We start from the raw sequence: 288,358 nt of genomic DNA, 5'->3' as shown, positions 1-288,358 counted from the left end.
AGGGAGCTCCGTCCACTTTATACATAGAGAGGGCGCTCCGTCCACTTTATACATGAGAGGGAGCTCCGTCCACTTTATACATAGAGAGGGAGCTCCCTCCACTTTATACATGGAGAGGGATCTCCGTCCACTTGATACACAGAGAGGGAGCTCCATCCAATTTATACATAGAGAGGGAGCTCCATCCGCTTTATACATAGAGAGGGAGCTCCCTCCGCTTTATACATATAGAGGGAGCTCCGTCCACTTGATACATAGAGAGGAAGCTCACTCCACTTTATACATAGAGAGGGAGCTCCCACCACTTCATACATAGAGAGGGAGCTCCATCCCCCTTATACATAGAGAGGGAGTTCCGCCCACTTTATACATAGAGAGGGAGCTCCCTCCACTTTATACATAGAGAGGGAGCTCCGTCCACTTTATACATAGAGAGGGAGCTCCCTCCAATTTATATATAGCGAGGGAGCTCCGTCCACTTTATACATAGAGAGGGAGCTCCGTCCACTTTATACATAGAGAGGGAGCTCCCTTCACTTTATACATAGAGAGGGAGCTCCCTCCTCTTTATACATAGAGAGGGAGCTCCATCCACTTTATACATAGAGAGGGAGCTCTGTCCACTTTATAGATAGAGAGGGAGCTCCGTCCACTTTTTACATAGAGAGGGAGCTCCGTCCTCTTTATACATAGAGAGGGAGCTCTCTCCACTTTATACATAGAGAGGGAGCACCATCCACTTTGTAACTAGAGAGGGAGCTCACTCCACTTTATCCATAGAGAGGGAGCTCGGTCCACTTTTTACATAGAGAGGGAGCTCCCTCCTCTTTATACATAGAGAGGGAGCTCCATCCACTTTATGCATAGAGTGGGACCTCCGTCCACTTTTTACATAGAGAGGGAGCTCCCTCCTCTTTATACATAGAGAGGGAGCTCCCTCCGCTTTATACATATAGAGGGAGCTCCGTCCACTTGATACATAGAGAGGAAGCTCACTCCACTTTATACATAGAGAGGGAGCTCGCTCCACTTTATACATAGAGAGGGAGCTCCCTCCACTTTATACATTGAGAGGGAGCTCCGTCCACTTAATACATAGAGAGGGAGCTCCCTCCACTTTATACATAGAGAGGGAGCTCCCTCCACTTTATACAGAGAGAGGGAGCTCCCTCCACTTTATACATAGCGAGGGAGCTCCGTCCACTTTATACATAGAGAGGGAGCTCCGTCCACTTTATACATAGAGAGGGAGCTCCCTCCACGTTATACATGGAGAGGGATCTCCGTCCACTTGATACACAGAGAGGGAGCTCCATCCACTTTATACATAGAGAGGGAGCTCCATCCACTTTATACATAGAGAGGGAGCTCCCTCCGCTTTATACATATAGAGGGAGCTCCGTCCACTTGATACATAGAGAGGAAGCTCACTCCACTTTATCCATAGAGAGGGAGCTCCATCCACCTTATACATAGAGAGGGAGCTCCGCCCACTTTATACATAGAGAGGGAGCTCCGTCCACTTTATACATAGAGAAGGAGCTCCGTCCACTTTTTCCATAGAGAGGGAGCTCCCTCCAGTTTATACATAGCGAGGGAGCTCCGTCCACTTTATACAGAGAGAGGGAGCTCCGTCCACTTTATACAGAGAGAGGGAGCTCCCTCCACTTTGTACATGGAGAGGGATCTCCGTCCACTTGATACACAGAGAAGGATCTCTATCCACTTTATACATAGAGAGGGAGCTCCATCCACTTTATACAAAGAGGGGGAGCTCCATCCACTTTATACATAGAGAGGGAGCTCCATCCACTTTATACATAGAGAGGGATCTCCGTCCACTTTTTACATGGAGTCGGAGCTCCGTCCTCTTTACACATAGAGAGGGAGCTCCCTCCACTTTATCCATAGCGAGGGAGCTCCGTCCACTTTATACATAGAGAGGGAGCTCACTCCACTTTATACATAGAGAGGGAGCTCCGTCCACTTTTTACATAGAGATGGAGCTCCCTCCTCTTAATACATAGAGAGGGAGCTCCATCCACTTTGTGCGTAGAGAGGGAGCTCCGTCCACTTTTTACATAGAGAGTGAGCTCCCTCCACTTTATACATAGAGAGGATGCTCCCTCCACGTTATACATAGAGTGGAAGCTCCCTCCACTTTATACATAGAGAGAAATCATAGAAAGAGCTGAAGGTTTTCAAACACTGGAACTAAATCCCATTCCCCCTCCTCCCCCCCAGACCCCCGGCTCCACCTTCCACCTTCCACCCGCCTCTGTGATTATTTGACCGGCGCCATCTTTAGTCCTGGCAGCTGCCTGAGCGGGAGCAGACCCTGACGTTTCACTGGAATAGTGAACGTTTGCGCATGTGCCAGTACAGCGCCACCTAGTGTTTGCTATGTCAACAAACGCCGCCAGTGGACAAAGCTGCAAAACGCAGTGAAGGTGAGGTGGTGAGAGGGGCAGTAACTGCAGTGAGTCAGGGACACCAGCAGATGGAGATGGTGAGAGGGGTCTGCAACTGCAATGAGGCAAGGACACCAGCAGATGGAGATGGTGAGAGTGAGACAGTAACTGCAGTGAGGCAGGCATACCAGCAGATGGAGATGTTGAGAGGGGGACAGTAACTGCAGTGAGGCAGGGACAACAGCAGATGGAGATGCTATGAGGGGGACAGTAACTGCAATGAGACCGGGACACCAGCAGATAGAGATGGTGAGAGGGGGACAGTAACTGCAGTGAGGCAGGGACACCAGCAGATCGGGATGGTGAGAGAGGGACAGTATCTGAAGTGAGACAGGGACACCAGCAGATGGAGATGGTGAGGGGGGCCAGTAACTGCAATGAGATAAGGACAACAGCAGATGGAGATGGTGAGAGGGGGACAGTAACTGCAATGAGACAGGGACACCAGCAGATGGAGATGGTGAGGGGGGACAGTAACTGCAATGAGATAAGGACAACAGCAGATGGAGATGGTGAGAGGGGTACAGTAACTGCAAAGAGATAAGGACAACAGCAGATGGAGATGGTGAGGGAGGACAGTAACTGCAATGAAATAAGGACAACAGCAGATGGAGATGGTGAGAGGGGCGCATCAGCTGCACTGAGACTGGGACACCAGCAGATGGAGATGGTGAGGGAGGACAGTAACTGCAATGAGATAAGGACAACAGCAGATGGAGATGGTGAGAGGGGCGCATCAGCTGCACTGAGACAGGGACACCAGCAGATGGAGATGGTGAGAGGGGGCAGTAACTGCAGTGAGACAGGGACACCAGCAGATGGAGATGGTGAGAGGGGGTCAGTAACTGCAATGAGATAAGGACAACAGCAGATGGAGATGGTGAGAGGGGGACAGTAACTGCAGTGAGATAAGGACAACAGCAGATGGAGATGGTGAGAGGGGGCAGTAACTGCAGTGAGACAGGGACAGCAGCAGATGGAGATGGTGAGAGGTGGGACAGTAACTGCAATGAGAGAATGACAACAGCAGATGGAGATGGTGAGAGGGGGGACAGTAACTGCAATGAGATGAGGCCAACAGCAGACGGAGATGGTGAGAGGGGCGCATTGGCTGTACTGAGACAGGGACACCAGCATATGGAGATACTGAGCCATTGCTGATGGGAGGTTCTCTGTCACTGTGAGTTTGAAAGTTTCCACAAGTTTGATTAATTTACTTTATGAAAACTTGAAATGCTGAATAAAATAATTTCAATACAATTTGTGTTAAATGGTTATTTTCCTACTATGTAAACATTTGTAACATTGAAATGGTTCCTGTTTGGTAAATTAATTTGAGTGATTAAAAGTAATGCATAAATAAAGCAGCAGCAGCAAATTGAACTCAGGCAATCATTTGCAAAGAAAATCTCTCTAAATAAGCTGTGTTGAGTTCTTCATCACTAACTTTATGACATATCTATCTCTCTCACACACTTCTCTTTCTATGCTGGTATCTTCTCTACTATAACTCAGAGTAATTGAAGTTTTGATCCAATTGTCTTTTGAAAATGAATATTAATTCTGCTTTCAGAATTCACTGTCAGACAGTGAATTCCAGGCCATAATAACTCCCTGCCTATTTGTTTCACCCCTCTACTAGTGTAAACAGTCTCTCCTCAAGACTCCAAACTGAGGGAAAGATTTTGACTGCAATCAATTTCTCCAGGACAGCTGCTGCAGAGGATCTGGAACCTTCTTAATTTGAACAAGCGATGAACAAAAATCCCTCTGAATCCCCCAGGAACACATCGGACAGAAACAGTCAGGAAGCAAAGGGAAAAAAGTGACACTTTATTGCAGCAGTAAAAACTCTTTGTCAGAATGTGGAGGTCTTTATCGCTGAGCTTTACATAAACTGGAGTTGAAAAGTGGAAGCTCTTTCATACAATTTGTGTTAAATGGCCATTTCCCAGTTTGTAAACCCTTGTAACATTAAAGTGGTAAATGTCAAGAAAGATTTGTTTTCCAATGAGTAAAGGGTAATACATAGATACAGCAGCATTAAATAAAGTACAAAGAATCATTGACAAATATAGCTGTAAATATGGGTCACAACTGTTGTGTGAAATGTCACCAGTTGAAAAAGTTCCTTTGGCTGCATCATTAACTTGGCTGTAGTTTCTGGCTTTGTCACACAGTGGAATTGACAATCCGAATAAAAACTGCCTGTTTATACTGCAGGCAAACAGGCCTCTCCAGCAAAAACTCTTTGCCAGAATTTCAAGGTAACTGCAATGAGACAGGGACACCAGCAGATGGAGATGCTGAGCCATTGCTGATGGGAGATTACGTGTTACTGAGTTTGAAAGTTTCCAAAAGTTTGAGGAGGTTACTTTCTGTAAACTTGAGATGCTGACTGAAATAATTTCAATACAATTTGTGTTAAATGGCTATCTTCCTACTATGTAAACAGTTGTAACATTAAACTGGTTCCTGTTTGGAAACGTATTTTTAGTGATTAAAGATAATTTATAAATAAAACAACAGCATCAAATGAAACTCAAACAATCATTTACAAATAAAAACTCTCTGAATAAGTTGTGTTGAGTTCTTCATCACTAACGTTATGACATCTCTCTCTCTCTCTCACTTCTCTTTCTATGCTGGTATCTTCTGTCGTATAACTCAGAGTAATTGAAGTTTTGATCCGATTGTCTTTTGAAAGTTAATTTTGAATCTGCTTTCAGAAACCTGTCAGTGAATTTCAGACCAGAATAACTCCCTGTATAATTGTTTCTCCCCTCTGCTAGTGTAAACAGTCTCTTCTCACGTCTCCAAACTGAGGGAAAGATTTTGAATACAATTAATTTCTCCAGGACAGCAACCGCAGAGGAGCTGAAACCTCCTGAATGTGGACAAGCAATGAACATTAATCCCTCTGAATCCCCCAGGAGAGCAGAGGAAAGAAACTGTCAGGAAGCAAATGGAAACAAGTGACACTTTATTACAGCAGTAAAAAACTCTTTGTCAGAATGTGGAGGTCGTTCTCGGTGAGCTTTATATGAACTGGAGGTGACAAGTGGAAGATCTTTAATTCAATTTGTGTTAAATGTCCATTTCCCAGCTTTGTAAACCCTTGTAACATTAAACTGGTAAATATTAAGAAGGTATTTTTAATTGATTACAGCCTAATGCATAAATACAGCAGCAGCAAAGAATGTGCAAAGTATGATTGAGAAATAAAACTGTAAATATGGGTGAGAATTGTGTGAAATGTCACCAGTTGTTAAAGTTCTCTTGGCTGCATCATTAACCGGACTCGAGTTTAGTTTGAAACACAGTGGAATTGAAAATCTGAATAAAAAGTGCCTGTTTATACTGCAGTGAAACAGGCCTCTCCAGCAAAAACTGATTGCCAGAATTTCAAGGTAACTGCAGTGAGACATTTTCAGTCATTTTCTGAACTTTTTGTTAACTGGAGGTGAATAGTGGAAGACATTTAATACAATTAGTGTTAAAAGGCCATTATCCAAACCAGCCTCTCCAGGTTTTAAATGACAGCAGTTTTTCTGTTCTGTTAATGAGGTTTCTGGGGGAGGGAGAGAGAGAGACAGACAGACAGGTTTCTGTCTGGAATGGTCCATTTGGGATATGGCTGGAATATCCCTCTCTCCCCCATTCCCTGTTTACACAGAGACTCACCTTGGACTGTCCCATACCTGGGAGGAAGTGTCCAGATGAAGGAAGCTGATAGCTGGTTGAGTGAGCTGTATTTGGGGTGGACTGTCTGTTTTGAGTGACAGGTTCTGGGCTATATTAGGACAACATCAGCCTCCATTCTTTCTTACCATGCGGCTGGTTTGTTCAGGTGAGTTTCTGTATCTCAGTCTCTGTGCCCAGGTGAATTGCAAGCTGATTACAGTGTGTGTGTGTGTGTGAGAGAGAGTCCAGTCTGAATCCCCTGCTCTCTCTGTCCCAGTACTGACACTTGTCTCCAAATCCCACCCCAATCTCCCTCTCCAGGATCTTTTCCCCATGGATGAGCTGATGGAGGCAAGGTGTGAGAGTCCAATGATGGAGCGCAGACCGTGTGGGATGGTGAGTATCACATCTTTATTGTCCCTCTCTGCCTTTCTCTCTCCTTTTGACTCAATCTCTCTCTTTCAATCTCTTTTTCAATCTCTCTGTGACTATTTCTCTCTGTTTCTCTCTCTCTGTTCCTCAATCTCTCTCTCTCTCTTTCTCTGTCTGTGTGTTTCCCTCTCTCTCTCAATCTCTCTGTGTGTTTCACTCTCTCTCTGTGTTTCTCTCTCTGTGTTTCTCTCTCTCTGATCCTCAATCTGTCTCTCTCTCAATCTCTCTCTCTCTCAGTTTCTCTCTCTCTGTGTTTCTCTCTCTCTGGTTCTCTCTCTCCCTCTCTGTTCCTCAATCTCACTCTCTCTCTGTTTCTCTCTCTCTGTGCTTCTCTCTCTCTCTCTCTCAATCTCTCTCTCTCTCAATCTCTCTCTCTCTCTCAGTTTCTCTCTCTGTGTGTTTCTCTCTCTCTGGTTCTCTCTCTCCCTCTCTGTTCCTCAATCTCTCTCTCTCTCTCTGTTTTTCTGTCTGTGTGTTTCTCTCTCTCTCTCAATCTCTCTGTGTGTTTCTCTCTCTCTCTGTGTGTTTCTCTCTCTCTCTCTGTTTCTCTCTCTCTCTGTGTTTCTCTCTCTCTGTTCCTCAATGTCTCTCTCTCTCAATCTCTCTCTCTCTCAGTTTCTCTCTCTGTGTTTCTCTCGCTCTGTGTTTCTCACTCTCTATCTCTCTCTCTCAATCTCTCTCTCTCTCAGTTTCTCTCTCTCGATTCTAGCTCTCTGTTTCTCTCTCTCCGTTTCTCTCTCTCTCTCTCTCCCTTTGTGTTACTCCATCTCTCCCTCTCTCACATTGTGTTTGTCTCTCTCTCTGTTTCTCTCTGAATGATTGTGTGCCTTTCTGCCTCAATGGATTTCTTTGTCCTTCTCTCTCTCAATCTCTCTGTGATTCTCTGTGTGCCTTTCTCACTGGCTTTCTGTCTGTCTCTTTGCTGCCTGCAATTTCTTTGTGTCTCAGTTCTTTCCCTCCACTTTTTCCCCTCTTTTTCTGTGCCTCTTTCGGCCTTTTCTCTATTCCTCTGACTTTCGTTCTACTGTATTTCTGACTTTGTCTTTTGTCTTTTTCTGACTTTGTCTTTTCTCTATTTCTGACTTTGTCTTTTCTCTATTTCTCTGAGTTTGTCTTTTCTCTATTTCTGAGTTTCTGGCTTTTTCTGACTTTGTCTTTTCTGCTTTTGTCTTTTTCTGACTTTGTCGTTTCTGTGTTTCTGACTTTGTCTTTTCTGTGTTTCTGACTTTCTGTCTTTTTCTGACTTTGTCTTTTCTCTATTTCTCTGAGTTTGTCTTTTCTGTGTTTCTGACTTTCAGTCGTTTCTCTATTTCTGAGTTTATGTCTTCTGACTGTCTGTTTCTACCTTTTCTCTCATTCTTTTTATCTTTCTTATTTTCTCTCTCTCTCTTTTCTCTCCTTCTTTCGCTCTTTCTTTCTCTGTCTATCTTTTTGCTCCATCTTTCTCTCTCTTTCTATCTTTGCTCTGTTACTTTTTCTAACACCCCAGCAATCTTGCCCCCCGCAATTTATCCTCCCCCCAATTTTATCCCCCCCCGCAATTATCCCTCCGCAATTATCCCCCCGTAATTATTCCCTGCCCGCAATTTACCCCCCCCGCAATTTACCCCCCCCGCAATTTACCCCCCCCCGCAATTTACCACCCCCCCCCGCAATTTACCCACCCCCGCAATTTCCCCCCTGGCAATTCCCCCCCACGGCAATTCCCCCCCCCCGGCAATTTCCCCCCCCCGCAAATTCCCCCCCCCCCCGCAATTTTATCCCCCTCCCGCAATTATACCCGCCCGCAATTTACCCCCCCCCGCAATTTCCCCCTCCCGCAATTTTATCCCCAGGCAGTTTCACCCCCGCCCTCGCCCGCCTGCAAAATTTCCACCAACCGCAATTTATATCCACGATGTAAATTTTATCCCCTGCAATATTTCCCCCACAGCCCCACCCCGGATAACATTCCCCTTTTGTACAGACCCCCACCCAATCTAAATAATCCTCATCTACAGACCCCTATCTGATATCTCAAGTTAACTGACCCCCATCTAATACCCTCACCATCAACAGACCCAGGAACAGACCCCATCTAATTATCCCCATCCCCCTGTTACAAGACAATCCATCTAGAACCCCCCCCCCAGGACCGAGTCCCATCTAGATACACCCCCAGGACAGAGTCCCATCTAGATAGCCCCCCCAGGAACAGAGTCCCATCTAGATACCCCGCCAGGACCGAGTCCCATCTAGATACCCCCCCAGGAACAGACTCCCATCTAGATAGCCCCCCCAGGACCGAGTCCCATCTAGATGTCCCCCCCAGGAACAGTCTCCCATCTAGATACCTCCCCAGGACCGAGTCCCATCTCGATAACCCCACACAGGAACAGACTCCCATCTAAATATCCCCCCCATGAACAGACTCCCATCTAAATATCCCCCCAGGTACAGACTCCACCCCCCCCCAGTAACAGAACCCCATCTAACGATCCCCTTCCCCCTGTTACAAGACAACCCATCGAGATACCCCCCCAGGACCGAGTCCCATACAGATACACCCCCAGGAGCAGACTTCCATCTAGATACCTCCCCAGGAACAGACTCCCAGCTCGATCGCCGCCCAGGACCGAGTCCCATCTAAATACCCCCCCAGGAACAGACTCCCATCTAAATACCCCGCCAATAACAGACTCCCATCTGGATACCCCCGGGCACAGACTCCCAACTAGCTCGAGGAACAGCATCTCATCTACCGATTAGGCACACTGCAGCCTGCCGGACTGAACATTGAGTTCAATAATTTCAGAGCATGACAGCCCCCCACTTTACTTTCATTTTTAGTCATTTTTAGTTATTTTTTCTTCCTTTCTTTTGCATTCCTTTTTACATTTTTGGCATTTATTTCATTTCATCTTAGTTTGTTCAGTTTGCTTACCCACTGTTTTTTTCAGGTTGTTTTTCTTCAGGTTTGCACTTGCTGATGTTCTATATTCAGTATATTCACACCTAATCTGTACTAATGCTTTGTCTTTCAAAACACCATTAACATATTGTTTGCCTTTGCTCTGTGACCTTTTGGTCAGCTATGTGGCCTGGTCCAATCTGCACCTTCTCCTTTGTTATCTCTTGCCCAACCCCCACCTCACTTGTTTATAATCTGTGACTTTTCTAATATTTGTCAGTTCCGAAGAAGGGTCACTGACCCGAAACGTTAACTCTGCTTCTCTTTCAACAGATGCTGCCAGACCTGCTGAGTGAATCCAGCATTTCTTGTTTTTGTCTCCCAACTAACTACCCCACGGGGACAGACCCCCATCTAATTATACCCTTATAATACCCCTGTTACAAATACATCTCCGGGGACAGACCCCCATTTAAATACATCCCCGGGGACAGACCGCCATCTAAATACATCCCCGGGGACAGACCCCCATCTAAATACATCCCCGGGGACAGACCGCCATCTAAATACATCCCCGGGGACAGACCACCATCTAAATACATCCCCGGGGACAGATCGCCATCTAAGTACATCCCCGGGGACAGACCCCCATCTAATTATATCCTTATAATACCCCTGTTACAAATACCTGACGGGAACAGACCCCCATCTAAATACTAACCCCGGGGACAGACCCCCATTGAAATACCCCCCCGGGGACAGACTCCCATCGAAATACCCCCCGGGGACAGACCCCCATTGAAATAGATTCCCGGGGACAGACCCCCAGCTAAATACACCCCCACCCGGGGACAGACCCCGATCTAAATAGATCCCCGGGGACCACCATCAAAATAAATTCCCGGGGACAGACCGCCATCTAAATAAATCCCCGGGGACAGACCACCATCAAAATAAATTCCCGGGGACAGACACCATCGAAACACATCCCCGGGGACAGAACCCCATCTAAATAAAACCCCGGGGACAGAACACCATCTAATTACATTCCCGGGGACAGACCCCCATCTAAATAAATCCCCGGGGGACAGACCCCCCATCTAAATAAATCCCGGGGGACAGAACAGCATCTAAATACATCCCCGGGGACAGACCCCCATTTAGAAAGCCCACCCGTGGACAGACCCCATTCTAACTACCACGCCCCCAATGACAGAACCCCATCTAATTATACCCTTATAATACCCCTGTTACAAATACCCCCTGGGAACAGAGCCCCATCTAACTACACCACCACCCCCCCCCCCCCGGGGACAGAACCCCTTCTAAATCCCCCCCGGGGACAGACCGCCATCTAAATACATCCCCGGGGACAGACCCCCATCTAATTATACCCTTATAATACCGCTGTTACAAATACCTGACGGGTACAGAACCCCATCTAACTCCACCCCGCCCCGGGACAGAACTCCATCTATCTCACCCCCTCCCCCCCCCAGGGGACAGGACCCCATCTAAATCCCCGGGGACAGACCCCCATCTAAATTCCATCTAAATATGCAGAGACAGAAAGAAGTGGAGGGGCAGAGATACAAAGTAAGATGTGTTCACAGAATAGAGAGGGGTGTCCCGGGACAGGTCGGAGGGAAATGCAGAGATAATCTTGCAGGAAAGGAGGAGCAGAGATGGAAAGATTCAGGGATTTGGAAGTGAGTGAGAGAAGAAATGGAGTGAGAGAGAGAGACATATAAAGATACAGAGAGTTGCAGAAATAGAGTGACAATGGAAACTTGTGAGACTCCGGAGAGAGGCAGAGATGGAAAGAAAAATCAAAATACTGCGGTTGCTGGAAATCTGAAATAAAAACCGTGCTGGAAATACTGAGCATTTCCAGCACTTTGTTTTTCTATCAGCCCCAAAATCACACAGTCTTCTTTTCTGGATCTAGAAATTAATTTGACAATGACAAATATGTTTTTATTATTACTTTCCCTCTCTGGTTAAAGCTCTTGTCGGAGAAATCCACGTCGCCAAAAGATTCTCCCTTTGCATCATCACAGCTGCAGCTTCCGAAAAGATTCTCCTTGGGAATAAGAGAAATAAAGTTGATTCAAACAAAGCAAAGCATTTTTGCACAGAAATAAAACACAGCGAGAGCCCAGGACTCTGTCTCAAACTCACTGACATAAAACAATCTCTCAGTGACTTACAAACACATCTCCCGACACAGAGACAGAGACTGGGAAGTGTAGATGTGTTTAGCCAGTCATTTCCCACTGTCTCTCTCTCCCTCTCTCTCTGTATTTCTCTGTGTCTCTCTACATCTGTTTCTGCCTCATTGTAAAACCACACAAACACTGGTGACCCCCATCCCCTCTCCTGTAGAAGGATAGAGAGAGAAATCCACATTCCCATCCCCGAAAATCTGAATTCAAATGGTCCCCCGGTGTTTCATTTCACTGTCGAATTCAGCCCACAGCCTCAAACACCAGCAATATTCGGGAATGAGAACAAGCCTTTACAAACCTTCACATTTCACACATTTCATTGCTGATTCACAGAAGTATTTGACACTCAATGAATCAATTTTTAAAGTGCTCGTCACTGTTGCAACGTTGGAAATGCTGTCGGCCATTGATGCACAGCAAGATCCCACACGCAGCAGTGTGCTTACAGCCGGCTACCCCTCTCTCCCCCTCTGATTCCCTCACTCTCCTGCATCTCTCTCCCTCCTGTTACTCTCATTCAGAGAGACAGATGGAGAGAGAGAGAGAAATTCACGTCACTGCCCAAAACACCAGCATTGTTTAGGAATTATACCGGCTTCAAGCTCCGGACTTAAATTCCAGGCCTTCAGGAGAGCTTTACACACAATGAATTCACTTCTAAAATGCAGTCACTGTCAAAATGCAGGGAATTCTGCAGGCAAGCTGTGCACAGCAAAATCCCAGCAATGGTGACACTTCAAAATTCAGTTTACCAAGATTTTGAGTGTGGATTTCTCTCTCTCTCTGTCTTTCTCCATCTTTCTCTGCCTTCCCTCCCTCACACACACTCCGCCTGTTTCTCCCTCTCTCTCTGTTTAACCTGCCACCTCCAGCTGTTACTCACTCTCCCTCTTTTTCTCTCCATCTGTTTCTGCCTCAGTGTTGGATGTAGCAATTGATGTAGAGAATGTATGCACAGCAGGATCCCACAATGTGATCATAGCCAGATATCCCATCACAGTCCTCAGAAAATTATAAACTCCATCTTTAAACTCAGAACAAGTCTTTATCCAGCTTCATTTTCAGCTCTTGTAATTATTATAAAATTCTTGTAAAAACACAGAGAAATACACACTCAGACCCTCAGGAAGCTGAATTTTAAACTGTTGTCATGGAGAAAATGCTGCAGGGCACTAGATGCACAGCAAGATCCCACGAGCAGCAATGTGATAATAGCCAGATTTCAGTCCCCAGAAAGAGCGAATCCCTCTTGAAACTGGGAACAAGCTGTTGATTCTGTCTCACCATTTCAAATAACGACAAATCACATTGCTGTGTGTGTGGCATGTTTTTTATTTATTAAAGGTTTAAATCGAGAAGGCAAGTGTGAAACAGAGACAGAGAAGAGAAAGAATGGGGGGAGATAGAGACACAGGGAAAGAATGTGGAGACAGAGAGAAAGCTGACCTCAGAACTACAGTAATATGAATCAAAATGGGCATCGTACATCTTATTTCACTGTCAGCTTCCTAGCATTGCCCAAAACACCAGCAACCCTCACAGACAGGACTGGAAGGAGCAAGTGGCAAATGGGACTCCCTCCTGGGGCTGCTCCTTTAACCCCAGGCTTTCAATCTGTATAAAACACCAGGAGCCCCAATCCAACATGAAATGGTTAACCCAGGGCCCCAGAGAGGAAATTAAACCACAGGCTAATAAACAGACACAACTCACGTGGGCCCTTTGGGTGCAGCCTGTGGACAAGGCCTCAGTCCGTCCCCTCTGGAGGAAGCTCCTGTCCAAGGATTCCTCGTCCCAGACTTTCCCTCTTTTCATCTTCACCGTGCAGTTTTCAGAATGAAGTTTCCTGAAGGCAAGAGGGAAAGAAAGAAAATTGATGAAAAGGCATTGTTAAACAAAATAGCACAGCAACAGCCCAGGAATTGCCCTCAGTTACACCAACACTCTCTCAGCAACACCCAAATACAGCCAAATCACAGTTATAAACCGAAGGATAAAGGGTTTGAGACAGCAACCTCCACCTCTGTGTGTATGTGTGTGTGTGTCTGTCTGTCTCTGTGTCTGTCTCCCTGTCTCTGTATCTCTCTCTGTCCCTATTTCATTTGCCCCCCAATCTCTCTCTCTCATTCTCTGTCCAGATCTGTTTTTGTCCCTCTTTCTCAAATGTAATGTTGACTGAAAATAGCTGTGAAATATTTCTGTCTCACCATTTAAGCCAACAACAAATCACACAGCTGTGTGTGTTTTTAACTATTCAAGGTTTAAATAGAGAGACAGAGGGAAAGAAAGCTGGAGAGAGACAGAGAGAGAAATCGATGCTAAGAACTTCAGTAAAATGAATTGTTTGAATGGGGAACATTTGACACTCAGTGAACTGTTTAAGTGTTTGTCACTATTGCAATGTTGGAAACACTGCATGCCATTTGTGCACAGCAAGATCCCACAATTTCATTTCGCCCTCCAATTCACGGCACTGCCCAAAACACCAGCATTATTGGGGAATTATACCGGGTCCTAATTCCAGGCCTTCAGGAGAGCTTTACACACAATGAATTCACTTCTAAAATGCAGTCACTGTTACAATGCAGGGAATTCTGCAGGCAAGCTGCACACAGCAAGATCCCAGCAATGGTGACACTTCAACATTCAGTCCACCAAGGTTTTGAGTGTGGATTACTCTCTCTCTCTCTCTCTGCGTTTAACCTGCCACCTTCAGCTGTTTCTCACTCTCCCTCTTTTTCTCTCCATCCGTTTCTGCCTCGGTGTTGTAATGTAGGAATTGATGCAGGGAATGTATGCACAGCAGGATCCCACAATGTGATAATAGCCAGTATCCCATCACAGTCCTCAGAAAATGCTAAACTCCATCTTTAAACTGATAACAAGCGTTTATACAGCTTCACATTCAGCTCTTGTAACTGTCGTAAAATTCTTGTTGAAACACAGAGAAATCCACACTCAGACCCTCAGCAAGATGAATTTTAAAGTATCCTCATTGTTGTCATGTAGGAAATGCCGCAGGGCACTAGATGCACAGCAAGATCCCACAAGCAGCAATGTGATATTAGCCACATTTCAGTCCCCAGAAAGGGCGAAACACCCTCTTTAAAATGGGAACAAGTGGCTGATTTTGTCTCACCATTTCAAATAACGACAAATCACATTGCCGTGTGTGGCATATTTTTTTTATTTATTAAAGGTTCAAATGGAGAAGGCAAGTGTGAAACAGAGACAGAGAAGAGAAAGCATGGGGGGTTGGGGAGATAGAGACACAGGGAAAGAATGTGGAGACAGAGAGAAATCTAACCTCATAACTATAGTAAAATGAATTAAAATGGGCACCGTGCATCTTATTTCACTGTCAGCTTGCTAGCATTGCCCAAAACACCAGCAAACCTCACAGACAGGGCTGGATGGTGCAAGTGGCAAATGGGACTCCCTCCTGGGGCTGCTCCTTTAACCCTAGGCTTTCAACCTGTTTAAAACTCCAGGAGCCCCAATCCGACATGAAATGGTTCACCCAGGGCCCCAGAGAGGAAATTAAATCTCGGGCTAATAAACAGACACAACCCACGTGGGCCCTTTGGGTGCTGCCGATGGACAAGGCCTCAGTTACAACAAGCCTTAAGAAACTATCACATTTGTGACTTAATTCCAAGCCTTTGACCCTCAAAGAGTTAATTTTTAAAGTGGTCGTCACTGTTACAATGTTGGAAACGCTGCACGCCATTGGTGCACAGCAAGATCCCACACACAGCCGTCTACCCCTCCTGTCCCCCTCTGATTCCCTCCATGTTTCCCTCACTCTCCTGCGTCTCTCTCCCTCCTGTTACTCTCATTCAGAGAGACAGATGGAGAGAGAGAGAGAGAGCGAGAGAGAGAGTCTTGCGAGGTGGGCCCAAGAAAGGAAATTGAACCTCGGGCTAATAAACAGACACAACTCACGTGGGCCCTTTGGGTGCAGCCTGTGGACAAGGCCTCAGTCCGTCCCCGGCAGGAGGAAGCTCCTGTCCAAGGATTCCTCGTCCCAAACTTTCCCTCTTTTCACCTTCATGGTGCAGTTTTCAGAATGGAAATTCCTCAGGGGAAAGAAGGAGAAAAAAATTGGATTAAAATACAAAGCGAGGACATTTTTAAACAAAATAGCATAGCAAGAGCCCAGGGTTTCCTCTCTCAGTTACACAGACAATCAGCAATATTCAAATACAATCAAATCACAGTTATAAACCAGATTGAGACAGAGAGAGCACACACACAGATACACAGACACACACACTGAATCAGACTGGGGAATGTGTCCACTCTCTCTAGAGAGAGAGTGAAAGGTGGGTTTTGTGATTGGAACTGAGATCTTCAAACCCAGTTTATATCCTGAGTGAGCTGTTTGCAAACTCCACCCCTTGAACCTCTGACATGTTGGGCTGTCTCTCAATCTCCTGCCTCGGGGGCGGGGGAGGGGGCCTGTCCATTGATATGTTAATCCCAGGACAGGACCTTCCTGACTTTCACAGTCCATTGATATGTTAATCCCAGCACAGCAATGCTTTCAGCCATCTCTTAGTTCATTTTAAACCTTTCATTCTTTCCCTGCAGTTTCAAAATATCAAACACTGATCCAACCCTCCCCTCTCAATCCCTCACACTAAACGCACAACAAAGACAGAGGCGCAAGGGAAGAGCCAACTGTGTAACAGCCTCGACAATCAAATTTCTCTGCAGCACCTGTGGAAGAGCATGTCACTCCAGAATTGGCCTTTATCGCCACTCCAGGCGGTGCTCCACACACCGCAGAACACCTCCAGGCACTGACCCATTGTCTCTCGAGATAAGGAGGCCAAAGAAGAAACCCACAATACAGAACTGGGCAGATAATGGGGATTGTTACTGAGGTTGTGTTTGGGGATTTTTACTGACATCAGTGTGGATTTTAAAATGTGTCTCCCCTTCCCTCACATCTAAAGTCTCTCAGTGTTTTTGTGTGTGTTGACAGCTTTTCCAGTGTCCAGTCCCTTTCAACTTTTAATAAAATCTGTGGAACACAAATAAATGTAAAGTTTCTCCTGCAAGCTGTTTTGTCCTCCCTCTTTCACTGTCTTTCTCTGTCACTACCCTATCTCTCTCTCTGTATCTCTCAGGACTGGGCAGACACTGGGGATTGTTACTGAGGTTCTGTTGGTCATTTTTACTGACATCAGTGTGGATTGTAAAATCTGTGTGTGTGTTTGTGTGTCTGTGTATGTGTGTGTGTGTGTGTCTCTGTGTCCCTTTATGTGTGTGTCTGGATGTGTGTGTGTGAGAGAGCGAGAATATCAGGGTCACCTCGCTGCATCTCTATCTCTCCTTCTCTCTCTGTTTCTCCATCTCTCTCACTCTCTCAATCCGCCTCTCTCATAGAAACATAGAAAATAGGAGCAGGAGCAGGCCATTCGGCCCTTTGTGCCTGCTCCGTCATTCAATAAAGATCATGACCGATGGTCTAATTCAGTACCCTGTTCCCACTTTCTCCCCATACCCCTTGATCCCTTTGACATTAAGAAATATATCTCTCTCCTCCATGAATATATTTAATGACTTGGCCTCCACTGCCTTCTGCGGTAGAGAATTCCACAGGTTCACCACCCTCTACCCAATCCATCTTTCCCCCTCTATCTCCGTCTCTACCCTCTATCTCCGTCTCCACCCTCTATCTCCCTCTCCCCCTCTATCTCCCAATCCCCCTCCATCTCCCTCTCCTGCTCTCTCTCCCTCACCCCCTCTATATCCCTCTCACCCTCTATCTCCCTCTCCCCCTCTATCTCACACACCCCCTCTATCTCACACACCCCCTCTATCTCCCTCTCCCACCTCTATCTCCCTCTCCCCTATTCAGCAGGGGAATGGGAACCCAAATTGTAGTGCCAGTGTACAGGATGTTGAGAGTAGTGAGGTCAGGGATATGGTTACAAGGAAGCAAGAGGGCACTGGCAAGCAAGAACCTGGTTTAAAGTGTGTCTATTTCAACGCCAGGAGCATCCGGAATAAGGTGGGTGAGCTTGCAGCATGGGTTGGTACCTGGGATCTCGATGTAGTGGCCATTTCGGAGACATGGGTAGAGCAGGGGCAGGAATGGATGTTGCAGATTCCGGGATTTAGATGTTTCAGTAAGAACAGAGAAGATGGTAAAAGAGGGGGGGGGGTGGCATTGTTAATCAAGGAGAGTATTACAGCGACAGAAAGGACGTTTGAGGACTCGTCTACTGAGGTAGTATGGACTGAGGTTAGAAACAGGAGAGGTGAGGTTACCCTGTTGGGAGTCTTTTATAGACCTCCGAATAGTTCCAGAGATGTAGAGGAAAGGATAGCGAAGATGATTCTCGACAGGGGTGAGAGTAACAGGGTAGTTGTTATGGGGGACTTTAACTTTCCAAATATCGACTGGAAATACTATAGTTCGAGTACTTTAGATGGGTCAGTTTCTGTCCAGTGTGTGCAGGAGGGTTTTCTAACACAGTATGTAGACAGGCCAACCAGGGGCGATGCCACATTGGATTTGGTACTGGGAAATGAACCCGGCCAGGTGTTAGATTTAGATGTAGGTGAGCACTTTGGTGACAGTGATCACAATTCGGTTAGGTTTACCTTAGCGATGGGCAGGGACAGGTATATACCGCAGGGCAAGAATTATAACTGGGGGAAAGGAAATTATGATGCGATTAGGCAAGATTTAGGATGCATAGGATGGGGAAGGAAACTGCAGGGGATGGGAACAATCGAAATGTGGAGCTTATTCAAGGAGCAGCTACTGCGTGTCCTTGATAAGTATGTACCTGTGAGGCAGGGAGGAAGTTGTCGTGCGAGGGAGCCGTGGTTTACTAAAGAAGTTGAAGCGCTTGTCAAGAGGAAGAAGAAGGCTTATGTTAGGATGAGACGTCAAGGCTCAGTTAGGGCGCTTGAGAGCTACAAGCTAGCCAGGAAGGATCTAAAGGGAGAGCTAAGAAGAGCAAGGAGAGGACACGAGAAGTCATTGGTGGATCGGATCAGGGAAAACCCTAAGGCTTTCTATAGGTATATCAGGAATAAAAGAATGACTAGAGTTAGATTAGGGCCAATCAAGGATAGTAGTGGGAAGTTGTGTGTGGAATCAGAGGAGATAGGGGAAGTGTTAAATGAATATTTTGCGTCAGTATTTACAGTAGAGAAAGAAAATGTTGTCGAGGAGAATACTGAGATTCAGGCTACAAGGCTAGATGGGATTGAGGTTCACAAGGAGGAGGTGTTAGCAATTTTGGAAAGTGTGAAAATAGATAAGTCCCCTGGGCCAGATGGGATTTATCCTAGGATTCTCTGGGAAGCTAGGGAGGAGATTGCAGAGCCTTTGTCCTTGATCTTTATGTCGTCATTGTCGACAGGAATAGTGCCGGAAGACTGGAGGATTGCAAATGTTGTCCCCTTGTTCAAGAAGGGGAGTAGAGACAGCCCTGGTAATTATAGACCTGTGAGCCTCACTTCGGTTGTGGGTAAAATGTTGGAAAAGGTTATAAGAGACAGGATTTATAATCATCTTGAAAAGAATAAGTACATTAGAGATAGTCAGCACGGTTTTGTGACGGGTAGGTCGTGCCTCACAAACCTTATTGAGTTTTTCGAGAAGGTGACCAAACAGGTGGATGAGGGTAAAGCAGTGGATGTGGTGTATATGGATTTCAGTAAGGCGTTTGATAAGGTTCCCCACGGTAGGCTATTGCAGAAAATACGGAAGTATGGGGTTGAAGGTGATTTAGAGCTTTGGATCAGAAATTGGATAGCTGAAAGAAGACAGAGGGTGGTGGTTGATGGCAAATGTTCATCCTGGAGTTTAGTTACTAGTGGTGTACCGCAAGGATCTGTTTTGGGGCCATTGCTGTTTGTCATTTTTATAAATGACCTGGAAGAGGGTGTAGAAGGGTGGGTTAGTAAATTTGCAGATGACACTAAGGTCGGTGGAGTTGTGGATAATGCCGAAGGATGTTGTAGGGTACAGAGAGACATAGATAGGCTGCAGAGCTGGGCTGAGAGATGGCAAATGGAGTTTAATGCGGAAAAGTGTGAGGTGATTCACTTTGGAAGGAGTAACAGGAATGCAGAGTACTGGGCTAATGGGAAGATTCTTGTTAGTGTAGATGAGCAGAGAGATCTTGGTGTCCAGGTGCATAAATCCCTGAAGGTTGCTAACCAGATTAATAGGGCTGTCAAGAAGGCATATGGTGTGTTAGCTTTTATTAGTAGGGGGGTCGAGTTTCGGAGCCACGAGGTCATGCTGCAGCTGTACAAGACTCTGGTGAGACCGCACCTGGAGTATTGCGTGCAGTTCTGGTCACCGCATTATAGGAAGGATGTGGAAGCTATGGAAAGGGTGCAGAGGAGATTTACTAGGATGTTGCCTGGTATGGAGGGAAGGTCTTACGAGGAAAGGCTGAGGGACTTGAGGTTGTTTTCGTTGGAGAGAAGGAGGAGGAGAGGTGACTTAATAGAGACATATAAGATAATCAGAGGGTTAGATAGGGTGGATAGTGAGCGTCTTTTTCCTCGGATGGTGATGGCAAACACGAGGGGACATAGCTTCAAGTTGAGGGGTGATAGATATAGGACAGATGTGAGAGGTAGTTTCTTTACTCAGAGAGTAGTAAGGGCGTGGAATGCCCTGCCTGCAGCAGTTGTAGATTCGCCAACATTAAGGGCATTTAAGTGGACATTGGATAGACACATGGATGAAAATGGAATAGTGTAGGTCAGATGGTTTCACAGCTCGGCGCAACATCGAGGGCCGAAGGGCCTGTACTGCGCTGTAATATTCTAATATTCTAATCTCCCTCTCCCCCCTCTATCTCCCTCTCTCCCTCTATCTCCCTCTATCTCCCTCTCCCCCTCTATCTCCCTCTCCCACCTCTATCTCCCTATCCCCCTCTATCTCCCTCTCCCCCTCTATCTCACACACCCCCTCTATCTCACACACCCCCTCTATCTCACACACCCCCTATATCTCCCTCTCCCCCACTATCTCCCTCTCCCCTCTATCTCCCTCTCCCCCTCTGTCTTCCTCCCCCTCTATCTCCCTCTCCCCCTCTATCTCTCTCTCCCCCTCAATCTCACTCTTCCCCTCTATCTCACCCTCCCCCTCTATCTCACTCGTCCCCTCGATCTGTCTCTCCCCCACTATCTCACACACCCCCACTATCTCACACACCCCCTCTATCTCACTCTTCCCCTCTATCTCACTCTTCCCCTCTATCTCACTCGTCCCCCTATCTGTCTCCCCCCACTATCTCACACACCCCCACTATCTCACCCCCCCACTATCTCAGACAGCCCCACAATCTCACACATCCCCTCTATCTCACACCCCCCCACTATCTCCCTCACCCCTCTATCACCCTCACCCCCTCTATCTCCCTCACCCCCTCTATCTCGCTCACCCCCTCTATCTCCCTCACCCCCTCTGTCTCACTCTTCCCCCTCTGTCTCACTCTCCCCCTCTATCTGTCTCTCTCCCTCTATCTGTCTCTCTCCATCTGTATGTCTCTCCCCCTCTATCTCCCACTCCCCCTCCTCCTGACACTCCCTCTCTCTCCTTCTATCTCTGTCTCTGCCACTCTCTCTCTCTCTGTCCCTCCTTCTGTCTTAGTCTATCTGCCCCTATGTCTTTCTCCTTCTATCTCACTCTCTGTCTCTCTCTCTCTGTCTCTCTCTTTATCTCTCTCTCTCTCTGCCCCTCCATCTGCCTTTTCCTCTCTGTCTGTCCCCCTCTCTCCTTCTATCTGTGTGTCTCTCTCTCTCTGTCTCTCCACCTGTCTTTCCCTTTCTGTCTCTCCCTCTCTCTCCTTCCATCTCTGCCTCTCTCTGTCTCTCCATCTGTCTTTCCCTCTCTGTCACTCCCTCTATGTCCTTCTATCTCTCTCTCTCTCTATCACTCCATCTGTCCTTCCCTCCCTGTCACTCCCTCTCTCTCCTTCCAACTCTGTATCTCTCTCTGTCTCTCCACCTGTTTTTTCCCTCTGTCACCCCCTCTCTCCTCCTCTGTCTCTCCCTCTCTCTCCTTCTCTCACACTCTGTCCCTCCATCCGTCTTTCCCTCCATGTCACTCTCTCTCTCTCCCATCTCTGTCTTTCTCTCTGTCCTTCCATCTGTATTTCCCTCCCTATCACTCCCTCTCACTCGTTCCATCTCTGCCTCTCTCCCTGTCCCTCCATCTGTCTTCCCAAACCCCACCCATCACTCCATCTCTCTCATTCTATCTCTGTCACTATCCCTCCAACTGTCCTTCCTTCCTTGTCACGCCATTTCTCTCCCTGTCTCTCTCTCTGTCCCTCCATCTGTTTTTTCCTCCCTGACACTCCCTCTCTCTCCTTCTCTCTCTGTGTCTCTCTCTGTCCCTCTATCTGTCTTTCCCTCTCTGTTGTTCCCTCTCTCTCATTCTATCTATGTCTCTCTCTCTGTTCCACCATTTGTCTTTCCCTCTCTGTCACTCCCACTCTCCTTCTCTCTGTCTCTCCCTCTCCCTCCTTCTCTCTCACTCTCTGTCCCTCCATCTGTCTTTCCCCCCATGTCACTCCCTCTCTCTCCTTCTATCTCTGTCTCTGCCTCTGTCTCTCTCTCTCTGCCCCTCAATCTGTCTTTCCCTCTCTGTCACTCACTCTCTCTCCTTCTATCTCTCTCTCTCTCACTATCCGTCCATCTGTCCTTCTATCTCTGTCCCTCCATCTGTCTGTCCATCTCTGTCTCTACCTCCTTCTATCTCTGTCTTTCTCTCTGTCTCTTCATCTTTCTTTCCCTCCCCATCACTCCCTCTCTCTCCTTCCATCTCTGCCTCTCTCTTTGTCACTCCATCTGTCTTCCCACCCCCACCCCAACACTCCATCTTTCCTCTCGATCTCTCTCTCTATCCCTCCATCTGTCTTTCCCTCCCTGACACTCCCTCTCTCTCCTTCCAACGTGCCACTCTCTCTGTCTTTCCCTCCCTGTCACTCCCTCTCTCTCCTTCCATCTCTGCCTCTCTCTCTTTCTCTGTCTCTCCAACTGCCTTTTCCTCTCTGTCTCTCACAATCTCTCCTTCTCTCTCTGTGTCTCTGCCTCTCACTCTGTCTCTCTCTCTGTCCCTCCATCTGTCTTTCCCTCTCTGTCTCTCCCTCTCTGTCCTTCCATCACTGTCTCTCTCTCTCTGTCTTTCCATCTGTCTTTCCCTCCCTGTCACCCCCTCTCTCTCCTTCCATCTCTGCCCCTCTCACTCTCTCTCTGTCTTTCCAACTGCCTTTCCCTCTCTGTCTCCCCATCTCTCTCCTTCTATCTCTCTCTCTATCCCTCCATCTCTCTTTCCCTCCCAGTCACTCCCTCTCTCTCTTTCAATCTCTGTCTCTCCCGCTCTCTCCTTCTATCATTGTCTCTCTCTCTCTCTTTCCATCTGTCGTTCCCTCCCTGTCACTCCCTCTCTCTCCTTTCATCTCTGCCCCTCTCTCTCTCTGTCTCTCCAACTGCCTTACCCTCTCTGTCTCACCCAATCTCTCCTTCTCTCTCTGTCTCTCCCTCTCGCTCTGTCTCTCTCTCTGTGTCTCCATCAGTCTTTCCCTCCCTGTTTCTCCCTCTATCTCCTTCTCTCTCTCTCTCTGCCTCTCTCTCTGTCTCGCCCTCTGTCTCTCCATCCGTCCTTCCCTCCCTGTCACTCCATCTCTCTGCTTCTCTCTCTGTCTCTCTCTTGGTCTCTCCATCTGTCTTCCCACCCACCCCCATCACTCCATCTCTCTCCTTCTATCTCTGTCTCTCCCTCTCTCTATCCCTCCATCTGTCCTTCCTTCACTGTCACTCCATATCTCTCCTCTCTCTGTCTCTCACTCTGTCCCTCCATCTGTCTTTCCCTCTCTGTCACTCCCTCCCTCTCCATCTATCTCTGTCACTCCCTGTCTTTCTATTTCTATCTCTGTCTCCCTCTCTCTGTCTCTCCATCTGTCCTTCCCTCACTGTCACTCCATCTCTCTCCTCTCTCTGTCTCTCACTCTGCCCCTCCATCTGTCTTTCCCTCTCTGTCACTCCCTCCCTCTCCTTCTATCTCTGTCTCACTCTCTGCTATCACTGACACTAGGAGAGAGACTGAGGGACGGAGGTTTAGATATGAAGGCATAGAGAGGGCTGGAGAGAGGGACAAACTTGGAGAGAGAGAGAGATTGTTGAGTTGGATGAACAGGATAATGTAAGATATATTAACTTGATTTAATCCTTCACTGCTGTGCACACAAACATATTTGAGATAGGTATGGAGAGAAAAAAAACAGCGGGAGAGGGAGGAATGCAGATGAAGTTGGGGCCCAGGCGGACACTTTTGATGATCCAGAAGGAATAGCCTCCATTTTAAATATTCACCCAGCTATTCCACTGTGGGAACCATCACACCCTCATGATATTGTTTGTGGAAATTCCATGCAGGCTTATTGATCAATTTTTAAACCTGTGATTGATAGATTCTTGTTAACCAAAGGTATTAAGAGATAAGGGGCAAAGGTGGGATATATGGTGTTAGTTAGATCACAGATCAGCCCTGATCTCACTGAATGCTGGAACAGGGTCGAGGGGGTAAATTGCCTCCTCATCTTCCTATGTCTGATGTTAAATATCCTTCTTTCACTCTCAGACACCCTGTCTGTCTGTGTCTCCCTCTATTTCTCTCATTCTTTCTCTCTCTCTGTCTGTTTCGGAAAGTGTAGAGTGAGATTCATTCTGTATCCACCCCATGATGTTCCTGTCCTGTGAGTGTTGGATGGGACAGTGTAGAAGGAGCATTACTCTGTATCTAATCCATGCTGTACCTGTCTGGGGAATGTTGATGGGAGAGTGCAAACAGAGAGGTCTGGGACCAGGGTCCTCATGGGGAGGACTTAATGGTGCCTCCTAATTGACCAGTTAGCAATATTGCTGCTCCAGGGATGAAAGGGACAGTGGCTGATTGGAGACGACATTGGCTGAGAGATGGGACAATGGTTGTTTCAGACTGGAGGGAGGTATACAGTGGAGGTTTATATTAGGACCACTGATCTTTTTGATGTATACTAATGACTTGGGCTTGTGTTTACAGGGCATTACTTCAATGTTTGCCAATGTTTGTGACATCTGCAACGTAATAAAAGGGAAGGGCCTAGTAGCAGACATCAGGAGGATAGAGGCAGTCTGGTGAAATGGAACACACAAGAACAAACGAATTAGGAGCAGGAGTGGGCCATTCGGCCCCTCGAGCCTGCTCTGCCATTCAATGGCTGATCTGATTGTGAACTCAACTCCACTTTCCTGTCTGCGTCCCGTAACCCTTGAATCCCTAATTGATCAAAAACCTATCGAACTCAGCCTTGAATATATTCAATGATGCAGCCTCCACTGGTCTCTGGGGAAGGGAATTCCACAGACCGACCCCCCTTTGAGAGAAACACATTTCTCCTCATCTCAGTTTTAAATGGAACGTCCCTAATTTTTAAACTGTGACCCCTAGTTCTCGTCTCCCCAACAAGGGGAACCATCCTCTCAGCATCCACCCTGTCCAGTCCCCTCGGGACCTGAGATGTTTCACTCAGATCACCTCTCATTCTTCTAAACTCCAGTGGGTATAGACCCAACCTGTTCAACATTTCCTCATAAGATAAACCCTTCATCCAAGGAATCAGCCCAGTGAACCTTCTCTGAACTACTTCGAATGCAATTATATAATTTCTTCAGTAAGGGGACCAAAAATGTCTACAATCCTGCAGACGTCGTCTAACGTATGCCCTTTACAGCTGTAACAACACTTCCCTACTTTGATACTCTATTCAACTTGCAATAAACAACAACATTCCATTTGCCTTCCTCATCACTTGCTGTAGCTGCACGGCAACATTTTGTGATCCATGTACCAGGACACCCAGATCCCTCTGTACCGTACAGTTCTGCAGTCTCTCTCCATTTCAATAATATACTGATTTTTATTCTTCCTGCTAAAGTGGACAAGCTAACATTTTCCCACATTGTACTCCATCTGCCAATTTTTTGCTCACTCACGTAACCGATGGAAATCTCTTTGTCCACACTTTATGTCCTCTTGACAGCTTACTATCCAACCTATCATTGGACAGACACAGGGCAGGTTAACTTAAATGCTGAGAAATGTGAAGTGATGCATCTTGGAAGGAAGACTGAGTGATATAAACTAAATGGTACAATGTTAGAATGGGTGACAGGACAGAGAGAGCTGGGATTTCATCAATGTTCCCCGTTCTACCCAAAAGCTCAATTTGGGGCTTGGAATCTGTGAGTTGAATTTAGCTTCATCCTGAAAAGTGTTAGCAAACGTGTTGGGAAATGTGTCAAAAGCTGTTTCCATTCAGACATTCCTGCATTGTGGAAGTGTGAGCTGTCTTTGCAGAGACAGGAAATAGATTTGTTTGAATGGACCTGCAGGTTTTGATTGATGCAATAAGGTAAGAATTTGAATTTTGTCCCTTCCAGATACACAAAATTGAAGATATTTACAGAACACCACATGAAGTAGTTTACCAATGTTTGACAAACTTCAAAGACTTCAAACACATGGTAGAAGAGGAGAAGGGAACAATATACAAAACCTCAGTCAGTCAGGCAACAGCAGTAGGAAAATGAATCTCTTTTTATGGGTTTTAATTTGAAGGCCTGAGCTGTTGATTCAAAAAGTAGGAGTTCAAATCCCAAGCTGGGCTGTTGTGAATTAGAATTTTGTTTTTTCTAAAAATAATCATAAATCTGGAATTAAAAAACCTCTAGGATGGAATGATTCACTCCTGTCCACTAGTGCAAAGCCCGTGTGTGTCTCAGCTTTGCTGCATTTATTAACGATTTAAGATGATATGGTGGAATGCAACATACCCAAGATTACCAATGACACACAAATAGGCAGCATTGTTCGCAATGTAGCTGTAAGCAGAACAATGCCAAGAGATATCTGAAGTGAATGGTTAAAACTGTGGTAGATTGATTTCCATGTCAGTAAAAAAGACGAGAACAGAGTACCTTATAAATGGTGAAAAGATAGAAACACTGGAGGTTCAAAGAGACTTGAGGGGTCCATGTCCATTTGAGTGCAGAGTAGATTTACCAGAATGATAACTGGACTCCAAGGGTTAAATTACAAGGTGATATTACACAAACTGGGAATAATTCCCTGGAATTTAGGAGGATCAAGGTGATTATGATCAAAGTTGTTGAGATATTAAGGGGAACTGATGGGGTAGTTTGCGAGAAACTATTTCGGCAGCTTTGGAATATAGGAACATGAGAAGGCCATTCAGCCCATCGAGCCTGCTCCGCCATTCAAGACGATCATGGTTGATCATCCACTTCAATGTGTTTTTCCCAGACTATCCTCATACCCTTTATGTCATTGGTATTCAGCAATCTGTCAATATCTGCTTTAAACATACTCAATGACTGAGCTTCCACAGTCCTCTGGGATAGAGAATTCCTAAGATTCACAACCCTCTGAGTAATGACATTTCTCCTCATCTCTGTCCCAAGTGGCTTCCGCCTTATTTTGAAATTGTGTCCCCTGGTTCTAGAGTCCTCAACCAGGAGAAACATCTTACCTGGATCTGCCCTGTCTATCTATAACGTTACCCCAGGGTCTCCACACAGCCTGTCTCCCCGTCCCCCGGCTTCTAAAGTCTCTGAGTGTCTCCTGGCACCTTCTATCTCTCTGCTTCTGTCTCTATCCCTCACTATCTCTCTGTTCTCTCTCCATTTCTATCTCTCCCTATATCTCTGTTACTCTACCTCTGTTACTCTCTCTCTGGCTATCACCCTCTCTCACCATGTTGGTTATCATTGGGGGTTGAGTGAAATCACAGACAAAATAAACACTTCACCTGTCTGCCCCGGAATAAATAGCAAAATTTGTGGATATTTTATGTCTGTATTCAGACTGTATAGATAGCAGTGTATATTATATGATGGGATGCTGCAAATCGATTTACACTAGTACTGTCGGAAAAAAAGCTTAAAAAGATTTATTCACAAGTTCAGTCCAACGTAATGACAGATTTGACCCGATAAGGTAATAAATGCCAAAAATCTTGAATTTTTTGCAGTAGGTTAAGTTTTACTCTGTCCGGCTTTCAGAAATTAAACATTACACATGCACTGCAATTTAAAGATTATACATAGGTTAGGTTACATAGAATTTTGGAAGGAGTATCAAGGCGAGGGAATATCCAATGAATGGTAGCACCATAGGAAGTACCGAGCGTCAGAGGGATCTTGGTGTACTTGTCCATAGATCACTGAAGGCTGCAGCGCAGGTATCAAGAACCTGAGACAGTCACAGAACAGCAGTCGGAAAATGAATCTCTTTTTATGGGTTTGAATTTGAAGGCCTGAGCTGATGATTGAAAAGCCGGAGTTCAAATCCCACGCTGGGCTGTTGTGAATTTGAATTTTGTTTTTTCTAAAAATAATCATAAATCTGGAATTAAAAAGCCTCTTGGATGGAATGATTCACTCATTTCTAGGAGAGCAAAGCCTGTGTGTGTCTCAGTTTTTGCTGTATTTATTCACGATTTAAGATGATGTGGAAGAATGCAACATACCCAAGTTTACCAGTGACACAAAAATAGGCAGCATTGTAAGCAGTGCAGCTGGAAGCAGAACAATGCAAAGAGATATCTGAAGTGAATGGTTAAAACGGAGGTAGATAGATTTCCATGTCAGTTAAAAAGACTGGAACAGAGTACTTTATAAATGGTGAAAAGATAGAAACACTGGAGGTCCAAAGAGACTTGAGGGGTCCGTGTCCATTTGAGTGCAGTGTAGATTTACCCGAATGAAATCTGGACTCCAAGGTTTAAATTACAAGGTGATATTGCACAAACTGGGGATTTATTCCCTGGAATTTAGGAGGATCATGGCGATTTGATCAAAGTTGTTGAGATATTAAGGGGTCCTGATGGGGTCGTTTGCGAGAAACTATTTCGGCAGCTTTGGAGTATATGAACAGGAGTAGGCCATTCAGCCCATTGAGCCAGCTCTGCCATTCAAGACGATCATGGCTGATCATCCACTTCAATGTGTTTTTTCCAGACTATCCTCATACCCTTTATGTCATTGCTATTTAGAAATTTGCCTATCTCTGCTTGAAACATACTCAATGACTGAACTTCGACAGTCCTCTGGGATAGAGAATTCCTAAGATTCACAACCCTCTGAGTATTGAAATTTCTCATCATCTCTGTCCGAAGTGGCTTCCGCCTTATTTTGAAATTGTGTCCCCTGGTTCTAGACTCTTCAACCAGGAGAAACATCTTACCTGCATCTACCCTGTCTATCTGTAACATTGCCCCAGGGTCTCCACACAGCCTGTCTCCCCGTCCCCCTGCTTCTAAAGTCTCTCAGGGTCTCCTGGCTCTTTCTATCTCTCTGCTTCTGTCTCTATCCCTCACCAGCTCTTTGTTCTCTCTCCATTTCTATCTCTCCCTATCTCTCTGTTACTCTACCTCTGTTCCTCTCTTTCTGTCTATCATTTTCTTCCACCATATTGGTTATCATTGGGGGTCGAGTTAAATCACAGACAAAATAAACACGTCACCTGTCTGCCCCGGATCAAATTTCAAAATTGTGGCTATTTTATGTCTGTATTCAGACATGATCACAGTGATGTAGACAGCAAAATATATTATATGATGGGATGCTGCAAATCGATTTACACACGTACTGTCGGAAAAACAACTTAAAAAGAATTATTCACCAGTCCAGTCGAACTTCACGACAGATTTGACTCGATAAGGTAATAAATGCCAAAAGCCTGGAGTTTTTTGGAGTACGTTAAGCTTTGCTCTGTCCGGCTTTCAGAAAATAAACATTACACTGCTCTGCAAGATTAAAGATTATACATAGGTTAGGTTACATAGAATTTTGGAAGGACTAACAAGGCTAGGGAATATCCAATGAATGGTAGGACCATAGGAAGTATCGAGCGTCAGAGGGATCTTTTTGTACTTGTCCATAGATCTGCAGACTGAAGGCTGCAGCGCAGGTAGACAAGGTGGTTAGGAAGGTATATAGGATACTTGCCTTTATTAGTTGAGGCATAGAATATAAGAACAGGGAGGTTATGATGGAGCTATATAAAACACTGGTTAGGCCACAGCTGGAGTACTGTGTACAGTTCTGGGCACCACACGATAGGAAGGATGTGATTGCACTGGAGAGGATGCAGAGGAGATTGACCAGGATGTTGCCTGGGCTGGAGCATTTCAGCTATGAAGAGAGACTGAAAAGGCTGGAGTTGTTTTGCTTAGAGCAGAGAAGGCTGAGGGGGGACATGATTGAGGTGTACACAATTATGAGGGGCATTGATAGGTTAGATAGGAAGAAACTTTTTCCCTTAGTGGAGGGGTCAATAACCAGGGGGCATAGATTGAAGGCAAGGGGCAGGAGGTTTAGAGGGGATTTGAGGAAAAGATTTTTCACCCGGAAGGTTATTGGGTGATTTGATGAAGGTTTACAAAATAATAAGGTAAACTGATAGGGTGGACTGAGAGTGAATATTCCCTTTGGCTGCGGAGTCAGGAACTTGGGGCATAGTCTAAAAATATAAACAGTGGCCGCTTTGACTTCATCCCATCATGTCGTATGTACATTCTCACATATAGCAGGGATAGCAGCACATATATAACAGGATAGCAGGTATAACTGTAGTCACAGTACTCAGCTGAAAATTGATCAGTTACATTGTTATTTCAGTCCATATTTACAGTTCACACGGTACCTTACTGTTGTAATCAAGTCATATAGTGTCTATTCATCCCACTGGGGCAAAATGTCATGGCTCAACATTCTCACCATATACTAAAGCATTCCACAATCCAAGACTCACAAATTCAACACAAGTTTCCTATTCTGAGTCTCGCTGATCTGTTCTGTTTCTCTGAGGGATTATTGATGCTTGTCCTCCACATGAGCAGTCGTGCTAATCCCGTGTGCCTGTCCTGCTCCCACACCCGGCATCCGCTTACATTAAGGCAAGTGATACAGGAGCGTCTCAGTGACTGAGGCATTGAGTCTTGAGGCTGAGCCGGGGACAGTGAGTGACCCGGGTTCATCCGACACTCCAGGGACAGTTTAAACGGAGCTTTACTCGGTATCTAATCCGTGCTGTACCTTCTCTGAGAGTGTTTGATGGGGCAGTGCAGACGAGGAGAGTTATTCCTTACTCATTTTAAATATAGAGAAGTGAATATCCAAGAGATTGTTTTAAATGTGATGAGGGTTTCTGCCTCTACCATCCTTTGGAGTCATAGAGACCTACAGCACTTATACAGTCCCTTCGGCCATCCCAGTCTGTGCCGGCCATCAACCCCCATTTTACACTAATCCTTTCAGGCATTGAGTTCCAGACACCCACCAGCCACTGATTGAAGAAACTATTAATGTGTTTCGTTCAGTTAAGTTTGATGTCAATGTTTCCCCAGGATGTTGATGCTGGGTGATTCAGCGATGGGATAATGCTTTAAATGCCAAGGGGAGGTGGTTCGATTCTCTCTTGTTGCAGATGGTCATTGCCTAGCACTTGTGTGACATGAATGTTACTTGCCACCGCTCGCCCCAAGCCTGAATGTTGTCCGGGTCTTGGTGCATGTGGCTATGGATTGCTTCATTATCTGAGGCAAAATACTGTGGATGCTGGAAATCTGGAAAGCATCGAGCTGAATCACTAACTCTGTTTTGCTCTCCGCAGATGCTTCTTGACCTGCTCAGTATTTCCTCCTGGGATCTCAGCTGAAGATGGTTGAGCCTCGGACACTACCCTGAGGAACTCCTGCAGTGATGTCCTGGGACTGAGATAATTGACCTCCAACAACCACAGCCATCTTCCTTTGTGCTCGGTATGAGTCCAACCAGCGGATTCCCACTGACTTCAGTTTTACTCGGACTCCTCGATGTCACACTCGGTCAAACGCTGCCTTGATGTTAAGGTCAGTCTCTCTTCCCAGTTGCAGACAGGAGTGAATCATTCCCTTTGACCCATTGTACACTGAACAAGCTGTGCTTCTTCACAGCCTGATACAGGACTGTACACGGCCGATTAATAAAGCCCATCAAACACTCCCAGAGCTGGTTCAGCACAGCTTAGGAATAGAGTATAGTTCCTTCAACATTCTCTATCTGTCTTCATCTCTCTGTCTCTCCCTCCTGCAATCTCTGACACGGGGAGAGAGAAAGAGGGAGAGAGGGTTAGATATGCAGAAAGAGGGAGTGCTGTGGAGAGGGACAAGGTTGGAGAGAGAGAGATTGCGGGGTCGATTGAAAGGGAGAATGTAAGAGAAATTAATTTGATGTAATCCTTCACTGCTGTGTGCACAAACATTTAAGAGATAGGTATGGATACAGAAACAACGGAAGAGATCTCTGTCTCTCTCTCTGTCCCTCCATCTGACTTTCCCTCTCTACCTCTCCATCTCTCTCCTATCTTTGTCTCTCTCTCTCTGTCCCTCCTTCTGTCTTCCCTCCCTGTCAATCCCTCTCTCTCCTTACATCTCTGCCTCTCTCTCTCTCTCTGTCCCTCCATCCGTCTTTCCCTCCCTGTGAATCCCTCTCTCCCCTTCTATCTCTGCCTCTCTCTCTGTCTCTCTCTCTCGGTATCTCTCTCTGTCCCTCCATCTGTCTTTCCCTGTCTGTTTCTCCCTTTCTCTCCTTCCATCAATGCCTCTCTCTGTCTCTGTCACTCCATCTATCTTTCCCTCTCTGTCTCCCTCTCTCTGTCTTTCCATCTGTCGTTCCCTCTCTGTCTCTCCCTCTCTTTCCTTCTCTCTCTGTCTCTCTCTCTCTGTCTCTCCATCTATCTTCCCCACACCCTGTCACTCCCTCTCTCTCCTTCGATCTCTATCACTGCCTCTCTCACTCTATCCCTCCAACTGTCCTTCCCTCCCTGTCGCTCCATCTCTCTCCTTCTCTCTCTGTCTCTAACTTTGTACCTCCATCTGTCTTTCCCTTCCTGACACTCCATCTCTCTCCTTCTCTCTCTGTCTCTCTCTCTCTATCCCTCCAGCTCTCCTTCCCTCCCTGTCATTCCATCTCTCTCCTTCTCTCTCTGTCTCTCACTTTGTCCCTCCATCTGTCTTTCCCTTCCTGACACTCCCTCTCACAACTTCTATCTCTGTCTCTGCCACTCTCTCTGTCTCTCTCTATTGTCCCTCCATCAGTCTTTCGCTCTATGTCTCTCCGTCTCTCTCCTTCTCACTCTGTCTCTCTCTCTCTCCCTCCATCTGTCTTTCCCTCCCTCTCTCTCCTTCTATCTCTGTCTTTCTCTCTGTCTCTCCATCTGTCTTTCCCTCCCTATCACTCCCTCTCTCTCCTTCCATCTCTGCCTCTCTCTCTCTGTCCCTCCATCTATCTTCGCCCTCCCCCCCGTCACTACATCTCGCTCCTTCTTTCTCTGTCTCTCTCTCTCTCTATCGCTCCATCTGTCCTTCCCTCCCTGTCACTCCATTTCTCTCCCTGTCTCTCTCTCTGTCCCTCCATCTGTCTTTCCCTCTATCTCTCTCCACACTATCCTTCTATCTCTGTCTCTCTCGCTCTCTGTCTTTCCATCTGTCTTTCCCTCCCTGTCAATCCCTCTCTCTCCTTCCATCGCTGCCTCTCTCTCTCTCTGTCTCTCCAACTGACTTTCCCTCTCTGTCTCTCCCACTCTCTCCTTCTCTCTCTGTCTCTGCCTCTCTCTATCCCTCCATCTGTCCTTCCCTCCCTGCCACTCCATCTCTCTCCTTCTCTCTGTTTCTCAGTCTGTCCCTCCATCTTTCTTTCCCTCCCTGACACTCCCACCTGCTCCTTATATCTCTGACTCTGCCACTCTCCCTGCCACTCTTTCTGTCCCTCCATCAGTCTTTCCCTCTCTGTCACTCCCTCTCTCTCCAACTATCTCTGTCTCTGCCACTCTCTCTGTCTCTCTCTCTGTCCCTTCAACTGTCTTTCGCTCTCTGTCACTCCTCCTCTGTCCTTCGATCTCTGTGTCTCTCTCTCTATCCCTCCATCTTTCCTTCCCTCCCTGTCACTCCATCTCTCTCCTTCTATCTCCGTCTCTCACTTTGTCCCTCCATCTGGCTTTCCCTTCCTGACACTCCCTCTCTCTCCTTCTCTCTCTGCCTCTCTCTCTGTCTCTCTCTCTGTCCCACCATCTGTCTTTTACTCTCTGTCACTCCCTCCCTCTCCTTCTATCTCTGTCTCTGCCTCTCTATCTGTCCCTCCATCTGCCTTTCCCTCTCTGTCACTCCCTCACTCTCCTACCTCTGTCTCTCTCTCTTTATCCCTCCATCTGACCTTCCCTCTCTGTAACTCCATCTCTCTCCCTGTCTCTCTCTGTCTGTCTCTCCATCTGTCTTTCCCCCTCTGTCTCTCCACACTCTCCTTCTATCTCTGTCTCTCTCGCTCTATTTCTTTCCATCTGTCATTCCCTTCCTGTCACTCCCTCTCTCTCCTTCCATCGCCGCCTCTCTCACTCTCTGTCTATCCAACTGCCTTTCCTTATCTGTCTCTCCCTCTCTCTCCTTCTCTCTCTGTCTCTGCCTCTCTCTATCCCTCCATCTGTCCTTCCCTCCCTGTCACTCCATCTCTCTCCTTCTCTCTGTCTCTCACTCTGTCCTTCCATCTGTCTTCCCCTCTCTGACACACATTCTCTCTCCTCTCTCTGTCTCTGCCACTCTCTCTGTCTCTCTCTCTGTCCCTCCATCGGTCTTCCCCTCTCTGTCACTCCCTCTCTCCTTCTCTCTGTCTCTCCCTCTCTCTCCTTCTCTCTCTCTCTGTCCCTCCATCTGTCTTCCCTCCCTGTCATTCCAGCTCTCTCCTTCTCTCTCCGTCTCTCACTTTGTCCCTCCATCTGTCTTTCCCTCTCTGTCTCTCCCTCTCACTCCTTCTATCTCTGTCTCTCACTGTGTCCCTCCATCTGTCTTTCCATCTCTGTCTCTCCCTCTCTCTCCTTTATTTCTGTCTGTCCAACTGTCTTTCCCTCTCTGTTTCTCCCTTTCTCTACTTCTCTCTGTCTGTAGTTCTCTCTCTGTCTCTCTCTCTGTCCCTCCATCGGTCTTTCCCTCTCTGTCCCTCCCTCTTTTCTTCTCTCTGTCTCTCCCTCTCTCTCCTTCTCTCTCTCTGTCCCTCCATCTGTCTCCCCCCTTCACTCCCTCTCTCTCTGTATCTCTCTCTGTCCCTCCATCTGTCTTTCCCTCTCTTGCACACCCTCTCTCTCCTTCTATCTCTGTCTCTCACTTTGTCCCTCCATCTGTCTTTCCCTCTTTGTCACCCTCTCTCTCCTTCTCTCTCTCTCTGTCCCTCCATCTGTCTTTCCCTCCCTGTCAATCCCTCTCTCTCCTTACATCTCTGCCTCTCTCTCTCTATCTCTCCATCGGTCTTTCCGTCCCTGACACTCCCTCTCTCTCTTTCTATCTCTGTCTCTGCCACTCTCTCTGTCTCTCTCTCTGTCCCTCCACCTGTCTTTCCCTCTCTGGCTCTCCGTCTCTCTCCTTATATTTCTGTCTCTGCCTCTCTCTCTGTCTCTCTCTCTGTCCCTCCATCTGTCTTTCCTCCCTGTCACACTATCTCTCGCCTTCTCTCTCTGTCTCTCATACTGTCCCTCTATCGGTCTTTCCCTCCCTGTCACTCCCTCTCTCTCCTTCTCTCTCTCTCTGTCACTCCATCTGTCTTTCCCTCCCTGTCACTCGAACTCTCTCATTCTATCTCTGTCTCTCACTCTGTCCCTCCATCTGTCTTTCCCTCTCTGTCTCTCCCTCTCTCTCCTTCTATCTCTGCCTGTCCATCTGTCTTTCGCTCTCTGTCTCTCCCTCTCTCTACTTCTCTCTGTCTCTGCCTCTCTCTCTGTCTCTCTCTCTGTCCCTCCATCGGTCTTTCCCTCTCTGTCACTCCCTCTCCCCTTCTCTCTGTCTCTCCCTCTCTCTCCTTCTCTCTCTCTGTCCCTCCATCTGTCTCCCCCCGTCAATCCCTCTCTCTCTGTCTCTCTCTCTGTCCCTCCATCTGTCTTTCCCTCTCTTGCACTCCCTCTCTCTCCTTCTATCTCTGTCTCTCACATTGTCCCTCCATCTGTCTTTCCCTCTCCGTCACCCTCTATCTCCTTCTCTCTGTCTCTGCCTCTCTCTCTCTGTCCCTCCATCTGTCTTTCCCTCTCTGGCTCTCCGTCTCTCTCCTTCTATCTCTGTCTCTGCCTCTCTCTCTGTCTCTCTGTCTGTCTCTCTCTGTCCCTCCATCTGACTTTCCCTCCCTGTCACTCTATCTCTCTCCTTCTCTCTCTGTCTCTCACTCTGTCCTTCCATCTGTCTTTCCCTCCCTGACACTCCCTCTCTCTCCTTCTCTCTCTCTCTGTCCCGCCATCTGTCTTTCCCTCCCTGACACTCCCGCTCACTCCTTCTCTCTCTGTCTCTCTGGAAACCATCGAGCTGAATCACTACCTCTGTTTCTCTCTCCACAGATGCTGCTTGACCTGCTCAGTATTTCCAGTATTTTCTCCTGGGATCTCAGCTGAAGATGGTTGAGCCTCGGACCCTACCCTGAGGAACTCCTGCAGTGATGTCCTGGGACTGAGATGATTGACCTCCAACAACCACAACCATCTTCCTTTGTGCTCGGTATGACTCCAACCAGTGGATGCCCACTGACGTCAGTTTTACTCGGGCTCCTCGATGTCACACTCGGTCAAACGCTGCCTTGATGTTAAGGTCAGTCTCTCTTCCCAGTTGCAGACAGGAGTGAATCATTGCCTTTGACCCGTTGTACACTGAACAAGCTGTGCTTCTTCACAGCCTGATACAGGACTGTACACAGCCGATTAATGTAGCCCACCAAACACTCCCAGAGCAGGTTCAGCACAGCTTATGAATAGAGTATAGTACAGAGAGAGGCCTGTAGAGAGGGACGAAGTTGGAGAGAGAGAGATTGTTGAGGTGGATGAAAAGGATAATGTAAGATATATTATCAATGACATTGATCACAAGTCGTGGGAGTCAGTTGCCAGCATTCACCAGAGCTGGCGGGCAGCCATAAAGACAGGGCTAAATTGTGGCGAGTCGAAGAGACTTAGTAGTTGGCAGGAAAAAAGACAGAGGCGCAAGGGGAGAGCCAACTGTACAACAGCCCCGACAAACAAATTTCTCTGCAGCACCTGTGGAAGAGCCTGTCACTCCAGAACTGGCCTTTGTAGCCACTCCAGGCGCTGCTTCACAAACCACTGACCACCTCCAGGCGCATATCCATTGTCTCTCGAGATAAGGAGGCCCAAAAAAGATATATTAATTTGATGTAATCTTTCACTGCTGTGTGCACAAACAGAAAGAGATAGATATGGAGAGAAAAATACATCGGCAGAGGGGGAATGTAGATGAAGTTGGGGCCCAGGCAGATACGTTTGATGATCCAGAAGGAACAGCCTCCATTTTAAACATCATGCAAGCTATTTTACTGTGGGAGCCATCACACCCTCATGATATTTGTTGTGCAAATTTCTTGCTGGCATATTGGTTAATTTTTAACGCTGTGATTGATATATTCTTGTTAACCAAAGGTATTAAGAGATAAGGGGCAAAGGCAGCATATATGGTGTAAGTTACATCACAGATCAGCCAAGATCACATTGGATGCCGGAACAGGATTGTGTGGTTGAATTGCGTCCTCCTCTTCCAGTATCCCCTGTGAGGTATCCTTCTTTCTCTTTTAGTCACCCTGTCAGTCCATGTCTCTCTGTTTCTCTTTTTCTGTCCCTCTCTCTGTCTCTATCGAACAGTGTAGAGTGAGATTCACTCAGTATCCACCCCATGATGTTCCTGCCCTGGGAGTGTGTGATGGGACAGTGTAGATGGACATTTACTCTTTGTCAAACCCAACATTGTGCTTGGCTTGGGAATATTTAATGGGACAGTGTAGCTGGAGATTTACTCTGTATCCCTGGAATTTTGAAGGCTCAGGTGTGTTTTTATGATTGTTTTCAAGGTAATAAGGGAAACTGATGGGGTAGACAGAGAGTAACATTTCCCACTGGCTGCACGGAACATGGGGGCATAGTCTAAAAATATAAACCTAGTCTAAAAACCTTTCAGGAGTGAAATGAAGAAACACTTCAACACACCAGGTGTGGTATCAGCTTGGAACTCTCTTCCACAATCAGCAATTGATGCTGAGACACTTGTTAATTTTTAAATCTGAGTTTGATAGATTTTTATGAAACCTCTCTGTCGCTCCCTCTCTCTTCTCCCATCTCTGCCTCTCTCTCTGTCTCTCTATCTGTCTTTCCATCTCTGTCGCTCTCACTCACTTTCTCTCCATCTGTCTCCCCACCCATCACTCCCTTTATCTCCTTCTATCTCTGCCTCTCTCTCTATCCCTCCATCTGTCCATCACTCCCAGTCACTCCATCTCTCTCCATCTCTCTCTGTCTCTCACTCTGCCCGTCCATCTGTTTTCCCTCCCTCTGTCACTCCCTCGCTCTACTTCTATCTCTCGCTCTCTCTGTCGCTCTATCCCTCCATCTATCCTTCCCTCCCTTTCACTACATCTCTCTCCTTCTCTCTTTGTCTCTATCTCCGCCTCTCCATCAGTCTTTCCCTTCCTGTCGCTCCCTCTCTCTCCTTCCATCTCTGTCTCTGCCTCTCTCTCTGTCTCTCTCTCTGTCCCGCCATCTGTCTTTTCCTCCCTGACACTCCCTCTCTCTCCTTCCATCTCTGCCTCTCTCTCTCTATCCCTCCATCTGCCCTTCCCTCCCTGTCTCTCCGTCTCCCTCCTTCTATTTATGTCTCTCCCTCTCTCTCTGTCTCTCTGTCTCTGTCTCTCCATTTGTCATTCCCTCTCTGTCTCTCCCTCTCTCTCCTTCTGTCTCTGTTACTCACTTTCCAAGTCTATCTCTCTACGTTTCTCCCTCTATCTCTGTCTCCCTCTATCTCAATCTCTCCCTCTTGTTCTCAGGATGGGAAGAGTGAGAAAGAGAGGCTGAGAAAAGGTGTTGCAGGCAGTGAGAGGTGAGGAGAAAGAGACAGAGGAACAGTGAGTCTGGCATTGGCAGATGTATCTTTACTTTGTATCTAACCCTGTGCGTACCTGCCCTGTGAGTATTCGATGGGGACAGTCACGGACGGGGGGGACTGTCTAAATATCAAACATTAGTCGAAAGCCCTTTCAAAGAAGAAATTTAGAAACACTTCGACATACAAAGGGTGGTAGAAGTTTGGAACTGTCTTCCAAAAATGACACCTCCCAATCTCTGCAATCTCCTTCAGCTCCACAATCCCCCAATCTCTGCTATCCTCTAATTCTGGCCTCTTGAGGATCCCCACTTTGAATCGACCCATCTTTGGTGGCCGTGCCTTCAAGCGACCAAGATCCGAACTCTGGAATTCCTTACCTAAAGCTCTCCGTCTCACTAACTCTCTTTCCTCTTTGAAGACGCTCTCTCAAACCAACCTCTTTGAACAATTTTTTGTTCGTCTTGTCTAATATCTCCATAAGTGACTCGTTTTCAACTTTTTATTTGCCTTAGTAATTTGTTGGATGTGTGTATTACTGGCTAGACCACCATTTATTGCCCATTCATAATTGCCCTTGAGAAGGTGGTGTTGAGCCTCCTTCTTGAACCGCTGCAGTCCATGTGGGGTAGGTACACCCACCGTGCTGTTAGGAAGCGAGTTCCAGGATTTTGACCCAGTAACAGTGAAGGAATGGCGATATTGTTTCAAGTTCGGATGGTGTGTGTCTTTCGTTATTGTGTGCGGACAGTATTTTCAGTGCGCAGTCCATTTAAATTTTTAATTATTTATTTTTTTCATGTGGTTTGATGTAAAGTTTCTCCGACAATCTGCCTGCCTCCCCGTATCTCCTCACTCTTTCTGCCCATCTCTCCCTCCTTCTCCAAATCCACGGCTTTACTCTGTATCTAAACTCACACTGTACCTGCCGTGGGAGGTCCCATTATGGTGCTTAAGCAATGAGTTATACAGTTCCAGCATAACCTCCCTGCTCTTATATACTTTAACAGCCTTGTTGGGAATGACACTGCAGTTTGAAAATATGAAACACTGATCCAACATTCACCCCTAAAACACTCACATTAACCTCCAAAAACAGGACTGGGCAGATAATGAGGATTGTTAATGATTGTTACAACTTGTCTCATCCTCTCTCTGTCTCTCCCTCTCATGTCTAGTTCTTCCCATCTTTCTCTCTCTCTCTCTCCCTCGTCCTCTCCCTCTTTCTCTGCCTCTTTCCATGACTCTGCCTCTAACACCATCTCTCTCTCTCCTTGGACATAAATGTTTTTATACATTTCTTGATTATTGAACCTGTAAATCTTGCCCTTGCTGGGAACCTCACCGCATTTTAAAATACAATATGGGCGGCACAGTGGCGCAGTGGTTAGCACTGCAGCCTCACAGCTCCAGCGACCTGGGATGAATTATGGGTACTGCCTGTGTGGAGTTTGCAAGTTCTCCCTGTGCCTGCGTGGGTTTCCTCCGGCTGCTCCAGTTTCCTCCCACATGCCAAAGACTTGCAAGTTGTTAGGTAAATTGGCCATTATAAAAAAATTGCCCCTGGTATCGGTAGGTGGTAGGGAAATATAGGGACAGGTGGAGATGTGGTAGGAATATGGAATTAGTGTAGGATTAGTATAAATGGGTGGTTGATTGTCGGCACGGACTCGGTGGGCCGAAGGGCCTGTTTCAGTGCTGTATCTCTGAACTAAACTAAAACACTGTTCAACACTCGCCCCCTAAACTCTCACACTAAACCCCCAATACAGGGCTGTGCAGCTAATGGGTACTGTTGCTGAGGTTCTGTTAAAGTCCCCTCACACACTGTATCCCATTTCCCCTGCTTCTAAAGTTTGTCAGTGTTTAATAATATTTTTTTCAATAATATTAAATGTCACTTCAGTTTGAAAATATCAATCACTGATCCAAAACGTACCCCCAAAACACTCACACAAAACCCCAGATCTTTCCTTTCAAAATTAGTTCTTGCACACAGCCAGTTTTACTTTTAATTCTTTCTTTTTTCAACTTTATTAGATGTAAAGTTTTTCAAATAATCTCGCCCTCCCTCTCTCTCTGTCTGTCTCTCGCTCTGTCTCTGTTTCTCCCTCTGTTTGTCTCCCTCTCTCTCTCTCTGTCCCTTTCTCCCTCTGCATCTGTCTCTCTCCCTCTGTATCTGCGTCACTCACTTTCTCCCTGTCTCTCTCCCTCTGCATCAGCCTGCCTCCCTTTCTGTCTGTCTCACTCTGCATTTGCCTGCCTCCCTTTCTGTCTCGCTCCCTCTTTCTCTGTTTCTCCTTTTTTCTCTATCATGCTTGCTCTGTCTCTCTCCCTCTCCGTCTGTCTCTGTCCCACTCTGTCTGTGTCTCTCTCCGTCTGTGTCTCACTCCCTCCATCTCTCCGTCCCTCTGTACATGGACAGCAATGCTTTGAGCCATTTGTTTGGTTAGTTTTGAATCTTTAACTCTTGCTTTTGTTGGGAATGTCAATGCAGTTTGAAAATATCAAACACGCATCTGACACTCATCCCGAAAATAGTCACATCAAACCCGAAATACCAGACTGGGAAGACAATGGGCATTGTTACTGGGGTTCCGTCAAGGTCTCATTTCGCTATCTCTTCTGTCTCTCACTGTCTTCCACTTTCTCCCTCTTTCTTCATTTCTCCATTTGTTTGTGTTTCCCTCTCTCCTCTTTCCTTCATCGCCCCCAACTTTATATCTCGAGAGGGTGCTCCATCCACTTTATCAATAAAGAGGGAGCTCCTTCAACTGATACAGAGAGAGGGCGCTCCATCCACTTTATGCATAGAGAGGGTGCTCTCTCCACTTTATACAAAGAGAAGGAGCTCCCTGCACTTTATACGTAGAGGCGGAGCTCCCTCTACTTTATACATAGAAAGGGAGTTCCCTCTGTTTTATATAGCTGCTGTGGTGGGATTTGAACCCCTGACCCCAGGCCATCAGGTTGGACCTCTGGATTACGTGACCAGTGATATTATCACGACCCAACTGCCTCCCAAATGGATGCGTACAGTGTATGTCCCGTAATATCTCCCACATTAGCGTCTGGGCAGTAACCCTGAACATGGTCCCGAATCAGAGACTCAAAGTTCACATTTGAACTTGGAAAAAGGCAGGATCAGAGTGAAACGGGATTGCTTTTCTCCCTGGATTCAGTGTCCACTGCAGACAGATCAGTTACATTTCCGAAAGAAATGCCAGGAGTGAACAAGGTCAATGCACTCATATGGAAAATGTAAATGACGCTTTTCATAATTGCCATCAGCCCAGTATGAGTACAGATTTCAGGTTTATTCCCGTGAGAGGTCTTGCTCAGAAAATGTCATTGACATTGAAATGATTGTGTTTCATCCACCACATTATTTACATCAGCGTCAAAGCTGCTGATGTAATGTGTTTGTTCAGGTGAGTGTAACTAATAGCAATGATCAGGGGTTAGTGGAGACTTATCCCCTGTATAAATCAGGACCCATTGGAATGGATCAGCTCAGAGTGCCTGGTGGAACTGTGGATTCCAGGCTAATATAAGTCTCTGCTTCTCACAGAAATGGGATATCCAGTAATGTATCAGATAGAAGACATCTATTATCCTGCACTTGCAGCAATTGGAGTTGCTGGTAAGCAGTATTTCAGCTGTTAATGGTGTAAATCGATGTTAACTGTGCTGTGCTGGGTATTATTTCCCTCTCTGTGTGTTACATAGCCATCTGTTCTTTTCCAGCAATTTACTGATGGAATCTCCTCATTGTCTCCTGTTTCATTCTTGCAGGAACTGCATTATGTCTTTAATGGTATTGTTTTAAGTAACTGTGGCATTATTACTGGATTATTCTGTGTATTGAAGGTATTGGAATGAGATGTTTCAGTCAGGATCAATAATCAGACCATTAGGAGTTTTTAACATTTTCATCATGTGGATCTATCCGGTCCTGGAATAATTTTATGATTGTTTTTGCAGTGATTGATAATGAGACATCTCACAATCTCAGTGTTACAAGGGGACAGAACAATGTCCTCCCTCCACAATAACATGGCTCAGTTTAACTGGGATTTCAATGTATTTATTGATTATCAGTGTTATCAAATATTATTTCACTCTGTGTGTGTCTGACGCTGCTTCAGAAGTCTGGCTACTGAACTGAGTTTGTTGCTGACGCTTTCGCTTCTCCTTCTCTGCTTCACTGTGGACCTTCACTGTCACTGGACGACATTGTAAAATAGAAAGTATTGATGTGATGTTTTACTGCTTTTGCATCTATCATTTGTAATCAAGAGTCTTTCCATTTATCTGTAGATTTTCAGCTGCAGCGCTGATGTTGGTGTTTTATTAATTAAACAATCCCACATTCGAACGGATTCCTTTATAATTCAGGGAGAAGGAATTTCAATGATTGTGAGGTTTGTCTGGAAGCAGCTTTCAATCCTGATCATTCCATGTATTGTAGATGAAGTGGAGTGTAGGTGAACAGGTGGAGACTTGGGTGTTATGTAGATACATTAAATTATTCACAAAGGTTTCACCATTGAACAAACTGACTCTGAGAAGAGAATCATTGAACCTGGGGCTGGTGAACAGAACACAGACGCAGAATGTTAGGAATAAATCATATGTGAAAAGTAGCATTAGCTAACACTTTGCAGGGTGTGAGTACTCCAGAGAGATAGGGAAGGAGAAAAGGAGCAGGGAGAACAAAACAGAGGGAAAGAGATAGGCAGAAGTAAAAAGAAAGAGGAAGAAGCAGCAGTGTAAATAATTCACTATCATAAAGTGCTGGAATGTCCAGAACAATTAGTGAGAGAAACTGTGAGTTGAAGATGTCTGTTGTCAGATTGTGTTCATTTTCCTATTGGACTTGATCCTCTGTGTTTAGTTCTGTCAGGTCCTCATTTTGTTTTGTAGAAAGTTCCTATTCCTTCCTTAGTGACTGAATAAACAGAATGGAATCAGTTCTTCACTGATGGTAATTCATTACTTAAATACTGCACTTTAAATTCTCTGTGACTGCTGAATTCAATAAAGAGCGAGGCTGATATCAGAAATATATTTAAATTTATATTTAATTGCCTGTACAAACTAAATATATTGACTTTATCGTATAAGCAATGAACTGTTCTCCAACACCAATACCCACATGGATTATTGTTTGAATGTATGAATTGAGTTGTATTACTGGAATCTATAGATTAGATTTCCTCTAACACTCTGCTGCAGTCTCTCCCTGTGAATCTCAGCCTCTCCTCTCACTGTATTGAATCCTCAGTCTCCTCATCCATTGCTTCTGTTTATCCACTTTCCCAAACCATCTGCTCCAGTCTCCCCTCCTGCTCCAACATGTACTTTTCCTTCTTCCCTCCCAATCTCACTCACTGCCTCCACCTCCAGCTCCTTGTCCAACCTGATAGGAAAACAGGAACATGGGAGCAAGATGTGGCTATTCAGCCCTTCGAGCCTGCTCCATAATTCTGGATCATGGCTGACACTCAAACTCAGTGCTGCAGTTTTCAGCCTTTTCCTAATTGGTAACATTCCCTGTCAGAGCAACAAACCAGCTACACATCCCGCTCACAACAACCAACAGTCTGGAGCCACATTCCCAATTAACCAATTGGATTCCATTTCTGTAAAACCCCTTCTCATTTCCCCACTGACACTGCATCCTCACTCAGTACTTCCAGTCGATCTGGTGCTGACTTTATTCACTTTCTGTATCAATTTCCCAATTCATTATTCATAACTGTGTTTTCAATCATTTCACTGTGACAAAGCACTGCCCAGGTCAATGAATCAGTTTTCACTGCTCGATGCAACAACAAAGCTGGAAATTTCAGCCCAGATCCTGTCAAACTGCTGCTTTGTCTCCAGGTCTGATCAGTAATTTCTCTGCTTCCTTTTCTCTCTCTCTTCCAGTTAACTTGGTGGCGATTGTGATCCTGTACCGAGGAAAGTGCGGTCTCTCCAAATGTATCACTGTGTACCTGGTGGGAATGGCAGTGTCTGATCTCCTGGTCGTTATCACTAATCCCATATTGAACTGGATTGTTGTAATTTATTTCCCATATTCATTCCTGAACATTACTCCTGTGTGTTCTGTCATTTTCGCTTTGCTTTCTGCATCCACAGCTGTTTCTGTCTGGCTCACAGTCACTTTCACCTTTGATCGATTTGTGGCCATTTGTTGTGAGAAGCTGAAAACAAAATATTGCAGCGAGAAAACGGCGGATGTGGTTGTGGGAACAGCGAGTGTGCTGGGCTGTTTAGAGTCTCTCCCCTGGTACTTTACACTGGAACAAGAATACATTATTGATAATATTCCCATGGGTTGTGTTACTAAACTGAGCTTCTATACTTCCCCCATATGGGGGGCTTTTGAATTGTTTGACCTCATTTTAACCCCTTGTGTCCCGGTCTTTCTGATTTTGCTGCTCAATGTTCTGACTGTCAGACGGATTTTATTCTCCAGTAAAGTCCGCAGGGGATTCCGGCGCCACAGCAATGCAGTGAATCACAAGGATCCAGAGATGGAGAATCGCAGGAAATCAATTATTTTACTCCTCAGTATATCCGGCAGTTTTATTCTGTTCTGGGTGACCCGGGTTGTGTATAACATTTACAGGCGAATTGCAGATATTTACTATTATTCCTCCCTCACTGACCCTCTCTATATCACAAATCACACATCAAAGATGCTGCAGATTCTCAGTTCCTGCACCAACACATGTATTTACATTGTGACCCAGACTAAATTCAGACAGGAGCTGAAGAAGGGGGTGAAATACCCTCTCAATCTCATTGTTAAATTAGTGAAATCATAGAAAGAGCTAAAGGGTTTCAAACACTGGAACTAAATCCCATTCCCCCTCCCCACGACCCCGCTCCACCATCCACACTCCACCCGCCTTTGTGATTATTTGACCGGCGCCATCTTTAGTCCTGGCAGCTGCATGAGCGTGGGCAGACCCTGACGTTCAACTGGAATAGTGTACATTTGCGCATGTTCCAGTACAGCGCCACCTTGTGGGTGCTTCGTCAACAACCGCCGCCAGTGGACAAAGCTGAAAATCGCAGTGATTGTGAGGTGGTGAGTGGGGCAGTAATTGCAGTGAGACAGGGATACCAGCAGATGGAGATGGTGAGAGAGGGGCAGTAACTGCAGTGAGGCAGGGACACCAGCAGATGGAGATGGTGAGAGAGGGGCAGTAACTGCAGTGAGACAGGGACACCAACAGACGGAGATGGTGAGAGCGGGGCTGTCACTGCAATGAGAGAGGGACACCAGGAGATGGAAATGGTGGGAGGGGGACAGTAACTGCAGTGAGGCAGGGACACCAGCAGATGGCGATGGTGAGAGAGGGGCAGTAACTGCAGTGAGACAAGGACACCAGCAGATGGAGATGGTGAGAGGGTCCGTGACTGCAGTGAGAAAGGGACATCAGCAGATGGAGTTGGTGAGAGGGGACAGGAACTGCAGTGAGACAGGGACACCAGCAGATGGAGATGGTGAGAGGGGGACTGTAACTGCAGTGAAAGAGGGACACCAGCAGATGGAAATGCTGAGCCATTGCTGATGGGAGATTCTGTTTTACTGAGAGTTTGAAAGTTTTTACAAGTCTGAGGAATTTGCTTTCTATAAACTTGAGATGCTGAATAAAATAATTTCAATACAGTTTATGTTAAGTGGCTATTTTACTACTATGTAAACACTTGTAACATTAAAATGGTTCCTGTTTGGAAAATTATTTTCAGTGATTAAAGGTAATGTATAAATAAAACAACAGAAGCAAATTAACTCAATCAATGACAAATAAAAACTCTCTCTATAAATTGTTTTGAATTCTTCATTACTAAGGTTATGACATCTCTCTCTCGTTCTCACTTCTCTAGGCTGGTTTCTTCTCTACTATAATTCAGAGTAATTGAAGTTTTGATCCGATTGCCTTTTGAAAGTTAATATTGAATCTGCTTTCAGAAACAGTGAATTCCAGACCAGAACAACTCCCTGCCTATTTGTTTCTCCCGTCTGCTAGTGTAAACAGTCTCTCCTCATATCTGCAAACTGAGGGAAAGGTTTTGAATACAATACAATTAATTTCTTCAGGACAACAGCTGCAGAGGAGCTGGAACTTCCTGAATTTGGACAAAGAATGAACAAAAATCCCTCTGAATCCCCCAGGAGAGCAGAGGAAAGAAACAGTCTGGAACCAAATGGAAATAAGTGACACTTTACTGCAGCAGTAAAAACTCTTTGTCAGAATGTGGAGGTCTTTATTGCTGAACTTTTTATAAACTGGAGATGAAAAGTGGAAGATCTTTCATACCATTTGTGTTAAATGGCCTTTTCCCAGCTTTGTAAACCCTTGTAACATTAAACTGGTGAATGTTAAGAAGGTTTTTTTTTCGATTGATTGCAGGCTAATACATAAATACAGCAGCATCAAATACAGTGCAAAGAATTATTGACAAATATAACTGTAAATATGGGTAAGAATTGTTGTGTGAAATGTCACCAGTTGTTAAAGTTCTCTTCGCTGCATCAGTAACCTGGCTCTAGTTTCAGTCTTTGTCACACAGTGGAATTGAAAAACCAAATAATAACTGCCTGTTTGTACTGCAGTCAAACCGGCCACTCCAGCAAAACTCTATGTCACAATTTCAAGGAAGTTGCAGTGAGTCATTTTCTGAACTTTCTGTTAACTGGAGGTGAATAGTGAAAGACATTTAATACAATCAGTGTTAAATGGCCAGTATCTAGACCAGCCCATCCAGTGTTTAAATTACAGCAACTTTTCTGCTCTGTAAATCAGATTTTTGTGGGAGGAAGCGAGAGAGAGACAGACAGGTTTCTGTCTGGAATGGTCCATTTGGGATATGGTTGGAATATCCCTCTCTCCCCCATTCCCTGTTTACACAGAGACTCACCTTGGACTGTCCCATACCTGAGACGGAGTGTCATAATAGAGGAACCTGAGAGCTGGTTGGGTAAGCTGCATTTTGGGTGGACTGTCTGTTTTGAGTGACAGGTTCTGGGATATATTAGGACAACATCAGCCTCCATTCTTTCTTTCCATGCGGCTGGTTTGTGAAGGTGAGTTTCTGTGTCTCAGTTTCTGTGTCTCTGTGCCCAGGTAAATTGCAAGCTGATTACAGTGTGTGTGAGAGAGAGAGTCCAGTCTGAATCCCCCTGTCTCTGTCCCAGTCCTGACACTTTTCTCCAAATCCCTCCCCAATGCCCCTCTCCAGGATCTTTTCCCCATGGATGAGCTGATGGAGGGAAGGTGTTAGAGTCCCACGATGGAACGCAGACCGTGTGGGATGGTGAGCATCGCATCTTTATTGTCTCTCTCTGTCTATCTCCCTCCTTCTGACTCAGTCTCTTTCACTCACTCTCACTCACTGAATCTCTCTCGCACTGAATCTCTATCTCACTGAATCTGTCTCGCACTCAATCTCTCTCGCACTCAATCTCTCTCGCACTCAATCTCTCTCTCACTGAATCTCTCTCGCACTGAACCTCTCTCTCGCACTCAATCTCTCTCTCACTGAATCTCTCTCGCACTGAATCTCTCTCTCACTGAATCTCTCTCTCACTCAATCTATCTCGCACTCAATCTCTCTTTCACTCAGTCTCTCTCACTGAATCTCTCTCACTGAACCTCTCTCTCACTGAATCTCTCTTTCACTGAATCTGTCTCGCACTGAAACTCTTTCGCACTGAATCTATCTCTCACTCAATCTCTCTCTCACTGAACCTCTCTCTCAATCTCTCTTTCACTCAATCTCTCTCGCACTGAATCTCTCTTTCACTCAATCTCTCTCGCACTGAATCTCTCCCTCACTCAATCTCTCCCTCACTCAATCTCTCTCGCACTGAATCTCTCTCACTCTCTCTATTTCTCAATATCTCTTCCTCACTTTGTGATTCTGTCTGTTTCTCTCTCTCTCTCTGTTCCTCAATCTCTCTCTCTCTGTATTTCTCCCTCTTTGTGTTCCTCCATCTCTCTCTCTCTCACTTTGTGTTTCTCTATCTCTCTGAGTGATTGTGCATCTTTCTGTCTCAATGGCTTTCTCTGTCCTCTCTCTCAATCTCTCTGTGATTCCCTGTGCCTTTCTCACTGGCTTTCAATCTGTCTCTTTGGTGCCTGTAATTTCTTTGTGTCTCTGTTCTTTCGCTCCACTTTTTCCCTGCTCTTTGTCTCTCTATTCCTGTCTTTTCTCTATTTCTGACGTTTTCTGTCTTTTCTCTATTTTTGTCTCTCTTTCTTCACTCTATTTCTCTGACTTTCTCTCTCTTTTCTCTTTCTGTCTCTTTCTATCTTATCTATCTTCTCTCTTTCTATTTCTATCTTCTCTCTTTCTCTTTCTATCTTTTCTCTATTTCTTTTACGCTCCCTTTGCCTCTTTTTCTCTCTCTTTCTTGTCTCTTTCTATCTTTTCTCCCTTTTTCTCTGTAGCTTTCTATCTTTTCTCTCTTTCTTTTTCTCTCTCTTTCTTTGTCTCTTTCTGCCTTCTCTATTTCTCTTTCTGTCATTTCTCTCTCTTTCCAACTTTTTCTGTCTTTTTCTGATCCTATCCCTCCCCCGGTAACATATTCCCTATCGCAATTTGCACGCCCCCGCAATTTATTCCCCGCCCCGCAATTTATCTCCCCCCCCCACAATTTATACCACCCCGGAATTTATACCCACCCCAGGAAATTATTCCCCCCCCCGCTATTTATTCCCCCCCGCAATTTATACCCCCCCCCCCGCAATTTATACACCCCCTCCGCAATTTATCATCAAACCCCGCAATTTATTGCCCCCCCACATTTTATACCCCGGAATTTATCATCCCGCCCCGCAATTTGTCATCCCCCCGCAATTTATCCCCCCTCGTAATTTATACCCCCCCCCCACTGCCCCGCTGCCCGCAATTTTTATCCACCACGCAAATTTTTTCCCCTGCAATATCTCAACCCCCTGGAAAACATCCCCCACTTGTACAGACCCCTGCAATCTAAATAATCGTCGTCTGCAGACCCCTATCTGATATCTCCAGTTAACAGAGCCCCATCTAATTACCCCCTTGCCCCCGTTACAAGACAGCCCTTCGAAATACCCCCCAGGACAGACTGCCATTTGAATACACCCCAGGACAGACTATCATCTAAATACCCCCCTGGGAACAAATTCCCATCTAAATACCCCCCTGGGAACAAATTCCCATCTAAATACCCCCCCAGGACAGACTCCCATCTAAATACACCCCCCCCCCACAACTGACTCCCATCTAAATAACCACGCAGGAACAGACCCCCATCTAAAAACCGTCGGGAACAAACTCCCATCTGAATAACCACGCCAGGAACAAACTCCCATCTAAATAACCCCCGGGAACAAACTCCCATCTGAATAGCCCCCCAGGAACTGATTCCCATCTAAATAACCCCCCCGCCCACAGGGACAGACCCCCATCCAAATACCCCCAGGAACAAACTCCCATCTAAATAACGCCCAGGAACTGCCTCCCATCTAAATAACCCCCCAGGAACAAACTCCCATCTAAATACCCCCCGGGAAGAAGCTCTCTTCTAAATACCCCCGGGAACAAACTTCCATCTAAATAGCCCCCTAGGAACTGATTCCCATCTAAATAACCCCCACCCCACGCAGGAACAGACCCCCATCCAAATTCCCCCAGGAACAAACTTCCATCTATATAACCCCCCAGGAACAAACTTCCATCTAAATACCCCCCGGGGAACAAACGTCCATCTAAATACCCCCCGGGAACAAACTTCCATCTAAATATCCCCCCAGGAAACGACCCCCGTCCAAATACCCCCAGGAACAAACTCCGATCTAAATACTGCCCAGGAACCGGCTCGCATCTAAATAACCCCCCCAGGAACAAACTCCCAACTAAATACACCCCGGCAACATTCTACCATCTAAATACCCCGCAGGCACAAACTCCCATCTAAATACCCCCCAGTAACAAACTCCCATCTAAATAACCCTCCACCCCCCAGGAACAGATCCCCATCTAAATACTCCCCAGGAACAAACATCCATCTAAATACCCCCCCAGGAACTGACTCCCATCTAAATACCCGCCCAGGAACAAACCCCCATCTAAATAGCCCCCTAGGAACTGATTCCCATCTAAATAACCCCCACCCCACGCAGGAACAGACCCCCATCCAAATACCCCCAGGAACAAACTACCATCTATATAACCCCCCAGGAACAAACTTCCATCTAAATACTCCCCGGGGAACAAACGTCCATCTAAATACCCCCCGGGAACAAACTTCCATCTAACTATCCCCCCAGGAAACGACCCCCGTCCAAATACCCCCAGGAACAAACTCCGATCTAAATACTGCCCAGGAACCGGCTCGCATCTAAATAACCCCCCCAGGAACAAACTCCCAACTAAATACACCCCGGCAACATTCTACCATCTAAATACCCCGCAGGCACAAACTCCCATCTAAATACCCCCCAGTAACAAACTCCCATCTAAATACCTCCCAGGAACTGACTAACATCTAAATAAACCCCCATCCCCAGGAACAGATCCCCATCTAAATACTCCCCGGGAACAAACACCCATCTAAATACCCCCCAGGAACTAACTCCCATCTAAATACCCCCCGGCAACAGACTACCATCTAAATACCCCGCAAGAACAAACTCCCATCTAAATAACACCCCCAGGAACAAACTCCCAACTAAATACATCCCGGCAACAGTCTACCATCTAAATACCCCGCAGGCACAAACTCCCATCTAAATACCCCCCAGGAACTGACTCCCATCTAAATAACCCTCCACCCCCCAGGAACAGATCCCCATCTAAATACTCCCCAGGAACAAACATCCATCTAAATACCCCCCCAGGAACTGACTCCCATCTAAATACCCGCCCAGGAACAAACTCCCATCTAAATAGCCCCCGGGAATAAACTCCCATCTAAGTACCCCCCGGGAACAAACTCCCATCTAAATTAACCCCCAGGAACAGACCCCCATCTAAATTGCGCCCAGGAACAAACTCCCATCTCAATACGCCCCTCCCGGAACAGACCCCTATCTAAATATCCCCTGCAGGAACAGACTCCCATATAAATACCCGCCCAGAACAGATCCCCATCTAAGTACCCCACATCTGTGAACAGATCCCCATCTAAGTACCCCCAGAACAGACCCCCATCTAAGTACCCCACATCTGTGAACAGAACCCTATCTAAATACCCCCCGACTACAGACTACCATCTAAATACCCCGCAAGAGCAAACCCCCATTTAAATACTGTTCCAGTAACAAACTCCCATCTAAATACCCGCCAGGAACAGACTCCCATCTAAATAACCTCCCACCTCCCCAGGAACAGATCCCCATCTAAATATCCCCCGGGAACAAACTCCCATCTAAATACCCCCCAGGATCTGACCCCCTTCTAATTACCCCACTTCTGTGAACAGACCCCCATCTAAATACCCCCAGGAACAGAGCCCCATCTAAGTACCCCACCCCCAGGAACAAACCCCTATCTAAATACCCCCGGGAACAAACTCCAATCTCAATTCCCCCCAGGAACTGAGTCCCATTTGAATAACACCCCAGGAACAGACTCCCATCTAAATACCCAACCCCCAGGGCAAATTCCCATCCAGAAAACCCCCGGCAACAGACTACCCTCTAAATACCCTGCAGGAACAAACTCACAACTAAATAGCCCCCAGTAACAAACTCCCATCTAAATACCCCCCAGGAACTGACTCCCATCTAAATAGTACCCCCCCGGAACAGATCCCCATCGAAATACCCCCCCGGGAACAAACTACCATCTAAATACCCCCCAGGAACAAACACCGATCTAAATACCCCCGGGAACAATCTCCAATCTCAATGACCCCCATGGAACAAATTCCCATCTAAATACCCCCAGGAACTGACTCCCATTTAAATACCCCCCCCCCCCCCAGGAACAAACTCCCATCTAAATACACCCGGGAACAAAGTCCCATCATAATACCCCACCAGGAACAAACTCCCATCTCAGTATACCCCCCCCCCCCCCCGGGAACAGACCTCCATCTAAATACCCTCTGCAGGAACAGACTCCCATCTAAATACACCCCCAGGATCAGACCCCCATCTAAATACCCCCAGGAACCGACTCCCATCTAAATAACCCCCTATTAACTGACCCCAATCAAATTCACCCCTCTGCCCTCCACTGTAAACACCCCCCTTCTAAATACCTTCCCTGTCCTGTAAAAGCCCCCACCCCTCTACAAATTCCCACCATGTATCATCTCCTCCGAGAACAGCCCCCTTCCTCCCCCCCACCACCACCCCACTCCCCCACGCCCCGTGTTAATCCCACCTCCATCACTTTCCTGGGTTTGGCTCCATCTCCCGACAATCTTTCATTCACTTTAATTCCTGATATGGATAAGCCACTGGAATTCCATCAACTGGCTCCCAGACCCCCGGCACCTTTAACTCATGTCAAGCCAAACACAGGGCCGGGCATCGAGCAAGGACCTTCAGAGGCTAACTGGCATTCTGAGCCTTTATCGCACAGGAAGATCCCAGCCCCAGACACATCCCTCTCTTCAGAAAGGTGTTTCAGCCAATCTCCCCATCGGCTTCAGGAAATCAAACAGAGGGAGACACACACAAACACACATACACTGACTGGCACAGGGATGGGAGGAGGCCATTCAGCCCTTTGAGCCTGTCCCACCCATGTTAGATCATGGCTGATCTGTCCCTTCCCCCATCGGGCCACAAGGAGACAGACAGAGACAGTCGGGGAGCAGATACAGAGAGTCAAAGAAACACTGGGCTGGACTCGGACTTGGTGCCAATGGTGTAAACCAGGGTGGAGTAGAGGAGGGTGGTTGTGAATCGGCTGTCCGTTCAGCATCTCTCCCCTGTTTTTACCTCAATGGGAGCTAAACTGGGCAGAGATGTCAAGCAGGATCCCACTTCACAATCACCATGTACAACACCAAGGCAGCGAGTTCAAATCCTGCCCCAGACAGAGGGATAGAGACGCAGAAAACAGACCCTGGGATTTGCACAGAACAGAGAGCGAGAAATAAATGGAAAGAGACCTGGAGAATGAGATGCAGGGAGTCCGAAAGCAATAAGAGAAACTGAGAACAGAGGGTCAGATATATTAGATACATTAGGGACATTTAAGCGACTCTTGGATAGGTACATGGATGATAGTAGTATGAAGGGTATGTAGGTAGTTTGATCTTAGAGTAGGTTAAAGTTTCGGCACAACATCGTGGGCCGAAGGGCCTGCACTGTGCTGCACTGTTCTATGTTCTAAATGCAGGGAAGGGCAGAGAGAGAGAGAGAAATGGAGACATACACAGAGAGATGTAGGTATTGAGAAATTTCCCAGACCAAGAGAGAGATGCAGAGACAGAAAGAGGTGGAGGGGCAGAGATGCAAAGTAAGATGCGTTTACAGAATAGAGAGGGGTGTCCCGGGATGGGGGAAATGCAGAGATAATCTTGCAGGAAAGGAGGAGCAGAGATGGATAGATTCAGGGATTTGGATGTGAGTGAGAGAAGAAATGGAGTGAGAGAGAGACAGATAAAGATGCAGAGAGTCGCAGAAAGAGAGTGACAAAGGAAACCTGTGAGACTCCAGAGAGGGGCAGAGATAGAAAGGATGTTGAGAGAGACATAGATAGGGATTTAAAGATGTGAAGAAACAGAGCTGGGAACAAAAAGGAAGGTGCAGGGAGCAACTTGCAGCAAGAGATGTAGAGAGGGAAATCTACGGGATTACATTGACTGATCTGGAGCAGCACGTCCCAAACTATTCTCTTCAGACCGTTCTACAGCCTTTGTGGTAAAAAATCCACAGACCCCCGTAAACACAAAATCAAAACACTGCGGAAGCTGGAAATCTGAAATAAAACCCGTGCTGGAAATACTGTGCATTTAGAGCAGTTTGTTTTTCTATCAGCCCCGAAAACACACTGTCTTCTTTTCTGTTTTTAGAAATGAATTTGACAATGACACATGTATATTTATTATTATTTCCCTCTCTGGTTAAAGCTCTTGTCGGAGAATTCCACGTGGCCAAAAGATTCTCCCTCAGCATCATCACAGCTGCAGCTTTCAAAAAGATTCTCCTTGGGATTAAGAGAAATAAAATTGATTCTGACAAAGCAAAGCATTTTTGAACAGAAATAAAACACAGGAAGCGCCCAGGGATCTATATTTAACTCACGGACATAAAACATTCTCTCAGTGACTCCCCATTTTACAAGCACATCCCCCAATGCAGAGCCAGAGACTGGGAAGTGTGAATGTGTTTACCCTGTCATTTCCTGCTCTCTCTCTTTCTCTCGCTCTTTCTCTCTATTTCTCTGTGTGTCTCTCTGCATCTGTTTCTGCCTCATTGTAAAAACACACAAACACTGGTGACCCCCATCTTCTCTCCTGTCGAAGGATAGAGAGAGAAATCCACATTCCCATCCGTGAAAATCTGAATTCAAATGCCCCCTAGGTGTTTCATTTCACTGTCAAATACAGCCCACAGCCCAACACACCAGCATTACTTAAGAATGAGAACAAGCCTTTAGAAACCTTCACATTTCAGCCATTTCATTGCTGATTCACAGAAGTATTTGTCACTCAATTGACCAATTTTTAAAATTTTCGTCAATGTTACAATGTTCACAATGCTGTAGTCCATTGATGCACAGCAAGATTCCACAAGCGGCAGAGTGATAACAGCGGGCTACCCCACTTCCCGTCTGATTACCTTCATGTTTCCCTCACTCTCCTGCCGCTTTGTCTGTCCTATTGATCTCTTTTGGAGAGAAAGATGGAGGGAGAGAGAGAGAAAGACAGAGATATCCACTCTCAGAATCTCACTCCCAATTGAAATGGCTGCTGCACATTTTAGTTCACCCTCAAATTCACTGCACTGCCCAACACACCAGCATTATCCGGGAATTATGTCGGTTTCAAGCTCAGGATTTTAATTCCAGGCCTTCAGGGGAGCTTCACACACAATTAATTCACCTCGAAAATGTAGTCACTTTTGCAATGCAGGGAATTCTGCAGGCAATCTCTGCACTGCAAGATCTCAGCAATGTTGACACTTCAAAATTCAGTTTACCAAGGCTTTCAGTGTGGATGTCTTTCTCACTCTCTATCTGTATTTCTCCATCTTTCTCTGCCTTCCCTCCCTCACCACATTCTGCCTGTCTCTCTCTCTGTCTTCGTGTGTTTAAACAGTCACCTCCAGCTGTTTCTCACTCTCCCTATTTTTCTCTCCACCTGTTTCTGCCTCCGTGTTGTAATGTAGGAATTGATGCCGGGAATGTATACACAACAGGATCCCACAATGTGATCATAGCCAGATATCCAATTAAAGTCCTCAGAAAATGCCGTTCAGCTCTTGTAACTATTGTAAAATCATGGAAAAACAGAGAAATGCACACTAAGACCCTCGGGAAGCTGAATTTTAAAGTGTCCTCATTGTTGTCATGTAGGAAATGCTGTAGGACACTTGATGCACAGCAAGATCCCACAAGTAGCAATGTGATAATAGCCCCCAGTAACAAACTCCCATCTCTCTCTCTCTCTCTCTGTCCATATAGCTCCGAAATATTTCTGTCTCACCATTTAAAACAACAGCGAATCAAACTGCAGTGTGTGTTTTTAACTATTGAAGGTTTAAATAGAGAGACAGAGGGAAAGAAAGATGGAGAGAGACAGAGAGAGAAATCTAAACTCAGAACATCAGTAAAATGGTTTGAAAGCAATCGGCAGCATTTGAAACTCAATGAATTGATTTTTAAAGTGCTTGTCACTGTTACAATGTTGGGAACACTGCAGGCCATTTGTGCCCAGCAAGATCCCACAAGTAGCAGTGTGATAACAGCCCGCTGGCTCCCTCTCCCCTCTGATTCCCTCCTTGTTTCCCTCACTCTCCTGCCTCCCTCTCCCTCCTGTTACCCTCATACAGAGAGAGAGATAGAGAGAGAGAGAGACAGGGACAGAGAAATCCACTCTCAGAATCTCACTCTCAATTCAAATGGCTGCTGCACATTTCATTTAACCCTCATATTCACGACACTGTCCAAAACACCAGCATTATTCAGGAATTATAACGGCTTCAAGCTCAAGCCATCCCGAGATCTTTACACACAATGAATTCACTTCTAAAATGTAGACACTGTTGCAATGCGGGGAATTCTGCAGACAAGCTGTGCACAGCAGGATCCCATCAGCAGCAATGTGATATTACACAAATAATCTGTTTATTGCTATTAGTTGACAAATCCCAGAGAGAGGAACATTTCTGCAGTGTGAAAATCTCAAACACCCCCTCGCTGTCTTTATATAGGTAAAAAACGGGATGAGGTCTGACAAGCAGAATTTAGGGAGTTAGGAGCCAAGTTAAAAAGTAGGACCTCAGAGGTAGTAAACTCAGGATTGCTACCAGTGTCACATGATAGTCAGAATAGAAATGAAAGAATAGTCAGGATGAATGCGTGCTTGAGAGATGGTGCAGGAGGGAGGGGTTCAGAATTTTGGGACATTGGGACCGGTTCTGTGGGAGGTGGAACTATTACGAATTAGACGGTCTACACCTGGGCCAGACTGGAACCAATGTCCTTGGGGGTGCTTTTGCTAACGCTGTTGGGGAGGGTTTAAACTAATGCGGCAGGGGGATGGGAACCAAATGAGGAGGTCAGTGGACAGTAAGGAGTTAGTAACTAAAGACTGTAAGGAACTAGATAATGAAGTTAGCGTGACTAAGGGAAAGTGTAGGCAGGGAGCAGATGATGAACGCAAAGGGACTGGAGGTCTGAGGTGCATTTGTTTTAATGCAAGAAGTGTAGTAGGGAAGGCAGATGAACTTAGGGCTTGGATTAGTACCTGGGAGTATGATGTTATTGCTATTGCTGAGACTTGGTTGAGGGAAGGGCATGATTGGCAACTAAATATCCCAGGATATCGATGCTTCAGGCGGGATAGAGAGGGAGGTAAAAGGGGTGGAGGAGTTGCATTACTGGTCAAAGAGGATATCACAGTTGTGCTGAAGGAGGGCACTATGGAGGACTCGAACAGTGAGGCAATATGGGCAGAACTCAGAAATAGGAAGGGTGCGGTAACAATGTTGGAGCTGTACTAAAGGCCTCCCAAAAGCGAGAGTGAGATAGAGGTACAAATATGTAAACAGATTATGGAAAGATGTAGGAGCAACAGGGTGGTGGTGAAACGAGATTTTAATTTTCCCAACATTGACTGGGATTCACTTAGTGTTAGAGGTCTAGATGGAGCAGAATTTTTCAGGAGCATCCAGGAGGGTTTTCTAGAGCAGTATGTAAATAGTCCAACTCGGGAAGGGGCCAAACTGGACCTGGTATTGGGGAATGAGCCCGGCCAGGTGGTTGAAGTTTCAGTAGGGGACTACTTTGGGAATAGTGATCACAATTCCGTAAGTTTTAGAATACTCATAGACAAAGATGAGAGTGGTCCTAAAGGAAGAGTGCTAAATTGGGGGAAGGCCAACTATACCAAAATTCGGCAGGAGCTGGGGAATGTAAATTGGGAGCAGCTGTTGGAAGGTAATTCCACATTTGATATGTGGGAGTCTTTTAAAGAGGGGTTGATTAGCGTGCAGGAGAGACATGTTCCTGTGAAAATGAGGGATAGAAATGGCAAGATTAGGGAACTATGGATAACAGGTGAAATTGTGAGACTAGCTAAGATGAAAAAGGAAGCATACATAAGGTCCAGGAGGCTGAAGAAAGACGAAGCTTTGGAAGAATATCGGGAATGGAGGACCAATCTGAAACGAGGAATTAAGAGGGCTGAAAGGGGTCATGAAATATCTTTAGCAAACAGGGTTAAGGAAAATTCCAAAGCATTTTATTCACATATAAGGAGCAAGAGGGTAACTAGAGAAAGGATTGGCCCACTCAAGGACAAAGGAGGAAAGTTATGCGTCGAGTCAGAGAAAATGGGTGAGATTCTGAACGAGTACTTTGCATCGGTATTCACCAAGGAGAGGGACATGACGGATGTTGAGGTTAGGGACAGATGTTTGATTACTCTAGGTCAAGTTGACAAAAGGAGGGAGGAAGTGTTGGGTATTCTAAAAGGCATTAAAGTGGGCAAGTCCCTAGGTCCGGATGGGATCTATCCCAGGTTACTGAGGGAAGCGAGAGAGGAAATAGCTGGGGCCTTAACAGATACCTTTGCAGCATCCTTAAACACGGGTGAGGTCCCGGAGGACTGGAGGATTGCTAATGTTGTCCTCTTGTTTAAGAAGGGTAGCAGGGAGAATCCAGGTAATTATAGACCGGTGAGCCTGACGTCAGAGGTCGGGAAGCTGCTGGAGAAGATACTGAGTGATAGGATCTATTCCCATTTGGAAGAAAATGGGCTTATCAGTGATAGGCAACATGGTTTTGTGCAGGGAAAGTCATGTCTTACCAACTTAATAGAATTCTTTGAGGAAGTGACAAAGTTGATTGATGAGGGAAGGGCTGTAGATGTCATATACATGGACTTCAGTAAGGCGTTTGATAAGGTTCCCCATGGTAGGCTGATGGAGAAAGTGAAGTTGCATGGGGTCCAGGGTGTACTAGCTAGATGGATAAAGAACTGGCTGGGCAACAGGAGACAGAGAGTAGCAGTGGAAGGGAGTTGCTCAAAATGGAGACGTGTGACCAGTGGTGTTCCACAGGGATCCGTGCTGGGACCACTGTAGTTGGTGATATACATAAATGATTTGGAGGAAAGTATGGGTGGTCTGATTAGCAATTTTGCAGACGACACTAAGATTGGTGGAGTAGCAGATAGTGAAGGGGACTGTCAGAGAATACAGCAGAATATATATAGATTGGAGAGTTGGGCAGAGAAATGGCAGATGGGTTTCAATCAGGGCAAACGCGTGGTGATGCATTTTGGAAGATCCAATTCAAGAGTGAACTATACAGTAAATGGAAAAGTCCTGGGGAAAATTGATGTGCAGAGAGATTTGGGTGTTCAGGTCCATTGTTCCCTGAAGGTGGCAACGCAGGTCAATAGAGTGGTCAAGAAGGCATACGGCATGCTTTCCTTCATCGGGAGGTATTGAGTACAAGGGTTGGCAGGTCATGTTACAGTTGTATAGACTTTGGATCGGCCACATTTGGAATACTGCGTGCAGTTCTGGTCGCCACATTACCAAAAGAATGTAGATGCTTTGGAGAGGGTGCAGAGGAGGTTCACCAGGATGTTGCCTGGTATGGAGGGCGCTAGCTATGAAGAGAGGTTGAGTAGATAAGGATTATTTTCATTAGAAAGACGGAGGTTGAGGGGGGACCTGATTGTGGTGTACAAAATCATGAGAGGTATAGACAGGGTGGATAGCAAGAAGCTTTTTCCCAGAGTGGGGGATTCAATTACTAGGTGTCACGTGTTCAAAGTGAGAGGGGAAAAGTTTAGGGGGGATATGCGTGGAAAGTTCTTTACGCAGAGGGTGGTGGGTGCCTGGAATGCGTTGCCAGTGGAGGTGGTAGACGCGGGCACGATGGCGTCCTTTAAGATGTATCCAGACAGATACATGAATGGGCAGGAAGCATAGAGATACAGACCCTTAGAAAATAGGTGACAGGTTTAGATAGAGGATCTGGATCGGCGCAGGCTTGGAGGGCCGAATGGCCTGTTCCTGTGCTGTAATTTTCTTCGTTCTCCTGCTCCACCGCGTCCTCCACCTAACCCGAGAGGGGGAATAATAATGTTGCTGTAAAATTTTGGTACTTTGTGTGTGTGTGAGATTAATTCTGTATCTGTCTTTCTCACTAACTGTGTGTGAGTGTGGGATTCACTTTCTATCTGACAATTCCAGCTGCTGTGTCTGACTGCGGGATTAATTTTGTTTCTATCACTGTCTGGTGCAGTGTGCGTCTGAGAATACCTCTGTGCCTATCACTCTCCCGTAATGTGTGAGTGAGGGATTAATTCTGAATCTGTCACTCTCTGTTCCTGTGTATGACTGTGAGACTAATACTCCATCTGAAAATTCCTGATACTGCGTGTAAGAGAGACGGAAACATTCTCTATCTGTAAGCCTCTGCTGCAGAATGTGACTGTGGAATTCATTCTGCCCTTGTCCATTTCTGGTGCTGTGTGTGTCTGGGATTTATTCTGTCTCCCTTCGCCTCTGATATTGTAAGTTTGGATACAGTATGTAGGGGTGTTTCTTTTTTTTGCTGTTGTTCTTTCTAACAATCTCTGGTATAACGGGTAAGTGACTAGATCCTTCCTGCCTTTGACACCTACAGTCGGTAAGGTTTCATTCGACTTAAACCTATTTTATTGCTGCACTGATGGCGCTCTCTCAACCGATCTCTGACATGTTCACTACTTGTTCGACTGAAATCTTGAAATCACCATGAATTTTGCCCTTGAATTTCCTCTTTGGGGATGAGCAGGGGAGCAATGTTCTTCTTTGACTCGACAATCTAGTTATTTTACTCAAGAGGGACTCGGAAATCCAGCGATGAGTCCAGACTCACATACACAGGGCATTAGTGTAACAGGAGATGGTCATGTAGTCAGGAAGGCGATGACCTGGTGGCAATATCACTAAACTAGTAACAGGCAGAGACCCAGGCCTTGGATCTCGAAATTAAAGTTCGAATCCACAAACAGCATTTCAAGAACATGCAATTAAGAAGCTAGTCTAAAAAAAAACGTGGACTATAATTTTTTAAAAAGACTGGTTTGCTAATGCCGTAAAGGGAAGAAATCTGCTGTCCTTGCCCGATTAGCAGGAAATGCAGACTTAGAGATAGAATTTTTGAAAAATTAATCACTGAACTAGAAATCAAAAAGCAAAAGTGTGGTCTAATTCCTTGGCAACATGGGTACAAATCCCTCCATGTCAGTTGATACTGTTTAATTCAATAAATTAACAAAGAACTGGAATTAAACTCTTGTCTCAGTTAAAGCCTGGCTCTCCGACCTGAAGCCGACGGGACCCGGTGACATGTGTCGGGTTCGGGTCGGGATGGGCCTCTCTTCCCACTCCAGCATTCGGGCTCCGGGCAGGTCGGGCTGGACAGTGCTTCCTCCGGGAAGTAATCTTCAATTCAACATTTAGGTCAAGGTGGGTAACGTGCAGTCCGGCCTCCGCACTCTGCAGTGAGTGAATGAGCGTCTCTAAAACGTCATCGCGCTCATGCTGTCACTTCAATACATCCAAAGGTGATTCTACACTGCAGTACACTATGGATGTAAAACGAATGCTGACTACTGGATAATGTTTAGCAGTGGAAAGTCCTGTAGCCGGAAAGGTTAATCTTCCACTTGGAAACATTTCAATGCTGTTGCTTTCTGCAATAGTAAAAGCTCAAGTGTATTTGTACAATGCAAATCTTGGAAACTTATACTAAAATCTGACAGCAATAAGATGGGAGATTCATCTTTGCAGCAGCACACTGAGAAAGGTTGTACTCGACCCGCAGCAGGGCCAAGTCAGGCCATTCTAACTTCGTTTGTACAGGCGAGGGAAGAAAAACATACCCACTCACAAGAAATCAGAAATTACAGACAAATGCGAAAGTCTCTGTTGCACGGATATTCGACCTTTCCGCACTGTCTCCAGTGAAGGGTATGTTGAGCTACCACAAGAGCTTATCATTGTGAGTGCAACATATGGTCAAGTATCAGCATCAAGTGTGTTACCAAATCCAACTACAGTTTCAAGAAGTTTTCGTGATGTGGTCGAAGAAAAGAGAAAACAACTAATCTCTCAAATTACTGACATACTAAAGGATGTGAATGTGGGAATGACAACTTACATGTGGACGGATGACTACCGTAAAATCCATTTTTTGTTGATAATTTGTCATTAGATCACTGTAGATGTTCAACTTTATGTCAAAGTTTGAACAACAGCAATGTTTCCACTGGAGGACGTCAAAACTGGTAAAAACATCAGGCGTGAGATTTTGAAGCTGCTAGTGAATACTGCTGGATTGAACCCAGCAAATTTAAATAAATTAGTCTCGGTGACAGATCAAGGTGCTAACATAGTGCTTGCTCTTAGACCCATATCAACATTTGGAGTGTCATGACACGTGTATATAACACGATCTTTCAACATTCACTTGATCCAAAGGAATTAGATTCTAAAGCTCCGGATGTTGTAGAAACTATGCATCATGCCAAAGACTTGGTGACATTTGTTAAACAGTCTGGTCTTCCTGCACACTCGACTGAAACTGCAAATCCAATGGGAGAAACGAGGGACAGTGCTGTGATTCTGACACTGAATTCAATTCAGGATATTTATCATGAGCTGCAAACTGGAACAGTGTGGGGAAAACTACAGGCTGGAAAACATCGCCCCCGATGTCTTGCAGTTTTTGGTTCAGTTCCTCCGACCATTTTCTGAAACTCAGAGGGAACTCGAGGGAGACCGGTATCCTACATTAAACCTGGTAATTCCGTGGTTTGAGAAACTTAAACGACTCTCTAAGCCACTTTCTACAGATACTCCAATGAAAGCAGTTGTCAAGAAACTGCAAAGAGAGTGGCGTCTGAAGAAAGTTGAAGAAAATGACGTGCACAAGATAGCGACATTTCTCTGGCCTAAATTTAATCAGCTGAGAATGTCGTCCAGCCATGATTGGGAGGAAAAACAAGAAATGCTGGAAATAATCAGCAGGTCTGGCAGTGGTGAGAGAAGCAAGAGTTAACGTTTCAGGTCAATGACCCTTCATCAGAATTGGCAAAGGTTCGAAATGTAATAGCTTTTAAGCAAATGAAGCTGGGGCGGGGCAAGCGATAACAGAAGACAAGGTGTTGATAGGACATAGTCACAGTGAATAACTGACCAGAAGGTGCACGAACGCTTTGTCTTTCAACACACTGTTAACATGTCGTTTGCCTTTGCTCCATGACCTTCTGGTCAGATATTTTCTGTGACACTGTCCTATAAACCCCTTGCCTTTTGTTCTCTTTTGCCCCATCCCTGCTTTATTAGCTTAAAACGTATTACATTTCTCACCTTTGCCAGTTCTGATGAAGTGTCACTGACCTGAAATGTTAACTCTGCTTCCCTCTCCACAGACCTGCTGAGTATTTCCAGCATTTCTTGTTTTTATTTCATATTTCCAGCATCTGCAATATTTTGCTTTCATGGCAGGCAAAAATGTTTGTTCTTAAGTACGCCGACTTATCAACAACTTTAAGACAGAAGACCCTATGAAGGAAACGAAAGTGGCTGGCAGTGAACCTACAGCTGCCAAAAAATACAGACCAAATTTGTTGAATGGGGGAATGTCCAGGAAGAAGTTGACACAAATGATGAAATGCAGCAATGCACAGCACAAAGGCCTGCTATGCTGGTGATGGAAAACGAGCGTGATCTGTTGGTCTGGAGGAAGGAAAACAGTGTTGCATACCCTAAATTGGCCCAACTAGCTAGAAGTATACTTTGAATTCTGGCGAGCTGGATTAGCAGTGAGAGGAAATTTAGCGTAGCTGGAAGGACAATCGACCAGTGGAGATCTGCCCTTAAACCTTTCCACTGTTGAGACTATTTGTTTTTACATGGCAATTTATAAAACCATTTGTTCTTTTCTTTTTTTGTTGTTGAGACTACTGAATCAAAAGTTCCTCGAACTGCCTATTGGGTGCTTTGTCGGTGCAGGCTATTTGTTTTCTTTTTAATCTAAGGTTTGACGCGATTTGTTTCTGCTTTATCTGGTTATTAGCACCGTGCTGTTTGTGGGAACTTGCTGTGGACAATGGCTGCTGCGTTTCCTACTTTACAGTGACTACAATTCACAAAGACATTCATTGGGTGGAAAGTGGTTTGCAACGTCCTGAGGTTGTGAAAGGTGCTAGAGAGGAGCAAGTCTTTCTTTGCAGAGAGAAAATGGATAATCTTATGAGAAGACTGCTTAAAAATCATGAGGGAGTCAAGATGTTGATTTAAAGTCTCGGAAGAGATAGGCTGATATTTCTGACAGAAAAGAGAAACACTGCATGTGTTTGAAGGTTATCTGCAAAAAACTTAGTTCGGCTCCTGGAGTTGGGATCTTTCATTTTATGTACTAAAGGAGTTGGAAGCAAGATGCTCAATAAATACAAAACTGTATTTGATCACTGTTAGAAAATTTGTTTTGCATTTTAATACTTCAAATCAGGGTTTCTGGGATGTTTCATCACTTCTAAGACTGAACTGTAATGTTACAGAGGAACAAGACAGTCCGGTGTGTAAAAACAATTAATATGCAGCGCTTGCTGATCGTTTACCTGGCAGTGCTACAACAGCTTACAAAGATCTCAAAGGATAGACGGACACTCTGAAAGCTTTGGAGGGTTGAGATTCACCCATGACATCAAATAATCTAGGGTAAGAATATTTGTTTAAAAAGTGATACGAACCTTTATGTAAATTTTCTTTAAATGTGAATGCTGGAGATTGTTCAACATACTTTGTCAACATTAACATATCCTTTTTATTTCCTTTGTAATCTGTTCGAGGTGCTGGGCAACATGTGTGTGCTGATCAACTAGACGTCTTCAATCCAACAGAACAGTAGATCTGCAGTACTGTGGACTAATGATCTGACAGCACCGGGAATCAGCAGTACTGTAGACTAATGATCAGACAGCACCGGGAATCTGCAGTACTGTAGACTAATGATCAGACAGCACCGGGAATCTGCAGTACTGTAGACTAATGATCAGACAGCACCGGGAATCTGCAGTACTGTAGACTAATGATCAGACAGCACCGGGAATCTGCAGTACTGTAGACTAATGATCAGCAGGCACCGGGAATCTGCAGTACTGTACATTTACAATCAAACAGCTCTGGGAAAGCCTGCTATCTGATCTGTGATTTTTCCAATCAATCAATCTTTCATTTCACTGAAATTTACCTTCCAATCCAATCTCTCTGAATTGTATTCACTGAGCTTAGGAATAGCAGTAAGAAAATGATCATTGGCCTCCGTATTGCTCATGTTCAAATCTTCATGGACTTGCACACCCACCGCCTCCACCACACCACCCCCACCCACTCCAAATCTCTGCAGCCCTAAGGCCCTCCGCAAACTGTGTTGACTATAAAAGGGAGGGGGTAAGGAAATCACTCGGTTTCTTCCCCTGATCACTATCCAATGAACTCGGCCACAAGGTGAATGTGTGTGAAAGTTGGGGGCCGGGGTCGGGGGGGGGGTGTCGCTTCGGTTCCTGGTGATGAAATCAGGTTCGGATTCCCCATAACTCCATCTGCAGGAATAGCCTGCTGCCAGAACGGCACAACGTTTTGAACAAGGCAGATCACAATAATCTGTTTGATATTAAGTTCACTACGACGGTGGAGTCGGGTCGGGTTGGATGTGGTCGGTCAGGCCCTCGTCCAGTTTCAATTTTACACCAGAGTAGGCCTTTACTGCCAACATCCTGGCTGTAGTAGTGAAGACATGAACTGCAGAACTAGCAGTGTCCCAAGGCAAGCTCACCCAGTACAACTTCAACATTAGAATTTACCTGACAAGGTGGGCAATGCCCTGAAATGTCCCAGATATTCCTATCCCAAAACAGAAGGACCAATGCAATCCAGCTAGTTATTGCGCCCTCAGTCTACTCTCATTCATCACCAAAGTGATGGAAGATGCAGTCGACACTGCTACCACGCACCACTTAAACAGTAATAACATGCTCACTGATGCTCAGTTTCGGTTCCACCGGAGCCAGTCAGCTCCTGACCTCATTGTGCCCATACTCTGATCTTCCAAATTATCACCATGAAGCAGCAATCTGACAGAAAACAGTGAGCAGAGAGACAGTGTCATAATGTCAGAAAAAATATGGAAATATTCAGCATGTCAGGCATCCTCTGTGGAGTAAGAAACAGAGAGAAAGAGAGCACGGCAGGAGTGGAGCTTTAAAACGCATTCCAAAAGGACAGTCGGAGAACAGAGAGACATAAAGGGAGAGAAAGAGAGAGAGAGAGCATGGCGTGAGTGGAGCTTTCAAAAAACGTGCCAAAAGGACAGTTGGAGACTAGAGATAGAGAGACAGAGAGAAAGCGAGCACGACAGGAGCAAAGCATGGGAAACCGGGAAAAGTTATGTCAGAATGACATCACAGTCGACAGAGAGAGCAGGGAGACTGAAAGTCACCGGGGTGAGGATACAGGTAAGCTTTCAATATATCTGAATCTCAAGCAATCAATTTTAAAATAAGACTTGATCGATTCAGTATTATATCAACAAAAACTAAAGCAGATTTTATATTCGTTATAATACATGTAGATAAGGTGAGTAGGAAGGCATATGGGATACTTGCTTTTATTAGCCGAGGCGTAGAATATAAAAGTAGGGAGGTTATGATGGAGCTGTATAAAATGCTAGTTAGGCCACATCTGGAGTACTGTGTACAGTTCTGGGCACCACTCGATCGGAAGGATGCGATTGCACTGGAGAGGGTGCAGAGGAGATTCACCAGGATGCTGCCTGGGCTGGAGAATTTCAGCTATGAAGAGAGATTGAAAATGCTAGTTTTGTTTTCCCTAGAGCAGAGAAGGCTGACGGGAGATATGATTGAGGAATACAAAATTATGCGGGAAATCGATAGGTTAGATAGGAAGAAACTTTTTTTCCCTTAGTGGAGGGGTAATGACCAGGCGAAATAGATTTAAGGTAAGGGGCAGGAGGTTTAGAGGTGATTTGAGGAAACAAATTTTCACCCAGGGGGTGGTTGGAATCTGGAACGCATTGCCTGAAGAAGTGGTAGAGGCAGGAAACCTCACAGCATTTAAGAAGTATTTAGATGAGCACTTGATATGTCAGAGCATGCAAGGCGATGGGCCGAGTGCTGGACAAGGAATTAGAATAGTTAGGTGCTAGATGGCCGGCACAGAAACGAGGGGCCGAATGGCCTGTTGCTGTGCTGTATAACTCTATGACAGAGTTAGGGAGAGAGACCAGCAGGGAGTGAATATGCTCAAATTTGGACAGTTTAATACATAAGCTGCATTAAGTATTATTTGAGTTTATCAATAGTATAAGGTTTACTTATTGTGGTAAAGTTTATTAGAATTGTCAAGCTTTATTAGCTTTGGCATGGTCTGTTGCCATTAGGAAGGTCGACATATCTGTGTAATCAAGAAAAGTATAACATTAGAACAAGTAAGTAACCGGTGAGTATTTTGAACAAAGGAGTAGCTGGTGAGTATCTTTTTGCGTAGGGTTTATTTTAACTAGTGAACTGTATTGATTTTAGTCGGGTTTATCAGAACTAGTAAGGTTTTATTAATAATTCTGAGGTGTGGTAATATTAGTAAGCGTTCTTTTTTGGCAGTAACAAAGGGTCACCTATTAAATAAAGGAATGACAGGGGTGTTTCAACCTCCAGAATGCACTTCCTGTGCTATGTGGGAGTTCCAAGATACTTCCTGTACCCTTGAGAATCATTTGTGCAGGAAGTGTTGTCAATTGCGGCAGCTTGAGCTCTGGGTTTTGGAACGTGAGCGGCAGCTTCCGACACTGTGGTGCATTCATGAGGATGAGAGATACGTGGATAGATCATTTACAGATGTAGTCACCCCACATCTAAATAGTATACAGGGACAGAGGGAATGGGAGACCACCAGGCAGTCAAAAATAATCAAGCAGGTAGTGCAGGAGACCCTCGAGTGCATCGCAATCTCCAACATGTATCCGGTTCTGAATACTGTGGAAAGTGGTGCTTCACCTGGGGAGTGAAGTCAGAGCCAAGTCTATTGCACCACCGGTGGCTCAGCTGCACAGGGAGGTATAGGGAAGACTGGAAGAGCTATAGTGACAGGTGATTCAATATTCAGGGGAACAGGCAGGCGTTTGTGACCGCAGGTGGTGTGTTGCCTCCCTGGTGCCAGTGTCAAGGATGTCACTGAGTGGCTGCAGAGCATCCTGAAGGGGGAGGGTGGACATCCAGCAGTCATGGTCCACATCGGAACCAACGACATAGGTAGAAAGAGGGATGTGGTGCTGTTGTCAGTATTTAGGGAGCTAGGCAAGAAATTAGCAAGCAGTGCCTCAAAAGCAGTGATCTCTGGATTAATCCCAGTGCCACGCACAAGTGAGTACAGAAATGGAACGATAAGACAGATGAATGGGTGGCTGGAAAGATGGTGCAGGATGGAGGGCTTTAGATTCCTGGGACACTGGGAACGGCTCTGGCGGAGATGGAAACTGTACAAGCTGGACGGTTTGCACCTGAGTAGATCCGCAACTAAGTTCCTTGCTGGACGTTTTGCTAGTGCGATTGGGGACGGTTTAAATTAGTTTGGCAGGGGGATGGAGACCAGAGGGTAGACTCAGTTGGGACAAAATTAGGAATGAAAATGGAAGAAAGAATATTAATGGATGAGTCTGGAAGACAAAGGAAACAAATGTTAGAAAAAAAGTTTGCCAGTCTTCAAGGCTATCCATTTCAATGCAAGGAGTATAGCAAATAAGGCAGATGAGCTGAGGACACAGATAGACACGTGGTAGTATGATATCATAGCAATTACAGGGACATGGCTTAACCAGTCACAAAAATAGCAGCTCAACATTCCTGGTTACAGGGTTTTCAGACGCGATAAGGAGGGGGATAAGAATGGAGGGGGAGTAGCACTTTTGGTCAAGGAAACTATTACAGCTGTGAGGAGGGATGATATGTTGCAAGGTCCATCGAATGAGGCCATATGGATTGAGAGAAGGAACAAAAAAGGAACAATCACACTACTGTGACTGTACTATAGACCTCCAAACAGTCAGTGGAGGATAAAAGAGCAGATATGTTGGCAAGTCTCTGAGAAGTGCAAAAACAATAGGGCAGTAATAGTAGTGCATTTTATTTACCCCATTAATAACTGGGATAGATTTAGTGTGAAAAGAATTGAGGGAGCAGAAGTCTTGATGTGCATTCAGGAGAACATTTTTGCCCAGTCTGTAGCATGTCCAACAAGAGAGGGTAACGTTTTAGACTTAGTTTTAGGAAGTTATGCTGGGCAGATGGAAGGAGTGGCAGTGGGAGAGCATTTTGGAGGTCGTGATCATAATTCAGTCAGTTTTAACCTAATTATGGAAAAGGACAGAAATGGAACAGGAGTTAGAGTTCCCAATTGGGGCAAAGCCAATTTTACTAAACTGAGGAGTGATTTAGTGAAAGCGGACTGGAAACAGCTACTTGAAGGTAAATCGATGTCAGAGCAGTGGAAGGCAATCAAAAGGGAGATTCAGGGGGCTCAGAGTAAAGGTTCCCACGAAGACAAAAGGTGAGACGGACAAATCTAGAGCCCCATGGGTGTCAAGGAGCATACAGGTTAAAATAAGGTAGAAAAGCCAAGCTTAATTCGGACACCGAGAACTCAACACTACAGAAAGTCAAGAGCACTAGAGAAAATGGAGGGGTGAAATAAAAAAGGAAATTAGGAAAGCAAAGAGAGGGCATAAAAGAATATTGGCAAGCAAAATCGAGGTGAACCTAAAGATGTTTCAGCAACACATTAAGAGTAACATGTATCTAAGGAGAGAGTAGGGCCTATAAAAGACCAAAAGGTAACCTATGTGTCGGGCATAATATGTTGTTTTGTTAGCGAATACTCTGCGTCTGTCTTCACAAAAGAGGGGGATGATGCAGATATTGCAGTTAAGTAGGAGGACTGTGAAGTATTGGATATGATAAACATAGGGAGAGAGGAAGTGTTAATGGGACGAGCATCCTTGAAAGTTGATAGTTCACCAGGGCCAGATGAAATGTACCCGAGGCTGTTAAGAGAAGTAAGAGAAGTAGAACAAGAAGGTCTGACCACCATTATCCAGTGTTCACTGGATACATGTGTGGTGCTGGAGGATTCGAGGACTGCTAACATTGTACCTCTGTTTAAAAAGGGAGCGAAGGATAGTCCGAATAACTACAGACCAGTCAGTCTAACCTCAGTTAGAATATATTCTGACACACAGGATAAACTCTCACTTAGAAAGGCAGAGGTTAATCAAGGATAGTTAGCATTGATTCATTAAGGTAAGATCTTGTTTGACCAACTTGATTGAATATTTTGAAGAAAAAACATGAAAGATAGAAGAGTGTACTGCAGTTGATGTGGTCAACAAAGATTTTAGCAAGGCTTTTGTCAAAGTCCTACATGACAGACTAGTGAAAAAAATTAAATCCCATGAGAAAGGGCTAATTAATAACCTTACTGGAAAAGAGCCATTACGAAATCGTGACCGCAATATGATAGAATTTTTAATTTGATAAAAAGATATAGTTCATTCTGAAATTAGGGTTTTAAATTTGAACAAAGGAAACTATGAAGATATGAAGGGCAAGTTGGCTATGGTGGATTGGGAAATTACATTAAACGATTTGACAGTAGCCAGGCAATGTTACTTCATGGTTGACAACAAATGTACATTCCTCGCAAAAAACAAAAAACGAACAGGAAAGGTGTATCAACCGTGGCTAACAAAATAAGTTAAAGTTTTCATTAGGTCAAACTTGAAAGACTTGTACGGTCGCCAGGAAACGTGGCAAGCCCTAGGATTGGGAGCAATTTAGAAACCAACAAAGGAGAACCAATAAACTAATCGGGAAAGGGACAATAAATCTGGAATGCAAGCTAGAGAGAAACTTAATGCCGCTTTATGTATTTGAAAAGGAATAGATTAACAAGGACGGATGTGGGTCCATTGCAAGAATAGATAGGAGAGTTTACATGGAGAATGAGGAAATGGCGGAGAGACTAAACAATTACTTTGTATCTGTCTTCACGGAGGAAGATACAGAAAATCCTCAAGAAATTCTGGGGAACCATGGGACTTGTAAAAATGAGGAACTGAAATAAATTAGCATAAATAAAGAGGTGGTACTTGAAAAATGAACTGTATTGTAAATTAATAAATCCCCTGGACCAGATGAGCGACATCCCAGAGTATTGAAGGAGTAGCTATAAAGATAGTAGATGCATCGATGGTTATCTTTCAAAATTCTATAGATTCTGGAAGGGATCCTGCACACTGCAAATGAGCAAATGTTACCATAATGTTTAAGAAGAGAGCGGGAGAGAAACAGAGAACTACAAACCTGTTAGTTTGATGTCAGTAGTAGTGAAAATGTTAGAATCTATTAAGAAGAATGAGATAACACGATAACATTGGAACAAGTCAAATGATCGGCGGAGTCAACGTGGATTTATGAAACGAAACTCATGTTTGACAAACCTGTTGGAGTTTTTATTTGAGGATGTTACTTGTAGCATAGAGAAAGGAAAACCAGTGGATGTGCTGTATTTGGATTTTAAGACTGCTTTTAATAAGATCCTGCACGGGAGATTGAAAAACTGAATTAGAGCACATGGGATTGGGAGTAACATATTGCTATGGATTGAGAACTGGTTAACAGAAAGAAAGCAGGGAGTAGGATTAAATAAGTCATTGCCAGGATGACAGGCTGTGACTAATAGGGTACCGCAAGGATCAGTGCTTCAGCTACAGCTGTTCACAATCGATATAAATGATTTGGATCTGGGGGCCAAATGGATTATTTACAAATTTGCTGATGACACAAAACTTGGTGGGAAATTAAGTTGTGAGGAGGATGCAAGGAGGCTTTAAGGGGATTTCGACAGGCTTAGTGAATGTACAAGAGCATGACAGATGGAATTTAATGTGAGTAAGTGTGGAGTGAACCTTTCTTCTTTCTTTCTTTCTCGTTCTTTCTTTCTTTGGTCTCTTTGTCTCGAGACACAATGGATAAGCGCCTGGAGGTGGTCAGTGGTTTATGAACCAGCGCCTGGAGTGGCGAGAAAGTCCAATTCCAGAGTGACAGACACTTCCACAGGTGCTGTGGATAACATTGGTTGTCGGGGCTGTTACACATTTGGCTCTCCCCTTGCGTTTCTATCTTTTTTCCTGCCAGCAGATACGTCTCTTCCACTCGCAACACTTTAGCCCCGCCTTTATGGCTGTCTGCCAGCGCTGGCGATCACTGGAAACTGACTCCCACGACTTGTGGTCAATGTCACAGGACTTCAAGTCACGTTCGCAGACATCTTTAAAGCGGAGACATGGAAGGCCAGTGGGTCTGATACCAGTGATGAGCTCACTGTACAATGTGTCCTTGGGGATCCTGCCATCTTCCATGTGGCTCACATGGACAAACTATCTCAAGCGCCGCTTGCTCAGCAGGGTGTATATGCTTGGGATGTTGGTTGCTTCGAGGACTTCTGCATTGGAGATACGGTCCTGACACCTGATTCCAAGGATTCTCCAACGACAGCGAAGATAAATGACCTGGAATGAGGGTGTAAAAGGGTGGGTTAGTAAATTTGCGGATGACACGAAGGTCGGTGGAGTTGTGAATAGTGCCGAAGGATGTTGTAGGTTACAGAGGGACATAGATAGGCAGCAGAGCTGGGCTGAGAGATGGCAAATGGAGTTTAATGCGGAAAAGTGTGAGGTGATTCACTTTGGAAGGAGTAACAGGAATGCACAGTACTGGGCTAATGGGAAGATTCTTGGTAGCGTAGATGAGCATAGAGATCTTGGTGTCCAGGTACATAAATCCCTGAAAGTTGCCACCCAGGTTAATAGGGCTGTTAAGAAGGCATATGGTGTGTTAGCTTTTATTAGTAGGGGGATGGAGTTTCGGAGCCACGAGGTCATGCTGCAACTGTACAAAACTCTGGTGCAGCCTCACCTGGAGTATTGCGTGCAGTTCTGGTCACCGCATTATAGGAAGGATGTGGAAGCTTTGGAAAGGGTGCAGAGGAGATTTACTAGGATGTTGCCTGGTATGGAGGGAAGGTCTTACGAGGAAAGGCTGAGGGACATGAGGTTGTTTTCGCTGGAGAGAAGGAGGAGGCGAGGTGACTTAATAGAGACATATAAGATAATCAGAGGTTTAGATAGGGTGGATAGTGAGAGTCTTTTTCCTCGGATGGTGATGGCAAACACGAGGGGACATAGCTTTAAGTTGAGGTGTGATAGATATCGGACAGATGTCAGAGGTAGTTTCTTTACTCAGAGAGTAGTAGGGGCGTGGAACGCCCTGCCTGCAACAGTAGTAGACTCGCCAACTTTAAGGGCATTTAAGTGGTCATTGGATAGACATATGGATGAAAATGGAATAGTGTAGGTCAGATGGTTTCACAGGTCGGCGCAACATTGAGGGCCGAAGGGCCTGTACTGCGCTGTCATGTTCTAATGTTCTAATGAGACATCGCTCTTGGCTGACATATGTTGTCCAGGCCTGGCTGCCGTAGAGCAAGGTACTGAGGAGACAGGCTTGATGCACTCGGGCATTTGTGTACCGTGTCAGTGCCCCATTTTTCCACACTCTCCTCTCCAGTCTGGACATAGCAGCCGTCGCCTTTCCAATGCACTTGTTGATGTCTGCATCGAGAGTCAGGTTACCGGTGATAGTTGAGCCCAGGTAGGTGAACTCTTGAAGCAGTTCCATAGAGTGATCCACTTTGGTAGAAAAACAGAAAGGCAGAGTATTTCTTAAATGGTGAGAGGTTGTGAAGTGTTGATATCCAAAGGGATCTGGGTGTCCTGGTTCATGAATCACTAAAAGCTAGTATGCAGATGCAGTAAGCATTTATGAAGTCAAATGGTCTGCTGGCCTTCATTGCAATGGCATTTGAATACAGGTTAAAAAGATATGGTGCTGCAATTGTAGAAAGCCTTGGTGAGACTCACCTGTAGTATTCTATACAGTTGTTGTCTCCTCCTGTTCAGATGTGTCTCCTTGCCATAGAGGGAGTGCAATGGAGGTTCAGCAGATTAACCCTGAAATGGCGTACTGCACGTTATACTCCATCTGCCACATTTTTCTCCACTCGCTTAACTTATATATTTCCCTTTGCAGACTATGTTTACCCTCATCACAACTTGCTTTCCTACCAATATTCGCCTCCTCAACAAATTTGGCTACAGGACTGTATGTCACTTCATCCAAGTCATTAATATTGATTGTAAAACTTTGAGGCTCCAGCACTGATCCCTGTTGTACTCCACTAGGTACAGCTTTCCACCCTGAAAATAACTCATTCATCCCGAATCTCTGCTTCCTGTTATTTAGCCATATCTCTTTTCATGCTGATATCTCGACTGTTAGGCTGTTTCCAGTGGCGTTCCACAGGGCTCGCTAACAGATCCACTGCTTTTTGTGCTATATATTTAGAATTTGGGCATAAATGTAGGGGACATGATCTAAAAGATTGCAGGCGATACAAAAACAAATGGTTGTGTGGTTGAGAGAGAGCAGAATAGCTGTAGACTGCAGAAAGATGTTGATGGGCTAGTCAGGTGGGCAGACAAGTGGTAAATGGTATTCAATGCAGAGACGTGTGAGGTGATGAATTTGGGGAGGTCGAGCGAGCCAAAGGAATGCACAATTAATGGGAGAATCCTTCCAGGTGTAGAAGAAGTGAATATTGGAGTGAATATTCATAGATCGATGAAGATAGCAGGACTGGTCGCTAAGTGAATTAAGAAGACATAGGGAATACGTTTCCTTTATTAGCTGAGGTGCAGAATAGGAGAGAGGTTATGCTGTTACTATTTAAGTCATTGGTTGGGCTGAACCGTGAGTTCTTTATGCAGTTCCGGTCTCCACATTACAGAAAGGATTTAATTGCACTAGAGAGGGTACAGAGCACATTTACGAGGATGTTGCCAGGTCTGGAAAATAATTTTGCTGTGAGGAAATATTGGATAGGCTGGGACTGTTGTGCTTGGAACAGAGAAGTCTGAGGTGAGGTTAGATTGAAATGTCGTAGGTTTTGACGGGCCCGGATAGAGTGTACGTGATTGGCCTATTTACCTTCACAGAGAGGTCAGTGACAAGGGGGCATTGATGTAAATTGGAATAAAAACAGGAAATGCTGGAAATACTCAGCAGGTCTGGCAGCATCTGTGGAGAGAGAAGCAGAGTTAACTTTGCATGATGGTGACCCCCTCATCAGAACCTTCATCATTGACATGAAACATGAGACCCATGTTTCAGGGAAGGTTGTAGGGGTGGAGGAGTTTACAGAGATGGGGAGGTTTGTAGGGCTGAGGACGATTCGGAGAGAGGGAGGGTTGTAGAGCCTGGAGTAGGTGCATGTGTTAGGGAAGGTTGTCGGGCCTGGAGGAGATGACAGAGATAGGACATGTTATAGAGACTGGAGGAGGCAGCAGAGATAGGGACGGCTGTCGGGGGTGGAGGTGGTTACAGAGATAGGAAAGTTGTGGTGCTGGAGGAGGTGACAGAGATAGGGAGGGTTGCAGGGTCCGGAGGAGATTACAGAGAAAGGGTGCGTTGCCGGGGCTGGAGGAGGTTAGAGAGATTGGGAGCGTTGTCGGGGCTGAGGAGGTTACAGAGATATGGAGGGTTGTAGGGGATGGAGGTAGTGAGAGAGATAGGGAGGGCTGTAGAGGCGGGAGAAGGTGATAGAGCTGGGGAGGGCTGTTGGGCTGGAAGATGCGACAGAGTTAGGGAGCGTTGCAGGGGCTGAGGAGGGTCCAGAGATACGGAGGATTGCCGAGGCTGGAAAAGGTGACAGAGATAGGGATGGTTGAAGGGGCTGCAGGAGGTTTCAGAGATAGTGAAGATTGTAAGGGTTGGAGGATGTTAGAGAGATCGGGAGGGTTGTAGTGGCTGGAGGAGGTTACAGGGATAGGGAGGGTCGGAGGGGCTGAACTAGGTAATAGAGCTAGGGAATGTTGTGGGGCGGGAAGGGGTTACAGAGATAGGGGGTTTTGGAGGGCCTCGAGGAGGTCACCATGATTGGGAGGGTTGTAGGGGCTGGAGCAGGTGATTTAGCGACAGAAGGTTGTATGGACTGGAGGAGGTTGCACAAGTAGGGAGGGTTGCAGGGGATGAGGAATGTGACAGAGCAAGGGAGGGTTCTAGGGGATGGAGCATGTTGCAAGGATGGTGAGTGTTGTTGGGGTGGAGGAGGTTACAGAGAAAAGGAGGTTGTTAGGGGCTGGAGGAGGCTACAGAGATAGGGAGGGTTGTCGGGCTGGAGGAGATTACAGAGATTAGGAGAGTTCTAGCGGGTGGTGGGGTTTACAGAGATATTGAGGGTTGTTGGGGCAGGAGAAGTTTTGAGAGATAGGAAGGGATGTAGAGGCTGGAGGAGTTCACAGAGATAGGGATGATTTTAGAAGCCGGAGCTTGTTACAGAGTTGGGGATAGTTTTAGAGGTGGTTACTGTGTTCGGGAGGGTTGTAGCTCTGGAGGAGGTTACAGGGATAGGGAGGGTCGGAGGGGCTGAACTAGGCAATAGAGCTAGGGAATGTTGTGGGGCGGGAAGGGGTTACAGAGATAGGGGGTTTTGGAGGGCCTCGAGGAGGTCACCATGATTGGGAGGGTTGTTGGGGCTGGAGCAGGTGATTTAGCGACAGAAGGTTGTAGGGACTGGAGGAGGTTGCAGAAGTAGGGAGGGTTGCAGGGGATGAGGAATGTGACAGAGCAAGGGAGGGTTCTAGGGGATGGAGCATGTTGCAAGGATGGTGAGTGTTGTTGGGGTGGAGGAGGTTACAGAGAAAAGGAGGTTGTTAGGGTCTGGAGGAGGCTACAGAGATAGGGAGGGTTGTCGGGCTGGAGGAGATTACAGAGATTAGGAGGATTCTAGCGGATGGAGGAGTTTACAGAGATATTGAGGGTTGTTGGGGCAGGAGAAGTTTTGAGAGATAGGAAGGGATGTAGAGGCTGGAGGAGTTTACAGAGATATGGATGATTTTAGAAGCCGGAGCTTGTTACAGAGTTGGGGATAGTTTTAGAGGAGGTTACTGTGTTCGGGAGGGTTGTAGCTCTGGAGGAGGTTACAGCAATAGGGAGCGTTGTAGGGGCCGGAGTAGGGGCCAGAGATGGGGAGAGTTGTAGCGGTTGGAGCAGGTTACAGAGATAGGGAGGGATGGAGGAGTTTACAGTGATAGGGAGGGTGATCTGGGCAGTAGGAGGTTACAGAGATAGGGAGGTTTGTCGGGGCTGGAGGAGGTGACATAGCTAGAAAGGGTTGTAGGGGCAGGAGAAGGTTACAGAGCTAGGGAGGGCTGTTTGACTTGAGTTGGTTACAGAGATAAGGGTTGGAGGAAGTTACAGAGATAGGTAGGGTTGCAGTGGCTGGAGGATATGACAGAGCTAGGGAAGGTTGTCGGGGCTGGAATATGTAACAGGGTTAGTTAGGTTTGTTGGGGCTGCGAAGGTTACAGAGTTAGGGAGGGTTGCCAGAGTTTGAGAAGGTGACAGAACTAGGGAAGTCTATAGGGTCTGGAGGAGTTTAGTGAGATAGGAAGTGTTGCAGGGGATGGAGGAGGTTACAGAACTAGGGAAGGCTGTTGGACTGAAGTTGGTTACAGAGAAAGGAAGGGATGTCGGGGCAGGAGAAAGATACAGAGATAGAAAGGGCTGTCGGGGCTGGAAGAGGTAACATAGTTAGGGAGCGTTGCAGGGGCTGAGGAGGTCTCGAGATAGGGATCCTTGTAGGTCCTGCAGCAGGTGACAGAGCCGGGAAGTCTTGTAGGGGCTGGAGGAGGTGACATAGATAGGGAGGGTTGTAATGGCTGAGGAGGTTCCAGATATAGGGATAGTTGTAGGGGCTGGAGGAAGTGACAGTGATTGAGAGAGTTATCGGAGCTGGAGGAGGTGACAGAGATGGGGAGTTTAGGTGCTCACTGGATACAGATGTGATGCTGGAGGATTGGTGAGCAGCTGACATTGTACATCTGTTTAAAAAGGGAGTGAAGGATTGCAGACCAGTCAATATAACCTCAATAGTGGACAAATTATTGAAATATTTTCTGGAAGACAGGATAAACCGTCACTCAGAAAGCCACAAGTAAATGCAGGGTAGTCAGCATGGATTCGTTAAAGGAAGATCTTGATAGATTCTTTTGAAGAAATAACAAGAAAGATAGATGAAGGTAGTGCAGTTGATGTGGTCTACAAGAATTTTAGCAAGGCTTTTGATAAGGTCCCACAGGACAGACTGGTTAAAAAATTAAAATCCCATGGGATCGAGGGAAATGCAGCAATGTGGATACAGAAGTGTCTCAGTGGCAGGACACAAAGGGTAATTGTTGACGGGCGATTTAGCGAATGGAGGGATGTTCCAGTGGCCTTCTGCAGGCCTCAGTACTGAGTCCCCTGCTTTTTGTGGTATATATTAAAGTTTTGGATGGAAATGTAGGGGGCATGATCAAGAAGTTTGCAAACAACACAAAGATTGGCCTTGTAGTAGAGAGCGAGCAGTATAGTTGTCGGCTGCAGGAAGCTATTGATGATCTGGTAAGATGGGCAGAAAAGTGGCAAATGGAGTTCAACTCAGAGAATTGTGAGGTGATGCATTTCGGGAGGTCAAACAAGACATCTGAATGTACAATTAATGGGGAAATACTGAGAAGTACAGAGGGAGTGAGTGACCTTGGAGTGAATGTCCACAGATCCCTGAAGGTAGAAGGACAGGTCGATAAGGTGGTGAAGAAGGCATATGGAATCCTTTACTTTATTAGCCGAGGTATAGAATATAAGAACAGGGAGGTTATGCTGGAACAGTATAATTCATTAGTTAGGTCACAACTTGAGTACTGTGTGCAGTTCTGGTCACGTCACTAAGAAAGGATGTAACTGCACTGGAGAGGGTACAAAGGGAATTTACGAGGATGTTGCCAGGACAGGAAAAATGCAGCTATGAGGAAAGATTGGATAGGCTGGGTTTGTTCTCCTTGGAACAGATCTGATTGAAATGTACAGGATGTTGAGTGGAGGTGAAGGTTCAATTCTCCTCAGCAGAGAGTTCAGTGACTAGGGGGAATAGATGTAAAGTGATTTCCAAAATAATCAGAGGGGAGATGAGGCAAAATGTTTTCACCCAGAGGCTGATGTGGGCCTGGAACTCACTGCCTGAAAAGGTAGTTGAGGCAAAGACCCTCAACTCATTCAAAAGGAGTCTGGATATGCATATCAAGTGCTGTAAGCTGCAGGGTTACGAACCAAATGCTGGAAGGTGGGATTAGAACAGGTGGATCGTTTTTTGGGCTGGCACAGACACATTGGGCCAAGTGGCCTCTTTCTGTGCATTAACCTTTCTCTGATTCTATTTCTATGATTCAACGTTTCAGATCAATTAGCCCAGAACTGACGATCACTGATTAATATTTACCTCTCCAGCCAGAATAATACCTTTGCTACAATAAACGTAGCATCGAATTCCAATGATCAGTTCCAGCTCCTCTCTCTGGTCCAGATAACAGACAGTTCCACAATTCGGGAATGGACAACTCAGAACTTCCCCATTTCCAATGATCAACCCCAGCTTCTCTCTCTCTCTCTTGCCCAGTAACAGGGCAATTCTGCAATGTGGGAATGAACATATATCAAAACTCTATTTAACTATGCAACCTGCTCTCTCTGGCCCAGAAAACACGCAGTTCCAAAAGATAAATGACAAAAGTCTACAGTGTGTATTGTACAATCGGAGATCCTCTCTGTGGCCCAGATAAAAGCCAGAGCTGCAATGTAACAATGTATGGATAACAAAAAAATGAGAGAGAGAGAGAGAAAGACAGATGGGGTGCCAGACCGTATGGACGAAGGAGACAGGTTGCCAGACCACATGAACGAAAGAGGCGAAGTGACAGAGAGTGAGTTAAAGGAAGCAGACAGATTGATGTAGAAATACAGACAGGGAGCGAGAGAAAGGATTGAAGAAAAAGAGAGAGAGTAGAAAAGTACAGAGCACCAAACAGTGAGGGAGAGACGTTGGGGAGACAGTGGGGTGGGGGGGGGGGGGTGAGGGGCGGCGGAGACGAGGAGGAGGAGAGACGGGAAGTGACAGTGAGTCAGACAGAGCACAAAACCAAGAGATAGATAGAGAGAGAGAGGGAACAAAAGAGGGCGAACGAAAGTTGGACAGGTAGAGCATGAAATAAAGAGAAAGAGGCTGACGTGGAATGAGAGAGTAAATCAGACACGGAGAGAGACAGACATAGAACGAGTGAGAGAGAGGGGGAGTGACAATGAAACAGACAGAGCATGGGAGAGAGACAGACAGACACAGAGAGAAAGTCAGACAGATGGATCTGAATTTGTTCAACGTGAGTTTTGAGCTGAGGTTGGAATTGACATGTGTCACTGACTCCCGAACATTTTCCAATCCCTGTGTGGGGCCTGAAAGGGGGATCAGACATTTTCAAACTGCAGTAATGTTCCCGACAAGGGCTTAGAGTTAAATGTTTTACATCAACAAAACAGGTCCCCTGGTCAAACTGGTTCTGTTCTCATTGTGCTGAATTAACATGTCAATGGAAAGGACCCCGAGGAACATATTGAACAACATCACAACGAGTAACATTTTAAAAAATTCTTTCATAGGATGTGGGCGTCGCAGGCCAGGCCAGCATTTATTGCCCATCCCCAATTGCCCTTGAACTGAGTGGCTTGCGAGGCCATTTCGAGGGCATGTAAGAGTTAACCACATTGCTGTGGATCTGGAGTCACACGTCGGCCAGACCAGGAAAGGACAGCAGATTTCCTTCCCTAAAGAACATTAGTGAACCAGATGGGTTTTTACAACAATTAACAATGGTTTCATGGCCATCATTAGACTAGCTTTAAATTAAAACATATTCACTGGTGAAGCAAACTGCTGAGCTGGTTTGTGTCTGGGTGGAAAGGAGTCCCAGTTCAAATCCCAAACCCTCTCCCTTCCTCTCTCTCCAGTGGAAGGGATATTTCTCTCAGTCTGGTGTGTGTTTGTTGTGTGCTCGCATTGTGAGCTCAATCGATATCACTTTTGATCCTTTGCTTTCTAACCAGCATTTGTTTGAATTGGGATGTTACTGAGAGATTGTCAGTGCAACTGAGAGAAAAACAGTTTTGGGATCTTGCTGCACCTATTCCTGAGAATCGTTTGCTTTGATTTATCCAATTTAATTTATTTTACTGCTCTGCTCCTGGGGGCATCTGTTTTACTTTGAAAACTATAATGACAATAAATGAAGAGAGTGAGAGAGTTTTGGGATGAGGAATGTTATTGGACAGGCTTTCCATCCGCCTTGGACAGTGTCTTTCACCCAGAGGCAGGATTCGATGTGTCTTCCTGCATTTGTGTCTGGCTTTTGATCTCTCATTTCAACATGCGCCTGTTGGGTGGTAGTCCTTGTGTTTTAAAATGGATTAAAGTTTTGGTTAATTTAGGCCTAGCCCATCATTACGACATGGACATGTCAATCCTCGATGCAATCGTTTAGGAAGGATAGGCGGAGGGGAAAAGGAGGTGTGATAGTGCTGTTAATGAAGGATGAGACAGTACTTTAGAGAGACAGTATCTTAGATCGATGGAACAAGATGTCGAATCAGTTTGGGTGGAGCTAAGAAACAGGAAGGGGCAACAAACATTGGTGGGAGATGTTTTGTCGACCACCAAACTACAGTGGTAATGTTGAACACGGTAAACATCAGGAAATTCCAGCTGCATGTAACATGGTCAATACAGTAACAATGGGCATCTTCAATTTACAGATAGATTGTCTCATCCTAATTAGCACTAATTCTGTGGAGGATGAATTGCTAGTATGTGTATGAGATGGATGACTGGAGCAGTATGTTGAAGAACCAACTAGGGATCGAGCTATTTCAGATTTAGTATTTTGTAATGAGAAAGGGCTAATTAATAACCTTGCTGTACAGGAGCCATTATGAAATCATGACCACAATATGATCGAATTTTACATTTGAAAAAAATATATAGTTCATTCTTAAACTAGGCTTTTAAATATGAACAAAGGAAACTATGAAGATATGAAGGGCAAGTTGCCTATGGTGTATTGGGAAAATCCATTAAACGATTTGACAGTAGCCAGACAATGGCTAGTAGTTAAAGAAGTTGTTTCACGCTTGACAGCAAATGTACATTCTTCGAAGAAACAAAAACCCAACAGAAAATGTGAATCAATCGTGGCGAACAAAATGAGTTACTTATCATTCGGGGTAGAATCAAATCACAGGCAAAACAAACACTTCACCTGTCTGCCCCAGCAGGAATAGCAAAATGTGTGGATATTTTATGTCTGTATTCAGACAATATAGACAGCAAAGTATATTATATGGTGGGATGCTGCAGGACGGTGGGAAAAGCAACTTAAAAACAATTATTCACAAGTCTAGTCCAACTTAACTACAGTTTAGACCCCGAAAGGTAATAAATTCCAACACTCCTGAGTTTCTTGGAGTACCTTAAGCTTTACTCTGTATGGCTTTCAGAAATTAAATATTACACATGCACTACAAGATTAAAGGTTACACGTCGGTTAGTTTACATAGAATTCCAGTAAATTAGCACTAACATCCCAGTGAATATTCCTGGAAAAATCAATGCTGCAAAGATACCCCACAGACTCTCACCTAGTCTGTGTCTTCAATTTCACCAAGGCCCACGGACCAATGATCAGTCATTCAGGAGGGATCTTCTTCCAATAGCTGGCCCGGCTATCTGGACTGCAGTGACAGATAAAGGAAAGGGACCCCCTTATATCCAGGACTGACCTTCACTCTCCCCTCGTGCACCATGTCACTGGGCTCAGTGTTAGGGTCTTTCCCTGCATGATCAATCCCTGTGTGTGATCAATATCTTTTCCTATACTGCCTGGACCACCCCAAACACACATTGCATTTGCTTCTACATTCCAAACCTCACCCGTACCTGATTTCTTGTCATTAAAAGACTCCATTTTATTCTCCATATCCTGCCTTCTTGTAATTCCAGGCCTTTGGTCATTCACTGTCCATATCTTGTCTTCGGAATGCAGCACATAGGACATTCCAGACCCATTTCTGTTGAGTGTTTACTTGTGCAAGTGAATTGCTCATTTAATATTTTTAACTTACTTAACCCTTGTGTTCCCACAAAGATCAAGCTCGCAAATTCAACAGTGTCCACTATGACTTCATCCCATCGTGTCTTATGCACATTCTCACAGGATAGCAGGTATAACTGACCAGTGGTGTACTGCAGGGATCGGTGCTGGGACCCATGCTGTTTGTAGTGTACATTAATGATTTGATGTGAATATAGGAGGCATGATCATTAATTTTGCAGATGACACGAAAATTGGTGGCATTGTAAATAGTGAGTAGGAAAGCTTTCGATTGCAGGACGATATAGATGGGCTGGTAGGATGGGCGGAGCAGTGGCAAATGGAATTTAATTCTTAGAAGTGTGAGGTGATGCACTTTGGGAGGACTAACAAGGCAAGGGAATATATAATGGATGGTAGGACCATAGGAAGTACAGAGTGTCAGAGGGACCTTGGTGTACTTGTCCATAGATCACTGAAGGCAGCAGCACAGGTAGATAAGGTGGTTAGGAATGCATATGGGATACTTGCCTTTATTAGCCGAGGTATAGATATAAGAGCAGGGAGGTTATGATGGAACTGTATAAAACACTAGCTCGGCCACAGCTGGAGTACGATGTACAGTTCTGGGCGCCACTCTATAGGAAGGATGTGATTGCACTGGAGAGGGTGCAGAGGAGATTCACCAGGATGTTGCACGGGCTGCAGCATTTCAGCTATGAAGAGAGGCTGAATAAGCTGGGGTTGTTTTCCTTGGAGCAGAGAAGGCTGAGGGGGGAAATGATTGAGGTATACAAAATTATGAGGGGAATTGATAAGTGAGACAGCAAGAAACTTTATCCCTTAGCGGAGGGGCCTATCACAAGTGGGCATAGATTTAAGGGTAAGGGGCTGGAGGTTTAGAGGGGATTTGAGGAAAATATTTTTCACCCAGAGGGTGTTTGGAATCTGGAACGCTCTGCCTGAAGAGGTGGTAGAGGCAGGAACCCTCACAACATTTAAGAAGTATTTAGATGAACACTTGAAATGCCGTAGCATACAAGGCTACGGGCCAAGTGCTGGAAAATGGGACTGGAATAGGTAGGTACTTGAGGGTGGGCAAAAACACGATGGGCAGAAGGGCCTGTTTCTGTGCTGTATAACTCTATGACTCTAACTGTCGTCAAAGTATTCAGCTGATAATTGATCAGTTACATTGCTTTTTCAGTCCATATTTACAGTACACACGGTACCTTACTGTTGTACTAAAGTCATATAGTGTCTATTCATCCCACTGGGGCAAAATGTCACTGGCTCCACATTCTCACCAAATACTAAAGCATTCCACAATGCAAGACTCACAAAATCAACACAAGTTTCCTTTTCTGAGTCTCGCTGGTCTGTTCTGATTCTCTGAGGGATTACTGATGCTTATCCTCCACATGAGCAGTCGTCCTAAACCCGTGTGCCTGTCCTGCTCCCAAACCCGGCTTCCACTTACATTAAGGCCAGTGATACAGGAGCGTCTCCGTGACTGAGGCAGGTGAGTCTTGAGGCTGAGCCGGGCACAGTGAGTGACCTGGAGTAATCCGACACTCCAGGGAATGTTTAAACGGAGCTTTACTCTGTATCTAACCCGTGCTGTACCTTCTCTGAGACTGTTCGATGGGGCAGTGCAGACGAGGAGAGTTATTCCTTACCCACTTTAAATATGGAGAAGTTATTCCTTCAAGTTATATCCAAGAGATTGTTTTAAATGTGATGAGGGTTTCTGCCTCTACCATCCTTTCGAGTCACAGAGGCAGAGAGAGATACAGCACTGAAACAGGCCCTTCGGCCCACCCAGTCTGTGCCAGCCATCAACCACCCATTTTAAACTAACCCCTTCAGGCAGTGAGTTCCAGACACCCAACAGCCACTGGGTGAAGAAACTATTGATGTGTTTCGTTCAGTTAAGTTTGATGTCAATGTTTCCCCAGGATGTTGATGCTGGGGGAGTCAGCGATGGGACAATGCTTTGAATGCCAAGGGGAGGTGGTTGGATTCTCTCTTGATGCAGATGGTCATTGTCTGGCACTTGTGTGGCGTGAATGTTAGTTCCCAATGGTCGGCCCAAACCTGAATGTTGTCCGGTTCTTGGTGCATGTGGCTATGGATTGCTTCATTATCTGAGGCAAAATACTGTGGATGCTGGAAATCTGGAAACCCTTGAGCTGAATCATGAACTCTGTTTCTCTCTCCACAGATGCTGCCTGACCTTCTCAATATTTCCAGCATTTCCTGCTGGGATTTCATTATCTGAGGAGGTGCGAATGGAACTGAACACTGTGCAATCATCAGTGAACATCCCTACTTCTGACCTTACGATGGAGGGCAGGTCATTGATGAAGCAGCTGAAGATGGTTGGGCCTGGGACCCTACCCTGATGAACTCCTGCAGTGATGTCCTGGGACTGAGATGATTGACCTCCAACAACCACAACCATCTTCCTTTGTGCTCGGTATGAGTCCAACCAGCGGATTCCCACTGACTTCAGTTTTACTCGGGCTCCTCGATGCCACATTCGGTCAAATGCTGCTTTGATGTTAAGGTCAGTCTCTCTTCCCAGTAGCAGACAGGAGTGAATCATTCCCATGGACCCGTTGTGTACAGAATATGCTCTGCTTCTTCATAGCCTGATACAGGATTGTACTCGGCCGATTAATGCAGCCCATCAAACACACCGAGAGCAGGTTCCGAACAGCACAGGAACAGAGTACAGTTCCTTCAACATTCTCTCTCTGTCTTCCTCTCTCCGTCTCTCCTTCCTGCTAACTCTGACACTAGGAGAGAGACAGAGGGAGAAAGGGTTAGATATGCAGACAGAGAGAGGGCACCAGAGAGGGACAAGGTTGGAGAGAGAGAGATTGATGGGATGGAATGAAAGGGAGAATGTAAGATGCATTAATTTGATATAATCCTTCACTGCTGTGTGCAGAGACTTAAAAGAGATAGATATGGAGAGAGAAACATCAGGAGCGATCCAAAGGGAATTCGCCTCCATTTTTAGCATCCAGCAAGCTATTCCACTGTGGGAGCCATCACACCGTCATGGTATTGGTTGTGGACAACTTGAAATCTATGTCCCCGCTTTTGGACCTCTGAGCTAAGGGAAATAGTTCCTTTCTATCCACTCTATCCTGGCCCCTCATAATATTATGCACCTCAACTCAATCTCCCTTCAGCCTCCTCTTTTCTGAAGAAAACAACCCCAGCCTGTCCAATCATTCCTTTGGATTTCTTTACAATTTTGGAACTCTCTTCTGCAAATAGGAATTCATGCTGGCTTAATTGTTAATTTTTAAATCTGGGATTGATAGATTCTTGTTCGTCAAAGGTTTTGAGAGATAAGGGGCAAAGGTGGTGTTAGTTCGATCACAGATCAGCACTGAACATACTGAATGCTGCAACAGGGTTAAGGGGTTAAATTGACTCCTCCTCTTCCTATGCCCGATGTTAAATATCCTTCTTTCACTCTCAGTCATCCTGTCGGTCTGTGTCTCTCTATTTTTCTCTTTCTGTCTCTCTCTCTCTCTGTTTCGGACAGCGTAGAACGAGATTCATTCTGTATCCACCCCATGATGCTCTTGCCCTGGGAGTCGTCTCTGCTTATGCTGCATTTCACCCGGTCTCAGTTTGTACTGCACAAGACCATTTCTCTGTTTATAATACAATAGGCCCTGTCTTTACTCTGTATCTCACCCCATGCTACTCCTGCCCTGGGAGTGTGTGATGGGACAGTGCAGAGGGAAATTTACTCTGTGTCAAACCCACACTGTGCTGGGCTTGGGAGTGTTTAATGGGACAGTGTTGATGGAGCTTTACTCTGTATCCCTGGAATTTAGAAGGTTAAGGGGGGATTTGATCAAAGTTTTCAGAATAATAAAGGAAACTGATAGGGTGGACAGAGAGTGACTATTCCCACTGGCTACAGAGTCTATAACTTGTGGGCATAGTCTAAAAATCTAAACATAGTTTCAAAACCTTTTAGGAGTGAAGTGAAGAAACATTTGAACACACCAGGTGTGGTATCACTTTGGAACTCTCTTCCACAAACAGCAATTGATTCTGAGACACTTGTTAATTTTTAAATCTGACATTGATAGATTGTTCTTGTTAAAGGTATGAAGAGATATGGGGTAAAGATGGGTATATGGAGTTAGATCACAGATCAGCCATTATCGTTTTGAATGACAGAACAGGGTTGAGGGGCCAAATGGCCTCCTCCTCTTACAATGTCCTCCGACAAATATCCTGCTGTCACTCTCTGTGTCTGGGTCACCCTCTCGGTCTGTGTCGCCCTCTTTGTCTCTCTGTCTCTCTCTCTCCCTCCTCTCTCAGAACATCTGTGGATATCGACAAACAACAGTCAGCCATTTTAGGTTTGTTCACGGTGGCCATTTTATGTTACCACAACAGTGGGACATTTATTTCAGAGACTGATTACTCACTAATGCAGTGTTAGTGCTTTAAACGTGACAGAGACACAGCCATGGAGACACTGAGACATACAGTACCAGACAGGAGTGAATCATTCCCTTGCACCCATTGTGTACTGTATGTGTACAGGCGCTGACACTGTATTAAATTCATTCCCAGGATATGGGCATCACTGACGAGACCAGAATTTATTGCCTAATTTCCCTGAGAAGGTGGCGATGATCTGCTCCCCTCATCGACCCTCCTAGTTATCCCCACAAAAAATACAGTCAAGCTAGTCTTACACGATCTTCACTTAACAAATCCATGCTGACTGAGCTTGATTAATCGGCACCTTTCTAAATGACCATTACTACTGTTTATCAGAATTTATCTCAATCATTTGCCATCCACTGAAGTTAGGCGGAGTGGCTTGTAACTACTCAGTCTATCCCTTTCTCCCTTTTTAATCAATGGTACGACGTTAGCAGTCCTCCAGTACTTTCCTTCTTTCATTCTCACTGGTCTCTCCATCTCTCACACTCCCTCTCTTTGTCTCTCTCTCCTTCCCTCTCTCTCTTTCTCTCTCCCCCCTCTGTTTCTCTCTGTCTCTCACTCTCTCTCCCTATCTGTTTCTCTCTCTCTCCCTCCTCCCTCTCTGTTTCTGTCTCTCCCTCTTTCACTGTCTCTCCCTCTCTCTTTCTTTGCCTTTGTACATTATTCTGTGTCTCGCTCACACCATCTCTCCCTCTCTCTATGTCTCTCCATCTCTCTCTGCCTCTCCATCTCTCTCTCTCTGCCTCTCCATCTCTCTCTGTCTTTGGCTCTTTCTCAGTTTCTCTCTCTCTTTGTCTCTGTCTCTTCCTCTATCTCTGTCTCCCTCCATCTCTGCCTCTCTATGTCTCTGTCTCTCCTCTCTGTCTCTCTCCCCTCTCTCTCTTTTTGCAGTGCCCCACTAGTCAGTGCCTGCCAACCTGAAAATGACCCATTTATCCCTACCCTCTGTTTCCTGTCCATTAACCAGTTCTTAATCCATGCCAGTATATTCCCCCCAATCCCATGTGCTCTAATTTTGATTACAAACCTCTTGAGTGGTACCTTAACAAAAACTTGCTGAAAATCTAAATCTCCCACATCCACCAGTTTCCCTTATCTATTCCGCTAGTTTCATCCTCAAAAAACTCTCTCTCACCCCCTTTCTCTCACTCACTGCTATCTCCACAGGGAGAGTCACATAGTGGCTCTTTGATCATAATATCTGCACTGTGTTTGTCACCGTGTGAGTCTGTTATTTTAGTATCTCCACAGCGAGAGCGACTGAGTGGGTCTGTTATTGTCGAATCGCCACAGGGAGAGTCACTGAGTGGGTCTGTGATTATAGTATCTCCACAGGGAGGGTGACTGAGTGAGTCTGTTATTACAGTATCTCCACAGGGAGAGTCACTGTGTGGGTCTGTTACTACATAATCTCCACAGAGAGAGTCACTGAGTGGATCTAAGATTATAGTATATCCACAGTGAGAGTCACTTTGTTTGTCTGTTATTATAGTATCTCCGCCGGGAGAGTGAATTAGTGGGTCTGTTATAATAGTAGCTCCACATGGAGAGTCACAGAGTGGGTCTGTTGTTCTAGGATCTCCTCAGGGAGATTCACTGAGTGGATGTTATAATAGCAGCTCCACAGGGAGAGTCAGAGAGTGGGTCTGTTGTTATAGTATCTCCACATGGAGAGTCACTGAGTGGGTCTGTTATTATAGGATCTCCTCAGGGAGATTCACTGAGTGGATGTTATAATAGCAGCTCCACAGGGAGAGTCAGAGAGTGGGTCTGTTATTCCGGTATCTCCACAGGGAGAGTCACTGATAGGGTATGTTTTCATAGGATCCCCACTGTGAGGGAGGCTGAGATGATCTTTCATTATATTTTCTTCTTAGGGAGAGCCACTGAGAGGGTCTTTGATCGGAGCATCAACACTGTATTTGTCATTATGTGGGACTGTTATTATAGTATCTCCACAAGGAGAGGCACTGAGTGGGTCTGTTATCATAGTATCTCCACGGGCATCTTTTCGACTATAATTCAGAGTAATTAAAGTTCTGATCCAATTGTTTTTGAAAGTTAATATTGGATCTGCTTTCAGAAACGTCAGACAGTGAATTCCAAACCGTAACAACTCCCTGCCTATTTGTTCCACCTCTCTACCAGGACAGCAGCTGCAGAGGAGCTGGAACCTCCTGAATTCGGACAAGTAATGAACAAAAATCCTGCTGAATCCCCCAGGAGAGCAGAGGATAGAAACAGTCAGGAAGCAAAGGGAAACAAGTGACACTTTATTACAGCAGCAAAACGTCTTTGTTAGAATGTGGAGGTCATTAACACTGAGCTTTATATCAACTGGAGGTGTAAAGTGGACGATCTTCAATACAATTTGTGTTAAATGGCCATTTCCCAGCTTTGTAAACCCTTGTAACATTAAACTGGTAAATGTTAAGAAGGTTTTGTGGATTGATTACAGGCTAATGCATAAATACAGCAGTTTCAAATAAAGGACTCATTGACAAATATAACTGTAAATATGGGTGAGAATTGTGTGAAATGTCACCAGTTGTAAAAGTTCTCTTGTCTACATCATTAACTTGGCTCTAGTTTCAGGTTTTGTCACACAGTGGAATTGACAATCCGAATAAAAACTGCCTGTTTATACTGCAGTCAAACAGGCCTCTCCAGCAAAAACTGTTTGCCAGAATTTTAAGGTAACTGCACTGAGACATTTGCAGTCATTTTCTGATCTTTCTGTAAACGGAAGGTAAATAGTGAAAGACATTTAATACAATTAGTGTTAAATGGTTATTATCCAAACCGGTCCCTCCAGGTTTTAAATTACAGCAGCTTTTCTGTTCTGTTAATGAGGGTTTGGGGGAGGGAGAGAGAGACAGACAGGTTTCTGTCTGGAATGGTCCATTTGGGATATGGCTGGAATATCCCTCTCTCCCCCATTCCCTGTTTACACAGAGACTCACCTTGGACTGTCCCATACCTGGGAGGGAGTGTCCAGATGAAGGAAGCTGAGAGCTGGTTGGATGAGCTGCATTTTGGGTGGACTGTCTGTTTTGAGTGACAGGTTCTGGGATATATTAGAAAAACATCAGCCTCCATTCTTTCTTTCCATGCGGCGGATTTGTGAAGGTGAGTTTCTGTGTCTCAGTCTCTGTGTCTGTGCCCAGGTGAATTGCAATCTGATTACAGTGTGTGTGTGAGACAGAGTCCAGTCTGGACCCCCGCTCTCTCTGTCCCAGTTCGGACGCTTTTCTCCAAATCCCACCCCAATGCCCCTCTCCAGGATCTTTTCCCCATGGATGAATTGATGGAGGGAAGGTGTTAGAGCCCAACGATGGAACGCAGGCAGTGTGGGATGGTGAGTATCACATCTTTATTGTCTCTCTCTGCCTTTCTCCCTCCTTCTGACACAGTCTCTTTCACTCGGTCTCTCTCACTGAATCTCTCTCGCACTCAATCTCTCTCTCACACTCAACCTCTCTCGCTCTCTCTATTTCTCAATCTCTCTCCGTCACTTTGTGTTTCTGTCCCTGTTTCCCTCTCTCTCTGTTCCTCAAACTCTCTCTCTCTCTGTTCCTCTATCTCTCTCTCTCGCTCCCTCACTTTGTGTTTCTCTTTCTCTCTGAGTGATGGTGCGTCTTTCCGTCTCAATGGCTTTCTCTGTCCTCTCTCTCAATCTCTCTCTGATTCTCTGTGCCTTTCTCACTGGCTTTCTGTCTGTCTCTTTGATGCCTGCAATTTCTTTGTTCTTTCCCTCCACCTTTTCTCTCTCTTTCTGTCCTTTTTCAATTTCTGACTTATTCTGTCTTTTCTCCTTTTCTCTTTCTGTCTCTTTCTATCTTTTCTATCTTCTCTCTTTCTTTTACTCTCTCTTTGTCTCTTTTTCTCGCTTTTTTCCCCTGCAATATTTCCCCCCTGGAAAACATCCCCCCATTGTACAGATCCCCCAATCTAAATAATCCTCGTCTGCAGAACCCTATCTGATATCTGAAACAAAAACAAGAAATGCTGGATTCACTCAGCAGGTCTGGCAGCATCTGTGGAAAGAGAAGCAGAGTTAACGTTTCGGGTCAGTGACCCTTCTTCGGAACTCTATCTGATATCTCCTGTTAACTGACCCCATTTAATACATTCATTATCAACAGACCCCCCTCTAATTATCCCCTTCCCTCTGTTACAAGAGAACCCATCAAAATACTCCCCCCACCCAGGAACAGACTCCCATCTAAATACGCCCCCCTCACTGGGAACAGACTCCCATCAAAATACCACCCCCCCCCCCAGGACAGACCCCCATCTAAATAACCCCCGGGAACAAACTCCCATCTAAATAGCCCCCAGCGGAACAAACACCCATCTAAATAACCCCCACAGGAACAAAATCCCATCTTAGTAACCCCCACAGGAACAAATTACCATCGAAATACCCCCAGGAACAAATTCCCATCTAAATACCCCGGGAACAAACTCCCATCTAAATAAGCCACACAGGAACAAATTCCCAACTAAATAATCCCCACAGGAACAAACTCCCATCTAAATAACTCCCAAAGGAACAAACTCCCATCTAACAAACCCCCACAGGAACAAACTCCCATCTAAATAACTCCCACAGGAACAATCTCCCATCTAAATCCCCCACAGAGGAACCAGTTCCCATCTAAATAATCCCCACAGGAACGAACTCACATCTAAATAACTCCCACAGGAACAAACTCCCATCTTAGTAACACCCACAGGAACAAATTCCCATCTAAATAGTCCCCCTGGAACAAATTCCCATCTAAATACCTCCGGGAACTGGCTCCCATCTAAATACAAACACACAACCCCCCTCCCCCCCCCCACCCACAGGAACAAACTCCCATCTAAATAACCCGCACAGGAACAAACTCCCGTCTAAATAAACCAAGGGAGCAAACTCCCATCTAAAAATCCACCACAGGAACAAACTCCCATCTAAATAACCCAGAAAGGAACAATTTCACATCTAAATAACCCACGGGAACAAACTCCCATCCAAACAACCCCCACAGGAACAAAGTCCCATCTAAATAACCCCCACAGGAACAAACTCCCATCTAAATAACCCCCACAGGAACAAAGTCCCATCTAAATAACCCCCACAGGAATAAACACATATCAAAATAAACCCCACAGGAACAAACTCCCATCTAAATAACCACCACAGGAACATACTCCCATCTAAATAACCCCCACAGGATCAAACTCCCATCTAAATAATCCCGGGAATAAACATCCATACAAATAACCCACACAGGAACAAACTCCCATCTAAATACCCCCCACAGGAACAAACTCCCATCGAAATAACACCTACAAGAACAAATTCCCAACTAAATAATCCACGGGAACAAACTCCCATCTGAATAACCCCCACAGGAACAAACTCCCACCAAAATAACCCATTGGAACAAACTACCATCTAAATAACCCCCACAGGAATAAGCTCCCATCTAAATAACACCAACAAGAACAAATTCCCAACGAAATAAACCACGGGAACAAACTCCCACCTAAATACCCCCCACAGGAACAAACTCCCATCTAAATAACACCTACAAGAACAAACTCCCACCTAAATAACCCATGGGAACAAACTACCATCTAAATAACCCCCACAGGAATAAGCTCCCATCCAAATTACCACCACAGGAACAAACTCCCATCTAAATAAATCCCACAGGTACAAACCCCCATTTAAATAACCCCCCAGGAACAAAATCTGTTCTTAGTAACCCCCACGGGAACAAATTCCCACCTAGATAATCTCCCAGGAACAAACTCCCATCTAAATACCCCTGGGAAAAAACTCCCATCTAAATACCCCCGGGAACAAACTCCCATCTAAATAACCCCCACAGGAACAAACTCCCACCTAGATAATCTCCCAGGAACAAACTCCCATCTAAATACCCCTGGGAAAGAACTCCCATCTAAATACCCCCGGGAACAAACTCCCATCTAAATAACCCCCACAGGAACAAACTCCCACCTAAATAACCCCCACAGGAACAAACTCCCATCTAAATAACCCCCACAGGAAGAATATCCCATCTAAATAAACCCCACAGGAACAAACTCCCATCTAAATAATCCACACAGGAACAAACTCCCATCTAAATACCCCCCACAGGAACAAACTCCCATCAAAATAACTCCCACAGGAACAAATTCCCATCTAAATAGCTCCCACAGGAATAAATTCCCATCAAAATAGCTCCCACAGGAACAAATTCCCATCAAAATAACCCCCACAGGAACAAACTCCCATCTAAATAACTCCCACAGGAACAAACTCCCATCTAAATAACCCCCACAGGATCGAACTCCCATCTTAGTAACACCCACAGGAACAAATTCCTATCCAAATAATCCCCCAGGAACAAACTCCCATCTAAATGCCCGCGGGGACAAGCTCCCATCTAAATTCCCCCTAAGGAACTAGCTCCCATCTAAATAACTCCCACAGGAACAACCTCCCATCTAAATACACCCGGGAACAAACTCCCATCTAAATAAGCCCCACAGGAACAAACTCCCAACTAAATAACCCACGGGAACAAACTCCCATCTAAATAACCCCCACGGGAATAAACCCCCATCCAAATAACCCTCAAAGGAACAAACCCCCATCTAAATAACCCCCACAGGAACAAACCCCCATCTAAATAATTCCCCAGGATCAAACTCCCATCTAAATAATCCCGGGAATAAACATCCATACAAATAACCCACACAGGAACAAACTCCCATCTAAATACCCCCCACAGGAACAAACTCCCATCTAAATAACACTTACAAGAACAAATTCCCATCTAAATAAGCCCCACAGGACCAAATTCGTAACAAGATAACTCCCACAGGAACAAACTCCAATCTAAATAACACCCACAGGAACAAAATCCCATCTAAATAATTCTGACAGGAACAAATTCCCATCAAAATAGCTCCCACAGGAACAAATAGCAATCTAAATAACTCCCACAGGAACAAACTCACATCTAAACAACACCCACGGGATCAAACTCCCATCTAAATAACCCCCACAGGAACAAACTCCCATCTAAATAACTCCCACAGGAACAAACTCCCATCGAAATAACCCCCACAGGAACAAACTCCGATCTAAATAACTCCCACAGGAACAAACACCCATCTAAATACGCCCGGGAACAAACTCCGATCCGAATAACACCCACAGGAATAAACTCCCATTTCAATAACCCCCGGGAACAAACTCACATCCAAAAAACCCACGGGAACAACTCCCATCTAAATAACCACCACAGGAAAAAACTCCCATCTAAATAAACCACGGGAACAAACCCCCATCTAAATAACCCCCACGGGAATAAACCCCCATTCAAATAACCCCCACAGGAACAAACTCCCATCTAAAAAACCCCCACAGGAACAAACTCCCATCTAAAAAATCCCCCAGGATCGAACTCCCACCTAAATACCCCCGGGAATAAACTTCCATCTAAATAACCCACGGGAACAAACTCCCATCTAAATAACCCCCACAGGAACAAACTCGCATCCAAATAACAGGCACAGGAACAAATTCCCATCTAACTAATCCCCACTGGAACAAACTCCCATCTAAATAACCCCCACAGGAATAAACTCCCATCTAAATAACACCCACAGGTAAAAATTCCCATCGGAAAAACCCCCACAGGACCAAATACCCATCAAAATAATTCCCACAGGAAAAAACCCCCATCCAAATAACCACCACAGGAACAAACCTCGATCTATATAACCCCAACAGGAACAAAATCCCATCGAAATAGCACCACCCCCCTCCACCCCCATAGGAAAAGACAACCATCGAAATAACCCCCGGGAACCAAATCCCATCTAAATAACCCCCAGAGGAACAAACTCCCATCTAAATAACCCCCACAGGAACACACTCCCATCTAAATAACCCACGGGAACAAACTCCCATCTAAATAACCTCCACAGGAACAAACTCCCATCTAAATAACCCCCACAGGAACAAACTCCCATCTAATAAACTCCCACAGGAACAAACTCCCATCTAAATAACCCCCACAGGAATAAACACCCATCCAAATATCCCCCACAGGAACAAACTCCCATCTAAATAACCCCCACAGGAACAAACGCAAATCCAAATAAACCCCACAGGAACAAACTCCCATCTAAATAACCCCCACTGGAACAAACACCCATCTAAATAACCCGCACAGGAACAACCTCCCATTAAATAATCCACGGGAACAAACTCCCGTCTAAATAACCTCCACAGGAACAAACTCCCATCTAAATAACCCCCACAGGAACAAGTTCCCATCTAAATAATCCCCCAGGAACAACTCCCATCTAAATATCCCCGGGAACAAACTCCCATCTAAATACCCACGGGAACAATCTCCCATCTAAATAATCCCCACAGGAACAAACTCCCATCAAAATAGTACCCACAGGAACAAACTCCAATCTAAATAACTCCCACAGGAACAAACTCCCATCTCAAAAGCCCCCAAGGAACAAATTCCCATCAAAATTGCTCCCACAGGAACAAACTCCAATCTAAATAAGTCGCACAGGAACAAACTCCCATCTAAATAACCGCCACAGGAACAAACTCCCATCTAAATAACCCCCACAGGAATAAACTCCCATCCAAATAACCACCACAGGAACAAACTCCCATCTATATAACCCCACAGGAACAAACTCCCATCTAAATAACAGCCCACAGGAACAAACTACCATCTTAGCACACCCAAAAGAACAAATTGCCATCTAAACTATCCCCAAGGAACAAACTCCCATCCAAATACCCCCAGGAACAAACTCCAATCTAAATACCCCCGGGAACAAACTCCCATCTAAATACCCCCGGGAACAAACTCCCATCTATATAACCCCACAGGAACAAACTCCCATCTAAATAACAGCCCACAGGAACAAACTACCATCTTAGCACACCCAAAAGAACAAATTGCCATCTAAACTATCCCCAAGGAACAAACTCCCATCCAAATACCCCCGGGAACAAACTCCAATCTAAATACCCCCGGGAACAAACTCCCATCTAAATACCCCCGGGAACAAACTCCCATCTAAATAACTCCCACAGGAACAAATTCCCATCAAAATAGCTCCCACAGGAACAAACTCCAATCTAAGTAACTCCCACGGGATCAAACTCCCATCTAAATAACCCCCACAGGAACAATCTCCCATCTAAATAACTCACAGAGGAACAAACTCCCATCTAAATAACCCCCACAGGAACAAACTCCCATCTAAATAACCCCCACAGGAACAAACTCCCATCTAAACAACCCCTACAGGAACAAACGCCCATCTTAGTAACACCCACAGGAACAAATTCCCATCTAAATAATCCCCACAGGAATAAACTCCCATCTAAGTACTCCCGGGTACAAACACCCATCTAATTACCCCCACAGGAACAAACACCCATCTAAATAACCCCTACAGGAACAAACCCCCATCCAAATACCCCCGGGAACAAACTCCCATCCAAATACCCCCGGGAACAAACTCCCATTTAATACCCCCGGGAACAAACTCCCATCTAAATAACCCCCACAGGAACAAATCCCCATCTAAATAACCACCAGAGGAAAAAAACTCCCATCTATATAAACCCCACAGGAACAAACTCCCATCTAAATAACCCCCACAGGAACAAACTCCCATCTTAGTAACACCCAAATGAACAAATTCCCATCTAAATTATCCCCCAGGATCAAACTCCCATCCAAATTCCCCGGGAACAAACTCCCATCTAAATACCCCCGGGAACAAATTCCCATTTAAATACACTCGGGAACAAACTCCCATCTAAATAACACCCACAGGAACAAATTCCCATCAAGATAGCTCCCACAGGAACAATCTCCAATCTAAATAACCCCCACGGGAACAAACTCCCATCTAAATAACTCCCACAGGAACAAACTCCCATCTAAGTAACTCCCACAGGAACAAACTCCCATCTAAATACCCCCCACAGGAACATACTCCCATCTAAACAAACCCTACAGGAACAAAGTCCCATCTTAGTCACCCCCACAGGAACAAATTCCCATCTAAATAATCCCCACAGGAACAAATTCCCATCTAAGTACTCCCGGGGACAAAGGCCATTCTAAATAACCCCCACAGGAACAAACTCCCATCTAAATAACTCCCACAGGAACAAACTCCCAACTAAATAACTCCCACAGGAACAAACTCCCATCTAAATAACCCCCACAGGAACAAACGCCCAACGAAATAGCACCCACCCTCCACTTCCAAAGGAAAAGACTGCGATCCAAATAACCCCCGGGATCCAACTCCCATCTCAATAACCCCCACAGGAACAAACTCCCATCTAAATAACACCCACAGGAACAAACTCCCATCTAAATAACCCACGGCAACAAACTCCCATCTAAATAACCCCCACGGGAACAAACTCACATCTAAATAATCCCCACAGGAACAAACTCCCATCTAAATAACCCTCACAGGAACAAACTCCCATCTAAACAACCCCTACAGGAACAAACTCCCATCTTAGTAACCCCCCACAGGAACAAATTCCCATCTAAATAATCCCCACAGGAACAAACTCCCATCTAAGTACTCCCGGGTACAAACGCCCTTCTAAATACCCCCCACAGGAACAAACTCCCATCTAAATATCTCCCACAGGAACAAATTCCCACGTAAATAACTCCCCCGGGAACAAACTTCCATCTAAATAACCCCTACAGGAACAAACACCCAACCAAATACCCCCGGGAACAAACTGCCATCTAAATACCCCCGGGAACACACACCCATCTAAATACCCCCGGGAACAAACTCCCATCCAAATAACCCCCACAGGAACAAATCCCCATCTAAATAACTCCCACAGGAACAAATTCCCATCAAAATTGCTCCCACAGGAACAAACTCCAATCGAAATAACTCCCACAGGAACAAACTCCCATCTCAATAACCGCCACAGGAACAAACTCCCATCTAAATAACCCCCACAGGAATAAACGCCCATCCAAATAACCAACAGAGGAACAAATTCCCATCAAGATAGCTCCCACAGGAACAAACTCCCATCTAAATAACTCCCACGGGAACAAACTCCCATCTAAATAACTCCCACAGGAACAAACTCCCATCTAAATACCACCCACAGGAACATACTCCCATCCAAATAACCACCAGAGGAACAAACTCCCATCTATATAAACACCACAGGAACAAACTCACATCTAAATAACCCCCCGCAGGAACAAACCCCCATCTTAGTAACACCCAAAGGAACAAACCCCCATCTAAATACCCCCCACAGGAATAAACTCCATTCTAAATAACCCCCACAGGAACAATCTCCCATCTAAACAACCCCTTAAGGAACAAACTCCCATCTTAGTCACCCCCACAGGAACAAATTCCCATCTAAATAATCCCCACAGGAACAAATTCCCATCTAAGTACTCCCAGGGACAAAGGCCCATCTAAATACCCCCCACAGGAACAAACTCCCATCTAAATAACTCCCACAGGAACAAACTCCCATCTAAATAACTCCCACAGGAACAAACTCCCATCTAAATAACTCCCACAGGAACAAACCCCCATCTAAATAAGTCCCACAGCAACAAACTCCCATCCAAATAACCACCAGAGGAACAAACTCCCATCTATATAAACACCACAGGAACAAACTCACATCTAAATAACCCCCCGCAGGAACAAACCCCCATCTTAGTAACACCCAAAGGAACAAACCCCCATCTAAATACCCCCCACAGGAATAAACTCCATTCTAAATAACCCCCACAGGAACAAACTCCCATCTAAACAACCCCTTAAGGGACAAACTCCCATCTTAGTCACCCCCACAGGAACAAATTCCCATCTAAATAATCCCCACAGGAACAAATTCCCATCTAAGTACTCCCAGGGACAAAGGCCCATCTAAATACCCCCCACAGGAACAAACTCCCATCTAAATAACTCCCACAGGAACAAACTCCCATCTAAATAACTCCCACAGGAACAAACTCCCATCTAAATATCCCCACAGGAACAAACGCCCATCGAAATAGCACCCACCCTGCACCTCCAAAGGAAAAGACACCCATCTAAATAACCCCCGGGATCCAACTCCCATCTCAATAACACCCACAGGAACAAACTCCCATCTAAATAACCCCCACAGGAACAAACTCCCATCTAAATAAACCCCACAGGAACAAATCCCCATCTAAATAAGTCCCACAGGATCAAATTCCCATCAAAATTACTCCCACAGGAACAAACTCCAATCTAAATAACTCCCACAGGAACAAACTCCCATCTCAATAGCCCCCAAGGAACAAATTCCCATCAAAATTGCTCCCACAGGAACAAACTCCAATCTAAATAACTCCCACAGTAAGAAACTGCCATCTAAATAACCGCCACAGGAACAAACTCCCATCGAAATAACCCCCACAGGAATAAACTCCCATCCAAATAACCACCACAGGAACAAACTCCCATCTGTATAACCCCACAGGAACAAACTCCCATCTAAATAACACCCCACAGGAACAAACGACCATCTTAGCACACACAAAGGAACAAATTCCCATCTAAATTATACCCCAGGAACAAACTCCCATCCAAATACCCCTTGGAACAAACTCCAATCTAAATACCGCCGGGAACAAACTTCCATCTAAATACCCCCGGGAACAAACTCCCATCTAAATAACCCCCACAGGAACAAACTCCCATCTCAACAACCCCTACAGGAACAAACGCCCATCTTAGTAACACCCACAGGAACAAATTCCCATCTAAATAATCCCCACAGGAATAAACTCCCATCTAAGTACTCCCGGGTACAAACACCCATCTAATTACCCCCCACAGGAACAAACTCCCATCTAAATAACCCCTACAGGAACAACCCCCCATCCAAATACCCCCGGGAACAAACTCCCATCTAAATACCCCCGGGAACAAACTCCCATTTAATACCCCCGGGAACAAACTCCCATCTAAATAACCCCCACAGGAACAAATCCCCATCTAAATAACTCCAACAGGAACAAATTCCCATCAAATAACCACAACAGGAACAAACTCCCATCCAAATAACCACCAGAGGAACAACCTCCCATCTATATAAACCCCACAGGAACAAACTCCCATCTGAATAACCCCCCACAGGAACAAACTCCCATCTTAGTAACATCCAAATGAACAAATTCCCATCTAAATTATCCCCCAGGATCAAACTCCCATCCAAATACCCCCGGGAACAAACTCCCATCTAAATACCCCCGGGAACAAATTCCCATTTAAATACACCCGGGAACAAACTCCCATCCAAATAACCAACAGAGGAACAAATTCCCATCAAGATAGCACCCACAGGAACAATCTCCAATCTAAATAACTCCCACGGGAACAAACTCCCATCTAAATAACTCCCACGGGAACGAATTCCCATCTAATCAAACCCTACAGGAACAAAGTCCCATCATAGTCACCCCCACAGGAACAAATTCCCATCTAAATAATCCCCACAGGAACAAGTTCCCATCTAAGTACTCCCGGGGACAAAGGCCATTCTAAATAACCCCCACAGGAACAAACTCCCATCTAAATAACTCCCACAGGAACAAACTCCCAACTAAATAACTCCCACAGGAACAAACTCCCATCTAAATAACCCCCACAGGAACAAACGCCCAACGAAATAGCACCCACCCTCCACTTCCAAAGGAAAAGACTGCCATCCAAATAACCCCCGGGATCCAACTCCCATCTCAATAACCCCCACAGGAACATACTCCCATCTAAATAAACCCCACAGGAACAAACACCCATCTAATCAAACCCTACAGGAACAAAGTCCCATCATAGTCACCCCCACAGGAACAAATTCCCATCTAAATAATCCCCACAGGAACAAGTTCCCATCTAAGTACTCCCGGGGACAAAGGCCATTCTAAATAACCCCCACAGGAACAAACTCCCATCTAAATAACTCCCACAGGAACAAACTCCCAACTAAATAACTCCCACAGGAACAAACTCCCATCTAAATAACCCCCACAGGAACAAACGCCCAACGAAATAGCACCCACCCTCCACTTCCAAAGGAAAAGACTGCCATCCAAATAACCCCCGGGATCCAACTCCCATCTCAATAACCCCCACAGGAACAAACTCCCATCTAAATAACACCCACAGGAACAAACTCCCATCTAAATAACCCACGGCAACAAACACCCATCTAAATAACCCCCACGGGAACAAACTCACATCTAAATAACCCCCACAGGAACAAACTCCCATCTAAATAACCCTCACAGGAACAAACTCCCATCTAAACAACCCCTACAGGAACAAACTCCCATCTTGGTAACCCCCCACAGGAACAAATTCCCATCTAAATAATCCCCACAGGAACAAACTCCCATCTAAGTACTCCCGGGTACAAACGCCCTTCTAAATACCCCCCACAGGAACAAGCTCCCATCTAAATATCTCCCACAGGAACAAACTCCCATCCAAATACCCCCGGGAACAAACTGCCATCTAAATACCCCCGGGAACAAACACCCATCTAAATACCCCCGGGAACAAACTCCCATCTAAACAACCCCCACAGGAACAATTCCCCATCTAAATAACTCCCCCGGGAACAAACTTTCATCTAAATAACCCCTACAGGAACAAACTCCCATCCAAAGAACCCCCACAGGAACAATTCCCCATCTAAATAACTCCCCCGGGAACAAACTTTCATCTAAATAACCCCTACAGGAACAAACTCCCAACCAAATACCCCCGGGAACAAACTGCCATCTAAATACCCCCGGGAACAAACACCCATCTAAATACCCCCGGGAACAAACTCCCATCCAAAGAACCCCCACAGGAACAATTCCCCATCTAAATAACTCCCACAGGAACAAATTCCCATCAACATTGCTCCCACAGGAACAAACTCCAATCGAAATAACTCCCACAGGAACAAACTCCCATCTCAATAACCGCCACAGGAACAAACTCCCATCTAAATAACCCCCACAGGAATAAACGCCCATCCAAATAACCACCAGAGGAACAAACTCCCATCTATATAAACCCCACAGGAACAAACTCCCATCTAAATAACGCCCCACAGGAACAAACCCCCATCTTAGTAACACCCAAAGGAACAAATTCCCATCTAAATTATCCCCCAGGAACAAACTCCCATCCAAATACCCCCGGAACAAACTCCCATCTAAATACCCCCGGGAACAAATTCCCATCTAAATAACTCCCTCAGGAACAAATTCCCATCAAGATAGCTCCCACAGGAACAAACTCCAATCTAAGTAACTCCCACAGGAACAAACTCCCATCTAAATAACTCCCACAGGAACAAACTCCCATCTAAATAACTCCCACAGGAACAAACCCCCATCTAAATACCCCCCACAGGAACAAACTACCATCTAAATAACTCCCACAGGAACAAACCCCCATCTAAATACCCCCCACAGGAACAAATTACCATCTAAATAATCCCCACAGGAACAAATTCCCATCTAAGTACTCCCGGGGACAAAGGCCCATCTAAATACCCCCCACAGGAACAAACTCCCATCTAAATAACTCCCACAGGAACAAACCGCCATCTAAATAAGTCCCACAGCAACAAACTCCCATCCAAATAACCACCAGAGGAACAAACTCCCATCCATATAAACACCACAGGAACAAACTCACATCTAAATAACCCCCCGCAGGAACAAACCCCCATCTTAGTAACACCCAAAGGAACAAACCCCCATCTAAATACCCCCCACAGGAATAAACTCCCATCTAAATAACCCCCACAGGAACAATCTCCCATCTAAACAACCCCTCAAGGAACAAACTCCCATCTTAGTCACCCCCACAGGAACAAATTCCCATCTAAATAATCCCCACAGGAACAAATTCCCATCTAAGTACTCCCAGGGACAAAGGCCCATCTAAATACCCCCCACAGGAACAAACTCCCATCTAAATAACTCCCACAGGAACAAACTCCCATCTAAATAACTCCCACAGGAACAAACTCCCATCTAAATATCCCCACAGGAACAAACGCCCATCGAAATAGCACCAACCCTCCACCTCCAAAGGAAAAGACTCCTATCTAAGTAACCCCCGGGATCCAACTCCCATCTCAATAACACCCACAGGAACAAATTCCCATCAAAATAACTCCCACAGGAACAAACTCCCGTCTAAATAACCGCCACAGGAACAAACTCCCATCTAAATAACCCGCACCGGAATAAACTCCCATCTAAATAACCACCACAGGAACAAAGTCCCATCTGTATAAACCCCACAGGAACAAACTCCCATCTAAATAACCCCCCACAGGAAAAAACTCCCATCTTAGTAACATCCAAAGGAACAAATTCCCATCTAAATTATCCCCCAGGAACAAACTCCCATCCAAATACCCCCGGGAACAAACTCCCATCTAAATACCCCCGGGAACAAATTCCCATCTAAATAACTTCCACAGGAACAAATTCAGATCAAGATATCTCCCATAGGAACAAACTCCAATCTAAATAACTCCCACAGGAACAAACTCCCATCTAAATAACCCCCACAGGAACAAACTCCCATCTATACAACCCCTACAGGAACAAACTCCCATCTTAGTCACCCCCACAGGAACAAATTCCCATCTAAATAATCCCTTCAGGAACAAATTCCCATCTAAGTACTCCCGGGGACAAAGGCCCATCTAAATACACCCCAAAGGAACAAGCTCCCATCAAAATAGTACCCACAGGAACAAACTCCAATCTAAATAACTCCCACAGGAACAAACTCCCATCTAAATAACCCCCACAGGAACAAACTCCCATCTATACAACCCCTACAGGAACAAACTCCCATCTTAGTCACCCCCACAGGAACAAATTCCCATCTAAATAATCCCTTCAGGAACAAATTCCCATCTAAGTACTCCCGGGGACAAAGGCCCATCTAAATACACCCCAAAGGAACAAGCTCCCATCAAAATAGTACCCACAGGAACAAACTCCAATCTAAATAACTCCCACAGGAACAAACTCCCATCTAAATAACCGCCACAGGAACAAACTCCCATCTAAATAACCCCCACAGGAATAAACACCCAATCCAAATAACTACCACAGGAACAAACTCCCATCTGTATAACCCCACAGGAACAAACTACCATCTTAGCACACCCAAAGGACCAAATTCCCATCTAAATTATACCCCAGGAACAAACTCCCATACAAATACCCCCGGGAACAAACTCCAATCTAAATACCCCCGGGAACAAACTCCCATCTAAATACCCCCGGGAACAAACTCCCATCTAAATAACTCCTACAGGAACAAATTCCCACCAAAATAGCTCCCACAGGAAAAAACTCCAATCTAAATAACTCCCACGGGATAAAACTCCCATCTAAATAACCCCCACAGGAACAAACTCCCATCCAAATAACCCCCACAGGAACAAACTCCCATCTAAACAACCCCTACAGGAACAAACTCACATCTTAGTAACACCCACAGGAACAAACTCCCATCTAAATAACCCCCACAGGAACAAACTCACATCTTAGTAACACCCACAGGAACAAATTCCCATCTAAATAATCCCCCACAGGAATAAACTCCCATCTAAGTACTCCCGGGTACAAACACCCATCTAATTACCCCCCACAGGAACAAACTCCCATCTAAATAACTCCCACAGGAACAAACTCCCATCTAAATAACCCCCACAGGAACAAACTCCCATCTAAATAACTCCCACAGGAACAAACTCCCATCTAAATAACTCCAACAGGAACAAACTCCCATCCAAATATCCCCGGGAACAAACTCCCATCTAAATACCCCCAGGAACAAATTCCCATTTAAATACACCCGGGAACAAACTCCCATCTAAATAACACCCACGGGAACGAATCACCATCAAGATAGCTCCCACAGGAACAAACTCCAATCTAAATAACTCCCACGGGAACAAACTCCCATCTAAATAACTCCCACAGGAACAAACTCCCATCTAAATAACTGCCACAGGAACAAACTCCCATCTATATACCCCCCACAGGAACATACTCCCATCTAAACAAACCCTAGTGGAACAAACTCCCATCTTAGTCAACCCAAAGGAACAAATTCCCATCTAAATAATCCCCACAGGAACAAATTCCCATCTAAGTACTCCCGGGGACAAAAACCATTCTAAATGACCCCCACACGAACAAACTCCCATCTAAATAACTCCCACAGGAACAAACTCCCATCTAAATAACCCCCACAGGAACAAACGCCCATCGAAATAGCACCCACCCTCCACCTCCAAAGGAAAAGACTGCCATCTAAATAACCCCCGGGAGCCAACTCCCATCTCAATAACCCCCACAGGAACAAACTCCCATCTAAATAACACCCACAGGAACAAACTCCCATCTAAATAACCCACGGGAACAAACTCCCATCTAAATAACTCCCACGGGAACAAACTCACATCCAAATAACCCCCACAGGAACAAACTCCCATCCAAACAACCCCTACAGGAACAAACTCCCATCTTAGTAACCCCCCACAGGAACAAATTCCCATCAAAATAATCCCCACAGGAACAAACTCCCATCTAAATAACTCCCACAGGAACAAACTCCCATGTAAATAACTCCCCCGGGAACAAACTCCCATCTAAATAACCCATACAGGAACAAACTCCCATCCAAATACCCCCGGGAACAAACTCCCATCGAAATACCCCCGGGAACAAACTCCCATCGAAATACCCCCGGGAACAAACACCCATCTAAATACCCCCGGGAACAAACTCCCATCTAAATAACCCCCACAGGAACAAATCCCCATCTAAATAACTCACACAGGAACAAATTCCCATCAAACTTGCTCCCACAGGAACAAACTCCAATCGAAATAACTCCCACAGGAACAAACTCCCATCTCAATAACCGCCACAGGAACAAACTCCCATCTAAATAACCCCCACAGGAATAAACGCCCATCCAAATAACCACCAGAGGAACAAACTCCCATCTATATAAACCCCACAGGAACAAACTCCCATCTTAGTAACACCCAAAGGAACAAATTCCCATCTAAATTATCCCCCAGGAACAAACTCCCATCCAAATACCCCCGGAACAAACTCCCATCTAAATACCCCCGGGAACAAATTCCCATTTAAATACACCCGGGAACAAACTCCCATCTAAATAACTCCCACAGGAGCAAATTCCCATCAAGATAGCTCCCACAGGAACAATCTCCAATCTAAATAACTCCCACGGGAACAAACTCCAATCTAAATAACTCCCACAGGAACAAACTCCCATCTAAATAACCGCCACAGGAACAAACTCCCATCTAAATAACCCCCACAGGAATAAACACCCATCCAAATAACTACCACAGGAACAAACTCCCATCTGTATAACCCCACAGGAACAAACTACCATCTTCGCACACCCAAAGGACCAAATTCCCATCTAAATTATACCCCAGGAACAAACTCCCATACAAATACCCCCGGGAACAAACTCCAATCTAAATACCCCCGGGAACAAACTCCCATCTAAATACCCCCGGGAACAAACTCCCATCTAAATAACTCCCACAGGAACAAATTCCCACCAAAATAGCTCCCACAGGAAAAAACTCCAATCTAAATAACTCCCACGGGATAAAACTCCCATCTAAATAACCCCCACAGGAACAAACTCCCATCTAAATAACCCCCACAGGAACAAACTCCCATCTAAACAACCCCTACAGGAACAAACTCACATCTTAGTAACACCCACAGGAACAAACTCCCATCTAAATAACCCCCACAGGAACAAACTCCCATCCAAACAACCCCTACAGGAACAAACTCACATCTTAGTAACACCCACAGGAACAAATTCCCATCTAAATAATCCCCACAGGAATAAACTCCCATCTAAGTACTCCCGGGTACAAACACCCATCTAATTACCCCCCACAGGAACAAACTCCCATCTAAATAACTCCCACAGGAACAAACTCCCATCTAAATAACCCCTACAGGAACAAACTCCCATCCAAATACCCCCGGGAACAAACTCCCATCTTAGCACACCCAAAGGAACAAATTCCCATCTAAATTATACCCCAGGAACAAACTCCCATCTAAATAACCCCCACTGGAACAAATCCCCATCTAAATAACTCCAACAGGAACAAACTCCCATCCAAATATCCCCGGGAACAAACTCCCATCTAAATACCCCCAGGAACAAATTCCCATTTAAATACACCCGGGAACAAACTCCCATCTAAATAACACCCACGGGAACGAATCACCATCAAGATAGCTCCCACAGGAACAAACTCCAATCTAAATAACTCCCACGGGAACAAACTCCCATCTAAATAACTCCCACAGGAACAAACTCCCATCTAAATAACTGCCACAGGAACAAACTCCCATCTATATACCCCCCACAGGAACATAACTCCATCTAAATAAACCCCACAGGAACAAACTCCCATCTAAACAAACCCTAGTGGAACAAACTCCCATCTTAGTCAACCCAAAGGAACAAATTCCCATCTAAATAATCCCCACAGGAACAAATTCCCATCTAAGTACTCCCGGGGACAAAAGCCATTCTAAATGACCCCCACACGAACAAACTCCCATCTAAATAACTCCCACAGGAACAAACTCCCATCTAAATAACCCCCACAGGAACAAACGCCCATCGAAATAGCACCCACCCTCCACCTCCAAAGGAAAAGACTGCCATCTAAATAACCCCCGGGAGCCAACTCCCATCTCAATAACCCCCACAGGAACAAACTCCCATCTAAATAACACCCACAGGAACAAACTCCCATCTAAATAACCCACGGGAACAAACTCCCATCTAAATAACTCCCACGGGAACAAACTCACATCTAAATAACCCCCACAGGAACAAACTCCCATCCAAACAACCCCTACAGGAACAAACTCCCATCTTAGTAACCCCCCACAGGAACAAATTCCCATCAAAATAATCCCCACAGGAACAAACTCCCATCTAGGTACTCCCGGGTACAAACGCCCATCTAAATACCCCCCACAGGAACAAACAACCATCTAAATAACTCCCACAGGAACAAACTCACATGTAAATAACTCCCCCGGGAACAAACTCCCATCTAAATAACCCATACAGGAACAAACTCCCATCCAAATACCCCCGGGAACAAACTCCCATCGAAATACCCCCGGGAACAAACACCCATCTAAATACCCCCGGGAACAAACTCCCATCTAAATAACCCCCACAGGAACAAATCCCCATCTAAATAACTCACACAGGAACAAATTCCCATCAAACTTGCTCCCACAGGAACAAACTCCAATCGAAATAACTCCCACAGGAACAAACTCCCATCTCAATAACCACCACAGGAACAAACTCCCATCTAAATAACCCCCACAGGAATAAACGCCCATCCAAATAACCACCAGAGGAACAAACTCCCATCTATATAAACCCCACAGGAACAAACTCCCATCTAAATAACGCCCCACAGGAACAAACTCCCATCTTAGTAACACCCAAAGGAACAAATTCCCATCTAAATTATCCCCCAGGAACAAACTCCCATCCAAATACCCCCGGAACAAACTCCCATCTAAATACCCCCGGGAACAAATTCCCATCTAAATAACTCCCACAGGAACAAACTGCCATCTGAATAACTCCCACAGGAACAAACTCCCATCTAAATACCCCCCACAGGAACAAACTACCATCTAAATAACCCCCACAGGAACAAACTCCCATCTAAACAACCCCTACCGGAACAAACTCCCATCTTAGTCACCCCCACAGGAACAAATTCCCATCTAAATAATCCCCACAGGAACAAATTCCCATCTAAGTACTCCCGGGGACAAAGGCCCATCTAAATACACCCCACAGGAACAAACTCCCATCGAAATAAGTCCCACAGCAACAAACTCCCATCCAAATAACCACCAGAGGAACAAACTCCCATCTATATAAACCCCACAGGAACAAACTCCCATCTAAATAACCCCCCGCAGGAACAAACTCCCATCTTAGTAACACCCAAAGGAACAAATTCCCATCTAAATTATCCCCCAGGAACAAACTCCCATCCAAATACCCCCGGGAACAAACTCCCATCAAGATAACTCCCACAGGAACAAACTCCAATCTAAATAACTCCCACGGGAACAAACTCCCATCTAAATACCCCCCACAGGAATAAACTCCCATCTAAATAACCCCCCAAAGGAACAAACTCCCATCTAAACAACCCCTTAAGGAACAAACTCCCATCTTAGTCACCCCCACAGGAACAAATTCCCATCTAAATAATCCCCACAGGAACAACTTCCCATCTAAGTACTCCCAGGGACAAAGGCCCATCTAAATACCCCCCACAGGAACAAACTCCCATCTAAATAACTCCCACAGGAACAAACTCCCATCTAAATAACTCCCACAGGAACTAACTCCCATCTAAATATCCCCACAGGAACAAACGCCCATCGAAATAGCACCCACCCTCCACCTCCAAAGGAAATGACTCCCATCTAAATAACCCCGGGATCCAACTCCCAGTTCAATAACACCCACAGGAACAAACTCCCATCTAAATAACCCCCACAGGAACAAACCCCCATCTAAATAACCCCCACAGGAACAAATCCCCATCTAAATAAGTCCCACAGGAACAAATTCCCATCTAAATAAACTCCACATGAACAAACTACCATCTAAATAACCAGCACAGGAATAAACTCCCATCCAAATAACCACCACAGGAACAAAGTCCCATCTGTGTAAACCCCACAGGAACAATCTCCCATCTAAATAACCCCCCACAGGAACAAACTCCCATCTTAGTAACATCCAAAGGAACAAATTCCCATCTAAATTATCCCCCAGGAACAAACTCCCATCCAAATACCCCCGGGAACAAACTCCCATCTAAATACCCCCGGGAACATATTCCCATTTAAATACCCCCGGGAACAAACTCCCAACTAAATAACTCCCACAGGAACAAATTCCCATCAAGATATCTCCCATAGGAACAAACTCCAATCTAAATAACTCCCACAGGAAAAAACTCCCATCCAAATAACTCCCACAGGAACAAACTCCCATCTAAATAACTCCCACAGGAACAAACTCCCATCTAAATACCCCCCACAGGAACAAACTACCATCTAAATAACCCCCACAGGAACAAACTCCCATCTATACAACCCCTACAGGAACAAACTCCCATCTTAGTCAACCCAAAGGAACAAATTCCCACCTAAATAATCCCCACAGGAACAAATTCCCATCTAAGTACTCCCGGGGACAAAGGCCCATCTAAATACACCCTACAGGAACAATCTCCCATCTAAATAACTCCCACAGGAACAAACCCCCATCTAAATAACTCCCACAGGAACAAACGACCATCGAAATAGCACCATCCCTCCACCTCCAAAGTAAAAGACTCCCAACTAAATAAACCCCGGGAACCAACTCCCATCTCAATAACCCCCACAGGAACAAAGTCCCATCTAAATAACACCCACAGGAACAAACTCCCATCTAAATAACCCACGGGAACAAACTCCCATCTAAATACCCCCCACAGAAACAAACTCCCATCTAAATAACCCCCACAGGAACAAACTCCCATCCAAATAACCCCCAAAGGAACAAACTCCCATCTAAATAACTCCCGCAGGAACAAACTCCCATCTAAATAACCCACGGGAACAAGCTCCCATCTTAATAACCCCCACAGGAACAAACGCCCATCCATGTAAACCCCACAGGAACAAACTCCCATCCAAATAAACCCCACAGGAACAAACTCCCATCTAAATAACCCCCACAGGAACAAACTCCAATCTAAATAACCTCCACAGGAACAAACTCCCATCTAAATAACCCCCACAGGAACAAACACACATCTAAATAACCCACGGGAACAAACGCCCATCTAAATACCCCCGCGAACAAACTCCCATCCAAATAACCGCCACAGGAACAAACTCCCACCCAAATACCCCACACAGGAACAAACTCCCATCTAAATAACCCCCACAGGAACATATTCCCATCATAATAGCTCCCCCAGGAACAAACTCCAATCTAAATAACTCCCACAGGAACAAACTCCCATCTAAATAACCCCCACAGGAAGAAACAGCCATCTAAATAACCGCCACAGGAACAAATTCCCATCTAAATAACCCCCACAGGAACAAACCCCCATCTAAATAACCCCCACAGGAACAAACACCAATCTAAATAACTCCCACAGTAACAAACTCCCATCTAAATAAACCCCACCGGAACAAATTCCCATCTGAATAAATCCCACAGGAACAAATTACCATCAAAATAATTCCCACAGGAACAAACTCCAATCTAAATAACTCCCACAGGATCAAACTCCCATCAAAATAGCTCCCACAGGAACAAACTCCAATCTAAATAACTCCCACAGCAACAAATTCCCATCTAAATAATCCCCCAGCAACAAACTCCCATCTAAATACCCCCGGGAACAAACTCCCATTCAAATAACCCCCAGAGGAACAAACTCCCATCTACATACCCCCACAGGAACAAACTCCCATCTAAATAACCCCCACAGGAACATATTCCCATCAAAATAGCTCCCCCAGAAACAAACTCCAATCTAAATAACTCCCACAGGAACAAACTCCCATCTAAATAAGCCCCACAGGAACAAACACCCATCTAAATAACCGCCACAGGAACAAATTCCCATCTAAATAACCCCCACAGGAACAAACTCCCATCTAAATAACCCCCACAGGAACAAACACCAATCTAAATAAATCCCACAGTAACAAACTCCCATCTAAATAAACCCCACCGGAACAAATTCCCATCTAAATAAATCCCACAGGAACAAATTACCATCAAAATAATCCCCACAGGAACAAACTCCAATCTAAATAACTCCCACAGGAACAAACTCCCATCTAAATAACAGCCACAGGAACAAACTCCCATCGAAAGAACCCCCACAGGAAAAAACTCCCATCCAAATAACCACCACATGAACAAACTCCCATCTATATAAACCCCACAGGAACAAACTCCCATCTAAATAACCACGCCCACCCCCAGGAACAATCTCCCATTTTAGTAATCCCCACAGGAACAAATTCCCATCTAAATAATCCCCCAGGAACAAACTCCCATCTAAATACCCCCAGGAACAAACTCCCATCTAAATACCCCCGAGAACAAACTCCCATCTAAATAACCCCCACAGGAACAAACTCCCATTTAAATACCCACCCCCCCAACCCCCACCGGAACAAACTCCCTTCTAAATAACCGCCACAGGAACAAACTCCCATCTAAATAACCCCCAGAGGAACAAACCCCCATCTAAATAACCCCCACAGGAACAAACTCCAATCTAAATAACTCCCACAGGAACAAACTCCCATCTAAATAACCCCCACAGGAACAAACTCCCATCTAAATAACCCCCACAGGAACAAACCCCCATCTAAATAACTCCCACAGGAACAAACTCCCATCTAAATAAACCCCACAGGAACAAATTCATATCGAAATAACTCCCACGGGAACGAACTCCCATCTAAATAACGCCCACTGGAATAAACTCCCATCCAAATAACCACCAGAGGAACAAACTCCCATCTATATAACCCCCACACCGGAGACAGACCCCCATCTAAATGCATGCCCGGGAACAGACCCCCATCTAAATACCCCACCTGGGGACAGACCCCCATCTAAATACTAACCCCAGGGACAGACCCCCATCTAAATACCCCACCTGGGGACAGACCCCCATCTAAATACTAACCCCTGGGACAGACCCCCATCTAAATACCCCCCCACCCCGGGACAGACCCCCCTCTAAATACTAACCCCAGGGAAAGACCCCCATCTAAATACATCCCCGGGACAGACCCCCATCTAGATACTAACCCCAGGGACAGACCCCCATCTGAATACTAACCCCAGGGTAAGACCCCAATCTAAATACCCTCCGGGACAGACCCCCATCTAAATACTAACCCCAGGGACAGACCTCCATCTAAATACTTCCCCCCCGGGATAGACCCCCATCTAAATACATCCCCAGGGACATACCCCCATCTAATTATACCCTTGTAATACCCCTATTACAAATACCTGACTGGAACAGACCCCCATCTAAATACCCCCCCCCCCGGGGTAGACCCCCATCTAAATACATCCCCGGGGACAGACCCCGATCTAAATACATCCCCAGGGACAGACCCCCATCTAATTATACCCTTGTAATACCCCTATTACAAATACCTGACTGGAACAGACCCCCATCTAAATACCATCCCCCCGGGGACAGACCCCCATCTAAATACCCCCCCCCCCGGGGACAGACCGCCATCTAAATACTAACCCTGGGGACAGATCCCGATCTACTTCGATCCCCGGGGACAGACCCCCATTTAGATAGCCCACCCGGGAAGAGAATCCCATCTAACTATCCCGCCCGGGGACAGACCCCCATCTAAATACTAACCCCGGGGACAGACCCCCATCTAAATACTAACCCCGGGGACAGATCCCCATCTAAATACAAACCCCGGGGACAGACCCCCATCTAAATACCATCTGAATATGCAGTGACAGAAAGAGGTGGAGGGGCAGAGACACAAAGTAAGGTGTGTTTACAGAATAGAGAGGGGTGTCCCGGGACGGTGGGAGGGAAATGCAGGGATAATCTTGCAGGAAAGGAGGAGCAGAGATGGAAAGATTCAGGGATTTGGAAGTGAGTGAGAGAAGAAATGGAGTGAGAGAGAGTGACAGATAAAGATGCAGAGAGTTGCAGAAATCGAGTGACAATGGAAACTTGTGAGACTCCAGAGAGAGGCAAAGATAGAAAGGATGTTGAGAGATACAGAGGTAGGGATTTAAAGATGTGAAGAAACAGAGTTAGGAACAAAGAGGAAGGTGCACGGAACAAGTTGCAGCAAGAGATGGAGAGAGGGGTATCTATGGGATTACATTGACTGTTCTGGAGCAGCGATTCCCAAACTATTCCCTTTGGAGCACCATCCAGCCCCCTCCCTTGTGGTTAAAATAAAATCCACAGACCCCCGAAAAAACAAAATCAAAATACTGCGGATGCTGGAAATCTGAAATAAAACCGTGCTGGAAATACTGAGCATTTCCAGCACTTTGTTTTTCTATCAGTTCCGAAATCACACAGTCTTCGTTTCTGGATCTAGAAATTAATTTGACAATGACAAATATATTTTCATTATTACTTTCCCTCTCCGGTTAAAGCTCTTGTCGGAGAATTCCATGTGGCCAAAAGATTCTCCCTCTGCATCATCACAGCAGCAGCTTCCGAAAAGATTCTCCTTGGGAATAAGATAAATAAAATTGATTCAAACAAAGCAAAGCATTTTTGCACAGAAATAAAACACAGCGAGAGCCCAGGACTCTCTCTCAAACTCACTAACATAAAACAATCTCTCAGTGACTGACAAACACATCCCCCGACACAGAGCCAGATACTGGGAAGTGTGGATGTGTTTACCCTGTCATTTCCTGCTCTCTCTCTCTCTCCCTCTCTCTCTCTATTTCTCTGTGTGTCTCGCGACATCTGTTTCTGCCTCATTGTAAAAGCACACACACACTGGAGACCCCCACCCCCTCTCCTGTAGAAGGATAGAGAGAGAAATCCACATTCCCATCCCTGAAAATCTGAATTCAAATGGTCCCCCGGTGTATCATTTCACTGTCAAATTCAGCCCACAGCCTCAAACACCAGCAATATTCGGGAATGAGAACAAGCCTTTACAAACCTTCACATTTCACACATTTCATTGCTGATTCACAGAAGTATTTGACTCTCAATGAATCAATTTTTGAAGTGGTCGTCACTGTTGCAACGTTGGAAATGCTGTCGGCCATTGATGCACAGCAAGATCCCACAAGCAGCAGTGTGCTTACAGCTGGCTACCCCTCTCTCTCCCTCTGATTCCCTCACTCTCCTGTAGCTCTCTCCTTCCTGTTACTCTCATTCAGAGAGACAGATGGAGAGAGAGAGAGAAATTCACGTCACTGCCCAAAACACCAGCATTATTTGGGAATTATACCCGCTTCAAGCTCCGGACTTAAATTCCAGGCCTTCAGGAGAGCTTTACACACAATGAATTCACTTCGAAATGCAGTCACTGTCACAATGCAGGGAATTAAGCAGGCAAGCTGTTATCAGCAAGATCCCAGAAATGGTGACACTTCAAAATTCAGTTTACCAAGATTTTGAGTGTGGATTTCTCGCTGTCTTTCTCCATCTTTCTCTGCCTTCCCTTTCTCATCCACACTCCGTCTGTATCTCTCTCTCTCTCTCTCTGATTTACCTGCCACCTCCAGCTGTTTCTCTCTCTCCCTCTTTTTCTCTCCATCTGTTTCTGCCTCAGTGTTGTAATGTAAGAATTGATGCAGGGAATGTATGCACAGCAGGATCCCACAATGTGATCATAGCCAGATATCTTATCACAGCCCTCTGAAAATGCTGAACTCCATCTTTAAACTTTTCACAAGCCTTTATACAGCTTCACGTTCAGCTCTTGTAATTATTGGCCCTCAGGAGCAGTTGAGAATCAATGAACTAATTTTTAAAGTGGTCCTCACTGTTGCAATGCAGGAAACCTGTAGGCAATCTGTGCACAGCAAGATCCCAAAGGCAACAATATGCTAATATGCAGATAATCTGTTTTCAGTGATGTAAGTTTCGAGATCCCAGAGGGAGGGACATTCCTGCAGTTTGAAAATCTCAAACACCCCTCCCCCTGTCTTTCTCCTGCTCCCTCCCTCCTGCACCCCATCCACATCCGTTTCTTCCTCTCTCGATCTGGTATTTAATCTAGATTGAAACATCCGCTGAAATGCTTCTGTCACCGTTTAAAATAACCACACATCACATTCGATTCATAGAGAGATACAGCAGTAAAACAGTACCTTCGGCCCAACGCTGACCATCAGCAACCCATTTATGCTAATCCTACATTCATGCCATTTTTCCCCCTCTCACATCCCCACCTTCCCTCAATTCTCCGACCACCTACCTGCACGAGGGGCAATTTTTCTCATGGCCAATTTACCTATCAACCCGCAAGTCTTTGGGATGTGGCAGGAAACCAGAGCACTCGGAGGAAACCCACACGGAGAACTTGCAAACTCCACACAGGCAGTACCCAGAACCCAACCTGGGTTGCTGGAGCTGTGAGGCTGCGGTACTAACCACTTAACCGCTGCAGGAAAGTCCCTCCCTCTGCGATCCCGAAACTTACATCACTGAAAACACATTATCTGCATATTATCATATTGCTTCCTGTGGGATCTTGCTGTGCACACATTGTGGCACCTATTGATTAATGATTAAAATAGAGAAAGTGCGGGGGAGAGAAAAGCAGAGGAAGATGGAGAGAAAACACAGAGAAATCCACAATCTGACCCTCAGGAAGCTGAATTTTAAAGTGTCCTAATTGCTGTGCAGGAAATGCTTAAGGGCACTAAATGCACAGCAAGATCCCACGAGCAGCAATGTGAGAATAGCTGGATTTCAGACCCCAGAAAGGGCAAAACTCCCTCCTTAAACTGGGAACAAGTGGCTGATTCTGTCTCACCATTTCAAATAACGACAAATCACATTGCTGTGTGTGGCATGTTTTTTATTTATTAAAGGTTTATTTGGAGAAGGAGAGTGTGAAAACAAGACAGAGAAGATAAAGCAAGGGGGGAGATAGAGACACAGGGAAAAAATGTGGAGACAGAGAGAAAGCTAACCTCAGAACTACAGTAAAATGAATTAAAATGGGCACCGTGCATCTTATTTCACTGTCAGCTTCTTAGCATTGACCAAAACACCAGCAAACCTCACAGACAGGGCTGGAAGGAGCAAGTGGCAAATGGGACTCCCTCCTGGGGCTGCTCCTTTAACCCCAGGCTTTCAATCTGTATAAAACACCAGGAGCCCCAATCCAACATGAAATGGTTAACCCAGGGCCCCAGAGAGGAAATTAAACCTCAGGCTAATAAACAGACACAACTCACGTGGGCCCTTTGGGTGCAGCCTGTGGACAAGGCCTCAGTCCATCCCCTCTGGAGGAAGCTCCTGTCCAAGGATTCCTCGTCCCGGACCTTCCCTCTTTTGACCTTCACCATGCAGTTTTCAGAAAGAAATTTCCTAAGGTAAGAGGGAGGGAGAGAAAATTGAGGAAAAGGCATTGTTAAACAAAATAGCACAGCAAGAGCCCAGGAATTGCCCTCGGTTACACAGACACTCTCTCAGCAACACCCAAATACAAACAAATCACAGTTAATATACCAGAGGATAAAAGGAGTGTGACAGCAACCTCCACCTGTGTGTGTGTGTGTGTGTGTGTGTGTGTGTGTTTGTGTGTGTGTGTCTGTCTCTGTATCTCTTTCTCCCCTGTCTCTGTATCTCTCTGTTCCTGTCACATTCATCCCCTGTCTCTCTTTCTCTTTGTCCATATCTGTTTTTGTCCCTCTATCTCATATGTAATGTTGACTGAAAATAGCTGTGAAATATTTGTCTCACCATTGAAAACAACAACAAATCACACAGCTGTGTGTGTTTTTAACTATTAAAGGTTTAAAGAGAGAGACAGAGAGAAATCGAAACTCAGAACTTCAGTCAAATGAACTGAAATGAATCGGGAACATTTGACACTCAGTGAATCGATTGTTTAAGTGCTCGTCACCATTGCAATGTGGGAAACACTGCATGCCATTTGTGCACAGCAAGATCCCACAATTTCATTTCACCCTCAAATTCACGGCTCTGCCCAAAACACCATCATTACTCGGGAATTATACCAGCTTCAAGCTCAGGACTTTAATTCCAAGCCTTCAGATAATGCAAATATGCAGATAATCTGTTTTTAGTGCACAGCAAGATCCCAGCAATGGTGACACTTCAATATTCAGTGTACCAAGCTTTTGAGTGTGGATTTCTCTCTCTCTCTCTCTGTCTTTCTCCATCTTTCTCTGGATTCGATCCCTCACCCACACTCCGCCTGTTTCTCCCTCTCTCTTTCTCACTCTGTTTAACCTGCCACCTCCAGCTGTTTCTCACTCTCCCACTTTTTCTCTCCATCTGTTTCTGCCTCAGTGTTGTAATGTAAGAATTGATGCAGATAATGTATGCACAGCAGGATCCCACAATGTGATCATAGCCAGATATCCCATCACAGTCCTCAGAAAATGCTAAACTCCATCTTTAAACTTAGAACAAGTCTTTATCCAGCTTCACGTTCAGTTCTTGTAATTATTATAAAATTCTTGTAAAAACACAGAGAAATCCACATCCAGACCCTCAGGAAGCTGAATTTTAAACTGTTGTCATGGAGAAAATGCTGGAGGGCACTAGATGCACAGCAAGATCCCACAAACAGCAATGTGATAATAGCCAGATTTCAGTCCCCAGAAAGAGCGAATCCCTCTTTAAACTGCGAACAAGCTGTTGATTCTGTCTCACCATTTCAATTAATGACAAATCACATTGCTGTGTGTGTGGCATGTTTTTTTTATTTATTAAAGGATTAAATGGAGAAGGCAAGTGTGAAACGGAGACAGAGAAGAGAAAGCATGGGAGGAGATAGAGACACAGGGAAAGAATGTGGAGACAGAGAGAAAGCTAACCTCAGAACGACAGTAAAATGAACTAAAATGGGCACCGTGCATCTTATTTCACTGTTAGTATCCTAGCATTGCCCATAACACCAGCAAACCTCACAGACAGGGCTGGAAGGAGCAAGTGGCAAATGGCACTCCCTCCTGGGGCTGCTCCTTTAACCCCAGGCTTTCAATCTGCATAAAACACCAGGGCCCCAATCCAACATGAAATGGTGAACCCAGGGCCCCAGAGAGGAAATTAAACCTCAGGCTAATAAACAGACACAACTCACGTGGGCCCTTTGGGTGCAGCCTGTGGACAAGGCCTCAGTCCATCCCCTCTGGAGGAAGCTCCTGTCCAAGGATTCCTCGTCCCAGACTTCACCTCTTTTCACCTTCACCGTGCAGTTTTCAGAATGAAAATTCCTTAGGGGAACGAAGGAGAAAAAAATTGGATTAAAATACAAAGCAAGGACATTTTTAAACAAAATTGCACAGCAAGAGCCCAGGGTTTCCTCTCTCAGTTACACAGACAATCTGCAATATTCAAATACAATTATAAACCAGATTGAGACAGAGAGAGCACACACACAGATACACAGACACACACACTGAATCAGACAGGGGAATGTGTCCACCCACTCTAGAGAGAGAGTGAAAGGTGGGTTTTGTGATTAGAACTGATTTCTTCAAACCCAGTTTATATCCTGAGTGAGCTGTTTGCAAACTCCACCCCTTGAGCCTCTGACATGTTGGGCTGTCTCTCACTCTCCTGCCTCGGGGGCGGGGGAGGGGGCCTGTCCATTGATATGTTAATCCCAGGACAGGACCTTTCTGACTTTTCCAGTCCATTGATATGTTAATCCCAGCACAGCAATGCTTTCAGCCATCTCTTAGTTCATTGTAAACCTTTAATTCTTTCCCTGCAGTTTCAAAATATCAAACACTGATCCAACCCTCCCCCCTCAAACCCTCACACTAAACCCACAAAAAAGACAGAGGCGCAAGGGAAGAGCCAACTGTGTAACAGCCCCGACAATCAAATTTCTCTGCAGCACCTGTGGAAGTGCTTGTCACTCTAGAATTGGCCTTTATAGACACTCCAGGCGCTGCTTCACAAACCACTGACCACCTCCAGGCACTTACCCATTGTCTTTCGAGTTAAGGAGGCCAAAGAAGAAACCCACAATACAGGACTGGGAAGATAATGGGGATTGTTACTGAGGTTGTGTTTGGGGATTTTTACTGACATCAGTGTGGATTTTAAAGTGTGTCTCCCCTTCCCTCACTTCTAAAGTCTCTCAGTGTTGTTGTTGTGTGTTGACAGCTTTTCCAGTGTCCAGTCCCTTTCAACTTTTAATCAAATCTGTGGAACACAAATAAATGTAAAGTTTCTCCTACAAGCTGTTTTGTCCTCCCTCTTTCACTGTCTTTCTCTGTCACTGCCTGATCTCTCTCTCTCTGTCTCTCTCAGGACTGGGCAGACACTGGGGATTGTTACTGAGGTTCTGTTGGTCATTTTTACTGACATCAGTGTGGATTGTAAAATCTGTCTGTGTCTGTGTGTGTATTTGTGAGAGAGAGATAATATCAGGATCACCTCGCTACATCTCTATCTCTCCTTCTCTCACCCTCTCTCAATCTGCCTCTCTCATAGAAACGTAGAAAATAGGAGCAGGAGCAGGCCATTCGGCCCTTTGGGCCTGCTCCGTCATTCAATAAAGATCATGACCGATGGTCTAATTCAGTACCCTGTTCCCACTTTCTCCCCATGCCCCTTGATCCCTTTGACATTAAGAAATATATTTCTCTCCTCCATGAATATATTTAATGACTTGGCCTCCACTGCCTTCTGCGGTAGCGAATTCCACAGGTTCACCACCCTCTACCCCATCCATCTCTCCCCTCTATCTCCATCTCCACCCACTATCTCCCTCTCCCCTCTATCTCCCTCTCCCCTCTATCTCCCTCTCCCCCCTCTATCTTCCTCGCCCCCCTCTATCTCCCTCTCCCCCTATCTCCTTCTCCCCCTCTATCTCCCTCTCCCCCATATCTCCCTCTGCCCCCTCTATCTCCGTCTCCACCCTCTATCTCCCAATCCCCCTCTATCTCCCTCTCCCGCTCTCTCTCCCTCACCCCCACTCTATCTCCCTCTCCCCCTCTATCTCCCTCTCCCCCTCTATCTCCCTCCGCCCCTCTATCTCCCTCTCCCACTGTATCTCACACATCCCCTCGATCTCACTCTCCCCCTCGATCTCACTCTCTCCCTCTATCTGTCTCTCCCCCCTCTATCTCTCTCTCCCCCTCTATCTCTCTCTCCTCTCTATCTCTCTCTCCCCCTATATCTCCCAATCCCCCTCTGTCTCCCTCTCCCGCTCTCTCTCCCTCACCCCCACTCTATCTCCCTCTCCCCCTCTATCTCCCTCTCCCCCTCTATCTCCCTCCGCCCCTCTATCTCCCTCTCCCACTGTATCTCACACATCCCCTCGATCTCACTCTCCCCCTCGATCTCACTCTCTCCCTCTATCTGTCTCTCCCCCTCTATCTCTCTCTCCCCCTCTATCTCTCTCCCCCTCTATCTCTCTCCCCCTCTATCTCCCTCTCCCCCTCTATCTCCCTCTTCCCCTCTATCTCACACACCCCCTCAATCTCACACACCCCCTCTATCTCACACACCCCCTCTATCTCACTCTTCCCCTCTATCTCACTCTTCCCCTCTATCTCGCTCTTCCCCTCTATCTCACTCTCCCCTCTATCTCACTCTCCCCCTCTATCTCACTCATCCCCTCTATCTCACACTCCCCCACTATCTCACTCTCCCCATCTATTTCACTCATCCCCTCTATCTCACACACACCCCTATCTCACACACCCCCTCTATCTCACACACCCCTCTATCTCACTCTCCCCCTCTTTCTCACTCTCCCCCTCTTTCTCACTCTCCCCCTCTATCTGTCTCTCGCCCTCGATCTCACTCTCTCCCTCTATCAGTCTCTCCCCCACTCTCTCCCTCTCCCCCCTCTCTCTCCCTCTCCGCCCCACTATCTCCCTCTCCCCCCACTCTATCGCCCTCTCCCCCTCTTTCTCTCTCTGCCCCTCTATCTCACTCTCCCCCTCTATCTGTCTCTCGCCCTCTATCTGTCTCTCGCCCTCTATCTCACTCTCTCCCTCTATCTGTGTCTCCCCCTCTATCAGTCTCTCGCCCTCTATCTCACTCTCTCCCTCTATCTCCCTCTCCCCTCTATCTCCCTCTCCCCCTCTATCTCCCTCTCCCTCTCTCTCTGTCTCTCTCACTGCCTCTCTCTCTACCTCTTCCTGTCTCTCTCTCTCTGTTTCTCTCTCTCTTTGTGTCTCTGTCTGTTGATCTCTCACTGTCTCTCCTCTCTCTCTCTGTCCATGACTCTGTTTGTGTCTCTCTGACACCATTTCTCTCTCTCTGCCTCTGTCTCTCAGCCTCTCCCTGTCTCCATCTCTCTCTCTGTGTCTCAGTTTCCCCAATCTCTCACCATAGGACAGTCCCGTCATCCCGGGAACAAGTCTGGTGAACCTTCATTGCACTCCCTCTCTGGCAATAATATCCTTCCTAAGGTAAGGGGACCAAAATTGCACACAGTACTCCAGGTGCGATCTAACCAAGGTTCTATGTGATTGAAGCAAGACTTCACTACTGCTGTACTCAAATCCTCTTGTGATAAAGACTAACATCCCATTAGCCTTCTGAATTGCATTCTGCACCTGCATGTTTGTTTTCAGTGACTTATTGACGGGGACACCCAGGTCGTTTTGTACATCTACGCTTTCTAATCTCTTACCATTTAATAAATACTCAATTCCACCATCCCGCGTGTGATCAGATACTCTGTCCCTTCGTAAACCATTTCCTGTCCCTCCAACAGCTTGTGCCACTGCCCTATTTATCGGTGTGTTTTCCCCTTCTGATGATGTTGAATTTGTTAGTGGCTTTTCTCCTACTGAAGTTGTTGTATTTATTAGGTTTTTTTAGTCCTCGGGAAGCTGTCCTTTTCCTGTTGAAATTGTTGCATTTGTTGGTGTTTCATTCTCCTGTTGAGGTTGTTGTTGCATTTGTTGGTGTTTTTTCTCCTGCTGAGGTTTTTGTTGCATTTGTTGGTGTTTTTTCTCCTGCTAAGGTTGTTGTTGCATTTGTTGGTGCTTTTTTCTCCTGTTCAAGTTGTTGTTGCATTTGTTGGTGTTTTTTCTCTTGTTGAAGTTGTTGTTGCATTTGTTGGTGCTTTTCCTCCTGTTGAGGTTGTTGCGGAATTGATTTGAAAAACACGTTTGCTAACACTTTTCGGGATTAGAAGCTACATCCAACTGAACCCCAGGACCCGTTTCTCTGTCACGTTTAAAGCACTAACCTTGCATTAGTGAGGAGTCAGTCTCTGAAATAAATGTCCCAGTGCTGCTGTAACATAAAATGGCCACCGTGAACAAACCTAAAATGGCTGACTGATGTTCTGAGAGAGGAGGGAACGAGACACAGACAGACAGACAGAAAGAAAGACAATCTGTAACCTCATGGCCCGGCATATACCCCACTCTCCCATTACCATCAAGCCAGGAAACCAACCCCGGTTCAGTGAAGGGTGCAGGAGGGCGTGCCAGGAGCAGCACCAGGCATACCTCAAAATGAGGTGTCAACCTGGTGAAGCTACAACCCAGGACTATCTGCGTGCCAAACTGCATAAGCAGCATGCGATAGACAGAGCTAAGCGATCCCATAACCAACGGATCAGATCTAAGCTCTGCAATCCTGCCACATCCAGAGAAAAGGAGTGATCAGCATGAAGAGACTGCTGGAGATTTATGTTCCTGGTAATCTCTCCATCTCTATCTCTCCTTCCTCTGTCTTTTACTCTCTCAAGCCCTCTCTGTTCCTCTTTATCCATGTGTTACGAACACTGAACTTTGTCTTTCTCCCATCTTCACTCTTCATCTCTACTTCTCCCTCTGTTACCCTCTGAATCCCAGTCTCTCCCTCTCTGTTACCCTCTGAATCCCAGTCTCTCCCTCTCCGTTACCCTCTGAATCCCAGTCTCTCCCTTTCCGTTCCCCTCTGAATCCCAGTCTCTCCCTCTGAATCCCAGTCTCTCCCTCTCCGTTATCCTCTGAATCCCAGTCTCTCCCTCTCTGTTACCCTCTGAATCCCAGTCTCTCCCTCTCTGTTACCCTCTGAATCCCAGTCTCTCCCTCTCCGTTACCCTCTGAAACCCAGTCTGCCCTCCCTCTCTGTTTCTTTCTCTCTCTCTGGCTCTCACTGTCTCTCAGTGTCTCTCCCTCTCTCTCTCTCAGCCTCTGTCCATGCCTCTGTCTCTCTCACACCATCTCGCCATCCCTCTCTCTGCCTCTCCATCTCTCTCTCTCTCTCTCTTCCTGTTTCTTTGTCTCTCCCTATCTCTCTTTCTCACCCTCTTTCCATGACTCTGTTTACATCTCTCTCTCTCTCTCTGTCTCTCTCTCTGTCCCTCCATCTGTCTTTCCCTCTCTGTCACTCACTCTCTCTCCAACTATCTCTCTCTCTCTCTTTCCATGACTCCATTTGTGCCTCCCTTACACCATCTCTCCCACTCTCTCTGTCTCTCTCTGTCTCTCTCTGTCCCTTCATCTGTCTTTCCCTCACTGTCACTCCTCCTCTCTCCTTCTATCTCTGTCTCTCTCTCTCTATCCCTCCATCTTTCCTTCCCTCCCTGTCACTCCATCTCTCTCCTTCTCTCTCAGTCTCTCACTCTGTCCCTCCATCTGTCTTTCCCTCTCTGTCACTCCCTCCCTCTCCTTCTATCTCTGTCTCTCTCTCTGCTATCACTGACACAGGGAGAGAGACAGAGGGATGGAGGGTTAGATATGAAGGCATAGAGAGGGCTGCAGAGAGGGACAAACTTGGAGAGAGAGAGAGATTGTTGAGTTGGATGAAGAGGATAATGTAAACATCGCGAGAGGGAGGAATGCAGATGAAGTTGGGGCCCAGGCAGACACTTTTGATGATCCAGAAGGAATAGCCTCCATTTTAAATATTCAGCCAACTCTTCCACTGTGGGAACCATCAGACCCTCATGGTGTTGGTTGTGGAAATTTCATGCTGGCTTATTGGTTAATTTTTAAACCTGTAATTTTTAGGTTCTTATGAACCAAAGGTATTAAGAGATAAGGGGCAAAGGCAGGATATATGGTGTAAGATTGATCACAGATCAGCCATGATCTCATTGAATGCAGGAACAGAGTTGTGGGGTTAAATTGCATCCTCCTCTTCCAATAGGCCCTGTTAAATATCCTACTTTCTCTGTCAGTCACCCTGTAACAACACTTCCCGACTTTGATATTCTATTCACCTTGCAATAAACAACAACATTCCATTTGCCTTCCTAATCACTTGCTGCAGCTACACGGTAACATTTTGTGATTCCTGTACCAGGGCACCCAGATCCCTCTGTCCCGTACAGTTCTGCAGTCTCTCTCTATTTCAATAATTTCCTGATTTTTATTCTTCCTGCTAAAGTGGACAAGCTCACATTTTCCCACATTGTACTCCATCTCCCAATTTTTTGCTCACTCACTTAACCTATGGAAATCTCTTTGTAGACACTTTATGGCCTCTTGACAGCTTACTATACAACCGATCATTGGACAGACACAGGGCAGGTTAACTTCAATGCTGAGAAATGTGAAGTGATGCATTTTGAAAGGAAGACTGAGTGATATAAACTAAATGGTACAATGTTAGAATGGGTGACAGGACAGAGAAATCAGGGATTTCATCAATGTTCCCTGTTCCACCCAAAAGCTCAATTTGGCGCTTGGAATCTGTGAGTTGAACTTCGCTTCATCCTGAAAAGTGTTAGCAAACATGTTGGGAAATGTGTCAGAAGCTGTTTCCATTCAGACATTCCTGCATTGTGGAAGTGTGAGCTATCTTTGCAGAGACAGGAAATAGAGTTGTTTGAATGGACCAGCAGGTTTTAGTTGATGCAATAAAAGTGAGAATTTGAATTGCGTCCCTGGCAGATACACAGAATTGAAGGTATTTACAGATCACCACATGAAGTAGTTTACCAATGTCAGGCAAACTTCAAAGACTTCAAACACATGGAAGAGGAGGAGAAGGGAACAATATGCAAAGCCGAAGACAGTCAAATAACAGCAGTAGGAAAATGAATCTCTTTTTATGGGTTTTAATTTGAAGGCCTGAGCTGATGATTGAAAAAGTAGGAGTTCAAATCCCACACTGGGCTGTTGTGAATTTGAATTTTGTTTTTTCTAAAAATAAACATAAATCTGGAATTAAAAAACATCTAGGATGGAATGATTCACTCCTGTCTACTAGTGCAAAGCCTGTGTGTGTCTCAGTTTTGCTGTATTTATTAACGATTTAAGATGATGTGGTAGAATGCAACATGCCCAAGTTTACCAATGACATGAAAATAGGCAGCATTGTAAGCAGTGTAGCTGGAAGCAGAACATTGCAAAGAGATATCTGAAGTGAATGGTTAAAACTGTGGTAGATAGATTTCCATGTCAGTATAAAAGACCAGAACAGAGTACTTTATAAATGGTGAAAAGATAGAAACACTGGAGGTTCAAAGAGACTTGAGGGGTCCATGTCCATTTGAGTGCAGTGTCGATTTACCAGAATGATAACTGGAATCCAAGCGTTAAATTACGAGGTGATAGTACACAAACTGGGAATAATTGCCTGGAATTTAGGAGGATCAAGGTGATTTGATCAAAGTTGTTGAGATATTAAGGGGAACTGATGGGGTCGTTTGAGATTAACTATTTCGGCAGCTTTGGAATATAGGAACAGGAGCAGGCCATTCAGCCCATCGAGCCTGCTCCGCCATTCAAGACGATCATGGCTGATCATCCACTTCAATGTGTTTTTCCCAGACTATCCTCATACCCTTTATGTCATTGGTATTCAGCAATCTGTCAATCTCTGCTTTAAACATGCTCAATGACTGAGCTTCCACAGCCCTCTGGGATAGAGAATTCCTAAGATTCACAACCCTCTGAGGAATGACATTTCTCCTCATCTCTGTCCCAAGTGGCTTCCCCCTTATTTTGAAATGGTGTCCCCTGATTCTAGACTCCTCAACCAGGAGAAACATATTACCTACATCTACCCTGTCTATCTGTAACGTTACCCCAGGGTCCCCACACAGCCTGTCTCCCCGTCCCCCTGCTTCTAAAGTTTCTCAGGGTCTCCTGGCACTTTCTATCACTCTGCTTCTGTCTCTATCCCTCACTATCTCTCTGTTCTCTCTCCATTTCTATCTCTCCTGATATCTCTGTTACTCTACCTCTGTTCCTCTCTCTCTGTCTGTCACTCTCTCCCACCATGTTTGTTTTCATTGGGGGTCGAGTTAAATCACAGACTAAATAAACACTTCACCTGTCTGCCCCGAAATAAATAGCAAAATCTGTGTCTATTTTATGTCTGTATTCAGACATGATCACAGTGATGTTGACAGCAAAGTATATTATATGATGGGATGCTGCAAATCGATTTACACTCGTACTGTTGGAAAAACAAGTTAAAAAGAATTATTCACAATTTCAGTCCAACTTAACGACAGATATGACCCGATGCGGTAATAAATGCCAAAAGTCTGGAGTTTTTTGGAGTACGTTTAGCTTTACTCTGTCTGGCTTTCAGAAATTAAACATTACACTTGCACTGCAAGATTAAAGATTATACATAGATTAGGCTACATAGAATTTTGGAAGGACTAACAAGGCTAGGGAATATCCAATGAATGGTAGGATCACAGGATGTACCGAGTGTCAGAGGGATCTTGGTGTACTTGTCCATAGATCACTGAAGGCTGCAGCGCAGGTAGACAAGGTGGTTTGGAAGGTATATGGGATACTTGCCTTTATTAGTTGAGGCATAGAATATAAGAACAGGGAGGTTATGATGGAGCTATATAAAACACTGGTTAGGCCACAGCTGGAGTACTGTGTACAGTTCTGGGCACCACACGATAGGAAGGATGTGATTGCACTGGAGAGGATGCAGAGGATATTGACCAGGATGTTGCCTGGGTTGGAGCATTTCAGCTATGAAGAGAGACTGAAAAGGCTGGAGTTGTTTTCCTTAGAGCAGAGAAGGCTGAGGGGGGACCTGAGTGATGTGTACAAAATTATGAGGGCCATTGACAGGTTAGATAGGAAGAAACTTTTTTCCTTAGCAGAGGGGTCAATAACCATGGGGCATAGATTGAAGGTCAGGGGCAGGAGGTTTCGAGGGGATTTGAGGAAAAGATTTTTTACCTGGAAGGTTATTGGGTGATTTGATGAAGGTTAACAAACTAATAAGGGAAACTAATAGGGTGGACTGAGAGTAAATATTCCCTTTGGCTGCGGAGTCAGGAACTTGGGGCATAGTCTAAAAATATAAAGAGTGGCCACTTTGACTTCATCCCATCGTGTCGTATGTGCATTCTCACATATAGCAGGTATAGCAGCACATATATAACAGGATAGCAGGTATAACTGTAGTCATAGTATTCAGCTGAAAATTGATCAGTTACATTGTTATTTCAGTCCATATTTACAGGACACACGGTACCTTACTGTTGTAATCAAGTCATATAGTGTCTATTCATCCCACTGGGGCAAAATGTCACTGGCTCAACATTCTCACCAAATACTAAAGCATTCCACAATGCAACACTGTCAAATTCAACACAAGTTTCCTTTTCTGAGTCTCGCTGGTCCGTTCTGATTCTCTGAGGGATTACTGATGCTTCTCCTCCACATGAGCAGTCGTCCTAATCCCGTGTGCCTGTCCTGCTCCCAAACCCGGCATCCACTTACATTAAGGCAAGTGATACAGGAGCGTCTCAGTGACTGAAGCAGGTGAGTCTTGAGGCTGAGCCGGGGACAGTGAGTGACCCGGGTTAATCCGACAAGCCAGGGATTGTTTAAACGGAGCTTTACTCTAGATCTAACCCGTGCTGTACCTTCTCTGAGATTGTTTGATGGGGCAGTGCAGATGAGGAGAGTTATTCCTTAACCATTTTAAATATGGACAAGTGAATATCCAAGAGATTGTTTTAAATGTGATGAGAGTTTCTGCCTCGACCATCCTTTAGAGTCATAGACAGATACAGCACTTATACAGGCCCTTCGGCCTGCCCAGTCTGCGACGGCCATCAACCACCCATTTTACACTAATCCTTTCAGGCAGTGAGTTCCAAACGCCCACCAGTCACTGGGTGAAGAAACTATTGATGTGTTTCGTTCAGTTAAGTTTGATGTCAATGTTTCCCCAAGATGTTGACGCTGGGGGATTCAGCGATGGGATAATACTTTGAATGCCAAGGGGAGGTAGTTGGATTCTCTCTTGTTGCAGATGGTCATTGCCTGGCACTTGTGAGACGTGAATGTTACTTGCCACTGGTCGGCCCAAGCTTGAATGTTGTCCGGGTCTTGGTGCATGTGGCTATGGATTGCTTCATTATCTGAGGCAAAATACGGTGGATGCTGGAAATCTGGAAAGCATCGAGCTGAATCACTACCTCTGTTTTTCTCTCCACAGATGCTGCTTGACCTTCTCAGTATTTCCAGTATTTTCTCCTGGGATCTCAGCTGAAGATGGTTGAGCCTCGGATACTACCCTGAGGAACTCCTGCAGTGATGTCCTGGGACTGAGATGATTGACCTCCAACAACCACAACCATCTTCCTTTGTGCTCTTTATGACTCCAACCAGCGGATTCCCACTGACTTCAGTTTTACTCTGTCTCCTTGATGTCACACTCGGACAAACGCTGCCTTGATGTTAAGGTCAGTCTCTCTTCCCAGTAGCAGACAGGAGTGAATCGTTCCCTTTGACCCGTTGTACACTGAACAAGCTGTGCTTCTTCACAGCCTGATACAGGACTGTACATGGCCGATTAATGTAGCCCATCAAACACTCCCAGAGCAGGTTCAGCACAGCTTAGGAACAGAGTACAATTCCTTCAACATTCTATCTCTGCCTTCCTCTCTTTGTCTCTCCCTCCTGCTATCTCTGATACGAGGAGAGAGACAGAGGGAGAGAGGGTTAGATATACCGACAGAGAGAGTGTTGTGGAGAGGGACAATGTTGGAGAGAGAGAGATTGTGGGTCGATTGAAAGGGAGAATGTAAGATAAATTAATTTGATGCAATCCTTCACTGCTGTGTGTACAAACATTTCAGAGATAGGTATGGAGACAGATACATCGGGAGATATCTCTGTCTCTCTCTCTCTGTCTCACCATTTATCTTTCACTCTCTGTCTCTCCCACTCTCTGCATCTCTCTCTGTCTCTCTCTCTGTCCCTCCATCTGTCTTTCCCTCTCTGTCTCTCCCACTCTATCCATCTCTCTCAGTCTCTCTGTATGACCCTCTATCTGTCTTTCCCTCTCTGTCTCTCCCTCTCTCTCCTATCTTTGTCTCTCTCTCTGCCCCTCCATCTGTCTGTCCCTCCCTGACACTCCCTTTCTCTCCTTCTATCACTGTTTCTCTCTCTCTCTGTCCCTCCATCTGTCTTTCCCTCCCTGTCACTCCCTGTCTCTCCTTCTATCTCTGTCTCTCTCTCTCTGTGCCTCCATCTGTCTTTCAACCTCTGTCTCTCCGCTCTCTCGTTCTATCACTGTCTCTCTCTCTCTCTGTCTTTCCATCTGTCTTTCCCTCCCTGTCACTCCCTCTCTCTCCTTCCATCTCTGCCCCTCTCTCTCTGTCTCGGTCTTTCCAACTGCCTTTCCCTCTCTGTCTCTCCCAATCTGTCCTTCTCTCTTTGTCTCTGCCTCTCTCTCTGTCTCTCTCTCTGTCCCTCCATCTGTCTTTCCCTCTCTGTCTCTCCCTCTCTATCCTTCTATCTCTCTCTTTCTCTCTATCTCTCTATCTCTCCATCTCTCTTTCCCTCCCAGTCACTCTCTCTCTCTCTCTTTCAATCTCTGTCTCTCCCTCTCTCTCCTTCTATCACTGTCACTCTCTCTCTCTCTTGCCATCTGTCGTTCACTCCCTGTCACTCCCTCTCTCTCCTTCCATATCTGCCCTCTCTCTCTCTGTCTCTCCAACTGCCTTTCCCTCTCTGTCTCTCCCACTCACTCCTTCTCTCTCTGTCTCTGCCTCTCTCTCTGACTCTCTCTCTATCCCTCCATCTGTCTTTCCCTCCCTGACACTCCCTCCTTCTCCTTCCAACTCTGCATCTTTCTCTGTCTCTCCATCTGTCTTTCCCTCTCTGTCTCTCCATCTCTCTTTTTCTTTCACTGCCTCTCTCTCTCTGTCTTTCCATCAGTCCTTCCCTCCTTGACACTCCCTGTCTCTCCTTCTCTCTCTGTCTCTCTCTCTGTCCCTCCATCTGTCTTTCCCTCCCTGTCACTCCTTCTCTCTCCTTCCATCTCTGCCTCTCTCTCTGTCTCTCCATCTGTCTTTCCCTGTCTGTCTCTCCCTCTCTCTCCTTCAATCACTGTCTCTCTCTCTCTATCTCTCCATCTCTCTTTCCCTCCCTGTCGCTCCCTCTCTCCTTCCATCTCTGCCCCTCTCTCTCTCTCTGTCTCCCCAACTGCCTTTCCCTCTCTGTCTCTCCCAATCTCTCCTTCTCTCTCTGTCTCTGCCTCTCCCTCTGTCTCTCTCTTTGTCCCGCCATCTGCCTTTCCCTCTCTGTCTCTCCCTCTCTCTCGTTCCATCTCTGTCTCTCTCTCTCTATCTCTCCATCTCTCTTTCGCTCCCGGTCACTCCATCTCTCTCCTATCTCTGTCTCTCTCTCTCTATCTCTCCATCTCTCTTTCCCTCCCAGTCACTCCCTCTCTCTCCTTCAATCTCTTTCCCTCAATCTCTCTCCTTCTATCACTGTCTCTCCATCTGTCTGTCCCTCTCTGTCTCTCTCTCTTCTTCTCTCTCTGTCTCTCACTTTGTCCCTCCGCCTGTCATTCCCACCCTGTCACTCCCTCTCTCTCCTTCTATCTCTGTCTCTCTGTCTCTGTCTCTTCATCTCTCTTTCCCTCCCTGTCACTCCATCTCTCTCCTTCTCTCTCTGTCTCTCTTTGGTCTCTCCATCTGTCTTCCCACCCAGCCCCTTCACACCATCTCTCTCCTTCTATCTCTGTCTCTCTCTCTCTCTCTATCCCTCCATCTGTCCTTCCTTCACTGTCACTCCCTCCCTCTCCTTCTATCTCTGTCACTCCTTCTCTGTCACTCAATCTCTCTCCTCTGTCTGTCTCTCTCACTCTGTCCCTCCATCTGTCTTTCCCTCTCTGTCACTCCCTCCCTCTCCTTCTATCTCTGTCTCTCTCTCTGCTATCACTGACACTAGGAGAGAGACAGAGGGACGGAGGTTTAGATATGAAGGTAAAAGAGAGGGCTGGAGAGAGGGACAAACTTGGAGAGAGAGAGTGATTGTTGATTTGGATGAAGAGGATAATGTAAGATATAGTAACTTGATTTAATCCTTCACTGCTGTGTACACAAACATATTTGAGATAGGTATGGAGAGAAAAAAAAACATCAGGAGAGGGAGGAATGCAGATGACGTTGGGGCCCAGGTGGACACTTTTGATGATCCAGAAGGAATAGCCTCCATTTTACATATTCAGCCAACTATTCCACTGTGGGAACCATCACACCCTCATGATGTTGTTTGTGGAAATTTCATGCTTGCTTATTGGTTAACTTTTAAACCTGTGATTGATAGATTCTTGTTAAACGAAGGTATTAAGAGATAAGGGGCAAAGGTGGGATATATGGTGTTAGTTAGATCACAGATCAGCCCTGATCTCACTGAATGCTGGAACAGGGATGAGGGGTTAAATTGCCTCCTCATATTCCTATGTCTGATGTTACATATCCTTCTTTCACTCTCAGCCACCCTGTCTGTCTGTGTCTCCCTCTATTTCTCTCATACTCTCTCTCTCTCTCTCTGTTTCGGACAGTGCAGAGTGAGATTCACTCTGTATCCACCCCATGATGTTCCTGTCCTGGGACTGTCGGATGGGACAGTGTAGAAGGAGCATTACTCTGTATCTAATCCATGCTGTACCTGTCTGGGGAATGTTGATGGGAGAGTGCAAACAGAGAGGTCTGGGACCAGGGTCCTCATGGGGAGGACTTAACGGTGCCTCCTAATTGACCAGTTAGTAATATTGGTGCTCCAGGGATGAAAGGGACATTGGCTGAGTGGATACGACATTGGCTGAGGGAGTGGGCAATGGTTGTTTCAGACTGGAGGGAGGTATACAGTGGAGGTTTATATTAGGACCACTGATATTTTTGATATATACTAATAACTTGGACTTGTGTTTACAGGGCATAACTTCAATGTTTGCCAATGTTTGTGACATCTGCAATGTAATAAACCGGGAAGGGACTAGTAGCAGACTTCAGGAGGATAGAGGCAGTCTGGTGAAATGGAACACACAAGAACAAATGAATTAGGAGCAGGAGTAGGCCATTTGGCCCCTCGATCCTGCTCTGCCATTCAATGGTTGATCTGATTGTGAACTCAACTCCACTTTTCTGTCTGCGTCCCATAACCCTTGACTCCCTAACTGATTAAAAATCTATCGAACTCAGCCTTGAATATATTCAATGATCCAGCCTCCACTGCTCTCTGGGCAAGAGAATTCCACAGACCGACCCCCCTCTGAGCGAAACACATTTCTCCTCAGCTCAGTTTTAAATGGATCATCCCTAATTTTTAAACTGTGTCCCCTAGTTCTAGTCTCCCCAACAAGGGAAAACATCCTCTCAGCATCCACCCTGTCCAGTCGCCTCGGGACCTGAGATGTTTCACTCAGATCACCTCTCATTCTTCTAAACTCCAGTGGGTACAGACCCAACCTGTTCAACCTTTCCTCATAAGATAACCCCTTCATCCCAGGAATCAGCCCAGTGAACCTTCTCTGAACTACTTCAAAGACATCAAACACATGGAAGAGGAGGAGAAGGGAACAATATACAAAGCCTAAGACAGTCAGACAACAGCAAGAGGAAAATGAATCTCTTTTTATGGGTTTTAATTTGAAGGCCTGAGCTGATGATTGAAAAGCCGGAGTTCAAATCCCACGCTGGGCTGTTGTGAATTTGAATTTTGTTTTTTCTAAAAATAAACATAAATCTGGAATTAAAAAACCTCAAGGATGGAATGATTCACTCCTGTCTACTCGTGCAAAGCCCGTGTGTGTCTCAGTTTTGCTGTATTTATTAACGATTTAAGATGATGTGGTAGAATGCAACATGCCCAAGTTTCCCAGTGACACAAAAATAGGCAGCATTGTAAGCAGTGCAGCTGGAAGCAGAACATGGCAAAGAGATATCTGAAGTGAATTATTAAAATTGTGGTCGATAGATTTCAATGTCAGTAGAAAAGACTAGAACAGAGTATTTTATAAATGGCGAAAAGATAGAAACACTGGAGGTCCAAAGAGACTTGAGGGGTCCATGTCCATTTGAGTGCAGTGTAGATTTACCAGAATGATAACTGGACTCCAAGGGTTAAATTACAAGGTGATGTTACACAAACCTGGAATAATTCCCTGGAATTTAGGAGGATCAAGGTGATTTGATCAAAGTTGTTGAGATATTCAGGGGAACTGATGGGGTAGTTTGTGAGAAACTATTTCGGCAGCTTTGGAATATAGGAACAGGAGTAGACCATTCAGCCCATCGAGCCTGCTCCGCTATTCAAGACGATCATGGCTGATCATCCACTTCAATGTGTTTTTTCCCAGACTATCCTCATATCCCTTTATGTCATTGGTATTTAGAAATCTGTCAATCTCTGCTTTAAACATACTCAATGACTGAGCTTCCACAGCCCTCTGGGATAGAGAATTCCTAAGATTCACAACCCTCTGAGTAATGACATTTCTCCTCATCTCTGTCCCAAGTGGCTTCCCCCTTATTTTGAAATTGTGTCCCCTGGTTCTAGACTCCTAAACCAGGGGAAACATCTTACCTACATCTACCCTGTCTATCGATAACGTTCCCCCAGGGTCTCCACACAGCGTATCTTCCCGTCCCACTGCTTCTAAAGTTTCTCAGGGTCTCCTGGCACTTTCTATCTCTCTGCTTCTTTCTCTATCCCTCACTATCTCTCTGTTCTCTCTCCATTTCTATCTCTCCCTATCTCTCTGATACTCTACCTCTGTTCCTCTCTCTCTGTCTACCACTCTCTCCCACCATGTTGGTTATCATTGGGGGTCGAGTTAAATCACAGACAAAATAAACACTTCACCTGTCTGCCCCGGAATAAATAGCAAACTTTGTGGATATTTTCAGTCTGTATTCAGACAATATAGACAGGAGTGCATATTATATGATGGGATGCTGCAAATCGATTTACACTAGTACTGTTGGAAAAACAACTTAAAAAGAATTATTCACAAGTCCAGTCCAACTTAACAACAGATTTGACCCGATAAGGTAATAAATGCCTTATTGGATAAGGTAATAAATGCCAAATGCCTTGGCGCCGGAGGAACCGGAAGCTGGTCGGCAGCGAGGACTCCTGGGTAGGTATTTTCCTTAAAGGTGCGGAGCTGAGTAAACCCGAGCCAGTACACATGTAGTGTCTCCCACCCATCCTCCTCCTCTAACCTAATAATAAGACCCTTTTTACCCTCCTCCTCTAACCAAAAAGGACTGAGCAGGTAAGCTATTTACTGTTTTTGTTAATATCTATAGTTGTACTTAACTAAGGGGTAATTGAATAAAAGAAATGGCAGCCAGTGTAGTGTATTGCTCCTCCTGCAGAATGTTCGAGGTGAGGGAAACCTCCGGTGGCCCTGCCGACTTCACCTGCTGGAAGTGCATCCGTCTCCAGCTCCTATCAGACCGTGTTAGGGAATTGGAGCTGGAGCTGGATGAACTGAGGATCATTCGGGAAGCTGAGGGGTTGATAGATAGAAGCTACACGGAGGTCGTTACTCCACAAATCAAAGGCAGCTGGGTAACAGTTAGAGGTGGGAAGAGGTCAGTGCAGGGATCTCCTGTGGTCGTTCCCCTCAACAACAAGTATACAGTTTTAGATACTGTTGGGGGGGACGGCCTATCGGGGGCAGGCTGCAGTGACCGGGCCTCTGGCACGGGGTCCTGCACTGTGGCTCAGAAGGGAAGGAGGGAGAATGGGAGAGCACTAGTCATCGGGGACTCGATGGTGAGGAGTACGGACAGGCGGTTCTGTGGGCGCAGGCGAGACGCACGGATGGTTTGTTGCCTCCCTGGTGCCAGGGTCCGTGATGTTTGTGATCGCGTCTTCAGGATCCTTAAAGGGGAGGGGGAGCAGCCAGAGGTCGTGGTGCACATTGGCACCAACGACGTAGGAAGGAAGGGTGGCACAGATGTTAGAAGTGAGTTTAGGGAGTTAGGCTGGAAGCTGAAAGCTCGGACGGACAGAGTTGTTATCTCTGGTTTGTTGCCGGCGCCACGTGATAGTGAGGCTAGGAATAGGGAGAGAGCACAGCTGAACACGTGGCTGCAGGAATGGTGTAGGAGGGAGGGCTTCCAGTTCTTGGATAATTGGACTGCATTCTGGGGAAGATGGGACCTGTTCAAACAGGACGGGCTGCATCTGAACCAGAGGGGCACCAATATCCTGGGAGGGAGGTTTGCTAGTACTGTTCGGGAGGGTTTAAACTAGTTTGGGAGGGGGATGGGAACCGGACTTGTAATCCAGGGACCAGTGGGTCCACTCAGAAAGACAAAGAGTGTAGTGAGGTATTGGGGAAGGTAGCACTGTCACAGAGGACAGATGGGCACGGAGAAGGGTTAAAGTGCGTATACTTCAACGCAAGAAGCATCAGGAATAAGGTGAGTGAATTGAAGGCGTGGATGGGCACTTGGGACTACGATGTTGTGGCCATCACTGAAACGTGGATAGGTGAGGGGGAGGAATGTTTTTTGGAGGTACCTGGTTATAGATGTTTTCATAAGATTAGGAATGGTGGTAAAAGAGGTGGGGGGTGGCATTGTTAGTTAGAAATAGTGTAACAACTGCTGAAAGAATTTTCGAGGAGGATCTGCCGACTGAGGCACTGTGGGTTGAGGTCAGGAACAGGAAAGGAGCAGTCACCTTGATGGGAGTTTTCTATAGGCCCCCCAATAGCAGCAGGGAGGTGGAAGAGCAGATTGGGAAACAGATTTTGGAAAGGAGCAGAAGTCACAGGGTAGTAATTATGGGGGATTTCAACTTCCCAAATATTGATTGGCAACTCTTTAGATCGAATAGTTTGGATGGGGTAGTGTTTGTGCAGTATGTCCAGGAAGCTTTTCTGACTCAGTATGTAGACTGCCCGACCAGAGGGGAGGCAATATTGGATTTGGTACTAGGTAATGAACCAGGGCAAGTGATAGAGCTGTTGGTGGGCGAGCACTTTGGAGATAGTGATCACAATTCTGTAGCATTCACTGTGGTAATGGAGAGGGATAGGTATGTGCAACAGGGCAAGGTTTACAATTGGGGGAAGGGTAGATATGATGCTGTCAGGCAGGAACTGAGGAGCATAAGTTGGGAGCATATGCTGGCAGGGAAGGGCACGGTCGAAATGTGGAACTTTTTCAAGGAGCAGATAGTAGGGGCCATTGATAAGCATGTCCCTGTCAGACAGGGAAGGGATGGTCATGTGAGGGAACCGTGGTTGACAAGAGAGGTTGAGAGTCTTGTTAGGAAGAAGAAGGATGCGTATATAAAGTTGAGGAAAAAGGGCACAGGCATAGCTCTGGAGGGATACAAGATGGCCAGGAAGGATCTGAAGAAAGGGATTAGGAGAGCTAAGAGAGGGCATGAAAAATGCTTGGCGGGTAGGATAAAAGAAAACCCCAAGGCCTTTTACGCGTATGTCAGAAATATGAGGATGACTAGGGGGACCATAGGTCCGGTCAAGGACAATAGCGGGAGACTGTGTGTTGAGCCGGAAGAGATAAGTGAGGTTTTGAATGAGTACTTCTCTTCGGTATTTACGAATGAGAAGGGGTGTATTACTGAAGAGGACGGTGTGAAACAGACTGGTAAGCTCGAGGAAGTGCTCGTTAGGAGGGAAGATGTGTTGGGGTTTTTGAATAACTTGAAGATAGACAAGTCTCCCGGGCCTGACGGGGTATATCCAAGGATGTTATGGGAAGCAAGGGATGAAATTGCAGAGCCGCTGGCAATGATCTTTTCATCTTCTCTGCTGACGGGGGTGGTACCAGGTGATTGGAGGGTGGCAAATGTTGTGCCCCTGTTCAAGAAAGGGAATAGGAACAACCCTGGGAATTACAGGCCAGTTAGTCTTACTTCGGTGGTAGGCAAGTTGATGGAAAAGGTGCTGAGGGATAGGATTTCTGAGCATCTGGAAAGACACTGCTTGATTCGGGACAGTCAGCACGGTTTTGTGAGGGGTAGGTCTTGCCTCACAAGCCTGATTGAATTCTTTGAGCAGGTGACCAAGCAAGTGGATGAGGGTAAACCAGTGGATGTGGTGTACATGGATTTTAGTAAGGCATTTGATAAGGTCCCCCATGGTAGACTTATGGAGAAAGTCAGGAGGCATGGGATAGTGGGGAATGTGGCCAGTTGGATTAAGAATTGGCTAACTGATAGAAGGCAGAGAGTGGTCTTAGATGGTAAATACTCAGCCTGGAGCCCAGTTACCAGTGGCGTGCCGCAGGGATCAGTTCTGGGTCCTCTCCTGTTTGTGATTTTTATTAACGACTTGGATGAGGAAGTCGAAGGGTGGGTCAGTAAATTTGCAGATGATACAAAGGTTGGTGGAGTTGTGGATACCGAGGAGGGCTATTGTCGTCTGCAAAGGGACTTGGATAGGTTGCAGTGCTGGGCTGAAAAGTGGCAGATGGAGTTTAACCCTGAAAAGTGTGAGGTCGTCCATTTTGGAAGGACAAACATGAATGCAAAATACTGGGTTAACGGTAGGGTTCTTGGGCATGTGGAGGAGCAGAGAGACCTTGGGGTCTATGTGCATAGATCATTGAAAGTTGCAACTCAAGTGGATAGGGCTGTGAAGAAGGCATATGGGGTGTTAGCGTTCATTAGCAGAGGGATTGAATTTAAGAGCCGTGAGGTGATGATGCAGCTGTACAGGACCTTGGTAAGGCCTCATTTGGAGTACTGTGTGCAGTTCTGGTCGCCTCATTTTAGGAAGGATGTGGAAGCCTTGGAGAGGGTGCAGAGGAGATTTACCAGGATGTTGCCTGGAATGGAGAATAAGTCTTACGAGGAAAGGCTGAACATTCTAGGCCTCTTCTCATTAGAAAGGAGAAGGATGAGGGGTGACATGATAGAGGTTTATAAGATGATCAGGGGAATAGATAGGGTAGACAGTCAGAAACTTTTTCCCCGGGTGGAGCAAAGCGTTACAAGGGGTCATAAATTTAAGGTGAAGGGTGGGAGATATAAGGGGGATGTCAGGGGAAGGTTCTTTACCCAGAGAGTGGTCGAGGCATGGAATGCCTTGCCCGGGGAAGTTGTTGAGTCAGAAACTTTAGGGACTTTCAAAAGGCTTTTGGATAGGTATATGGATAAAGGAGAATGATGGGGTATAGATTAAATTGTCCTTGACAGAGGACAAAGGATCGGCACAACATTGTGGGCCGAAGGGCCTGTTCTGTGCTGTATGTTCTATGTTCTATATGCCAAAAGTCTGGAGTTTTTCTGAGTATGTTAAGCTTTACTCTGTCTGGCTTTCAGAAATTAAACATTACACATGCACTGCAAGATTAAAGATTATACATAGGTTAGGTTACACAGAAGTTTGGAAGTTCTAACAAGGCTAGGGAATATCCAATGAATGGTAGGATCATAGGAAGTACCGAATGTCAGAGGGATCTTGGTGTACTTGTCCATAGATCACTGAAGGCTGCAGCGCAGGTGGACAAGTTGGTGAGCAAGGTATATGGGATACTTTCCTTTATTAGTTGAGGCATAGAATATAAGAGCAGGGAGGTTATGATGGAGCTATATAAAACACTGGTTAGGCCACAGCTGGAGTACTGTGTGCAGTTTTGGGCACCACACTATAGGAAGGATGTGATTGCACTGGAGAGGATGCAGAGGAGATTGACCAGGATGTTGCCTGGGCTGGAGAATTTCAGCTATGAAGAGAGACTGAAAAGGCTGGAGTTGTTTTCCTTAGAGCAGAGAAGGCTGAGGGGGGACCTGATTGAGGTGTACAAAATTATGAGGGGCATTGATAGGTTAGATAGGAAGAAACTTTTTTCCATAGCGGAGGGGTCAATAACCAGGGGGCATAGATTGAAGGTCAGGGGCAGGAGGTTTAGAGGGGATATGAGGAAAAGATTTTTCACCCAGAGGGTGTTTGGAATCTGGAACGCTCTGCCTGAAGGGGTGGTAGAGGCAGGGACCCTCACAACATTTAAGAAGTATTCAGATGAGCACTTGAAATGCCGTAGCATACAAGGCTATGGGCCAAGTGCTGGAACATGGGACGAGAATAGGTAGGTGCTTGATGGTGGCCACAGACACGATGGGCCGAACGGCCTGTTTCTGTGCTGTATAACTCCATGACTCTAACTGTCGTCATAGAATTCAGCTGAAAATTGATCAGTTAGATTGTTATTTCAGTCATTTCAGTCCATATTTACAGTACACACGGTATCTTACTGTTGTAATTAAGTCATATAGTATCTATTCATCCCACTGGGGCAAAATTTCACTGGCTCAACATTCTCACCAAATACTAATGCATTCCACAATGCAAGACTCACAAATTCAACACAAGTTTCCTTTTCTGTGTCTCGATGGTCTGTTCTGCTTCTCTGAGGGATTACTGATGCTTATCCTCCACATGAGCAGTCGTCCTAATCCCGTGTGCCTGTCCTGCTCCCAAACCCGGCATCCACTTACATTAAGGCAAGTGATACAGGAGCGTCTCAGTGACTGAGGCAGGTGAGTCTTGAGGCTGAGCCGGGCACAGTGAGTGACCCGGGTTAATCCGACACTCCAGGGACAGTTTAAACGGAGCTTTACTCTGTATCTAACCTGTGCTGTACCTTCTCTGAGATTGTTTGATGGGGCAGTGCAGATGAGGAGAGTTATTCCTTACCCATTTTAAATATAGAGAAGAGGGATATAGAGGAATATAGAGAAGAGGCTGGCGGTGTTGAGACATCGGGAGAGCTGCAGAGGCGGGAGAAGGTGATGGACCTGGGGAGGGCTGTTGGGCTGGAAGATGCGACAGAGTTAGGGAGGGTTGCTGGAGCTGAGGAGGGTACAGAGGTACGGAGGATTGCCGAGGCTGGAGTAGGTGACAGAGCTCGCGAGGGTTGTGCGGTTGAAAGAGGTTGCAGAGATAGGGAGGTTTGGAGGGCCTGCAGGAGGTCACAAAGATTCAAAGGGATGTATGGGCTGGAGGGGTTGCAGAAGTAGGGAGAGCTGTCGGGGCTGGGGAATGTGACAGAGCCCGGGAGGGTTCTAGGGCATGGACGATGTTACAGGGATGGGGAGTGTTGATGGGGTGGAGGAGGTTACAGAGCTAGAGAGGGTTGTAGTGGCTGGAGGAGATTACAGAGATAAGGAGGATTGTAGGGGCTGTGGAATGTGACAGAGCCCGGGAGGGTTCTAGGGGATGGACGATGTTACAGGGATGGGGCGTGTTGATGGGGTGGAGGAGATTACAGAGATAAGGAGGGTTGTAGGGGCTGGAGGAGATTACAGAGATAAGGAGGGTTGTAGGGGCTGGGGAATGTGACAGAGCCCGGGAGGGTTCTAGGGGATGGACGATGTTACAGGGATGGGGAGTGTTGATGGGGTGGGGGAGGTTACAGAGCAAGGGAGGGTTGTATGGGCTGGAGGGGGTTGCAGAAGTAGGGAGAGTTGTAGGGGCTGGGGAATGTGACAGAGCTGGGAAATGTGACAGAGCCCGGGAGGGTTCCAGGGGATGGACGATGTTATAGGGATGGGGAGTGTTGATGGGGTGGAGGAGATTACAGAGATAAGGAGGGTTGTAGGGACTGGAGGAGATTACAGAGATAAGGAGGGTTGTAGCGGGTAGAGGGGTTTACAGAGATATTGAGGGTTGTTGGGGCAGGAGATGTTTTGAGAGATAGGAAGGGATGTAGAGGCTGGATCGAGTTTACAGAGATCGGGATAGTTTTAGATGCTGGAGGATGTTACAGATTTGCGAGTAGTTTTAGGTGCTGGAGGAGGTTAGAGTGTGAGGCATGGTTGTTGCTCTGGACGAGGTGACAGCGATAGGGAGCGTTGTTGGGGCTGGTGTAGGGGCCAGAGATGGCGAGAGTTGTAGCGTTTGGAAGAGGTTACAGAGCTAGGGAGGGATGTCGGGGCTGTAGGATGTGACAGAGGTAGGTAGGGTTGTAGGACCTAGAGGATATGACAGAGCTAGGGAGGGTTGCAGTGGCTGGAAGATGTAACAGGGTTAGGGAGGTTTGTTGGGGATGAGAAGGTTACAGAGTTAGAGAGGGTTGCCAGGGTTTGAGAAGGTGACAGAGCTGAAGAGGGCTGTAGGGGCTGGAGGAGGTTACAGGGGTAGGGAGGTTTAGAGGTAATAGAGATAGGGATGGTTGTCGGGGCTGGATAGATGTGACAAGATAGGGATAGTTGTAGGGACTAGAGAAAGCGATAAAGATAAGGAGGGTTAGAGGGGAGGGAGGAGTTTGCAGACGTATGGAAGGTTGTAGCTGCTGAGGAGGTTACAAAGATGGAGAGTGTTGGGGGGGCTAAGGCGGTAACAGAGCAAGGGATGGTTGTAGCGTCTGGAGCAGGTTGCAGAGATAAGGGAGTGCTGTCCGGGCTGGAGGAGGTGACAGAGGTAGTGAGTGTTGTGGTGCTGAGAAGGTAACAGAGATGGGGAGGGTTGTAGCGACTGGAGGAGGTGACAGAGATAGGGAAGTTAGTAGGGGCTGGAGGAGGTCATAGACATAGGGAGTGTTGTAGGGGCTGAGGAGGTAAAAGACGTAGGGAGAGTTGGGGTGCCGAGGAGGTAACAGAGCGAGGATTGTTGTAGGGTATGGAGGAGGTTACAGAAATAGGGAGGGTTTTATGGGTTGGAGGAGGTGACAGAGATGGGGAGATTGGGTGCTCACTGGACACAGGTTTTTTTTTTTAGATTAGATTAGAGACACAGCACTGAAACAGGCCCTTCAGCCCACCGAGTCTGTGCCGAAAATCAACCACCCATTTATACTAATCCTACACTAATCCCATATTCCTACCAAACATCCCCACCTGTTCCTATATTTCCCTACCACCTACCTATACCAGTGACAATTTATAATGGCCAATTTACCTATCAACCTGCAAGACTTTTGGCTTGTGGGAGGAAACCGGAGCACCCGGAGAAAACCCACGCAGACACAGGGAGAACTTGCAAACTCCACACAGGCAGTACCCGGAATCGAACCCGGGTCCCTGGAGCTGCGAGGTGTGGTACTGTAGGATTGGAGAACAGCTGACATTGTACCTCTGTTTAAAAAGGGAGCGAAGAATTGCAAACCAGTCAGTGCAACCTCAGTAGTGGGCAAATGATTGGAATATATTCTGAGAGACGGGAAAAACTATCACTCAGAAAGAATATAGAACATCGAGCAGTACAGGCAGTTTGGCCCACGATGTTGTGCCGAAACTTTAACCTACTCTAAGATCAAACTAACTACCTACCCTTCATTCCACTATCATCCATGTACCTATCCAAGAGTCGCTTAAATGCCCCTAATGTATCTGCTTCTACAACCACCGCAGTAGGCGCATTCCACGCACCCACCACTCTTCGTGTAAAGAACCTACCTCTGACATCTTCCCGAAACATTCATCCAATCACCTTCAAATTATTCACCCTGGTGATAGCCCTTTCCACCCTGGGAAAAAGTCTCTTACTATCCACTCTATCTATGCCTCTCATCATCTTGTACACCTCTATCAAGTCACCTCTCATCCTTCTTCGCTCCAATGAGAAAAGCCCGAGCTCCCTCAATCTTTCTTCGTAGGACATGCCCTCCAGTCCAGGCAGCATCCTGGTAAATCTCCTCTGCACTCTCTCTAAAGCTTCCACATCCTTCCTATAATGAGGCGACGAGAATGGAACACAATATTCCAAGTGTGGTCGAACCAGGTCTTTATAGAGCTGCAGCAGAACTTCGCGGCTCTTAAACTCAATCCCCCTGTTAATGAAAGCCAACACAAAATACGTCTTCTTAACAAACCTATCAAATTGGGTGGCAACTTTGAGCGATCTATGGACATGGACCCCAAGATCCTTCTGTTCCTCCACACTACCAAGAATCCTATCTTTAAGCCTGTATTCCGCATTCAAATTCAACCTTCCAAAATGAATGACTTCACACTTTTCCAAATTGAACTGCATCTGTCACTTCTCAGCCCAGCTCTGCATCCTGTCAATGTCCCGTTGCAACCTCCAACCGCCTTCCACACTATCCACAACTCCAGCAACCTTCGTGTCATCGGCAAACTTGCTAACCCAGCCTTTCACTTCCTCATCCAAGTCATTTATAAAAATCACAAAGAGCAGAGGTCCCAGAACAGATCCTTGTGGAACACCACTGGTCACCGAGCTCCATGCTGAATACTTTCCATCCACTACCACACTCTGACTTCGATGGGTAAGCCAATTTTTATCCAGACAGCCAACTTTCCCTGAATCCCATGCCTCCTTACTTTCTGAATGAGCCTACCATGGGGAACCTTATCAAACGCCTTGCTCAAATCCATATACACCACATCCAATGCTCTTCCTTCATCAATGTGTTTTGTCACATCTTCAAAGAATTCAATAAGGCTTGTGAGGCATGACCTGCCCCTCACAAAGCCACGCTGACTGTTTCTAATCAAACCATGCTTTTCCAAATAATCATAAATCCTGTCTCTCAGAATCATCTCCAATAATTTGCCCAGTACCGACGTAAGACGAACTGGTAGATAATTCCCAGGGTTATCCCTATTCCCTTTCTTGAAGAAGGGAACAACATTTGCCACCCTCCAATCATCCGGTACTACTCCAGTGGACAGTGAAGACGCAGAGATCATCGCCAAATGCGCAGCAATCTCTTCCGTCGATTCCCGTAATATCCTTGGGTATATCCCGTCTGGCCCCGGGGACTTATCTGTCCTCATATCATTCAATATTTCCAGCACATCCTCCCTCTGAACCTCAACCTGTTCAAGCGTATCAGCCTGTTCCACGCTGTCCCCACAAACGACCAGGTTCCTCTCACTAGTGAATACTGAAGCAAAGTATTCATTTAGGACCTCCCCTACCTCCTCCGACTCCAGGCACATGCTCCCTCCACTATCCCTGATCGGCCCTACCCTCACTCTGGCCATCCTCTTGTTCCTCACGTAAGTGTAGAACGCCTTGGGATTTTCCTTAATCCTACCCGCCAAGACTTTTTCATATCCCCTTCTAGCTCTCCTAAGTCCATTCTTCAGTTCCTTCCTGGCTACCTTGTAACCCTCGAGAGCCCTGTCTGATCCTTGCTTCCTCAACCTTAAGTAAGCTTCCTTCTTCCTCTTGACTAGCTGTTCCACATCTCTAGTCATCCAACGTTCCTTTACCCTGCCATCCCTTCCCTGCCTCATCGGGACAAACCGATTCAGCAGTCGCAGCAAGTGCTCCCTAAAATACCTCCACATTTCTGTCGTGCATTTCCCTGAGAACATCTGTTCCCAATTTATGCTCCCCAGTTCCTGCCTAATAGCATTGTAATTCCCCCTCCCCCAATTAAATATTTTCCCATCCCATCTGCTCCTGTCCCTCTCCATGACTATCGTAAAGGTCAGGGAGTTATGATCGCTATCACCGAAATGCTCTCCCACCGAGAGATCTGCCACCTGGCCTGGTTCGTTGCCAAGCACCAAGTCCAAAATAGTCTCCCCTCTCGTCGGCCTATCCACATATTGAGTCAGGAAATCTTCCTGGACACACCTGACAAAATCTGCTCCATCCAAACTATTTGCACGAAGGAGGTTCCAATCAAAAGTAGGGAAGTTGAAGTCACCCATGACAACAACCCTGTTACTTCTGCACCTTTCCAAAATCTGCCTCCCACTCTGTTCCTCCGTGTCTCTGCTGCTATTGGGGGGTCTATAGAAAAGTCCCAGCAAAGTGACTGCTCCTTTCCTGTTTCTGACTTCCACCCATAATGACTCAGTAGACAAAACCTCCTCGACGACCTCCCTTTCTGCAGCTGTGATACTATCCCTGATTAGCAATGCCACTCCCCCACCTCTTTTACCTCCCTCCCTATTCCTTTTGAAACATCTGACCCGTGGAACATCCAACATCCATTCCTGCCCCTGTGATATCCATGTCTCCGTAATGGCCACAACATCGTAGCTCCAAGGACTGATCCATGCTCCAAGTTCATCACCCTTATTCCTGACACTTTTGCGTTAAAATAGACACACTTCAACCCATCATACTGGCTGCAACTTTGCCCTGTCAGCTGTCTAACCTTCCTCACAGACTCTCTGCACTCTGTATCTGCCTGTTCAACAGCTACCCCATCCACTGATCCGTAGCTCCGGTTCCCATCCCCCTGCCAAACTAGAAAGGGAGCTCCCTCTGTTTTATATAGCTGCCGTGGTGGGATTTGAACCCCTGTCCCCAGGCCATCAGGTTGGGCCTATGGATTACATGACCTGTGATATTATCACGACCCAACTGCCTCCCAAATGGATGTGTACAGTGTCTGTCCCGTAATATCACTCATAGTAGTTTCTGGACTGTAACCCTGAACATGGTCCGGAATCAGAGACTCAAAGTTCACATTTTAACTGGGAAAAGGCAGGAACAGAGTGAAACGGGATTGCTTTTGTCCCTGGATTGAGTGACCACTGCAGACAGATCTGTTACATTTACAATAGAAAAGCCGGCAGTGAACATGGTCAATGCAATAATATGGAAAATGTAAATGACGCCTCTCATAATTGCCATCCGTCCAGTATGAGTACAGATTTCGGGTTTATTCCGAGAGAGGTCTTACTCAGAAAATGTCATTGACATTGAAATCTCTTTGGCCTCCTTATCTCGAGAGACAATGGGTAAGCGCCTGGAGGTGGTCAGTGGTGTGTGGAGCAGCGCCTGGAATAGCTAAAAAGGCCAATTCTAGAGTGACAGGCTCTTCCACAGGTGTTGCAGAAAAATTTGTATGTCGGGGCTGTTACACAGTTGGCTCTCACCTTGCACATCTATCTTTTTTCCTGCCAACTGCCAAGTCTCTTTGACTCGCCATACTTTCGCCCCGCCTTTATGGCTGCCCGCCAGCTCTGGCGAACGCTGGCAACTGACTCCCACGACTTGTGATCAATGTCACAGGACTTCATGTCGCTTTTGCAGACGTCTTTAAAGCGGAGACATGGACGGCCGGTGTGTCTGGTACCAGTGGCGAGCTCGCTGTACAATGTGTCTTTGGGGATCCTGCCATCTTCCATGCTGCTCACATGGCCAAGTCATCTCAAGCGCCGCTGACTCAGTCGTGTGTATAAGCTGGGGATGCTGGCCGCCTCGAGGACTACTGTGTTGGAGATACGGTCCTGCCACCTGATGCCATGTATTCTCCGGAGGCAGCGAAGATGGAATGAATTGAGACGTCGCTCTTGGCTGACATACGTTGTCCAGGCCTCGCTGCCATCGAGCAAGGTACTGAGGACACAGGCTTGATACACTCGGACTTTTGTGTTCTGTGTCATTGCGCAATTATCCCACGCTCTCCTGGCCAATCTGGACATCGCAGTGGAAGCCTTTCCCATGCACCTGTTGATTTCTGCATCTAGAGACAGGTTACTGGTGATAGTTGAGCCTAGGTAGGAGAACGCTTGAACCACTTCCAGAGTGTGGTCGCCAATATTGATGGATGGAGCATTTCTGACGTCCTACCCCATGATTTTCGTTTTCTTGAGGCTGATGGTTAGGCCAAAATTCATTGCAGGCAGACGCAAACCTGTCATGGGACTCGACAGGCACTCTTCAGTGTGAGATGTTAAAGCAGCATCGTCAGCAAAGAGGAGTTCACTGATGAGGACTTTCCATACTTTGGACTTCGCTCTTCGACGGGCAAGGTTGAACAACCAGCCCCCTGATCTTGTGTGGAGGAAATTTCCGTCTTCAGAGGAGTTGAGCGCATGTGAAAGCAGCAGAGAGAAGAAAATCCCAAAAAGTGTGGGTGCGATAACACAGCCCTGTTGCACGCCACTCAGGATAGGAAAGGGGTCTGATGAGGTGCCGCCATGTTGAATTGTGCCTTTCATATTGTCATGGAATGAGGTGATGATACTTAGTAGCTTTGGTGGACATCCAATCTTTTCTAGTCGTCTGAAGAGACCACGTCTGCTGACGAGGTCAAAGGCTTTGGTGAGAACAATGAAAGCAAAGTAGAGGGGCATCTGTTTTTCACGGCATTTCTCCTGCATCTGACGAAGGGAGAACAGCATGTCAACGGTCGATCTCTCTGCACGAACGCCACACTGTGCCTCAGGGTAGACACGCTCGGCCATCTTCTGGAGCCTGTTTAGAGCGACTCGAGCAATGATTGTGCGTTATCCACCACACTTCTACTTCAGAGTTAAAGCTGCTGATGTAATGTGTTCGTTCAGGTGAGTGTAACTAATAGCAATGATCAGGGGTATAACCGTGTCAGTGGAGACTTATCCCCTGTATAAATCAGGACCCATTGGAATGGATCAGCTCAGAGTGCCTGGTGGAGCTGTGGGTTCCAGGCTAATAGAAGACTCTTCTTCTCACAGAAATGGGATATCCAGTAATCTATCAGATAGAAGACATTTATTATCCTGTACTTGCAGCAATTGGAGTTCCTGGTGAGCAGTATCTCAGCTGTTAATGGTGTAAATCGATGTTAACTGTGCTACTGTACTCGGTATTAATTCTCACCGTGTGTGTTACACAGCCGCCTGTTCTTCTTCAGCAATTGACTGATGGAATCAACTCATTGTCTACTCTTTCATTCTTGCAGGAACTGCACTATGTATTTAATGGTATTGTTTTAAGTTACTGTGGCATTATTACTGGATTATTCTGTGCATTGAATGTATTGGAATTAGATGTTTCAGTGAGGATCAATAATCAGACCATCAGGAGTTTTCAACAATTTCATGATGTGGATCTAACCGGTCCTGGATTATTTTAATGATTTTTTTTCAGCGATTGACAATGAGACATCTCACGGTCTCAGTGTAGCAAGGGGACAGAACAATGTCCTCCCTGCCCAATAACATGGCTCAGATTAACTGGGATTTCAATGTATTTGTTGATTATCAGTGTTATCAAATATTATTTCACTCTGTGTGTGTCTGACACTGCTTCAGAGGTCTGGGTACTGAACTGAGTTTGCTGCTGACACTTTCACTTCTCCTTCTCTGCTTCACTGTGGACCTTCACTGTCACTGGACTACATTGTAAAATAGAAAGTATTGATGTGATGTTTTACTGCTTTTCACTCTATCAGTTGGAATCAAGAGTCTTTCCATTTATCTGCAGATTATCATCTGCAGCGCTGATGTTGGTGTTTTATTAATTAAACAACCCCACATTCTTACGGATTACTTTATAATTCCAGGAGAAGGAATTTTAATGATTGTGAGGTGTGTCTGGAAGTAGCTTTCGATCCTGTTTATTCCATGTATTGCAGATGAAGTGAAGAGTGTAGGTGAACAGGTGGAGACTTGGGTGTTCTGTAGATGCAGTAAATTATTCACAGAGGTTTCACCATTGAATAAACTGACTCTGAGATTAGAATCATTGAACCTGGGGCTGGTGAACAGAACACAGACGCATAATGTTAGGAATAAATCATATGTGAAAAGTAGCATTAGCTAACAGTTTGCAGTGTGTGAGTACTCCGGAGAGATAGGGAAGGAGAAGAGGTGCAGGGAGAATGAAACAGAGGGAAAGAGATAGGCAGAAGTAAAGAGAAAGAGAAAGAAGTAGCAGTGTCAATAATTCACCAACATAAAGCGCTGGAATGTCCAGAACAATTAGTGAGAGAAACTGTGAGTTGAAGTTGTCTGTTGTCAGATTGTGCTCATTTTCCTGTTGGACTTGATCCTCTGTGTTGAGTTCTGTTAGGTCCTCATGTTGTTTTGTAGTAAGTTCCTATTCCTTACTTAGTGACTGAATAAACAGAATAGAATCAGTTCATCACTGATGGTAATTCATTATTTAAATACTGCACTTTAAAATCTCTGTGACTGCTGAATTCAATGAAGAGCGAGGTTGATATCAGAAATATATTTAAATTTATATTTAATAGCCTGTACAAACGAAATATATTGACTATATTGTAGAATCAATGAACTGTTCTCCAACACCAATAACCACAGGGATTATTGTTTGAATGTATTAATTGAGTTGTATTACTGGTATCTATAGATTAGATTTCCTCTGACACGCTGCTGCAGTCTGCCCTGTGAATCTCAGCCTCTCCTCTCACTGTATTGAATCCTCAGTCTCCTCATCCATTGCTTCAGTTTATCCACATTCCCAAACCATCTGCTCCAGTCTCCCCTCCAGCTCCAGCATGTCCTTTCCCTGGAATTTAGAAGGTTATGGGGTGATTTGATGAATGTTTTCAAGATAATAAGGGAAACTGAACGGGTGGACAGAGAGTAACAACTCCCACTGGCTGCGGAGTCAGGAACTTGGGGGCATATTCTAAAAATCTAAACGCAGTCTAAAAACCTTTCAGGAGTGAAATGAAGAAACTTTTCAACACACCAGGTGTGGTATCAGTTTGGAACTCTCTTCCACAAACGGCAATTGATGCTGAGACACTTGTTTGTTTTTAAATCTGAGTTTGATAGATTTTTGTGAACCAATGGTATTAATGGGCAAAGATAGGTACATTTAGTTAGATCACACATCAGCCATGAGCTCATTGAATGAAAGAAGAGGGTTGAGGGGCCAAATGGCCTCCTCCTCTTCCTCTGTCCAATGACAAATATCTTGCTATCACTCTCTGTGTCTTGGTCTGTGTCTCTCTCTTTATCTCTCTTTCTGTCTGTTTGTCTCTCTCCCCTCTCTCAAACATCTGTGGAAAGCCACAAACATTAATCAGCCATTTTAGGCTGGTTCTCGGTGGCCATTTTATGTTGCCACAACACTGGGACATTTATTCCAGAGACCGATTCCTCACCAATGTAAGGGTAGTGCTTAAAATGTGACAGAGACATAGACACGGAAACACTGAGACACACAGTACTAAAAAGAATGAATCATTCCCTTCTGCCCAATAATTTGCCCTCCACTGTGATTAGGCTGAGTGGCCTGTAATTACTCAGTCTATTACTTTCTCCCTTGTTAATCAATAGTACAACATACGCAGTCCTCCAGTCCTCTGGCAGCACGACCAAAACCAGTGAGGATTGGAAAATGATGGTCAGAGCCACTGATATTTCCTCCCTAGCACCTCTTAACAGCCTGAGCCTGGTGAATTATCAGCTTTCAAAGATGCCAAACCCCTGAATATTTCCTCTCTCACTGTTTATCCCATTCAATATTTCAAACCCCTCCTCATTGACTACAATATCTGTGTCGTACCCTCTTTTGTGAAGATAGTCGCAATGTATTCATTAAGAACCATGCCCGCATCTTCCGCCACCACGGTTCGGAAAAAGGAGGAGAGACGATAGAAAGTAAATGATGCAATTCTAAAGGAGGTGCAGGAACAGACACATTTTGGGGGTATTTGTGCACCAATCACTGAAGGTGGCAGGGCAGGTTCAGAAAGTGGTTAAACGGCATAAGGGTCCTGAGATTATAAACAGACACATTGAATACAGAAGCAATGAAAATGTGACCTTTGTAAAACGCTGGTTTTCCTTCAACTGGAGCATTGTCCAATTCTGGACACCGTACTTTATGAAGAATGTGGGGGCATTAGAGAGGGTGCAGAAATAATTCACAAGAATGGTTCCAGGGATGAGGGACTTCAGTTACGTGGATAGATTGGAGATGCTGGGGATGTTCTCTGTGTCTCTCTCTATCTCTCCCTCCTGCTATCTCTGATACAAAGAGGGAGAGAGGCTGAGATATGCAGGCAGATAGAGGGCAGTGGAGAGGGACATGGATGGAGTGGATTGAAAGGGAGAATGTAAGATATTTTGATTTGATTTGATTTTTAGATTTTGATTTAGAGATACAGCACTGAAACAGTCCCTTCGGCCCGCTGTGTCTGTGCCGTCCATTAACCACCCATTTAGTCTAATCCTGCACCAATCCCATATTCCTACCACATCCTCACCTGTTCCTAAATTCCGCTACCACCTACCTACATGAGGGACAATTTATAATGGCCAATTTACCTATCAACCTGCAAGTCTTTGGCTGCAAGAGGAAACCCGAGCACCCGGAGGAAACCCACGCAGACACGGGCAGAACTTGCAAAGTCCACACAGTACCCAGAATTGAACCCGGGTCGCTGGAGCTGTGAGGCTGCGGTGCGAACCACTGCGTCACTGTGCCGCCGATGCAATCCTTCACTGCTGTGCACACAAACAGAGAAAGATGGGTATGTAGAGTGAAATATTGGTAGAGTGGGAGAAATGTGGATGACGTTGGGGCCCAGGCGGCCCGTTTTGATGATCAGGAAGGAAAACTCTCCATTGTTAACATCCAGCAAGGTGTTCCACCATGAAAGCCATCACACCCTCATGATATTGGTGTGGAAATCTGGAAATCTATGTCCCTGGTTATTGACCCCTCTGTTAAGGGAAATGGGCCCATTCTATCCACTCTATCTCGGCCCGTCATTATTTTATAGACCTCAATTAAATCTTCCCTTCAACCTTCTCTGTTCCAAAGAAAACAATTCCAGCCTATCCAATCTTTACTCATAGTTAAAATTCTCCATTCCTGACAACATCCTCTGTAAATCTCCTCTGTACCCTCTCTAGTGTGATCACATCCTTCCTGTAATGTGGTGACCAGAACTGTACACAGTTCTCCAGCTGTGGTCTAACTAGTGTTTTATACAGTTCTAGCATTCCCTCCCTGCTTTTATATTCTATACATCGGCCAATAAAGGAAAGTATTGCCTAAGCATTCTTAACCACCTTATCCACCTGTTCTGTTGCCCTCAGGAATCAGTGGACAGTCACTCCAAGGCCCCTCTGTTCACAATCTGAGAGATTGTTCAGTTAGATTGAAAGAGCAAATGCAAAACATAATAATTTGATGTAATCCTTCACTGTCATATACACAGACATCCGAGCAAAAGGCATGGAGTGTGAAACATCGGGGTCGAGGGAGAAAAATAGATGGAGATTGCAAAATAGTGGAAAGGAGTGATAGGGACCGAGAGAGAGGTAATCTCTGGTAACCTCTCTTGCTGGTAACCTCTCTACATCTCTATTTCTCTCGTCCCCTCTCTGCTACTCTCTGAAACCCTATTTCTTCTCTCTGTTGCTCACTTTCCAAGTCTATCTCTCCCTTTTCTCCCTCTCTCTCCATCTCCCTCTGAATACTATCTCAATCTCTCCCTCTTGCTCTCAGGATGGGAAGAGGGAGAAAGAGAGGGAGAGAAAGGGTGTTGCAGGCAGTGAGAGATGATGAGAAAGAGACAGAGGAACAGTGAGTCTGGTATTGGTAGATGGAGCTTTACTCTGTATCTAACCCCGTGCGTACCTGCCCTGTGAGTATTTGATGGGGACAGTCTCGGACGGGGGAGACTGTCTAAAAATCAAACATTAGTCGAAAGCCCTTTCAAAGATGAAAATTAGAAACACTTCTACATACAAAGTGCGGTAGAATTTTGGAACTGTCTTCCACAAATGACGCCTCCCTATCTCTGCAATCTCCGACAGCTCCACAATCCACCAACATCTGCGATCCTCTAATTCTGGCCTCTTGAGCATCCCCAATTTGAATTGTTCCAACATCCGTGCCTTCAAGCTGCCAAGACACTAACTCTGGAATTCCTTTCCTAAACCTCTCCGTCTCACTAAATCTATTTCCTCTTTGAAGAATCTCCCACAATCCAACCACTTCGACAAAGTTTTTGTTCGTCTCATGTAATATCTCCTTAAGTGACTCGGTGTCAACTTTTTATTTGCCTTATTTATTTGTTGGATGTGTGCGTTACTGGCCAGGCCAGCATTTATTACCCATTCCTAATTGCCCATGAGAAGGTGGTGCTGAGCCTCCTTCTTGAACCGCTGCATTCCATGTGGGGTTGGTACACCCACAGTGATGTGTTTGGAATTGAGTTCCAGGATTTTGACCCAGTAACAGTGAAGGAATGGCGATATAGTTTCAAGTTAGGATGGTGCGTGACTTTATTTGTTGTGTGCGGACAGTATTTTCAGTGCGCAGTCCATTTAAATTTTTCATTATTTATTTTATTCACGTGGTTAGATGTAAAGTTTCTCCTACAATCTGCCTGCTTCCCCGTCTCTCCTGACGCATTCTACCCGTCTCTCCCTCCTTCTGTGAAGCCACTACTTTACACTGCATCTAAACTCACAACGTACCTGCCCTGGGAGGTCTCATTATGGTGCTTAATCAATGAGTTATACACTTACAGCGTAACCTCCCTGCTCTGAAATACTTCAACAGCCTTTTTGGGAATGTCACTGCAGCTTGAAAATATGAAACACTGATCCAACATTCAGCCCTAAAACACTCACACTAACCTCCAAAAAGAGGACTGGGCAGATAATAAGGATTGTTAATGATTGTTACAAATTGTCTCATCCTCTCTCTGACTCTCCCTCTCATGTCTGTTTCTTCCCATTTCTCTCTCTCTCTCTCTCCCTCGCCCTCTCCCTCTTTCTCTGCCTCTTTCCATGACTCTGTCTCCAACACCATCTCTCTCTCCTTGGACAGAAATGTTTTATCCATTTCTTGGTTAATTTTGAACCTGTAAATATTGCCCTTGCGGGAAACAACAGTGAGTTTGAAAATATTAAGCACTGTTCAACACTCGCCCCCTAAACTCTCACAATAAACCCCTAAAACAGGACTGTGCAGATTATGGGGATTGTTACTGAGGTTCTGTCAAGGTCCCCTCACACACTGTATCCCATTTCCCCTGCTTCGAAACTTTGTGAGTGTTTAATAATATTTTTTTCAATAATAATAAAAGTCACTTCAATTTGAAAATATCAATCACTGATCCAACACTTGCCCCCAAAACACTCACACTAAACCCCTGATCTTTCCTTTCAAAATTAGATCTTGCCCACAGCCAGTTTTACTTTTTAATTTTATCTTTTTTCAACATTATTAGATGTCCAGTTTTTCTGATAATCTCGCCCTCCCTCTCTCTCTGTCCCTTTCTCCCTCTGCATCTGTCTCTCTCCCTCTGTATCTCTATCCCTCGCTTTCTCCCTGTCTCTCTCCCTCTGCATTTGCCTGCCCCCCTTTCTGTCTCTTTCCCTCTGTCTCTGTTTCTCCTTTTTTCTCTATCATTCTAGCTCCATCTCTCTCTCTACCTCTGTCTCTGTCCCACTCTGTCTGTGTCTCTCTCCATCTGTGTCTCACTCCCTCCATCTCTCCGTCCCTCTGTACATGGACAGCAATGCTTTGAGCCATTTGTTTGGTTAATTTTGAATCATAAACTCTTACTTTTGTTGGGAATGTCAATGCTGTTTGAAAAGATCAAACACTCATCTAACACTCATCCCTAAAACCCTCACATTAAACCCCAAATACCAGACTGGGCAGACAATGGGGATTGTTACTGGGTTTCCGTCAAGGTCTCATTTCGCTATCTCTTCTGTCTCTCACTGTCTTCCACTTTGTCCCTCTCTCTCCATTTCCCCATTTGATCCGTTTCCCTCTCTCCTCTTTCCTTCATCGCCCCCAACTTTATAAATGGAGAGGGTGCTGCTTCCACTTCATAAATGAAGATGGAGCTCCCTCCACTTGATACGTAGCGGCGGAGCTCCCTCTACTTTATACACTGAAAGGAAGCTCCCTCTGTTTTATATAGCTGCCGTGGTGGGATTTGAACCCCTGTCCCCAGGCCATCAGGTTGGGCCTATGGATTACATGACCAGTGATACTATCACGACCCAACTGCCTCCAAAATGGATGCGTACAGTGTCTGTCCCGTAATATCACTCACAATAGTTTCTGGGCTGTAACCCTGAACATGGTCCCGAATCAGAGACTCAAAGTTCACATTTTAACTGGGAAAAGGCAGGAACAGAGTGAAACGGGATTGCTTTAGTCCCTGGATTCGGTGTCCACTGCAGACAGATCAGTTACATTTCCAGTAGAAATGCCAGGAGTGAACAAGTTCAATGCAATAACATGGAAAATGTAAATGATGCCTTTCATAATTGTAGCATCCGTCCAGTTTGAGTAGAGATTTCAGGTTTATTCCCGAGAGAGGTCTTACTAAGAAAATGTCATTGACATTGAAATGATGGTGTTTTATCCACCACATTATTTACATCAGAGTCAAAGCTGCTGATGTAATGTGTTTGTTCAGGTGAGTGTAACTAATAGCAATGATCAGGGGTATAACCGTGTCAGTGGAGACTTATCCCCTGAATAAATCAGGACCCATTGGAATGGATCAGCTCAGAGTGCCTGCTGGAGCTGTGGGTTCCAGGCGAATAGAAGTCTCTGCTTCTCACAGAAATGGGATATCCAGTATTCGTTCAGTTCATATTCATTTACTATCCTGTACTTGCAGCAAATGGTGTTGCTGGTAAGCCAGTATCTCAGCTATTAATGGTCGAAATCCATGTTAACTGTACTGCAGTACTCCATATTATTTCCCTCTGTGTGTGTTACACAGCCGCCTGTTCTTTTCCAGCAATTTACTCATGGAATCTCCTCATTGTCTACTCTTTCATTCTTGCAGGAACTGTATTATGTACTTAATGGTATTGTTTTAAGTAACTGTGGCATTGTTACTGGATTATTCTGTGTATTGAATGTATTGGAATGAGATGTTTCAGTGAGGATCAATAATCAGACCATTAGGAGTTTTTAACATTTTCATCATGTGGATCTAACCGGTCCTGGAATATTTTTATGCTTTTTTTTCAGTGATTGATAATGAGACATCTCACGGTTTCAGTGCAACAAAGGTTCAGAACAATGTCCTCCCTCCACAATAACATGGCTCAGTTTAACTGGGATTTCAATGTGTTTATTGATTATCACAGTTATCAAATATTATTTTATTCTGTGTGTGGCTGATGCTGCTTCAGACGTCTGGCTACTGAACTGAGTTTGCTGCTGACACTTTCACTTCTCCTTCTCTGCTTCACTGTGGACCTTCACTGTCACTGGACGACATTGTAAAATAGGATTGATGTGATGTTTTGCTGGTTTACACTCTATCAGTTGGAATCAAGAGTCTTTCCATTTATCTGTAGATTATCAGCTGCAGCGCTGATGTTGGTGTTTTATTAATTAAACAATTCCACATTCGAACAGATTACTTTATAATTCCAGGAGAAGGAATTTCAATGATTGAGAGGTTTGTCTGGAAGTAGCTTTCGATGTTGTTTATTCCATGTATTGAAGATGAAGTGAAGAGTGTAGGTGCACAGGTGGAGACTTGAGTGATCTGTAGATATATTAAATTATTCACAGAGGTTTCACCATTGAACAAACAATGGGTGGTTGATGTTCGGCACAGACTCAGTGGGCCGAAGGACCTGTTTCAGTGCTGTATATCTAATCTCAACTGACTCTGAGAATAGAATAATTGAACCTGGGGCTGGTGAACAGAACACAGACGCAGAATGTTAGGAATAAATCATATGTGAAAAGTAGCATTAGCTAACAGTTTGCAGGGTGTGAGTACTCCGGAGAGATAGGGAAGGAGAAAAGGAGCAGGGAGAATGAAACAGTGGGAAGGAGATAGGCAGAAGTAAAAAGAAAGAGAAAGAAGCAGCAGTGCAAATAATTCACTATCATAAAGTGCTGGAATGTCCAGAACAATCAGTGAGAGAAATTGTGAGGTGAAGTTGTCTGTTGTCGGATTGTGTTCATTTTCCTGTTGGACTTGATCCTCTGTGTTGATTTCTGTCAGGACCTCATTTTCTATTGCAGTAATTTCTCTGTGTCTTTCTCACTGGATTTCTGTCTGCCTCTTTGGTGCCTTCAATTTCTTTGTGTCTCTGTTATTTCCCTCCACTTTTTTCCCTTCTCTTTTTCTCTCTCTTTCTTTGTATCTTTCTGTCTTCTCTATTTCTCTTTCTATCATTTCTCTCTCTCTTTCCAAATTTTTCTGTCTTTTCCTGAACCTATCCACCGCCCTCAATTTATCCAAAGCCCTCAATTTATCCACCGCCCTCAATTTATCCACCGCCCGCAATTTTTATCCACCACGCAAATCATTTTCCTGCAATTCCCCCCGCCAGAAAACATACCCCCCTTGTACAGACACCCCCGATCTAAATAATCCTCATCTGCTGACAACTGTCTGATATCCCCGGTTAACTGACCCCCATCTGATACCCTCATTATCAACAGACCCCCATCTAATTATAACCTTCCCTCTGTTACAAGACAACCCATCAAACTACCACCCGCCCAGGACAGATTCCCATCTAAATAGACCCCAGAAACAAACACCCATTTAAATTCCCACCCGGGAACAAACTCCCATCTGAATAACACCCCCCAGGAACAGACCCCCATCTAAATACCCCCCGGGAACAAACTCCCATCTAAATACCCCCGGGAACAAACGCCCAACTGAGTACATCCCCAGAACAAACTCCCATCTAAATACACCCCCAGGAACAAACTCCCATCTAAATACCCCCCTGGAACAAACTGCCATCTAAATACCCCCCGGAAACAAACGCCCAACTGAATACATCCCCAGAACAAACTGCCATCTAAATACACCCCCCAGAACAAACTGCCATCTAACTACACGCCAGGAACAAACTCCCATCTAAATACTCTCCCAGGAACAAACTCCCATCTAAATACCCCCCGGGAACAAACGCCCAACTGAATACAACCCCAGAACAAACTCCCATCTAAATACACCCCCAGGAACAAACTCCCATCTAAATACCTCCCCATGAACAATTTACCATCTAAATACCCCCCGGGAACAAACTCCCCTCTGAATAACCCCCCAGGAACAAACTCCCATCTCAATACCCTCCTGGAACAAGCGCCCCTCTGAATACCCCCCGGGAACAGACTCCCATCTCGATACCCGCCCGCAACAGACCCCCATCTAAATACCCCCCGTTCTAAGAACAGACTCCCATCTAAATACCTCCCCATGAACAAACTACCATCTAAATACCACCCTGGGAACAAACTCCCCTCTAAATAACCCCCCAGGAACAAACTCCCATCTCAATACCCTCCTGGAACAAACTCCCCTCTGAATACCCCCCGGGAACAGACTCCCATCTCTATACCCGCCCGCAACAGACCCCCATCTAAATACCCCCCGTTCTAAGAACAGACTCCCATCTAAATACCTCCCCATGAACAAACTACCATCTAAATACCCCCCCGGGAACAAACTCCCCTCTAAATAACCCCCCAGGAACAAACTCCCATCTCAATACCCTCCTGGAACAAACTCCCCTCTGAATACCCCCCCGGGAACAGACTCCCATCTCTATACCCGCCCGCAACAGACCCCCATCTAAATACCCCCCGTTCTGTGAACAGACTCCCATCTAAATACCCCCCCTCAATTAACTGAACCCATTCAAATTCTCCCCCCGCTCTCCACTGTAAACTATCCCGGTTTCTAAATACCCTCCCTGTCCTGTAAAAGCCCCCCTCTACTAATTCCCACCCTGTATCATCACCCCCGTGAACAGCCCCCTACCCCCCTCACTCCCCACCGTGTTATTCCCACGTCCATCACTTTCCTGGGTTTGGCTCCGTCTCCCGACAATCTTTCGTTCATTTTAATTCCAGATCTGGATAAGCCACTGGAATTCCAACAACTTGCTCCCAGATCCCCGGTACCTTTAACTCCTGTCCGGCCAAAATCAGGGCCGGGCATAGAGCAAGGACCTTCAGAGGCTAACTGGCATTCTGAGCCTTTAACGCACAGGACACAGCCCTCTCTGCAGAAAGGTGCTGCTCTCCCCATCGGCTTCAGGGAATCAAACAGAGGGAGACACACACAAACAGTCACACATTGATTCTGCACAGGGACGGGAAGAGGCCATTCAGCCCTTTGGTCCTGTCCCACCCATGTTAGATAATGGCTGACTTGTCCCTTCCCCCATTGAACCACAAGGAGACAGGCCAAGACATTCGGGGAGCAGATACACAGAGAGTCAAATAAACACTGGACTGGACTTGGACTTGGTGCCAATGGTGCAAACTAGGGTGGAGGGGAGGAGAGTGGTTGTGTATCGGTTGTCCGTTCAGCATCTCTCCCCTGTTTTTACCTCAATGGGAGCAAAACTGGGCAGAGATGGAAAGCAGGATCCCACTTCACAATCACCCTATGCAACACCAAGGCTGCGAGTTCAAATCCACCACCTGACAGAGGGAGAGAGACACAGAAAACAGATCCCGGGATTAGGACAGAACAGAGAGAGAAAGAAATAAATGAAAAAGGAGCTGGAGAATGAGATGCAGGGAGTCCGATACCAGTGAGAGAAACTGAGAACAGAGGGTCAGAAATACTGAGAAGGGCCGAGAGAGAGAGAGAAATGGAGTTATTGAGAAAGATCCCAGACCAAGAGAGAGATGCAGAGACAGAAAGATGTGGAGGGGCAGAGATACAAAGTAAGATGCGTTTCCAGAATAGAGAGGGATGCTGCTGGATGGGGGAAATGCAGAGATAATATTGCAGGAAAGGAGGAGCAGCGATGGAAAGATTCAGGGATTTGGAAGTGAGTGGGAGAAGAGAGAGAGACAGATAAAGATGCAGAGAGTTGCAGAAATAGAGTGACAATGGAAACCTGTGAGACTCCAGAGAGAGGCAAAGATAGAAAGGATGTTGAGAGATACAGAGATAGGGATTTAAAGATGTGAAGAAACAGAGTTAGGAACAAAGAGGAACGTCCAGGGAACAAGTAGCAGCAAGAGATGGAGAGAGGGAAATCTATGGGATTACATTGACTGTTCTGGAGCAGCGCTTCCCAAACTATTCCCTTCGGAGAACCCTCCAGCCCCCTCCCTTGTGGTAAACAAAAATCCACAGACCCCCGAAAACACAAAATGAAAATACTGAGGATGCTGGAAATCTGAAATAAAAACTGTTCTGGAAATACTGAGAAAATTGATTAAAAGGCATTGTTACACAAAATAGCACAGAAGGGCCCAGGAATTGCCCTCGGTTACACAGACACTCTCTCAGCAACACCCAAATACAAACAAATCACAGTTAATAAAACAAAGGATAAAAGGATTGTGACAGCAACCTCCACCTCTGTGTGTGTGTGTTTGTGTGTGTGTGTGTCTGTCTGTCTGTCTCTGTATCTCTCTCACCCCTGCATCTGTACCTGTCGCTGTTCCTATCTCATTCGTCCCCTGTCTGTCTTTCTCTTTCTCCGTTTTTGTTCCTCTATCTCATATGTAATCTTGACTGAAAATAGCTGTGAAATATTTCTGTCTCACCATTTAAAACAACAACAAATCACACAGCTGTTTGTGTTTTTAACTATTAAAGGTTTAAGTAGAGAGACAGGGGAAAAGAAAGCTGGAGAGAGACAGAGAGACAAATCGAAACTCAGAAATTCAGTAAAATGAACTGAAATGAATCGGGAACATTTGACACTCAGTGAATTGATTGTTAAAGAGCTCGTCACCATTGCAATGTTGGAAACACTGCGTGCCATTTGTGCACAGCAACATCCCACAATTTCATTTCACCCTCAAATTCACGGCACTGACCAAAACACCATCATCACTCGGGAATTATACCGGCTTCAAGCTCAGGACTTTAATTCCAGGCCTTCAGATAATGCAAATATGCAGATAATCTGTGTTTAGTGCACAGCAAGATCCCAGCAATGGTGACACTTCAATATTCAGTGTACCAAGCTTTTGAGTGTGGATTTCTCTCTCTCTGTCTTTCTCCATCTTTCTCTGCTTTCCCTCCCTCACCCACTCTCCGCCTGTTTCTCTCTCTCTCTCTCTCTCTCCGTTTACCTTGTCACCTCCAGCTGTTTCTCACTCTCCCTCTTTCTCTCTCCATCTGTTTCTGCCTCAGTGTTGTAATGGAGGAATTGATGCAGGAAATGTATGCACAGCAGGATCTCACAGTGTGATGATAGTCAAATATCCCATCACTGCCCTCAGAAAATGCTAAACTCCATCTTTAAACTTCGAACAAGTCTTTTTCAGCTTCACGTTCAGCTCATGTAATTATTGTAAAATTCTTGGAAAAGCACAGAGAAATCCACACTCAGACCCCTCAGGAAGCTGACGTTTAAAGTGTCCTCATTGTTGTCCTGTAGGAAATGCTGCAAGCGACTAGATACACAGCAAGATCCCACAAGCAGCAATGTGATAATAGCCAGATTTCAGTCCCTAGAAAGGGTGAAACTCCCTCTTTAAACTGGGAACAAGCTGCTGATTCGGTCTCACCATTTCAAATAACGACAAATTACATTGCTGTGTGTGGTATGTTTATTTTTATTTATTAAAGGTTTAAGTGGCGATGGAGAGTGTGTAACCGAGACAGAGAAGAGAAAGCTTGGGGGGAGATAGAGACGCAGGCAAAGAATGTGGAGACAGAGAGAAAGCTAACCTCAGAACTAAAGTAAAATGAATTAAAATGGGCACCGTGCATCTTATTTCACTAAGTTCACGAAGCATTGCCCAAAACATCAGCAAACTTCACAGACAGGGCTGGATGGAACAAGTGCAAATGGGACTCCCTGCTGTGGCTGGTCCTTTAACCCTAGGCTTTCAACATGTTTAAAACTCTAGGGCCCCAATCCGACAGGAACTAGTTAACCCAGGGCCCCAGAGAGGAAATTAAACCTCTGGCTAATAAACAGAAATAACTCACGTGGGCTCTTTGGGTGCAGCCTGTGGACAAGGCCTCAGTCCGTCCCCTTGGGAGGATGCTCCTGTCCAAGGATTCCTCGTCCAAACTTTCCCTCTTTTCATCTTCACGGTGCAGTTTTCAGAATGAAAATTGCTGAAGGCAAGAGGGAAAGAGATAAAATTGATTAAAAGGCATTGTTAAAGAAAATAACTCCGCACATCTTATTTAACAGGACAAATTCAAAACATTGCCCAAAGCACACGGATTACTCTGGAATTATAACAAGCCTTTAGAAACTATCACATTTGTGACTTAATTCCAAGCTTTTGACCCTCAATGAGTTAATTTTTAAAGTGGTCGTCACTGTTACAATGTTGGAAAAGCTGCAGGCCATTGGTGCACAGTAAGATCCCACAAACAGCATTCTGATAACAGCCGGCTACCCGTCCTCTCCCCCTCTGATTCCCTCCATGTTTCTCTCACTGTCCTGCGTCTCTCTCCCTCCTGTTACTCTCATTCAGAGAGACAGATGGAGAGAGAGAGAGAGAGAGAGTCTTGCGAGGTGGCACCCAGAGAGGAAATTGAACCTCGGGCTAATAAATAGACACAACTCACGTGGGCCCTTTGGGTGCAGCCTATGGACCCCTCTGGAGGAAGCTCCTGTCCACGGATTCCTCGTCCCAAACTTTCCCTCTTTTCACCTTCACGGTGCAGTTTTCAGAATGAAAATTCCTCAGGGGAAAGAAGGAGAAAAAAATTGGATTAAAATACAAAGCGAGGACATTTTTAAACAAAATAGCACAGCAAGAGACCAGGGTTTCCTCTCTCAGTTACACAGACAATCAGCAATATTCAAATACAATCAATTCACATTTATAAACCAGACTCAGACAGAGAGAGCACACACATACGCACACGCACACACAGATACACAGACACACACACTGAACCAGAATGGGGAATGTGTCTACTCTCTGCAGAGAGAGAGTGAAAGGTGGGTTTTGTGATTGGAACTGAGATCTTCCTACCCAGTTATATCCTGAGTGAGCTGTTTGCAAACTCCACCCCTTGAGCCTCTGACATGTTGGGCTGTCTCTCAATCTCCTGACTCGGTGGTTGGGCAGGAGGCCTGTCCATTGATATGTTAATCCAAAATCAGTACCTTCCAGACTCTTCCAGTCCATTGATATGCTAATCCCAGGACAGGACCTTCCGGACTCTTCCAGTCCATTGATATGTTAATCCCAGCACAGCAATGCTTTCAGCCATCTCTTAGGTAACTTTAAACCTTTCATTCTTTCCCTGCAGTTTGAAACTATCAAACATTGTTACTGAGGTTGTGTTTGGGGATTTATACTGACATCAGTGTGAATTGTAAAGTGTCTCCCCATCCCTCACTTCTGAAGTCTCTCAGGGTTGTTGTTGTGTGCTGACAGTTTTTTCAGTGTCCAGTCCCTTTCAACTTTGTCCTCCTTCTTCCACGGTCTCTCTCCGTCATTCCCTATCTCTCTGTCTCTCACAGGACTGGGCAGACACTGAGGATTGTTATTGAGGTTCTGTTGGCCATTTCTACTTTCATCAGTGTGGATTGTAAAATCTGTCTGTGTGTGTGTGTCTGTGTGTATGTGTGCGTCTATGTCTGTGTGTCTCTGTGAGTCCCTTTATGTGTGTGTCAGCATGTTTGTGTGTGTGAGAGAGAGAATCTCAGGGTCACCTCTCTGCATCTCTATCTCTCCTTCTCTCTCTGTTTCTGCTTCTCTCTATATCTGTCCGCCTCTCAGTCCACGTCTCTCATAGAAACATAGAAGATAGGAGCAGGAGCAGGCCATGCGGCCCCTCGGGTCTGCTCTGCCATTCAATAAAGATCATGACCGATGGTCCAATTCAGAACCCCGTTACCACTTTCTACGCATAGCCCTTGATGCCTTTGACATTAAGAAATGTATATCTCCCTCCTCCTTGAATATATTTAATGACTTGGTCTCCACTGCCTTCTGTGGTACAGAATTACACAGGTTCACCACGCCCTTCCCCATCTCTCTCCCCCCCCCCCCCCTCGATCTCCGCCTCCACCCTCTATTTCCCTCTGCCCCTCTATCGCCCTCTGCCCCTCTATCTCCCAATCTACCGCTATCTCCCTCTCCCACTCTCTCTCCCTCTACCCTCTCTATCTCCCTCGCACCCCCTTTACATCCCTCTCCCCCTCTCGCACTTTCTGCCCATCTCTCCCCCTCTCCCCCTCGATCTCCCTCTCCCCCTCTCTGTCCCGCTCTCTCCCTCTCCCCTATCTCTCCCTCGCCCCCTCTCTCTCCCTCTCCCTCTCTCTCTCCCTCTCCCCTCTCTCTCTCTCTCCCTCACCCCCTCTCTCTCTCTCTCTCTCTCCCCCTCTATCTCCCTCTCCCCCTCTATCTCACTCCCCCCTCGATCTCACACTCCACCACTATCTCTCTCTCTCCCTCTATCTGTCTCTCTCACTCTATCTTCTCTGCCCCTCTATCTCCCTCTCCCCCCTCTATCGCCCTCTCCCCATCTATCTCCCTCGCCCCCTATCTCCCGCTCTCTCTCTCCCCTCTATCTCTCTCTGCCTCCACAATCTCTCTCTTCCCCCTCTATCTCTCTCCCCCTCTATCTCTCTCTCCCCCCCTCTCTCTCTCTCCCCCTACAACTCTTTCTCCCCATCTCTCTCTCTCTTCTTTCCTTTCGCTGTCACTGTCTCTGTTTCTCTCTTTCTCACTGCCGCTCCCAATATCTCTGTTTCTCTCTCTGTGTCTCTATATCACTCTTGTTCTGTCTCTCTCTCTCTCACTCTCTCTCTCTGTTAATCTCTCTCTCTGTGCCTCTGTCCATGACACTATTGGTGTCTCTCTCACACCATCTCTGCTTTTCTCTCTCTGTATCTCTCTCTCTCTCACTGTCTCTTTTTGTTCCTCTTTCTATCTCTGTCTCCCTCACATTTTCTGCCTCTTCCTCTCTGTCTCTCTCACTGTCGCTCCATCTGTCTTTCCCTCCCTGTCACTCTATCTCCCTTCTTCTACCACTGTCTCGCACCCTCTCTCTGTCTATGTCTCACCCTCTCTCTCACTCTATCTCTTTCTCTGTCCATAACTCTGTCTGTGTGTCTGCGACACCATTTCTCCCTTTTTCTTCCCCCTCTCTCTTTCTTTTCATCTCTCCCTTCTTCCCTGACCATCAGGACAGCAGTGGAATCGATCATTTTTCCTTCTTTCTTTATCCCTCCATCTCGGTCCCAAACTCTCCTTCTATCTCTTTCTCTGCATCTCTCTCTGTCTCCCTCTGTCCCTCCAGCTGTCTTTCCCTCTCTGTCACTCCGTCTGTCTCCTTCTATATCTGTCTCTCTCTCTCTATCCCTCCATCTATTCTTCCCTCCCTGCCACTCCATCTCTCTCCATCTCTCTCTGTCTCTCACTCTGTCCCTCCATTTGTCTTTCCCTCCCTGACAGACCCTCTCTCTCCTTCTATCTCTGTCTTTCTCTCTGTCCCTCCATTTGTCTTTCCCCCCCTGACACTCCCTCTCTCTCCCTCCATCTCTGTCTCTCACTCTGACCCGCCATCTGTCTTTCCCTCTCTGTCTCTCCCTCTCTCTCCTATCTCAGTCTCTCTCTCTGTCTCTCCATCTGTCTTTCCCTCTCTGTCTCTCCGTCACTCTCCTTCTCTCTCTGTCTGTCTCTCTCTCTCTCCATCAGTCTCGCCACCCCCGTCACGCCCTGTCTCTCCTTCTATCTCCGTCTCTCTCTCTATCTCTCCAACTGTCTTTCCCTCCCTGTCACCCCCTCTCTCTCCTTCTATCTCTCTCTCTCTCTCTCTCTGTCTTTCCATCTGTCTTTCCCCCCTTGACACTCCCTCTCTCTCTTTCTATCTCCATCTCTCTCTCTCTCAACCCCTCCATCTGTCCTTCCCTCCCTGTCTCTCCATCTCTCTCCTTCTCTCTCTGTCTCTCACTCTGCCCATCCATCTGTCTTTCCCTCCCTGTCATACCCTCCCTCTCTCTACTTCTATCTCTGTCTTTCTCTCTGTCCCTTCATCTGTCTTTCCCTCCCTGTCACTCACTCTCTCTCCTTCTATCTTTGTCTCTGTCTCTCTCTCTGTCGCTCCATCTGTGTTTCCCTTCCTGTCACTCTCTCTCTCTCTCCTTCTACCTCTGTCTCTCTCTCTCTCTGTCCCTCCATCTGTCTTTCCCTTTCTATTTCTCCCCTCTCTCCTTCTATCTCTGTCTCTCTCAATGTCCCTCCATCTGTCTTTCCTGCTCTGTCTCTCCCTCTCTCTCCTTCCATCTCTGCCTCTCTCTCTCTCTGTCTCTTCATCTCTCTTTCCCTCTCTGCCTCTGCCTCTCTCTCTCCTTCACTCTCTCTCTCTCTCTGTCTCTCTATCTGTCTTCCCCACCCCCTGACACTCCCTCTCTCTCCTTCTATCTTTGTCTCTGTCTCTCTCTCTCTGTCGCTCCATCTGTGTTTCCCTTCCTGTCACTCTCTCTCTCTCTCCTTCTACCTCTGTCTCTCTCTCTCTCTGTCCCTCCATCTGTCTTTCCCGTTCTATTTCTCCCCTCTCTCCTTCTATCTCTGTCTCTCTCAATGCCCCTCCATCTGCCTTTCCTGCTCTGTCTCTCCCTCTCTCTCCTTCCATCTCTGCCTCTCTCTCTCTCTGTCTCTTCATCACTCTTTCCCTCTCTGTCTCTGCCTCTCTCTCTCCTTCACTCTCTCTCTCTCTCTGTCTCTCTATCTGTCTTCCCCACCCCCTGACACTCCCTCTCTCTCCTTCTATCTTTGTCTCTGCATCTCTCTCTGTCTCTCTCTCTGCCCCTCCATTTGTGTTTCCCTCCCTGTCACTCCCTCTCTCTCCTTCTATCTCTCGCTCTCTCTCTCTGTCGCTCCAAGTGTCCTTCCCTCCCTGTCACGGCATCTCTGTCCTTCTCTCCTCGTCTCTCACTCTGTCTCTCCATCTGTCTTTCCCTCCCTGTCACTCCCTCTCTCTCCTTCCATCTCTGCCTCTCACTCTCTGTCTCTCCATCTGCCTTTCCCTCTCTGTCTCTCCCCCTCTCTCCTCTCTCTCTCTGTCTCTCCATCTGTCTTCCACACCACACCACCATCTACACTCCGTCTCTCCCTCTCTCTCCTTCTATCTCAGTCTCTCGCTCTCTGCCCCTCCAGCTGTATTTCCCTCTCTGTCACTTCGTCTGTCTCCTTCTATATCTGTCTCTCTCTCTCTATCCCTCCATCTATCCTTCCCTCCCTACCACTCCATCTCTCTCCATCTCTCTCTGTCTCTCACTCTGTCCCTCCATTTGTCTTTCCCTCCCTGACAGTCCCTCTCTCTCCTTCTATATCTGTCATTCTCTCTGTCCCTCCATCTGTCGTTCCATTTCTATTTCTCCCCTCTCTCCTTCTATCTCTGTCTCTCTCTGTCTCTCCATCTGTCTTTCCCTCTCTGTCTCTCCCTCTCTCTCTCCTTCACTCTCTCTCTCTCTCTCTGTCTCTTCATCTCTCTTTCCCTCTCTGACTCTGCCTCTCTCTCTCCTTCACTCTCTCTCTCTCTCTGTCTCTCTATCTGTCTTCCCCACCCCATGAGACTCCCTCTCTCCCCTTCTATCTTTGTCTCTGCATCTCTCTCTGTCTCTCTTTCTGCCCCTCCATTTGTGTTTCCCTCCCTGTCACTCCCTCTCTCTCCTTCTATCTCTCGCTCTCTCTCTCTGTCGCTCCATCTGTCATTCCTCCCTGTCACTGCATCTCTGTCCTTCTCTCTCCGTCTCTCACTCTGTCTCTCCATCTGTCTTTCCCTCCCTGTCACTCCCTCTCTCACCTTCTATCTCTCGCTCTCTCTCTCTGTCGCTCCATCTGTCATTCCCTCCCTGTCACTGCATCTCTGTCCTTCTCTCTCTGCCTCTCACTCTCTGTCTCTCCATCTGTCTTCCCCTGTCTGTCTCTCCCTCTCTAGCCTCTCTCTCTCTGTCTCTCCATCTGTCTTCCACACCACACCACCATCCCGCCTCCGTCTCTCCCTCTCTCTCCTTCTATCTCTGTCTCTCTCTCTCTGTCCCTCCATCTATCCTTCCCTCCCTGTCACTCCATCTCTGTCCATCTCTCTCTGTCTCTCACTCAGTCCCTCCATCTGTCTTTCCCTCCCTGACACTCCCTCTGTCTCCTTCTATCTCTGTCTTTCTCTCTGTCTCTCCATCTGTCTTCCCCACCACAGCACCACCCCCCCCTCCATCACTCCCTCTCTCTCCTTCTATCTCTGTCTCTGCCTCTCTCTCTGTCTCTCTCTCTGTCCCTCCATCCATCTTTTCTTCTCCATCTCTCCCTCTCTCTACTTCCATCTCTGCCTCTCTGTATCTCCATCTGTCTTTCCCTTCCTCCCTCTCCCTCTCTCTCCTTTCCGCTCTGTCTCTGCCTCTCTCTCTGTCTCTCTCTCTGTCCCTCCATCTGTCTTTCCCTATCTGTCATTCCCTATCACTCCTTTTATCTCTGTCTCTCCCTCTCTCTCTGTCTCTGTCTCTCCCTCTCTCCCTCTCTTTCTCTGCCTGTGGCCATAACTCTATCTGTGTCTTTATGACACCATTGCTCCCTTTCTCTTCCCCCTCTCTCTCATGTCATCTCTCCCTTCCTCCCCCGCTCCCAGGACAGCAATGGTTTCAAACATTTTTCCTTCTTTCTTCAGCCCTCCCTCGCTGTCCCTCTCTGTCCCTCTCTCTCCTTCCATCTCTGTCTCTCTCTCTCTGTCCGTCCATCTGTCCTTCCCTCCCTGTCACTCCCTCTCACACCTTCTCTCTCCGTCTCTCTATCTCTGTTCCTCCATCCGTCTTTCCCTCCCTGACAAACCCTCTCTCTCCTTCTATCTCTGTCTTTGTCTCTGTCCCTCCATCTGTCTTTCCCGCCCTAACACTCCCCCTCACTCCTTCTATCTCTGTCTCTCTCTCTGTCCCTCCATCTGTCTTTCCACCTCTGTCTGTCTCTCTCTCTCTCCTGGCATCTCTGCCTCTATCTCTCTGTCTCTCGCTCTGTCTCTGCCTCTCTCTCTGTCTCTCTCTCTCTGTCCCTCCATCTTTCCCTCTCTGTCTCTCCCTCTCTCTGCCTCTCTCTCTCTCTCTCTCTGTCCCTCCATCTTTCCCTCTCTGTCTCTCCCTCTCTCTCCTTCTATCTTTGTCTCTGCATCTATCTCTGTCTCTCTCTCTGCCCCTCCATCTGTCTTTCCCTCTCTGTCTCTCCCTCTCTCTCATTCTCTCTCTCTCTATCCCTCCATCTGTCCTTCCCACCCTGTCACTCCATCTCTCTCCTTCTCTCCCTGTCTCCCTCTCTGTTCCTCCATCCGTCTTTCCCTCCCTGACAAACCCTCTCTCTCCTTCTATCTCTATCTTTGTCTCTGTCCCTCCATCTGTCTTTCCCGCCCTAACACTCCCCCTCACTCCTTCTATCTCTCTCTCTCTCTCTGTCCCTCCATCTGTCTTTCCACCTCTGTCTGTCTCTCTCTCTCTCCTGGCATCTCTGCCTCTATCTCTCTGTCTCTCGCTCTGTCTCTGCCTCTCTCTCTGTCTCTCTCTCTCTGTCCCTCCATCTTTCCCTCTCTGTCTCTCCCTCTCTCTGCCTCTCTCTCTCTCTCTCTCTCTGTCCCTCCATCTTTCCCTCTCTGTCTCTCCCTCTCTCTCCTTCTATCTTTGTCTCTGCATCTATCTCTGTCTCTCTCTCTGCCCCTCCATCTGTGTTTCCCTCCCTGTCACTCACTCTCTCTCCTTCTATCTCTCGCTCCCTCTCTCTCTGTCGCTCCATCTGTCCTTCCCTCCCTGTCACTCCATTTCTGCCCTTCTCTCTCTGTCTCTCACCCTGTCTCTCCATCTGTCTTTCCCTCCTTGTCACTCACACTCTCTCCTTCCATCTCTGCCTCTCACTCTCTGTCTCTCCATCTGTCTTTCCCTCCCTGTCACTCCATCTCTCTTCTTCTATCTATGTCTCTCTCTCTGTCCCACCATCTGTCTTTCCCTCCCTGACACTCCCTCTCTCTCCTTCTATCTCTGTCTCTCTCTCTCTGTCTTTCCATCCATCTTTCCCTCCCTGTCACTCCCTCCCTCTCTGTGCATCTCTGCCTCTCCCTCTCTCTCTGTCTCTTCACCTGCCATTCCCTCTCTGTCTCGCCCAAGCTCTCCTTTTCTCTCTGTTCTGCCTCTCTCTCTGTCTCTCTCTCTATCCCTCCATCTGTCGTTCCCTCTCTGTCACTTCCTATCTCTCCTTCAATCTCTGTCTCTCTCTATCCCTCCATATGTCCTTCCCTCCCTGTCACTCCATCTCTCTCCTTCTCTCTCTGTCTCTCCCTCTCTCTCGTTCTATCTCAGTCTCTGCCTCTCTGTCTCTCTCTCGCTATCCCTCCATCTGTCTTTCCCTCTCTGCCACTCCCTCGCTCTCATTCCATCTCTGTCTCTCTCTCTCTCTGTATCCCTCAATCTGTCCTTCCGTCCCTGTCACTCCATCTCTCTTCTTCTCTCTCTGTATCTCACTCTGTCCCTCCATCTGTCTTTCCCTCTCTGTCACTCCCTCGCTCTCCTTCTCTCTGTGTCTCTCCATCGTCTTCCTCCCAACTGCCGTCACTCCCTCTCTCTCCTTCTATCTCTGTCTCTGCCTCTCTCTCTGTCTCTCTCTCTTTCCCTCCACCTCTCTTTCCCTCTCTGTGTCTCCCTCTCTCTCCTTCTCTCTTTGTCTCTCCATCTGACTTTACCCCACCCCGCCGTCACCCCCTCTCTCTCCTTCTACCTCTGTCTCCACCTCTCCCTCTGTCTCTCACTCTTTCCCTCCACCTGTCTTCCCCTCTCTGTCTCTCCCATTCTCTCCTTCTCTCTATCTCTGCCTTTCCATCTGTCTCCCCCCCACCCCTGTCGTTACTCCCTCTCTCTCCTTCGATCTCTGTCTCTGCCTCTCTCTCTGTCCCTCCACCTGCCTTTCCCTCTCTGTCACTACCTCTCGCTCCTTCTATCTCTGTCTCTCTCTCTCAATCCCTCCATCTGTCCTTCCCTCCATCTGTCCTTCCCTCCATGTCACTCCATCTCTCTTAATTCTTCTCTGTCTCTCACTCTGTCCCTCCATCTGTCTTTCCCTCCCTTAAACTCCCTTTCTCTCCTTCTATCTCTGTTTCTCTCTCTGTCTCTCCATCTGTCTTTCCCTCTCTGTCTTTCCCTCTCTCTCCTTCTCTCACTCTCTGTCTCTCCATCTGTCTTCCCCCCTCTGTCTCTCCCTCTCTCTCCTTCTATCTCTGTCTCTCTCTCTCTGTCTTTCCATCAGTCCTTCGCTCCCTGTCTTTCCCTCTCTCTCCTTCTATCTCGGCATCTCTCTTTCTCTGTCTCTCCATCTGTCTATCGCCAACCGCCGTCACTCCCTCTCTCTCCTTCTGCCTCTGCCTCTCTCTCTGTCTCTCTCTCTGTCCCTCCAACTGTCTTTCCCTCTCTGTCACTCCCTCTCTCTCCTATCTCTGTCTCTCTCTCTCCATCCCTCCATATGTCCTTCCCTCCCTGTCACTCCATCTCTCGCCTTCTCAATCTGTCTCTCACTCTGCCCCTCCATCGGTTTTTCCCACTCTGTCTCTCCATCTCTCTCCTTCTCTCTCTGTCTCTCTCTCTCTCTCTCTCCATCTGTCTTCCCCTCTCTGTCTCTCCCTGTCTCTCCATTTCTCTCTGTCCCTCTATCTGTCTACACCCCCAACCCCCGCTGTCACTCCCTCTCTCTCCTTCTATCTCTGTCTCTGCCTCTATCCCTGTCTCTCTCTCTCAATCCCTCCATCTGTCCTTCCATCCCTGTCACTACATCTCTCTCCTTCTCTCTCTGTCTCTCTCTCTTTTTCTTTCCATCTGTCTTTCCCACACCCACCCCCGCAGTCACTCCCTCTGTCTCCTTCTATCTCTGTCTCTGCCTCTCTCTGTCTCTCTCTCTGTCCCTCCACCTGTCTTTCCCTCTCTGTCACTCCCTCTCTCTCTGATCTCTGTCTCTCTCCCTCCATCCCTCCATCTGTCTTTCTCTCACGGCCACTCCATCTCTCTCCTTCTCTCCCTGTCTCCCACTCTGTCCCTCCATCTGTCTTTCCCTCCCTCCCTCTCCCTCCCTCTCCTTCTCTCTCTGCCTCTCCATCTGTCTTTCCCTCTCTGTCGCTCCCTCTCCAATTCTCTCTCTGTCTCTCTCTATGTCTCTCCATCTGTCTTCACCCCAACTGCCTTCACTCCCTCTCTCTTCTATCTCTGTCTCTCTCCCTCCATCCCTCCATCTGTCCTTCCCTCCCTGTCACTCCACCTCTCACCTTCTCACTCTGTCTCTCACTCTGTCCCTCCATCGGTTTTTCCCTCTCTGTATCTCCCTCTCTCTCCTTCTCTCTCTGTCTCTCCATCTGTCTTTCCCTCTCTGTCTCTCACTGTCTCACCTTCTCGCTCTGTCTCTCCATCTGTCTTCTCCCCGCCCACGCCGTCACTCCCTCTCACTCCTTCTATCTCTGACTCAGCCTCTCCCACTGTCTCGCTCTCTTTTCCTCCACCTATCCTTCCCTCACTGTCACTCCATCTCTCTCCTTGTATCTCTGTCTCTCGCTCTCCAAGTCTCCATCTGTCCTCCCCTCCCTGTCACTCCATCTCTCTCCTTCTCTCTCTGTCTCTCACTCTGCCCCACCATCTGTCTTTCCCACTCGGACTCTCCCTCTCTCTCCTTCTCTCTCTCTCTGTCTTTCCATCTTTCTCCACCCCCTACCCCCGTCGTCACTCCCTCTCTCTCCTTCCATCTCTGTCTCTGCCTCTATCTCTGTCCCTCTCTCTGTCCCTCCACCTGCCTTTCCCTCTCTCTCACTACCTCTCTCTCCTTCTATCTCTGACTCTCTCTCTCAATCCCTCCATCTGTCCTTCCCTCCCTGTCACTCCATCTCTCTCCTTCTCTCCCTGTCACTCTCTCTGTCCCTCCATCTGTCATTCCCTCCCTGAAACTCCCTCTCTCTCCTTCTATCTCTGTCTCTCTCTCTCTGTCTTTCCATCCATCTTCCCCTCCCTGTCACTCCCTCCCTCTCCGTGCATCTCTGCCTCTCCCTCTCTCTCTGTCTCTTCACCTGCCAGTCCCTCTCTGTCTCGCCCAAGCTCTCCTTCTCTCTCTGTTCTGCCTCTCTCTCTGTCTCTCTCTCTATCCCTCCATCTGTCGTTCCCTCTCTGTCACTTCCTATCCCTCCTTCAATCTCTGTCTCTCTCTATCCCTCCATATGTCCTTCCCTCCCTGTCACTCCATCTCTCTCCTTCTCTCTCTGTCTCTCCCTCTCTCTCGTTCTATCTCAGTCTCTGCCTCTCTGTCTCTCTCTCTCTATCCCTCCATCTGTCTTTCCCTCTCTGCCACTCCCTCGCTCTCATTCCATCTCTGTCTCTCTCTCTCTGTATCCCTCAATCTGCCCTTCCGTCCCTGTCACTCCATCTCTCTTCTTCTCTCTCTGTATCTCACTCTGTCTCTCCATCTGTCTTTCCCTCTCTGTCACTCCCTCGCTCTCCTTCTCTCTCTGTCTCTCCATCGTCTTCCCCCCAACTGCCGTCACTCCCTCTCTCTCCTTCTATCTCTGTCTCTGCCTCTCTCTCTGTCTCCCTCTCTTTCCCTCCACCTGTCTTTCCCTCTCTGTGTCTCCCTCTCTCTCCTTCTCTCTTTGTCTCTCCATCTGACTTCACCCCACCCCGCCGTCACTCCCTCTCTCTCATTCTACCTCTGTCTCCACCTCTCCCTCTGTCTCTCTCTCTTTACCTCCACCTGTCTTCCCCTCTCTGTCTCTCCCATTCTCTCCTTCTCTCTATCTCTGCCTTTCCATATGTCTCCCCCCCCACCCCTGTCGTCACTCCCTCTCTCTCCTTCGATCTCTGTCTCTTCCTCTCTCTCTGTCCCTCCACCTGCCTTTCCCTCTCTGTCACTACCTCTCGCTCCTTCTATCTCTGTCTCTCTCTCTCAATCTCTCCATCTGACCTTCCCTCCCTGTCACTCCATCTCTCTCCTTCTATCTCTGTCTCTCTCTCTGTGCCACCATCTGTCTTTCCCTCCCTGTAACTCCATGTCTCTCCTCCTCTCTCTGTCTCTCTCTCTGCCTCTCCATCTGTCTTTCCCTCCCTCTCTCTCCCTCTCTCTCCTTCTCTCTCTGCCTTTCCCTCTCTGTCTCTCCCTCTCTCCTTCTCTCTCTGTCTCTCTCTGTGTCTCTCCATCTGTCTTTCACTCTCTGTCGCTCCCTGTCTCTCCTTCGCTCTCTGTCTCTCCACCTGTCTTCCCCCCACCCACGCCGTCACTCCCTCTCTCTCCTTCTATCTCTGGCTCTCACTCTGTCCCCCCATCTGTCTTTCCCTCTCGGTCTCTCCCTCTCTCTCCTTCTCTCTCTCTCCTTCCCTCCCTGTCACTCCATCTCTCTCCTTCTCTCTCTGTCTCTCACTCTGTCCCCCCATCTGTCTTTCCCTCTCGGTCTCTCCCTCACTCTCCTTCTCTCTCTCCCACTCTCTCCTTCTCTCTATCTCTGTCTTTCCATCTTTCTCCCCCCCCACCCCTGTCGTCACTCCCTCTCTCCGTCTCTGCCTCTCTCTCTGTCTCTCTCTCTGTCCCTCCATATGCCTTTCCCTCTCTGTCACTACCTCTCTCTCCTTCTATCTCTGTCTCTCTCTCTCAATCCCTCCATCTGTCCTTCCCTTCCTGTCACTCCATTTCTCTCCTTCTCTCCCTGTCTCCAACTCTGTCCCTCCATCTGTCTTTCTCACACACACTCCCACTCTCTCCTTCTATCTCTGTCTTTCTCTCTGTCCCTCCATCTGTCTTTCCCTCACTGACACTCCCTCTCTCTCCTTCTATCTCTGTCTCTCTCTCTGTCTTACCATCCATCTTTCCCTCCCTGTCACCCCCTCTACCTCCGTGCATCTCTGCCGCTCTCTCTCTCTCTGTCTCTCCAACTGCCATTCCCTCTCTGTCTCGCCCAATCTCTCCTTCTCTCTCTGTTCTGCCTCTCTCTCTGTCTCTCTCTCTTTCCCTCCAACTGTCGTTCCCTCTCTGTCACTCCTATCTCTCGTTCTATCTCTGTCTCTCTCTATCCCTCCATCTGTCCTTCCCTCCCTATGACTCCATCTTTCTCCTTCTCTCCCTGTCACTCCCTTTCTCTCCTTCTATCTCTGCCTCTCTCTTTCTCTGTCTCTTCAACTGCCTATCCCTCTCTGTCTCTCCCTCTCTCTCATTCTATCTCAGTCTCTGTCTCTCTGTCTCTCTCTCTATCCCTCCATCTGTCATTCCCTCTCTGCCACTCCCACTCTCTCATTATATCTCTGTATCTCACTCTGTCCCTCCATCTGTCTTTCCCTCTCTGTCACTCCCTCGCTCTCCTTCTCTCTCTGTCTCTCTCTCTATCCCTCCATCTGTCTTTCCCTCTCTGCCACTCCCACTCTCTCATTCTATCTCTGTATCTCACTCTGTCCCTCCATCTGTCTTTCCCTCTCTGTCACTACCTCGCTCTCCGTCACTCTCTGTCTCTCAATCTGTCTCTCCATCTGTCTTTCCCTCTCTGTCTCTCCCTCTCTCCTTCTCTCTCTGTCTCTCTCTCTCTGTCTCTCCATCTGTCTTCCCCCCAACTGCCGTCACTCCCTCTCTCTCCTTCTATCTCTGTCTCTGCCTCTCTCTCTGTCTCTCTCGCTTCCCCTCCACCTGTCTTTCCCCCTCATTCGCTCCATCTCTCTCCTTGTATCTCTGTCTCTCTCTCTCCATCCCTCCATCTGTCATTCCCTCCCTGTCACTCCATCTCTCTCCTCTCTCTGTCTCTCACTCTTTCCCTCCACCTGTCCATCCATCCCTGTCTCTCACTCTCTCTCATTCTATCTCTGCCTCTCTCTTTCTCTGTCCCTCCAACTGCCTATCCCTCTCTGTCTCTCCCTCTCTCTCGTTCGATCTCAGTCTCAGCCTCTCTCTCTGTCTCTCTCTCTATTCCTCCATCTGTCTTTCCCTCTCTGTCTCTCCCTCTCTCTCATTCTCTCTCTCTATCCCTCCATCTGTCCTTCCCACCCTGTCACTCCATCTCTCTCCTTCTCTCCCTGTCTCCCTCTCTGTCCCTCCATCTGTCTTTCTCTCACTGACACTCCCTTTCTCTCCTTCTATCTCTATCTTTCTCTCTGTCCCTCCATCTTTCTTTCCTACCCTGACACTCCCACTCTCTCCTTCTATCTCTGTCTTTCTCTCTGTCCCTCCATCTGTCTTTCCCTCACTGACACTCCCTCTCTCTCCTTCTATCTCTGTCTCTCTCTCTGTCTTACCATCCATCTTTCCCTCCCTGTCAGCCCCTCTCCCTCCGTGCATCTCTGCCGCTCTCTCTCTCTCTGTCTCTCCAACTGCCATTCCCTCTCTGACTCGCCCAATCTCTCCTTCTCTCTCTGTTCTGCCTCTCTCTCTGTCTCTCTCTCTTTCCCTCCAACTGTCGTTCCCTCTCTGTCACACCTATCTCTCGTTCTATCTCTGTCTCTCTCTATCCCTCCATCTGTCCTTCCCTCCCTATGACTCCATCTTACTCCTTCTCTCCCTGTCACTCCCTTTCTCTCCTTCTATCTCTGCCTCTCTCTTTCTCTGTCTCTCCAACTGCCTATCCCTCTCTGTCTCTCCCTCTCTCTCATTCTATCACAGTCTCTGTCTCTCTGTCTCTCTCTCTATCCCTCCATCTGTCATTCCCTCTCTGCCACTCCCACTCTCTCATTCTATCTCTGTATCTCACTCTGTCCCTCCATCTGTCTTTCCCTCTCTGTCACTCCCTCGCTCTCCTTCTCTCTCTGTCTCTCTCTCTATCCCTCCATCTGTCTTTCCCTCTCTGCCACTCCCACTCTCTCATTCTATCTCTGTATCTCACTCTGTCCCTCCATCTGTCTTTCCCTCTCTGTCACTCCCTCGCTCTCCTTCTCTCTCTGTCTCTCTCTCTATCCCTCCATCTGTCTTTCCCTCTCTGCCACTCCCACTCTCTCATTCTATCTCTGTATCTCACTCTGTCCCTCCATCTGTCTTTCCCTCTCTGTCACTCCCTCGCTCTCCTTCTCTCTCTGTCTCTCAATCTGTCTCTCCATCTGTCTTTCCCTCTCTGTCTCTCCCTCTCTCCTTCTCTCTCTGTCTCTCTCTCTCTGTCTCTCCATCTGTCTTCCCCCCAACTGCCGTCACTCCCTCTCTCTCCTTCTATCTCTGTCTCTCCCTCTCTCTCTGTCTCTCTCGCTTCCCCTCCACCTGTCCATCCATCCCTGTCTCTCACTCTCTCTCATTCTATCTCTGCCTCTCTCTTTCTCTGTCCCTCCAACTGCCTATCCCTCTCTGTCTCTCCCTCTCTCTCGTTCGATCTCAGTCTCAGCCTCTCTCTCTGTCTCTCTCTCTATTCCTCCATCTGTCTTTCCCTCTCTGTCTCTCCCCCTCTCTCATTCTCTCTCTCTCTCTCTCTCTCTCTATCCCTCCATCTGTCCTTCCCACCCTGTCACTCCATCTCTCTCCTTCTCTCCCTGTCTCCCTCTCTATCCCTCCATCTGTCCTTCCCTCCCTATGACTCCATCTTTCTCCTTCTCTCCCTGTCACTCCCTTTCTCTCCTTCTATCTCTGCCTCTCTCTTTCTCTGTCTCTCCAACTGCCTATCCCTCTCTGTCTCTCCCTCTCTCTCATTCTATCTCAGTCTCTGTCTCTCTGTCTCTCTCTCTATCCCTCCGTCTGTCTTTCCCTCTCTGCCACTCCCACTCTCTCATTCTATCTCTGTATCTCACTCTTTCCCTTCACCTGTCTTTCCCTCTCTGTGTCTCCCTCTCTCTCCTTCTCTCTTTGTCTCTCCATCTGACTTCACCCCACCCCGCCGTCACTCCCTCTCTCTCATTCTACCTCTGTCTCCACCTCTCCCTCTGTCTCTCTCTCTTTACCTCCACCTGTCTTCCCCTCTCTGTCTCTCCCATTCTCTCCTTCTCTCTATCTCTGCCTTTCCATATGTCTCCCCCCCCCACCCCTGTCGTCACTCCCTCTCTCTCCTTCGATCTCTGTCTCTTCCTCTCTCTCTGTCCCTCCACCTGCCTTTCCCTCTCTGTCACTACCTCTCGCTCCTTCTATCTCTGTCTCTCTCTCTCAATCTCTCCATCTGACCTTCCCTCCCTGTCACTCCATCTCTCTCCTTCTATCTCTGTCTCTCTCTCTGTGCCACCATCTGTCTTTCCCTCCCTGTAACTCCATGTCTCTCCTCCTCTCTCTGTCTCTCTCTCTGCCTCTCCATCTGTCTTTCCCTCCCTCTCTCTCCCTCTCTCTCCTTCTCTCTCTGTCTCTCTCTCTGCCTTTCCCTCTCTGTCTCTCCCTCTCTCCTTCTCTCTCTGTCTCTCTCTGTGTCTCTCCATCTGTCTTTCACTCTCTGTCGCTCCCTGTCTCTCCTTCGCTCTCTGTCTCTCCACCTGTCTTCCCCCCACCCACGCCGTCACTCCCTCTCTCTCCTTCTATCTCTGGCTCTCACTCTGTCCCCCCATCTGTCTTTCCCTCTCGGTCTCTCCCTCTCTCTCCTTCTCTCTCTCTCCTTCCCTCCCTGTCACTCCATCTCTCTCCTTCTCTCTCTGTCTCTCACTCTGTCCCCCCATCTGTCTTTCCCTCTCGGTCTCTCCCTCTCTCTCCTTCTCTCTCTCCCACTCTCTCCTTCTCTCTATCTCTGTCTTTCCATCTTTCTCCCCCCCACCCCTGTCGTCACTCCCTCTCTCCGTCTCTGCCTCTCTCTCTGTCTCTCTCTCTGTCCCTCCATATGCCTTTCCCTCTCTGTCACTACCTCTCTCTCCTTCTATCTCTGTCTCTCTCTCTCAATCCCTCCATCTGTCCTTCCCTTCCTGTCACTCCATTTCTCTCCTTCTCTCCCTGTCTCCAACTCTGTCCCTCCATCTGTCTTTCTCACACAGACACTCCCTCTCTCTCCTTCTATCTCTATCTTTCTCTCTGTCCCTCCATCTTTCTTTCCTACCCTGACACTCCCACTCTCTCCTTCTATCTCTGTCTTTCTCTCTGTCCCTCCATCTGTCTTTCCCTCACTGACACTCCCTCTCTCTCCTTCTATCTCTGTCTCTCTCTCTGTCTTACCATCCATCTTTCCCTCCCTGTCACCCCCTCTACCTCCGTGCATCTCTGCCGCTCTCTCTCTCTCTCTGTCTCTCCAACTGCCATTCCCTCTCTGTCTCGCCCAATCTCTCCTTCTCTCTCTGTTCTGCCTCTCTCTCTGTCTCTCTCTCTTTCCCTCCAACTGTCGTTCCCTCTCTGTCACTCCTATCTCTCGTTCTATCTCTGTCTCTCTCTATCCCTCCATCTGTCCTTCCCTCCCTATGACTCCATCTTTCTCCTTCTCTCCCTGTCACTCCCTTTCTCTCCTTCTATCTCTGCCTCTCTCTTTCTCTGTCTCTCCAACTGCCTATCCCTCTCTGTCTCTCCCTCTCTCTCCTTCTCTCTCTGTCTCTCTCTCTATCCCTCCATCTGTCTTTCCCTCTCTGCCACTCCCACTCTCTCATTCTATCTCTGTATCTCACTCTGTCCCTCCATCTGTCTTTCCCTCTCTGTCACTCCCTCGCTCTCCTTCTCTCTCTGTCTCTCAATCTGTCTCTCCATCTGTCTTTCCCTTTCTGTCTCTCCCTCTCTCCTTCTCTCTCTGTCTCTCTCTCTCTGTCTCTCCATCTGTCTTCCCCCCAACTGCCGTCACTCCCTCTCTCTCCTTCTATCTCTGTCTCTGCCTCTCTCTCTGTCTCTCTCGCTTCACCTCCACCTGTATTTCCCCCTCATTCGCTCCATCTCTCTCCTTGTATCTCTGTCTCTCTCTCTCTCCATCCCTCCATCTGTCCTTCCCTCCCTGTCACTCCATCTCTCTCCTCTCTCTGTCTCTCACTCTTTCCCTCCACCTGTCCATCCCTCCCTGTCTCTCCCTCTCTCTCATTCTATCTCTGCCTCTCTCTTTCTCTGTCTCTCCAACTGCCTATCCCTCTCTGTCTCTCCCTCTCTCTCCTTCTCTCTCTGTCTCTCTCTCTATCCCTCCATCTGTCTTTCCCTCTCTGCCACTCCCACTCTCTCATTCTATCTCTGTATCTCACTCTGTCCCTCCATCTGTCTTTCCCTCTCTGTCACTCCCTCGCTCTCCTTCTCTCTCTGTCTCTCAATCTGTCTCTCCATCTGTCTTTCCCTTTCTGTCTCTCCCTCTCTCCTTCTCTCTCTGTCTCTCTCTCTCTGTCTCTCCATCTGTCTTCCCCCCAACTGCCGTCACTCCCTCTCTCTCCTTCTATCTCTGTCTCTGCCTCTCTCTCTGTCTCTCTCGCTTCACCTCCACCTGTATTTCCCCCTCATTCGCTCCATCTCTCTCCTTGTATCTCTGTCTCTCTCTCTCTCCATCCCTCCATCTGTCCTTCCCTCCCTGTCACTCCATCTCTCTCCTCTCTCTGTCTCTCACTCTTTCCCTCCACCTGTCCATCCCTCCCTGTCTCTCCCTCTCTCTCATTCTATCTCTGCCTCTCTCTTTCTCTGTCCCTCCAACTGCCTATCCCTCTCTGTCTCTCCCTCTCTCTCGTTCGATCTCAGTCTCAGCCTTTCTCTCTGTCTCTCTCTCTATTCCTCCATCTGTCTTTCCCTCTCTGTCTCTCCCTCTCTCTCATTCTCTCTCTCTCTCTCTCTATCCCTCCATCTGTCCTTCCCACCCTGTCACTCCATCTCTCTCCTTCTCTCCCTGTCTCCCTCTCTGTCCCTCCATCTGTCTTTCTCTCACTGACACTCCTTCTCTCTCCTTCTATCTCTGTCTCTCTCTCTGTCCCTCCATCTGTCTTTGCCTCCCTGAAACTCCCTCTCTCTCTTTCTATCTCTGTCTCTCTCTCTCTCTATCCCTCAATCTGTCCTTCCCTCCCTGTCACTCCATCACTCTTCCTCTCTCTCTGTATCTCACTCTGTACCTCCATCTGTCTTTCCCTCTCTGTCACTCCCTCGCTCTCCTTCTCTCTCTGCCTCTCTCTCTGTCTCTCCATCTGTCTTTCGCTCTCTGTCTGTCCCTCTCTCCGTCTCTCTCTCTCTGTCTCTCAATCTGACTTCCCCCCCACTGCCGTCACTCTCTCTCTCTCTCCTTCTATATCTGTCACTGCCTCTCGCTCTGTCTCTCTCTCTTTCCCTCCACCTGTCCTTCCCTCTCTGTCACTCCCTCTCTCTCCTATCTCTGTCTCTCTCCCTCCATCTCTCCATCTGTCCTTCCCTACCTGTCACTCCATCTCTCACCTTCTCACTCTGTCTCTCACTCTACCCCTGAAACCATCCTTCCCTTCCTGTCACTCCATCTCTCTTCTTCTATCTCTGTCTTTCCCTCTGTCCCTCCATCTGTCTTTCCCTCACTGACACTCCCTCTCTCTCCTTCTATCTCTCTCTCTGTCTTTCCATCCATCTTTCCCTCCCTGTCACTCCCTCTCTCTCCGTGCAACTCTGCCGCTCCCTCTCTCTCTATCTCTCCAACTGCCATTCCCTCTCTGTCTCGCCCAATCTCTCCTTCTCTCTCTGTTCTGCCTCTCTCTCTGTCTCTCTCTCTCTATCCCTCCATCTGTCGTTCCCTCTCTGTCAATTCCTATCTCTCCTTCTATCTATGTCTCTCTCTATCCCTCCATCTGTCCTTCCCTCCCTGTCACTCCATCTTTCTCCTTCTCTCTCCTTCTATCTCTGCCTCTCTCTTTCTCTATCCCTCCATCTGTCTTTCCCTCTCTGCCACTCCCACTCTCTCTTTCTATCTCTGTCTCACTCTCTCTCTCTCTCCCTCAATCTGTCCTTCCCTCCCTGTCACTCCATCTCTCTTCTTCTCTCTCCGTATCTCACTCTGTCCCTCCATCTGTCTTTCCCTCTCTGTCACTCCCTCGCTCTCCTTCTCTCTCTGTCTCTCTATCTGTCTTTCCCTCTCTGTCTCTCCCTCTCTCCTTCTCTCTCTGTCTCTCTCCCTCTGTCTCTCCATCTGTCTTTCCCCCAACTGCCGTCACTCCCTCTCTCTCCTTCTATCTCTGTCTCTGCCTCTCTCTCTGTCTCTCTCTGTCTTTCCTTCCACCTGTCTTTCCCTCTCTGTCACTCCCTCTCTCTCCTACCTCTGTCTCTCTCCCTCCATCCCTCCATCTGTCCTTCCCTACCTGTCACTCCATCTCTCACCTTCTCACTCTGTCTCTCACTCTGTCCCTCCATCGGTTTTTCCCTCTCTGTCTCTCCCTCTCTCTCCTTCTCTCTCTGTGTCTCTCTCTGTCTCTCCATCTGTCTTCCCCTCTCTGCCTCTCCCTGTCTCTCCTGCTCTCTCTGTCTCTCCATCTGTCTTCCCCCCACCCCCGCTGTCACTCCCTCCCTCTCCTTCTACCTCTGTCTCTGCCTCTCCCTCTGTCTCTCTCTCTTCCCCTCCACCTGTCTTTCCCTCCCTGTCACTCCCTCTCTCTCCGTGCATCTCTGCCGCTCCCTCTCTCTCGATCTCTCCAACTGCCATTCCCTCTCTGTCTCGCCCAATCTCTCCTTCTCTCTCTGTTCTGCCCCTCTCTCTTTCTCTCTCTATCCCTCCATCTGTCCTTCCCTCCCTGTCGCTCCATCTTTCTCCTTCTCTCTCTGTCTCTCCCTCTCTCTCCTTGTATCTCTGCCTCTCTCTTTCTCTGTCTCTCCAACTGCCTATCCCTCTCTGTCTCTCCCTCTCTCTCATTCTATCTCAGTCTCTGCCTCTCTGTCTCTCTCTCTATCCCTCCATCTGTCTTTCGGTCTCTGCCACTCCCACTCTCTCATTCTATCTCTGTCTCTCTCTCTCCATCCCTCCATCTGTCCTTCTCTCCCTGTCACCCCATCTCTCTCCTTCTCTCTCTGTCTCTCAATCTGTCCCTCCATCTGTCTTTCCCTCCCTGCGCTCACTCTCTCTCCTTCTATCTCTTTATCCAGCTCTGTCCCTCCATCTGTCTTTTCCTCTCTCTCTCTCCCTCTCTCTACTTCTATCTCTGTCTCTCTCTCTCTGTTCCTCCATCTGTCTTCCCCTCCCTGACACTCCCTCTCTCTCCTTCTATCCCTGTTTTTCTCCCCGTCCTACCATCTATCCTTCACTCCCTGTCACTCCCTCTTTCTCCTTCTCTCTCTGCCTCTCTCTCTCTCTGTCTCTCTCTGTCTCTCCAACAGTGGGGAGCTTTCCCCCTGATTCCCACCGACTTCAATTTTACTCGGGCTCCTCGATGCCACAATCAGTCAAACGCTGCCTTGCTGTTCAGGTCAGCCTGTCTTCCCAGAAGCAGACAGGAGTGATTCATTCCCATGGACCCATGGACATGCTCTGCTTCTTCACAGCTTGATACAGGACTGTACACTACCGATTAATGTAGCCCATCAAACACTCCGAGCGCAGGTTCAGCACAGCTTCAGAACAGAGTGCAGTTCCTTCAACATTCTCTCTCTGTCTCTCTCTCTGCTATCACTGGCACTGGGAGAGAGGCAGAGGGAGGGAGGGTTAGATATGAAGGCATAGAGACGGCTGTAGAGAGGGACAGACTTGGAGAGAGAGATTGTTGAGGTGGATGAAGAGGATAATGTAAGATATATTAATTTGATGTAATCCTTCACTGCTGTATACACAAAGATATAAGAGATAGGTATGGAGAGAAGAAAAAAATCGGGAGAGGAAGAAATGCAGATGAGGTTTGGGCACAGGCGGGCACTTTTGATGATCCAGAAGGAATAGCCTCCATTGTAACTATTCGGCAAGCTATTCCATTGTGGGAGCCATCACATCGTCATGATATCATTTGTGGAAATTTCATGCTGTCTTATTGGTTAATTTTTAAACCTGTGATTGATAGCTTTTTGTTTACCAAAGGTATTCAGAGATAAGGAGCAAAGGCAGGATCTATGGTGTCAGAAAGATCACAGATCAGCCAAGATCTCATTGAATGCCAAAACTGAGTTGTGGGGTTAAATTACATCCTCCTCTTCCAATATCCCCTGTTAAATATCCTTCTTTCTCTGCAAGTCACCCTGTCAGTCTGTGTCTCTGTTTCTCTCTTTCTGTCTGTCTCTCTCTGTCTCTCTGTTTCGGACAGTGTAGAGTGAGATTCACTCTGTATCCACCCCATGAAGTTCCTGCTCTCGGAGTTTGTGATGTGACAGCATAGAGGGAAATTTACTCTGTGTCAAACCCAAAATTGTGCTTGGCTTGGAAATGTTTAATGGGACAGTGTAGCTGGAGCTTTACTGTGTATTCCTGGAATGTAGAAGGTTATGGGGTGATTTGATGAAGGTTTTCAAAATCATCAGGGAAACTGACATGGTGGACTGAGAGCAAATATTCCCTTTGGCTGCGGAGTCAGGAATTTGGGGCATCGTCTAAAAATATAAACAGTGGCCACTTTGACTTCATCCCATCGTGTCGTATGTACATTCTCACATATAGCAGGTATCGCAGCACACATATAACAGGATAGTAGGTATAACTGTAGTCATAGTATTCAACTGAAAATTGATCAGTTACATTGTTATTTCAGGCCATTTTATAGTACACACGATACCTTAATGTCCTAATAAAGTCATATAGGATCCATACATACCACTGTTGTAAACTGTCACTGGCTCAACATTCTCACCAAATACTAAAACATTCCACATAAAGAGTCTACATGGCATTTCGATAGGTGAAGTGAGTGAGCAAAAAATTGGCAGATGGAGTACAATGTGGGGAAATGTGAACTTGTCCACTTTAGCAGGAAGAATAAAAATCAGTATATTATTGAAATAGAGAGACACGGCAGAACTGTACGGTACAGAGGGATCTGGGTGTCCTGGTACATGAATCACAAAATGTTATCATGCAGCTACAGCGAGTGATTAGGAAGGCAAATGGAATGTTGTTGTTTATTGCAAGGTGAATAGAATATAAAGGTAGGGAAGTGTTGCTACAGCTGTACAGGGCCTTAGTTAGACGACGTCTGCAGGATTGTGGGCACTTTTGGTCTCCTTACTGAAGAAATTATATAATTGCATTCGAAGTAGTTCAGAGAAGGTTCACTGGGCTGATTACTGGGATGAAGGGGTTATCTTATGAGGAAAGGTTGAACAGGTTGGGTCTATACCCACTGGAGTTTAGAAGAATGAGAGGTGATCTGAGTGAAACATCTCAGGTCCTGAAGCGTCTGGACAGGGTGAATGCTGAGAGGATGTTTCTCCTTGTTGGGGAGACTGGAACTCGGGGACACAGTTTAAAAATTAGAGGCGTCCCATTTAAAACTGAGATGAGGAGAAATGTGTTTCTCTCAGAGGGGTGTCAGTCTGTGGAATTCTCTTCCCCAGAGAGCAGTGGAGGCTGGATCATTCAATATATTCTAGGCTGAGTTAGATAGATTTTTGATCAATAAGCGAGTCAAGGGTTATGGGACGCAGACAGGAAAGTGGAGTTTCCATTCAGACATTCCTGCATTGTAGAAATGTGAGTATTCTTTGCAGAAACAGGAAATAGGGGTGTTTGAATGGAGCTGCAGGTGTCGGTTGATGCAATAAGGTGAGAATTTGAATTGTGTCCCTTGCAGACACACAGAATTGAAGGAATTTACAGATCACCACATTACGTAGTTTACCAATGTCTGACAAACTTCAAAGAATTCAGACACATGGAAGAAGAGGAGAAGGGAACAATATACAAAACCTGAGACAGTAAGACAACAGCATTAGGAAAATGAATCTCTTTTTATGGGTATTAATTTGAAGGCCTGAGCTGATGATTGAAAACGCAGGAGTTCAAATCCCACATTGGGCTGTTGTGAATTTAAATTATGTTTTTTCTTTTTAAAAAGTCTTAAATCTGGAATTTAAAAAAACCTCTAGGAACGAATGATTCACTCCTGTCTAAAGGTGCAATGTCTGTGTGTGTCTCAGTTTTGCTGTATTTATTAACAATTTAAGATGATGGGTTAGAATGCTACATACCCAAGTTTACCAATGACACAAAAATAGGCAGTATTGTAAGCAGTGTAGCTGGTTGCATCAAATTGCAAAGAGATATTAATATCTTAGATAAATGGGCAATACTGTGGTAGATAGATTTCAATGTCAGCAGCAAAGACTAGAACAGAGTACTGAATGAATGGTGAAAAGACAGAAACACTGGAGGTCCAAAGAGACTTGGGGGGCCATGTCCATTTGAGTGCAGTTTAGATTTACCAGAATGATAACTGGACTCTCAGGGTTAAATAACGAGGTGATATTACACAAACTAGAGATTTATTCCCTGGAATTTAGGAGGATCAAGGTGATTTTTTCAAAGATGTTGAGATATTAAGGGGAAATGATGGGGTAATTTGGGAGAAATTATTTTGGCACCTTGGGAACATCAGAACAGCAGTAGGCCATTCAGCCCATCAAGTCTGTTCCACCATTCAATACTATCATGGCTGATAATCGACTTCAATGCCGTTTTCCCAGACTGAGTTTCCACAGCCCAATGGCGTCGAGAATTCCCAAGATTCACATCCCTCTGAGAAAAGAAATTTCTCTTCATCTCTGACCTAAGTGGCTTCCCCCTTATTTTGAAATTGTGTCCCCTGGTTCTAGACTCCCGAACCAAAGGAGACATCTTACCTGCATCTAACCTGTCTATCCGTTTAAGTATTTAGTATGTTTCAATAAGATCACCTCTCATTCTTCTAAACTCCAATGAGTATAGGCCCAACCTGTTCAACCATTCCTCATAAGACAAAACCTTCATCCCAGGAATCAGCCGAGTGAACCTTCTCTGAACAGGTTCCAATGCATCCAGACCTGACCATTTATCCACATTCAAAGATACCAAACACCTTCATATTTCCCTCTCACTCTGTTTATCCCATCAAATATTTCACACTCCTCCTCTTTAACGACAATGTCTGCATCGTTCCCCCTCTTTTAGAAAGACAGACACAAGTATTCATTTTGAACCATGCCCACATCTCCCACCTCCACACACACATTCCCTTTTTGGTCTGCAATACTCTATCCTTAGTTATCTTCTTGCTGTTAATGTATTTATAAAACATCATTGTGATTTCTTTGCTTTAACTTGGTAATATTATTTTCTGGCCATTTCTCTGCTTTCCTAATTTGATTTTTAATTTCACTCCTGAACTTAATTCACTCATTTCGGCTTTCTGTGGTATTGAGCTTTCGGTATCTGTCATAAGCTTCCCTCTTGTGCCTTATCCCATCCGGTTTGATCCTTGACATCCAAGGGGCTCCAGATTAGGGAGTCCCACCCTGTTTGTCTTTGTGTGAACATGTTGGTTCTCAACCCTCAGTAACTCTCACTGCTCTGAAACTGATTGACCTTCAAGGAGCTGTTTCCAGTCCACTTTGCTAAAATTCCCCATCCCTGGATCCACCATCCCCTGTGCTCCCTCCAATGGACCCTCACATCCTTCCTAAAGTGTGGTCACCAGAATTGAATGCAGTATTCTGGACGTGGCCTAACCAGAGGCTTCTTAACATTCAGCAGAACATTTATGCTTTTGTACTCAAAACCTCTATTTATGAATCCCATATGTTTTGCTGACTGCTTTCCCGATATGTCCTGCCACCTTCAACGATGTATGTACACGTATCCCGAGGTCTCTCTGTCCCTGCACACTCTCTAGAACTGGGCCATTAAGTCTATATCCCCTCTCCCTATCCCTTCTGCCCATCTCACATTTCCCTGTATTAAATTCCTTCTGCCACTTGTCTGCCCATTCTGTTCAACAATGTATGTCCTGTTGTAGGCGATTGGTGTCACACTCACTGTTTGCATCTCCTCCAAGTTTGGTATCTTCGGCAAATATTGAAGTTTTACAAAAAACACTGACTTTTGGGGAACACTGCTGTCTAGCGTCTTCCAGTCTGAAAAACAACCATTTACCACAACTGGTTGTTTTCTGTCCTTTCACCAAATTTTGATCCAAGCTGACACCGACCCGCCTATTCCATGAGCCTCAGTTTTATTAACCAGATTTTTATGTGCTACTTTGTCAAACGCTTTGTTAGAATCCATATAAAATCCATTACATTCCCTTCATCAACCTTCCCTGTTACTTCATCAAATCCATGCTGCCTTTCCCTAATGAACTGAAACCTCTCCAAGTGCCTGTTGATTTCTTTCTCTTTCAATGATTTCTCCAACTGTCCTTTTGAAAGCTACTATTGAATCCGTCTGCACCACTATCAGGCATTGCATTTCAAATCTGAAGCACTTGTGTGAAAAAAAAATCATGTCGCCAATGTTTGTTTTGCCAATCACCTTCAATCTACGCTCTCTGGTTATCAATCCTTCAGCCATTGGAAACAGTTTCTCTTTATTTGCTCCATCTAAGGCTTTCATGATTTTAAACACCTCGATAAAATCTCCTTTTAATCTACTCTGCTCTATGGAGAAAAAGCCCAGCTTCTCCAGTCTATCAGCATAACTGTAATAATCTCATCCAGAAACCGTTCCAGTAAATCTCTTCTGTACATTCACCAAAGCCTCCATGTTCTTCCTAAAGTGTGGTTCCGGAATTGGACACAATACTGCAACCGAGGACAAACTATTATTTTATAAATGTTTAGCATCACTTCCTGACTTTTACACTCTAGACCTGTTTATAAAGCAAAGGATCCCATCTGCTTTATTAACCCATCAGCAAAGGGAAAATTCTACCAGAACAATTGACCAGTTCCCTTAGACATGAATCTGTGAGTCGTTCCAAGGCTGGCGGGAGGGTTTAGAGAGAACCCCAACCTGGTCATTTTTTTTGAAATAGAAAGCCATCAATGCATTGGCAGAGGTATTAATAAAGCCCTTACGAAGACAGCAGGAGGCCATTGGGCCCCTCGAACCTGTCCCGTCCATTCACTCAGGTCATGGGTGATTTGCTCCTTCTCCACATAGAACATTAATACCATTTCCTAACAAATCTCTACCGGCAATCAGTATTTAATGTCAATGCCTGTTATCACTGGGGAATTCCTTCCCTAAATCTTTCCGTCTCTCTATCTCTCAATCATGCTTAAAGACGTTAATTAACACGAACCTCTTTGACCAAGCGTTTGGTCATCAGCCTTAATCTCTCCTTATGTGGGTTTGGCGTCAGATTTTGTTTTCTAATGCACCCTGTGTAGCACCTTTGGGACTTCTTATTCCTCACCTTCTCCTTCACTCGGTCTCTCTCCAGGTGTGGGCTCATCAATCCCTGTACCATTACAGCAAGACTTCCTCACTATTGTACTCTAACACCCTTGCAATAAAGGCCAACTCTCCATTTGCTGTAACTGCATGTTAACTTCCTGTGATTTGTGGACAAGGACTCCCAAATCCCTCTGAATACCAACATTTAATAGTTTCTCACCATTTGAAAAATGTTCTGTGTTTCTATTTTTCCTGCCAAAGTGAAGAACCTCACATTTGTCCACATGATGTTCCAGCTGCCACTTTCTTGCCCGCTCACTTAACCTGTCAATCTCCCTTTGCAGTTTCTTTGTGCCCTCCTCGCAGCTTACTGTTCCATCTAACTTTATATCATCAGCCCATATAAACTTAACAGAGGCCGTGTTTGAGAGAGGCACTTCTGTCCTGACAAGTATTAAGATACAACTGCTTCATATGTTGTGGAGGATATTTCTCTCTATTCATCGGAGTTGTTAATATGAAAGATCTTTAATAAGAGATTAGAGAGTGTCCTTCTGTGTCTTCTCCCACCCTCACATCCAGCTTTGGAAACACAAACACAGAGACACAAACCCACACACAGACACAAAGACAGGCACATAAACACAGACAGACTAACATGTCCAGAATAACACACACACACACACACACACACACACACACACACACACACACACACACACACACACACACACACACACACACACACACACACATAGAAATCCACACCCAGGCACATCCATTCCAACTGATCGAGAGAGAGAGAGAGAAACCCAGACAGAGACACATATATTCCCATTGACCAACTTAGACAGATAAACACAAACACTTCCCTCTGTGTAAATCATGTTTTTACAAACATCAAAATCTCTCTTTTCTCCTTTTATATTTCACTCTCGGGGTTTAAATTTATTGTCCATCTGATTTCACAGGGACCAGGAGAATTTTTGCTTTTCTTTTCCTTTCTTTGGGGTCAGTGGGTCTTGGGTCAATCCCTGTGTCCGTGCAGTCTGTGACCCCTGACCCAGCACAGTGACCCCGAGGAGGGGTGTGGGGGGGGGTTGTGGAAGCAGGGGGAGGGTCAGTCCCAACCTCTAAAAGGGACACGGCTCCGTCAGAACTGCTCCTTAAATATAAACCTTCGAGTGAGTCTGTAGGAGTTTGGACGAGGATGGGAACAAAGTCACATTGAATCTTCCAGTATTTATTTGTTCAGTGATGTTATTAAACAGCAAATTATCTGGGCAGTGGATGTTGTCTTGATGGACTTTAGTAAAGCCTTTGACAAGGTCCCTCATGGCAGACTGGTAGAAAAGATGAGAAGTCACACGGGATCAGAGGTGAGCTGGCAAGATGGATACAGAACTCGCTCGGTCATAGAAGACAGAGGGTAGCAGTGGAATGGTGCTTTTCTGAATGGAGGGCTGTGACTCGTGGTGTTCTGCAGGGATCAGTACTGTGACCTTTGCTGTTTGGAGTATATATAAATGATTTGGAGGAAAATGTAGCTGGTCTGATCAGTAAGTTTGCGGATGACACAAAGGTTGGTGGAGTTGCGGATAATGATGAGGATTGTCAGAGGATACAGCAGGATATACATCGGTTGGAGACTTGGGCAGAGAAATGTCAGATGGAGTTTAGTCAGGACAAATGTGAGGTAATGCATTTTGGAAGGTCTAATGCAGGTGGGAAGTATACAGTAAATGGCAGAACCCTTCGGAGTATTGACAGGCAGAGAGATCTGAGCGTACAGGTCCACAGGTCACTGAAAGTGGCAAAGCAGGTGGATTAGGTAGTCAAGAAGACATACGGCATGCTTACCTTCATCGGTCGAGGCATAGAGTATAAAAATTGGCAAGTCATGCTGCAGCTGTACAGAACTGTAGTTAGGCCACACTTAGAATATTGTGTGCAATTCTGGTCGCCACACTCCCAGAAGGACACGGAGGCTTTGGCGAGGGGATAGAAAAGATTTACCAGGATGTTGCCTGGTCTGGAGGGCATTAGCTATGAGGAGAGGTTGGATAAACTCGAACTGTTTTCACTGCAAAGACGGAGGTGGAGGGGCGACATGATAGAGGTTTACAAAGTTATGAGTGGCATGGACAGAGTGGATAGTCAGAAGCTCTTCCCCCGAGTGGAAGAGTTAGTTACTGGGGGACACAGGTTTAATGTGAGAGGGGGAAAGTTTAGCGGGGATGTGCGAGGCAAGGTCTTTATACAGAGGGTCGTGAGTGCCTGGTACTTGCTGCCGGAGGAGGTGGTGGAAGCAGGTATGAAAGCGACGTTTAAGAGGCATCTTGACAAATACATGAATAGGATGTGAATAGAGGGATACAGACCCCAGAAGTGCAGAAGGTTTCAGTTTAGTGAGGCATCAAGATCGACGCAGGCTTGGAGGGCCGAATGGACTTTTCCTGTGCTGCACTGTTCTTTGTTCTTTGTTCTATCTGTCAAGCCCAAATTCACACGAGTAATATTGTGAATTCGGATTAATAATTTTAAAGGAGAACCTGCTGTTAATTAATTCCATTTGATTTGCTAAAAATTACCGTCACGAACTTGTTTATTTCAGGATGTAATATTAATAAATCCCTTAGGAAGTCAGGAGGAGGCTGCTTGGCCCCTCGAGCATGTCCTACCTCTTTGAAACATTTTCTTCCTCACCCTCTCCCTAACGGTCTCTCTCTCTCTATATATATATCTCTCATTGAATCTGTGCTGTCTCTTTTGAAGAGCAGTCCAGTTAATCGCACTCTCCCGCTCTTCCCCCATAACTTCATTGTTTTCTGTCCTTGACTTGCCATACCTTCTCTTGGGAATGCAGCATATAGCACATGCCATAGCGATGTCTGTTAAGTGCTTCTTTGTACAAGAGAATTGACCATTTAATATTTTTAACTTCCTTAACCTTTGCGTTCCCACAAAGGTCAAGCTCGCAAATTCAACAGTGGCCACTTTGACTTCATCCCATCGTTTCTCATAGAACATGGAACAGTACAGCACAGTACAGGCCCTTTGGCCCATGATGTTGTGCCGAACATTTAACCTACTCGAAGATCAAACTACCTACCGAGCTTCATTCTACTATCATCCATGCACCTATCCAAGAGTCGCTTAAATGTCCCGAATATATCTGCTTCTACTACCACCGTTGGCAGCGCATTCCACGCACCCACCACTCTCTGTGTAAAGAACCTACCTCTGACATATCCCCAAAACCTTCCTCCAATTACCTTAAAATTATGCCCCCTGGTGATAGCCCTTCCGCCCTGGAAAAAAGTCTCTTGCTATCCACTCTATCTATGTCTCTCATCATCTTGTACCCCTCTATCAAGTCACCTCTAATCCTTCTTCGCTCCAATGAGAAAAGCCCTAGCTCCCTCAATTTTTCTTCATAAGACATGCCCTCCAGTCCAGGCAGCATCCTGGTAAATCTCCTCTACACTCTCTCTAAAGCTTCCACATCCTTCCTATAATGAGGCGACCCGAACAGAACACAATATTCCAAGTGTGGTCTAACCAGGGCTTTATAGAGCTGCAGCATAACCTCGTGGCTCTTAAACTCAATTCCCCTGTTAATGAAAGCCAACACTCCATGCACCTTCTTTACAACCCTAACAACTTGGGTGGCAACCTTGAGCGATCTATGGACATGGACCCCAAGATCCCTCTGTTCCTCCACACTGCCAAGAATCCTGTCTTTAAGCCTGTATTCTGCATTCAAATTCGACCTTCCAAAATGAATCACTTCACACTTTTCCAGGTTGAACTCCATCTGCCACTTCTCAGCCCAGCTCTGCATCCTGTCAATGTCCCGTTGCAACCTACAACCGCCTTCCACACTATCCACAACTCCAGCAACCTTCGTGTCATCGGCAAACTTGCTAACCCAGCCTTTCACTTCCTCATCCAAGTCATTTATAAAAATCACAAAGAGCAGAGGTCCCAGAACAGATCCTTGTGGAACACCACTGGTCACCGAGCTCCATGCTGAATACTTTCCATCCACTACCACACTCTGACTTCGATGGGTAAGCCAATTTTTATCCAGACAGCCAACTTTCCCTGAATCCCATGCCTCCTTACTTTCTGAATGAGCCTACCATGGGGAACCTTATCGAACACCTTGCTAAAATCCATATACACCACATCCACTGCTCTTCCTTCATCAATGTGTTTTATCACATCTTCAAAGAATTCAGTAATGATGGTGAGGCATGACCTGCCCCTCACAAAGCCATGCTGACTCTCTCTAATCAAACCATGTTTTTCCAAATAATCATAAACCCTGTCTCTCAGAATCCTCTGCAATATTTTGCCTACTACTATAATTCCCAGGGTTATCCCTATTCCCTTTCTTGAACAAGGGAATAACATTTGCCAACCTTCAATCATCTGGTACTACTCCAGTGCACAGTGAGGATGCAAAGATCATCGCCAAAGGCGCAGCAATCTCTTCCCTCGCTTCCCGTAATATCCTTGGGTATATCCCGTCTGTCCCCAGGGACTTATCTGTCCTCATATCATTCAAAATGTGCAGCACATCCTCCCTCGTAACCTCAACCTGTTCAAGCGTATCAGCCTGTTCCACGCTGTCCCCACAAACGACCAGGTTCCTCTCACTAGTGACTACTGAAGCAAAGTTATCATTTAGGACCTCCCTTACCTCCTCCGACTCCAGACACAAGTTCCCTCCACTATCCCTGATCGGCCCTACCCTCATTCTGGCCATCCTCTTGTTCCTCACATAAGTGTAGAACGCCTTGGGATTTTCCTTAATCCTACCTCCAAGACTTTTTCATGTCCCCTTCTAGCTCTCCTAAGTCCTTTCTTCAGTTCCTTCCTGGCTACCTTGTAACCCTCTGGACCCCTGTCTGATCATTGCTTCCTCAACCTTAAGTATGCTTACTTCTTACTCTTGACTAGCTGTTCCACATCTCTTGTCATCCAAGGTTCCTTCACCCTACCATCCCTTCCTTGCCTCATCGGGACAAACCTATCCATTAGTCGCAGCAAGTGCTCCCGAAACAACCCCCACATTTCTGTCGTGCATTTCCATGAGAACATCTGTTCCAATTTATGCTTCCCAGTTCCTGCCAAATGGCATTGTAATTTCCCCTCCCCCAATTAAATATTTTCCCATCCTGTCTGCTCCTGTCCCTCTCCATGACAATCGTAAAGGTCAGGGAGTTGTGATCACTATCACCGAAATGCTCTCCCACCGAGAGATCTGCCACCTGGCCTGGTTTGTTACCAAGCACCAAATCCAACATAGCCTCCCCTTTAGACAGCCTATCTACATATTGAGTCAGGAAACCTTCCTGGACACACCTGACAAAAACTGCTCCATCCAAACTATTTGCACTAAGGAGGTTCCAATCAATATTAGAGAAGTTGAAGTCACCCATGACAACAACCCTTCTGCACCTTTCCAAAATCTGCATCCCAATTTGTTTCTCCGTGTCTCTGTTGCTATTGTGCGGTAACATTCTCACTAAACACTGAAGCATTCCACAATGCAAGACTTTCAAATTCAACGCAAGCTTCCTTTTTTTTGATTCTCCCTGATCTGTTCTGATTCTCTGAGGGATTACTGATTCTTATCCTCCACATGAGCAGTCGTCATAATCCCGTGTGCCTGTCCTGCTCCCAAACCCTGTATCCGCTACATTAAGGCAAGTGATACTGCAGTGTCTCAGTGACTGGGGCAGGTGTGTCTTGAGGCTGAGCCGGGCACAGTGAGTGACCCGGGTTAATCCGACACTCCAGGAAAAAAGTGGTAGTAGTTTGGAACGTGTCCTCTGCACACGCACATTAATGCAAAATCAATTGTTTTTAAAGCGAAGATTGATCTCATCAAATGCCTTTTGAAAATTGAAATATTCTTCTTTCACTCTTTGTCCCTGAGTCACTCTGTTTCTCTGTTTGTGTGTGTTTCTCTGTGTGTGTGTGTGTGTGTCTATGCCTGTTTCTCTCCCCTCTCAGACCCTTTTTAAAACTCCACATATATCAGTTTTCCATTTTAAGTCAGCTGCTTTTGGTTTCACCGCATCTGCAGAGGTTGCACTTCCTTCTGCAGGCTGGTAAGAAACCTGTATTCCGCAGTTGGCTCCAATGTTCCCGTGAAAATTTAGATGTTGCGTGTCCAGTTTTTTTTTTCCCGTGAGCTGTCCCTTGAAAGTTTTGAAGAATCTTTGAAGACATGTGCTATTTATTGTGGAACAGGATCTGCGTGGGACCTTTGAGGCTGCAGCACGCAGATTTGCAGAAACATTGACCAACACTCTCCATCTCAATCTCTTCCTCTTTCTCTCTGGTACTCTCTCGCCATTGCTATCCTTCCCTCTCCCTGCTATTTTCCATATCTATCCCTGTCTTTCTCACTGTTCCTCTCTCCATCTGGATGGAGGAGGAGAAAGGGAGTCATACATAGAGGTAGATTAACTTTGTATCTAACCCCACACTGTACCTGCCCCCTAGTTCTAGACTTCCCCACAAGGGGAACATTCTCCCAGCAGCCGCCCTGTAAAGTCCCCTTAGAATCTTGTATGTTTCAATAAACTCACCTCTCATTCTTCTAAAATCCAATGCGTATAAGCTGCTTGCCCTGCTCAGTATATCTAGCATTTTCTGCTGGGATCTCAGCTGAAGATGGTTCGGCTGAGGACACGACCCTGATAAACTGCTGCAGTGAAGGCCTGGGACTGAGATGATTGACTCCCAACAACCACAACCATCTTCCTTTGAGCTCGGTATGATGCCAACCAGTGGAGAGCTTCCCCCCTGATTCCCACCGACTTCAACTTGACTCGGGTTTCTCGATGCCACACTCAGTCAAATGCTGCCTTGATATTAAGGTCAGTCTCTCTTCCCAGTAGCAGACAGGAGTGAATCGTTCCCTTTGACCCGTTGTGTACTGAACATGCCCTGCTACTTCACAGCCTGAGACAGGACTGTACACGGCCGATTAATGTAGCCCATCAAACAATCCGAGCGCAGGTTCAGCACAGCTTAGGAACAGTGTCCAGTTCCTTTAACATTCTCTCTCTGTCTCTCCGTCTTGCTATCACTGACACTAGGAGAGAGACAGAGGGAGAGGGCTTGATATGAAGGCAGAGAGAGGGCTGTAGAGAGGGACAAAGTTGGAGAGAGAGAGATCGTTGAGGTGGATGAAAAGGATAATGTAAGATATATTAATTTGATGTAATCCTTCGCTGCTGTGTACACAAACATATAAGAGATAGATATGGAGAGAAAAAAACATCAGGAGAGGCATAAATGTAGATGAAGTTGGGGCCCAGGAGGGCACATCCTCATCTCCCCTCTAATCTTTCTACCAATCACTTTAATTCTATGCCCCCCGTCAGTAAGCTCTCTGCTGATGTGAATAGACCCTTCACATCCACTGTATCCAGGTCCCTCACATTTCAGTCAGATCTCCCCTCAGCCTTCTCTCTTCCCAGGAGAACAATCCCAGCCTATCCAATCTTTCCTCATAGCTGCAGTTTTTCAGTCCTGGCAACATCCTCATAAATCTCCTCTGTACCCTCTCTAGTGCAATGGCATCCTTTCTGTAATGAGGTGACCAGAACTGCAAACAGTACTCAAGTTGTGGTCTAACCAATGAATTATTCAGTTCCAGTATAACTTCCCTGCTCTTCTATTCTATACCTGCCTTGTTGGGAAGGGCACTGCAGTTTGAAAATATCAAACACTGATCCAACACTCACACGTAAAACATTTACACTAAACTCCCAATACAGGACTGGGCAGATAATGAGGATTGTTACTTATTGTTACATCTTGTCTCATCCTCTATCTGTCTCTCCCTCTCATGTCTGTCTCTCTCCATCTCTCTCTCTCTTTCTCCCTCTATCTCCTTCTCCCTCTTTCTCCTCATCAGTCTATGACTCGCAGCCTCACAGCTCCAGCGACCCGTGTTCGATTCTGGGTACTGCCTGTGTGGAGTTTGCAAGTTCTCCCTGTGTCTGCGTGGGTTTCCTCCGGGTGCTCCGGTTTCCGCCCACATGGCAAAAGACTTGCAGGGTGATAGGTTAATTGGCCATTATAAATTGCCCCTAGTATAGGTAAATGGTAGGGCAATATAGGGACAGGTGGGGATGTGGTAGGAATATGGAATTAGTGTGGGATTAGTATAAATGGGTGGTTAATGGTCGGCACAGACTCGGTGGGCCGAAGGGCCTGTTTCAGTGCTGTATCTCCAAACAGACTATGCTTGTACCTCACTCACTCACATAGTTAATTTTGAACCTGCAATTCTTGCCCTTGCTGGAAATGTCACTGCATTTTGAAAATATCAAACACTGATCAATACCCGCCCACTCTACTCTCACACTAAACCCCAAATGCAGGACTGGGCAGGTAATGGGGATTCTTTTGAGGTTCTGTCAAGGTCCCCTCACGCCCTGCCTCCCATTTCCCCTGCTTCTAAAGTTTGTCAATTTTTGATAATATTTTTTCAACAACATTAAATGTCCCGACAGTTTGAAAATGTGAAGCACTGATCCAACAGTTGCCTCCAAAACACTCACAATAAACCCCCAATGTTTCCTTTCAAATTTAGTTATTGCATACAGCCAGTTTTAGTTTTTGAATTTTATCTTTTTTCAAACACTATTGTATCTAAAGTTTCTCCGATAATCTCGCCCTGTCACACTCTCTCTGTCTGCCTCTCCCTCCGTCTCTGATTCACCCTCTGTGTTTCTCTCTCCTCTCTGTCTCTCTCCCTCTGTATCTGTCACTCTCTTTGACTCTCACCCTCTAACTTTCTCTCTCTCTCTCTGCGTCTGGCCCACTCTGTCTGTATCTGTCTCCCTCCATCTCCCCCTCCCTCTCTCCCTGGACAGCAAAGCTTTGAGCCATTCCCGGGTTAATTTTGAATCTGTAACTCTTTTTCATGTTGGGAATGTCACTGCAGTTTGAAAATATCAAACACTGAGACAGCACTCAGCCCTAAAATACTCGCACTAAATCCCCAATACCGCACTGGTCAGACAAAGGGGTGGTTACTGGGGTTCTGTTAAGCTCTCACTTAACTATCTCTCCTGTCTCTCACTGTCTTTCACTTAGTCCTTCTCTCCATTTCTCCATTTTTTTACATTTCCATCTCTCCTTTGCCTTTAATCGCCCTCCACTTTAAACATAGGGAGCTCCCTGTATTTTATGCAGCTGCCACGGTGGGATTAGAACCCCTGTCCTCAGGTCATTAGGTTTGGCCTCTGTTTTACTTAAGCAGTGGTATTATCGCTTTGCGGCTGCCCCCTTTATGTTTTTCTCCAGTGTTTCTTTCCTCATATCACTCACAACAGCTTTTAGGCTGTAGCCCTGGAAATGGTCTCGAATCAGATCGTCAACGTTTTCATTTTAACTGGAAAAAGACAGGGACAGAGTGAAGCAGGATTGCTTTTGTACCTGGATTCAGTGTCCACTGCAGACAAATCAGTTACATTTACAATAGAAATGCCAGGAGAGAACAAGGTCAGTCCGATAACATGGAAAATGTAAATAATGCTTCTCATAATTGTAGCATCCGTCCAGTATGAGTACAGATTGAAGTTTTATCCAGAAAGAGGTCTTGCGAACAAAACATCATTGACATTGAATTGATTGTGTTTTATCCACCACATTATTTACATCAGAGTCAAAGTTGCTGATGAAATGTGTTTGTTCAGGTGAGTGTAACTAATCACAATGATCAGGGTACAACTGTGTCAGTGGAGACTTATCCCCTGTATAAATCAGGGCCCATTGGAATGGATCAGCTGGTGCCTGGTGCAGCTTCTGGATTTCAGGCTAACAGAAGTCTTTGCTTCTCATAGAAATGGGACATCCAGTAATGTATCAGATAGAAGACATTTACTATCCTGTACTTGCAGCAATTGGAGTTGCTGGTTAGCAGTATCTCAGCTATTAATGGTGTAAATCGATGTTAACTGTGCTGCTGTGTTTAGTATTATTTCCCTCTGTGTGTTTGACACAGCCGCCTGTCCTTTTCCAGCAATTTAGTGATGGAATCTCCTCATTGTCTGCTCTTTCATTATTGCAGGAGGTGTATTATGTCTTGAATGCTATACTTTTAAGTTGCCGTGGCATTGTTACTGGATTATTCTGTGTATTGAATGTAGCAGCTTATTCGGGAGCAGAGAGTGCGAGCGAGTGAGCAGCTGGGAAGGTCAGTTTCAGCTTAAACTTAATTTCCTTTTGTTTTCGGCGGACCAAGGGGCTGCTGGGTAAGTAAAACCCTATATATTTGGGCTGTTTCTGACTTGTCCCTGACTCCTTCACGTGCGGGAAGTGGGTCCAGCCGCAGCTCTTGTTAGACTGCATTTCGGCTCTGGAGCTGCGGATGGACTCACTTTGGAGCATCCGCGATGCTGAGGAGGTCGTGGATAGCACGTTTAGCGAATTGGTCACACCGCAGATTAAGATTGCTGAGGGAGAAAGGGAATGGGTGACCAAAAGGCAGAGAAAGAGCAGGAAGGCAGCACAGGTGTCCCCTGTGGTAATCTCCCTCCACAACAGGTATACCGTTTTGGATACTGTTGAGGGAGATGGCTCACCAGGGGAAAGCATGCAGTAGCCAGGTTCATGGCACCGTGGCTGGCTCTGCTGTTCAGAAGGGCGGGAAAAAGAGTGGAAGGGCTATAGTCACAGGGGATTCGATTGTAAGGGGAGTAGATAGGCGGTTCTGTGGTCGAAAACGAGACTCCCGAATGGTATGTTCCCTCCCAGGTGCACGGGTCAGGGATGTCTCAGATCAGCTGCAGAACATTCTGAAGGGGGAGGGTGAACAACCAGTTGTCGTTGTGCACATTGGCACCAATGATATAGGTAAAAAACGGGATGAGGTCCTACAAGCAGAATTTAGGGAGTTAGGAGCCAAGTTAAAAAGTAGGACCTCAGAGGTAGTAATCTCAGGATTGCTACCAGTGCCATGTGCTAGTCAGAGTACAATGAAAGAATAGTCAGGATGAATGCGTGGCTTGAGAAATGGTGCAGGAGGTAGGGGTTCAGATTTTTGGGACATTGGGACCGGTGCTGGGGGAGGTGGGACTATTAAAAATTGGATGGTCTACACCTGGGCTGGACTGGAACCAATGTCCTTGGGGGTGCTTTTGCTAACGCTGTTGGGGAGGGTTTAAAATAATGTGGAAGGGTGTGGAAACTATACGAGGTCAGTGGACAGTAAGGAGGTAGTAACTAAAGCCTGTAAGGAACTAGATAATGAAGTCAGCGTGACTAAGGGAAAGAGTAAGCAGGGAGCAGATGATGAAACCAAAGGGACTGGTGGTCTGAGGTGCATTTGTTTTAATGCAAGAAGTGTAGTAGGTAAGGCAGGTGAACTTAGGGCTTGGATTAGTACCTGGGAGTATGATGTTATTGCTATTACTGAGACTTGGTTGAGGGAAGGGCATGATTGGCAACTAAATATCCCAGGATATCGATGCTTCAGGCGGGATAGAGAGGGAGGTAAAAGGGGTGGAGTTGCATTACTGGTCAAAGAGGATATCACAGCTGTGCTGAAGGAAGGCACTATGGAGGACTCGAGCTGTGAGGCAATATGGGCAGAACTCAGAAATAGGAAGGGTGCGGTAACAATGTTGGGGCTGTACTACAGGCCTCCCAACAGCGAGCGTGAGATAGAGGTACAAATATGTAAACAGATTATGGAAAGATGTAGGAGCAACATGGTGATCGTAATAGGAGATTTTAGTTTTCCCAACATTGACTGGGATTGACTTAGTGTTAGAGGTCCAGATGGAGCAGAATTTGTAAGGAGCACCCAGGAGGGTTTTCTAGAGCAGTATGTAAATAGACCAACTCGGGAAGGGGCCATACTGGACCTGGTGTTGGGGAATGAGCCCGGCCAGGTGGTTGAAGTTTCAGTAGGGGACGACTTTGGGAATAGTGATCACAATTCAGTAAGTTTTAGAATACTCATGGACAAAGACGAGAGTGGTCCGAAAGGAAGAGTGCTAAATTGGGGGAAGGCCAACTATGCCAAAATTCGGCAGGAGCTGGGGAATGTAGATTGGGAGCAGCTGTTTGAAGGTAAATCCACATGTGATATGTGGGAGGCTTTTAAAGAGAGGTTGATTAGCGTGCAGGAGAGAAATGTTCCTGTGAAAATGAAGGATAGAAAGGGCAAGATTATGGAACCATGGATGACAGGTGAAATTGTGAGACTAGCTAAGTGGAAAATGGGAGCAGACATAAGGTCTAGGTGGTTGAAGAAAGACGAAGCTTTGAAAGAATATCGGGATTGTAGGCGCAATCTGAAACGAGGAATTAAGAGGGCTAAAAGGGGTCATGAAATATCTTTAGCAAACAGGGTTCAGGAAAATCCCAAAGCCTTTTATTCATATATAAGGAGCAAGAGGGTAACCAAAGAAAGGATTGGCCCACTCAAGGACAAAGGTGGAAAGTTATGCGTGGAGTCAGAGAAAATGGGTGAGATTCAAAACGAGTACTTTGCATCGGTATTCACCGAGGAGAGGGACATGACGGATGTTGAGGTTAGTGACAGATGTTTGATTACTCTAGGTCGAGTCGACATAAGGAGGGAGGAAGTGTTGGGTATTCTAAAAGGCATTAAGGTGGACAAGTCTCCAGGTCCGGATGAGATCTATCCCAGGTTACTGTGGGAAGCGAGAGAGAAAATAGCTGGGGCCTTAACAGATATCTTTGCAACATGCTTAAACACGGGTGAGGTCCCGGAGGAATGGAGAATTGCTAATGTTGTCCCCTTGTTTAAGAAGGTTAGCAGGGATAATCCAGGTAATTATAGACTGGTGAGCCTGACGTCAGTGGTAGGGAAGTTGCTGGAGAAGATACTGAGGGAAAGGATCCAATCCCATTTGGAAGAAAATGGGCTTATCAGTGATAGGCAACATGGTTTTGTGCAGGGAAGGTCATGTCTTACCAACTTAATAGAATTCTTTGAGGAAGTGACAAAGTTGATTGATGAGGGAAGGGCTGTAGATGTCATATACATGGACTTCAGTAAGGCATTTGATAAGGTTGCCCATGGTAGGCTGATGGAGAAGGTGAAGGCGCATGGAGTCCAAGGTGTACTAGCTGGATGGATAAAGAACTGGCTGGGCAACAGGAGACAGAGACTCGCAGTGGAAGGGAATTTCTCAAAATGGAGACGTGTAACCAGTGGTGTTCCACAGGGATCCGTGCTGGGACCACTGTTGTTTGTGATATACATAAATGATTTGGAGGAAAGTATAGGTGGTCTGATTAGCAAGTTTGCAGACGACACTAAGATTGGTGGAGAAGCAGATAGTGAAGGGGACTGTCAGAGAATACAGCAGAATATAGATAGATTGGAGAGTTGGGGAGTGAAATGGCAGATGGAGTTCAATCAGGGCAAATGCGTGGTGATGCATTTTGGAAGATCCAATTCAAGAGTGAACTATACAGTAAATGGAAAAGTCCTGGGGTAAATTGATGTACAGAGAGATTTGGGTGTTCAGGTCCATTGTTCCCTGAAGGTGGCAACGCAGGTCAATAGAGTTGTCAAGAAGGCATTCGGCATGCTTTCCTTCATCGGATGCGGTATTGAGTACAAGAGTTGGCAGGTCATGTCACAGTTGTATAAGACTTTGTTTCGGCCACATTTGGAATACTGCGTGCAGTTCTGGTCGCCACATTACCAAAAGGATGTGGATGCTTTGGAGAGGGTGCAGAGGATGTTCACCAGGATGTTGCATGGTATGGAGGGTGCTAGCTATGAAGAGATGTTGAGTAGATTAGGATTATTTTCATTAGAAAGACGGAGGTTGAGGGGGGACCTGATTGAGGTGCACAAAATCATGAGAGGTATAGACAGGTTGGATAGCAAGAAGCTTTTTCCCAGAGTGGGGAATTCAATTACTACGGGACATGAGTTCAAAGTGAAAGGGCAAAAGTTTAGGGGGGATATGCGTGGAAAGTTCTTTACGCAGAGGGTGGTGGGTGCCTGGAACGCGTTGCCAGCGGAGGCGGAAGACGCAGGCACGATAGCGTCTTTTAAGATGTATCTAGACAGAGACATGAATGAACAGGAAGTAAAGAGATACAGACCCTTAGAAAATAGGCGACAGGTTTAGATCGAGGATCTGGATCGGCGCAGGCTTGGAGGGCCGAAGGGCCTGTTCCTGTGCTGTAATTTTCTTTGTTCTTTTTGTTCTCTTTATTTGAATGAGATGTCTTGGTTGGCATCAAGAATCAGAAAATCAGAAGCTGTAAACACTTTCATGATGTGGATCTATCGAGTCCTGGAATATTTTTCGGATTTTTTTCCAGTGATTAATGAGACATCTCACGGTCTCAGTGTTACAATAACATGGCTCAGTTTCACTCGGATTGCAATGTATTTATTGGTTATCACTGTTATCAAATATTATTTCATTCTGTGTGTGTGACGCTGCTTCAGAGGTCTGGTTACTGAACTGAGTTTTCTGCTGACACTTTCACTTCTCCTTCTCTGCTTCACTGTGGACCTTCACTGTCACTGGACCACATTGTAAAATGGAAACTATTGCGATGATGTTTTATTGGTTTACACTCGATCAGTTGGAATCAAGAGTCTTTCCATTTGTCTGTAGATTATCAGCTGCAGCGCTGATGTTGGTGTTTTATTAATTCAACAATCCCACATTCTAATGGATTACTTTATAATTCGAGGAGAAGGAATTTCAATGATTGTGAGGTTTGTCTGGAAGTAGCTTTTGATCCTGTTTATTCCATATATTGTGGATGGAGTTAAGTGTGTAGGTGAACAGGTGGAGACTTGCGTGTTCTGAAGATGCATTAAATTATTCACAGAGGTTTCACCATTGAATAAACTGACTCTGAGAATAGAATCATTGAACCTGGGGCTGGTGAACAGAACACAGACGCCCAATGTTAGGAATAAATCATATGTGAAATGCAGAATTAAGTAACAGTTTGCACGATGTGAGTACTCCAGAGAGATAGGGAAGGAGAAAAGGAGCAGGGAGAACGAAACCAAGGGAAAGAGATAAGCAGAAATAAAGAGAAATAGAAAGAAGCAGCAGTGTAAATAATTCACTATCATAAAGTGCTGAAATGTCCAGAGCAATAAGTGAGAGAAACTGTGAGTTGAAATTGTCTGTTTTCAGATTGTGTTCATTTTCCTGTTGGACTTGATCCTCTTGGGTTGATTTCTGTCAGCTCATTTTGTTTTGTAGGAAGTTCCTATTCCTTACTTAGTGACTGAATAAACAGAACAGAATCAGTTCTTCACTGATGGTAATTCATTATTTAAATACTGCACTTTAAAATCTCTGTGACTGCTGAATTCAACAAAGAGCGAGGCTGATATCAGAAATAGATTTAAATTTACACTTGATTGCCTGTACGAATTAAATATATTGACTATATTGTATAAACAATGAACTATTCTCCAACACCAATAACCACAGGGATTATTGTTTGAATGTATTAATTGAGTTGTATTCCTGGGATCTATAGATTAGATTTCCTCTAACACTCTGCTCCAGTTTCTCCCTGTGAATCTCAGCCTCTCCTCTCACTGTATTGAATCCTCAGTCTCCTCATCCATTGCTTCAGTTTATCCACTTTCCCAAACCATCTGGTCCTGTCTCCCTTGTGCTCCAACATGTCCTTTTCCTTCTCTCCCTCCCAATCTCCCTCTCTGGCTCCACCGCCAGCTACATCGTGCAACCTGATAGGAATACAGGAACATAGGAATAGGAGGAGGCCATTCAGCCCATCAAGCCTGCTCCGCCATTCAGATCATGGCTTATTCTCAAACTCAACGCTACAGTTTTCAGCCTTTTCCCATTTACTAACATTCCCTGTCGGTTCCATGAACCCAGAGCAACAAACCGGCTACACATCCTGCTCTAGTCAAACCTTCCCAAACAACTGTCTGGAGACACATTCCCAATTAACCCATTGGATTCCATCTCTGTAAAACCCCTTCTCATTCCCTCACTGGCACTGCATCCTCACTCAGTACTTCCAGTTGATCCGGTGCTGACTTTATTCACTTTCAGCATCAATCTCCCAATTCATTATTAATAATTGTGTTTTCAAACATTTCACTGTGGCAAAGCACTGCCCAGGCCAATGAATCAGTTTTCACCGCTCGATGCAGCAACAAAGCTGGAAATTTCAGCCCAGATCCTGTCAAACTGCTGCTTTGTCTCCGAGTCTGATCAGTAATTTCTCTACTTCCTTTTCTCTCTCTCTTCCAGTTAACTTGGTGGCGATTGTGATCCTGTCCCGAGGAAAGTGCAGTCTCTCCAAATGTATCCGTGTCTACCTGGTGGGAATGGCAGTGTCTGATCTCCTGGTCGTTATCACTGATCTCATATTGTTGTGGATTGTTTCAATTTATTTCCCAGATTCATTCCTGAGAATTACTTCTGTGTGTTCTCTCATTAAGGTTCTGATTCCTGCATCCACAGATGTTTCTGTCTGGCTCACAGTCACTTTCACCTTTGATCGATTTGTTGCCATTTGTTGTGAGAAGCTGAAAACAAAATATTGCAGTGAGAAAAGGGCGGCTGTGGTTGTAGGAACAGTGAGTGTGCTGGGCTGTTTAGAGTCTCTCCCCTGGTACTTTACATATGAACAATATTACATTATTGATAATGTTCCCATGGGTTGTATTACCAGGCTGAGCTTCCTTACTTCCCCCGTATGGGGGGCATTTGAATTGGTTGACCTAATTTTAACCCCTTGTGTCCCAATCTTTCTGATTTTGCTGCTCAATGTTCTGACTGTGAGACGGATTTTATTCTCCAGTAAATTCCGCAGGGGATTCCGGCGCCACAGCAATGGAGAGAATCACAAGGACCCAGAGATGGAGAATCGCAGGAAATCAGTTATTTTACTCTTCAGTATATCCGGCAGCTTTATACTGTTATGGATGACCCGGGTTGTGTATACCATTTATAGGCGAATTGCAGATATTCAGTATTATTCCTCCTCCACTGACCCTCTCTTTATCACAGAACATACATCAAAGATGCTGCAGCTTCTCAGTTCCTGCACCAACACATGTATTTATACTGTGACCCAGACTAAATTCAGACAGGAGCTGAAGAAGGCGGTGAAATACCCTCTCAATCTCATTGTTAAATTAGTGAAATCATAGAAAGAGCCGAAGGGTGTCAAACACTGGAATGGAGAGAGGGAGCAGTAACTGCAGTGAGACAGGGACATCAGCTAATAGAGATGGTGTGAGGGGGACAGTAAGAGCAGTGAGACAGGGACACCAGCAGATGGAGATGGTGAGATGGGGCAGTAACTGCAGTGAGAAAGGGACACCAGCAGATGGAGATGGAGAGAGGTGGACTGTAACGGCAGTGAGACAGGGACACCAGTAGTTGGAGATGGTGAGATGGATACATTAACTGCAGTGAGAGAGGGACACCAGCAGATGGAGATGGTGAGAGGGGTCAGTAACTGCAGTGAGAAAGGGTCACCAGCAGATGGAGATGGAGAGAGGTGGACTGTTACTGCAGTGAGACAGGGACACCAGCAGATGGAGATGCTGTGAGGGGGAGAGTAAGTGCAGTGAGACAGGGACACCAGCAGATGGAGATGGTGAGATGGGGCAGTAACTGCAGTAAGAAAGGGACACCAGCAGATGGAGATGGAGAGAGGTGGACTGTAACTGCAGTGAGACAGGGACACCAGTAGTTGGAGATGGTGAGATGGATACAGTAACTGCAGTGAGAGAGGGACACCAGCAGATGGAGATGGTGTGAGGGGGACAGTCACTGCAGTGAGGCAGGGACGCCAGCTGATGGAGATGGAGGGAGGAGGACTTTAACTGCAATGAGACAGCGACACCAGTAGATGGAGATGGTGTGAGGGGGACAGTAAGAGCAGTGAGGCAGGGACACCAGCAGATGGAGATGGTGAGATGGGGCAGTAACTGCAGTGAGAAAAGGACACCAGCAGATGGAGATGGAGAGAGGTGGACTGTAACTGCAGTGAGACAGGGACACCAGTAGTTGGAGATGGTGAGATGGATACATTAACTGCAGTGAGACTGGGACACCAGCAGATGGAGATGGTGAGAGGGGTCAGTAACTGCAGTGAGAAAGGGACACCAGCAGATGGAGATGGAGAGAGGTGGACTGTTACTGCAGTGAGACAGGGACACCAGCAGATGGAGATGCTGTGAGGGGGAGAGTAAGTGCAGTGAGACAGGGACACCAGCAGATGGAGATGGTGAGATGGGGCAGTAACTGCAGTAAGAAAGGGACACCAGCAGATGGAGATGGAGAGAGGTGGACTGTAACTGCAGTGAGACAGGGACACCAGTAGTTGGAGATGGTGAGATGGATACAGTAACTGCAGTGAGAGAGGGACACCAGCAGATGGAGATGGTGTGAGGGGGACAGTCACTGCAGTGAGGCAGGGACGCCAGCTGATGGAGATGGAGGGAGGAGGACTTTAACTGCAATGAGACAGCGACACCAGTAGATGGAGATGGTGTGAGGGGGAAAGTAGCTGCAGTGAGGCAGGGACACCAGCAGATGGAGATGGTGAGAAGGGGACGTAACTGCAGTGGAGCAGGGAAACCAGCATTTGGAGATGGTGAGAGAGGGGACAGTATCTACAGTGAGTCAGGAACAACAGCAGATGGAGATGGTGAGTGGGGCGCAGTAACTGCACTGAGACTGGGACACCAGCAGATGGAGATGCTGAGGCATTTCTGATGGGAATCTCTGTTACTGAGAGTTTGAAAGTTTCCACAAGTTTGAGGAATTTTCTTTCTGAAAACCTGAGATGCTGAATAAAATAATTTCAATGCAATTTGTGTTAAATGGCTATTTTGCTACAATGTAAGCATTTGTAACATTAAATTGGCTCCTGTTTGGAAAATTATTTTGAGTGATTAAAGGTAATGCATAAATAAAGCAACAGCAGCAAATAAAACTCCAACAATCATTTACAAAGAAAAACTCTCTAAATAAATTTGTTGAGTTCTTCAGCATCAATTTTATGACAGCTCTCTATCTCTCTCTCTCACTTCTATTTCTATGCTGGTATCTTCTCTACTGTAACTCAGAGTAATCGAAGTTCTGATTCAATTGTCTTTCGACAAAGTTCATATTGAATCTGCTTTCAGAAACCTGTCAGACAGTGAGTTCCAGACCTGAACAACTCCTTATCTATTTGTTTCACCCCTCTGCTAGTGAAAACAGTAACTCCTCATGTCTCCAAACTGCGGGGAATATTTTGAATGCAATTAATTTCTCCAGGACAGCAACTGCAGAGGAGCTGGAACCTCCTGAATTTGGACAAGTGATGAACAAAAATCCCTCTGAATACCCCAGGAGAACAGAGGAAAGAGACAGTCAGGAAGCAAAGGGTAACACGTGACACTTTGTTGCAGCAGCAAAAACTCTTTGTCAGAATGTGGAGGTCTTTGACGCTGAGCTTTATATAAATTGGAGGTGAAAACTGGACGATCTTTAATACAATTTGTATTAAGTGGCCATTTTCCAGCTTTGTAAACCCTTGTAACATTGAACTGGTAAAAGTTAAGAAGGTTTTATCGATTGATTACAGGCTAATGCATAAATACAGCAGCATCAAATAAAGGACAAGCACTCGTTGACAAACATAAATGTAAATATGTGTGAAAATTGTGTGAAATGTCACCCAGTTGTAAAAGTTCTCTTGGCTGCACCATTAACCTGGCTCTAGTTTCAGGCTTTGTCACACAGTAGAATTGACAATCAGAATAAAAACTGCCTGTTTATACTGCAGTCAAACAGGCCTCTCCAGCAAAAACTCTTTGCCAGAATTTTAAGGTAACTGCAGTGAGACATTCTCAGTCATTTTCTGAACTTTCTGCAAACTGGAGATGAATAGTGAAAGACATTTAATACAATTTGTGTTAAATGGTCATTGTCCAAAGCGGCCCCTCCAGATTTTCAATTACAGCAGCTTTTCTGCTCTGTTAATGAGGGTTTGGAGGAGGGAGAGAGAGAGAGACAGACAGACAGACAGGTTTCTGTCTGGAATGGTCCATTTGGGGTATGGCTGGAATACCTCTCCCTCCCCCATTCCCTGTTTACACAGAGACTCACCTTGGACTGTCCCATACCTGGGAGGGAGTGTCCAGACGGAGGAAGCTGAGAGCTGGTTGGATCAGCTGTATTTTGGGTGGACTGGTTGTTTTGAGCGGCAGGTTCTGGGCTATATTAGGACAACATCAGCCTCCATTCTTTCTTTCCATGCGGCTGGTTTGTGAAGGTGAGTTTCTGTGTCTCAGTCTCTGTGCCCAGGATAATTGCAAGTTGACTCCAGTGAGTGTGAGTGAGAGAGAGTCCCGTCTGAATCCCTCTCTCTTTCCCAGTGCTGACCCTTTACTCTACTTCCCACCCCACTGCCCCTCTCCAGGATCTTTTCCCCATGGATGAGCAGATGGAGGCAAGGTGCTGGAGCCCAACGATGGACCGTAGACCGTGTGGAATGGAGAGTATCACATCTTTATTGTCTCTCTCTGCCTTTCTCCCTCCTTTTCGCTCAATCTCTTCCTCCCAATCTCTCCCTCCCAATCTTTCTGAATCTCTGTGTTTCTCTTTCTCTCTGTGTTTCTCTCTCTCTCTCTCACTCTCTGCTTCTCTCTTTCTGTTTTTCTATCTCTGTATATATTTTCTCTCTCTCTGGTTCTCTCTCGCTTTCACTGTTTCTCAATATCTCTGAATCTTTTTCAATTACTCTCTTTCTCTTTTTTTCTCTTTCTCTCTGTGTTCCTCTCTCTCTCTCTCTCTTTGTTTTCTCTCTCTCTCTCAGCTTCTCTCTCTTTCTGTTTGTCTCGAAATATATTTTCTCTCTATCTGGTTGTCTCTCTCACTGTTTCTCAATCTCTCTCTGCCTCCCTTTGTGTTTCCCTTTCGCTGTTTCTCTCTGCCTCTCTTTGTTTCTCCCTCTCTGTTTTTCTCTCTCTCTCTCTCTCTGTTCCTCAATCTCTCTCTCTCCCTCGCTGTGCTTCTCTTTCTGTGTTTCTCTCTCTGTTTCTCTCTCTCTCTCTCTGTATTGCTCTCTCTCTGTGTTTCTTTCCCCCTCTGTTCCTCAATCACTCTCTCCCTCGCTGTGCTTCTCTTTCTGTGTTTCTCCCTCTGTTTCTCTCTCTCTGTATTGCTCTCTCTCTCTCTGTTTCTCTCTCTCCCTCTCTGTATTTCTCTCTCTCTCTCTGTTTCTCTCCCACTCTGTTCCTCAATCTCTCTCGCACGCACTGTGCTTCTCGTTCTGTGTTTCTATCTCTGTCTCTCTCTCTGTCTCTGTATTGCTCTCTCTCTCTGTATTTCTCTCTCTCTCTCTCTCTGTTTCTCTCCTCCTCTGTTCCTCAATCTCCATCTCCCTCGCTGTGCTTCTCTTTCTGTGTTTCTCTCTCTGTTTCTCTCTCTCTCTCTCTTTATGTCTTTCTCTCTCTCTCTCTCTCTGTTTCTCTGTCTCTTCCTCAATCTCTCTCCCAATCTCCATCTCTCTCTCTCTCTCTCTGTTCCTCAATCTCTCTCTCCCAATCTCTCTCTCTCTCTCTTGGTTTCTCAATCTCTGTTTCTCTCTCTATCTCTGTTTCTCTCTCTCCCTCTGTTAGTCTCCCTCTCTATGTTCCTCCATCATTCTCTGTCTCTCCCACTTTGTGTTTCTCTCTCCCTCTGTTTCTCTCACAGTGATTGTATGTCTTTCTGTCTCAATGGCTTTCTCTATCCTTCTCTCAATATCTCTGTGATTCTCTGTCCTTCTCCCTTTCAATATCTCTGTGATTCTCTGTCCCATTCTAACAATCTCTCTGTGAATTTCTGTCCTTCACTCTCTCAATCTCTCTATGATTCTCTGTCCTTCTCTCTCAATCTCTGCGATTCTCTGAGTTCCTTTCTCACTTGCTTCCTGTGATTCTCTTTGCTGCCTGCAATTTCTTTGTTCTTTCCCTCCACTTTTTCCCGACTCTTTTTCTCTGTCTCTTTCTGTCTTTTCTCTATTTCTGACTTTCTTTAGTCTTTTATCTATTTCTGACTTTGTCTTTTATCTGTTTCTCTGTCTCTCTTACTTTTCTCTATTTCTCTGATCTTATGTCTTTTCTCTATTTCTCTGACGTTCTGTCTTTCCTCTATTTTCGGTCTCTTTCTTTTCTCTATTTCTCACTTTCTGTCTTTTCTCTCTTTCTGACTTTCTGTCTTTGCTCTATTTCTGACTTTCTGTCTTTTCTCTATTTCTCAGTCTCTCTGCCTTTTCTCTATTTCTGTGACTTTCTCCATATTTTCTGTTTCTCTATCTTTTGTCCTACTTTTTCTCTCTTTCTTTGTCTCTTTCTATCTTTTCTCTCTTTCTTTCACTCTCTCTTTTTTATTTCTTTCTATCTTCTCTCTTTCTTTGTCTCTTTGTATCCTGTCTCTCTTTCTTTTTATCACTCTTTCCGACTTTTTCTTTTTCTATCCCTAAACCTCCCCACAATCTCCCCCCAACGCAATTCCTCCACCGCAAATTCCCCCCACCGCAATTCCCCCTGCCCGCAATTTATCCCGCCCCCGCAATTTACCCTCCCCCGCAATTTATCCCGCCCCCGCAATTTATCCCCCCCGCAATTTATCGACCCCCCTCCCTAATTCGTCTCTCCCCGCAATTTTTATCCACCACCCAAATTTGTCCCCTGTATTTTTCCTCCCGGAAAATATCCTCCCTTGTACAGACCCCCTTATCCTAATAATCCTTGTCTGCAGACCACTGTCTGATATCCCCTGTTAACTGACCCCTATCTAATACCCTCAGTATGAACAGACTACCATCTAATGATCCCCTTCCCCCTGTTACAAGACAACCCATCTAAATACCCCACCCTCTTACAAGACAACCCATCTAAATACCGCACCCTGTTATCAGACAACCCATCTAAATACTCCACCCTGTTACAAGACAACCCATCTAAATACCCCACCCTGTTGCAAGACAACCCATCCAAATACCCGCCCCGTTACAAGACAACCCATCCAAATACCCCCCGTTACAAGACAACCCATCTAAATACTCCACTGTTGCAACACTATCCCTCTAAATTCCCCAACCTGTTACAAGACAACCAATCTAAATGTTCCACCCTGTTACATGACAACCTATCTAAATACCCCACTGTTGCAAGACAATCCCTCGGAATACCCAAGCCTGTTCCAAGACAACCAATCTAAATACTCCACCCTGTTTAAATCAACCCATCTAAATAAGCCCCCCCCCCCCCGTTAGAAGACAACCCATCTAAATAGACCCCTGCTTTAGGACAACCCAACGAAATGCCATCCTGTTACAAGACAATCCATCTATATACCCCAGCTTGTTACAAGTCAGTCCATCTAAATACCCCACCCAATTACAAGACAACCCATCATAATAACCACACACCCCCACCCCCCACCCCCCGTTACAAGACAATCCTTCAAAATAACCCCCAGGATCAGGCTCCCATCCAAATACCTACCACCACCACGTTACTAGAAAACACATCTAAATACTGCCCTTTTACAAGACAACTCATCTTAATGCCCCACCCTATTACAGGACAATCATCTAAGTACTCCCCGTGAACACACTCCCATCTAAATACCCCCCGTGAACAGACTCTCATCTAAATAAACCCCCCCCCCAGAAAAGACTCCCATCTAAATAACCCGCCCGACGCGCAGAAATGGCTCACATCCAAATATCCCCCCAGGAACAGACTCCCATCTAAATACTCCCACACCCCACGGAAGAGATGCACATCTAAATTCCCCCGTTAACAGACTCCCATCTAAATAACCACCCGTGAACAGACTCCCATCTAAAGAAACACCCGTGAACAGACTCCCATCTAAATAACCCCCGGGAACAGACTCCCATTTAAATAACCCCCCGGGAACAGACTCCCATCTAAATAACCGCCCGGCAAAAGACTCCCATCTAAATAACGCCCCGTGAACAGACTCCCATCTAAATAATCCCACACCCCACGGAAGAGATGCACATCTAAATACCCCCGTTAAAAGACTCCCATCTAAATAACCACCCGTGAACAGACTCCCATCTAAATACCCCCGTGAACAGACTCCCATCTAAATAGCCCCAGGGGAACAGACTCCCATCGAATTACCCCCCAGGGAATAGACTCCCATCTAAATAACACCGTGAACAGACTCCCATCGAAATAACCCCGGGAACAGACTCCCATCTAAATAACCCCCCGGGAACAAACTCCCATCTAAATAACCCCGTCAACAGACTCCCATCGAAATAATCCCCCGTGAACAGACTCCCATCTAAATACTCCGCCCCCCGGAAGCGACGGTCATCTAAATACCCCCGTGAACAGACTCCCATCTAAATAACCCCCCGGGAAAAGACTCCCATCTAAATAATCCCCCGGGAACAGGCTCCCATCTAAATAACCCTCCGGGAACAGACTCCCATCTAAATAACACCCCGTGAACAGACTCCCATCTAAATAACCCCCCGTAAACAGACTCCCATCTAAATACCCCCCGTGAACAGACTCCCGTCTAAATAATCCCCCGGGAACAGACTCCCATCGAAATAACGCCCCGGGAACAGACACCCATCTAAATAACAACCGGGAACAGACTGCCATCTAAATAACCCCCCGGGAACAGACTCCCATCTAAATAACCCCGGAAACAGACTCCCATCTAAATAACCCCCCGTGAGCAGACTCCCATCGAAATAACCCCGTGAACAGACTCCCATCTAAATAACCTCCCGTGAACAGACTCCCATCTGAATAACCCTGGGAGCAGACTCCCATCGAAATAATTTCCGTGAACAGACTCCCATCTAAGTAACACCCCGTGAACAGACTCCGATCCAAATAACCCCGTGAACAGACTCCCATCGAAATAATCCCCTGGGAACAGACTCCCATCGAAATAACACCCCGGGAATAGACTCCCATCTAAATAATCCCCTGGGAACAGACTCCCATCTAAATAACCGCCCCGTGAACAGACTCCCATCTAAATAACCCCCAGCGAACAGACTCCCATCGAAATAACCCCGTGAACAGACTCCCATCTAAATAACCCCCCGGGAACAGACTCCCATCTAAATAACCCCGTGAACAGACTCCCATCTAAATAACCCCCCGTGAACAGACTCCCATCTAAATAACCCCGTGAACAGAATCCCATCTAAATAACCCCCCGTGAACAGAATCCCATCGAAATAACCCCCGTGAACAGACTCCCATCTAAATAACCCCGTGAACAGACTCCCATCTAAATAACCTCCCGTGAACAGACTCCCATCAAAATAACACCGTGAACAGACTCGCATCTAAATAACACCCCCGTGAATAGACTCCCATCTAAATAACCCCGTGAACAGACTCCCATCTAAATAACCCCCCGGGAACAGACTCCCATCTAAATAACGCCGTGACCAGACTCCCATTTAAATAACCGCCCGGGAAGAGACTCCCATCGAAATAACCCCGTGAACAGACTCCCATCTAAATAACCCCCCGTGAACAGACTCACATCTAAATAACCCCCCGTGAACAGACTCCCATCTAAATAACCCCGTGAACAGACTCCCATCAAATAAACACCCGGGAACAGACTCCCATCTATATAAACCCGTGAACAGGCTCCCATCTAAACAACCCGCCGGGAACAGACTCCCATCTAAATAACCCCCCGTGAACAGACACCCATCTAAATAACCCACCGGGAACAGATTCCCATCTGAATACCGCCCCGTGAACAGACTCCCATCTAATTAGGGCGGCACAGTGGCGCAGTGGTTAGCACCGCAGCCTCATAGCTCCAGGGACCAGGGTTCGATTCCGGGTACTGCCTGTGTGGAGTTTGCAAGTTCTCCCTGTGTCTGCTTGGGTTTTCTCCGGGTGCTCCGGTTTCCTCCCTCAAGCCAAAACGACTTGCAGGTTGATAGGTAAATTGGCCATTATAAATTGTCACTAGTATAGGTAGGTGGTAGGGAAATATAGGGACAGGTGGGGATGTTTGGTAGGAATATGGAATTAGTGTAGGATTAGTATAAATGGGTGGTTGATGTTCGGCACAGACTCGGTGGGCCGAAGGGCCTGTTTCAGTGCTGTATCTCTAATCAAATAAGCAACCCCCCGTGAACAGAATCCCATCTAAATAACCCCCGTGAACAGACTCCCTTCTAAATATCCCCCCGTGAACAGACTCCCATCTAATAAACCCCCGTGAACAGATTCCCATCTAAATAACCCCGTGAACAGACTCCCATCGAAATAACCCCCCGTGAACAGACTCCCATCTAATAAACCCCCGTGAACAGATTCCCATCTAAATAACCCCGTGAACAGACTCCCATCGAAATAACCCCCCGTGAACAGACTCCCATCTAAATAACCCCGTGAACAGACTCCCATCTAAATAACCTCCCGTGAACAGACTCCCATCCAAATAACCCTGGGATCAGACTCCCATCTAAATAAACCCCGTGAACAGACTCCCATCGAAATAATCCCCGTGAACAGACTCCCATCTAAATAACCCCCCGTGAACAGACTCCCATCCAAATAACCCCTTGAACAGACTCCCATCTAAATAACCGCCCGTGAACAGACTCCCATCTAAATAACCCCCCGTGAACAGACTCCCATCGAAATAACCCCCAGCTAACAGACTCCCATCTAAATAACCCCGTGAACAGACTCCCATCTAAGTAACCCCCCGGGAAGAGACTCCCATCTAAATAACCCCCCGTGAACAGACTCCCATCTAAATAACCCCGTGAACAGACTCACATCTAAATAACCCCCCGTGAACAGAATCCCATCTAAATAACCCCCGTGAACAGACTCCCATCTAAATAACCCCGTGAACAGACTCCCATCTAAATAACCCCCCGTGAACAGACTCCCATCAAAATAACACCGTGAACAGACTCGCATCAAAATAACCCCCCGTGAACAGACTCCCATCTAAATAACACCGTGAACAGACTCCCATCTAAATAACCTCCCGGGAACAGACTCCCATCTAAATAACGCCGTGAACAGACTCCCATTTAAATAACCCCCCGGGAAGAGACTCCCATCTAAATAGCCCCGTGAACAGACTCCCATCTAAATAACCCCCCGTGAACAGACTCCCATCTAAATAACCCCGCGTGAACAGACTCCCATCTAAATAACCCCGTGAAAAGACTCCCATCTAATAAACCCCCGGGAACATACTCCCATCTAAATAAACCCGTGAACAGGCTCCAATCTAAACAACCTGCCGGGAACAGACTCCCATCTAAATCACCCAGGTGAACAGACTCCCATCTAAATAACCCCGGGAACAGACTCCCATCTAAATAACCCCCCGTGAACACACTCCCATCTAAATAACCCCGTGAACAGACTCCCATCTAAATAACCTCCCGTGAACAGACTCCCATCGAAATAACACCGTGAACAGACTCGCATCTAAATAACACCCCCGTGAATAGACTCCCATCTAAATAACCCCGTGAACAGACTCCCATCTAAATAACCCCCCGGGAACAGACTCCCATCTAAATAACGCCGTGAACAGACTCCCATTTAAATAACCGCCCGGGAAGAGACTCCCATCTAAATAACCCCGGGAACAGACTCCCATCTAAATAACCCCCCGTGAACACACTCCCATCTAAATAACCCCGTGAACAGACTCCCATCTAAATAACCCGCCGTGAACAGATTCCCATCGAAATAACACCGTGAACAGACTCCCATCTAAATAACCCACCGGGAACAGACTCCCAACTAAATAACCCCCCGTGAACAGACTCCCATCTAAATAACCCCACCGTGAACAGACTCCCATCCAACAAACCCCCCGTGAACAGACTCCCGTCTAAATAACCCCCCGTGAACAGACTCCCATCTAAATAACCCCGGAAACAGACTCCCATCTAAATAACCCCCCGTGAGCAGACTCCCATCGAAATAACCCCGTGAACAGACTCCCATCTAAATAACCTCCCGTGAACAGACTCCCATCTGAATAACCCTGGGAGCAGACTCCCATCGAAATAATTTCCGTGAACAGACTCCCATCTAAGTAACACCCCGTGAACAGACTCCGATCCAAATAACCCCGTGAACAGACTCCCATCGAAATAATCCCCTGGGAACAGACTCCCATCGAAATAACACCCCGGGAATAGACTCCCATCTAAATAATCCCCTGGGAACAGACTCCCATCTAAATAACCGCCCCGTGAACAGACTCCCATCTAAATAACCCCCAGCGAACAGACTCCCATCGAAATAATCCCGTGAACAGACTCCCATCTAAATAACCCCCCGGGAACAGACTCCCATCTAAATAACCCCGTGAACAGACTCCCATCTAAATAACCCCCCGTGAACAGACTCCCATCTAAATAACCCCGTGAACAGAATCCCATCTAAATAACCCCCCGTGAACAGAATCCCATCGAAATAACCCCCGTGAACAGACTCCCATCTAAATAACCCCGTGAACAGACTCCCATCTAAATAACCTCCCGTGAACAGACTCCCATCAAAATAACACCGTGAACAGACTCGCATCTAAATAACACCCCCGTGAATAGACTCCCATCTAAATAACCCCGTGAACAGACTCCCATCTAAATAACCCCCCGGGAACAGACTCCCATCTAAATAACGCCGTGACCAGACTCCCATTTAAATAACCGCCCGGGAAGAGACTCCCATCGAAATAACCCCGTGAACAGACTCCCATCTAAATAACCCCCCGTGAACAGACTCCCATCTAAATAACCCCCCGTGAACAGACTCCCATCTAAATAACCCCGTGAACAGACTCCCATCAAATAAACACCCGGGAACAGACTCCCATCTATATAAACCCGTGAACAGGCTCCCATCTAAACAACCCGCCGGGAACAGACTCCCATCTAAATAACCCCCCGTGAACAGACACCCATCTAAATAACCCACCGGGAACAGATTCCCATCTGAATACCGCCCCGTGAACAGACTCCCATCTAATTAGGGCGGCACAGTGGCGCAGTGGTTAGCACCGCAGCCTCATAGCTCCAGGGACCAGGGTTCGATTCCGGGTACTGCCTGTGTGGAGTTTGCAAGTTCTCCCTGTGTCTGCTTGGGTTTTCTCCGGGTGCTCCGGTTTCCTCCCTCAAGCCAAAACGACTTGCAGGTTGATAGGTAAATTGGCCATTATAAATTGTCACTAGTATAGGTAGGTGGTAGGGAAATATAGGGACAGGTGGGGATGTTTGGTAGGAATATGGAATTAGTGTAGGATTAGTATAAATGGGTGGTTGATGTTCGGCACAGACTCGGTGGGCCGAAGGGCCTGTTTCAGTGCTGTATCTCTAATCAAATAAGCAACCCCCCGTGAACAGAATCCCATCTAAATAACCCCCGTGAACAGACTCCCTTCTAAATATCCCCCCGTGAACAGACTCCCATCTAATAAACCCCCGTGAACAGATTCCCATCTAAATAACCCCGTGAACAGACTCCCATCGAAATAACCCCCCGTGAACAGACTCCCATCTAATAAACCCCCGTGAACAGATTCCCATCTAAATAACCCCGTGAACAGACTCCCATCGAAATAACCCCCCGTGAACAGACTCCCATCTAAATAACCCCGTGAACAGACTCCCATCTAAATAACCTCCCGTGAACAGACTCCCATCCAAATAACCCTGGGATCAGACTCCCATCTAAATAAACCCCGTGAACAGACTCCCATCGAAATAATCCCCGTGAACAGACTCCCATCTAAATAACCCCCCGTGAACAGACTCCCATCCAAATAACCCCTTGAACAGACTCCCATCTAAATAACCGCCCGTGAACAGACTCCCATCTAAATAACCCCCCGTGAACAGACTCCCATCGAAATAACCCCCAGCTAACAGACTCCCATCTAAATAACCCCGTGAACAGACTCCCATCTAAGTAACCCCCCGGGAAGAGACTCCCATCTAAATAACCCCCCGTGAACAGACTCCCATCTAAATAACCCCGTGAACAGACTCACATCTAAATAACCCCCCGTGAACAGAATCCCATCTAAATAACCCCCGTGAACAGACTCCCATCTAAATAACCCCGTGAACAGACTCCCATCTAAATAACCCCCCGTGAACAGACTCCCATCAAAATAACACCGTGAACAGACTCGCATCAAAATAACCCCCCGTGAACAGACTCCCATCTAAATAACACCGTGAACAGACTCCCATCTAAATAACCTCCCGGGAACAGACTCCCATCTAAATAACGCCGTGAACAGACTCCCATTTAAATAACCCCCCGGGAAGAGACTCCCATCTAAATAGCCCCGTGAACAGACTCCCATCTAAATAACCCCCCGTGAACAGACTCCCATCTAAATAACCCCGCGTGAACAGACTCCCATCTAAATAACCCCGTGAAAAGACTCCCATCTAATAAACCCCCGGGAACATACTCCCATCTAAATAAACCCGTGAACAGGCTCCAATCTAAACAACCTGCCGGGAACAGACTCCCATCTAAATCACCCAGGTGAACAGACTCCCATCTAAATAACCCCGGGAACAGACTCCCATCTAAATAACCCCCCGTGAACACACTCCCATCTAAATAACCCCGTGAACAGACTCCCATCTAAATAACCTCCCGTGAACAGACTCCCATCGAAATAACACCGTGAACAGACTCGCATCTAAATAACACCCCCGTGAATAGACTCCCATCTAAATAACCCCGTGAACAGACTCCCATCTAAATAACCCCCCGGGAACAGACTCCCATCTAAATAACGCCGTGAACAGACTCCCATTTAAATAACCGCCCGGGAAGAGACTCCCATCTAAATAACCCCGGGAACAGACTCCCATCTAAATAACCCCCCGTGAACACACTCCCATCTAAATAACCCCGTGAACAGACTCCCATCTAAATAACCCGCCGTGAACAGATTCCCATCGAAATAACACCGTGAACAGACTCCCATCTAAATAACCCACCGGGAACAGACTCCCAACTAAATAACCCCCCGTGAACAGACTCCCATCTAAATAACCCCACCGTGAACAGACTCCCATCCAACAAACCCCCCGTGAACAGACTCCCGTCTAAATAACCCCCCGTGAACAGACTCCCATCTAAATAACCCCGTGAACAGACTCCCATCTAAATAACCCCCCGTGAACAGACTCCCATTTAAATAACCCCCCGTGAACAGACTCTCATCGAAATAACCCCGGGAACAGACTCCCATCCAAATAACCCCCCGTGAACAGACTCCCATCTAAATAACCCCCGTGAACAGACTCCCTTCTAAATAACCCCCCGTGAACAGACTCCCATCTAAATAACCCCGTGAACAGACTCCCATCAAAATAATCCCCTGGGAACAGACTCCCATCTAAAAAAAACCCCGGGAACAGACTCCCATCTAAATAATCCCCTGGGAACAGACTCCCATCCAAATGAACGGCCCGTCAACAGACTCCCATCGAAATAACCCCCCGTGAACAGACTCCCATCTAAATAACCCCCCGGGAACAGACTCCCATCTAAATAACCCCCCGTGAACAGACACCCATCTAAATAACCCACCGGGAACAGATTCCCATCTGAATACCGCCCCGTGAACAGACTCCCATCTAATTAGGGCGGCACAGTGGCGCAGTGGTTAGCACCGCAGCCTCATAGCTCCAGGGACCAGGGTTCGATTCCGGGTGCTGCCTGTGTGGAGTTTGCAAGTTCTCCCTGTGTCTGCTTGGGTTTTCTCCGGGTGCTCCGGTTTCCTCCCTCAAGCCAAAACGACTTGCAGGTTGATAGGTAAATTGGCCATTATAAATTGTCACTAGTATAGGTAGGTGGTAGGGAAATATAGGGACAGGTGGGGATGTTTGGTAGGAATATGGAATTAGTGTAGGATTAGTATAAATGGGTGGTTGATGTTCGGCACAGACTCGGTGGGCCGAAGGGCCTGTTTCAGTGCTTTATCTCTAATCAAATAAGCAACCCCCCGTGAACAGAATCCCATCTAAATAACCCCCGTGAACAGACTCCCTTCTAAATATCCCCCCGTGAACAGACTCCCATCTAAATAACCCCGTGAACAGACTCCCATCTAATAAACCCCCGTGAACAGATTCCCATCTAAATAACCCCGTGAACAGACTCCCATCGAAATAACCCCCCGTGAACAGACTCCCATCTAAATAACCCCGTGAACAGACTCCCATCTAAATAACCTCCCGTGAACAGACTCCCATCCAAATAACCCTGGGATCAGACTCCCATCTAAATAAACCCCGTGAACAGACTCCCATCGAAATAATCCCCGTGAACAGACTCCCATCTAAATAACCCCCCGTGAACAGACTCCCATCCAAATAACCCCTTGAACAGACTCCCATCTAAATAACCGCCCGTGAACAGACTCCCATCTAAATAACCCCCCGTGAACAGACTCCCATCGAAATAACCCCCAGCTAACAGACTCCCATCTAAATAACCCCGTGAACAGACTCCCATCTAAGTAACCCCCCGGGAAGAGACTCCCATCTAAATAACCCCCCGTGAACAGACTCCCATCTAAATAACCCCGTGAACAGACTCCCATCTAAATAACCCCCCGTGAACAGAATCCCATCTAAATAACCCCCGTGAACAGACTCCCATCAAAATAACACCGTGAACAGACTCGCATCTAAATAACCCCCCGTGAACAGACTCCCATCTAAATAACACCGTGAACAGACTCCCATCTAAATAACCTCCCGGGAACAGACTCCCATCTAAATAACGCCGTGAACAGACTCCCATTTAAATAACCCCCCGGGAAGAGACTCCCATCTAAATAGCCCCGTGAACAGACTCCCATCTAAATAACCCCCCCGTGAACAGACTCCCATCTAAATAACCCCGCGTGAACAGACTCCCATCTAAATAACCCCGTGAAAAGACTCCCATCTAATAAACCCCCGGGAACATACTCCCATCTAAATAAACCCGTGAACAGGCTCCAATCTAAACAACCTGCCGGGAACAGACTCCCATCTAAATCACCCAGGTGAACAGACTCCCATCTAAATAACCCCGGGAACAGACTCCCATCTAAATAACCCCCCGTGAACACACTCCCATCTAAATAACCCCGTGAACAGACTCCCATCTAAATAACCCGCCGTGAACAGATTCCCATCGAAATAACACCGTGAACAGACTCCCATCTAAATAACCCACCGGGAACAGACTCCCAACTAAATAACCCCCCGTGAACAGACTCCCATCTAAATAACCCCACCGTGAACAGACTCCCATCCAACAAACCCCCCGTGAACAGACTCCCGTCTAAATAACCCCCCGTGAACAGACTCCCATCTAAATAACCCCGTGAACAGACTCCCATCTAAATAACCCCCCGTGAACAGACTCCCATTTAAATAACCCCACGTGAACAGACTCTCATCGAAATAACCCCGGGAACAGACTCCCATCCAAATAACCCCCCGTGAACAGACTCCCATCTAAATAACCCCCGTGAACAGACTCCCTTCTAAATAACCCCCCGTGAACAGACTCCCATCTAAATAACCCCGTGAACAGACTCCCATCAAAATAATCCCCTGGGAACAGACTCCCATCTAAAAAAAACCCCGGGAACAGACTCCCATCTAAATAATCCCCTGGGAACAGACTCCCATCCAAATGAACGGCCCGTCAACAGACTCCCATCGAAATAACCCCCCGTGAACAGACTCCCATCTAAATAACCCCCCGGGAACAGATTCCCATCTGAATACCTCCCCGTGAACAGACTCCCATCTAAATAACCCCCAGCGAACGGAATCCCATCTAAATAACCCCCCCGTGAACAGACTCCCATCTAAATAACCCCGTGAACAGAATCCCATCTAAATAACCCCCCGGGAACAGACTCCCATCGAAATAACGCCGTGAACAGACACCCATTTAAATAAACCCCCCGGAACAGACTCCCATCTAAATAACCCCGTGAACTGACACCCATCTAAATAACCACCCGTGAACAGACTCCCATCTAAATAACCCCCCGTGAACAGACTCCCATCTAAATAACCCCCCGGGAACAGATTCCCATCTGAATACCGCCCCGTGAACAGACTCCCATCTAAATAACCCCCAGCGAACAGACTCCCATCTAAATAACCCCGTGAACAGACTCCCATCTATGTAACCCCCCGGGAACAGACTCCCATCTAAATAACCCCGTGAACAGACTCCCATCTAAATAACCCACCGTGAACAGACTCCCATCTAAATAACCCCGTGAACAGACTCCCATCTAAATAACCCCCCGTGAACAGAATCCCATCTAAATAACCCCCGTGAACAGACTCCCATCTAAATAACCCCGTGAACAGAGTCCCATCTAAATAACCCCCCGTGAACAGACTCCCATCAAAATAACACCGTGAACAGACTCGCATCTAAATAACCCCCCGTGAACAGAATCCCATCTAAATAACACCGTGAACAGACTCTCATCTAAATAACCTCCCGGGAACAGACTCCCATCTAAATAACGCCGTGAACAGACTCCCATTTAAATAACCCCCCGGGAAGAGACTCCCATCTAAATAGCCCCGTGAACAGACTCCCATCTAAATAACCCCCCCGTGAACAGACTCCCATCTAAATAACCCCGCGTGAACAGACTCCCATCTAAATAACCCCGTGAAAAGACTCCCATCTAATAAACCCCCGGGAACATACTCCCATCTAAATAAACCCGTGAACAGGCTCCAATCTAAACAACCTGTCGGGAACAGACTCCCATCTAAATAACCCAGGTGAACAGACTCCCATCTAAATAACCCCGGGAACAGACTCCCATCTAAATAACCCCCCGTGAACACACTCCCATCTAAATAACCCCGTGAACAGACTCCCAACTAAATAATCCCCTAGGAACAGACTCCCATCCAAATGAACGGCCCGTCAACAGACTCCCATCGAAATAACCCCCCGTGAACAGACTCCCATCTAAATAACCCCCCGGGAACAGATTCCCATCTGAATACCTCCCCGTGAACAGACTCCCATCTAAATAACCCCCAGCGAACGGACTCCCATCTAAATAACCCCCCCGTGAACAGACTCCCATCTAAATAACCCCGTGAACAGAATCCCATCTAAATAACCCCCCGGGAACAGACTCCCATCGAAATAACGCCGTGAACAGACACCCATTTAAATAAACCCCCCGGAACAGACTCCCATCTAAATAACCCCGTGAACTGACACCCATCTAAATAACCACCCGTGAACAGACTCCCATCTAAATAACCCCCCGTGAACAGACTCCCATCTAAATAACCCCCCGGGAACAGATTCCCATCTGAATACCGCCCCGTGGACAGACTCCCATCTAAATAACCCCCAGCGAACAGACTCCCATCTAAATAACCCCGTGAACAGACTCCCATCTATGTAACCCCACGGGAACAGACTCCCATCTAAATAACCCCGTGAACAGACTCCCATCTAAATAACCCACCGTGAACAGACTCCCATCTAAATAACCCCGTGAACAGACTCCCATCTAGATAACCCCCCGTGAACAGAATCCCATCTAAATAACCCCCGTGAACAGACTCCCATCTAAATAACCCCGTGAACAGACTCCCATCTAAATAACCCCCCGTGAACAGACTCCCATCAAAATAACACCGTGAACAGACTCGCATCTAAATAACCCCCCGTGAACAGACTCCCATCTAAATAACACCGTGAACAGACTCCCATCTAAATAACCTCCCGGGAACAGACTCCCATCTAAATAACGCCGTGAACAGACTCCCATTTAAATAACCCCCCGGGAAGAGACTCCCATCTAAATAGCCCCGTGAACAGACTCCCATCTAAATAACCCCCCCGTGAACAGACTCCCATCTAAATAACCCCGCGTGAACAGACTCCCATCTAAATAACCCCGTGAAAAGACTCCCATCTAATAAACCCCCGGGAACATACTCCCATCTAAATAAACCCGTGAACAGGCTCCAATCTAAACAACCTGCCGGGAACAGACTCCCATCTAAATAACCCCCCGTGAACACACTCCCATCTAAATAACCCCGTGAACAGACTCCCATCTAAATAACCCCCGTGAACAGATTCCCATCTAAATAACACCGTGAACAGACTCCCATCTAAATAACCCACCGGGAACAGACTCCCAACTAAATAACCCCCCGTGAACAGACTCCCATCCAAATAACCCCACCGTGAACAGACTCCCATCTAACTAACCCCCCATGAACAGACTCCCGTCTAAATAACCCCCCGTGAACAGACTCCCATCTAAATAACCCCGTGAACAGACTCCCATCTAAATAACCCCCCGTGAACAGACTCCCATTTAAATAACCCCCCGTGAACAGACTCCCATCTAAATAACCCCGTGAAAAGACTCCCATCTAATAAACCCCCGGGAACATACTCCCATCTAAATAAACCCGTGAACAGGCTCCAATCTAAACAACCTGCCGGGAACAGACTCCCATCTAAATAACCCAGGTGAACAGACTCCCATCTAAATAACCCCGGGAACAGACTCCCATCTAAATAACCCCCCGTGAACACACTCCCATCTAAATAACCCCGTGAACAGACTCCCATCTAAATAACCCCCCGTGAACAGATTCCCATCTAAATAACACCGTGAACAGACTCCCATCTAAATAACCCACCGGGAACAGACTCCCAACTAAATAACCCCCCGTGAACAGACTCCCATCCAAATAACTCCACCGTGAACAGACTCCCATCTAACTAACCCCCCGTGAACAGACTCCCGTCTAAATATCCCCCGGGAACAGACACCCATCTGAATAACCCCGTGAACAGACTCCCATCTAAATAACCCCCCGTGAACAGACTCCCATTTAAATAACCCCCCGTGAACAGACTCTCATCGGAATAACCCCGGGAACAGACTCCCATCCAAATAACCCCCCGTGAACAGACTCCCATCTAAATAACCCCCGTGAACAGACTCCCTTCTAAATAACCCCCCGTGAACAGACTCCCATCTAAATAACCCCGTGAACAGACTCCCATCAAAATAATCCCCTGGGAACAGACTCCCATCTAAAAAAAACCCCGGGAACAGACTCCCATCTAAATAATCCCCTGGGAACAGACTCCCATCCAAATGAACGGCCCGTCAACAGACTCCCATCGAAATAACCCCCCGTGAACAGACTCCCATCTAAATAACCCCCCGGGAACAGATTCCCATCTGAATACCGCCCCGTGAACAGACTCCCATCTAAATAACCCCCCGTGAACAGACTCCCATCTAAATAACCCCGTGAACAGACTCCCATCAAATAAACACCCGGGAAAAGACTCCCATCTAAATAACGCCGTGAACAGACTCCCATTTAAATAACCCCCCGGGAAGAGACTCCCATCTAAATATCCCGTGAACAGACTCCCATCTAAATAACCCCCCGTGAACAGACTCTCATCTAAATAACCCCGCGTGAACAGACTCCCATCTAAATAAGCCCGTGAAAAGACTCCCATCTAATAAACCCCCGGGAACATACTCCCATCTAAATAAACCCGTGAACAGGCTCCAATCTAAACAACCCGCCGGGAACAGACTCCCATCTAAATAACCCCCGTGAACAGACTCCCATCTAAATAACCCCGGGAACAGACTCCCATCTAAATAACCCCCCGTGAACACACTCCCATCTAAATAACCCCGTGAACAGACTCCCATCTAAATAACCCCCCGTGAACAGATTCCCATCTAAATAACACCGTGAACAGACTCCCATCTAACTAACCCCCCGTGAACAGACTCCCGTCTAAATAACCCCCCTTGAACAGACTCCCATCTAAATAACCCCGTGAACAGACTCCCATCTAAATAATCCCCTGGGAACAGACACCCATCGAAATAACCCCCCGTGAACAGACTCCCATTTAAATAACCCCCCGTGAACAGACGATCATCGAAATAACCCCGGGAACAGACTCCCATCCAAATCACCCCCCGTGAACAGACTCTCATCTAAATAACCCCCGTGAACAGACTCCCTTCTAAATAACCCCCCGTGAACAGACTCCCATCTAAATAACCCCGTGAACAGACTCCCATCACAATAATCCCCTAGGAACAGACACCCGTCTAAAAAAAACCCCGGGAACAGACTCCCATCTAAATAATCCCCTGGGAACAGACTCCCATCCAAATGAACGGCCCGTCAACAGACTCCCATCGAAATAACCCCCCGTGAACAGACTCCCATCAAAATAACCCCGCGGGAACAGATTCCCATCTGAATACCGCCCCGTGAACAGACTCCCATCTAAATGCTCATTTCCCGGCGGAGCAGCAGGAGAAGGTAGCGACTCTTCGGTGGGTGAGTGAAGGCATCAGGAGCTGTGATTTAAAAGTAAGTACTTACTGTTTTACTTACTGTTTTCCTTGTCTTTGAGTTTCTTTTGGCGCCGGAGGAACCGGAAGCTGGTCGGCAGCGAGGACTCCTGGGTAGGTATTTTCCTAAAAGGTGTGGAGCTGAGTAAACCCGAGCCACTAAACATGTAGTGTCTCCCACCCATCCTCCTCCTCTAACCTAATAATAAGACCCTTTTTACCCTCCTCCTCTAACCAAAAAGGACTGAGCAGGTAAGCTATTTACTGTTTTTGTTAATATCTATAGTTGTACTTAACTAAGGGGTAATTGAATAAAAGAAATGGCAGCCAGTGTAGTGCAGTGCTCCTCCTGCAGAATGTTCGAGGTGAGGGAAACCTCCGGTGGCCCTGCCGACTTCACCTGCTGGAAGTGCATCCGTCTCCAGCTCCTATCAGACCGTGTTAGGGAATTGGAGCTGGAGCTGGATGAACTGAGGATCATTCGGGAAGCTGAGGGGTTGATAGATAGAAGCTACACGGAGGTCGTTACTCCACAAATCAAAGGCAGCTGGGTAACAGTTAGAGGTGGGAAGAGGTCAGTGCAGGGATCTCCTGTGGTCGTTCCCCTCAACAACAAGTATACAGTTTTAGATACTGTTGGGGGGGACGGCCTATCGGGGGCAGGCTGCAGTGACCGGGCCTCTGGCACGGGGTCCTGCACTGTGGCTCAGAAGGGAAGGAGGGAGAATGGGAGAGCACTAGTCATCGGGGACTCGATGGTGAGGAGTACGGACAGGCGGTTCTGTGGGCGCAGGCGAGACGCACGGATGGTTTGTTGCCTCCCTGGTGCCAGGGTCCGTGATGTTTGTGATCGCGTCTTCAGGATCCTTAAAGGGGAGGGGGAGCAGCCAGAGGTCGTGGTGCACATTGGCACCAACGACGTAGGAAGGAAGGGTGGCACAGATGTTAGAAGTGAGTTTAGGGAGTTAGGCTGGAAGCTGAAAGCTCGGACGGACAGAGTTGTTATCTCTGGTTTGTTGCCGGCGCCACGTGATAGTGAGGCTAGGAATAGGGAGAGAGCACAGCTGAACACGTGGCTGCAGGAATGGTGTAGGAGGGAGGGCTTCCAGTTCTTGGATAATTGGACTGCATTCTGGGGAAGATGGGACCTGTTCAAACAGGACGGGCTGCATCTGAACCAGAGGGGCACCAATATCCTGGGAGGGAGGTTTGCTAGTACTGTTCGGGAGGGTTTAAACTAGTTTGGGAGGGGGATGGGAACCGGACTTGTAATCCAGGGACCAGTGGGTCCACTCAGAAAGACAAAGAGTGTAGTGAGGTATTGGGGAAGGTAGCACTGTCACAGAGGACAGATGGGCACGGAGAAGGGTTAAAGTGCATATACTTCAACGCAAGAAGCATCAGGAATAAGGTGAGTGAATTGAAGGCGTGGATGGGCACTTGGGACTACGATGTTGTGGCCATCACTGAAACGTGGATAGGTGAGGGGGAGGAATGGTTTTTGGAGGTACCTGGTTATAGATGTTTTCATAAGATTAGGAATGGTGGTAAAAGAGGTGGGGGGGTGGCATTGTTAGTTAGAAATAGTGTAACAACTGCTGAAAGAATTTTCGAGGAGGATCTGCCGACTGAGGCACTGTGGGTTGAGGTCAGGAACAGGAAAGGAGCAGTCACCTTGATGGGAGTTTTCTATAGGCCCCCCAATAGCAGCAGGGAGGTGGAAGAGCAGATTGGGAAACAGATTTTGGAAAGGAGCAGAAGTCACAGGGTAGTAATTATGGGGGATTTCAACTTCCCAAATATTGATTGGCAACTCTTTAGATCGAATAGTTTGGATGGGGTAGTGTTTGTGCAGTATGTCCAGGAAGCTTTTCTGACTCAGTATGTAGACTGCCCGACCAGAGGGGAGGCAATATTGGATTTGGTACTAGGTAATGAACCAGGGCAAGTGATAGAGCTGTTGGTGGGCGAGCACTTTGGAGATAGTGATCACAATTCTGTAGCATTCACTGTGGTAATGGAGAAGGATAGGTATGTGCAACAGGGCAAGGTTTACAATTGGGGGAAGGGTAGATATGATGCTGTCAGGCAGGAACTGAGGAGCATAAGTTGGGAGCATATGCTGGCAGGGAAGGGCACGGTCGAAATGTGGAACTTTTTCAAGGAGCAGATAGTAGGGGCCATTGATAAGCATGTCCCTGTCAGACAGGGAAGGGATGGTCATGTGAGGGAACCGTGGTTGACAAGAGAGGTTGAGAGTCTTGTTAGGAAGAAGAAGGAGGCGTATATAAAGTTGAGGAAAAAGGGCACAGCCTTAGCTCTGGAGGGATACAAGATGGCCAGGAAGGATCTGAAGAAAGGGATTAGGAGAGCTAAGAGAGGGCATGAAAAATGCTTGGCGGGTAGGATAAAAGAAAACCCCAAGGCCTTTTACGCGTATGTCAGAAATATGAGGATGACTAGGGGGACCATAGGTCCGGTCAAGGACAATAGCGGGAGACTGTGTGTTGAGCCGGAAGTGATAAGTGAGGTTTTGAATGAGTACTTCTCTTCGGTATTTACGAATGAGAAGGGGTGTATTACTGAAGAGGACGGTGTGAAACAGACTGGTAAGCTCGAGGAAGTGCTCGTTAGGAGGGAAGATGTGTTGGGGTTTTTGAATAACTTGAAGATAGACAAGTCTCCCGGGCCTGACGGGGTATATCCAAGGATGTTATGGGAAGCAAGGGATGAAATTGCAGAGCCGCTGGCAATGATCTTTTCATCTTCTCTGCTGACGGGGGTGGTACCAGGTGATTGGAGGGTGGCAAATGTTGTGCCCCTGTTCAAGAAAGGGAATAGGAACAACCCTGGGAATTACAGGCCAGTTAGTCTTACTTCGGTGGTAGGCAAGTTGATGGAAAAGGTGCTGAGGGATAGGATTTATGAGCATCTGGAAAGACACTGCTTGATTCGGGACAGTCAGCACGGTTTTGTGAGGGGTAGGTCTTGCCTCACAAGCCTGATTGAATTCTTTGAGCAGGTGACCAAGCAAGTGGATGAGGGTAAACCAGTGGATGTGGTGTACATGGATTTTAGTAAGGCATTTGATAAGGTCCCCCATGGTAGACTTATGGAGAAAGTCAGGAGGCATGGGATAGTGGGGAATGTGGCCAGTTGGATTAAGAATTGGCTAACTGATAGAAGGCAGAGAGTGGTCTTAGATGGTAAATACTCAGCCTGGAGCCCAGTTACCAGTGGCGTGCCACAGGGATCAGTTCTGGGTCCTCTCCTGTTTGTGATTTTTGTTAACGACTTGGATGAGGAAGTCGAAGGGTGGGTCAGTAAATTTGCAGATGATACAAAGGTTGGTGGAGTTGTGGATACCGAGGAGGGCTATTGTCGTCTGCAAAGGGACTTGGATAGGTTGCAGTGCTGGGCTGAAAAGTGGCAGATGGAGTTTAACCCTGAAAAGTGTGAGGTCGTCCATTTTGGAAGGACAAACATGAATGCAAAATACTGGGTTAACGGTAGGGTTCTTGGGCATGTGGAGGAGCAGAGAGACCTTGGGGTCTATGTGCATAGATCATTGAAAGTTGCAACTCAAGTGGATAGGGCTGTGAAGAAGGCATATGGGGTGTTAGCGTTCATTAGCAGAGGGATTGAATTTAAGAGCCGTGAGGTGATGATGCAGCTGTACAGGACCTTGGTAAGGCCTCATTTGGAGTACTGTGTGCAGTTCTGGTCGCCTCATTTTAGGAAGGATGTGGAAGCCTTGGAGAGGGTGCAGAGGAGATTTACCAGGATGTTGCCTGGAATGGAGAATAAGTCTTACGAGGAAAGGCTGAACATTCTAGGCCTCTTCTCATTAGAAAGGAGAAGGATGAGGGGTGACATGATAGAGGTTTATAAGATGATCAGGGGAATAGATAGGGTAGACAGTCAGAAATTTTTTCCCCGGGTGGAGCAAAGCGTTACAAGGGGTCATAAATTTAAGGTGAAGGGTGGGAGATATAAGGGGGATGTCAGGGGAAGGTTCTTTACCCAGAGAGTGGTCGAGGCATGGAATGCCTTGCCCGGGGAAGTTGTTGAGTCAGAAACTTTAGGGACTTTCAAAAGGCTTTTGGATAGGTATATGGATAAAGGAGAATGATGGGGTATAGATTAAATTGTCCTTGACAGAGGACAAAGGATCGGCACAACATTGTGGGCCGAAGGGCCTGTTCTGTGCTGTATGTTCTATGTTCTATGTTCTATGTAAATAACCCCCAGCGAACAGACTCCCATCTAAATAACCCCGTGAAAAGACTCCCATCTAAGTAACCCCCCGGGAACAGACTCCCATCTAAATAACCCCGTGAACAGACTCCCATCTAAATAACCCACCGTGAACAGACTCCCATCTAAATAACCCCGTGAACAGACTCCCATCTAAATAACCCCCCCGTGAACAGAATCCCATCTAAATAACCCCCCGGGAACAGACTCCCATCTAAATAACCCCGTGAACAGACTCCCATCTAAATAACCCCCCGTGAACAGACTCCCATCAAAATAACACCGTGAACAGACTCGCATCTAAATAACCCCCCGTGAACAGACTCCCATCTAAATAACACCGTGAACAGACTCCCATCTAAATAACCCCCCGGGAACAGACTCCCATCTAAATAACCCCGTGAACAGACTCCCATCTAAATAACCCCCCGTGAACAGACTCCCATCAAAATAACACCGTGAACAGACTCCCATCTAAATAACCCACCGGGAACAGACTCCCAACTAAATAACCCCCCGTGAAGAGACTCCCATCTAAGTAACCCCACCGTGAACAGACTCCCATCTAACTAACCCACCGTGAACAGACTCCCGTCTAAATAACCCCCCGTGAACAGACTCCCATCTAAATAACCCCGTGAACAGACTCCCATCTAAATAATCCCCTGGGAACAGACACCCATCGAAATAACCCCCCGTGAACAGACTCCCATTTAAATAACCCCCCGTGAACAGACTCTCATCGAAATAACCCCGGGAACAGACTCCCATCCAAATAACCCCCCGTGAACAGACTCCCATCTAAATAACCGCCGTGAACAGACTCCCTTCTAAATAACCCCCCGTGAAGAGACTCCCATCTAAATAACCCCGTGAACAGACTCCCATCAAAATAATCCCCTGGGAACAGACTTCCATCTGAAAAAAACCCCGGGAACAGACTCCCATCTAAATAATCCCCTGGGAACAGACTCCCATCCAAATGAACGGCCCGTCAACAGACTCCCACCGAAATAAACCCCCTTGAACAGACTCCCATCTAAATAACCCCCCGGGAACAGATTCCCATCTGAATACCGCCCCGTGAACAGACTCCCATCTAAATAACCCCCAGCGAACAGACTCCCATATAAATAACCCCGTGAACAGACTCCCATCTAAGTAACCCCCCGGGAACAGACTCCCATCTAAATAACCCCGTAAACAGACTCCCATCTAAATAACCCACCGTGAACTGACTCCCATCTAAATAACCCCGTGAACAGACTCCCATCTAAATAACTCCCCGTGAACAGAATCCCATCTAAATAACCCCCGTGAACAGACTCCCATCTAAATAACCCCGTGAACAGACTCCCATCTAAAGAACGCCCCGTGAACAGACTCCCATCAAAATAACACCGTGAACAGACTCGCATCTAAATAACCCCCCGTGAACAGACTCCCATCTAAATAACACCGTGAACAGACTCCCATCTAAATAACCCCCCGAGAACAGACTCCCATCTAAATAACGCCGTGAACAGACTCCCATTTAAATAACCCCCCGGGAAGAGACTCCCATCTAAATAGCCCCGTGAACAGACTTCCATCTAAATAACCCCCCGTGAACAGACTCCCATCTAAATAACCCCCGTGAACAGACTCCCATCTAAATAACCCCGGGAACAGACTCCCATCTAAATAACCCCCCGTGAACAGACTCCCATCTAAATAATCCCGTGAACAGACTCAAATCTAAATAACCCCCCGTGAACAGATTCCCATCTAAATAACACCGTGAACAGACTCCCATCTAAATAACCCACCGGGAACAGACTCCCAACTAAATAACCCCCCGTGAACAGACTCCCATCTAAATAACCCCACCGTGAACAGACTCCCATCTAACTAACTCCCCCTGAACAGACTCCCGTCTAAATAACCCCCCGTGAACAGACTCCCATTTAAATAACCCCCCGTGAACAGACTCTCATCGAAATAACCCCGGGAACAGACTCGCATCTAAATAACCCCCGTGAACAGACTCCCTTCTAAATAACCCCCCGTGAACAGACTCCCATCTAAATAACCCCATGAACAGACTCCCATCAAAATAGTCACCTGGGAACAGACTCCCTTTTAAAAAAAATCCCCGGGAACAGACTCCCATCTAAATAATCCCCTGGGAACAGACTCCCATCCAAATGAACGGCCCGTCAACAGACTCCCATCGAAATAACCCCCCGTGAACAGACTCCCGTCTAAATAACCCCCCGTGAACAGACTCCCATCTAAATAACCCCGTGAACAGACACCCATCTAAATATTCCCCTGGGAACAGACACCCATCGAAATAACCCCCCGTGAAGAGACTCCCATTTAAATAACCCCCCGCGAACTGACTCTCATTGAAATAACCCCGGGAACAGACCCCCATCCAAATAACCCCCCGTGAACAGATTCACATCTAAATAACCCCCGTGAACAGACTCCCTTCTAAATAACCCCCCGTGAACAGACTCCCATCTAAATAACCCCGTGAACAGACTCCCATCAAAATAATCCCCTGGGAACAGAGTCCCATCTAAAAAAACCCCCGGGAACATACGCCCATCTAAATAATCCCCTGGGAACAGACTCCCATCCAAATGAACGGCCCGTGAACAGACTCCCATCGAAATAACCCCCCGTGAACAGACTCCCATCTAAATAACCCCCCGGGAACAGATTCCCATCTGAATACCGCCCCGTGAACAGACTCCCATCTAAATAACCCCCAGCGAACAGACTCCCATCTAAATAACCCCCCCGTGAACAGACTCCCATCTAAATAACCCCGTGAACAGAATCCCATCTAAATAACCCCCCGGGAACAGACTCCCATCGAAATAACGCCGTGAACAGACACCCATTTAAATAAAACCCCCGGAACAGACTCCCATCTAAATAACCCCGTGAACAGACTCCCATCTAAATAACCACACGTGAACAGACTCCCATCTAAATAACCCCCCGTGAACAGAGTCCCATCTAAATAACCCCCCGTAAACAGACTCCCATCTAAATAACCCCCCGGGAACAGATTCCCATCTGAATACCGCCCCGTGAACAGACTCCCATCTAAATAACCCCCAGCGAACAGACTCCCATCTAAATAACCCCCCCCGTGAACAGACTCCCATCTAAATAACCCCGTGAACAGAATCCCATCTAAATAACCCCCAGGGAACAGAATCCCATCTAAATAACCCCCTGGGAACAGACTCCCATCCAAATGAACGGCCCGTGAACAGACTCCCATCGAAATAACCCGCCGTGAACAGACTCCCATCTAAATAACCCCCCGGGAACAGACTCCCATCTAAATAACCCCCCGGGAACAGATTCCCATCTGAATACCGCCCCGTGAACAGACTCCCATCTAAATAACCCCCAGCGAACAGACTCCCATCTAAATAACCCCCCCGTGAACAGACTCCCATCTAAATAACCCCGTGAACAGAATCCCATCTAAATAACCCCCAGGGAACAGAATCCCATCTAAATAACCCCATGGGAACAGACTCCCATCCAAATGAACGGCCCGTGAACAGACTCCCATCGAAATAACCCGCCGTGAACAGACTCCCATCTAAATAAACCACCCGTGAACAGACTCCCATCTAAATAATCCCCCGTGAACAGACTCCCATCTAAATAACCCCCCGGGAACAGATTCCCATCTGAATAACGCCCCGTGAACAGACTCCCATCTAAATAACCCCCAGCGAACAGACTCCCATCTAAATAACCCCCCCTGTGAACAGACTCCCATCTAAATAACCCCGTGAACAGAATCCCATCTAAATAACCCCCCGGGAACAGACTCCCATCGAAATAACGCCGTGAACAGACACCCATTTAAATAAAACCCCCGGAACAGACTCCCATCTAAATAACCCCGTGAACAGACTCCCATCTAAATAACCACCCGTGAACAGACTCCCATCTAAATAACCCCCCGTGAACAGACTCCCATCTAAATAACCCCCCGTGAACAGACCCCCATCTAAATAACCTCGTGAACAGATTCCCATCTAAATATCCCACCGGGAACAGACTCCCATCTAAATAACCCCCCGTGAACAGACTCCCATCTAAATAACCCCCCCGTGAACAGAGTCCCATCTAAATAACCCCCCGTGAGCAGACTCCCATCTCAATAACCCCCCGGGAACACACTCCCATCTAAATAACCCCGCGTGAACAGACTCCCATCTAAATAACCCCGTGAACAGACTCGCAACTAAATAACCCCGTGACCAGACTCCCATCTAAATAAAGCCCCGTGAACAGACTCCCATCTAAATAACGCCCCGTGAACAGATCCCATCTAAATAACCCCGTGAACAGACTCCCATCTAAATAAACCACCCGTGAACAGACTCCCATCTAAATAACCCCCCGTAAACAGACTCCCATCTAAATAACCCCCCGGGAACAGATTCCCATCTGAATACCGCCCCGTGAACAGACTCCCACCTAAATAACCCCCAGCGAACAGACTCCCATCTAAATAACCCCGTGAACAGACTCCCATCTAAGTAACCCCCCGGGAACGGACTGCAATCTAAATAACCCCGTGAACAGACTCCCACCTAAATAACCCACCGTGAACAGATTCCCATCTAAATAACCCCGTGAACAGACTCCCATCTAAATAACCCCCCGTGAACAGAATCCCATCTAAATAACCCCCGTGAACAGACTCCCATCTAAATAACCCCGTGAACAGACTCCCATCTAAATAACCCCCCGTGAACAGACTCCCATCAAAATAACACCGTGAACAGACTCGCGTCTAAATAACCCCCCGTGAACAGACTCCCATCTAAATAACACCGTGAACAGACTCCCATCTAAATAACCCCCCGGGAACAGACTCCCATCTAAATAACGCCGTGAACAGACTCCCATTTAATTAACCCCCCGGGAAGAGACTCCCATCTAAATAGCCCCGTGAACAGACTCCCATTTAAATAACCCCCCGCGAACAGACTCTCATTGAAATAACCCCGGGAACAGACTCCCATCCAAATAACCCCCCGTGAACAGATTCACCTCTAAATAACCCCCGTGAACAGACTCCCTTCTAAATAACCCCCCGTGAACAGACTCCCATCTAAATAACCCCGTGAACAGACTCCCATCAAAATAATCCCCTGGGAACAGACTCCCATCTAAAAAACCCCCCGGGAACAGACGCCCATCCAAATAATCATCTGGGAACAGACTCCCATCCAAATGAACGGCCCGTGAACAGACTCCCATCGAAATAACCCGCCGTGAACAGACTCCCATCTAAATAACCCCCCGGGAACAGATTCCCATCTGAATACCGCCCCGTGAACAGACTCCCATCTAAATAACCCCCAGCGAATAGACTCCCATCTAAATAACGCCCCCCGTGAACAGACTCCCATCTAAATAACCCCGTGAACAGAATCCCATCTAAATAACCCCCCGGGAACAGACTCCCATCGAAATAACGCCGTGAACAGACACCCATTTAAATAAAACCCCCGGAACAGACTCCCATCTAAATAACCCCGTGAACAGACTCCCATCTAAATAACCACCCGTGAACAGACTCCCATCTAAATAACTCCCCGTGAACAGACCCCCATCTAAATAACCTCGTGAACAGATTCCCATCTAAATATCATACCGGGAACAGACTCCCATTTAAATAACCCCCCGTGAACAGACTCCCATCTAAATAACCCCCCCGTGAACAGAGTCCCATCTAAATACCCCCGTGAACAGACTCGCAACTAAATAACCCCGTGACCAGACTCCCATCTAAATAAAGCCCCGTGAACAGACTCCCATCTAAATAACGCCCCGTGAACAGATCCCATCTAAATAAACCCAAGAACAGACTCCCATCTAATTAAACCACCCGTGAACAGACTCCCATCTAAATAATCCCCCGTGAACAGACTCCCATCTAAATAACACCCCGGGAACAGATTCCCATCTGAATACCGCCCCGTGAACAGACTCCCATCTAAATAACCCCCAGCGAACAGACTCCCATCTAAATAACCCCGTGAACAGACTCCCATCTAAGTAACCCCCCGGGAACGGACTGCAATCTAAATAACCCCGTGAACAGACTCCCACCTAAATAACCCACCGTGAACAGATTCCCATCTAAATAACCCCGTGAACAGACTCCCATCTAAATAACCCCCCGTGAACAGAATCCCATCTAAATAACCCCCGTGAACAGACTCCCATCTAAATAACCCCGTGAACAGACTCCCATCTAAATAACCCCCCGTGAACAGACTCCCATCAAAATAACACCGTGAACAGACTCGCGTCTAAATAACCCCCCGTGAACAGACTCCCATCTAAATAACACCGTGAACAGACTCCCATCTAAATAACCCCCCGGGAACAGACTCCCATCTAAATAACGCCGTGAACAGACTCCCATTTAATTAACCCCCCGGGAAGAGACTCCCATCTAAATAGCCCCGTGAACAGACTCCCATTTAAATAACCCCCCGCGAACAGACTCTCATTGAAATAACCCCGGGAACAGACTCCCATCCAAATAACCCCCCGTGAACAGATTCACCTCTAAATAACCCCCGTGAACAGACTCCCTTCTAAATAACCCCCCGTGAACAGACTCCCATCTAAATAACCCCGTGAACAGACTCCCATCAAAATAATCCCCTGGGAACAGACTCCCATCTAAAAAACCCCCCGGGAACAGACGCCCATCCAAATAATCATCTGGGAACAGACTCCCATCCAAATGAACGGCCCGTGAACAGACTCCCATCGAAATAACCCGCCGTGAACAGACTCCCATCTAAATAACCCCCCGGGAACAGATTCCCATCTGAATACCGCCCCGTGAACAGACTCCCATCTAAATAACCCCCAGCGAATAGACTCCCATCTAAATAACGCCCCCCGTGAACAGACTCCCATCTAAATAACCCCGTGAACAGAATCCCATCTAAATAACCCCCCGGGAACAGACTCCCATCGAAATAACGCCGTGAACAGACACCCATTTAAATAAAACCCCCGGAACAGACTCCCATCTAAATAACCCCGTGAACAGACTCCCATCTAAATAACCACCCGTGAACAGACTCCCATCTAAATAACTCCCCGTGAACAGACCCCCATCTAAATAACCTCGTGAACAGATTCCCATCTAAATATCATACCGGGAACAGACTCCCATTTAAATAACCCCCCGTGAACAGACTCCCATCTAAATAACCCCCCCGTGAACAGAGTCCCATCTAAATACCCCCGTGAACAGACTCGCAACTAAATAACCCCGTGACCAGACTCCCATCTAAATAAAGCCCCGTGAACAGACTCCCATCTAAATAACGCCCCGTGAACAGATCCCATCTAAATAAACCCAAGAACAGACTCCCATCTAATTAAACCACCCGTGAACAGACTCCCATCTAAATAATCCCCCGTGAACAGACTCCCATCTAAATAACACCCCGGGAACAGATTCCCATCTGAATACCGCCCCGTGAACAGACTCCCATCTAAATAACCCCCAGCGAACAGACTCCCATCTAAATAACCCCGTGAACAGACTCCCATCGAAGTAACCCCCCGGGAACAGACTGCAATCTAAATAATCCCGTGAACAGACTCCCACCTAAATAACCCACCGTGAACAGATTCCCATCTAAATAACCCCGTGAACAGACTCCCATCGAAATAACCCCCCGTGAACAGAATCCCATCTGAATAACCCCCGTGAACAGACTCCCATCTAAATAACCCCGTGAACAGACTCCCATCTAAATAACCCCCCGTGAACAGACTCCCATCAAAATAACACCGTGAACAGACTCCCATCTAAATAACCCCCCGGGAACAGACTCCCATCTAAATAACGCCGTGAACAGACTCCCATTTAATTAACCCCCCGGGAAGAGACTCCCATCTAAATAGCCCCGTGAACAGACTCCCATCTAAATAACCCCGCGTGAACAGACTCCCACCTAAATAACCCCGTGAAAAGACTCCCATCTAATAAACCCCCGGGAACATACTCCCATCTAAATAAACCCGTGAACAGGCTCCAATCTAAACAACCCGCCGGGAACAGACTCCCATCTAAATAATCCCCTGGGAACAGACACCCATCGAAATAACCCCCCGTGAACAGACTCCCATTTAAATAACCCCCCGTGAACAGACTCTCATCGAAATAACCCCGGGAACAGACTCGCATCCAAATAATCCCCGTGAACAGACTCCCATCTAAATAACCCCCGTGAACAGACTCCCTTCTAAATCACCCCCGTGAACAGACTCCCATCGAAATAACCCCCCGTGAACAGACTCCCATCTAAATAACCCCACCGTGAACAGACTCCCATCTAACTAACCCCCCGTGAACAGACTCCCGTCTAAATAACCCCCCGTGAACAGACTCCCATCTAAATAACCCCGTGAACAGACTCCCATCTAAATAATCCCCTGGGAACAGACTCCCATCTAAATAACCCCCGTGAACAGACTCCCTTCTAAATCACCCCCAGCGAACAGACTCCCATCTAAATAACCCCCCCCGTGAACAGACTCCCATCTAAATAACCCCGTGAACAGAATCCCATCTAAATAACCCCCCGGGAACAGACTCCCATCGAAATAACGCCGTGAACAGACACCCATTTAAATAAAACCCCCGGAACAGACTCCCATCTAAATAACCCCGTGAACAGACTCCCATCTAAATAACCACCCGTGAACAGACTCCCATCTAAATAACTCCCCGTGAACAGACCCCCATCTAAATAACCTCGTGAACAGATTCCCATCTAAATATCATACCGGGAACAGACTCCCATTTAAATAACCCCCCGTGAACAGACTCCCATCTAAATAACCCCCCCCGTGAACAGAGTCCCATCTAAATAACCCCCCGTGAGCAGACTCCCATCTAAATAACCCCCCGGGAACACACTCCCATCTAAATAACCCCGCGTGAACAGACTCCCATCTAAATAACCCCGTGAACAGACTCGCAACTAAATAACCCCGTGACCAGACTCCCATCTAAATAAAGCCCCGTGAACAGACTCCCATCTAAATAACGCCCCGTGAACAGATCCCATCTAAATAACCCCAAGAACAGACTCCCATCTAATTAAACCACCCGTGAACAGACTCCCATCTAAATAATCCCCCGTGAACAGACTCCCATCTAAATAACACCCCGGGAACAGATTCCCATCTGAATACCGCCCCGTGAACAGACTCCCATCTAAATAACCCCCAGCGAACAGACTCCCATCTAAATAACCCCGTGAACAGTCTCCCATCGAAGTAACCCCCCGGGAACAGACTGCAATCTAAATAATCCCGTGAACAGACTCCCACCTAAATAACCCACCGTGAACAGATTCCCATCTAAATAACCCCGTGAACAGACTCCCATCTAAATAACCCCCCGTGAACAGAATCCCATCTGAATAACCCCCGTGAACAGACTCCCATCTAAATAACCCCGTGAACAGACTCCCATCTAAATAACCCCCCGTGAACAGACTCCCATCAAAATAACACCGTGAACAGACTCCCATCTAAATAACCCCCCGGGAACAGACTCCCATCTAAATAACGCCGTGAACAGACTCCTATTTAATTAACCCCCCGGGAAGAGACTCCCATCTAAATAGCCCCGTGAACAGACTCCCATCTAAATAACCCCGCGTGAACAGACTCCCACCTAAATAACCCCGTGAAAAGACTCCCATCTAATAAACCCCCGGGAACATACTCCCATCTAAATAAACCCGTGAACAGGCTCCAATCTAAACAACCCGCCGGGAACAGACTCCCATCTAAATAATCCCCTGGGAACAGACACCCATCGAAATAACCCCCCGTGAACAGACTCCCATTTAAATAACCCCCCGTGAACAGACTCTCATCGAAATAACCCCGGGAACAGACTCGCATCCAAATAATCCCCGTGAACAGACTCCCATCTAAATAACCCCCGTGAACAGACTCCCTTCTAAATCACCCCCGTGAACAGACTCCCATCGAAATAACCCCCCGTGAACAGACTCCCATCTAAATAACCCCACCGTGAACAGACTCCCATCTAACTAACCCCCCGTGAACAGACTCCCGTCTAAATAACCCCCCGTGAACAGACTCCCATCTAAATAACCCCGTGAACAGACTCCCATCTAAATAATCCCCTGGGAACAGACACCCATCGAAATAACCCCCCGTGAAGAGACTCCCATTTAAATAACCCCCCGCGAACAGACTCTCATTGAAATAACTCCGGGAACAGACTCCCATCCAAATAACCCCCCGTGAACAGATTCACATCTAAATAACCCCCGTGAACAGACTCCCTTCTACATAACCCCCCGTGAACAGACTCCCATCTAAATAACCCCGTGAACAGACTCCCATCAAAATAATCCCCTGGGAACAGACTCCCATCTAAAAAACCCCCCGGGAACAGACGCCCATCTAAATAATCCCCTGGGAACAGACTCCCATCCAAATGAACGGCCCGTGAACAGACTCCCATCGAAATAACCCCCCGTGAACAGACTCCCATCTAAATAACCCCCCGGGAACAGATTCCCATCTGAATACCGCCCCGTGAGCAGTCTCCCAGCTAAATAACCCCCAGCGAACAGACTCCCATCTAAATAACCCCCCCGTGAACAGACTCCCATCTAAATAACCCCGTGAATAGAATCCCATCTAAATAACCCCCCTGGAAAAGACTCCCATCGAAATAACGCCGTGAACAGACACCCATCTAAATAACCACCCGTGAACAGACTCCCATCTAAATAACCCCCCGTGAACGTACTCCCATCTAAATAACCCCCCGTGAACAGACCCCCATCGAAATAACCTCGTGAACAGATTCCCATCTAAATATCCCACCGGGAACAGACTCCCATCTAAATAACCCCCCGTGAACAGACTCCCATCTAAATAACCCCCCCGTGAACAGAGTCCCATCTAAATAACCCCCCGTGAGCAGACTCCCATCTAAATAACCCCCCGGGAACACACTCCCATCTAAATAACCCCGCGTGAACAGACTCCCATCTAAATAACCCCGTGAACAGACTCGCAACTAAATAACCCCGTGACCAGACTCCCATCTAAATAAAGCCCCGTGAACAGACTCCCATCTAAATAACGCCCCGTGAACAGATCCCATCTAAATAACCCCGTGAACAGACTCCCATCTAAATAAACCACCCGTGAACAGACTCCCATCTAAATAACCCCCCGTGAACAGACTCCCATCTAAATAACCCCCCGGGAACAGATTCCCATCTGAATACCGCCCCGTGAACAGACTCCCATCTAAATAACCCCCAGCGAACAGACTCCCATCTAAATAACCCCGTGAACAGACTCCCATCTAAGTAACCCCCCGGGAACAGACTGCAATCTAAATAACCCCGTGAACAGACTCCCACCGAAATAACCCACCGTGAACAGCTTCCCATCTAAATAACCCCGTGAACAGAATCCCATCTAAATAACCCCCGTGAACAGACTCCCATCTAAATAACCCCGTGAACAGACTCCCATCTAAATAACCCCCCGTGAACAGACTCCCATCAAAATAACACCGTGAACAGACTCGAATCTAAATAACCCCCCGTGAACAGACTCCCATCTAAATAACACCGTGAACAGACTCCCATCTAAATAACCCCCCGGGAACAGACTCCCATCTAAATAACGCCGTGAACAGACTCCCATTTAATTAACCCCCCGGGAAGAGACTCCCATCTAAATAGCCCCGTGAACAGACTCCCATTTAAATAACCCCCCGCGAACAGACTCTCATTGAAATAACCCCGGGAACAGACTCCCATCCAAATAACCCCCCGTGAACAGATTCACATCTAAATAACCCCCGTGAACAGACTCCCTTCTAAATAACCCCCCGTGAACAGACTCCCATCTAAATAACCCCGTGAACAGACTCCCATCAAAATAATCCCCTGGGAACAGACTCCCATCTAAAAAACCCCCCGGGAACAGACGCCCATCTAAATAATCCCCTGGGAACAGACTCCCATCCAAATGAACGGCCCGTGAACAGACTCCCATCGAAATAACCCCCCGTGAACAGACTCCCATCTAAATAACCCCCCGGGAACAGATTCCCATCTGAATACCGCCCCGTGAACAGACTCCCATCTAAATAACCCCCAGCGAACAGACTCCCATCTAAATAACCCCCCCCCCCCCCGTGAACAGACTCCCATCTAAATAACCCCGTGAACAGAATCCCATCTAAATAACCCCCCGGGAACAGACTCCCATCGAAATAACGCCGTGAACAGACACCCATTTAAATAAAACCCCCGGAACAGACTCCCATCTAAATAACCCCGTGAACAGACTCCCATCTAAATAACCACCCGTGAACAGACTCCCATCTAAATAACCCCCCGTGAACAGACTACCATCTAAATAACCCCCCGTGAACAGACCCCCATCTAAATAACCTCGTAAACAGATTCCCATCTAAATATCCCACCGGGAACAGACTCCCATCTAAATAACCCCCCGTGAACAGACTCCCATCTAAATAACCCCCCCGTGAACAGAGTCCCATCTAAATAACCCCCCGTGAACAGACTCCCATCCAAATAACCCACCGGGAACACACTCCCATCTAAATAACCCCGCGTGAACAGACTGCCATCTAAATAACCCCGTGAACAGACTCGCAACTAAATAACCCCGTGACCAGACGCCCATCGAAATAAAGCCCCGTGAACAGACTCCCATCTAAATAACGCCCCGTGAACAGATCCCATCTAAATAACCCCGTGAACAGACTCCCATCTAAATAAACCACCCGTGAACAGACTCCCATCCAAATAATCCCCCGTGAACAGACTCCCATCTAAATAACCCCCCGGGAACAGATTCCCATCTGAATACCGCCCCGTGAACAGACTCCCATCTAAATAACCCACAGCGAACAGACTCCCATCTGAATAATCCCGTGAACAGAGTCCCACCTAAATAACCCACCGTGAACAGATTCCCATCTAAATAACCCCGTGAACAGACTCCCATCTAATTAACCCCCCGTGAACAGAATCCCATCTAAATAACCCCCGTGAACAGACTCCCATCCAAATAACCCCGTGAACAGACTCCCATCTAAATAACCCCCCGTGAACAGACTCCCATCAAAATAACACCGTGAACAGACTCGCATCTAAATAACCCCCCGTGAACAGACTCCCATCTAAATAACACCGTGAACAGACTCCCATCTAAATAACCCCCCGGGAACAGACTCCCATCTAAATAACGCCGTGAACAGACTCCCATTTAATTAACCCCCCGGGAAGAGACTCCCATCTAAATAGCCCCGTGAACAGACTCCCATCGAAATAACCCCGCGTGAACAGACTCCCATCTAAATAACCCCGTGAACAGACTCCCATCTAAATAACCCCCCGTGAACAGACTCCCATCAAAATAACACCGTGAACAGACTCGCATCTAAATAACCCCCCGGGAACATACTCACATCTAAATAAACCCGTGAACAGGCTCCAATCTAAACAACCCGCCGGGAACAGACTCCCATCTAAATAATCCCCTGGGAATAGACACCCATCGAAATAACCCCCCGTGAACAGACTCCCATTTAAATAACCCCCCGTGAACAGACTCTCATCGAAATAACCCCGGGAACAGACTCGCATCCAAATAATCCCCGTGAACAGACTCCCATCTAAATAACCCCCGTGAACAGACTCCCTTCTAAATAACCCCCCTTGAACAGACTCCCATCGAAATAACCCCCCGTGAACAGACTCCCATCTAAATAACCCCCCGGGAACAGATTCCCATCTGAATACCGCCCCGGGAACAGTATCCAATCTAAATAACCCCCCGTGAACAGACTCCCATCGAAATAACCCCACCGTGAACAGACTCCCATCTCACTAACCCCCCGTGAACAGACTCCCGTCTAAATAACCCCCCGTGAACAGACTCCCATCTAAATAACCCCGTGAACAGACTCCCATCTAAATAATCCCCTGGGAACAGACACCCATCGAAATAACCCCCCGTGAAGAGACTCCCATTTAAATAACCCCCCGCGAACAGACTCTCATTGAAATAACCCCGGGAACAGACTCCCATCCAAATAACCCCCCGTGAACAGATTCACATCTAAATAACCCCCGTGAACAGACTCCCTTCTAAATAACCCCCCGTGAACAGACTCCCATCTAAATAACCCCGTGAACAGACTCCCATCAAAATAATCCCCTGGGAACAGACTCCCATCTAAAAAACCCCCCGGGAACAGACGCCCATCTAAATAATCCCCTGGGAACAGACTCCCATCCAAATGAACGGCCCGTGAACAGACTCCCATCGAAATAACCCCCCGTGAACAGACTCCCATCTAAATAACCCCCCGGGAACAGATTCCCATCTGAATACCGCCCCGTGAGCAGACTCACAGCTAAATAACCCCCAGCGAACAGACTCCCATCTAAATAACCCCCCCCCCGTGAACAGACTCCCATCTAAATAACCCCGTGAACAGAATCCCATCTAAATAACCCCCCGGGAACAGACTCCCATCGAAATAACGCCGTGAACAGACACCCATTTAAATAAAACCCCCGGAACAGACTCCCATCTAAATAACCCCGTGAACAGACTCCCATCTAAATAACCACCCGTGAACAGACTCCCATCTAAATAACCCCCCGTGAACAGACTCCCATCTAAATAACCCCCCGTGAACAGACCCCCATCTAAATAACCTCGTGAACAGATTCCCATCTAAATATCCCACCGGGAACAGACTCCCATCTAAATAACCCCCCTGAACAGACTCCCATCTAAATAACCCCCCCCCCCCCCGTGAACAGAGTCCCATCTAAATAACCCCCCGTGAGCAGACTCCCATCTAAATAACCCCCCGGGAACACACTCCCATCTAAATAACCCCGCGTGAACAGACTCCCATCTAAATAACCCCGTGAACAGACTCGCAACTAAATAACCCCGTGACCAGACTCCCATCTAAATAAAGCCCCGTGAACAGACTCCCATCTAAATAACGCCCCGTGAACAGATCCCATCTAAATAACCCCGTGAACAGACTCCCATCTAAATAAACCACCCGTGAACAGACTCCCATCTAAATAACCCCCCGTGAACAGACTCCCATCTAAATAACCCCGTGAACAGACACCCATCTAAATAACGCCCCCTGAACAGACTCCCATCTAAATAACCCCGTGAACAGACTCCCATCTAAATAATCCCACACCCCACGGAAGAGATGCACATCCAAATACCCCCGTTAAAAGACTACCATCGAAATAAACCACTGTGAACAGACTCCCATCTAAATAACCCCGTGAACAGACTCCCACCTAAATAACCCCCCGTGAACAGACACCCATCTAAATGACCCCCCGTGAACAGACTCCCATCTAAATAACCCCGTGAACAGACACCCATCTAAATAACGCCCCCTGAACAGACTCCCATCTAAATAACCCCGTGAACAGACTCCCATCGAAATAACCCCTGAACAGACTCCCATCTAAATAATCCCCTGGGAACAGACACCCATCGAAATAACCCCCCGTGAACAGACTCCCATTTAAAGCCCCCCGTGAACAGACTCTCATCGAAATAACCCCGGGAACAGACTCGCATCCAAATAATCCCCGTGAACAGACTCCCATCTAAATAACCCCCGTGAACAGACTCCCTTCTAAATAACCCCCCGTGAACAGACTCCCATCTAAATAACCCCGTGAACAGACTCCCATCAAAATAGTCACCCGGGGAACAGAATCCCATCTACAAAAACCCCCGGGAACAGACTCCCATCTAAATAATCCCCTGGGAACAGACTCCCATCCAAATGAACGGCCCGTCAACAGACTCCCATCGAAATAACCCCCCGTGAACAGACTCCCATCTAAATAACCCCCCGGGAACAGATTCCCATCTGAATACCGCCCCGTGAACAGTATCCAATCTAAATAACCCCCCGTGAACAGACTCCCATCTAAATAACCCCACCGTGAACAGACTCCCATCTAACTAACCCCCCGAGAACAGACTCCCGTCTAAATAACCCCCCGTGAACAGACTCCCATCTAAATAACCCCGTGAACAGACTCCCATCTAAATAATCCCCTGGGAACAGACACCCATCGAAATAACCCCCCGTGAAGAGACTCCCATTTAAATAACCCCCCGCGAACAGACTCTCATTGAAATAACCCCGGGAACAGACTCCCATCCAAATAACCCCCCGTGAACAGATTCACATCTAAATAACCCCCGTGAACAGACTCCCTTCTAAATAACCCCCCGTGAACAGACTCCCATCTAAATAACCCCGTGAACAGACTCCCATCAAAATAATCCCCTGGGAACAGACTCCCATCTAAAAAAAACCCCGGGAACAGACGCTCATCTAAATAATCCCCTGGGAACAGACTCCCATCCAAATGAACGGCCCGTGAACAGACTCCCATCGAAATAACCCCCCGTGAACAGACTCCCATCTAAATAACCACGCGGGAACAGATTCCCATCTGAATACCGCCCCGTGAACAGACTCCCATCTAAATAACCCCCAGCGAACAGACTCCCATCTAAATAACCCCCCCGTGAACAGACTCCCATCTAAATAACCCCGTGAACAGAATCCCATCTAAGTAACCCCCCGGGAACAGACTGCAAACTAAATAACGCCGTGAACAGACTCCCATCTAAATAACCCCCCGTGAACAGAATCCCATCTAAATAACCCCCGTGAACAGACTCCCATCTAAATAACCCCGTGAACTGACTCCCATCTAAATAACCCCCCGTGAACAGACTCCCATCAAAATAACATGGTGAACAGACTCGCATCTAAATAACCCCCCGTGAACAGACTCCCATCTAAATAACACCGTGAACAGACTCCCATCTAAATAACCCCCCGGGAACAGACTCCCATCTAAATAACGCCGTGAACAGACTCCCATTTAATTAACCCCCCGGGAAGAGACTCCCATCTAAATAGCCCCGTGAACAGACTCCCATTTAAATAACCCCCCGCGAACAGACGCCCATCTAAATAATCCCCTGGGAACAGACTCCCATCCAAATGAACGGCCCGTGAACAGATTCCCATCTAAATAACCCCGTGAACAGACTCCCATCTAAATAACCCCCCGTGAACAGAATCCCATCTAAATAACCCCCGTGAACAGACTCCCATCTAAATAACCCCGTGAACAGACTCCCATCTAAATAACCCCCCGGGAACAGACTCCCATCTAAATAACGCCGTGAACAGACTCCCATTTAATTAACCCCCCGGGAAGAGACTCCCATCTAAATAGCCCCGTGAACAGACTCCCATCTAAATAACCCAGCGTTGAGCAGACTCACACCTAAATAACCCCGTGAAAAGACTCCCATCTAATAAACCCCCAGGAACATACTCCCATCTGAATAAACCCGTGAACAGGCTCCAATCTAAACAACCCGCCGGGAACAGACTCCCATCTAAATAAACCCCTGGGAACAGACACCCATCGAAATAACCCCCCGTGAACAGACTCCCATCTAAATAACCCCGTGAACAGACTCCCATCAAAATAGTCACCTGGGAACAGACTCCCATCTAAAAAAAACCCCGGGAACAGACTCCTATCTAAATAATCCCCTGGGAACAGACTCCCATCCAAATGAACGGCCCGTCAACAGACTCCCATCGAAATAACCCCCCGTGAACAGACTCCCATCTAAATAACCCCCCGGGAACAGATTCCCATCTGAATAACCCCCCCGTGAACAGACTCCCATCTAAATAACCCCGTGAACAGATTCCCATCTAAATAACCCCCCGGGAACAGACTCCCATCGAAATAACGCCGTGAACAGACACCCATTTAAATAAAACCCCCGGAACAGACTCCCATCTGAATAACCCCGTGAACAGACTCCCATCGAAATAACCACCCGTGAACAGACTCCCATCTAAATAACCCCCCGTGAACAGACTCCCATCTAAATAACCCCCGTGAACAGACCCCCATCTAAATAACCTCGTGAACAGATTCCCATCTAAATATCCCACCGGGAACAGACTCCCATCTAAATAACCCCCCGTGAACAGACTCCCATCTAAATAACCCCCCCGTGAACAGAGTCCCATCTAAATAACCCCCCGTGAGCAGACTCCCATCTAAATAACCCCCCGGGAACACACTCCCATCTAAATAACCCCGCGTGAACAGACTCCCATCGAAATAACCCCGTGAACAGACTCGCAACTAAATAACCCCGTGACCAGACTCCCATCTAAATAAAGCCCCGTGAACAGACTCCCATCTAAATAACGCCCCGTGAACAGATCCCATCTGAATAACCCCGTGAACAGACTCCCATCTAAATAAACCACCCGTGAACAGACTCCCATCTAAATAACCCCCCGTGAACAGACTCCCATCTAAATAACCCCCCGGGAACAGATTCCCATCTGAATACCGCCCCGTGAACAGACTCCCATCTAAATAACCCCCAGCGAACAGACTCCCATCTAAATAACCCCCCGGGAACAGACTGCAATCTAAATAACCCCGTGAACAGACTCCCATCTGAATAACCCCCCGTGAACAGAATCCCATCTAAATAACCCCCGTGAACAGACTCCCATCTAAATAACCCCGTGAACAGACTCCCATCTAAATAACCCCCCGTGAACAGACTCCCATCAAAATAACACCGTGAACAGACTCGCATCTAAATAACCCCCCGTGAACAGACTCCCATCTAAATAACACCGTGAACAGACTCCCATCTAAATAACCCCCCGGGAACAGACTCCCATCTAAATAACGCCGTGAACAGACTCCCAGTTAATTAACCCCCCGGGAAGAGACTCCCATCTAAATAGCCCCGTGAACAGACTCCCATTTAAATAACCCCCCGCGAACAGACGCCCATCTAAATAATCCCCTGGGAACAGACTCCCATCCAAATGAACGGCCCGTGAACAGATTCCCATCTAAATAACCCCGTGAACAGACTCCCATCTAAATAACCCCCCGTGAACAGAATCCCATCTAAATAACCCCCGTGAACAGACTCCCATCTAAATAACCCCGTGAACAGACTCCCATCTAAATAACCCCCCGGGAACAGACTCCCATCTAAATAACGCCGTGAACAGACTCACATTTAATTAACCCCCCGGGAAGAGACTCCCATCTAAATAACACCGTGAACAGACTCCCATCTAAATAACCCCCCGGGAACAGACTCCCATCTAAATAACGCCGTGAACAGACTCCCATTTAATTAACCCCCCGGGAAGAAACTCCCATCTAAATAGCCCCGTGAACAGACTCCCATCTAAATAACCCCGCGTGAGCAGACTCACACCTAAATAACCCCGTGAAAAGACTCCCATCTAATAAACCCCCGGGAACATACTCCCATCTAAATAAACCCGTGAACAGGCTCCAATCTAAACAACCCGCCGGGAACAGACTCCCATCTAAATAAACCCCTGGGAACAGACACCCATCGAAATAACCCCCCGTGAACAGACTCCCATTTAAATAACCCCCCGGGAACAGATTCCCATCTGAATACCGCCCCGTGAACAGTATCCAATCTAAATAACCCCCCGTGAACAGACTCCCATCTAAATAACCCCACCGTGAACAGACTCCCATCTAACTAACCCCCCGTGAACAGACTCCCGTCTAAATAACCCCCTGTGAACAGACTCCCGTCTAAATAACCCCGCGTGAACAGACTCCCATCGAAATAACCCCGTGAACAGACTCGCAACTAAATAACCCCGTGACCAGACTCCCATCTAAATAAAGCCCCGTGAACAGACTCCCATCTAAATAACGCCCCGTGAACAGACTCCCATCTGAATAACCCCGTGAACAGACTCCCATCGAAATAACCACCCGTGAACAGACTCCCATCTAAATAACCCCCCGTGAACAGACTCCCATCTAAATAACCCCCGTGAACAGACCCCCATCTAAATAACCTCGTGAACAGATTCCCATCTGAATATCCCACCGGGAACAGACTCCCATCTAAATAACCCCCCGTGAACAGACTCCCATCTAAATAACCCCCCCGTGAACAGAGTCCCATCTAAATAACCCCCCGTGAGCAGACTCCCATCTAAATAACCCCCCGGGAACACACTCCCATCTAAATAACCCCGCGTGAACAGACTCCCATCGAAATAACCCCGTGAACAGACTCGCAACTAAATAACCCCGTGACCAGACTCCCATCTAAATAAAGCCCCGTGAACAGACTCCCATCTAAATAACGCCCCGTGAACAGATCCCATCTGAATAACCCCGTGAACAGACTCCCATCTAAATAAACCACCCGTGAACAGACTCCCATCTAAATAACCCCCCGTGAACAGACTCCCATCTAAATAACCCCCCGGGAACAGATTCCCATCTGAATACCGCCCCGTGAACAGACTCCCATCTAAATAACCCCCAGCGAACAGACTCCCATCTAAATAACCCCCCGGGAACAGACTGCAATCTAAATAACCCCGTGAACAGACTCCCATCTGAATAACCCCCCGTGAACAGAATCCCATCTAAATAACCCCCGTGAACAGACTCCCATCTAAATAACCCCGTGAACAGACTCCCATCTAAATAACCCCCCGTGAACAGACTCCCATCAAAATAACACCGTGAACAGACTCGCATCTAAATAACCCCCCGTGAACAGACTCCCATCTAAATAACACCGTGAACAGACTCCCATCTAAATAACCCCCCGGGAATAGACTCCCATCTAAATAACGCCGTGAACAGACTCCCAGTTAATTAACCCCCCGGGAAGAGACTCCCATCTAAATAGCCCCGTGAACAGACTCCCATTTAAATAACCCCCCGCGAACAGACGCCCATCTAAATAATCCCCTGGGAACAGACTCCCATCCAAATGAACGGCCCGTGAACAGATTCCCATCTAAATAACCCCGTGAACAGACTCCCATCTAAATAACCCCCCGTGAACAGAATCCCATCTAAATAACCCCCGTGAACAGACTCCCATCTAAATAACCCCGTGAACAGACTCCCATCTAAATAACCCCCCGGGAACAGACTCCCATCTAAATAACGCCGTGAACAGACTCACATTTAATTAACCCCCCGGGAAGAGACTCCCATCTAAATAACACCGTGAACAGACTCCCATCTAAATAACCCCCCGGGAACAGACTCCCATCTAAATAACGCCGTGAACAGACTCCCATTTAATTAACCCCCCGGGAAGAGACTCCCATCTAAATAGCCCCGTGAACAGACTCCCATCTAAATAACCCCGCGTGAGCAGACTCACACCTAAATAACCCCGTGAAAAGACTCCCATCTAATAAACCCCCGGGAACATACTCCCATCTAAATAAACCCGTGAACAGGCTCCAATCTAAACAACCCGCCGGGAACAGACTCCCATCTAAATAAACCCCTGGGAACAGACACCCATCGAAATAACCCCCCGTGAACAGACTCCCATTTAAATAACCCCCCGTGAACAGACTCTCATCGAAATAACCCCGGGAACAGACTCGCATCCAAATAATCCCCGTGAACAGACTCCCATCTAAATAACCCCCGTGAACAGACTCCCATCTAAATAACCCCGTGAACAGACTCCCATCAAAATAGTCACCTGGGAACAGGCTCCCATCTAAAAAAAACCCCGGGAACAGACTCCTATCTAAATAATCCCCTGGGAACAGACTCCCATCCAAATGAACGGCCCGTCAACAGACACCCATCGAAATAACCCCCCGTGAACAGACTCCCATCTAAATAACCCCCCGGGAACAGATTCCCATCTGAATACCGCCCCGTGAACAGTATCCAATCTAAATAACCCCCCGTGAACAGACTCCCATCTAAATAACCCCACCGTGAACAGACTCCCATCTAACTAACCCCCCGTGAACAGACTCCCGTCTAAATAACCCCCTGTGAACAGACTCCCGTCTAAATATCCCCGTGATGAGACTCCCATTTAAATAACCCCCCGCGAACAGACTCTCATTGAAATAACCCCGGGAACAGACTCCCATCCAAATAACCCCCCGTGAACAGATTCACATCTAAATAACCCCCGTGAACAGACTCCCTTCTAAATAACCCCGCGTGAACAGACTCCCATCAAAATCATCCCCTGGGAACAGACTCCCATCTAAAAAACCCCCCGGGAACAGACGCCCATCTAAATAATCCCCTGGGAACAGATTCCCATCCAAATGAACGGCCCGTGAACAGACTCCCATCGAAATAACCCCCCGTGAACAGACTCCCATCTAAATAACCCCCCGGGAACAGATTCCCATCTGAATACCGCCCCGTGAACAGACTCCCATCTAAATAACCCCCAGCGAACAGACTACCATCTAAATAACCCCCCCGTGAACAGACTCCCATCTAAATAACCCCGTGAACAGTATCCCATCTAAATAACCCACAGCGAACAGACTCCCATCTAAATAACCCCGTGAACAGACTCCCATTTAAATAAAACCCCCGGAACAGACTCCCATCTAAATAACCCCGTGAACAGACTCCCATCTAAATAACCACCCGTGAACAGATTCCCATCTAAATAACCCCGTGAACAGACTCCCATCTAAATAACCCCCCGTGAACAGAATCCCATCTAAATAACCCCCGTGAACAGACTCCCATCGAAATAACCCCGTGAACAGACTCCCATCTAAATAACCCCCCGTGAACCGACTCCCATCAAAATAACACCGTGAACAGACTCGCATCTAAATAACCCCCCGTGAACAGACTCCCATCTAAATAACACCGTGAACAGACTCCCATCTAAATAACCCCCCGTGAACAGACTCCCATCTAAATAACGCCGTGAACAGACTCCCATTTAATTAACCCCCCGGGAAGAGACTCCCATCTAAATAGCCCCGTGAACAGACTCCCATCTAAATAACCCCGCGTGAACAGACTCCCACCTAAATAACCGCGGGAAAAGACTCCCATCTAATAAACCCCCGGGAACATACTCCCATCTAAATAAACCCGTGAACAGGCTCCAATCTAAACAACCCGCCGGGAACAGACTCCCATCTAAATAATCCCTTGGGAACAGACACCCATCGAAATAACCCCCCGTGAACAGACTCCCATTTAAATAACCCCCCGTGAACAGACTCTCATCGAAATAACCCCGGGAACAGACTCGCATCCAAATAATCCCCGTGAACAGACTCCCATCTAAATAACCCCCGTGAACAGACTCCCATCTAAAAAAACCCCCGGGAACAGACTCCGATCTAAATAATCCCCTGGGAACAGACTCCCATCCAAATGAACGGCCCGTCAACAGACTCCCATCGAAATAACCCCCCGTGAACAGACTCCCATCTAAATAACCCCCCGGGAACAGATTCCCATCTGAATACCGCCCCGTGAACAGTATCCAATCTAAATAACCCCCCGTGAACAGACTCCCATCTAAATAACCCCACCGTGAACAGACTCCCATCTAACTAACCCCCCGTGAACAGACTCCCGTCTAAATAACCCCCCGTGAACAGACTCCCATCTAAATAACCCCGTGAACAGACTCCCATCTAAATAATCCACTGGGAACAGACACCCATCGAAATAACCCCCCGTGAAGAGACTCCCATTTAAATAACCCCCCGCGAACAGACTCTCATTGAAATAACCCCGGGAACAGACTCCCATCCAAATAACCCCCCGTGAACAGATTCACATCTAAATAACCCCCGTGAACAGACTCCCTTCTAAATAACCCCCCGTGAACAGACTCCCATCTGAATAACCCCGTGAACAGACTCCCATCAAAATAAACCCGTGAACAGGCTGCAATCTAAACAACCCGCCGGGAACAGACTCCCATCTAAATAATCCTCTGGGAACAGACACCCATCGAAATAACCCCCCGTGAACAGACTCCCATTTAAATAACCCCCCGTGAACAGACTCTCATCGAAATAACCCCGGGAACAGACTCGCATCCAAATAATCCCCGTGAACAGACTCCCTTCTAAATAACCCCCCGTGAACAGACTCCCATCTAAATAACCCCGTGAACAGACTCCCATCAAAATAGTCACCTGGGAACAGACTCACATCTAAAAAAAACCCCGGGAACAGACTCCTATCTAAATTATCCCCTGGGAACAGACTCCCATCCAAATGAACGGCCTGTCAACAGACTCCCATCGAACTAACCCCCCGTGAACAGACTCCCATCTAAATAACCCCCCGGGAACAGATTCACATCTGAATACCGCCCCGTGAACAGTATCCAATCTAAATAACCCCCCGTGAACAGACTCCCATCTAAATAACCCCACCGTGAACAGACTCCCATCTAACTAACCCCCCGTGAACAGACTCCCGTCTAAATAACCCCCCGTGAACAGACTCCCATCTAAATATCCCCGTGAACAGACTCCCATCTAAATAATCCCCTGGGAACAGACACCCATCGAAATAACCCCCCGTGATGAGACTCCCATTTAAATAACCCCCCGCGAACAGACTCTCATTGAAATAACCCCGGGAACAGACTCCCATCCAAATAACCCCCCGTGAACAGATTCACATCTAAATAACCCCCGTGAACAGACTCCCTTCTAAATAACCCCCCGTGAACAGACTCCCATCAAAATAATCCCCTGGGAACAGACTCCCATCTAAAAAAACCCCCGGGAACAGACGCCCATCTAAATAATCCCCTGGGAACAGACTCCCATCCAAATGAACGGCCCGTGAACAGACTCCCATCGAAATAACCCCCCGTGAACAGACTCCCATCTAAATAACCCCCCGGGAACAGATTCCCATCTGAATACCGCCCCGTGAACAGACTCCCATCTAAATAACCCCCAGCGAACAGACTCCCATCTAAATAACCCCCCCCGTGAACAGACTCCCATCTAAATAACCCCGTGAACAGTATCCCATCTAAATAACCCCCCGGGAACAGACTCCCATCGAAATAACGCCGTGAACAGACACCCATTTAAATAAAACCCCCGGAACAGACTCCCATCTAAATAACCCCGTGAACAGACTCCCATCTAAATAACCACCCGTGAACAGATTCCCATCTAAATAACCCCGTGAACAGACTCCCATCTAAATAACCCCCCGTGAACAGAATCCCATCTAAATAACCCCCGTGAACAGACTCCCATCTAAATAACCCCGTGAACAGACTCCCATCTAAATAACCCCCCGTGAACAGACTCCCATCAAAATAACACCGTGAACAGACTCGCATCTAAATAACCCCCCGTGAACAGACTCCCATCTAAATAACACCGTGAACAGACTCCCATCTAAATAACCCCCCGGGAACAGACTCCCATCTAAATAACGCCGTGAACAGACTCCCATTAAATTAACCCCCCGGGAAGAGACTCCCATCTAAATAGCCCCGTGAACAGACTCCCATCTAAATAACCCCGCGTGAACAGACTCCCACCTAAATAACCCCGTGAAAAGACTCCCATCTAATAAACCCCCGGGAACATACTCCCATCTAAATAAACCCGTGAACAGGCTCCAATCTAAACAACCCGCCGGGAACAGACTCCCATCTAAGTAATCCCCTGGGAACAGACAACCATCGAAATAACCCCCCGTGAACAGACTCCCATTTAAATAACCCGCCGTGAACAGACTCTCATCGAAATAACCCCGGGAACAGACTCGCATCCAAATAATCCCCGTGAACAGACTCCCATCTAAATAACCCCCGTGAACAGACTCCCATCTAAAAAAAACCCCGGGAACAGACTCCTATCTAAATAATCCCCTGGGATCAGACTCCCATCCAAATGAACGGCCCGTCAACAGACTCTCATCGAAATAACCCCGGGAACAGACTCGCATCCAAATAATCCCCGTGAACAGACTCCCTTCTAAATAACCCCCCGTGAACAGACTCCCATCTAAATAACCCCGTGAACAGACTCCCATCAAAATAGTCACCTGGGAACAGACTCCCATCTAAAAAAAACCCCGGGAACAGACTCCTATCTAAATAATCCCCTGGGAACAGACTCCCATCCAAATGAACGGCCCGTCAACAGACTCCCATCGAAATAACCCCACGTGAACAGACTCCCATCTAAATAACCCCCCGGGAACAGATTCCCATCTGAATACCGCCCCGTGAACAGTATCCAATCTAAATAACCCCCCGTGAACAGACTCCCATCTAAATAACCCCACCGTGAACAGACTCCCATCTAACTGACCCCCCGTGAACAGACTCCCGTCTAAATAACCCCCCGTGAACAGACTCCCATCTAAATATCCCCGTGAACAGACTCCCATCTAAATAATCCCCTGGGAACAGACACCCATCGAAATAACCCCCCGTGATGAGACTCCCATTTAAATAACCCCCCGCGAACAGACTCTCATTGAAATAACCCCGGGAACAGACTCCCATCCAAATAACCCCCCGTGAACAGATTCACATCTAAATAACCCCCGTGAACAGACTCCCTTCTAAATAACCCCCCGTGAACAGACTCCCATCAAAATAATCCCCTGGGAACAGACTTCCATCTAAAAAACCCCCGGGAACAGACGCCCATCTAAATAATCCCCTGGGAACAGACTCCCATCCAAATGAACGGCCCGTGAACAGACTCCCATCGAAATAACCCCCCGTGAACAGTCTCCCATCTAAATAACCCCCCGGGAACAGATTCCCATCTGAATACCGCCCCGTGAACAGACTCCCATCTAAATAACCCCCAGCGAACAGACTACCATCTAAATAACCCCCCCGTGAACAGACTCCCATCTAAATAACCCCGTGAACAGTATCCCATCTAAATAACCCCCCGGGAACAGACTCCCATCGAAATAACGCCGTGAACAGACACCCATTTAAATAAAACCCCCGGAACAGACTCCCATCAAAATAACCCCGTGAACAGACTCCCATCTAAATAACCCCCCGTGAACAGATTCCCATCTAAATAACCCCGTGAACAGACTCCCATCTAAATAACCCCCCGTGAACAGAATCCCATCTAAATAACCCCCGTGAACAGACTCCCATCTAAATAACCCCGTGAACAGACTCCCATCGAAATAACCCCCCATGAACAGACTCCCATCAAAATAACACCGTGGACAGACTCGCATCTAAATAACCCCCCGTGAACAGACTCCCATCTAAATAACACCGTGAACAGACTCCCATCTAAATAACCCCCCGTGAACAGACTCCCATCTAAATAACGCCGTGAACAGACTCCCATTTAATTAACCCCCCGGGAAGAGACTCCCATCTAAATAGCCCCGTGAACAGACTCCCATCTAAATAACCCCGCGTGAACAGACTCCCACCTAAATAACCCCGTGAAAAGACTCCCATCTAATAAACCCCCGGGAACATACTCCCATCTAAATAAACCCGTGAACAGGCTCCAATCTAAACAACCCGCCGGGAACAGAATCCCATCTAAATAATCCCCTGGGAACAGACACCCATCGAAATAACCCCCCGTGAACAGACTCCCATTTAAATAACCCCCCGTGAACAGACTCTCATCGAAATAACCCCGGGAACAGACTCGCATCCAAATAATCCCCGTGAACAGACTCCCATCTAAATAACCCCCGTGAACAGACTCCCATCTAAAAAAAACCCCGGGAACAGACTCCTATCTAAATAATCCCCTGGGAACAGATTCCCATCCAAATGAACGGCCCGTCAACAGACTCCTATCGAAATAACCCCCCGTGAACAGACTCCCATCTAAATAACACCCCGGGAACAGATTCCCATCTGAATACCGCCCCGTGAACAGTATCCAATCTAAATAACCCCCCGTGAACAGACTCCCATCTAAATAACCCCACCGTGAACAGACTCCCATCTAACTAACCCCCCGTGAACAGACTCCCATCTAAATATCCCCGTGAACAGACTCCCATCTAAATAATCCCCTGGGAACAGACACCCATCGAAATAACCCCCCGTGATGAGACTCCCATTTAAATAACCCCCCGCGAACAGACTCTCATTGAAATAACCCCGGGAACAGACTCCCATCCAAATAACCCCCCGTGAACAGATTCACATCTAAATAACCCCCGTGAACAGACTCCCTTCTAAATAACCCCCCGTGAACAGACTCCCATCAAAATAATCCCCTGGGAACAGACTCCCATCTAAAAAACCCCCCGGGAACAGACGCCCATCTAAATAATCCCCTGGGAACAGACTCCCATCCAAATGAACGGCCCGTGAACAGACTCCCATCGAAATAACCCCCCGTGAACAGACTCCCATCTAAATAACCCCCCGGGAACAGATTCCCATCTGAATACCGCCCCGTGAACAGACTCCCATCTAAATAACCCCCCGTGAACAGATTCACATCTAAATAACCCCCGTGAACAGACTCCCTTCTAAATAACCCCCCGTGAACAGACTCCCATCAAAATAATCCCCTGGGAACAGACTTCCATCTAAAAAACCCCCGGGAACAGACGCCCATCTAAATAATCCCCTGGGAACAGACTCCCATCCAAATGAACGGCCCGTGAACAGACTCCCATCGAAATAACCCCCCGTGAACAGTCTCCCATCTAAATAACCCCCCGGGAACAGATTCCCATCTGAATACCGCCCCGTGAACAGACTCCCATCTAAATAACCCCCAGCGAACAGACTCCCATCTAAATAACCCCCCCGTGAACAGACTCCCATCTAAATAACCCCGTGAACAGTATCCCATCTAAATAACCCCCCGGGAACAGACTCCCATCGAAATAACGCCGTGAACAGACACCCATTTAAATAAAACCCCCGGAACAGACTCCCATCAAAATAACCCCGTGAACAGACTCCCATCTAAATAACCACCCGTGAACAGATTCCCATCTAAATAACCCCGTGAACAGACTCCCATCTAAATAACCCCCCGTGAACAGAATCCCATCTAAATAACCCCCGTGAACAGACTCCCATCTAAATAACCCCGTGAACAGACTCCCATCTAAATAACCCCCCATGAACAGACTCCCATCAAAATAACACCGTGAACAGACTCGCATCTAAATAACCCCCCGTGAACAGACTCCCATCTAAATAACACCGTGAACAGACTCCCATCTAAATAACCCCCCGTGAACAGACTCCCATCTAAATAACGCCGTGAACAGACTCCCATTTAATTAACCCCCCGGGAAGAGACTCCCATCTAAATAGCCCCGTGAACAGACTCCCATCTAAATAACCCCGCGTGAACAGACTCCCACCTAAATAACCCCGTGAAAAGACTCCCATCTAATAAACCCCCGGGAACATACTCCCATCTAAATAAACCCGTGAACAGGCTCCAATCTAAACAACCCGCCGGGAACAGACTCCCATCTAAATAATCCCCTGGGAACAGACACCCATCGAAATAACCCCCCGTGAACAGACTCCCATTTAAATAACCCCCCGTGAACAGACTCTCATCGAAATAACCCCGGGAACAGACTCGCATCCAAATAATCCCCGTGAACAGACTCCCATCTAAATAACCTCCGTGAACAGACTCCCATCTAAAAAAACCCCCGGGAACAGACTCCTATCTAAATAATCCCCTGGGAACAGATTCCCATCCAAATGAACGGCCCGTCAACAGACTCCTATCGAAATAACCCCCCGTGAACAGACTCCCATCTAAATAACCCCCCGGGAACAGATTCCCATCTGAATACCGCCCCGTGAACAGTATCCAATCTAAATAACCCCCCGTGAACAGACTCCCATCTAAATAACCCCACCGTGAACAGACTCCCATCTAACTAACCCCCCGTGAACAGACTCCCGTCTAAATAACCCCCCGTGAACAGACTCCCATCTAAATATCCCCGTGAACAGACTCCCATCTAAATAATCCCCTGGGAACAGACACCCATCGAAATAACCCCCCGTGATGAGACTCCCATTTAAATAACCCCCCGCGAACAGACTCTCATTGAAATAACCCCGGGAACAGACTCCCATCCAAATAACCCCCCGTGAACAGATTCACATCTAAATAACCCCCGTGAACAGACTCCCTTCTAAATAACCCCCCGTGAACAGACTCCCATCAAAATAATCCCCTGGGAACAGACTCCCATCTAAAAAACCCCCCGGGAACAGACGCCCATCTAAATAATCCCCTGGGAACAGACTCCCATCCAAATAAACGGCCCGTGAACAGACTCCCATCGAAATAACCCCCCGTGAACAGACTCCCATCTAAATAACCCCCCGGGAACAGATTCCCATCTGAATACCGCCCCGTGAACAGACTCCCATCTAAATAACCCCCAGCGAACAGACTCCCATCTAAATAACCCCCCCGTGAACAGACTCCCATCTAAATAACCCCGTGAACAGTATCCCATCTAAATAACCCCCCGGGAACAGACTCCCATCGAAATAACGCCGTGAACAGACACCCATTTAAATAAAACCCCCGGAACAGACTCCCATCGAAATAACCCCGTGAACAGACTCCCATCTCAATAACCACCCGTGAACAGATTCCCATCTAAATAACCCCGTGAACAGACTCCCATCTAAATAACCCCGTGAACAGACTCCCATCTAAATAACCCCCCGTGAACAGACTCCCATCAAAATAACACCGTGAACAGACTCCCATCTAACTAACCCCCCGTGAACAGACTCCCGTCTAAATAACCCCCCGTGAACAGACACCCATCTAAATATCCCCGTGAACAGACTCCCATCTAAATAATCCCCTGGGAACAGACACCCATCGAAATAACCCCCCGTGATGAGACTCCCATTTAAATAACCCCCCGCGAACAGACTCTCATTGAAATAACCCCGGGAACAGACTCCCATCCAAATAACCCCCCGTGAACAGATTCACATCTAAATAACCCCCGTGAACAGACTCCCTTCTAAATAACCCCCCGTGAACAGACTCCCATCAAAATAATCCCCTGGGAACAGACTCCCATCTAAAAAACCCCCCGGGAACAGACGCCCATCTAAATAATCCCCTGGGAACAGACTCCCATCCAAATGAACGGCCCGTGAACAGACTCCCATCGAAATAACCCCCCGTGAACAGACTCCCATCTAAATAACCCCCCGTGAACAGACTCCCATCTAAATAACCCCCAGCGAACAGACTCCCATCTAAATAACCCCCCCCCCCGTGAACAGACTCCCATCTAAATAACCCCGTGAACAGTATCCCATCTAAATAACCCCCCGGGAACAGACTCCCATCGCAATAACGCCGTGAAAAGACACCCATTTAAATAAAACCCCCGGAACAGACTCCCATCGAAATAACCCCGTGAACAGACTCCCATCTCAATAACCACCCGTGAACAGATTCCCATCTAAATAACCCCGTGAACAGACTCCCATCTAAATAACCCCGTGAACAGACTCCCATCTAAATAACCCCCCGTGAACAGACTCCCATCAAAATAACACCGTGAACAGACTCGCATCTAAATAACCCCCCGTGAACAGACTCCCATCTAAATAACACCGTGAACAGACTCCCATCTAAATAACCCCCCGGGAACAGACTCCCATCTAAATAACGCCGTGAACAGACTCCCATTTAATTAACCCCCCGGGAAGAGACTCCCATCTAAATAGCCCCGTGAAGAGACTCCCATCTAAATAACCCCGCGTGAACAGACTCCCACCTAAATAACCCCGTGAAAAGACTCCCATCTAATAAACCCCCGGGAACATACTCCCATCTCAATAAACCCGTGAACAGGCTCCAATCTAAACAACCCGCCGGGAACAGAGTCCCATCTAAATAATCCCCTGGGAACAGACACCCATCGAAATAACCCCCCGTGAACAGACTCTCATCGAAATAACCCCGGGAACAGACTCGCATCCAAATAATCCCCGTGAACAGACTCCCATCTAAATAACCCCCGTGAACAGACTCCCATCTAAAAAAACCCCCGGGAACAGACTCCTATCTAAATAATCCCCTGGGAACAGACTCCCATCCAAATGAACGGCCCGTCAACAGACTCCCATCGAAATAACCCCCCATGAACAGACTCCCATCTAAATAACCCCCCGGGAACAGATTCCCATCTGAATACCGCCCCGTGAACAGTATCCAATCTAAATAACCCCCCGTGAACAGACTCCCATCTAAATAACCCCACCGTGAACAGACTCCCATCTAACTAACCCCCCGTGAACAGACTCCCGTCTAAATAACCCCCCGTGAACAGACTCCCATCTAAGTAACCCCGTGAACAGACTCCCATCTAAATAATCCCCTGGGAACAGACACCCATCGAAATAACCCCCCGTGAAGAGACTCCCATTTAAATAACCCTCCGCGAACAGACTCTCATTGAAATAACCCCGGGAACAGACTCCCATCCAAATAACCCCCCGTGAACAGATTCACATCTAAATAACCCCCGTGAACAGACTCCCTTCTAAATAACACCCCGTGAACAGACTCCCATCAAAATAATCCCCTGGGAACAGACTCCCATCTAAAAAACCCCCCGGGAACAGACGCCCATCTAAATAATCCCCTGGGAACAGACTCCCATCCAAATGAACGGCCCGTGAACAGACTCCCATCGAAATAACCCCCCGTGAACAGACTCCCATCTAAATAACCCCCCGGGAACAGATTCCCATCTGAATACCGCCCCGTGAACAGACTCCCATCTAAATAACCCCCAGCGAACAGACTCCCATCTAAATAACCCCCCCGTGAACAGACTCCCATCTAAATAACCCCGTGAACAGAATCCCATCTAAATAACCCCCCGGGAACAGACTCCCATCGAAATAACGCCGTGAACAGACACCCATTTAAATAAAACCCCCGGAACAGACTCCCATCTAAATAACCCCGTGAACAGACTCCCATCTAAATAACCACCCGTGAACAGACTCCCATCTAAATAACCCCCCGTGAACAGACCCCCATCTAAATAACCTCGTGAACAGATTCCCATCTAAATATCCCACCGGGAACAGACTCCCATGTAAATAACCCCCCTGAACAGACTCCCATCTAAATAACCCCCCGTGAACACAGTCCCATCTAAATAACCCCCCGTGAGCAGTCTCCCATCTAAATAACCCCCCGGGAACACACTCCCATCTAAATAACCCCGTGAACAGACTCGCAACTAAATAACCCCGTGACCAGACTCCCATCTAAATAAAGCCCCGTGAACAGACTCCCATCTAAATAACGCCCCGTGAACAGATCCCATCTAAATAACCCCGTGAACAGACTCCCATCTAAATAAACCACCCGTGAACAGACTCCCATCTAAATAACCCCCCGTGAACAGACTCCCATCTAAATAACCCCCCGGGAACAGATTCCCATCTGAATACCGCCCCGTGAACAGACTCCCATCTAAATAACCCCCAGCGAACAGAGTCCCATCTAAATAACCGCCCCGTGAACAGACTCCCATCTAAGTAACCCCCCGGGAACAGACTGCAATCTAAATAACCCCGTGAACAGATTCCCATCTGAATAACCCCGTGAACAGACTCCCATGTAAATAACCCCCCGTGAACAGACTCCCATCAAAATAACACCGTGAACAGACTCGCATCTAAATAACCCCCCGTGAACAGACTCCCATCTAAATAACACCGTGAACAGACTCCCATCTAAATAACCCCCCGGGAACAGATTCCCATCTAAATAACGCCGTGAACAGACTCCCATCTAACTAACCCCCCGTGAACAGACTCCCGTCTAAATAACCCCCCGTGAACAGACTCCCATCTAAATAACCCCGTGAACAGACTCCCATCTAAATAATCCCCTGGGAACAGACACCCATCGAAATAACCCCCCGTGAACAGACTCCCATTTAAATAACCCCCCGTGAACAGACTCTCATCGAAATAACCCCGGGAACAGACTCCCATCCAAATAACCCCCCGTGAACAGACTCCCATCTAAATAACCCCCGTGAACAGACTCCCTTCTAAATAACCCCCCGTGAACAGACTCCCATCTAAATAACCCCGTGAACAGACTCCCATCAAAATAATCCCCTGGGAACAGACTCCCATCTAAAAAAAACCCCGGGAACAGACTCCCATCTAAATAATCCCCTGGGAACAGACTCCCATCCAAATGAACGGCCCGTGAACAGACTCCCATCGAAATAACCCCCCGTGAACAGACTCCCATCTAAATAACCCCCCGGGAACAGATTCCCATCTGAATACCGCCCCGTGAACAGTATCCCATCTAAATAACCCCCCGTGAACAGACTCCCATCTAAATAACCCCACCGTGAACAGACTCCCATCTAACTAACCCCCCGTGAACAGACTCCCGTCTAAATAACCCCCCGTGAACAGACTCCCATCTAAATAACCCCGTGAACAGACTCCCATCTAAATAATCCCCTGGGAACAGACTCCCATCTAAAATAAACCCCGGGAACAGACTCCCATCTAAATAATCCCCTGGGAACAGACTCCCATCCAAATGAACGGCCCGTGAACAGACTCCCATCGAAATAACCCCCCGTGAACAGACTCCCATCTAAATAACCCCCCGGGAACAGATTCCCATCTGAATACCGCCCAGTGAACAGTATCCCATCTAAATAACCCCACCGTGAACAGACTCCCATCTAACTAACCCCCCGTGAACAGACTCCCGTCTAAATAACCCCCCGTGAACAGACTCCCATCTAAATAACCCCGTGAACAGACTCCCATCTAAATAATCCCCTGGGAACAGACACCCATCGAAATAACCCCCCGTGAACAGACTCCCATTTAAATAACCACCCGCGAACAGAATCACATCTAAATAACCCCCGTGAACAGACTCCCTTCTAAATAACCCCCCGTGAACAGACTCCCATCTAAATAACCCCGTGAACAGACTCCCATCAAAATAATCCCCTGGGAACAGACTCCCATCTAAAAAACCCCCCGGGAACAGACTCCCATCTAAATAATCCCCCGTGAACAGACTCCCATCTAAATAAACCCCCGGGAACAGATTCCCATCTGAATACCGCCCCGTGAACAGACTCCGATCTAAATAACCCCCAGCGAACAGACTCCCATCTAAATAACCCCCCCGTGAACAGACTCCCATCTAAATAACCCCGTGAACAGAATCCCATCTAAATAACCCCCCGGGAACAGACTCCCATGGAAATAACGCCGTGAACAGACACCCATTTAAATAAAACCCCCGGAACAGACTCCCATCTAAATAACCCCGTGAACAGACTCCCATCTAAATAACCACCCGTGAACAGACTCCCATCTAAATAACCCCCCGTGAACAGACTCCCATCTAAATAACCCCCCGTGAACAGACCCCCATCTAAATAACCTCGTGAACAGATTCCCATCTAAATATCCCACCGGGAAGAGACTCCCATCTAAATAACCCCGCGTGTACAGACTCCCATCTAAATAACCCCGTGAACAGACTCGCAACTAAATAACCCCGTGACCAGACTCCCATCTAAATAAAGCCCCGTGAACAGACTCCCATCTAAATAACGCCCCGTGAACAGATCCCATCTATATAACCCCGTGAACAGACTCCCATCTAAATAAACCACCCGTGAACAGACTCCCATCTAAATAACCCCCCGTGAACAGACTCCCATCTAAATAACCCCCCGGGAACAGAGTCCCTTCTAAATAACCCCCCGTGAACAGACTCCCATCTAAATAACCCCCAGCGAACAGACTCCCATCAAAATAATCCCCTGGGAACAGACTCCCATCTAAAAAAAACCCCGGGAACAGACTCCCATCTAAATAATCCCCTGGGAACAGACTCCCATCCAAATGAACGGCCCGTGAACAGACTCCCATCGAAATAACCCCCCGTGAACAGACTCCCATCTAAATAACCCCCCGGGAACAGATTCCCATCTGAATACCGCCCCGTGAACAGTATCCCATCTAAATAACCCCCCGTGAACAGACTCCCATCTAAATAACCCCACCGTGAACAGACTCCCATCTAACTAACCCCCCGTGAACAGACACCCGTCTAAATAACCCCCCGTGAACAGACTCCCATCTAAATAACCCCGTGAACAGACTCCCATCTAAATAATCCCCTGGGAACAGACTCCCATCTAAAAAAAACCCCGGGAACAGACTCCCATCTAAATAATCCCCTGGGAACAGACTCCCATCCAAATGAACGGCCCGTGAACAGACTCCCATCGAAATAACCCCCCGTGAACAGACTCCCATCTAAATAACCCCCCGGGAACAGATTCCCATCTGAATACCGCCCCGTGAACAGTATCCCATCTAAATAACCCCCCGTGAACAGACTCCCATCTAAATAACCCCACCGTGAACAGACTCCCATCGAACTAACCCCCCGTGAACAGACTCCCGTCTAAATAACCCCCCGTGAACAGACTCCCATCTAAATAACCCCGTGAACAGACTCCCATCTAAATAATCCCCTGGGAACAGACACCCATCGAAATAACCCCCCGTGAACAGACTCCCATTTAAATAACCACCCGCGAACAGACTCTCATCGAAATAACCCCGGGAACAGACTCCCATCCAAATAACCCCCGTGAACAGACTCCCTTCTAAATAACCCCCCGTGAACAGACTCCCATCTAAATAACCCCGTGAACAGACTCCCATCAAAATAATCCCCTGGGAACAGACTCCCATCTAAAAAACCCCCCGGGAACAGACTCCCATCTAAATAATCCCCCGTGAACAGACTCCCATCTAAATAACCCCCCGGGAACAGATTCCCATCTGAATACCGCCCCGTGAACAGGCTCCGATCTAAATAACCCCCAGCGAACAGACTCCCATCTAAATAACCCCCCGTGAACAGACTCCCATCTAAATAACCCCGTGAACAGAATCCCATCTAAATAACCCCCCGGGAACAGACTCCCATGGAAATAACGCCGTGAACAGACACCCATTTAAATAAAACCCCCGGAACAGACTCCCATCTAAATAACCCCGTGAACAGACTCCCATCTAAATAACCACCAGTGAACAGACTCCCATCTAAATAACCCCCCGAGAACAGACTCCCATCTAAATAACCCCCCGTGAACAGACCCCCATCTAAATAACCTCGTGAACAGATTCCCATCTAAATATCCCACCGGGAAGAGACTCCCATCTAAATAACCCCGCGTGTACAGACTCCCATCTAAATAACCCCGTGAACAGACTCGCAACTAAATAACCCCGTGACCAGACTCCCATCTAAATAAAGCCCCGTGAACAGACTCCCATCTAAATAACGCCCCGTGAACAGATCCCATCTAAATAACCCCGTGAACAGACTCCCATCTAAATAAACCACCCGTGAACAGACTCCCATCGAAATAACCCCCCGTGAACAGACTCCCATCTAAATAACCCCCCGGGAACAGATTCCCATCTGAATACCGCCCCGTGAACAGACTCCCATCTAAATAACCCCCAGCGAACAGAGTCCCATCTAAATAACCCCGTGAACAGACTCCCATCTAAGTAACCCCCCGGGAACAGACTGCAATCTAAATAACCCCGTGAACAGACTCCCACCTAAATAACCCACCGTGAACAGATTCCCATCTAAATAACCCCCCGTGAACAGACTCCCATCTAAATAACCCCCCGTGAACAGAATCCCATCTAAATAACCCCCGTGAACAGACTCCCATCTAAATAACCCCGTGAACAGACTCCCATCTAAATAACCCCCCGTGAACAGACTCCCATCAAAATAACACCGTGAACAGACTCGCATCTAAATAACCCCCCGTGAACAGACTCCCATCTAAATAACACCGTGAACAGACTCCCATCTAAATAACCCCCCGGGAACAGACTCCCATCCAAATAACGCCGTGACCAGACTCCCATTTAATTAACCCCCCGGGAAGAGACTCCCATCTAAATAGCCCCGTGAACAGCCTCCCATCTAAATAACCCCGCGTGAACTGACTCCCATCTAAATAACCCCGTGAAAAGACTCCCATCTAATAAACCCCCGGGAACATACTCCCATCTAAATAAACCCGTGAACAGGCTCCAATCTAAACAACCCGCCGGGAACAGACTCCCATCTAAATAACCCCCGTGAACAGACTCCCATCTAAATAACCCCGGGAACAGACTCCCATCTAAATAACCCCCCGTGAACAGACTCCCATCTAAATAACCCCGTGAACAGACTCCCATCTCAATAACCCCCCGTGAACAGATTCCCATCTAAATAACACCGTGAACAGACTCCCATCTAAATAACCCACCGGGAACAGACTCCCAACTAAATAACCCCCTGTGAACAGACTCCCATCAAAATAACCCCACCGTGAACAGACTCCCATCTAAATAACCCCCCGTGAACAGACTCCCGTCTAAATAACCCCCCGTGAACAGACTCCCATCGAAATAACCCCGTGAACAGACTCCCATCTCAATCATCCCCTGGGAACAGACACCCATCGAAATAACCCCCCGTGAACAGACTCCCATTTAAATAACCCCCCGTGAACAGACTCTCATCGAAATAACCCCGGGAACAGACTCCCATCCAAATAACCCCCCGTGAACAGACTCCCATCTAAATAACCCCCGTGAACAGACTCCCTTCTAAATAACCCCCCGTGAACAGACTCCCATCTAAATAACCCCGTGAACAGACTCCCATCAAAATAATCCCCTGGGAACAGACTCCCATCTAAAAAAAACCCCGGGAACAGACTCCCATCTAAATAATCCCCTGGGAACAGACTCCCATCCAAATGAGCGGCCCGTGAACAGACTCCCATCGAAATAACCCCCTGTGAACAGACTCCCATCGAAATAAACCCGTGAACAGACTCCCATCAAAATAATCCCCTGGGAACAGACTCCCATGTAAAAAACCCCCCGGGAACAGACTCCCATCTAAATAATCCCCCGTGAACAGACTCCCATCTAAATAAACCCCCGGGAACAGATTCCCATCTGAATACCGCCCCGTGAACAGACTCCGATCTAAATAACCCCCAGCGAACAGACTCCCATCTAAATAACCCCCCCGTGAACAGACTCCCATCTAAATAACCCCGTGAACAGAATCCCATCTAAATAACCCCCCGGGAACAGACTCCCATGGAAATAACGCCGTGAACAGACACCCATTTAAATAAAACCCCCGGAACAGACTCCCATCTAAATAACCCCGTGAACAGACTCCCATCTAAATAACCACCCGTGAACAGACTCCCATCTAAATAACCCCCCGTGAACAGACTCCCATCTAAATAACCCCCCGTGAACAGACCCCCATCTAAATAACCTCGTGAACAGATTCCCATCTAAATATCCCACCGGGAAGAGACTCCCATCTAAATAACCCCGCGTGTACAGACTCGCATCTAAATAACCCCGTGAACAGACTCGCAACTAAATAACCCCGTGACCAGACTCCCATCTAAATAAAGCCCCGTGAACAGACTCCCATCTAAATAACGCCCCGTAAACAGATCCCATCTAAATAACCCCGTGAACAGACTCCCATCTAAATAAACCACCCGTGAACAGACTCCCATCTAAATAACCCCCCGTGAACAGACTCCCATCTAAATAACCCCCCGGGAACAGACTCCCTTCTAAATAACCCCCCGTGAACAGACTCCCATCTAAATAACCCCCAGCGAACAGACTCCCATCAAAATAATCCCCTGGGAACAGACTCCCATCTAAAAAAAACCCCGGGAACAGACTCCCATCTAAATAATCCCCTGGGAACAGACTCCCATCCAAATGAACGGCCAGTGAACAGACTCCCATCGAAATAACCCCCCGTGAACAGACTCCCATCTAAATAACCCCCCGGGAACAGATTCCCATCTGAATACCGCCCCGTGAACAGTATCCCATCTAAATAACCCCCCGTGAACAGACTCCCATCTTAATAACCCCACCGTGAACAGACTCCCATCTAACTAACCCCCCGTGAACAGACACCCGTCTAAATAACCCCCCGTGAACAGACTCCCATCAAAATAACCCCGTGAACAGACTCCCATCTAAATAATCCCCTGGGAACAGACTCCCATCTAAAAAAAACCCCGGGAACAGACTCCCATCTAAATAATCCCCTGGGAACAGACTCCCATCCAAATGAACGGCCCGTGAACAGACTCCCATCGAAATAACCCCCCGTGAACAGACCCCCATCTAAATAACCCCCCGGGAACAGATTCCCATCTGAATACCGCCCCGTGAACAGTATCCCATCTAAATAACCCCCCGTGAACAGACTCCCATCTAAATAACCCCACCGTGAACAGACTCCCATCTAACTAACCCCCCGTGAACAGACTCCCGTCTAAATAACCCCCCGTGAACAGACTCCCATCTAAATAACCCCGTGAACAGACTCCCATCTAAATAATCCCCTGGGAACAGACACCCATCGAAATAACCCCCCGTGAACAGACTCCCATTTAAATAACCACCCGCGAACAGACTCTCATCGAAATAACCCCGGGAACAGACTCCCATCCAAATAACCCCCCGTGAACAGACTCACATCTAAATAACCCCCCGTGAACAGACTCCCATCTAAATAACCCCGTGAACAGACTCCCATCAAAATAATCCCCTGGGAACAGACTCCCATCTAAAAAACCCCCCGGGAACAGACTCCCATCTAAATAATCCCCCGTGAACAGACTCCCATCTTAATAACCCCCCGGGAACAGATTCCCATCTGAATACCGCCCCGTGAACAGGCTCCGATCTAAATAACCCCCAGCGAACAGACTCCCATCTAAATAACCCCCCGTGAACAGACTCCCATCTAAATAACCCCGTGAACAGAATCCCATCTAAATAACCCCCCGGGAACAGACTCCCATGGAAATAACGCCGTGAACAGACACCCATTTAAATAAAACCCCCGGAACAGACTCCCATCTAAATAACCCCGTGAACAGACTCCCATCTAAATAACCACCCGTGAACAGACTCCCATCTAAATAACTCCCCGTGAACAGACTCCCATCTAAATAACCCCCCGTGAACAGACCCCCATCTAAATAACCTCGTGAACAGATTCCCATCTAAATATCCCACCGGGAAGAGACTCCCATCTAAATAACCCCGCTTGTACAGACTCCCATCTAAATAACCCCGTGAACAGACTCGCAACTAAATAACCCCGTGACCAGACTCCCATCTAAATAAAGCCCCGTGAACAGACTCCCATCTAAATAACGCCCCGTGTACAGATCCCATCTAAATAACCCCGTGAACAGACTCCCATCTAAATAAACCACCCGTGAACAGACTCCCATCGAAATAACCCCCCGTGAACAGACTCCCATCTAAATAACCCCCCGGGAACAGATTCCCATCTGAATACCGCCCCGTGAACAGACTCCCATCTAAATAACCCCCAGCGAACAGAGTCCCATCTAAATAACCCCGTGAACAGACTCCCATCTAAGTAAACCCCCGGGAACAGACTGCAATCTAAATAACCCCGTGAACAGACTCCCACCTAAATAACCCACCGTGAGCAGATTCCCATCTAAATAACCCCCCGTGAACAGACTCCCATCTAAATAACCCCCGTGAACAGACTCCCATCTAAATAACCCCGTGAACAGACTCCCATCTAAATAACCCCCCGTGAACAGACTCCCATCAAAATAACACCGTGAACAGACTCGCATCTAAATAACCCCCCGTGAACAGACTCCCATCTAAATAACACCGTGAACAGACTCCCATCTAAATAACCCCCCGGGAACAGACTCCCATTTAAATAACGCCGTGAACAGACTCCCATTTAATTAACCCCCCGGGAAGAGACTCCCATCTAAATAGCCCCGTGAACAGCCTCCCATCTAAATAACCCCGCGTGAACAGACTCCCATCTAAATAACCCCGTGAAAAGACTCCCATCTAATAAACCCCCGGTAACATACTCCCATCTAAATAAACCCGTGAACAGGCTCCAATCGAAACAACCCGCCGGGAACAGACTCCCATCTAAATAACCCCCGTGAACAGACTCCCATCTAAATAACCCCGGGAACAGACTCCCATCTAAATAACCCCCCGTGAACAGACTCCCATCTAAATAACCCCGTGAACAGACTCCCATCTCAATAACCCCCCGTGAACAGATTCCCATCTAAATAACACCGTGAACAGACTCCCATCTAAATAACCCACCGGGAACAGACTCCCAACTAAATAACCCCCTGTGAACAGACTCCCATCTAAATAACCCCACCGTGAACAGACTCCCATCTAACTAACCCCCCGTGAACAGACTCCCGTCTAAATAACCCCCCGTGAACAGACTCCCATCGAAATAACCCCGTGAACAGACTCCCATCTAAATAATCCCCTGGGAACAGACACCCATCGAAATAACCCCCCGTGAACAGACTCCCATTTAAATAACCCCCCGTGAACAGACTCTCATCGAAATAACCCCGGGAACAGACTCCCATCCAAATAACCCCCCGTGAACAGACTCCCATCAAAATAACCCCCGTGAACAGACTCCCTTCTAAATAACCCCCCGTGAACAGACTCCCATCTAAATAACCCCGTGAACAGACTCCCATCAAAATAATCCCCTGGGAACAGACTCCCATCTAAAAAAAACCCCGGGAACAGACTCCCATCTAAATAATCCCCTGGGAACAGACTCCCATCCAAATGAGCGGCCCGTGAACAGACTCCCATCGAAATAACCCCCCGTGAACAGACTCCCATCTAAATAACCCCACCGTGAACAGACTCCCATCTAACTAACCCCCCGTGAACAGACTCCCGTCTAAATAACCCCCCGTGAACAGACTCCCATCTAAATAACCCCGTGAACAGACTCCCATCTAAATAATCCCCTGGGAGCAGACTCCCATCTAAAAAAAACCCCGGGAACAGACTCCCATCTAAATAATCCCCTGGGAACAGACTCCCATCCAAATGAACGGCCCGTGAACAGACTCCCATCGAAATAACCCCCCGTGAACAGACTCCCATCTAAATAACCCCCCGGGAACAGATTCCCATCTGAATACCGCCCCGTGAACAGTATCCCATCAAAATAACCCCCCGTGAACAGACTCCCATCTAAATAACCCCACCGTGAACAGACTCCCATCTAACTAACCCCCCGTGAACAGACTCCCGTCTAAATAACCCCCCGTGAACAGACTCCCATCTAAATAACCCCGTGAACAGACTCCCATCTAAATAATCCCCTGGGAACAGACACCCATCGAAATAACCCCCCGTGAACAGACTCCCATTTAAATAACCACCCGCGAACAGACTCACATCGAAATAACCCCGGGAACAGACTCCCATCCAAATAACCCCCCGTGAACAGACTCACATCTAAATAACCCCCGTGAACAGACTCCCTTCTAAATAACCCCCCGTGAACAGACTCCCATCTAAATAACCCCGTGAACAGACTCCCATCAAAATAATCCCCTGGGAACAGACTCCCATCTAAAAAACCCCCGGGAACAGACTCCCATCCAAATAATCCCCGGTGAACAGACTCCCATCTAAATAACCCCCCGGGAACAGATTCCCATCTGAATACCGCCCCGTGAACAGACTCCGATCTAAATAACCCCCAGCGAACAGACTCCCATCTAAATAACCCCCCCGTGAACAGACTCCCATCTAAATAACCCCGTGAACAGAATCCCATCTAAATAACCCCCCGGGAACAGACTCCCATGGAAATAACGCCGTGAACAGACACCCATTTAAATAAAACCCCCGGAACAGACTCCCATCTAAATAACCCCGTGAACAGACTCCCATCTAAATAACCACCCGTGAACAGACTCCCATCTAAATAACCCCCCGTTAACAGACTCCCATCTAAATAACCCCCCGTGAACAGACCCCCATCTAAATAACCTCGTGAACAGATTCCCATCTAAATATCCCACCGGGAAGAGACTCCCATCTAAATAACCCCCCGTGAACAGACTCCCATCTAAATAACCCCCCCGTGAACAGAGTCCCATCTAAATAACCCCCCGTGAGCAGACTCCCATCTAAATAACCCCCCGGGAACACACTCCTATCTAAATAACCCCGCGTGAACAGACTCCCATCTAAATAACCCCGTGAACAGACTCGCAACTAAATAACCCCGTGACCAGACTCCCATCTAAATAAAGCCCCGTGAACAGACTCCCATCTAAATAACGCCCCGTGAACAGATCCCATCTAAATAACACCGTGAACAGACTCCCATCTAAATAAACCCCCGGGAACAGACTCCCATTTAAATAACCGCCCGGCAAAAGACTCCCATCTAAATAACGCCCCGTGAACAGACTCCCATCTAAATAAACCCCCGGGAACAGACTCCCATTTAAATAACCGCCCGGCAAAAGACTCCCATCTAAATAACGCCCCGTGAACAGATCCCATCTAAATAACCCCGTGAACGGAATCCCATCTAAATAACCACCCGGGAACACACTCCCATCTAAATAACCCCGCGTGAACTGACTCCCATCTAAATAACCCCGTGACCAGACTCCCATTTAAATAACCCCCCGGGAACAGACTCCCATCTAAATAAAGCCCCCTGAACAGACTCCCATCTAAATAACCCCCCGTGGACAGATCCCATCTAAATAACCCCGTGAACAGACTCCCATCTAAATAAACCCCCGGGAACAGACTCCCATCGAAATAACCCCCGGGAACAGACTCCCATTTAAATAAACCCCCCCCCCCCCGGAAAAGACTCCCATCTAAATAACCCCCCCGACCCTCAGAAATGTCTCACATCCAAATATCCCCGCGGGAACAGACTCCCATCGAAATACTCCCACACCCCACGGAACAGATGCACATCTAAATACCCCCGTTAACAGACTCCCATCTAAATAAACACCCGTGAACAGAGTCCCATCTAAGTAACCCCCGGGAACAGACTCCCATCTAACTAACCCCCCGGGAACAGACTCCCATCTAAATAACGGCCCGGCAAAAGACTCCCATCTAAATAACGCCCCAGGAACAGACTCCCATCTAAATACTCCCACACCCCACGGAAGAGATGCACATCTAAATACCCCCGTTAACAGACTCCCATCGAAATAACCCCCCGTGAACAGACTCCCATCTAAACAACCCCGTGAACAGACTCCCGTCTAAATAACCCCCCGTGAACAGACTCCCATCTAAATAACCCCGTGAACAGACTCCCATCTAAATAATCCCCTGGGAACAGACACCCATCGAAATAAACCCCCGTGAACAGACTCCCATTTAAATAACCACCCGCGAACAGACTCTCATCGAAATAACCCCGGGAACAGACTCCCATCCAAATAACCCCCCGTGAACAGACTCACATCTAAATAACCCCCGTGAACAGACTCCCTTCTAAATAACCCCCCGTGAACAGACTCCCATCTAAATAACCCCGTGAACAGACTCCCATCAAAATAATCCCCTGGGAACAGACTCCCATCTAAAAAACCCCCGGGAACAGACTCCCATCTAAATAATCCCTCGTGAACAGACTCCCATCTAAATAACCCCCCGGGAACAGATTCCCATCTGAATACCGCCCCGTGAACAGACTCCGATCTAAATAACCCCCAGCGAACAGACTCCCATCTAAATAACCCCCCCGTGAACAGACTCCCATCTAAATAACCCCGTGAACAGAATCCCATCTAAATAACCCCCCGGGAACAGACTCCCATGGAAATAACGCCGTGAACAGACACCCATTTAAATAAAACCCCCGGAACAGACTCCCATCTAAATAACCCCGTGAACAGACTCCCATCTAAATAACCACCCGTGAACAGAATCCCATCTAAATAACCCCCCGTTAACAGACTCCCATCTAAATAACCCCCCGTGAACAGACCCCCATCTAAATAACCTCGTGAACAGATTCCCATCTAAATAACCCCCCGTGAACAGACTCCCATCTAAATAACCCCCCCGACCCTCAGAAATGTCTCACATCCAAATATCCCCGCGGGAACAGACTCCCATCGAAATACTCCCACACCCCACGGAACAGATGCACATCTAAATACCCCCGTTAACAGACTCCCATCTAAATAAACACCCGTGAACAGAGTCCCATCTAAGTAACCCCCCGGAACAGACTCCCATCTAACTAACCCCCCGGGAACAGACTCCCATCTAAATAACGGCCCGGCAAAAGACTCCCATCTAAATAACGCCCCAGGAACAGACTCCCATCTAAATACTCCCACACCCCACGGAAGAGATGCACATCTAAATACCCCCGTTAACAGACTCCCATCGAAATAACCCCCCGTGAACAGACTCCCATCTAAATAACCCCCCGGGAACAGACTCCCATTTAAATAAACCCCCGTGAACAGACTCCCATCTAAACAACCCCGTGAACAGACTCCCGTCTAAATAACCCCCCGTGAACAGACTCCCATCTAAATAACCCCGTGAACAGACTCCCATCTAAATAATCCCCTGGGAACAGACACCCATCGAAATAACCCCCCGTGAACAGACTCCCATTTAAATAACCACCCGCGAACAGACTCTCATCGAAATAACCCCGGGAACAGACTCCCATCCAAATAACCCCCCGTGAACAGACTCACATCTAAATAACCCCCGTGAACAGACTCCCTTCTAAATAACCCCCCGTGAACAGACTCCCATCTAAATAACCCCGTGAACAGACTCCCATCAAAATAATCCCCTGGGAACAGACTCCCATCTAAAAAACCCCCGGGAACAGACTCCCATCTAAATAACCCCCCGTGAACAGACTCCCATCTAAATAACCCCCCCGACCCTCAGAAATGTCTCACATCCAAATATCCCCGCGGGAACAGACTCCCATCTAAATAACCCCCCGGGAACAGATTCCCATCTGAATACCGCCCCGTGAACAGACTCCGATCTAAATAACCCCCAGCGAACAGACTCCCATCTAAATAACCCCCCCGTGAACAGACTCCCATCTAAATAACCCCGTGAACAGAATCCCATCTAAATAACCCCCCGGGAACAGACTCCCATGGAAATAACGCCGTGAACAGACACCCATTTAAATAAAACCCCCGGAACAGACTCCCATCTAAATAACCCCGTGAACAGACTCCCATCTAAATAACCACCCGTGAACAGAATCCCATCTAAATAACCCCCCGTTAACAGACTCCCATCTAAATAACCCCCCGTGAACAGACCCCCATCTAAATAACCTCGTGAACAGATTCCCATCTCAATAACCCCCCGTGAACAGACTCCCATCTAAATAACCCCCCCGTGAACAGAGTCCCATCTAAATAACCCCCCGTGAGCAGACTCCCATCTAAATAACCCCCCGGGAACACACTCCCATCTAAATAACCCCGCGTGAACAGACTCCCATCTAAATAACCCCGTGAACAGACTCGCAACTAAATAACCCCGTGACCAGACTCCCATGTAAATAAAGCCCCGTGAACAGACTCCCATCTAAATAACGCCCCGTGAACAGATCCCATCTAAATAACACCGTGAACAGACTCCCATCTAAATAAACCCCCGGGAACAGACTCCCATTTAAATAACCGCCCGGCAAAAGACTCCCATCTAAATAACGCCCCGTGAACAGACTCCCATCTAAATAAACCCCCGGGAACAGACTCCCATTTAAATAACCGCCCGGCAAAAGACTCCCATCTAAATAACGCCCCGTGAACAGATCCCATCTAAATAACCCCGTGAACAGAATCCCATCTAAATAACACCCCGGGAACAGACTCCCATCGAAATAACGCCGTGAACAGACACCCATCTAAATAACCCCCCCGTGAACAGAGTCCCATCTAAATAACCCCCCGTGAACAGACTCCCATCTAAATAACCCCCCGGGAGCACACTCCCATCTAAATAACCCCGCGTGAACTGACTCCCATCTAAATAACCCCGTGACCAGACTCCCATTTAAATAACCCCCCGGGAACAGACTCCCATCTAAATAAAGCCCCGTGAACAGACTCCCATCTAAATAACCCCCCGTGGACAGATCCCATCTAAATAACCCCGTGAACAGACTCCCATCTAAATAAACCCCCGGGAACAGACTCCCATCGAAATAACCCCCGGGAACAGACTCCCATTTAAATAAACCCCCCCCCCCCCGGAAAAGACTCCCATCGAAATAACCCCCACGACCCTCAGAAATGTCTCACATCCAAATATCCCCGCGGGAACAGACTCCCATCGAAATACTCCCACACCCCACGGAACAGATGCACATCTAAATACCCCCGTTAACAGATTCCCATCTAAATAAACACCCGTGAACAGAGTCCCATCTAAGTAACCCCCGGGAACAGACTCCCATCTAACTAACCCCCCGTGAACAGAGTCCCATCTAAATAACCTCGTGAACAGATTCCCATCTATATATCCCACCGTGAACAGACTCCCATCTAAATGAACCCCCGGGAACAGACTCCCATCTAAATAACCCCCCGTGAACAGACTCCCATCTAAATAACCTCGTGAACAGATTCCCATCTAAATATCCCACCGTGAACAGACTCCCATCTAAATATCCCCCCGGGAACACACTCCCATCTAAATAAACCCGCGTGAACAGACTCCCATCTAAATAACCCCGTGAACAGACTCGCAACTAAATAACCCCGTGACCAGACTCCCATTTAAATAACCCCCCGGGAACAGACTCCCATCTAAATAAAGCCCGGTGAACAGACTCCCATCTAACTAACCCCCCGTGAACAGATCCCATCTAAATAACCACCCGTGAAAAGAGTCGAATCTAAATAACCCCGTGAACAGAATCCCATCTAAATAACCCCCCGGGAACAGACTCCCATCGAAATAACGCCGTGAACAGACACCCATCTAAATAACCCCCCCGTGAACAGAGTCCCATCTAAATAACCCCCCGTGAACAGACTCCCATCTAAATAACCCCCCGGGAACACACTCCCATCTCAATAACCCGGCGTGAACAGACTCCCATCTAAATAACCCCGTGACCAGACTCCCATTTAAATAACCCCCCGGGAACAGACTCCCATCTAAATAAAGCCCCGTGAACAGACTCCCATCTAAATAACCCCCCGTGGACAGATCCCATCTAAATAATCCCGTGAACAGACTCCCATCTAAATAAACCCCCGGGAACAGACTCCCATCGAAATAACCCCCGGGAACAGACTCCCATTTAAATAAACCACCCCCCCCCCCGGAAAAGACTCCCATCTAAATAACCCCCCCGACCCGCAGAAATGGCTCACATCCAAATATCCCCGCGGGAACAGACTCCCATCGAAATACTCCCACACCCCTCGGAACAGATGCACATCTAAATTCCCCCGTAAACAGACTCCCATCTAAATAAACACCCGTGAACAGAGTCCCATCTAAGTAACCCCCGGGAACAGACTCCCATCTAACTAACCCCCCGGGAACAGACTCCCATCTAAATAACGGCCCGGCAAAAGACTCCCATCTAAATAACGCCCCGGGAACAGACTCCCATCTAAATACTCCCACACCCCACGGAAGAGATGCACATCTAAATACCCCCGTTAACAGACTCCCATCGAAATAACCCCCCGTGAACAGACTCCCATCTAAATAACCCCTGGAACAGACTCCCATCTGAATAACCCCCCGCGAACAAACTCCCATCTAAACAACCCCGTGAATAGACTCCCATCGAAATAACCCCCCGTGAACAGACTCCAATCTAAATACTGCACCCCACGGAAGAGACGGTCATCTAAATACCCCCGTGAACAGACTCCCATCTAAATAACCCCCCGGGAAAAGACTCCCATCTAAATAGACCACCGGGAACAGGCTCCCATCTAAATAACCCTCCGGGAACAGAGTCCCATCTAAATAACCCCCCGTGAACTGACTCCCATATAAATACCCCCACGTGAACAGACAACTATCTAAATAACCCCACGGGAACAGACTCCCATCTAAATAACGCCCCGGGAACATACTCCCATCTAAAAAACCCCCGGGAACAGACTCCCATCTAAATAACCCCCCGGGAACAGACTCCCATCTAAATAACCGACCGGCAAAAGACTCCCATCTAAATAACTCCCCGGGAACAGACTCCCATCTAAATACTACCACACCCCACGGAAGAGATGCACATCTAAATACCACCGTTAAAAGACTCCCATCTAAATAACCACCCGTGAACAGACTCCCATCTAAATACCCCCGTGAACAGACTCCCATCTAAATACCCCCCCGGGAACAGACTCCCATCTTAATAACACCGTGAACAGACTCCCATATAAAAAACCCCGGGAACAGACTCCCATCTAAATAACCCCCCGGGAACAAACTCCCATCTAAATAACCCCGTGAACAGACTCCCATCGAAATAACCCCCCGTGAACAGACTCCCATCTAAATACTCCGCCCACCGAAGAGACGGTCATCTAAATACCCCCGTGAACAGACGACCATCTAAATAATCCCCCGGGAAAAGACTCCCATCTAAATAACCCACCGGGAACAGGCTCTCATCTAAATAACCGCCCAGGAACAGACTGCCTTCCAAATAACGCCCCGTGAACAGACTCCCATCTAAATAAACTCCCCCCGGAAAAGACTCCCATCTAAATAACCCCCCCAACCCGCAGAAATGGCTCACATCCAACTATCCCCGCGGGAACAGACTCCCATTGAAATACTCCCACACCCCACGGAAGAGATGCACATCTCAATACCCCCGTTAACAGACTCCCATCTAAATAACCACCCGTGAACAGAGTCCCATCTAAATAACCCCGTGAACAGAATCCCATCTAAATAAGCCCCCGGGAACAGACTCCCATCGAAATAACGCCGTGAACAGACACCCATTTAAATAAACCCCCCGGAACAGACTCCCATCTAAATAACCCCGTTAACAGACTCCCATCTAAATAACCACCCGTGAACAGACTCCCATCTAAATAACCCCCGTGAACAGACTCCCATCTAAATATCCCACCGGGAACAGACTCCCATCTAAATAACCCCCCGTGAACAGACTCCCATCTAAATAACACCCCCGTGAACAGAGTCCCATCTAAATAACCCCCCCTGAACAGACTCCCATCTAAATAACCCCCCGGGAACACACTCCCATCTAAATAAACCAGCGTGAACAGACTCCCATCTAAATAACCCCGTGAACAGACTCGCAACTAAATAACCCCGTGACCAGACTCCCATTTAAGTAACCCCCCGGGAACAGACTCCCATCGAAATACTCCCACACCCCACGGAACAGATGCACATCTAAATACCCCCGTTAACAGACTACCATCTAAATAAACACCCGTGAACAGAGTCCCATCTAAGTAACCCCCGGGAACAGACTCCCATCTAACTAACCCCCCGGGAACAGACTCCCATCTAAATAACGGCCCGGCAAAAGACTCCCATCTAAATAACGCCCCGGGAACAGACTCCCATCTAAATACTCCCACACCCCACGGAAGAGATGCACATCTAAATACCCCCGTTAACAGACTCCCATCGAAATAACACCCCGTGAACAGACTCCATTCTAAATAACCCCGGGAACAGACTCCCATCTGAATAACCCCCCGCGAACAAACTCCCATCTAAACAACCCCGTGAACAGACTCCCATCGAAATAACCCCCCGTGAACAGACTCCCATCTAAATACTGCACCCCCCGGAAGAGACGGTCATCTAAATACCCCCGTGAACAGACTCCCATCTAAATAACCCCCCGGGAAAAGACTCCCATCTAAATAGACCACCGGGAACAGGCTCCCATCTAAATAACCCTCCGGGAACAGAGTCCCATCTAAATAACCCCCCGTGAACTGACTCCCATATAAATACCCCCACGTGAACAGACAACTATCTAAATAACCCCCCGGGAACAGACTCCCATCTAAATAACGCCCCGGGAACATACTCCCATCCAAAAACACCCGGGAACAGACTCCCATCTAAATAACCCCCCGGGAACCGACTCCCATCTAAATAACCCCCCGGGAACAGACTCCCATCTAAATAACCGACCGGCAAAAGACTCCCATCTAAATAACTCCCCGGGAACAGACTCCCATCTAAATACTACCACACCCCACGGAAGGGATGCACATCTAAATACCACCGTTAACAGACTCCCATCTAAATAACCACCCGTGAACAGACTCCCATCTAAATACCACCGTGAACAGACTCCCATCTAAATACCCCCCCGGGAACAGACTCCCATCTAAATAACACCGTGAACAGACTCCCATCTAAATAACCCCCCGGGAACAAACTCCCATCTAAATAACCCCGTGAACAGACTCCCATCGAAATAACCCCCCATGAACAGACTCCCATCTAAATACTCCGCCCACCGAAGAGACGGTCATCTAAATACCCCCGTGAACAGACGACCATCTAAATAATCCCCCGGGAAAAGACTCCCATCTAAATAACCCACCGGGAACAGGCTCTCATCTAAATAACCGCCCAGGAACAGACTGCCTTCTAAATAACGCCCCGTGAACAGACTCCCATCTAAATAAACTCCCCCCGGAAAAGACTCCCATCTAAATAACCCCCCCAACCCGCAGAAATGGCTCACATCCAAATATCCCCGCGGGAACTGACTCCCATTGAAATACTCCCACACCCCACGGAAGAGATGCACATCTCAATACCCCCGTTAACAGACTCCCATCTAAATAACCACCCGTGAACAGAGTCCCATCTAAATAACCCCGTGAACAGAATCCCATCTAAATAAGCACCCGGGAACAGACTCCCATCGAAATAACGCCGTGAACAGACACCCATTTAAATAAACCCCCCGGAACAGACTCCCATCTAAATAACCCCGGGAACAGACTCCCATCTAAATAACCACCCGCGAACGAACTCCCATCTAAACAACCCCGTGAACAGACTCCCATCGAAATAACCCCCCGTGAACAGACTCCCATCTAAATACTGCGCCCCCCGGAAGAGACGGTCATCTAAATACCCCCGTGAACAGACTCCCATCTAAATAACCCCCCGGGAAAAGACTCCCATCGAAATAGACCACCGGGAACAGGCTCCCATCTAAATAACCCTCCGGGAACAGAGTCCCATCTAAATAACCCCCCGTGAACTGACTCCCATCTAAATACCCCCCGTAAACAGACAACTATCTAAATAACCCCCCGGGAACAGACTCCCATCTAAATAACGCCCCGGGAACATACTCCCATCTAAAAAACCCCCGGGAACAGACTCCCATCTAAATAACCCCCCGGGAACCGACTCCCATCTAAATAACCCCCCGGGAACAGACTCCCATCTAAATAACCGACCGGCAAAAGACTCCCATCTAAATAACTCCACGGGAACAGACTCCCATCTAAATACTACCACACCCCACGGAAGAGATGCACATCTAAATACCACCGTTAACAGACTCCCATCTAAATAACCCCCCGGGAACCGACTCCCATCTAAATAACCCCCCGGGAACAGACTCCCATCTAAATAACCGACCGGCAAAAGACTCCCATCTAAATAACTCCCCGGGAACAGACTCCCATCTAAATACTACCACACCCCACGGAAGAGATGCACATCTAAATACCACCGTTAACAGACTCCCATCTAAATACCCCCCCGGAACAGACTCCCATATAAATAACACCGTGAACAGACTCCCATATAAAAAACCCCGGGAACAGACTCCCATCTAAATAACCCCCCGGGAACAAACTCCCATCTAAATAACCCCGTGAACAGACTCCCATCGAAATAACCCCCCGTGAACAGACTCCCATCTAAATACTCCGCCCAACGAAGAGACGGTCATGTAAATACCCCCGTGAACAGACGACCATCTAAATAATCCCCCGGGAAAAGACTCCCATCTAAATAACCCACCGGGAACAGGCTCTCATCCAAATAACCGCCCAGGAACAGACTGCCTTCTAAATAACGCCCCGTGAACAGACTCCCATCTTAATAAACTCCGCCCTGAAAAGACTCCCATCTAAATAACCCCCGCAACCCGCAGAAATGGCTCACATCCAAATATCCCCGCGGGAACAGACTCCCATTGAAATACTCCCACACCCCACTGAAGAGATGCACATCTCAATACCCCCGTTAACAGACTCCCATCTAAATAACCACCCGTGAACAGAGTCCCATCCAAATAACCCCGTGAACAGAATCCCATCTAAATAAGCCCCCGGGAACAGACTCCCATCGAAATAACGCCGTGAACAGACACCCATTTAAATAAACCCCCCGGAACAGACTCCCATCTAAATAACCCCCGTGAACAGACTCCCATCTAAATATCCCACCCGGAACAGACTCCCATCTAAATAACCCCGTTAACAGACTCCCATCTAAATAACCACCCGTGAACAGACTCCCATCTAAATAACCCCCGTGAACAGACTCCCATCTAAATATCCCACCGGGGACAGACTCCCATCTAAATAACCCCC

The sequence above is a fragment of the Heterodontus francisci genome, chromosome 21, assembly GCF_036365525.1.
Source record: "Heterodontus francisci isolate sHetFra1 chromosome 21, sHetFra1.hap1, whole genome shotgun sequence".
Lineage (NCBI taxonomy): Eukaryota > Metazoa > Chordata > Chondrichthyes > Heterodontiformes > Heterodontidae > Heterodontus > Heterodontus francisci.
This window is presented reverse-complemented; position numbering follows the sequence as displayed.